Here is a 288,358-nt window from a genome sequence, read left to right on the forward strand (position 1 = left end):
AAAGTGGAGACAGGTGTGAATAAGGTGGAAAATCTGACAAATCTATCTACAATTTTATTTTGTCTCAATAGCACCATTTCTGTGAACCCCCCCACCGTTGTGTAAATAAAACTCATTGTCTGCTTTGGCGTTTTTCAGGCCAACCTCTGATCCGCTCTGCTCTGTGTGCCCACACAGGTTACTGTAGTTTCTAGTGCAGGCTCACAGTGCCAGGCAAGCAGATACGCTTCTCTCAGCCTGACTAAAAACCACAGGGCTGAGAGAAGCGGATATAGGCACCGTGTGAATTTTCACAAAAAGGCTGGCACAACTCCAGATCACCACCAATACAAAGTTGAGAATATTTAGTTAATATGCTTTACACAATTACACATAAATAGCCTAAAGGTGGCCATACACGCTTGGCGAGGTCATCAGCCGAGCTGATCTTCTCCCGATATCCCCACCTACGAGTGGGTGATATCAGACTAATTTGGACGTTTGGCCCTGGGGCCCAACAATCAAATTAGAACGACGGGTATAGGTGTCTGTTGGTCCGGGGACTGCATCAACGACCCAATGCAGCCCCCGATCCGACTAAAGAAATCAAGGGCCAGATGTCAGTTAGTGCCCATACAAAGGCCGATAATCAAGAATTGGCCTGTGTATGGCCACCTTTACGCGTTTCGTGCCTCACAGGGCACTTAATCATAGGCCTGAGCCCATTGCTGAATGTCTAGGGCTTGAGTGCCTGGACCCACCGTAAACTGTTAACAGATGTCTATATATGTCTATAACTGTTTTTTTATGAAAATCAAATACCGTATATACTCGAGTATAAGCCGAGTTTTTCAGCAACAAAAATGTGCTGAAAAAGTAACCCTCGGCTTATACTCGAGTATATGGATTTAAAGATGTAACTCGCTGGCATTCCTTGCACGCACCCCCACACGCACGCACAGCCACGGGGGGGGGGTGGTATACGATATAACGATCTGTTATAGTCTTCTTTTTTGTCTACCCCTGTCTCATCTGCTTATTGTTTTACCCTCTCCCTTCTCCCTGTAACTTTTTTGTTTATTTTGTATATTTACACTGTGACACATGGCTCTTGCTCTTTTATCATTTTTCAACTCTTGCAGGCATTGAGTGACCTTAATTATGCTGGAATTATGGGCAAATATGCTACATCATTTCTCCATTGCCTATTTGTCTGCCTCTTTCACCCTGGCTCTCTGATTTGCATGTCCCCTTACACACATCATTTTCCCTCACCCTCACTTTCTTGCATTTTCCCACTGTCCCCTCTTTTTATGTTTCTATGGAAATGACTCACCATTTGTCCAATGTCAAAGCTGAAGCGGGGCCATAAACAATTTGACCAATGAGCTTCTTTTTGGGTAGTTCACTGTATGCTAGTGTAGGGGATCAGAGAACCCTGTCCCCTGTTTCTCAGTCTGTGATCTCATCCAGCCTAGCTACAGCCTGGGGAGGGATCCGGTTGGCTGGCTGCCCCAGTGCACGTCTGGGAAAGGTGTGCCTAAGCTTTGGAGCCAAAAATCTAGGGGCGGGCCCAGCAGCTTATAAAGGGAGCCCCTGCTGTTGTTTGCCAGAGTTGAAAGAGATACAGAGTGAGCAGCCAGATAAAGTATTGTGTGTTAGACTTGAAAGGATAAAAGTCTGCTGGGCTGCCAGGAAGGAATCAGTCCTCTGTGTTATCTCTTAGTGTGTATCCCCTGAGGAACAGGTATTGCTCGGTTACCTGCTACGTGGGAGCAGCCACCCTTTTCAACGGGGAAGGTACTCTGGGGCAGGTAGCGCTACCTGGGGGGAATTAAGAGCTCTTTGGGAAGGGACTGAACTGATTAAAGGGTTGGGGGTTTATCCGGATCAAAGTTGGGGCTGGGCAAAGTACAGAGACTGTGCCAGCCGTGGATAGCCCACACAAGTTCCCCAGGATAAGAGTATCAGTCATTCCTAAAACTGTTCTACTTCTATTCAAAGTTATATAAAGTTTGATATTGCTGCAACCTGTGTGTTATTATTTCCTAGTGGAAATCCCCTAGAGGTGTGTTCCTCAGTGTCCACTAGGTGGAGGCACTGCGCTGTTCCCAGTTCCCAGTATCAATATTCTTTGAGAACACACATCTCCTGAAAAATACAGCCCATATTAAGTGAATGTGCCAAGAAAGGGTTACACTAGGCTGTGAACTATCCAAAAATATATAAAGTAAATTATTTATAAACACTGGGCAAATTTTTACCTGAGCAGGCCTAGGGGCGCACGTTATCAAATCCGCTCTTTACAAAATGACATTGCCAAGTCCAACTGATTGTAGCCCCTACAGCCCCTTGACTTTGATATTAATTGAAAAGTAAGGGGCTATCCCTTACCAAGAGAGGAAAGGAGATTTAATCAACAAAGAAGGTTTTAACAATAAAGTAAATTAAGTTATGAATGGGCCATCTATGCATAATGGTAGTGGGTGAGTTTGTAAATGAATTTCAATATAAGATTTGGTTAAAGTGGGGAAGGTGCGCCTGATTATTGATACAAGAATGAGTTTCATTATTATTCAAAGAATAAATAATGGGAGAATGTGCTGATTTGTGAATAAACTGCCTAATTCCTCAGCAAACAGGCAAACTAGATTTGTAAATAAAATGGTTTGAACAGCACAAATAGGAAAATGATGTTTTGCTTATTTGGGTTGCTCAAGTCTTCTTTGCTTATCACAATTATTTTGGAACATTCAGTGTGGTCATCTGGTTATTTCAAGTGAAGAATAAAATTTTATTACAACAAAATAAGAAAATAAGGTAAACAGTGTTTGATTAGCAATAATTGTTTGAAATTATGTTTTTTTAATGTTTGTCTCATACAGTTTTTTTCTGCTCATAATAAATTCTTCAGCAGGTTTATCTGGTCTTTTCTAATTAAGAAACAAGAATGAATTCAGTGAAATCAAACTTTCCTCAGCTTTGAGAAATGCCTAAATATATAGATAGCACTATCCTTTCAAAAGTAAAAGTATCCTTTTACTTTTGAAACAATATGCGCTAAAGGGTCCCCCACCATCCATCCCCCACCACCCATCCAACCCCTTCCCCCGAGCGTGCGTAAATAAAACTTACCTTCAGCGCGTCGGGTAGAGGGAGACCGGCAGCTTGAGGGAGCGCCTGGTGGCGATTGGATTTGGGCCAGAGAGGCCCACCAGTGGTGGGGCCTACCAGGTTATTTTTTGGTGCCCCGGCAGCCCAGTCTGACCCTGGTCCCAATCGTACCTGTTTTCTTCATAGCTCCATTTAGCTTTTTGTTCAGCAGCTCTCCAGTGATTTGAAGAAAGACATGAATATAAGTAGAGGAGGGCCTAAATAAAAGGATAAGTAATAGAAAGGAACAATAACAATAAAACTGTAGCCTCACACTGCAATAGTTTTTTGGCTACCAGGGTCAGTGACCCCCATTTGAAAGCAGGAAAGAGTCAGAAGAAGAAGGCAAATATTAAAAATTGAAAAGTTGCTAAGAATAGGTCATTCTATAGCATATTAATGTTAATCTGAAAGTGAACCACTCCTTTAAAATAATTTAGAAAGGTGTCAACCCTACTTCTATTGAACGCATAATGTTGGGGGGTGGGGGGAGTAGCACAGGTTGCTGACAATGCAAAGGGAGGGGCCTCGATGGAAATTTTTTCTAGTGGGGGGCGGGGGCTGCCTGGCTTTCTCTAGATATGCCAGTGGTGAACATAGTGCAAAATAATTCCTTATTTATTAGCAGTTGCAGGATAAATCAGTACATAATTACTATAAACACTACACCATTTTTTCTCCAGTTTTCCTAGCTGTATTCATTTAAAGGCTATGAGAAGGTCTGGTGCAGAAATCCTACGGCTAACTGGTTTTGCTTTTGATTTGAATAGTAGGGAGCTATAAGGTAGGTGTAGAACACTGATCTCAAACCCATTTTAAGTGGGTTGGATTATATTACAGGTATATATAGATTGCTGTTTGTTTAAAGGCTAATGTAAATGCAACAAAATTGGAAAAAACACATTTAGTGATTATAGTGCTTTCTAGTCCCTAGACTGCCATCATGTGGCTAGAAATATCAGCAGCACAATGGCTGATCCAGGCCAAACTTTAATGAAAATTTTGGACAAAATTCATGTTTTATGCTCATAATGCAATGTTTTTTCCCACAATTCCAGTGTAATTCTGGCTACATGCATATTTCTGATAGATGTAATACATATGGTGCTCGGTTTTGCTTTTCTGAGATGATGCAAGCTGTAACTAAAGTGCACTGCTGCTATTTGAGGATAAAGGTAATATCAAGACTCTACAGGGTGAGACTCTATGCAAGTGCAGTGTGCAAAGTGCCATTTTTGGATATAATTTGTAATGTTTTTTTCCCACAAACTCAGAGTAATTGCAAACACACGTATATATTTTTACAAACTGGGTGCAATCGCTCTCAGAATTGTTGGAGTGCATCATTTTCACCACTCTGCATTTAAATGATGTCCATATGATGCTTAAAGGAGAAGGAAAGGCTAGTAAAGAGTTAATCTCAAGCTGCAGGCAAACCTTTAGTTGTCTCAATAGTGCCCTTAAGTCTCCCCATATTTCGCCTGTTCAGAAGATCTGAAGCCAAACAGGAAGAAAAAACGCTGAGCTGTGTAAAGAAAGTTCCCATAATGCCTCGCTCCTGCACAGACACTGGGACCAAATGAACATGCTCAGTTTGTAAGACTATGAGTCTGCTTCCTGCTGATTGGCTCAGATCCACATTCCTAAGGGGGGGGGGGAGTGAGTTCTTAGCATTCTTGAGGGAGGGGGGAGAGGAAAACAGACACAACTAATCTTTTGACAGAGAAGTCAGTGCAGCGTTTCTGTGAGTGCTTATGGCTGTATTTACATAGACCTTTCTGATAAAGCTTACCGTATATACTCGAGTATAAGGTACCTAATTTTACCTAAGAAAACTGGAAAAACGTATTGACTCGAGTATAAGCCTAGGGTGGGAAATGCAGCTGCTACTGCTAAGTTGTTGTTTTTTTTTTGTCAGGCAAGTTTGGGAAGGCAACCTTCACAATTACAGTTCAAGCATTTAAAATGGTTTTAAATTATAATTAGAAAAACAGAGAGCATGATAGTTACCTCAAAACAGGTAACAGGAACAATAAAGTACCTTGTTTGAGAATTATAAATACTGTAAAGTATTGGCAGCAGAGTTTAAAAATGGGTGCGAATAAAGTTGAGGCCTAGGTGACGTCAAGGTATCAGTATCACCTTTGGAAAACTATTACTCAGAGTCCTCAGATCATCAAGCAGCTGCAAATGCTCCAATGCTAGTACACAGCACGTATATTCACCATGCAGCTATTCAGCTGTTGTTGACTACAACCCCCAGAATACCAGCCCTTAAAGCTTTCAGTTGATGAGGGCTACATCCCCACAAAAAAAAACGAAATATTGGGCTGTACTTACCTGCCCTCTTCTCTCTGTATAACACAAGGTCTGGTACATCAAATAAAGGAGCAGCCTGATCACCCAGGCAGCTGAAAAGCAATTCCATCGAGCCTCATAAATCCAATATACTCGAGTATAAGCCGAGGGTTACTTTTTCAGCACATTTTTGGGGCTGAAAAACTCAGCTTATACTCGAGTATATACGGTACTTAATTTTTACCTTTCCTTCGCATTTATTGGCGCAGCTCGCAGTGGGAAATGTGGAATTAACCTGAAGGTGGCAATAGTTCCAGTGCTCCCCTGCGTAGGTGCATTTGCATGTGATTCATTACAAAAGACTAGGCAGGTGCAATGGCACAAGGTCAAAGAGCGTGTATCTTCAAGGAATGTTGTTCAGTCCATTTTTGTTAGACCACACGTGTGGCTGTGTTCATAAATGAGTCCTTGTATGCCAGGTCCACTTACACTGTGCCCCCTACCAGATGCCTTTGCCACTTCCTAAGTGAATCCTTATGGGACAAAGAGCACCTGTAGAGATAGCTAAAGGGGGCAGTCTTTCACCCTCAATATTAGGTTTGCCATCTTTCTTCAGTTTTAATACCAGCCCTTTGGGATGGGGGATGAGCACTGACTTCACTTTGGGTTATGAAATGGGCAGGCAAGGAGGGGGAAATGGGTGGACTGGGTGGAGAAATAGGTGGGGCAGAGGTGGACATCGAATTTATTGCCATGTAGGGCATCAGGGAAGGGATCTATAAGAAGGCTTGTTGCCCTTACAAACTTACCAATAAATTTGTAATACCAGCCCTAGCTGGCGCTTTGCTGGCTAGCAGTCAAACACCAGCTGATCACCAGCAATCCCACTGATCGTGCTGTTTTGGAGGATGATAAATGCAACTTCTTAAAGCGATCAAATTAATCTGAGCCTGTCTTTAATGGGCAACTTATTTCCTTCCAATACAATTTAATCTATGAAAGTATTTAAACAGAGTGTATATATATATATATATATATATATATATATATATATATATATATATATATACAGTATATATATATCTTCCAACAAGGGATCAGCTCACACAGGACTTATGTGAAATAAAAAGATTATTTATTCAAACAAGGAACTGACTTTTTTGCTGTTGCACCAGCCTTTCTGGTGCAAAGTGGGAGTGGACTAGAGGGGGGGAGATGGAGTAGAGCAATGAGTGTGTGATTTCTCAGATTCCTCTGATCCTTTTGATTCCTCTGTATATCTCTGGAACTGCTCATGTCAATATATGTATAAATCAGATCTTTATCATGGTTTGGAAGAATAAACCTGATCAAAATGGTGATTTTACCTACATTTCTGTATCTCTTCCAAACCATCCCCATACCACCTAAACCAAACTTTTTCCAAACAGTCAACCAACTAATTACCCAATTTGTCTGGGGACACAAACACCCCCGCTTAAAGAAACAAATATTATACAAACGAAAAAACAAAGGGGGAACAGGCCTACCCGACCTACAAACATACTGGCAAGCTACCGTATGCAACCGAGTTATAGACACTTTCCACCACAGGTATCAAAAAGATTGGATCCAGATAGAACAGCACCTGACCCACACACCCATTTCAGCTATGCCCTGGATAAAACCACAAGACAGACAACACACCAACACCCTTCCAATCATACTAAAACACACACTCACATCTTGGGACAAACATATCAGACAATACCCACTCTCCCATAGACACGGACCCATGACACCCCTGATAGGCAACCCAGCATTCCCACCGGGACTTCTTAGCCGAGGTTTTTTATCTCGAAGGAAAACTGAGAACCTACCCTTTACACAAGTACGCACCTCCACGGGACTGCTCCCACTAGACAAAATCGTAGGAAACTCAACACAGAGCTTTTTACAAAAGTTTGCTTATCACCAGTTAACACACTGGCTACAAACCCACCCGGAGAGAGGAAAGCTGCTCGGGGAATCAACTCCCTTTGATGATTTATGCTTAGCTAAAGACCCCCCACGCCACACCATCTCCCAAATATACCCCAACTTAATAGAACTAAAGTACAATAAGCCACCTCACTTTATAAAACACTGGGAAGGAGACCTTAATCAGACCATTCCAGAAAAGGATTGGGAAGATTGCTTTGCTCTAACACACACAATGGCAACAGCATGTAAAGCACAAGAAACAAACTATAAAATCATATCTAGATGGTACAAATGCCCGGCCACTTTACACACCATGTTCCCAAACGTTTCAGACAAGTGTTGGCGTTGCAATATCCAGAGAGGTGATATGAAACATATATGGTGGGACTGCCCCAACCTACAACCATTCTGGATCCGTGTATTCCAAACCATCTCTAAAGTGCTATGCCTAGACCTCCAACCCGACCCAGCCCTAGCACTACTCTCTAAACCTCCTGCCAACAAACAAATTTCTATTAAGCATAAGGGTTTCCTAGCCTTCCCATTAACGGCAGCTAGAACAGTCATACCCAGGCTCTGGAAGAATACCAAACCCCCAACGATTGGTGACTGGGCGATTGAGCTCAACCATATTATGAGAATGGAAGAAATGTTAGCACACACCATTAAAGCACGTGAAAACTTCACTAAAACTTGGACAACTTGGATTCTCTACAAAGAATCCCCAGAATATGGTCAACTACTAACAACCAGCAACCCAATCCAGACCCAGGTCTAAGCCCTTAGAAAAACATGGGTAAAACCAATACCCTGGTGTGCCACAACACAAAATAAATGCACATACCCCTGCCAGAACATAAGACTATACCAAAAGTACAGGTATAAGTTACCATTGTAATGCTCTGCTCTGCCCAACTTGTACCCCCCTTCCTCTTAGGGGAAAACATAACAGAAAACAAACAACTACCCTCTACGGGATATGGTCTTAAGTACAGTAAATCATTACAAAAAACAAAAAACAAAACAAAAAACGCAATGATGTAACTATATAAACTGTGATAACTGCAACAGACAACCCTATTGTGTATGTTACCCCTTTTTCTTTGTAATTATTTGAAAAATGAAAATAAAGAATATATAAAAAAAAAATCAGATCTTTATGTTGGGAGGGACCCTGAAATCTCCACCTCACTATATCTTTGTATTCCTTTGTCAACTTGATGTATGGCTGAATGAGTCAGGGCATGTCCCAGTATTTGATATTTGTTTGTATTTATGGCAAATGTGGTGAGAACCTGTCATTTCTTTGTTGAGCCTACTAAAAAAAAGGAAGCAGAATTGATGTCTTCCTTTGGATTTAAATAAGGGTACTTTTTGCTGTAAATCTTAGAAGAGATCTCCAACACTTCTGATGTGACATAGTTTTTTCTATAGAGTGGAGGATTGTACAGTATAATTGAATCACAGTTGTACCCTCCAACCAGTGGAGAAAAATTATCTGTGAAAAAACAGACAGCATTGGACTGGGGTACTGGGGGTCCACTGGAGAACCTGACCCCAAGGGCCCACCACCTCAGCTGTCCCCTACATCCTGGCCATTACCATTATTTTAGGTGAAAAGCAAAACTAAAACATGGTCATTTTCAAATGATGAATTTTCTTATCACTAGCCAGGAATATTGTGGACACCTTTTGTAATTTTGCTTAAAAGGAGTTCAGATAGAGTACACCGGAAAGCCTACTCCTAAAAGGAAAGCCTTTTATAATGAGGGACTGCTGGTTATCATAATGTAAAAAAGTCAAGATATGGGTCCCTTATTGCCAACAGGAGCCAAAACTAATATTCAAATTACCCCAATGTAGGTAAGACAATAACATACTGTAACTGGTTATGGCCTAAAATCACCTGATTTTTACTTTTCAGATTTTGTAAAGTAAGTAATCTAGAATCAGGGTTGGATCACAGTTGCCCGGGAGGCTTGCAAGACATTAGTATCTAATATTCAACTTTGTCGGCAAAACCTACACATTTTATTTACTTAAACTTCCCAGCTATGGGTTACTGCAATTCTGCTTGGTGTTAGTAAATGAGAAAAGCTTCCGGTTAGCAGTAATGCATCAGATAACCTGTACCTGTTTAAGGGGGTATAAATGGCCAGATATGGAGAGATGGAGTACAGCAATGAGTGTGTGAGCCATTCTGCCCCTTGTAAGAGCATTTCCTTGCCTCATGGCTTAAATACTCCACATACAAGTGTCATTGAACAGACTGACCTGGACTAGTGAACAAACTTATACATGCCAGGCACCTGCAGAGAGTAGAAAAGGGCACCTCAGTAACAAAATCTGCAGTAAATATGGCTTGGTTATTATTTATTAGTGGGTACAGCTAAATAGTGCAACAGCTAATACAGGTATAGGATCTGTCATGCAAAATGTGGGGTTTTTCCAGATAATGGATCTTTCCATAGTTTGGATCACCATACCTTAAGCCTGCTTAAAATCATTCAAACATGAAATAAACCCAGTAGAATTGTTTTGCCACTGGCATGAATTTATTCAGGTTAATTGGCATCAAGTACAAGATACAAGGTACAAGGTACAAGCTACTTTTGCAAATGGAGGAGGCTTCAAAATTGGGTCAAGTTGTTATTATGGGGGACTTTAATTATCCGGACATTGACTGGAGTAATGGGGTGGCTAAGTCAGAAAAAGTAGTAGGTTTGTAAACATGCTAAATGACAACTTTTTATTTCAGGTGGTTCAAGAACCTACTAGGAATGATTCTATTTTGGATCTGGTAATATCTAATAATACTGAACTTATCTCTAACATTTGTGTGGGTGAGCATTTGGGAAACAGTGATCACAACATGGTCTCCTTTGAGATAATCCTGCAGAGACAGCTCTATAAGGGAGTAACTAAAACGCTCAATTTTAGACGTGCAGACTTTGCCAGTATAAGGGCATCTCTGCAATGTGTCAACTGGGAAAGGCTTTTCATGGGGTTGGACACAGAAGGAAAATGGAACATCTTTAAAACATTGCTTTGCAGGTATACACAACAGTGTATTCCCCTTGTAAGCAAGGAGAGGCATCGCAAAGCAAAACCTTTATGGCTGAATAAAAGAGTTAGGGTCAAGGTTGGTAAGAAAAAACGTGCTTTTAAAGCATTCAAGTTAGCTGGGACAGCGGAAACTTTCATCAGGTACAAGGAAGCAAATAAAGCATGCAAAAAAGCTATCAGGCAAGCTAAAATAGAGATGGAAAGGGATATTGCAGCTAGGAGTAAAAAGAATCCAAAATTATTTTTTAATTATGTGAATAGTAAAAAAAATGAAGCAAGAATGTGAATAGTAAAAAAATGAAGCAAGAAGGGGTGGGAACTTTATTATCACGGGGGGGTAAGTTGGTTGATGAGAACGGGGAAAAAGCAGAAATTTTGAACTCTTATTTTTCATCTGTCTATACATCTGAGGAGCCAGCTAATGAAGGCTTCCCTTTTAATATACCCAGTTCTAGTAATTTAGCTACTGACGCGTGGGTCACTCAGGAGGAAATTCAAAAGAGACTTGAACATGTAAAGGTAAAAAAAGGTCCAGGACCGGATGGGATTCATCCCAGGGTATTAAATGAGCTGAGCGCTGTGATTGCCAAGCCTCTTCACATAATTTTTCAGGATTCGTTGAGGTCTGGCATGGTGCCAAGAGACTGGCGAATTGCTAATGTGGTGCCGTTATTTAAAAAGGGATCTCGTTCTCAGCCTGAAAACTATAGGCCTGTTAGTCTGACATCAGTAGTAGGAAAGCTTCTGGAAGGGGTAATAAGGGATAGAATAGTTGAATACATTGCAGTTCACAATACTATTAGTTTGTGCCAGCATGGTTTTATGCGTAACAGATCTTGCCAGACTAATTTAGTTGCCTTTTATGAGGAGGTGAGCAGGAACCTTGATGCTGGAATGGCAGTTGATTTCATCTACTTAGATTTTGCTAAAGCGTTTGATACAGTACCTCACAGAAGGTTAATGATCAAATTGAGGAATATTGGGCTAGAACATAATATTTGTAATTGGATAGAGAACTGGCTGAAGGATAGTACAAAGAGTGGTGATAAATGGAACATTTTCTAATTGGACCAGTGTGGTTAGTGGAGTACCGCAGGGGTCAGTCCTTGGTCCTTTGCTTTTTAACTTGTTTATTAATGACCTGGAGGTGGGCATAGAGAGTACTGTTTCTATTTTTGCTGATGACACTAAATTGTGCAAAACTATAAGTTCCATGCAGGATGCTGCCGCTTTGCAGAGCGATTTGACAAAATTGGAAAACTGGGCAGCAAACTGGAAAATGAGGTTCAATGTTGACAAGTGCAAAGTTATGCACTTTGGTAGAAATAATATAAACATGAACTATCTACTGAATGGTATTGTGTTGGGGGTATCCTTAATGGAGAAGGATCTTGGGGTTTTTGTAGATCACAAGTTGTCTAATTCCAGGCAGTGTCATTCTGTGGCTACTAAAGCAAATAAAGTGCTGTCTTGTATAAAAAAGGGCATTGACTCAAGGGATGAAAACATATTTTTGCCGCTTTATAGGTCCCTGGTAAGGCCTCACCTTGAGTATGCGATGCAGTTTTGGGCTCCAGTCCTTAAGAAGGATATTAATGAGCTGGAGAGAGTGCAGAGATGTGCAACTAAACTGGTTAAGGGGATGGAAGATTTAAACTATGAGGTTAGACTGTCAAGGTTGGGGTTGTTTTCTCTGGAAAAGAGGCGCTTGCGAGGGGACATGATTACTCTGTACAAGTACATTAGAGGGGATTATAGGCAAATGGGGGATGTTCTTTTTTCCCATAAAAACAATCAGCGCACCAGAGGTCACCCCTTTAGATTAGAGGAACAGAGCTTCCATTTGAAGCAGCGTAGGTGGTTTTTCACAGTGAGGGCAGTGAGGCTGTGGAATGCCCTTCCTAGTGATGTGGTAATGGCAGATTCTGTTAATGCCTTTAAGAGGGGCCTGGATGAGTTCTTGAACAAGCAGAATATCCAAGGCTATTGTAATACTAATATCTACAGTTAGTATTACTGGTTGTATATATAGTTTATGTATGTGAGTGTATAGATTGGTTAGTATAGGTTGTGTGCTGGGTTTACTCGGATGGGTTGAACTTGATGGACACTGGTCTTTTTTCAACCCTATGTAACTATGTAACTATGTATACATGTTTTTATTGCTACAGAGAAAAGGGAAATCATTTTTAAAAATCAGATTTATTTACTTAAAATGGACTTTATGGATAATGGGTTTCAATATAAAAGGTCCTATATGATGATTGCAGGTGTCTACACTCTGCACTATGTTTGCTTCTGTTTGCTCACATTTGGCATTTGCTAATGGGCACAATGACATTAAGTACTAAATTATTTAGCTGTAAGCATTAAGTACTTGTTAACTACTACAGAGGGCTGTACAGCCACTCCCAGTGGCTAAAATAAAACAAACGTTGGGGGGAAAAGTAAGGAATCCGTTGTCCTCTCTGGTCTTCCAGAACACTCAAATGATGCAAAAATCTGTTGCTGGGCAGGCCTTCATTGGCTAAGCAAAACTTAGTCCTTCAGTTAGTTTTGGGCAGATAGCAAGTATTGAGTATGGCATGGGAAGGGTTTCGTGTGCCAGGTCAGTGGCACTGTAGGTCCCAGGTCAAGAACATTATTCTTTCAAAATAGGTACTTTCGGCTCCCTTCTCACCTTTCACACTCATCTGACATCACTTCCATGTTTATGATGATGTTGCTTTTGTGTTTTAAGGCACGTGGCGGATAGAGGGTCATGTTGGAGTTAAATCTATTCTAGGCAGGTCAGGCAGCACATGTGGAAAAGTTTAACTCTGATGCGGAGACACAGGTAAGAGAGGGAAAGTGAGAAGTCAGGGATGGCTGATTTCCACTGTACTCAGTGCACTTGTGGCATAGTAGGGAATACCTACAGAGCATCCCACCAACTCATGCTGTAGGCTGTAGTTGCCTAATTAAGCCCCAAACCTGCTTCCACCAGAAAAACAATTAGAAAAGTGTATTTTAGCAGCAATCTGCAGTTCCTTTAAGTCCCCTGTCTGTACCCAGGTAAATTTTCCTTATTTTGTGTCTTCAACTGCAAAAGGTAACCTCAGTAGGTAGCAATACAGCCATCCCAGCTCTTAAACAGTAAACTGTTATAACTATATCTATGATACAAGCACTTACTGTAACACACCTGAAAGCTGCACGTGGATTAGTAACACTATCAGTGTTGGACTGGGGGATCCGGAGCCACCGGGGCTGCCACCACAGTCACAACCACCTCTATCCCCACCTGATGCGCACCTTCTAACCACCAGGGGTGGGGGTGGACTGCTCAAAGTTCCAGCTGGGGAGTGGGAATGGGTCAGAGGGGCCAGGGCCCACCAAGTTTTTTTTTCCTGGTGTCCTCCCAGATGGTCCCTACACATCATCCTCCCACCACCTTGAACATATGCAGCCCTTTGGTTATCTTATACACTATATACAGGGTTAAGGCATCAAACATATGACAGACTTCACTGGCTTAATGGTATAGTTACCTCTTACTAGTAAACTATGCATGTATCCTAATTTGAAAATGTTCCTACTAACTAATAAATCCACGTAGGGCTCTCACATACTTAATAGTAACTCCTTCCTGTATAAAGAAGGGATAAATAGCAGAAACATAGAGAGAAAAGCACTACTGGTCTCTTAAAATGTATGTTATAAGCAGTAAGTAGACACCTTCCTGAAGCAAAGGATATGACTTATACAAGAAAAGAAACTGTACCACAATGCCAATATGTAATTTGACTACTGTGCTGCAAATATGCAGGCATGGGGCATGTGCTTTTACCATTAACACATATGGCATAGCAGGGAATATAATTCAGCCTATTAAAGGGGCACTCTTACACAGAAAGTGCTTAGAACTGTTTTTTTTCCAACTGTTTTCCATTTAAGTTTAAAATTTAGTTTTCCTCTCTGGTGTTTCAGATTAGCAGCTCAGTAGAAACAATGAATAAACACTACTTTGTTGCTTTAAGCAAGCCCCGAGAATGTGTTTTTTGTGTGCTTTACTATGTTAATAACCTTGCACCCAGGCAACACCACTTTGTTACTTTTGTGGGTCAGCACCATGCCAATATCTGGGAAACTATATATATGATATGCCAAGACAGAGAGAAGAAAATGCAATTTTTTTTTCCCCTAAAAACCTTTTAAAAAAAGCTATACTACCTTTCTCAAGCAATACAGATAAACTGAACTAGAGTAAGAATAAAACATGAATAGGGTTATGCAATAAAAGGCACTAAGTTTGCTCAGGTGCACCTGTTTAAAGTCATGGCCATCTTACTGGTTGCTATAGGTTACTGCACCTACGTAATATCTTTTATTACATATACGAGTTAGAGATACAATCTGAATGAACTAAACAAGTGTTGTAAATGCTAAATGAAGACAGACTGAGTTAACATATGATGGCAGGCAAAAAAATCAGTAAGTTTAAGGTGTGGAGCTGAATTATTAACAATGAGAACATTTGAACTAGTTTAGCAATCCAGAGCAACCAAGCTGATTTTGCTTTTGTCATTCTTCCTGTAGTTGCCCGAACAAAGCTAGTCACTGACCAGGTGCAGATATGCCAACTGTCCGTTAATAAGGCCAAAAAAAAAAAAAACAGATCCAAATCACCGGTAATCTGAAAACAGATGTGAGACATTTAAAAGGATATATGTCAACTTATATATGTTATGTCAACTTTTTATGATATATATATATATATATACAGATTGCCAATAAGCTGCACACCATAAAAATAGACGATACCTGGGTGCCCGTGCAGAGTCAGATATCCAGGGATGGGGTGACGGCACTCTCAGGAATTTACACAAAGAAGTCTTTGAAGTTTGCAAAAAATGTGAAGCTCTATTCAATCCAACGTTTCAGTTCCAAAAGGGAACTTTCATCAGGGATAGCAAATTCCTGAGAGTGCCATCACCCCATCCCTGGATATCTGACTCTGCACGGGCACCCAGGTATATATATATATATGTGTGTGTGTGTGTGTAAAAAATGCTGATGCACACCAGGAAAATTTTATCAAAAAAAAGATACTTAGTTTATTTAGATCGACGTTTCGGTCCTCACCTCACTTTTTTTTGATAAAATTTTCCTGGTGTGCATCAGCATTTTTTACATATTTGCATTGTTTATCTGATTTGCACCCAGGTTGTTATCCTTATAAGTGTGTGCCTCAGCCTTTTTCTATATATATATATATATATATATATATATTTATTGATACATGGATTTTCAATGCAAATCCACCCCTGGCAAAATAATTTGCATATAGCTACTGAAGATATCTGCCTTCTTGGCCTGTGTATAACACCAGTGAGGCATTAGCCTATGAGTCTCCTGCACATTAAGGCAATGGCAAATCAGTGCTGTACCTTACACTGTCATAGCCAATGCCAATCTAAGGCTATGGCACCCAATAAGGCCTATTTATCAAATATAAAATTTTTGGAAAACTGTGGAATAAACTTGAATGCAAAATCACATTCAACTCATCATTTTCAATTAGTCTATCAACTAAAAAAATCTCAACTTTAAAGAAATCGCTTACATTTTGCCTAGGTCTCCACTAACTGCAACTTTTTGCTAAAAGATTTTTGGAGCTTTATTAATCTTGAGTTCCAGCAGTGCTGCTCCAAATGACGGGAACTGCATTCATCTGACCACAACAGTAAGTCCTTTGAGTAGCCCTTTAAGACATTTTAACAAGATTCCAGCGTGCCATTACTCTGGAAGGCTAATTTTCTATAAAAATACATTTCAGTAAGACATTCCTTTCTGTGCCTCTATGATATACTCAAAATGGTTTTAAATGTAACTAGTAAAAGTCTTTAGAGAAACCCCCTGGATGATAATTAAAAATAATAGTTATATTTCTTAACAGCAATGCAAACCTTCTACATTACAGTAAGTTACTGGCTCATGCTTTTCAAATGAAATAACAGTAAGTAATCACATGCACCAGACTGAGTTCTCTTAAGGGCTCTGGCACACGGGGAGATTAGTCGCCCGCGTCAAAACTCCCTGTTCGCGGGCGACTAATCTCCCCGAGTTGCCATCACCTGCCATGCCACCGGCGAAAATGTAAGTCGCCGGTGGGATGGCACACGCGGCGGCGCGATTTCGGGAAATCGCCGAAAAAGCCTCGCGAGGCAACTGATTCATGATCACTTCAAAGCATATAACATCCTTTCATTACCTTAACTATAAACATGTTTAAAAAGCAAGCAGAGAAAAAGCAAGCCCATGGCCTTTTAAAACTACAAGGCAGAAAAGGTAGTAGAATAGAAAAGGAGGATCTGGATGCAACAAATAAAAGGAAAGGTGTCTATCCCTTATATCAGGGATCCCCAACCTTTTTGACCTGTGAGCCACATTTAAATGTAAATTGAGTTGGGGAGCAACACAAGCATTTAAAAAGTTCCTGGGGTGCCAAATAAGGGCTGTGATTGGCTATTTGGTAAGCCCTATGTCAACTGGCAGCTTATAGAAGGCTCTGTTTGGCAATACACCGGGTTTATATACAACCAAAACTTGACACCAAGCCCAGAATTAAAAAACAAGCACCTCCTTTAGGGCCACTGGGAGCAACATCCAAAGGGTTGGTGAGCAACATGTTGCTCACGAGCCACTGGTTGGGGATCACTGCCTTATATGATCTTGTAGTCTTGGTGGGCTCATAGTACAGAGCTCCCCAGAATACATTTCTGAATCTTTAAAGAGGAAGGTTATATTTTACTATTATATATATGTGATATCTGTAGATCTGTTACCTTTCTATTTTGTTTCTCTCATCTGGGTGCATAGGTTAGAGGACAGCAAACTGTGAGGCTAGAATTCTATTGCTGTTATAATTATATATTAGTTATGTTTTTGTCCTAGCCAACTCTAGTCTTCTAAAAAAAATTTATGTAACTCTGTTGATTTCTAGATAACCCACATGGCAGTTTATATTAAAAACAAATGCAACTGATCATCATACGCATTTTAATTTGAATATAAAGTTTTCTTTAATCTCTCTATGTGATTTTTTGCAGCTAATAAGCCCTTTACACATATGTGCAATGGCTTAATTCCCCGGACATTTTCAAGTATATTGCCCGAGCCTTCAGCGCACCCACAAATCCAGATGGTTGCCATTTCAAATTCAAAATTATCCAGTCTTGAATCACCTTGTTTGCCATTGCTCTAATCTAACTAGCCTTAATATAGCTCTACTTAGCTAGCCAGATTTGCAGGCAGACATACCTTGCCACAGCCATGACATTCTCAATGCAAGAGAAATTGCAAGCAGGGAATGAATATACAGAACATAAATATTGCAGGATATTTCATGGATATTCCCTCCTTCAATAAAATAGAGGCCCTGCCAATAATGGCTGCACATTTTGAAGGAGCTCCACCATTTCACTATGATGGCATCAAGATTAAAACATTTATTTAGCATAGTAGAACTGGTCGAACAAATTAAATAAAAGCAAACAAGCAAGAATACAGCAAATACATAATTTAAAAGTATGAAACATAAAATGTTATTGCAATGTACATTTTCTTTTTAAACAAAGGCAGATAGGTTTACCAAAGTGTTTATGATAGTTCCCTTTAAACATTCATTCTAAAAATATGATTTCAAAGTCAATACCCTCCATGGTATAAGATTTCAGATTATATATATAAGTAAGGGAATTATTTCATTAATCTATAAATAATTGTGGGAATCTGTATTAGTTTTGGCAATTATATCCACAGTTAGGACTAAATAATGAACAGATTACATGTTGTTCACAAAGCAAAGTGGCACACCTGGCACTTTAAATTCATGGACTGAACATTTTGACAGGACTGTTCTGTTCGGCAAGCTAAAATTAAGATAGTTAAATAATGAATGCTTGATTGTTTAGCTCATCCAGCAAAATGTTTTAACTTAAAACACTCTCTAGTCTGGTTTTTACCCACATCACAGCTGATATAGACTTGTTAGGGTTGTTGGCAGCAGATGAACAGATAAAGGTTGCCAATGCCTTTAAGGCAGTTGTTGTGTGTATGATTAATGCCATATAATAAAACATTCATATTAAAATGGCAGCTGTTATCTTTGAGCAGTGATGCTTCTGCAGGAGGAGAACTATAAAAGCTGTGTGCATAGTAACTTAAGCCATATAATATTAAGTATAATTTCTATATTAAGTTTAGGAGCCTAGCCCTCCTAGCTTTTATAGTTAAGGTACTTGTTTGATTAATAAATACCGTATATACTCGAGTATAAGCCGATCCGAATATAAGCCGAGGTACCTAATTTTACCTAAGAAAACTGGAAAAACTTATTGACTCGAGTATAAGCCTAGGGCGGGAAATGCAGCAGCTACTGCTAAGTTTTAATAATAAAACTGAATACCAATAAAATTACATTAATTGAGGCATCAGTGGGGTATATGTTTTTCAATATTTATTTCAAAGAAAAACAGTAAACTAGCTCTGTAAGCGCAGAAGAGGGTCAACAAAAACAATATGAGTACTACCCCACACTCATTGCACATTGGCAAACTGGCAGCAGACCCAGCCCTGGAGGGATGTAAGGGGAAATAAGTATTGCTAGTGGGAGCCTAGGCCAGGGCACTGGAGGGTCTGGTTGCGGGGGGCCTAATTTGCACACAAAGGAGAGAGGGTGCTAGTCTAGAGGGACCCATGGCACCCGACTCGAGTATAAGCCGAGGGTGACTTTTTCAGCACATTTTGGGTGCTGAAAAACTAGGCTTATACTCGAGTATATACAGTAAGTTCTTAATTTGCTATTAAAAGGTAAGCTGTTAAGAGTCAGAACTAATGGTTGCCATATCACTCAATCTCCCACCAAGATCTGTAACAGAAGTCTGTTCTCCCATAGTGGGAATGGCCAATCAATTAGGCATGTGCACAGCAGAGGCAATATAATACATGCAAGGCTCCATTCAGGGTTTCAAGCAGAAAATTCACTCAGACACTCTGGGATGGGAAATTCTGCTTATGAAACACGTTACTTCTTTATAGTTAGGCAACAAAACTATATTTGTGATGCAAATATATCTGTATTTAGAGTAGAATATATATTTCAGCAGAACATTTCATTATGATAAACAATTTTGCAGCGTTGTTTATGTGCCAAAAGACAATTATGCAAATTGTGTCTTCATACATTTAGGAAGGCTGGAAGGCAACAATATTTATCTTTTAGTTTACTGTTGTATTAGGTAAAGGTGGCATTATGTGGTGAATGTATAGTTCTTTTTTACTATTTATCTCAAGATTTCAGGGTTGTGCCACATGGGGCTGATTCTCAGAGATACAGTGCCTGTATACAGGCCCAATAAACAAGCACAGGCCAGTGGAAAGGCTGATTCTCAGGCTGCATTTATAAACAGACTGAGAATCAGCCCCACATGGCACTATCCTCAGATTTGCTATAGTCTCAGGCTTGCTGATAAGCTCCCATAGTCCCTTTATTGTATTGGAATCCTCCTAGGCAAATGGCACGTGTAGCGCTTTTCAGCCAGAGTACTTTTTTTGTACATAAAAGTACTCACAACAAAGTCAATGGAAGCTGCAGAAAATGCCCATGGGTGATTTTCAGAGAGCCAATGTGTGACATTAACGTGGGCTGTGGTTTGCCAACAAAAGAAGCAAATGTTTTACACATGGAAATTACAGTAAACTCCTTAAAGGGCCAGTGACAAAAATTTTTTGTTTATATACATTTAAACATTCTATACTGTTACCTTACACATAAAAGGTGTATTTGGGTCAGTCTTAACTGAACCAGTTACATTAGGCACTTTCTATATTCGATTGCTGTGAGAGTGGGCCATTAATGCCAGGCTCTGATGAGCCTAAGGAAGCCCTGTTGGACACTGCTGGGGAAGATCTAGCAAAGTTCATTTGTAACCAATGTTAAAGGCCATTCTAAGTCCAATAGACCTGCAGGACCCATTTTGCACTAAGGGTAAAGACATGTCTTACAGAATACAATGATTTATTTAGTAAGTGAGCAGAACTCAATCTTTCACAAACTTCTATAAACCAATTCATCGACAGCTTAAATGAAGCAAACTTAATGCTGAGAATATTGTATTTGCATTAACCAGAGAGATGGGATATGATCTCAAAATGTGTAAATAGTTACTGGCCCTTTTTTGAAGTTTTTGTAAAATTATGCCAGCAGATGTCTTCTTATGCATTAAACACAATTCTGTGGGACTTATTTAGGGTATAGCGGCCCTTTAAAATAAGCGTTATTTTTATTTTCCTTTTCTAGGAAAATTAATTCACAATTTAAAATGTCAAAAATGCTAATATACAAGGTGGTCCTTAATGAAAATTAGAAAGTTTATGCCTTACAGCCTTTTTAAAGCTTTAGTTTTACTTTTTTGTAAAACAATATATAAAAATAAATGTGCAACGTAAAAATACAGTGCCCTGGAGTCTATATGAAATATATGAGGTTGGCTGCTTCAATCCTGCGAGCACCAGGTGTTTTGCTTAGTGTAGTGTTGATGTGAGAATTTAGCAAGGCTAAACATACAAGCATGTTATATGGTAAACCTCTTAGCTTTACCTATGAATAGCATGTACATTCTAATAACATAACACAACTTGGCACTGGTCTTCTGGGAAACCCGATTCCAGGAGAGCATGTGGTTTATTACACACATTGCACAGGGTATACATGTGCCCTTATTTATATATTTCTTGATTACTCATCATGCCCTTTTAACCACTGCATTTTAGCTTCACCCAGCTGAATAACAATGTACCCTGTATTAGAACCAATGGATACTAAAATTGTGCAGCCCTTTACTCATTACATGTACTCTATGTATTTATAAAATGTATGAAGGCTTCAGATCCTGTTTTCAGTTCATAAAGTTTTAAAAGGCATTTTGGATGTTAAGAAAAAGGTCACTAAGTCGCAAATCTAGTACCAGCTTCCATAAAAAGAAATGTTGATTTTTTTTGCCCTGAGTAATAAAATGAGCATAATTTAACAGAGGCAAACAAAGCTGTAACAATGCTGTGTAATAGCGAAAATGTAAGATCTGTACAGTTCATTTCACAAGGCTTGTGGTACAATTGCATCTCATTTGGCAAAGTCTGTTTATCTAGTTTAAGCTATTCTTATGAATATAGATGTTTTATTAGAGACATATGTTGTACAAACCTGTGTATGCCTATATGAGATCACTTTAAAATGCATTTAGTGTTAAAGAACACTGTGAATTTACATTTTTTTTAAGTGTATCCAATTTGATGTGTATCCAATTTGAATGCATAGAAATAAACACCCACTGAACAACCCATCTGCACACAGTGGGTCCACCAAATGCAAAGGAGATTTGGGACAGGAGACAAGTGTTTTTGCATGGAATAGCTCTGAAATAATGTCACTCCCTTTGCATTGAACACTATAAGGCAGAAGGCATGGGGTGAACCAAGTCTAATGTTTTTTCTAAACTAATATAAATTTGTTAAGCTGCGACATTAAAGTGCCCCGAGAAATGCAACTGCACCTTTAAAACTGAAACATTTAGTGTAAAGGTGCGTTGTAAACACATTGGCTGGAATTGCACAATGTAATGGATTTCTCTTAGAAGCAGTGTCCAGAGGGATATCTCAAAAATTCATCAAGTGCACTTCAAAATTTTAAATTCGGTCCATTTCAACTATTTATTTCACATCACCGGGAATTGACTAAGGGCTTGCTTCAGCTTTTCTGCAATCTAGAAATAGAGAATATAGAACAGGTTAGTAGTTGTAACAAAGAGGATGTAAACCTAAAAAGAATATTTTGCCTACTGAGAAAATGTAATTTTGAGTAATTAATTCGTATGCAGTAAAAAAATAAAGTAACTTAAAATAAGCTGCTCAAGAATGAAGAAAACAGCAGCACTCCGGTTGTTTTGAAAAATGTGAATCTTTACTAAGTGCCAAAGGCTGCTTGCATGATCAATGCAATGATGAACAATGATGCACAGAAACAGTATGACCAAGTACCGCTCCCATATTCTTTTTAACATGGTACTAAAGTCACAAACCCTGCAGTGCAATGTGCACTAATGGGTCTCCCTATGGAAGACAATAGCATGCTGAACTAGTTAGCAAGTCACATACTGTTGCCAAAGGTCTAAAGCCACATACACCCTAACTCCTTTTGAGTTGGGTAATATAGGTGCATCATTATCTGTGACCACACCCCCACTCCAACATTGTGTGTTTGCTGGAGCTGGCAGGGATGTACAGAGGTGACACCACCCCCTACATACAAAGAAAGGTAAAAGGCTGTCCTGTGATTATGAATTTGGTGCTGTTTTTATATTGATTTATATTATAAACGTTAAACAAGTGTATCCATGCTACATCTAATATGGCTGTGTTTGATTTCAATAAGACAATCAACTAACAAAAACTAATGACCCCAAAAGCATTTAAAACAATAAATCATATTACAGGAGTAATTAATTATTTTTATTTTCTTTGAAAAACCAAAATAGAAAAGGTTTTTGAGAATGTTATTTGAGAAACTACTGGAAAACTTACTGTTTCGTAAAACTGTATCTGTTGTTCTAGATACAGCCGAATTACACTGTTGTAATCATATATTCGATTGGAGTGAAAGTGATTCATTTCAGCTGTTGGTGTAAAAGAGCACAGAGTGTTACAAATAAATGATAAAGCATACAGGACTAATTTTCAGAATAACTGTTAGACACTTTACCTTGAAGTGCATATGACATAACGCTTACTCGCTTCATCATGTTTACTTTGTCTTGCTGTGTAATTTTACTTGTGGCCACCAATTTATCACTTTCCTTTACCTTCTCTAGGGCTCCCTGTTTAAGAAGTAGAAAGCAGTATAAAATATACAAAAATTCATTTAATTCAAGCTCCTTGAAATGTTAGCTATTCAGGTCAGGAACCTATCACAATGTGTCATTAAATATCAACCATGTCTTTTCTATTGCAGTGAACAGTCTGCCAATGTCTAACTGACAAACAAAACCAATAAAAATTGTCAGTGTAAAAAAAAATAAAATATCTGCCATGGGCATGGGGCAGACTCCATGGTTCAACATACAGTCAAAAAGAAATGAAAAAGTTTGGGAACCCCTCTTAATTCTTTGGAGTTTTGTTTATCATTGGCTGAGCTTTCAACGTAGCAACTTCCTTTAATATATAACATGCCTTATGGAAACAGTAGTATTTCAGCAGTGACAAAAAGTTTATTGGATTAACAGAAACTATGCATCATAACAAAATTAGACAGGTGCATACATTTGGGCACCCCAACAGAAATATTACATCAATACTTAGTTTAGCCTATTTTTGCAAATGTAACAGCCTCTAGACGCCTCCTATAGCCTTTGATGAGTATCTGGATTCTGGATGGCGGTATTACTGACCATTCGCCCATACAAAATCTCTCCAGTTCAGTTAAATTTGATGGCTGCCAAGCAAGGACAGCCTGCTTCAAATCATCCCATAGATTTTTGATGATATTCAAGTTGGGGGACTGTGATGGCCATTCTAGAATATTGTACTTCTCCCTCTGCATAAATACCTTTGTAGATTTTCAACTGTGTTTACGGTCATTGTCTTGTTGGAATATCCAACCCCTGCGTAACTTCAACTTTGTGACTGATGCTTGAACATTATCCTGAAGAATTTGTTGATATTGGGTTGAATTCATCTGACCCTCGACTTTAACAAGGGCCTCAGTCCCTCAACTAGCCACACAGCCCCACAGCCCCACAGCATGATGGAACCTCCACCAAATTTGAAAGTATGTAGCAGATGTTTTTCTTGGAATGCAGTGTTTTTCTTCTGCCATGGAATGCGCTTTTTGTTATGACCAAATAACTCAATTTTTGTCTCATCAGTCCAAAGCACTTTGTTCCAAAAGGACTGTGGCTTGTCTAAATGAGCTTTTGCATACAACATGCGACTGTTGGTTGTGTGAGCGCAGAAAGGGCTTCTTTCTCATCACCATACAGATATGCCATACAGATGTTCTCTGTGCAAATTGCTCTGAATTGTAGAACGATTTACAGATACACCATCTGCAGAAAGATGTTCTTGCAGGTCTTTGGAGGTAATCTTTGGGTTGTCTGTAACCATTTTCACAATCCTCCGCATATGCCACTCCTGTATTTTTCTAGGCCTGGCAGACCCAGGTTCTACAGCAACTGTGCCTGTGGCCTTCCATTTCCTGATTACATTCTTAACAGTTGAAACTGACAAACCTCTAAGATAGCTTTTTGTAGCCTTTCTCTAAACCATGATAATGAACAATCTTTGTTTTCAAATCTTTTGAGAGTTGCTTTGAGGATCCCATGCTGTCACTCTTCCGTCAAACAAAAGCACAACTTTCAATTGGCCACCTTAAATACTTTTTCTCATGATTGGACACACCTGCCTATAAAGTTCAAGGCTTAACAAGCTAATCCAACCAATTTGGTGTTGCCAGTAATCAGTATTGAGCAGTTACATGCATGCAAAATTAGAAGGGTACCCAAATTTTTTACACAGCCAGTTTTTCACATTTGATTTTACATAGTTACATAGTTACATAGTTACATAGGGTTGAAAAAAGACCATTGTCCATCAAGTTCAACCCATCCGAGTAAACCCAGCACACAACCTATACTAACCAATCTATACACTCACATACATAAACTATATATATACAACCAGTAATACTAACTGTAGATATTAGTATCACAATAGCCTTGGATATTCTGCTTGTTCAAAAACTCATCCAGGCCCCTCTTAAAGGCATTAACAGAGTCTGCCATTACCACATCACTAGGAAGGGCATTCCACAGCCTCACTGCCCTCACCGTGAAAAACCACCTACGCTGCTTCAAATGGAAGCTCTGTTCCTCTAATCTATAGGGGTGACCTCTGGTGCGCTGATTGTTTTTATGGGAAAAAAGAACATCCCCCAACTGCCTATAATCCCCTCTAATGTACTTGTACAGAGTAATCATGTCCCCTCGCAAGCGCCTCTTTTCCAGAGAAAACAACCCCAACCTCGACAGTCTAACCTCATAGCTTAAATCTTCCATCCCCTTTACCAGTTTAGTTGCACGTCTCTGCACTCTCTCCAGCTCATTAATATCCTTCTTAAGGACTGGAGCCCAAAACTGCACTGCATACTCAAGGTGAGGCCTTACCAGGGACCTATAAAGCGGCAAAAATATGTTCTCATCCCTTGAGTCAATGCCCTTTTTTATACAAGACAGCACTTTATTTGCTGTAGTAGCCACAGAATGACACTGCCTGGAATTAGACAACTTGTGATCTACAAAAACCCCTAGATCCTTCTCCATTAAGGATGCCCCCAACACACTACCATTCAGTAGATAGTTTGCGTTTATATTATTCCTACCAAAGTGCATAACTTTGCACTTGTCAACATTGAACCTCATTTTCCAGTTTGCTGCCCAGTTTTCCAATTTTGTCAAATCACTCTGCAAAGCGGCAGCATCCTGCATGGAACTTATAGTTTTGCACAATTTAGTGTCATCAGCAAAAATAGAAACAGTACTCTCTATGCCCACCTCCAGGTCATTAATAAACAAGTTAAAAAGCAAAGGACCAAGGACTGACCCCTGCGGTACTCCACTAACCACACTGGCCCAATTAGAAAATGTTCCATTTACCACCACTCTTTGTACTCTATCCTTCAGCCAGTTTTCTATCCAATTACAAATATTATGTTCTAGGCCAATATTCCTCAATTTGATCATTAACCTTCTGTGAGGTACTGTATCAAACGCTTTAGCAAAATCTAAGTAGATGACATCAACTGCCATTCCAGCATCAAGGTTCCTGCTCACCTCCTCATAAAAGGCAACTAAATTAGTCTGGCAAGATCTGTTACGCATAAAACCATGCTGGCACAAACTAATAGTATTGTGAACTGCAATGTATTCAACTATTCTATCCCTTATTACCCCTTCCAGAAGCTTTCCTACTACTGATGTCAGACTAACAGGCCTATAGTTTTCAGGCTGAGAACGAGATCCCTTTTTAAATAACGGCACCACATTAGCCACATTTCATACAACTAAATACTACTACACTAAAAATCTTTGTTCAGAAAACTCCCCTGTACTCAGATGTTCTTGGGAATATACCAGTGTTATCAGCCTGAGAGGGGTTTCCAAACTTTTTCATATGACTGTAAGTTAAATGAATAGGGCTTGTGTTGAATCACAAAAAAATCTATGTTTTCATTATTTCATGAGCTAAACAAGGCAAATAGTGGAACTGTAATTATACGGAGAGTACAGTAGTAGTTTCATGTTTGGCCCTTGCAAGATAGAGAATTAGATCACAGATCACTTCCCCCTATTTTGAGGGGAATGCTTATTGAGCTGCCATCAAAAAAGTGAAACTGGAAAACAAAACTTACTAAAAAAAATAAAATAAAAATCTGCATTTTAGTCCTAAGTAGCTAAACTCCTCTAAAATTTGGATCTTTTTACAGGTAAAATATTCTATTTTTACCTACCAGCTGAACTTTTCAGTTGGAACTCTGAACTAAAAGTCTATTAACGCAGGAGCTGTTGCCACTTAAATAAAGGATGGCCCACTGATCACATTTCTCTTCATATAATTGCTTAGTCTCTTTATAATCATGTATATATATTCTTAAGTAAATGTTTATGAGGCAGCGTATAATATACAAAAGCTTTGGCCCTAAAAAAAAATAAAGAGAGCATCCTGGCCTTTTTTCCCCGGCTTTGAAAAACACTTCAAGTATTCCTTTTCCCCTATAGATGATTGATTTGCAAATTTATAGTTTCCAGGCTAACTGTATTCCTTTCTTAAATAATGGAAAAAATATTACATTACACCAACCCTGGTGCTTTAACCGTCAAAAGGAAGAATAAAATTATGTCCTCGCAAAAAACAAATGAACTAAGCCCTGATGTCTCGGATATCTGACCTAGGAGTTGCATTCATTTGATTAAGATTGATTCAAAATAAATAGCTTTTATTGCATCTATTGCAATTAGATATGTTAACATAAATCCATCAAAGATTGACATAAGGATATTTGACCTACAGAAGGTGATTTGTGAATTACAATTATTATTATTATACCTTGGTAAAACTTTTTTTTTTTTAAACTATCTTTATTCTGGTTGATTGAATACAGTTTTAAACTATTTTTTCAAAATGTAATTTCTTTCTTGAAATATAATGAAAACAGTATGAAAAGTGATGAAAAGCTAATTGGCTAAAGAAGAGTATGCACAAGAATAAAAATAATCAGCACTCTTCAGATGGAGGAAAAAGAAGAAAAGTTAACATTAGCATTAGTAACCTGACTGCATAACCTTTTTGTATATATTGGTCTTATATATTTTAAAGAACAGCTAGACCTAAACAACAAAGTAAGGCAGAAATGTTGTTAGTTATGTTTTGGGATTTTGTACCAGCCCAAGGCAACCGCAGTCTTTTAGCAGGAAAGATCTGTGTCTCATAAGATGCTTATTGTACAGCGCTGCGGAATATGTTGGCGCTTTATAAATAAATGTTAATAATAATAATAATAATGCCCCTAGTAGCTCCCATCTCTTTTCTGCTGATTCACAGTAAATCCTGTGTTGCTGTCAGTAACCTGAGCTTAGGGACCAAGAGCACTTTGAATCAGAATTTAAAGGGGTAGATTCACCTTAAGTTAACGTTCAGCATGTTACAGAATGTCCTATTCCTAGCAACTCTGCAATTGGTCTTCATGTTTTAATTATTAATGATTTGCCTTCCTGTTCTGCCTCTTTCTAGTTTTTAAAATGGGGGTCTCTGACCCCAGCAGTGAAAAACTATTGCTTTGCGAGGCTACAATCTTATTGTTAGTAATACTTTTTATTGATTTCAATGCTTGATACCCACCTTATGAGCAGAGATAATGTCTGGGAAACAACTTAAAAAACCTTTATACTCATGATTTGTTTCCATTAGGTAATGAAGATCTTTCTTTGGCTGAAATAAAATTAAAAGTTAAGAAAGCTGCAATGCTGTATTATTATATAAGTGGCACAGTGCATTTGCATACTGATAAAAAACAAAAAAACAAAACAGGGTGCATCACAAAACTCTGGTAAACTAATAAACACACACACACAAAAATAATAATAGGGCCTAGGAGAAACAAAAATGTTTCTCTTCCAGTTTTACAGCACTTTTAATCAACACTGATTTGGTTAACAAAAGATATCAGCCAAAATCCAGCCTATTAAAGTGACAGAATATGGAATTTAATAGTTTCAAATACCCATAGAGATTAAAACAAAAACTTACCGCATACTTCAATATTTCTATACAGTAGAACCCTGATTTTACATTTCCCATCAAATGGTTTCATAACAGCGTAGATTCTGGGTAAAATTTGGGTTCTACTGTATTTTAATTTATTTAACACAATCCCCTTGAGATCACATATGTTCACACATCATTTGTCCTAGACGAAGTGGGAGCCAAAGCACTTAAAATACACAATGGCCAACAATTTTACAACAAAAATAAAGGAGCTTATATTTTATGTTTGACTTTACACTGTACCCACTTCTGTATATGTAGTTGAAGACAATGTAGCAGTCTCAGATAATTCACAGCTTTACTAACATTGTTGACAGTTCTTAGTTATTTTAGCATTTTAAAAAACACACAAGCCTACTTTTTCTTAAAAATACTACGATTTTAAAAGCTGATTACTTCACCCCAGCCAGACATATATAGGACACTAAAGGTCTTCAAAGCTGTTCCCTGAACCAAGTAAACAATTTCCAAGAATACCAGACAAGATATATTATAGTTTCATTCTTATTTGGAGCTAGCATTGGCAGTTCTATTTTGTTTCCATTACCTCGGAGGATAAGGTCCCAGTTAAGTGTTTATTTTCTAGGAAATATGTTTGCAGATAAGGGCATGTGGTTTGAGAATAATAACTTTGATTTAACCTAACAAAAGGTAAATATGCATCTCTATTGAATGAATGTTAACCACAGACTGCAGCTTACTTCAATATGTTGGAGTAGATTCACCTTAAATGATACAAAAAAAATGGCACATTCTTGGCAATTTCTTGTGCCATTAATATTGTAGTTTCCAATTCAATATTTAACACATTCTAACTCCTTAATTTTACCTGTTCCTCCACAAGGTTTGCAATAGCTTCATAAGTTTTTCCGGCTTCTATGATTGCACTGTTCAGCTCTGTTTCACCTAAAGTAATGTTTAAGATATCTTTGTTTAAAAAGAACATATTTCCTACAGCACAAAAGCAGAAAGAAGAGAAGCACGAGAAAAGGAAGGCAACAAGTAAAAAGTGTAAAGTATGTATACATGAAAAGTGATAAGTGAAAATTTTTGAATAAAGAACAAGGAAGGGACCATTGAGCTACGGTCAGAAAAGTGTTCAGTGCGTAAAATGGGGAATTCGGAGAAGTGTGTATGCCAATAAACCGAAATGCCTTAAAGGAGAACCATTATTAAAAAAATGAAAATGCAATGCAGGTATGGGACCAGTTATCCTGAAACTCGTTATCCACAAAGTTCCGAATTACGAAAAGGTCATGTCCCATTGACTCCATTTTGATCAAATAATTCACATTTTTAAAAATTATTTCATGTTAATTTAGACAGTACCATGTACTTGATCCCAACTATGATAAAATTATTCCTTATTATAGCTAAAACAATCCTATTGGGTTTAATTACAGTTCAAATAATTTTTTATTAGACTTAAAGTATGGAGGTCCGAAAAACTCCAGGTCCCGAGCATTCTGGATAATAGGTCCAATACCTGTATAAGCTTTGTTTCATGGAAAATGTCTAGATATTACTGTGCTGTGCAGGCGCAAGTCTTACCCCCATAAGTAATAAAATATACTAAGTTTGCCCAGGAGCAGTAACCCACAACAACAATAAGATGTTTGCTTTTAAACAGGTGACTAGTAAATGCTACCTGCTGATTGGTTGCTATGGGTTACTGCTCCTGGGCAAACTTAGGGGGTTATCTAATAAAAGGTACTAAGAGTACATTAGGGTTGGCTGGGAAATATATGTACAATGGCTGCACAATGTAAGTAAGGAAGTCAATTCACTATGAGTTGCCTTACATATTGGCACCCTCCAGTGAATTCAGCTTTCCTTGTCTGGACTATTTTCAGTCTAAGGGGGAGATTTATCAATCCACGAACGGCCCGGTCATTCGTTCGATCGGACCGTGTGTGTTTTTTGCGACTTTTTCGTACCTTGCGTATTTTCGCTGATTTTTTCGCTATTTAACACGACTTTTTCGTACTGTGCGTAAAAAAAACGCGACAAAATCGTACTGTCGCAATGAGTATGAAAGTTTCGGATTCATTCAAGCTTCGGTATCGTGACTTTCCTTGGGCCATGTTGGAGCTGCAGAGTGCCATTGATTCCTATGGGAGGCTTCCAAAATCGTGAACAGAAGGATCAAAGTCGGAAAGGTTTTCCTGCATTTTACGATCGTTTGGATACAAAAATTTTGTGACTTTCAGATCGCCAATACAATATTATCGTGACTAATACGATTTTTTCGTAAGCGTATTCGTGATATTTGCGATCATCAGAAATTATCGTATCCAATCCGAATTTTTCCCATTCAGGATTCGAACTCGCGTTTTGATAAATCTGCCCCTAAGTGTAAGACTTGGGGGCTTAAAAATTAACACAGGTTCTAGATTGTACTGGTACACTTACAGTTCAGAACTAACTGCTGCTTGGTTGTAAAGGGTAACCAGACTGTTGGAATTCTGTACTAGCTTAATTACAGCATTTAGGAGGAAGATCTAACATTATTAGCTGGCAGTCTTAGAATCCCCAATACAGCAGCTATCAACAGCAGTTATAAATTAATTTATTCAAAGGCAGCAAACTTGTCTTGTTCTTTGCACAATATTGTGAGAAGAAGTTTTCTTAAGGGTATTCTTTTATGATTTTATGGTATAGTATTTATTACTAATATATTAAGTTTTTTCATTCAACCAATACATGTAATTTATTTTAGCTGTAATATTGGTGTGTAGGTAGCCATCTCAGAGCATATGCCCGATTCTGAGCTTTTAGAAGGAGCCAGCACTGCACAATGGAATTGCTTTGTAAGCTACTGTTTCCCCTTCTCAATGTTACTGGAGGAGTAACGGCTGGAGTTGGCGTTCTACAATTTTTACTAGTACAGTTGTGGAACCAGTTATCCAGAATGCTCGGGACCTGTAGTTTTCCGGATAAGGGATCTTTTTGTAATTTGGATCTCCATAACTTAAGTCTGCTAAAAATCATTTAAATATTGAAGAAACCCAATAGGCTTGTTTTGCCTCCAATAAGGATTAATTATATCTTAGTTGTGATCAAGTACAAGGTACTGTTTTATAATTGCAGAGAAAAGGGATATCATTTTAAAAAAATTAGATTTATTTATTTATAATGGAGTCTATGGGAGATGGCCTTTCCGTAATTCGGAACTTTCTGGATATTGCGTTTCCGGATAAGGGATCCCATACCTGTACTAGTTTCATATCTACCACTAGGTGGGGCATAGGAGCATTTTTAGCTATGCAGGCTTCAGGGAGCTGTTGTCTTGCTACCTTCCCATTGTTCAGATGATCATCTGCTAGGGGGAGAGGGAGGGTAGGGCGTGCTATCAATCCAACTTGCGGTGCAGCAGTAAAGAGAGTGTATCTGAGGGCACCTGAGAAAGTAAGAACATGTCTAGACCCATATCAAATTTCAAAATTAAATATAAAAAAATAATCTGTCTTCTCTTTTGATAAACTGATTTCAGTGCAGTATTCTGCTGGAGCAACACTATTAACAGATGCATTTTGAAAAAAAATACATGTTTTCCTGTGACAGTATTTCTTTAAAAACCAAAAGAATAGTGTAAAATTTGTTTTCTAAAAACTGATTACTGGATATCTGATTAGTGGAGTTCTACAAAAATACAATCATGGCAGAAGCATGAAGTGTAAAGCTTGTCTATTTGGAGATTTTATAGTTGTGGAACAAACAGAAACACATACCTTGATAACCACTGGTGCTAAACACTTGTGACAGAGTCTGCAAGGCTTTTCCAATCTTCTGATATTCCTTGGGTAGTGCTAAATAAAATCAACATGGTTTAGAAGCCTCATAGCTATGCGCTAACAAGTATTGTTGAAAAACCTCAGAACAGTTCATTTACTTACAAAATAAATACATAAATATCTACTATTAAAATAATGATATTTACTTTTGTTATATGTCATGAACAGTAGGAGCAGGTGTACAAACCTACAGGTGGCCATACACTTTCTGACCTTTCAGTGTATCTGACTGATCAACCCAAAGGCAGGATCAATGGATACTGAACAACTGGCAATACATGGCAATAATTTATTGTTCTATTCACCTCCTGTAAGCCAGATTTGGACAAAGAGCCCTACCAAAATGGGCAGTTTAAGGGCTGTGGCACACGGGGAGATTAGTCACCCGTGAAAAGGTAGATTTCTAATCTCCCCAATATGCCATCCCACCGACTTGAATGTAAATTGCCGGTGGGATGGCATATGCTGCTCCACAATTTCCCGAAATCGCGGCGCTGCATATGCCATCCCTAAAGGAGGAAAGCCCTACTCCAAGCTATTAAAACAGAGTAGCGCAATATGTGAATGTCATCTCACGCCTCTTCAGGTCCTCTTCTCTGCAATCTCCCTGCAGAAACACGTGCAGTTGAAGCTGATTTGTATATGACTACAGCTACTCACTTCGTTTTAGTTATCACAGAGAAGATGAAGGGAAGCAGCACAAGCCTGACAGCCCCTTGCACTACTCTGCTTTTTAGAAACAGGTGTTCAGATCAGGTACATTTAGGAAGACCCCAGCAGTGCTTTCTGGAAGGGGGCCAAGCAATTAAAAAAGGTTTAGCTCTCTTTTAAAAGGTCCTGATATTTAAATGCTAAGCTGCACAGTAATGCAGAACATATTCATTTAAATACAAAATTATTTATTACAGAAGTGTACTATCATCACAAAGATATTGTAGACAATATTAAAGGACAATAAAAATATATTCTCCTAATTTTCATCAGTGGCCAATAAGATGAGAAAGATGTGATCCAGAAAGCATGTAGCAGGGATTGTAATAGTAGTGTGAGCATTTCTTTCAGTTCAGAAACTACAGTGAGGTGTTCCTATCTATGTAGGCCCTTTGGGGAAAACAACTGAAATCATATATACAACATACGTCCTGTGCATCGCTTCCAGTGCTCCTGGCCGACAGTAAGCAACTCCTTAACACCATCATCCATGGCTCTGGTAAACCTGCTGACAGCCTCACACTTCTGTTCCCTGCAAAATTATAAAACAAATGTCAGGAATACAAAACAAATTACATATTTAGATTAACTTCTATGTCATTTCCTGTCAATTTATCTAACATTTTTTTCAGCTCCATAATAGCGGATTCCAGAATGAGTCAGCAATTACAATGCATCACTGACAAACAGCAAGGTTTTGTTGTCTGCAGTAGAACAAAATGTTAGGTTAAAGAAGCAAGCAATTTATATAAGAAAAAATAAAACATTGTGAAAAATATAATTAAGCATTAATGTGCTACTGTGCTATCAGTACAAACATTAATTTACATAAGCATTTACACTTGAGAAACTGTTCAGGGTGACACATAAAAGGGAAAAAGTGAATCACTCCATATATATCACATGCAGAAATGGTACAGCTGGGATTACCAGCAATATTGATAAATCAAGGATTAAGGATCCTGACTGAAAATTTACAGTGAGCCTAAAGTAAAGTAGAGCCACAGCTCTGCGGCTCATCTTAACTTCCTATTCCAATCTGTGTCAGATAACGTGCTGGTCAGCCCAATGTATGGTAATTTTTGAAAATGCCTCAAATTGATGCCAAGGCATCTTAAACTGTACCAACAGATTTAAAAAACAATAGAACTATAATCATTTTGAGGGAGTGGGTAGGACTTAATCCCTTAGTTCCCATGTGGCAAAATAAACACAAAGAATTCTGCACCTCAAAAATTCCCCTAGGCAGGGGACTGTGGGGTTTGTACATAGTATTTTTTATAGGCAATTTTTGAGGTGCAGGATTCTTCTTGTGTCTGGTAAAGGTCAAAAAGACTCAATGTTTTACTACTAATTAGTTATACATATCAATCTCACTAATCCCAATCATTTACTTTATTCTGGATGCACTGGTTCTTAAAACTTTTAAATCCGGGTCCAAAACTACAATTGGCCTTTAATTTTCCAGGCCTTGTACAAAGGATATTTGTGGGGCAGTAATGGGCAAAGCACTGCAATACATGTGCACAGTTTGACATCAGTGGTAGAAAAGCTTTTGGAAGGGGAAATAACACAGTAAGTTAGGTTGAAAAAAGGCACACGTCCATCATGTTCAACCTTTTCTGTCTATATATAACCTGCCTAACTGACATTTGCCATAACCCTCACTAGCTAAAAAGCCACCCAACCCTTTCTTGAAGCCGTGTAATGTATCAGCCATTACGATTAATTCAGGGAAAAATTTCACAACTTCACAACTCTCACTGTAAAAAAAAACCTTTCCGAATATTTAGATGGAACCTCCTTTCTTCTAATTGTAATGGGTGCCCTTGTGTCTGCTGTAAGGACCAACTGGTAAATAAAGTATTAGAGAGATTAATATATAATCCCCTTATATATTTATATATAGTTATATCACTTCTTAAAGGGAAACGAAAGTCAAAGTCACTTGGGGGTGCCAAAATGTTAGGCACCCCCAAGTGACTTTAACCGCTTACCTCGTACCCCGGGCTGGTGCCCCTGTGAGGAGGGAACAGCACCAGCCCGGGGTAGCTGCCGGCGCTTCCTTCCTTCTGATTCGCTGCGCGCGCATGCGCAGTAGAGTGAAAAGCCGAACTTAAACATTAAAGTCGGCTTTTCACTCTACTGCGCATGCGCCCACCGCTGGCATTCAGGAAAAGGAAGCCAGGAAGAAGGAAGCGATCCGCTCCAGGTGCCCCGGGCTGGTGCTGTTTTCTCCTCACAGGGGCACCAGCCCGGGGTAAAAGGTAGGTGGTCAAAGTCACTTGGGGGTGCCTAACATTTTGGCACCCCCAAGTGACTTTGACTTTCTTTTTCCTTTAAGTGCCTCTTCTCCAGTGTAAACAGCCCTAACTTAGCCAGTCTTTCTTCATAACTGAGACTTTCAATACCCTTTACCAGCTTAGTTGCCCTCCTCTGGACCCTCTCTAACTCAATAATATCACGTTTGAGCACTGGAGATCAAAACTGCATGGCATCTTCTAGATTTCCTAGGGTTCTTACTAGCACTATGAAAAGTGAATCTATGCTCCTTTTAATACAGCTAAAAACCTTGTTTGTCCATGTTTGCTACAGCCAAGGTTATTATCTACAAGGACTCCAACTGTTTCCATTATGGATTTGCCTATTCCAGTCCCATTAAGTGTATAAGTGGTCCCAGGTTCATGACCTTACACTTATCGACATTAAATATCATCTGACACTTAGCCGCCCAGATTGCAAGTTTGTTAAGTTCCTGCTACAGGGATGCCACATCCTGGATTGAATTAATTGGGCTGCAGAGTGTGGTGTCATCTGCAAACACTGATAAATTACTTATAATACCCTCTCCTAAGTCATTAATGAACAAGTTAAATAAAAGTGGACCCAATACAGAACCCCGAGGTACCCCATTAAGAACCTTATTCCAAGTGGAGAATGTACAACCAACCTCTTTACCTGATCCTGTAGCCTAGTGCTGTCAAAATGGCAGCCTGTGGGGCCCCCTTGTGTGGCCCCTTCTGTCAAGCCGCTGTGACCGCTTGCCTTTGTATAAGGTTTTAATAGTATCAGTACTGAGATTAACTGACCCCTCTTCATTGTTCACACCTCAGATTTAGGCTGTAAGGCCCTGTATTGATCCAGTAAGGCCCTGCGCTGTTCATACATCTGCTCTACCCTGCCTGTGTGTACCATTTTCTGCCTGCCCTAAGCTGGCTGTGTGTGCCATACTCCACTTGCCCTATATTGCCTGTGTGTGCCATACTCTGCCTGCCCTATGCTGCCTGTGTGTGCCATACTCTGCCTGCCCTATGCTCCGTGTGTGCCATACTCTGCCTGCCCTATGCTGCCTGTGGAAGGTGAACCTTGAGGGTTTTTTTCTGGGAGTATGTTATTATTTAGAAATAGCTGTTAGGCAGTCCATAAGGTGTGTAAATATGTGCTGGGGGTTGCTGTGCTACCACCATCAATGTGGGTATGGTCTTAAAAGCTATTGTGATAGCATGGGTGTGGTTTAAAGTGGGTGTGGTTAAAAAAAAGGAGTGGTCAAAACTTGTTTGCATTAACAGCCCTCCGCCGCATAGGCCAGAAAAATTCACTGCTGTAGCTTGTTTCCTATCCACGTGCAAACGACTTCACAGTGACCAACAGACTTTAGTTTAAAAAGCAGTCGTTTGTGGGGCAAAATCCAAATGGATCACATCCACGGCAACCACACTGTCCAGCTTCTTACTAACCTAAAAATAAAAAGCTATCAAATTTGTCTGAAATGACCTATCCTTCATGGAGCCATGCCGATTACTGCTCATAATGCCATTCTCCTGAACATAATTTTGAATGTGATCCCTTAACAAGCCTTCAAATAACTTGCCCAACACAGATGTCAACCTTACTGGCCTATAATTACCAGGTTAAGATCGTATTTCCTTTTTAAGTACAGGAATTGCATCAGCTTTCCCCCAAAACATAGGTACTATATTAGATGATAGTGAGTCTGAGAAAATTGGAAATAGAGGATAAGGAATAAGATACTTAAATACTAATGGGCTTATTTATCAATTTTCAAGTTTGTGAATTCAAGTTGGTTTTCTAACTCAAATAAACTCATTTAAAAAAAAAAACAAAAAAAACTTGAAATGCTTATTAATTTTTATTAATGTAGTAAACTCATTTGATAAAAAAAAAAAATCTTGAATACCTAGAATTTTCGAGTTTACAAACTCGAATAAAACTAGATCCCTCGAATGGAAAATATCCAATTGACTTCTATAGAAACTTGTAAGCTTTTAGATGGCAATGTTTTACATCTGAGTTTTTGTTTTTTGCACTTAATAAATACCAGACATTCACGTTTTTGAACCGTAACTCATATTGTATGCGTTCTAGCACTAAAAAATTGGAATTGTGAAAAAAAAAACACTCGAAAGTTGATAAATTTCCTGTTAAGACTTTGTGTCAGGATGGTTTTATGCATAATATATTTTGCTGGACTAATTTAGTTGCCTTCTATGAGGAGATGAGCAAGAATCTAAACCCCAGGATAGCAGTGGATGTGATCTTAGAGAGAAGGAAAGCCTAATGTTAGCCCCCCACCCATAGTGATATTAGCTTACCTGACACCCTGGGCCAGTGCCCCTGTTAACAAAAAAATGCACCAGCTCAGGGTATTTCTGCAGAAGTTCTTCAGTGCAATCTTTCTTCCTCTTCTCTTCACAGCAGGCATGTGCATGCGCACTAGAGTGAAAGAGCCAGCTTTTCATTTCTACATTCGGCTTTCACTCTATTGTGCATGTGCCTGCCTGAACTGGAATGAAAAGAAGATGGAAGACTCAGAAGAGGATGGCAACAAAGACCATCTGCAGAAATACCCTGGGACAGTGCAGCTTTTAACAAAAAGGAGCACTGCCCAGGGTATCAGCTAAGCAAACTAACAGCTAAGCAAACTAACATTTTGTCTCTCATAATCCTTGCCAATTGCTACACAGGATATTTCAAACACTCCTAAATATAATTATTCAGGAGAGTTTCAGCTGTCTCCCACTACAGTACAGACCTACTGCAACAGTGCTTCAACAGTTCATATGTTAACCAAGGGGTTGTTCACCTTCAATGTCCAAATCTTATTAAACCACCAACAATGTGCTCAGCTTTTCAGACAATCCAAATTCCATAAAAAATGTAAAAAGGTCACTGTAAAAGCTACCATTCATACCTGTTAAATCAGTCCTTCTGTCTCTTGGATCAGTTTTCTGCAGGGATGGGAGTGGCCTATTTTGAACACTGAAAACTTCCTGTATGTTTACATCATGACATCCAGTCTTTGCCCTTACTTTTTTCCTATTGGACCAAATAATTGGTTGCTTGTGCACTCTAACCAGTTGAAATGTCATTGGTTAATTTCTTCCTTAAAATGGCACAGGCAAACAGACTCAGTATTTCACAAATGTAACATACTGTTATGTTCGATTTGCAGCACTCCGTCACAGGCAAAGATTGTTCCATTAATGTGAACTGTTAGATTTTTGAATGTTGTACAAAGGTTGAACAACCCCTTTAAATGACTATATATACTATTTTAAAATATAACTTGCATATTTAATTTAACACCATCCCTAGTACCCAACGCATTTTAATTTTTATTGGACAAATATGGTGTTTTGTTTTTGTTTTATTTTTTTACTGCTTTATAAATAAAGGATCTGGGCTGTTTAATGCCACTTCACAGATATATCCTCATTTTTAAGGAACACCAGTTACTGCTGAGAATCATTCTTACTTACTATTAGTTGAAAGAGACATCACTATTTTGGTTTTATGAGATGGCATAATTAGAAGCCCCACATATTAATCTATAAAAGGTCCCTTATCCCCTAGAACTTGCAAAAAATCATTTGTTTGCACACATATACTAAAACTGCACATCAATCTGCATCTCCAGAGAGACTACACCCATCCCAAAAAATACATTGCAGCTATATGCATCTCAATAAAAGGGACAGATTCCCTACACAATACAGCGACAGCTGTTTTTTTTTTTTATACACATTCAGACCCTGGATATATTGACATACCAATCTCGTGTCAAAATAGAGAAGGATAAACCTCTGCCTACAAAGTTGCCTTGCATCAGTGTTTCAGTGAAGGCAAAGATGCTCACACATACACAAATATGCTTCATAATTTTTCATGCTCCTACCAACATGGTGTCATATGAAATAATCATGTAATTCATTAAATTAAAAAAAAAAAAAAACACCAACAACAATGTAAAAATTGTAATAATTGTTAAAAATATTTGGCACATAAAAAGAAATACATTACACTTCTGTCATATCCAAGTCTTGGGCTTCTGGCTCCACTGTGGAAAAAATCATGCTGCCAACAATTTCGTCTTTCTCTGCTTTTCTCTTGCCAATTTTCCATTCCTTCCAAAAAAAAAAAAAAATACACAAAAATTTCTTAGTTTGAGATGAATCTTTATTATTTTATTTAGAAATGGGGTTTAGAGTTGAATATTTTTTGAAATGCTAAAATATTTGTTCACCAGTATCTTATACTTAATTATTGTGAAATGTCATTATTGGGCCTGCCATACCTAGAGACAAAGGGTTTCCTGCCTAATCTGTATGCTTTTCTATGCTAGATAAACAGTATAGAAAAGCAGGGGATCTAAGCTATATGTAAATTTTCCTTCTCTAGTAACAAAAGTTATACTGTCAATATTCAAAAGATCGGTGCTGTGTGTATATTTGCAATACTGCAATCAAAGAAAATGAGTGTAAAGGATTACGCAGTACTAAAGGTAAAGATATTGTCTATCGGGTTGATTACACAAGATGTAAACTCATAAACAAGTAATTTGCGTATATATATATATATATATATATATATATATATATTTATACACACACACACACACACACACACACATACATACACACATACATACACACCCCTACCTTCTCATCCCGAAAATTAAGAAATTGTTGGAAGGTTTCGCTCTCCGAGATAACAGGATGTCGACACATCCTTGACATCCATGCTTGTAGCCTCTCCATTCGCATCTTTATGAACTCTTCTTCAAAACGCCCTGCAAAACAAATGGATAAAAAATTGTTTTATTTCCTTAGGTAGACATAAGCCAGATGCAGCTAATGCCTTCCTTTCCTTTGCTGTACCTTTGGGGCAATGGCACACAGCATGTTTTTACCGCATAAATAACAAAACAACAATAATCCCTCTGCCCCACTTTAATTTATAGTTTCTAAAAAGAGATTAATTCTACATTTCTAATTTGTTCCCCCCTTTCGACAAAAAAAGGATTAAAATTTATTAAAAAGTCACTAAGTGTATGAAACAGCTTTTGAAGCAATATAAAGCACTTTAAAGAATAAGTAAACCTTATTTATTTTCTATCAGTAAAATTTCTCTAAACAGCCTCCAGAATTACCTACCTTTGTCCCAGCATTCTGTCTGACCTGGTTCCTCAGTTAGACGTTAATACTTTCCTTTGCTTCCTTGTGCAGAGTGAAGCCCCGCCCCCACTTCCTGTTATGTTCCCTCTTCAATTTGACAACCTGTTGTTGGAGTGGATAGCCTTCTGCGCATGCCTGGAGGCAGCAGGAGCCAGTCTGTGCATTAGCAGGGGTTTTTTTTGATGAGAGAACTGAACAGGAAGTGGGAGCGGGGCTTCACTCTGCACAAGAAAGCAAAGAAAGGATTAACGTCTAACTGAGGAACCAGGTCAGACAGAATGCTGAGACAAAGGTAGGTAATTCTGGAGGCTGTTTAGAGAAATTTTACTGATAAAGAATAAGTAAACTTTTTTTTTTTCTAAGCAATAACAGCTACTGTAAATTGATATTTGTAGCTAATACTAATTTTATGTAATACTGTTCCTTTATAGTGATTATTTTTTCAAAAGTGCAGTATGGATGTGATAAAGGGAAATGCAGTAATCTCAGCTCCAGGTTCAGATATGTCTGTCCAAAATACCTAGACTTCTGCCATAATCACCATATTCCTTATTTAACACAATATTTTGCAGCTGTTTTTGGGACAATGTTTATATTGATTTATATTGATTCTATTTAGTTCTATGATTGTTTTATGCCTTAATCTAAGGTATTAGTATTATTTTGTATTTTTGATTAAAAAACATTTATTGGACATTAGTAATACTGCAGTCTCTTAACTTCCAATTTATTAATGCAAAACACAAGTAAATTTCCAAAAAACTAAAGCATTCCATACTAATCGCCCATTTATTCGGGTTACAATATACTAAAACAGTCCTACATCAGTTCTACATCAGTTATATTTATGAAGATATGGAGGTAGAAACCATAGGATTTCTACCTCCTTCTGCCGATTCAGCCCTGAACATAGATTTTGCTTGGGCGCCATCAATATCTTTTAACCCGCCCGATCGGCGAGTCGACCGATATCTGCAGCCTTCTGCGATATTGCTCGCCTCGCCGAGTTGCCATACATGCACCAAATATTGTACGAAACGAGGTTTTGTATGATATTATCGGTGCATGTATGGCCAGATTTAGGACCAAGTACAAGGTCCTGTTTTGTTATTACAGAGAAAAAGGAAATCAGTTATTAAAATTTGAATTGTTTAAAATAAATAGTCTATAGGAGATGGCCTTGTATAATTTGGAGCTTTCTGGTTAACAGGTTTCCAGATGATACCTGTAATAAAACAGTACCTTGTACTTCATCTTAACTAATCTGTTTAAATCCATATAGGTGGCAAACAATTCTATTTTACTAATTCTAGTTTACTTAATGTTTAAATATATATTTCATAGACAAAGTATAGTTATCCAAATTACTTGAAAACCTATCTGGAAAACCAAGCATTTAATAATAGATACCATACCCTTGTTTAAAAAAATATGTTCAGGCTGACCAAGTTATTTTAAATGTTTGTATAATAACACTGGACAAGACTCACATGTCATTAAATATATTTAGGATAGTCGGATTAATTATTATGGTGATTTTTGCGTTTGTTCTAAGATTCACAAATTCAGTACCCGCACATAGCTGTAACATTTGTACAACCCTGTCTCTGTATTATAATGAGCACTAAACACCCTTGTAAATTTACTGCAGTCTGGCATAATTCCCCTGCATGTGACAGCGAATGCTGGCCTGTTTCCTGTTTACTCTGAGCGACTCATCTGGCACAAAAACAAAAGGAAAAGATTCTATAATAGGAATAGCATGATTTCTATCACAGGCTGAAGGGGAGTTTTTGTCGTACAAAACGGTAAATTGCAAATCAACGTTCTGTAGCTTGTTTACGGGAAGCATAGTTTTACTATGTAGGCATTTTATACAAAGTGGTTTCTATTTCCACCCTCTGAATTTAAAAATAAAAAAAAAAATACTTCAATCAGTATTCCATTGCATAACTGTTCTGAGTTAATGCAATCACAGTGTATGAGATTATTTGCTCTTCAGTTTTCCATTCATATACAGGAAACAGAGCAGCATTCACAGTCACATGCAGGGGAATGGGCTCAGATTGCTACAAAGTCAAAAGGGCATTCAGAGTTCCCTTATAACACAGATTTGGAGTAACAAATAAACATACAGGTTCGAAAAAATTACTATTATTGTTAGGTTTTTTTTCCCCCAGCCTGCTATAAGAAAACAGTTATGCCAGCACGTGATTAATAGAGATCTACTGACTGGTCAAACTAGTACCAACATTTGGAACAGGAAAATCAGCAGTTAATCAGAATATTAAGGTTTTTATCAATAGGATAAAACGTATAAATTTATACATAGCTTATCCACAAGTAAGGGCATAAAACTAACTCATTATATCAGGGTCTCATATGGGTTAATATAGCAAATCTGATACAACTTCTACAGCTGCAGTTTTCCCATTCACTGATACAGGTGTGGGACCTGTTACCCAGAACGGTCCGGACCTGGGGTTTTCCGGATAAGGGATCTTTCCGTAATTTGGATCTCCCTAACTTAAGTTTGTTAAAAATCATTTAAATATTGAATAAACCCAATAAGATTGTTTTGCCTCCAATTAGGGATGCACCAAACCCACTTTTTTTGGGTTCAGTCAAAGCCCCCCAGAAGGATTCGTCTGAATCCCGAACCGAATCCGAATCATACTTAGCATATGCTGATTAGGATTGGAAGGTGTTAACCAAATTTTTTTTACTGCCCATGTAACCCTTTCCAAATTCTGATTACCATATGCTAATTTGGATTCGGATTCAGTTTGGCTGGGACCGCAGATTCGGCCGAAACCGAATCCTTAAAAAAATCCGGGATTCGGTGCATCCCTACCTCCACTAAGGATTAATTATATCTTAGTTGGGATGAAGTACAAGGTACTGTTTTAGAATTACACAGAAAAATTATTATTTGCTTATAAAGAAGTCTATGGGAGATGGCCTTTCCATAATTCAGAACTTTCTGGATAACGGGTTTCCGGACAAGGGATCCCATACCTGTATTAATGAGAATTCAGAACCAGCAAGATTCTTGAATGAGTGTCTAATTTTAGCCATGCTAAAAAGTTGTGTTTTGGGGGAGAACTTCCTGCTGCTGTTATACTTTGAGGGTTACTCTGCCAGTGGCCAATTGAGTAAGCTATTATGCAAAAGTGGCGCCTACTTTTACTTACTACGGAAGTTTTTCTGGGCAGGGCCCTTTTACCTTTTGTATTGGTTGTTTTATAACGATTTTCTGTATATATCATGTATAAATCTATTTACTGTACAATAGTTTTAATTATGTTGCCATTTTGTAAATGTATGTTAATAATGCAATGTTTAGTTACTTTGCACATAGTTCTCTGTCACCTGGTAATTTAATGCTGTGCTGACCTTTGGAGGGATGGAGCTGCTTCCATCTAGCCAAGCACAGCTCTATTAGCCCACTGTCTTCACTACGATTCAACATTAACCCAATACTGAAAAAGTTTGTAAATATCAAGTCATGGATTTGAAGTCATGAATCCAGGACTCACTAAGAATGAGACATCCATGGACATCTTATGGACATCTTTCAAATTGTCTGTGTACTTTACCCATATGCAGAAGGTAAGGTTTATCAGCATATGAAAGAAATTGCAACTTATTTCATTTCTGTTATACCAGGAAAAATTTTCAACAAAAAAAAGTGGCTGCTTCCATTTTTTCTCCTACCCTCCCTGAACTCAGCTCAAACAAAGCTGAACTTTTATCAGTGACAGTTCTGCCTGTGTGAGCCTGTATTCTTGATGAAATGTATGCTGAATAAGGGTCTGTGTGTGTGTGTATGCTGTTTGCAGATTTAAATGTAACTGATTATGTATCAGAGGAAAAATGGCCACTGGGTGAAAGCTGCTATTCGCTTTAGGGAAATGTGATGGTGCTACCAAGGGGATATATGCAGTACAAATAATGCCATTTGGGTGGGGGAGACGTGCCCTACTGATATACATTGTAGGCAAATGTAGGCTTTACATGTCCTTTAAACAAAATGTAAACTTTTATTGCTCCAAAACACACAAAGATAACTTTAAAGACAATGCTATATAGCAATAATAAAATGCAATTTAAATTGTTCATGATGTTTACAGTTTTACAATCTAGATTACTTAAAAAAAAATGTTTACCTGTAACTTGTTTGTCTGGAAGAGAAGGAATAGGTATTGCTAACCCAAATTTAATCAGAAGACGCTCATACAACCAATCAAAGTGCTTATACCTGTGGTTTACTGAACGGTTTGTATTCTAGAAAGTGAGAGTAAAAATACTAATTCATAAATTATAATCAAGACAAGATACTCTGTCACACCCCACAAAGATACATAACAACATGACAATTCATCTTAAGAGCAAAATTTATAGCCATCTAAAAATCATTTTATTAGAGCTGAAAAATCCACATAAACCCTGTTACTTGCGGTGTCTTTTTGCCCTATTCGCCTTTAATGACTGCCACATGGCTACATTTATTTTTATAAACTGTAAAAGTGTTTTCAAAGCAGGGTAACAGTACATTATAATTACATAATAATAACATGAACATAATAATGATATATATAATACATTTTTATTTTTCATGTCGCCTGTACTTTAAGGGGGTTTAACTAGCTTAATTTTTTTGTTATAAGTTTTTATTTAGAGTTTTAACATTTTAACAACAAAAACAACAGTTAAAGGAAAGAGAAAAAGAAGGAAGGGAGAAGAAGAAGGTATAGAGAGCTTTAGTGAGCCTGGCGGGTTTATCCAGATTGTGCAGTTAACCAGGTGTCCCACACCGCACTGAACTTGGCTGGACAGCCTCTGGAAATGTAGACCAATTTTTGTTTAGGTAGCACATCATTGACTAGTTTTTTTCCAGAGGGTAAGCGAGGGGACAGTTGTCGATTTCCAATTTAGCAAAATGGCTTTTTTAACATAAAATAGCAATTGAAAGTAACACAACCGTTGATATGCTGATAACCCCACGTCCTCTAGCACCCCCAATAAACATATCTTTGGAAAATGAATGTTGGGAAAAGCCAATTTTTCATTGATGTATTTCAGTATTGCTGACCATAGTTGTTGAATGGCTGGACACTATCAAAATACAAGAAGAAACGAGCCGACTGCTGTATTACATTTGGGACATAGGTCTGATGTTCGAGGGTATATCTTTGCTAATCTGTGGGGTGTTAAGTAAGCACGGTTAATAAATTTAATTTGGATTAACCTGTCTCTGACTGACATTGTTAGGAATCTGGTCAAGAGCATCATCCCACATTTCATCATCCAGGTCTGGTATATCGCTCTGCCATTTAGCCTTGGCCTTAGCTATGGGGTTTAGGGTGGATTGCCATAGTAGACTATAAAACCACGACATAGCCTTACTCAAGTCCGGTCTATGCAGGTATTTTTCAAGCGAAGTATCCGTCACCTGTATTGGTCTAATAGGGAACTGGGCGTAAAAGGCATGCCTGAGTTGTAGGTAGTGGAAATAAATGGCAGAGGGGAGCTCAAACTCCTCTTTGAAGGCACCAAATTGTTTTAATTCTCCATCCTTCAAAATTTCCTGCAATGTTTTGAAGCCTTTACCTGCCCATTGACTAATCTCGGGCATAGAGTCAAAATGGGCCAGTGTCGGATTGCCCCATAAAGGAGTTTGAGGAGACCAAATTTGAGGGAATTTCTGTGTTTGTTGGAGAGATCTTTGAAAGATCGTAATCACCGTGAGCATTGGGGTAGTGGTGCGGTAGTAGCGTGAGGGGCCTCGGTAAGGGAGTTTAACTAGAAATTCTAAAGAACGTAGGGCCGCAACTTCAAGCATGACAGCCGGGATGTCTGCTGCTGGCGTGAACCACCAGTGTGCATAAACAAGCTGACTTGCCCAAAAATACAGTTTAAAATCTGGCAATGCCAGCCTGCCTTTGGTTCTGCGTGCCTGTAAGATTTTTTATATTGAGGCAGGGATGAACTAGTTTAATATCTGGGTTTACAACTGGCATGTGTGCTTCGATTTTACATATTCTAAAAATAAAGGCTGTAGTTTATTTTTTTTTCTTTATCCTTTAATTTTCCAGTTATAACAAATTTCAACCCACGCTATCTAGCAGTCTTTATATACAATATTTATTTTATTGTGTTGGAATACTATACAGATAGTCTGCAAAATGTATGTCATTAAGACCTATATAATTATACTTGCTTCAATGTCCGCTAATTACTTACTGTTGCTGTGAGCTGATATTCAATATAACTCTTCAGACCATACAATTTGGTTCCCTTGCGAGGATCAGCTACAATGCAGTCATATGTTGAAGTTGGGTAGACCCACATTGGGCCATAATCTCCTATCTACCAGACAAAAAGTATGAAAAAAAAATATTTAAATATAAATGTATAAATAACTAGCCTAATGTCACTTCTGAATTTTCATACAGGATTTTGAACAAATTATTGAATTAATATAAATGTTTAAAACAAATATTCTCTAAACTCCTAACAACTATGCAGGTAAAAACCTTACTTTCACCATTACTAAAACATGCGAGTAGGGTACATGGCTATAACCATTGCTAAATATTTACCTACCAGCATTTTTGTGCTATGCTCACATTTTATTTATCTTTTTATTAGACACTTTATTTTGTGTCTGCAGCTTTTCTAAAGCAAACATGAACTGTTACATGAGCTTTTGCCCTAACAGTGAAGTTACACGAGAAAATATTGTATCTAGTGTGAGGTTTGATATAATATCCTATATTCTCATATTGATATAATCATATATTCATATATACATGTATTTTGAGAACTTTGATGCTTAGCATATCATACTCCATTTTAGAAATGTATCTCCATTTTGTAACAGCAAAATGGCTTGAACATCCCATAATAGTTGTATGAGCTAATGAGGTAGGCCATTTTTGAAGCTAATGAGGTTCTACTCTGCTTTTTTATAATGATTCCTGCACATACACAAGGGGTATAAAAGCTATGATCACGTAAGGATAAACTGAACAAGTTTGAACTTCCATTGTGGTTGTATCCCTCTTGTTCCCGTATACGTCTTTTTACTGGCAGGAGGGCTCCCACCGATTACTACATTTACAGTTTGCAGTCAGGAACCCTAACATCTAGAGACGCACCAAATCCAGGATTTGGTTAGGGATTCAGGCAAGTGCCTGGTCAAACAGAATCCTTAAAGGAATACTGTCATGGAAAAACATGTTTTATTTTCAAAACATAGTTAATAAAGCAGTTAATAAAGCTATGCAAACAGTGTTATTTAGAAATAAAAAGTATCATTTTAAAATCACATGACTTTTGGTCACATGAACACAGAAGTATAAAAAATTTTATGTGCTACTCTTTCGTTGCCTAATTTGCATATGGAAATTATAATTTGGATTCGGTTTGACATTTGGTGGAATCTTTACGAAAGATTTGGGGTTCAGGTGAACACAAAAATAATGGATTCGGTGCATCCCTAATTGTATCTTTTTTTCAAGATACCTGTTATACAGGGTGATTTATAAACAATGGGCAGCACAAGCAAATTCGCCAAGACTTTATAAATGAGCCCCTACTAAGTACTGTGATGCAATTTGAAAAATGCTCATGTAACTGTTCTACAAAATCTACAATTATCCTTATTAATAAAATAACAGAAATCTATGGAAAAATGTTTCAGTGAAGAGAAGGCTGCTATTCCTGTGCGGAAGTACTAACAACAAGTGCTTTTAATTATACTAGAATCAATAAATTGACTTTTTTTTTTGGGGGGGGGGCTGCTTGATGTCAGATATTGTTGGAGGAAATGTTTTAATATAAAAAAGGAAAAGATATAAAATATTTAAAAAATTGTTTCGGTTTCATACAAGCAAATAACTCACAATAATTGGAATTTTCTCTTTGGTTTTTGGTATCTGTTTTGCCATGAGATATTGATCAACTCCAGATTTTGCAAAACCAGGAAATCTACAGGAAAAAAGGACAAACATTTGGAAACATGCATTTTACAATGACTTATTTATTTATTATTGGGAGTTACACTCATTTTATGAACTACCTACCTTATTAAGGAAAGAGAAAGGATATCGGACTGTATAAGTTAAGCTGGCCATACACATGCTAATATAATCGTACAAACCAGTTCTCTTTTAATTAAACACCACACAAATATATTTATACATAAGCGGGGGTTATGTAATAAAAAAAAACACTTAGTTTGCCTGGTGAATTAATTGGGTACCTGTTTAAAAGCAAATATCTCATTGGTTGTTATAGGTTACAGCACCTGGGCAAATGGAGTGACTTTTATTATATATAGGGGGAATGCACATAAGGTAACTTAAACACAAGATGTACTGTCAGCATGTACCTTCAGCATTCCAGTATGGAGGTATAATATGGTAGAAAAATACCAGGCTGTATTCCTCTAGCAAAGCAAAGTGTAGGAGTTCTTTCTCCAGGTTTGTGCTCTACTATTGTTTCTGCCCCACTGTTATTACTCTCAGCTGTTATCTGTATTACATTATCCAGTATGCCCCAAATATATGGAGATGTCATCTCCCATAGAATCCATTTTAAGCAAAAAAAAAAGTTATTTATTTCATGATTTGCTTTTTATCTGTAATGTACTGGATGTTAGCTAGCTATTATTTCAAATAATAAATCCCATATCATACTGTTACGCTATATTTTCACACCCACTATTAACAATAAAAAAATAGCTGTATAAAACATACAACTCACATACAACCCAGTGTAAAATTGCTAGTATGAGTACTGTTCTACTAAGGTAGTGCTCCCCAATAATAATCCAACCACCACTAACAACTGGTCATTGTGAATGAGAATACAATGCAGGATTTATCTGGGATGCAAGAACCAAAAGCCACCAGAATTTCTATAGAAGTCAAGGGAAATGTCTCAGAAACTTTATTTTCCCAGTTTATTAAAACATTTAAGATTTTCAGCTGTGTGATTCTCTCTTCTATGCAAATTTGTTTGCATGAAAAAATATAGCCACAAATATTCTGTTGTGTTTCTTCTTAAATAAACTAGTGCTTGAGGGAAAAAAGAGAGAGCAATCCTAACTTTGAAATTTAGTTATTAGGCCTCTAAGTATTTCCTAAGTATCGAGAATAGATGGATTAGGCAAATTTGCTTGGTCGTGAGAAAGTGGTGGTTACGGTCGGGTGAAGGTACGCTTTTTGCTGACCCAAACCAGTCATGACAGCTCTAAACACAACTATATTTGTCACCTGGAATGCTAGAGTATACAGAAAAACTATTAGATATACCTGTCACTACATCTATTACTCAATAACATCTATTAATCAGAAGATTAGATTGAAATTAACTTCTATTTTTAAAACACTACATCTAGTAAGCAGGCAAATGCTAAAAATAAAGGGTTCGGTTAATTCTTGTCTTTATTTACTGAAGACACCATTATCGTCCTGTTGTTTGTGCTGCCCAGCTAACAGTCTGCAGGTGTGTGCACAGCTTGAAGAGATCATATATATCTAGATGAATATTACATCTAAGAAATACAATCACAGTACAGTATATTTAATGGGAAACATTATATTATCAGTTTATGCAGGGGATGTCTGCTTCTTCACATGCATCAAAGCATAAAGATAGCACTGAGCAATGAACAAAACAATCTGGTCACATTACTTGCTAAGAGGTATCTTCATGGATGCCGGGCGCCCCGCTCCACGCTGAGCTGCTCCAGTTTCAGATGTCTCTGAACCAAGGTAACCCGGAGGAGAAGATTTGGTATCATCCCAGTCATCATCCCACTCATCGTCATCAACAGCTAGAAAATAAAACATTTGATTATAGAAAACATACATCAGGGTGAGTAACTGAGATTACACATAACAAATAATAAATATCTGAAAACTGTCAGGTAACACTTAACTCGTACCTTCTGGGCAAGGCCACATGGGTGTATTGTCAGCCTGCTGATAAGCACAGGCTGACAATACAACTGGACGCTTAAAAAGAATCTTCTTGTTGTGCCTACACCCTGAACCATTGAATTCCCCAGGGTGCAGATACACACAGCCGATATCCAGACTGACAATACTCCTGTGTGCCCTTGCCCTTAAAATGTTAGGGTTATACTCAGCAGTCTTCTCATGGAAAATAACAGAAACCAATTACTAGGAAGAGCTGGTTCTTACTATTTTAATGTATTGTAATAGTGTGCTTTATTGCATACTGGATCATATCTATGCATTCTGTCAAAATACTTATGCTTCATATACAGTGTGATACCCACACAGAATAAAGAATTTAACTACCCCAATTTTTTCAATGCGGCTTAGTGTTTAAGGATCAGTATAAATATTTTGTGATCTAATGCCCAATGAGCAGAATTGAAAGCAGAACATCTATCCATGATACTCTATGCACTAGCCATTGTACGAAACAATAACTACGAAAGCAACATAGCATAAAATAGCTGATAACAAGCCTGTTAAGAGGAATGCAGAGCATTGGGAGATCTTGCTGGAGTCTGGCTAGAGATGACTTGTTACCTTATACATTTTTTTCTTTTTAGGTCAGATCAAGGAGTGCAGAAAGGGAAAGGCAAATATTGTTTTTAGTATTGTTTAAAAATATATTTTTTTTAAATTAATCCATAATGGGTAAGTTTGCTTAGAAATACATTTGAATTCATTGCAGGATATTCAAACAACTGCACCAAAAGATAAGCCAATGAGCTAATAAATTGGAGCACAAGTTGAAACCCATGCAGTTTCAGGCATTAGTTTTAAAATGAGGTTATAGTTTCTGAAAGCTCTTATCAGAATGTAAACAGTTAGTTGTGCTACTCTCACAAATATTCACTGGTAAGTCCCTCATACGATACAGAAAGGATTGTTCCTGTTTAACTCTGTATTTTAAGATTAATGTGAAAGGAAACTGTTTTTGCCGAACTGGGGGAGCAGCATCCTGCGGTTTACTGAAATGTAATCAGGAAAATAATTTGTCATATAAATGTGTTAAACAAATGAAATTTATAATTAGAAACTATTTTTAAATGCATAAACATTTATGTGGATGTGGTTTCATCAATAATAAGAAGAATGATGATCTTTTTTTCCATTTCTATTTATACTCAAAGGGTCACATAAAAAAAAGATAAGAACATTGAAAAGATTATAATGATTATTTGAGGTGCTATAGTGTTATGCAGTAACACCTGCTCTTATGTTCATGGAGTGTTAACTCCCAAATGTATTTTTTTTTTTTTTTTAAAGATTTTATTTTGCATATTTTATATTTCCAACAGTTCGCCCAAATGTATTTAATAGAGTTCCCAAAATGAATGCCCTGATGGGTTACAACCATATCCTGTTATGAAATTACTTGCTACTGTAAGTAGAGTTTGTTTAGTCTTTGAATCCTTAAACTCTTGAGTTTTTGTACCCTGGATTCGAGATTTTGTCATATCCACATATAGTTTGAGCAATAAACCTGTAAGTTAAAAAACTACACCACGTGTTTCACCTTTGATGAAGTCACTGATTTTATGACTCACTTAATCAGCTTCCAGTGGTTTTGAGCATATTTGAGTAATACATGTAATTAGCACAATACATTTTAATTATGGGATTCCTTAATCTTTGACAAAATTATGAGGTTAAGAATGTAGCACATGGAAATTGATTTAGGTGGAATTGCTCCTAACTACAAACTATAATTTAAAAACTATATTACATTGCTTGTTGAGGATTGTTTGTATATATCATTGGCTTTATTTAAAGGAGAATGTAAGTCAAAATTTAAAAAGCATACTGCCCAATAGTCCTCCTATTGTTTAGTAAAAACCCCACACTTTTGGCTCACCTAATCAAATATTTACTTACTCACACTTACTTCACATTTTCTAGAACAGGCAGCCATCTCTAAAAAGGTATTCTCCCTTCCTTTCCCTCCTTGCTTCATACTGCACATGTGTTTCAGTCCCTCCCCCCCTCCCCTCTGCCAGATCCGCTTCTGATTGGCTGGTGGGCATGTGTAGCTCAGAACAGGAGACAGGATCAAGTTACACACATGCTCAGAGAATAGGAAGGCTGCCGCTGGCAGCCTACAGGAAGGGAAGAGAGATTTCAGTGATGTCACTGTAGTCTTCACACTGCTGTAGGCTGCTGCCAGCACCATATCTCAGAGAAGCAAGCAGGGATCTGGGAATTTAGATATGCAGTAAGTACTTAAAAAGAATGCCTTTAGACTTACTTTTAATTTATATTAACCTTTCATTGTCCTTTAATGCATAAATAGAGAACTGTATGACTATCCAAGAAAAGAGTTGAAGTTTAGTAAATAAACTGTTCCCTTACCAACAAAATCATGTATCATTAAAGGACATGTAAATCCCCCACAGAGAATGCAATCAGTGAACAGCCTCTTTAAAATCTTTAAAGCAACAGTAACACTGAAAAATGAAAGTGTATCAAAGTACTTAATATACTATTGTCCTCCACTGGTATACGTAGTGTGTTTGCTTCAGAAACCCTACTATAGTTTATATAAACAAAGCTGCTGTGCAGGCATAGGGCAGCCATTCAAAAATTAAAGAAAGGAGAAAAAGCACAGGTTACATAGCAGATAACAGAAAGTTGCATAGTTTATCTATCATCTCCTTATGTAACCTGTGCCTTTTCTCATTTTTTTCCAGGTTAAATGGCCGCCCTAAACTGGTAAAAGCTGTGTGTTTGCTTCAGAAAGACTACTATAGTTTATACTGTATAAATAAGCTGCTGTGTAGCATATTTATTTCCTATGTTCAATAAGGTTCTTTATTTTATTTCTTTTTAAAAGAGAATGAATCCTGGAATAAAGAAAGTTTGTCAAACTGTTCCTTATTAGCCCTCCCTCCTGAAATGCCACATTAAAAATTATTTTTTCAGTACCTTTAACACGCACTACTGCTTTTAACATTCTCAGTATAGCAAACTGTGGGCACCATTTTTCTTTTGCGCGCTTCACTACCCCCAAGCTTTTCAGTCATACTGCAATTGTGCCTCCCTCGAGTGACAGTTGATTAAGTTGTGTGACCCACTTGTCATCGCTATACAGGAAGAAAGTAGTGAACTTGCCCAGAGTTCCTGACTTTTAGGGCACACACATGCACAGATAATCAGCTCTATTCTGCTACAGAAGGAAAATAGACTTTGACCAACAGCTTCATGGTTCTTGTAAAATAGATTCATGCTTCTGAATAACTCCTCCAGTCCTCCTGTTATGTACATCTAAATATAGTGGCCAATAATGTTACCTTTTTATTATTTTTAACTTTTCATTGTCCTATAACTGGAAAGCAAACCATGATCATACACTTCAGACAAAAAATTCCTTTACTGCCTTTACACATTTAAATAGAGGCTTCCATATTTTCCTAACCTCTTTTCGTAAATATTTTGAAGTTTACAATTATGGTGAAATCTAACTGCCTGCTGTGCCATAGTAAATGAAACTCTGCAGTTTGTGTATGATGTGAAGATGATGAGATCAAGACAACAAGTAACCTTTAGGTATTAGAAAGCTACTACTGGTTCTTAGCTAGTAATAGATTTAATATGCTGTGTAGGAGAAGTATCCTATTATGTGCCCACAGAAAACAACGAAACCTATTTTAAGTCAGCAAGTGGCAGATATAAATCTCATCTCTCAAAGATATACAAGTCTCACGACAGATTCAAGCTTTGAGCAGTTCAGTGTAATAGTCAGTCAGCAAAGTGTTGGCACATTGATTTGTGTGTCTTACCTGGACCCTGATAAGCTTGTGGATGCCCAAATGCTGAGCTAGATTCCCAGTTATTTGTTGTACTGTTTTTTTGATTCATACCCCATGGATCACCAGCATTGTCTGTAGAAGACTTAGGTTCATTCCAGGCTGACCATGGGTCAACAGCATTTTTTTCCTAATTTGAACAAAATCAGATAATATTAATCTTGTGATTCTTCATACTGGCATGTAGTTCTCATTTACTGGGATTGGTACCAGGAAATGCACAATGCAGTGCCTTGGCAACAGGAGGCCCCCAGGAACTCTAGTTATAGTTCTATGGCATACAGTAGATTATGCAAAAATAAGCGAAGTTGCACTGAGCAAAGCAAATAACTGTAGCTAAAAGATTCAGGCACAGTGATGTAGAACACAATAAAAAAAGGAAACAAGTTTGTGCTCATGTATAAAAAAAAAAAAATATACTCCACATTACTGTGGGGCAGCACTTACATTAAATTATTCATTTATAACAGAATAAATTAATGTTTTAGTTCCTGTGACATAATTCTCTCTGAGAATAAATCAAATTTGTGAATTATTGTGATCTGGAAAAAATAACTTGAAACAAGAAGTATATTTTGTCAATCATTAAACACAATACAATGCCCTTGAACTGCACTGCATATAAAGTTGCAGTTTTATAAAATAGTTTCTCCTGTATTCACAGGACATTTTGTAACTTTTCTCCCTGGGTAATGAATTTTCAAGCCTCCATGATCTTTTGGCAGCCTTGACATTCTACATTCAATTGAAACACAGCCAGACACAGAAATCATGGTCCTATGTCTTAGACGATAGTCTCTAAAGCAGGGGTCGGGAACCTTTTTGGCTGAGAAAGCCATAAACACCACATATTTTAAAATGTAATTCTGTGAGAGCCATACATGTTTGGCCGCGGATGCTGCGGGGCAAGGTAGGGTGGGTCCCAAGGATGCCGGATGCGATGCAGAGGAGGGCATGGCCTGCACTCGGCGGATAGAAGAAGTGTTCTAAGGCTTAGAACACGTGTTCTATCTGCCGAGTGCAGGGGCAAGGTAGGGTGGGTGCCAAGGGTGCCGGATGCGATGCGGAGGAAGGCGTGGCCTGCGTTCGGCGGATAGGGTGGATGCCGGATGTGATGCGGAGGGAGATGTGGCCTGCGCTCAGCGCATAGAAGACGGTTCTAAGGCTTAGAACGAGTTTTCTATCTGCTGAGTGCAGGCCACGCCCCCCATTATTTTTTTTATTAAAGATTTGGCAGAGAGCCAGATGCAGCCATCAAAAGAGCCACATCTGGCTCCCGAGCCATAGGTTCCCTACCCCTGCTCTAAAGTATCCAAACTAGAACCACTACAAGCCAAACATAACAGCTATGCTCACAAAGGGTATGTAATAAATGAAACTGGGCAGAATTTGCTGGAAAGTATTTGGGGTTTTACATCAAGTGTTGCAAGAACATCTTGCTAGTAAAGACTGTGAAAGTACTTACTATACGTATTTATAGTATCAGCACTCTGACACAAAGATAAAACAAAAAGCTATCAACTTCTATTTCAACAACTGAAACAAGGAAATTGCTTGTTTTCACAGCCATATATCTAACTAAAAAATGACTACAAAGTCATGCTGAATTGTATTTGGAGTATTGCATGGATGCTTTCATAGTTTGCCCTTTAACCTGAAGAAAAAAAAAGTATAGTTTGCTATCTTTGTACAACGTATTAATAAGTATGGACAGTCTAGTATCTACATATAGACATATTAGTTAAGTCTTTGATACAAAGAGGGTTTGCACATTTCCATGATCTACTTAACTAAAGAACAAATTAATTACTTGACAACTGCCCTATTATGTCCACAAAACAAGCACATAATATTTTTACTGACAACTTCACTAGCCAACAAGGAACATTTTTTAGTCCATGCTGCTCAGTAAATTTTGAGCCAAGTGTGATCACAACAAAACAAATATGCCACATTCATATTACTTACTTGCTTGACTGCTTTGATGGCAGTCTCGCTTTACACCATGTACCACAGAATATAATAAATAAAAAAAAATGTCATAATACTCCATTACACTTGTTTTTACAACAGACTTTTCAGAAAACATTCTTATAATTTACCGGTTCATGGTTGTGTGCTGCAGAATTTTGAGATGTGGAAAGAGAATCGAAAAATGCCTGATCGGCATTAGTACCGCCAGCAACGACACCATCAGATATAAACTGTAAATTAAACACAAATCTATTCAGCGCATATTGAAGGAAAGTAAGTATTTGGATGGTAAGACCTAGAGAAGTGCCTAAAACCCACACATCCCAAATTGCAGCAGGTAACACATGTATGTGTTCTTATAGGTAAGGGCCAATAACCCATTTTGTCTTCTTAAAATTTTCCTAACCACAGGGCATGAGATATAGACTGAGAATAGTATGTCACTATTATCCACCAATCCCAACTCTGTGTAAAAGGGGATCATATGGATCCCTGTTTTTATATTTTCAAACTCACCTACCCAGATCTGGTTTGTGTTACTAAGCAAGAACATCAAGTGTCCAATAACCAAAACTAAAAAGAACAATGAAAATAACAGAAGAACAAAAGACTGCAGTATTTCTAACTTTGGTGAATAGTGAAAAATAGATACTATTACCAAGTATGCGATTAACAGAATAGATCATTACCTGCACAATATCAACCTATAATACAAGACAAAGATATAGATAGGAAAAAGCAGGCAACACTGTGGCAGGTGCAAACAGAATGATTCACCCTTCTTATTTAAGGCAAAGTAACCAAACCTTCTGAGGTAAATAGGGGCAGGGGACTAGCAGGAGATTTAATAGTAACCTTCTTAATCGTTTTTCATTGCCTCACCTCAACATAATCTGTTGGGACAAGTCCTCTATCACCTTGAGAATTTTTTGCTTCTATCCATCCTCCACCAACATCCTAGAAGAACCGAAGGAACAGTAATAAGCAAGTTGAAAAGGAACAAAAAAATTAGATGTTATAGTTAACTAACTGAAATAATATGACATGCGGCCATATTATACATATAATATTCGGTGCGTATATGGCGGGAGACAAGGTGACTGATATTGGTTGTCTCATCAATCATATCAATGGGTTTTGGATTACATTTAATCTCATCTACATTTAAGACTATTTTGGAAAAGTGTACAAATTTTCCTTGCCTTGCAGATAAAACATATTTCCTTTCATATGACAAAACCAACAGCATGCTGCTTTAGAATAACAAGCCATTCAATTTGTCACGTCTAAATCTATGCACATTAGCATAATTTTTATTATGCTAGTTTAAACATGTAATCTTTTAGCATTAATAGACAAGGCAAATGTGGCTTTTCTGCCTTTTTTATGGGCTTTCATATCCACTGCCCTGCTGGGCTGTTGGAAACAAAGAGGATGATTTCTGAAGCAAAGTATCTTATCATGGCAAAGGCCTTTTTGTTTTGTTTTACTTTGATATTTTCTCTATGTATTTCAAAATTGCTAAAAAGTAATTTGAGGCTCGTACATACACCTGCTCCTTCAACAGACATAGGATACTGATGTTTATTACAAGGCCCAAAAAGACCACATAAGTTTAAAGGTAGTTATGCACCTTTTTTTATTGAGTGTGAATATTGCCTAAACTTGAAAAGATTACTTCCTTCTAACTTCTGCCTAAACTGCTGGATATCTATGGCAAATCATTTTGGGTTGGATGAATGACACAGAAGTTATTAAAAAGGCAGCTGTCTACTGAATTCACAAAACTGTAAAACCTACAGATTTTAATTTAAATCCAGGAGTCAGAAAGGTACACAGCTAACAGATATTAGAGGGTAATATATAAAGTTTTAGGAGGGCACACCACAATATACGAGATGTTTGCAGTATAATACATGGGTGTAAAAGAAAAAAAGGGTTCCTTAAAGCCATGCTTGGCTAAACTGGTATAAAAATCTAATAGTACCACATAGCACATTTGTATGAAAAAAAGTCCACTAAAACTGGTTTTAAAAATTTATGCCAATTTTAAATAGGCTCAGATGTTATACTGTGAATACATATCTCTTTCTGCACCAGTGAGGATACAAAAAGCAGATTATAAGACCACTCCTACATTTTAAAACACAGTTCTTTATGAAAGAAATGTTACTGTAATACAAGTGTAAATAATCTTAAATGCCTAATCCAAAATGAAAAAAAACAACACAAAGCTTCACCCTTGTTGAATAATGTAATCTCCAGTGTGTGTCTTGTACCAACATCATGTCAGCATCCGTAACCTTCCCATATAATAAAATGACAGGGACATCACCCTAGCGCCTAGCACCATACAATAGCTGAAAGCCAAAAAAATCAACATGACAAGGTGGCAATTTAGCATATAAAGCAGGAATGCATCTCCAGAGAGTTAAAAAAAAATGTATGACAAGAAGAAATGCAGTCATCTGGAAACTGCACAGTGTGCATGTGTAAATTGTTAATATGTAATTGATAAGGTTGTCTGACCTTGGGTTGCTGTATTCCCAGTACACAATACAGAAACTGCAGAAAAATAACATGCATAGCCAAGAAGGCAATGTGATAAAGTTGGAACCATCCAACCTTCCTAGTCACAGATCTAAAATAATATATTGCAGATTTCTTCTGACTCCTTATTTAGGCGCAGGTCTGGACTTTGATTTATTTGAAACGCCAGGGGCTATTCTGAATTCATTACTCAATGCACACCTACTAACCACAAACAGTCCTTTGTCAAGGGGATTCTGATGTGCAGGCAGGCATTCTATGCAAGTTGAAATACCCAAAAGACAAATCTCGTTTGGCACTGCAAGCGTGCGGAAAAAAGCAAGTGACGTCACTACCGTTATGTCATTTCCGCTGTAAAAAATTGTCGCACGCCAAAATAGTCACGAGTCAGAATAGGCAAACAGCAGAATAGTCGCGAGTCAAAATAGTCGCGAGTCAAAATAGTTGCACAGCATCCCTGAAACTAACTAACTAACTAACTAACTAACGTCCCTATTGGCACTTCCAGACTCACTGAGTACTATTTCAACTGCGACTTTGCACTTTCAATGTTAACAACAATATATATTGATGTATTTGTATGACACTTACTGCACTTTATGTATTTATTATAACAATATGAAGATATTTTATGGTCTGTAAACATATCATATGCTTTACTGTGGGAACAGAACTTTTGGAACTATTTTTTTTTTTAAAAATTTTCGGAACGAATACATATTTTTTTCTTTAAAGAGAAAACATTTTTTCCTGATATATTAAAAAAAGATTCTTAACTCTATGTTGAAAATCATCTGTCCCCAATATTTAGATATGATGTGTAATTTTCACTATGTGGAATAATATACATTGTGTATTGTTAATGCTGTTGGTAATTGCTAGGAGTTATATCTTTGTTTAAAATATTTGTATGGCACCCTTGGGGGCGACTATTCTGCTGTGCAACTATTCTGACTCGCGACTATTTTGACTGGCGACTATTCTGCTGTTCGCCTATTTTGACTCGCGACTATTCTGGCGTGCAACAATTTTTTACAGCGGAAATGACATAACGGTAGTGACGTCACTTGCTTTTTTCCCGTGCGCTTGTAGTGCCAAACAAGGTGTGTCTTATGGGTATTTAAACCTGCATAGAATGCCTGCACATCAGAATCCCCTTGACAAAGGACTGTGTTCCGAAACGTTGGGGTTTTCTCAATCCACACGTGTCTGCTTTTTCTGTATATTATATTTTGTCCAACTGGCGGTATGTATATTATGCATTGTAATTGTTTTTACTGTTTTGTGAATATTTACCATATAAAGAGCATTATATGTTAAACATACCATTTGCTGCCTTTTTGTGGTTAGTAGTTGTGCATTGAGTAATTGATTGATTTGTATTAATATTCTGTTTGCCCCTATGTGGGCTTGGGGAATAGATTCTCATTTGCACCCTTTTTTTTTTTTTTTTTTTTTTGCTGTCTTTGTTTTAAAGCCAGCTATTTTGCTTTAGCAATTGTGGTGTGCCCTCCAAAACTATTTGTTTGCCTGGCATTTCAAATACACAGAGGTTTAAACAGTTCCCACCAGCCCAATAAATAGTGACTGTCTATGGCAGCGGTTCTCAACCTGGGGTTGAACAACCCTTTCACAGGGGTCGCCTAAGACCATCAGAAAACTTCCGATGGTCTTAGGAATAATTTTATGGTTGGGGGTCACCAAAACACGAGGAACTGTATTAATGGGTTGCGGCATTAGGAAGGTTGACAACCACTGATCTATGGCATCGCAAAGTATCCCTTCTGGCATTTGCCAGAATCCACAGATTGCCAGTCCAGGCCTGTCCAAAAGCCTTACACACTAGAGAAATGTACTTCAGGGCTAAATGCAGTTCTTTATCACTCATTGGACCTGAATACATGGTAATCCTTTATTTTCTTACGTAAATCAAAAATATTTTTAAAGTTGAAAGTTAAGTTCAAAAAATTTTTTTAAATCACAAGTATAGAATTATATTTTGATTATGATGTACCTTACACAGCAATTTAAAACGGTTTAAATTTAGAAGGTAGAAGCATAACAAGTTCAAATACTTGGGACACATCTTGTGGAAACTGGGCAAAATTGCACTTGGGCAGTTATCCACAACAACCGATTAGTTATTAGGGTATTCAGCCATATGTAGGAAGATCAGCAAGAGCAAACATTTGATAGATTACTGGTTACCACAGGTTACTGGCCATGTGCAAAGTTGCCCAGTATAAGTGAGGTCCAGTACTAACATCTTCTTGCGTGCTTTACAACTATGTGGCACTACTATGTTACTTACTGCTCACCTTGTTGGTAACTGTGACAATTTCCCCCTCTTTGACAGTGAGCTCATTATTTCCAGGTTCAGCAGAGAAATCATATAAAACTCGTGCCTGAAAGGAAAAAATACATCAGACATTGAGAAACTTCATTCATTTCATGGAATGAATCAGCAAAGATGAGTCACATGTTATTTTCAGCAAAACATTTAAACCACTGCGAATGGCTAAAAATTAATTTATGTGAAAACCTAGAAGACTGGGAGAACAGACTGGAAAAACATATCAAAAGAATACTAAACATGTGCTACGTGGCAGTACATGTAAGCTGCTTGGAAGAATATGAAAATAGATATGTGTATATATATATATATATATATATATATATATAAAATCAAGAAGAGGAGAAGCAGGCACTCACGTTTCAATAGGGTCACAGGTGCCTGGGTGCAGTATACAAAATCGTATAGAACAAAAGAAAAGTAGATGCCGCACTCACAGGTCTTAGTGAAAATAAAGAAAATATATATATATATATATATATATATATATATATATATATATATATATATATATATATATATATATATATATATATATATATATATATATATAGAAATTGTAAGGAAAGGCCAGCACTCACAGGGCTTATAATAAATCAAACAGGAAAAATAAAGGTATTTAAGGCAAAAAATAAAGCATGGTTTTTTATTTATCCGACGTTTCAGTTCCAAACAGGAACTTTCATCAGGGAGAACAGCACTGTGCATGTACAAACAAATTTAAAGGTACAAGATGGCGCCAAAACCACGTTGCTAGGCAACCACCTACTCACACAAATTGTCAAAAACATAAAAACAGACAATAGATTCAAAGCTCCCTTGAGAAAGAAAAGATTACCAAAATCCCTCCTAACGGTGGATAGTTCTGATCAATCCACAGACTCAGACGGGGGGACTAACATTACTGTTGACAAGCCTTTTTTAGGGGTTACAACACGATCCCAAAGAGACAGAGACAAAGAAAGAGACAGTACACCAGACGGGGGGGGCACAAACCCAAAGGGGAAACCACCGAAAGGAAGGAAAGCATAGTATTTAATTTGAGCCAGCACACTTTAACACCTAGTGAATTCTCCCTTCTATCCAAGGGCCTTTCTTTTGTTCCCAATAATAAGCCTGACTCATTTGACACGTTGGTGGATATTTACAAGTTCCAGAGGAAACTCAGGCTAAAAGAACACTTTAAAAATACCCCACAGGGTCCCCGCTCTCCTTTTAGACCAAGAAGCACCTTTGAGCCCCCGAATATGCCGGCGGCCATTAGAACTTTTGGGAAGGTCCTCAGTCTAGAAACAAAAGCAGCCTCAGGCATGACCAAATCCTTTCCTAATTTGTCACCCGGCGAACGACGTGCCATTAAAACACTTAAAGACGACACAAACCTGGTGATTAGGCCAGCAGACAAAGGGGGTGCGATTGTTTTACTTGACTATGTCTACTACAAGCAAGAAATTCTAGCGCAGCTAGCAGACACTGTGACATATCGACTTTTACCCTGTGACCCTACCAGTCGTTTTAAAAAGGAACTAGATGGCATTCTTTCTGTAGCCTTGAGTGCAGGTTGGATTGATAATGACACTTTCCAATATTTGCATAATGACTACCCCCGTACTCCGATTATCTACACACTCCCTAAGATCCATAAGTCACTCTCAGCACCCCCAGGGAGACCTATTATTTCCGCTGTTGGATCTTTATACCAACCAGTCTCCACTTTCATAGATTATTTTCTACAACCTCTAGTGAAATCCATGCCCTCCTATACCCAGGACTCCACACATGTGATCCTGAGATTGAGAGAACTGGGCGACATCCCACTAGATTGCATCCTGGTAACTATGGATGTCAAAAGCCTATATACAGTTATACCACACGACATGGGTATTAGGGCATCTAGACTGGCACTCCTTACTAACACCCCCATGGGGGTCCCGACAGAATTTTTGTTACAATTACTGGAACTTACCCTTACCAGGAATTTTTTCCGATTCGAGAACTCTTATTATCTCCAACTAGCAGGTACGGCCATGGGCAGTGCCCTTGCCCCATCATATGCCAACCTGTTTATGCTGCAGTTTGAATCTGAACACATTGTACCCTTGATAGGGGATTCTATACTGATATACTTTCGTTATATCGACGATTTGTTCCTAATCTGGAAGAAAGGGGTTGACGACTTACTTACCTTTCACCAACATCTGAATACGTTAGATAGCCCAGTGAAACTGACTCTTAACTATAATGCTGACAATATAGATTTCCTAGATCTTAACATTTTTAAAGACCACCTTCACCTAGGAACCAGACTTTTTCGCAAAACCACAGACCGCAACTCCATCTTGCACGCCTCAAGTAACCACCCTCCTGCCACCATTAGGGGCATCCCTTATTCCCAATTTCTACGTACTATTAGAAATAATAGCAGACCAGAGTTCGCTGTGGACCAGTTGAAAGAGATGTTCGCTAGGTTTCTTGAGCGTGGATACCCTGATAACATACTGGAACAACAGTTACAAAGGGCACTCCAACATACACAAGATGAGCTTTTGTTAAAACGCAAAGGAACTACGAAGGATGCACCCTTGATTTTTACCACTACATTCACGGCTGCATCTACACGTCTTTCTAAAAGTATACACAAACATTGGCCGATGATCAACCAAGACGAATCCCTTTCATTGCATCTTGCTAGCAAACCGTTGATGGGTTATAGGAGGAACAGTAGCCTCAGAGATTTATTGGTACAAACTGACTTTAAGAATCATAAGAAGGAATCTTCTGATTGGCTATCTGCACAAAAAAAGTTGGGCTGCTACAGGTGCCCAGACTGTGTGACGTGCCGGTGCCTTCTCTCTGGCCCTGACTTCCCCCACCCCCATACCGGTAAAAGGATTAAGATCAAACACCGCTTATCCTGCACATCCAGTTATGTGGTGTACATCATTACTTGCCCATGTGGTCTGTATTACGTGGGTAAAACAGTGAACATGCTGAAAGAAAGAATTGGCAATCATCGTTCCGCTATCAGCAAAGCCCTCAAAGAAGGAACTTCTATCCAACCTGTTGCTAGGCATTTTGCCCAGCAACGGCATCCGCTTCCTACGTTTAAATGCATGGCGATAGATCATCAGCTTCCCCTTCAGAGAGGAGGAAACAGAGACTTGTCTCTTTTACGCCGCGAATCCAGATGGATTCACACATTGGATTGTGTGTTCCCCAGGGGCCTCAATGAAACATTACCACTCGGGTGTTTTGTCTAACACCCTACCAGTATAATTTTTGGCTCATAACCCTTGTGCCATTCCGGCTGCCTAGTAGATTCAGAAAGTACTTATGATATATATTTATGTGTGTTTTTTACTTTTGTTTTTTCTTCACTACCATTTTTTTGAGCCGCCTTCCCTATCTAGATATGCATACACACTGTTCCTGTGTGGTGCTGCTGGACGTATTATACCCAGCCCGGTCACCACTCTCATTAACCCTTGTCACTGGCAGTACACTGTAGGGTAGCAGGTGTACCCTGCAGCATTACAAGGTATGGCATTACTGCTCCCTTATTTGGCCCCCATTGCACTCTCCATCCCCCAGTACAGGGGGGTCCCCCTGCATTTGTGCCTCTAATCGTTATTATGGCAGTGGCTGGCTCCCCCCTTTGGCTGCCTGAGACTACTGCGGGAGCACCATGTATTGCCGAAAGGTTTAGTACAGGGTGGCTCCCATTGGTCTAACTATTACTTCCTACTAAACTCTGAGCGTCGGGGAGAGCCGCCGCTAGCTCTGGTTGCTAGGCAACGCGCCTGCCACGGCGCGCCTGCTAACTGACATGGACCTGCTCGCATGGCCCGTCTGTATGGCACAAGGGATTTTTGGAGATTGGGGAACCGGGACCCGCTTGCTGCCTCCCGCTTGCCTTTATGTTGCCTGGTTGTGACCTGGTGAGTGTTGTTTCGATCGGTCGGTGCATTGGGGAACTGGGTAGCTGTATGTCCCTATAGCAGTTTCCATTCAGTGAGTTATGCAACAATATCTTTATGCCTTTGCGCTCAATCCCCTTTTTCCCTTTTCCTTTGTTTTGCTTTTTTGTTGTTTTTATGTTTTTGACAATTTGTGTGAGTAGGTGGTTGCCTAGCAACGTGGTTTTGGCGCCATCTTGTACCTTTAAATTTGTTTGTACATGCACAGTGCTGTTCTCCCTGATGAAAGTTCCTGTTTGGAACTGAAACGTCGGATAAATAAAAAACCATGCTTTATTTTTTGCCTTAAATACCTTTATTTTTCCTGTTTGATTTATTATAAGCCCTGTGAGTGCTGGCCTTTCCTTACAATTTCTGTTTTTACTATTTGCAATAGCACCCAGGCATTCATCCCTTTGTAAGTGGTGTGCTGCCTTGTGGCTGGACTATATATATATATATATATATATATATATATATATATATATATATATATATATATATATATATATATATACTCCGAGGAAGGTACTTTATTGAAAAGGCAAGGGAACTGACGTTTCGGCTGCAACACCAGCCTTTGTCAAAGTTACACATACAAGTGAGAAAAAACCTTATAAACAGTGTTTGGCGGGAACACCAACGGACAATAACATGAACATTATCCAGAAAGCTCCAAACTACGGAAAGCCCGTCTCCCATAGACTTCATTTTAATCAAATAATTCAGAATTTTAAAACTGATTTCCTTTTCCTCTGTAATTATAAAACAGTACCTTGTAATTGATGCCAACTAAGATATAAATAATCCTTATTGGATGCGAAACAATCCTATTGGGTTTAATAAATGTTTTATTGATTTTTTTGTAGACTTAAGGTATGGAGATCCAAATTACGGAAAGACCCCTTATCCGGAATACCCTTGGTCCCGGGCATTCTGGATAACGGGTCCTATACCTGTATTATCAATCCAATCAGCCAACAAAATCACAGTGGATTTCAGAAAGCTAATCTGTGTAACATGCAAATAAAACATATTAACAATGCACTTGAATTATATAATCCGAAGGAATAACAGACTGGTTAATGAGTCATACAAGCTTACCAAGTGAAATTCTCAGAACTGTTCTGTTTATTCTGTTCTCAGTTCTTTGTTATATTCTACTTTCTGAGCACAAGAAAAAAAATCAATGGTTCACTGAGAAGCCTTCTGTATAATGAACGGTTTGCTTCTCAGTGGATTTTTTTTTTTTTTATTATTATTCTGCTCAGAACCAGAAATAAAATGTAACATTACTTTCACTTTCAGATTTTGCCCTGTTTAGTGCAAGAAATAACAAAAGCCATACATATTTTCTAACTAAAAAAATAGGCATAAAGTATGTTCACCACAAGCCCTATTCATTGAACTAATGTTTAAAAAAAATTATATTTTCTTACCCTTTAAAAGAGAACTAAAGTAAATTGCACAAAATACTGCTCAATCATAGGTCTTTACCTCCTCTCCTGAAATACACTTTTTTTATCAACATGTCCTTATAGAACCATGCTTGCTTTCGCAAATTCAAGCTGGCCATACACGCACCGATATTATTATACAAAACAAGGTTTCGTGATATATTTGGTGCGTGTATGGTGGATTGAGGAGACAACATATATAAAGCCTTGGATATTGTTCATCTCGATTGGGCGGGACAAAAGATTTTGTTTGGGTGCCGTTGAAGGGGCCCAAGCAAAAGCTATGTTTAGGGCTCAATCATCAATGGAGGGTATGACTGATCTTTCCTGCAAAAGATCCTAATTGTAACGTGTATGGCCAGCTTTAGTTGCCACCATCTTAAATGGCCGCAATATCATTCCCACTCACCTCGACTGCCATTGCAGAAAGGTGTTATTTCACACTCAGGTAAATAATTTCTTGGTTGCTGCACCTACTTATGCCTAAATGCTATGTGCTTTATGTAAGGGCATCTATATGACAACTCCATTACACTAAAGATATAGTGATTTTTAACTTTTCTTGTTATTTAAGAATCAGAGATTTTTGGGCTTTATTTTGGCCTTCTCCAAACACGCCCTTTTTTTTTATAAATTCTGAGGCTGCTGTCTCTGTGATCTTTTTGCAACAATCCTTTCAAAGGACAAAAGGAAAGCCGCATTCACTGGTGATGTTGGTGCTCCTTTTAGGATCAGCCAGTGGTAAGAAAACTCTGCACTGCAACATCTCTTACCTTTCCCAGGTACCCCTATCCCACACTTAAAGGAACAGTAACACCAAAAAATTTATATATTTTAAAGAAATTAAACTATAATGTACTGCTGCCCTGCACTGGTAAAAATTGTGTGTTTGCTTCAGAAACATTACTAGAGTTTATATAAACCCTGGTGTGTAGCCATGGGGGCAGCCATTCAAAATAAGAAAAGGCACAGGTTATATAGCAGCTAACAGATAAACCCTGTAGAATACAATGGTGTCTTATCTGTTATCTGCTATGTAACCTGTGCCTTTTCTCCTTTTTTCCAGCTTGAATGGCTGCCCCCATGGCTACACAGCAGCTTATTTATATAAACTATAGTAATGTTCCTGAAGCAAACACCCGAGTTTTACCACTGCAGGGCAACAGTACATTATATTTCAATTACTTTAAAACACTTTAATTTTTTAGTGTTACTGTTCCTTTAAGGCTAATGCTACACGGGACAGATTTTTGGTCTGCTAATTACTCTTTATTGTGTCTGCACCCAGAGACTCTGTGTCGGCCTAGGTGAAGACACGGAGTGGTTATCGACGTGGAAACTTGACTGTGTATTTCTGTCCCAAAATCCCAAAAAAATTAAACGGTTTTATCTATTCAATATGTCCAGTACATAACATATTGGCATCACCGCACACCCCCAGTGAACTGGGTTTTACTTGTCCTTTAGAAGGATAGTTGCAAAAAACATCACACAGACAGCAGCCTCAATATGAAACCTACAAATCACTGATTCAGTGGGTGGGGGTGCACATTCTGGCATTCCCTAGTGCAGTGCTGTCCAACTTCTGTGGTACGGAGTGCCAGAATTTTTCTGACCTACATGGTGGAGAGCCGATAATGGAAGCCAGTTTTGATCACTCCCCTTTTTTAAACTGCACCAAGTTTAAACTACACCCATGTTATCACAAGAGCTTTTAAGATCATACTCACACTAATGGTTATACCACAGCAAAACCCCAAATGGTTGGTGCTCACTGTAGGGACCCTTCATTTATATGTGAAAGAATTATATTATGTGATATTAAGACATACCCTTAAATCCATATGCTGCCGCCTCCTCCCCCTTCAGTATAGCACAGCAACGCCCACACCTTAGGGACCATATAATAACTATTTCCAAATGCTTAAACTCCCAGAGCAAACCCCTGCCAGGTTTACCTCCAACAGGCAGCATATTGCAGGCAGAGTATGGCACACACAGGCAGCATAGGGCAGGCAAAGTATGGCACACACAGGCAGCATAGAGCAGGCAGAGTATGGCACACACGGGCAGCATAGGGCAGGCAGAGTATAGCACACAGGCAGCACAGGGCAGGCAGAGTATGGGACACACACATGCAGCATAGGGCAAGCAGAGTATGACACACACAGCCAGCATAAGGCAGGCAGAGTACTGAATGTGTGTGCCATACTCTGCCTGCCCTTGCCCTGTCTGTGCTATGTATGCAGCATAGGGCAGGCAGTACACCCAGTGACACAATGCTGGCACTACTACTACAGTCTAGGTGTAAACAGATGAGCAGTGTGGGGGTTTACAGTCTGAGGTGTGAACAAAGCAGGGGGTTGAACAATGCAGGGACTAAAACGTGTTAACAGTACATGGGGATTACATGATATACAGGGGATTAAAGCCTAAATCTAAATGTGAACAACGCAGGGGCCCAGATAATCTGCGGGGGCTGCCAGCTTTTTACACCATGCACACCCACTGCGCTCTCTCGTCTTAAACCTTTCTATCTTGCTGCTCCTTACCTCTGGAACTCTATCCCTGAATCCCTCCATAGGGAACAGTCACCCACTCTCTTTAAGAAAAAGCTCAGCTGTTACCTTCTGGAGCACTGAAACATTATTTTGCTTCTTAAGGGCAAATGCCCATACCTGGTGCACTCTTACCTTCCAATTTGTGCCTGTATGTTACCCAACCACTTAGATTGTAAGCTCTATGGGGCAGGGACCTCCTTCCTACTGTGTCTCATAACTCATGGCACTTATTCCCTGTGCATTTATATATATTTATTGTATTTATTTATTATATCACTTGTCCTCCGTATGTGTAATTTTGTATTTTGTAAGATTGTACAACGCTGGGTACCCTTGTGGCGCTTTATAAATAAAGTTATACATACATACTGCCCTATTTTTTAAAGTGAACTTTGAATTGAAACCATAGTTTACGAATGTTACTGATGCAGTTTTCATTTGTGTGATGGTGACAAAGTATTACCTGTTGTGATTTTGCCCTTGCAATTTGGGCATTACATTTTTTGCCATAAGTCAATTCAAGAAGCTAATTCCAATTTTTTTAATTTCCTTTTCTCTGTAATAATAAAACAGTATTTTGGACGTGATCCTAACTAAAGCTGGTGAAATTATAGCAATGTTGTGGGAAGCATATCAGCCTGTGTATAGGTCCTTCCCAACATATGACCAAGGTTTAGAATAGCCATATTTAGCCCAGCACCCAACCAAATCGGGACACAATCTGCTCATTTGGCACCCTAGCAGAATGTACAGGCCTATGTGGACAAGAAAAACTCTGAAAACTGAAATAAAATACTTTTTACTTCTATTGCAATATACAGTGTTGTAAGTGATAGAGTATTAATTTACTTGTTGATGCACATAAAGTCGCATGCATGTGCATAATAAGCTGGGAGACTTGCTCATTATGCACATGCATGCCACCAAACATGGCCGCCTGCACCAAGAGCTCTCTCCCACAGTTTTTTTTTTGCCCATTTCTCTATTAGCCAATTGAACGGTACCCTTTAAGGAAATGCAAAGAGTCAGAGTCGAATTCAGGCATCCTCAAACTACAGCCCATGGGTTGGATACAGCCCCCCAAGGTAACTTACCGGCCCCTACTTTGATCTGATGCGAGGATGCAGGGGGGAGCAGGAGGAAGCAGCGGTGAATGGGCCATAGTATGAGGACACGGGGGAGGACTTTAGTCCAGCCCCCCCAACAGTCTGTTGGCCCCCCTGCTTAAAAAGCTTGAGGACCCCTGGTCTAACTGGACATTCTAAACAGCCAAAGGGCTCTTAAACATGACATTCCTAATTGTGTTCCCATGTGGCGGCTTTTTGTGCGTTTTACCATACAGGTAAGCAGGAATTAACATTTCAGTAAACTCCCACAGAAAACCCCTGTGCAGTGCAAAGTACAAAAAGTAACCACATGGGAATGCAATCTGAAACATCTGAAAATATTAGAATAGGAGCGTTAACTGAAGTTTCAGCAATTATTATATGTTTTGTTATTACATTTGATTATTATATGGGTGGACCCTTTGTGTTGCATAAACACTTTAGTAATACCTGAGGGTACATTGACCCTTCCTTTGAATTAAATTTTTACCTGCTTTTAGAACCAAGGGAGCCAGTCTGCATGCCCTTTAATTATAAAGCTGCAGTGCTTGCAAATATTTTTTTTTAACAACTACAAACATACGCCACTTATATAGAAGGAACTATTAACTAGGTTGTGCAAATAAAGGAAGTAAAATTAAACTGAAAAAAAAATTTCTCTGCCAATCACAAAGTAATGAAACACTCATGTATTGTATGTTTCTTCCTCCAAATCATTGCATAAGAGCTTACTATTCCTACTTACAGTGTAAAATCACTTACAGTATAACCTGCAATACATCTCAAACACTAGAGTAGCTGTACCAATTATATGGGGTTATGTAATAAAAGGCACTAAATTTGCCCAGGAGCAGTAACCCGTAGCAACCAATCAGTTTAATATTTCTACTGCAACTCTTGATGTATTCATTGGGGCACCTACATTTATTTTGCTGTCAGACCATAAGCTTGGGTATAAAATGTAAGAAAGCCCAAAACGTTCTAAAAAAAAAATTATTCTCTAATTATTTTTGGGTAGGATAATCGGTCTAGGTTAAAGTTTTAAGAAGGATTTCCTTTATAATTGCATTAAACAAAAGACAAACACCAAAAAATACAACTTACAAGTTGGTTAAAACAAATTACCAGTTGTCAACCTTCCCTAGACTGTAGGTTCATATATGCAAGAAGTTTTCACAGGATCTACAAGAGAGTAGCCTATTGTCATGTTTTAACTTCTTAAAGAATAAGTAAACTTTTTTTTTTCTATCAGTAAAATTACTCTAAACAGCCTCCAGAATTACCTACCTTTGTCCCAGTATTCTCTCTGACCTGGTTCCTCAGTTAGAAGTTGATTGTTTTTCTTTGCTTTCCTGTGCAGAGTGAAGCCCCACCACTTCCTGTTCAGTTCTCTCTTCAATTCAACTACCTGTAGTCGACCTGGAGAGCCTTCTGGGCATGCCTGGAGGCAGCAGGAGCCAGTCTGTGCATTAGCAGGGTTTTTTTTTTTTTGATGAGAGACATGAACAGGAAGTGGTGGGGCGTCACTCTGCACAAGGAAGCAAAGAGAAACGATCAACTTCTAACTGAGGAACCAGGTCAGAGAGAATGCTGGGACAAAGGTAGGTAATTCTGGAGGCTGTTTAGAGTAATTTTACTGATAGGAAAAAAAAAAAGGCTTACTTATTATTTAACACTCAAGATCTCTATAAAAATTTATTTCAGAAAACAGCCGATAAGTAAAACAATGCTTCAACTGAAAAATGCCATTAAGTGCTATGAGCTTCCCCTGATGAGAATTAAGAATTAAGGGCCGCCTCCTGAGATCATAGGATTCACAGTGTACACAAACAAGCTAAGGCACACATGCATGCTAGGCCATATCAGCCAATTAATGGACACAGTTCTGCCTTCTGATTCCACACTACTTCCTGTTACAGTTAAAGCCACGTTATTTCTGGTCATGTGATCTCTGAGGAAGCACATGGCCCATCACTAAATGGTGGACCAAGGGAAAAAGGTAAAAGGTCAATATTTACCGATATATATATCCCAGTTTGGCTAGATTCTTTAATAGGTCACTTAACATAATATGATTAAGTATTCATTCTGGGGGTATAGTTTTTCTTTAAGCAGGATTTAAAAGTCAATATGAAGGAAGAAGTGATGACTGAAAGCAAGGGGGCTGAAGCTTTATGGGTAAAGTTTTTCACACATTGAGTCCAGAAAATTAATTGTGGGGCTATGCTATAGACCCTCTAATGTAAGGAAAGAAGATCCTGTTGCAAATAGAAGAGGCTACTAGTTCAGGGCAAGTAATGATAATGGAGCATTTTAATTACCATGACCATAATGTTAACTCATTTAAAGGAGACATATCATATATAAATACCAGAGAATTGTACTCCTCTATAAATATAGAAGGATTGTGCTTAAAAAAGTTGTGTTTCGGACTGATTTATTAAGAAATTCCACCAAAACCCCACTAGTCCCGTCCATCTGTTCCACTTCCTGCTGGCTGAACTCTCTGGGTGTGCAGGGGAGCCGGCGGCCCTCAGTACACTGCACTGTAGGACAGGAACCAATCAGCAGCTAGGCTGACCTGTTAGGGAACTGAAGCCTGTCTTTGTTTGTGTCAATGCAAGGCTGTGATTGGCTAGCCCCCTCCTGCTGTACTTCTGGCAGGTACTATAAGGCACGGCCACCCATTTCAAACATGGAAAGAGAACGGATAGGATCTACAGGGAGCTCTAATAAAGGGGCCATTTTTACAGACTGTATTCAATTTTAGCCCAAAGAGAAACCAGCACCGTATATTATTCATAATTGCCTACAAAATTAGTTTTTTTCCCATTTATCCAATATGTCTCCTTTAATGTTTGGTGCAAAAAACAAAATATACTCTGGGGCAACAAAGATCCTAAATTTCAGAAAAACAAATTTTAGCTTCTTAAAGGAGAATGCAAGTAAAAATTTAAAAAGCATACTGGCCAATAGTCCTCCTATTGTTTAGTAAAAACGCCACACTTTTGGCTCACCTAATCAAATATTTACTCAGTCACACTTACTTCACATTTTCTAGAACAGGCAGCCATCTCTAAAAAGGTATTCTCCCTGCCTTTCCTTCCTTGCTTCATACTACACGTGTTTCATTCCCGCCCCCCCCTCCCCTCTGCCAGATCCACTTCTGATTGGCTGGTGGGCATGTGTAGCTCAGAACAGGAGACAGGATCAAGTTACACACATGCTCAGAGAATAGGAAGGACAGAGAGATTTCAGTGATGTCACTGTAGTCTTCACACTGCTGTAGGCTGCCAGCACCATATCTCAGAGAAGCAAGCAGGGATCTGGGAATTTAGATATGCAGTAAGTACTTAAAAAGAATGCCTTTAGACTTACTTTTAATTTATATTAACCTTTCATTGTCCTTTAAAAAGATGGGTAACCCAACCATATCTAGCTGAAAACTAGGCAGATGTCAGTCAGGCAGGTTTGATTTTCCTCTTGCATTGAGGACCTCATCGGCTCATTGTATTGTATTGTATCCCTTTTGTTGTAATGTGATATCGCCCAACTTAGGTAAGCATATCTGGGGAAAGATCTGCTTGTTTGGTAATCTTGCCAAACAAACGGATCTTATAGCGTATGGTCAGCTTTACTGTAACAAAAGTGAGCGAGTAAGGGCTCTGGCACACAAGGAGATTTGTCGCCGGCGATTTTAAAAAGAGCAATTTGGCGACAAGACGCCAATGCTAAACCAATGGAAATCGCCAGCGTCAAAACATACAAGGCTACTTCAAGTCGCCTGCTGTTTCAAATTGCACACAGACCCTTTTCTGAGCGACTTGAGTAAACATGAGGGGGGGCTAACTGTTGAGTGTACCATGGGTAGCAGATCGCCTGGAGCTCAACTCGCATGAAATCTCTTTGTGTGTATTGTCGTGGCGACTTGTCGCCAAATCGACAGGGGGAAAAAACGCAGGCGACAAATCTCCTCATGTGCCAGAGCCCTAAAAGTCAGAACTTTATCCTTTAATTGGCTGATGTGTCCTAACATGTATGTGTGCCCTTGGTTTGTTTAATGGATTCTTTATGTTTATTTGGTCCTAGGGGGCAACCCTTGGTACTTAAAAGGGAAACCCCGGCTTCCGAAACAAAATTTATTAAAGAGCCCCACACAACAGAGAACCCTTTATCACTTAAATCTATGCCTTCAAAATTTATAAATAAATACCATTTGTATATATCGAAATTCAGCTGATAATTACTACATGGCAGCTATGAAAGTACAACTGGTGTTAGAATTTAATGGTCAGCCCTGTAGCATCATGTTATATGACAGATAAACCTAATTTTCTGAAAATTTGCAACGACCCCCTAGACTTAGCTTCTCAGCTGCTTTTCAGAGGACACTGAGCATGTGAGTCTCACAAACACTTTCCAAGATGGAGAGCGCTCCTGTGACAAGTTTGAAGTCCTGAATTATTGCTGCTACTGAAATATTAAAACATTAGGCTGATGCAGTAGGTACAGTATATAAAATATGTCATTTTTAGCCATATTCATTGTTAGTGTATAGTTCCCCTTTAAAAATCATGAAGGCTGCATACTTTTTAATTGATGTATATTGCAAAGCTGTTGAAATTATGTTTACTTTTCAAAAAGCCCAAGCTGTGTTCAGATAAAGTTCCCCTTTAAAACAGCAAATCTCTTTTTATGATTTTATAATAAAAAAAATATATGGATAGGAAACTGGCTACAGGATCATGTACAGAGGTTGGTTGATAATGGTACACTCTGTTTTCAAAGAGTAAGGTTCTTAGAGGGGCCCTGCAGGGTTCTGTATTAGGTCTATGGTATTTTAAGTAATGTATCTGTGTTTGCAGATGACACAAAACTAAACAGCCCAATTAAATTAATTCAGCATGTAGCATCCTTGCAGCAGGATGTTGATAATCAGTGGCAGGTGAAATTCACTAAATAAAACTGTAAGGACATGCATCTTGTATGTAAAAATATGCATGTTGCTTATAACAATTAAGGAGCTGCACTAGGCAAATCCATCATGAAAAAGGACCTTGGAGTTCTTGTAGATAATACATTTTGCTGTAGCAAGCAATGCCAGTCAGCAGCTGCAAAGGCAAACAAGGTTTTGAGCTGTATTAAAAGGGACATAGATTCAAGCCCCATCTAGAATATGCCATGCAGTGTTGGTCTCCAGTGTTCAAGCAGGATATTATTGAATTAGAGATAGTAGAGAAGAGCAACTAAGCTGGTAAAAGACATGGAAAGTCTCAGATTTGAAGACTAGCCAAGTTGGGTCTGTTTACACTGGAGAAGAGGCACTTAAGGGGGGTTAATATAACTATGTATAAATATATAATAGAATCATATAATAATCTCTCTAATGCTTTATTTACCAGTAAGTCCTTCCAGCAGACCCAAGGGCATCCGCTCCTTCCATTAGAAAAAAGGAGGTTCCATCTAAATATTTGGAAAGTGTTTTTTACAGTGAGAGCTGTAAAGTCGTGGAATTCTCTCCCTAAATCAGTCGTACCGACAGATACATTATATAGCTTCAAGAAAGGGTTGGACGGCCTTTTAGCAAGTATGGAAATACAGGGTTTTGGAAGATAGCTCATAGTACCAGTTGTTCAAGGGAATGGTTCCATCTTGAAGTCAGGGAGGATTTTTTCCTACCTCTGAGGCTAATTAGAGAGGTTGCAGAAAGAGGTATATTGCCCTCCTCTGAATCATCTAGCAGTTAGGCAGGTTTTTATATACACATAAAAGGCTGAACTTGATAGACCTGTCTCTTTTTTTAAACTAACGTACTTTGTTACTATACAGTGGAGGAAATAATTATTTGACCCCTCACTTATTTTGTAAGTTTGTCCAATGACAAAGAAATGAAAAGTCTCAGAACAGTATCATTTCAATGGTAGGTTTATTTTAACAGTGGCAGATAGCACATCAAAAGGAAAATCGAAAAAATAACTTTAAATAAAAGATAGCAACTGATTTGCATTTCATTGAGTGAAATAAGTTTTTGAACCCTCTAACAAAAAAAGACTTAATACTTAGTGGAAAAACCCTTGTTTGCAAGCACAGAGGTCAAACGTTTCTTGTAATTGATGACCAAGTTTGCGCACATTTTAGGAGGAATGTTGGTCCACTCCTCTTTGCAGATCATCTCTAAATCCCTAAGGTTTCGAGGCTGTCTCTGTGCAACTCTGAGCTTGAGCTCCCTCCATAGGTTTTCTATTGGATTAAGGTCCGGAGACTGACTAGGCCACTCCATGACCTTAATGTGCTTCTTCTTGAGCCACTCCTTTGTTGCCTTTGCTGTATGTTTTGGGTCATTGTCGTGCTGGAACACCCATCCACGACCCATTTTCAGTTTCCTGGCAGAGGGAAAGAGGTTGTCGTTCAGGATTTCACGATACATGGCTCCGTCCATTTTCCCGTTAATGCGAATAAGTTGTCCTGTGCCCTTAGCAGAAAAACACCCCCAAAGCAAAATGTTTCCACCCCCATGCTTGACGGTGGGGACGGTGTTTTGGGGGTCATAGGCAGCATTTTTCTTCCTCCAAACACAGCGAGTTGAGTTAATGCCAAAGAGCTCTATTTTGGTCTCATCAGACCACAGCACCTTCTCCCAGTCACTCACAGAATCATTCAGGTGTTCATTGGCAAACTTCAGACGGGCCTGCACATGTGCCTTCTTGAGCAGGGGGACCTTGCGAGCCCTGCAGGATTTTAATCCATTGCGGTGTAATGTGTTTCCAATGGTTTTCTTGGTGACTGTGGTCCCTGCTAATTTGAGGTCATTAACTAACTCCTCCCGTGTAGTTCTAGGATGCTTTTTCACCTTTCTCAGAATCATTGACACCCCACGAGGTGAGATCTTGCGTGGAGCCCCAGAGCTAGGTCGATTGATGGTCATTTTGTGCTCCTTCCATTTTCGAACAATCGCACCAACAGTTGTCACCTTCTCTCCCAGCTTCTTGCTAATGGTTTTGTAGCCCATTCCAGCCTTGTGCAGGTCTACAATTTTGTCTCTGACATCCTTGGACAGCTCTTTGGTCTTTCCCATGTTGGAGAGTTTGGAGTCTGCTTGATTGATTGATTCTGTGGACAGGTGTCTTTTATACAGGTGACTAGTTAAGACAGGTGTCCTTAATGAGGTTGACTAATTGAGTAGAAGTGTCTAACCACTCTGTGGGAGCCAGAACTCTTAATGGTTGGTAGGGGTTCAAAAACTTATTTCACTCAATGAAATGCAAATCAGTTGCTATCTTTTATTTAAAGTTATTTTTTCGATTTTCCTTTTGATGTGCTATCTGCCACTGTTAAAATAAACCTACCATTGAAATGATACTGTTCTGAGACTTTTCATTTCTTTGTCATTGGACAAACTTAAAAAATCAGTGAGGGGTCAAATAATTATTTCCTCCACTGTATATCAGCGGTTCTCAACCTGTGGGTCGCGACCCTGATGGTCTTAGGAACCAAGACACCGCTCCTCTATGGTTGGGGGTCACCACAACATGAGGAACTGTATTAAAGGGTCGCGGAATTAGGAAGGTTGCGAACCACTGATTATATATATATATATATATATAGCGCCCTTTTTTACTGAGGTGGGCTTTTTAAGGGGGTGGGTTCTCACTGTCTTTTGGTTTTTTCCCTGAGGAAGAGCACAGTTAGTGCTCGAAACGTTGGATCTCTTTTCTTAAATAAATATTATATTTTTGCCAAGTCCTGGTGTGTGCAGCTCATTCTCTTGCTTTATATTTTTTTGCTAGCACCCTGGGCATTTGAATTTCAATAGGGTGTGCTCCGTTTGTTCTTGTTATATATGTGTGTGTGGTTTTTTTGCCATTGATTGTAGAATCTCAACTCTGACACAGCTAGGCAACACTAGGTGCCAGTGAGCACCATGGAGCAGGTTCACTTGCCCTTTAACTAAAAGTAAATTATAATAAGTGCCCTTTTCTGATTCCGTAACAACACAGTGTTTACATGTATACACCAGCTGGTCCACTTGAAAAGCTTTTATAACATCACTAAATATATTTGCTCCAAATACAAATTACGTATAAACAGCAGATTACTGTCATTCATAAATTACATTTTACAAACTAGAAAAAAGGAACTATACTTCTAACGAATGATAAATGGTGGCAGCCCAGCAATACTTACAATACCACTCCAACATGGCTAAAGGCTGTTCCATAGTTGTTTCAATCACACTGGGCTTGGGGCGGCACAATCCTTCCACAGGGTAATTACGAATGAAAACAGTACTCCAGCCTAAGGAAGGATCTCGCCACCACCAGCCCAGCGTGACTGAAACAACTACGAAAGAGTCTTTAGCTATGTCGGAGTGGCTTGGTAAGTATTGCTGGGCGGGGGCAGCTTTGAGGGACTTTTGGCCCCAAACATTTTGTGTGTCACAACTTATTACTAATACTGACACGTTCCTATGGATTTTCATAGGAATGTGTCAGTATCACTTTAAGGGCCCTGGAAAACAGGATGTTGCATCACCCATGTCTTATCTCCTTTAGCACAGACGCCAAAACAAGCAAAGTTACCTTCCTACCGACATTAATGTAAATTGCTGCCACTGGTGGTATAACATATGCATGGTATAGACAGGGCCGCCATCAGGGGGGTACAGGGGGGACAATCATACCGGACCCGCTGAGTTTTGGCTCTTAAGGGGGGCCCGGCTCTGCTGCACTTACTTGTATTAGCCGGGCCCCTTGCTGTCAGCACCTAAAGCTCGGATATTTTCCTTTACCAAGCTCGCTGCACTGCTTGGCCCAGCCCACCCACAACCCGATTGGTTTAGCCCACCCACAACCCGATTGGTTTAACCCACCCACAACCCGATTGGTTTAACCCACCCACAACCCGATTGGCTTAGCCCACCCACAACCCGATTGGCCCAACCAGCCCCAGCCCGGATTGGCCCAGCCCAGATTGGTCCAGCCTTCCCCCAACGTGGATTGGCCCAGCTCTCTGCCATAGAGAAAAAGATAGAAAGACAAGGCAGAAGTAAGAAAGTTTTGAGCAGAATAGTATATTAAATGGGAGTGAAAAGACTGGGAGAAACAGAAAGGAAGAGTATGTATAGAAAGCCAAAGAAGTGAGGAAAGGTAGCAGAGTTGAGGGTGTGGGTGAAATTTGGACAAAGAACTCGGCTCCTGCTTCTGATAAACCTCTATTGGAAAGTAGTAACTTAAAATACTGCATTTTTTAGTGAAGCAATGTTTATATTGGGGTTCCTTAAATGAAAAATAAAACCATCCCATGCACATGTACACATCAAGCTGCATATAATGTTAGGAGAGAAACTGCAATGGACCCTGTCCTGTTATTCTTAAGTCCTTGAAAAAAAAAATATATTTTTTTGTTACAGATTGCTGCTCCTTACCTTTTAATACACATTGGATAATTTAATAGGCATAGACATCTCTGCTGGCTTCAGTATATTAAAAAAAAAAAAAAATTAAATTTCAGTTTTAAAACCAACCTATTTAGTTATTGTAATTTCAATAGAGCGACAGATCTTCGGAAAATACCACTCCCTTCACTAAAATTCACATCACAGCATATAAAACACCTTACTTGTGGCAAATTAGCATAATTGCTGAAAAATGTGTAAGAAGGGAGAGGTATTTTTGTGAGATTTGTCGCCCATGTAGCGAACAGTTCCCCCAGTCTCCTCTTGTGCCATAACCATTAGCACTGCTGTTGCCACGTCTCCCTCTTGTTGGTTACATGGTTCCCCTGGCCACCAATATGTGTTCTGGTTTTTAACCATTAGGCCTCTGGGGGGCCCTGATAATTTGGTTGTTCGGGGCCCCGTGATTTCTGATGGCAGCCCTGGGTATAGAGGTCCAAAGCCTTCTTGTGAGGCAACTTTGTTTTTACTATGCATCACATTATGTAATGTATATGTTTTTTTTTTAATATGACTTACATTTCAATATACAAGGTAACTTCAACTTTTTTTGTGCCCACACTGGAGAAGATTAAGGCAAATGCCCATAGAGAGATTAATCGCCTGCTACCATGGCAAGAAATGTCTCCGAAATGCCTTTTCACCAGCAACAAAGTGAATCGCCCCTTAGTCACCCCAGGCAGCAGAGATTTATTCCAAGCGACTAATCTCTCCAAGGGGCATTAGTCAATATTGTGAATTTTCTGCAACTGACAGATGCTGGTTCTTGCACTTTCGGGTGATATTCAAAGGAGTCACTGGAAGATGGTTTGTTTTGGTCCCCTCTGTTTGGCCTACTAAAAAATGCAGCAGTCAAGAGACCCAATGGGTGCCACTGTTCTTAGTGTCATTTGCAAATAAAGTTTTCATTAAGTACATGTTTTGGCTCAAAAACAAAGCAGCCTGGAGCCATAAAAATTCCCATGGGCCTCCAGTGATTTAGACTATGATGACTATGGTACTCCATCAAATGGAATGTGTTCCATTTATACCAGCTCCGTTACTTGGTCAGTTCTGTAGGCAAACACAAGCCTTTAGAAAACCACAAGTCTTTAGATCTCACTGAATGCCAACTCTTTATCTAAATATTCTCTTTCCAGTTTGCATAAGCAAATGAAGCAAGAAATGGATTGCTAGATAAATTCGGTGACGTAAGTATATTCAAGTTTTGCACAAAGTTTTGACACATTTTCCTGTCATTTCTTGTGTTTGCCCCTTTTTGCTGTTTGGCATTAAATCTATACGGTCTCAGACATTCAGCCTTGTGACAAATTATTATTATTATACAGTATATTATGTCCCCAAACAATTAGACAAAGGTTTTCCTTGTATTTAGTAATATTTACAATACCTGTATATGAATTCATGCTTGAGATCTTGTTCTATATTTACATATTTGAACCATGACATTTGTACAACTATTAAGACAACGGGGTTGATTTTGTAAATTAGATACATACATAGAAATATTTCTTATTGCCATATGAACTATGTCCCCTTATGCGATTACTGGTAACAATCAATTCAAAGCCCCTGTATAAACTGCTTCATACTCAAGCTACAGCCTGTTATCTTTTAATATAAAGAGCACCTCATTATACAAAAGATTCCCAGTGGACCACTGATTTATTGACTTTGGGATCAGGTACTACAGTGTGACTTAAGTTTCATTTTGCCATGTTTAAAACAAAAAATAAAAACCAGTTATCTTACAAAATGAATAAAAAATTGAAAAAAAACCCCAGTTATCTCGTAATAAAAAGAAAATTAAAGGAAAGTACAAAGCACAAGTCCCTATTCATTGCACCAATGTTGAAATGAGGGGTTATACTGTCTCTTTAAAAACAAACAAAAATAAAGCACCAAAAAGGTTAAAGGAAAAGTAACACTAAAAATTTTTAAGTAAAAAAGCTATTCTACACTGCGCCAATAACTGCCCTATCTTGCAAAGTGGTTTGCAGGATAGGGCAGTTATTGGCGCAGGGTAGAATAGCTTTTTTACTTGAAAAAAATTTAGTGTTACATTTCCTTTAAACACATACCTGGTTACTATGGACATTGGCATTCCAAATAGCCCTTTGTTTAACTGTCAAAGGGCCAGAATACAAAACAAAGAACAGCCTCAAAATCAGTCTGATATCTGGTTTTCAGTACCTCCGATATTAGCAACCACAAAGCTTATAAACAATAAAAGCACCAGCTGAAAGTCTTTACCTGTTACACAAGTGATTATTAAAGCTGTATAAAAGCTAGTAAAGCACAAAGTATTAAACAAAAAGAATTTACAGTATATAAAAACAGTATTGCCATAAAAATAGGGATGCAGGGAAAATCATTTAAAGCTCTGAAATCTTCAATTTTTTGTCCAAAATATATTGAAATCTTTGGAATATTTTGAGGAGGATTCAATTAATTTATTAAAAAAAAAAAATAGTTTCTTGGCAAAAAAAAAGTCCTATATTGTACATTTATAAGAAAGTGCCATAAATTGTATAGCTCCATGTGCAGGTGACAAATCACTCTTAATTCCTTACTGATTTCAGTAGCACTTACCTGTATCTTTCGGTACACTCGCAGGTCAGTCACAACAACCCTTGAGTGCACCCACAGGGCATTTTAAAATTAATGAATGCATAATCTATAATTTTTATATGTTATTAGTCCTTTAAATGTAATTTTTAATTGTTAGCCTTTTTTTTGTTTTGTTTTGTTTTTTAACTAAGGATGCGAGCCGAATCCAGCTTTTTTTTTGAAGGATTCGGTTTCGGTCGAACCGAATCCAAATCCTAATTAGCATAAATTAGCAAATGCTATATTTGGAAGGGTTAAATGGTAGGGGAAAAAATTTTTTAGCCACACGCTGCAATTTTTAACTAATTAGCATATGCTAGGGTTCGGTGCATCCCTATTTTTAACATTTATGTACAGCACTTTTTAAACTTTTATTACATTTTTAAACTTGTATTACTTCCCTTAGCAAAATGTTGTTCTGTTTACAACTAGGCTAACCTTATTTATGACACATGTATATTTAGCATTTGCAGTTCCATTTTTTTAACGCTACATTTTTGCTTTTGTGTGTATCCTTCCAAATTAAGTTTTAAAAATAATAACACATTGTGACTGCTATTATCTAAAAATGTCTTTCTGCACCTGGAACAGTACACGAGTTCTACAGGAAATTAGCCCAGCAAAGCATGATATCTAGTTAGTTCCACTATGAACTGAGAAATACAGCTGTCTTGTCTTTACCAAATGCCCTAATTAAAAACATATTCTTGCCCTACCACTTTAAGGGCAAAAACACATGGAGCTACTTAGTAGCAGTTACTTGTCATGGCTACTAAACACCAGAAAATACCCTGCCATTGACAATACAGAGAATTGCTCTGCTAAAACATTTGTAGAATTATCATAGACAGTTATCGGTAAATGACCAGCATTCTCTATGTTAGTAGCCATGACAAGTAGCTGCTGCAAGTGTGTCTTTACCCTAAAGGAACTGTTTTTGCAACGGAGCCGCACACACAAACATATGCGGGGGGAAGCTTACCCCATTTATTGTGACCACCTAACAAGTGTGTTTACCCTAAAGGAGACATATTGGATAAACCAGGGGTCCTCAAACGTCTTAAGCAAGGAGGTTCATGGCCCCTCAGACTGTTGGGGGGCCGAACAACCACACCTCCCATCCCCCCCTCAAACTATTTTCCTGCATTTACTTCCAGCACCCCACCACCACCACCACGCTCCGTCCATCCATCCATCCATCCGCTGTAAAAATGTCCCCTTTATTGGAGCTCCCTATAGATCCTCTCAAGTCCCTGTCTGTACATTAGATCAGGGGTGGGCATATCCTAACGGTCCCTGCCAGAAGCAAAATAGGAGGGGGATAGCCAATCACAGTCCTGCAGTTACACAAGCAAAGAGAGGCTTCAGTTCCCTATCAAGTCAGCTGCAGGAAGTGACACAGATGGGTAGGACTAGAAGGGTTTTTGGAGAAATTTTCAATAAATCAGCATGAAAAATTACTCTTTAAACACATTCCTTCTAAATTAAGATAAGTAGAATTCATTGGCACAATGTTGTTTTTCACACAATATGTCCCCTTTAAAGTTTGTTTGGGACAAGCCCATGTAAATGGGACTTTTCTAAGAGCCTAAAGGAATTTCTTCCCAGAATCCTGTTATGACTTATTTGCATAAGTATGAGGCGGTCTCCTCAACCCTTTTAGCTTGTTTGTGTATCCCCACTCCTGGCTCTACCTTAGCTGATCAGAAAACCCTGAATTACACTGATGAGCCCCAAGAAGGGCGAAACCGGTCTGTAGTTGGGAATCTGATCAGCTATTATTCTGGCTTTTGCATTGAAAACCCAGTGGGTAAGCATTAGTCTGTATGATAAACCCGTGTAAATGGGACAAGCCCATGTAAATGGGACTTTTCTAAGAGCCTAAAGGAATTTCTTCCCAGAATCCTGTTATGACTTATCCACAAATACATTTGGTATGTACAGTGAAAGTGCCTGCAGTTGATGTCCAGCAAAAAACACTGTGCATGTGGGGCCTGTAGTTATTAGCATATGAAAGAGATTCTGAGAAGGGAACAGCCCAACACAGTCTGACGCACATAAAACCCACATGTTCACTGTGTCTTTAAGCTGTCTCAAATCACAACAAAAGGGCACATTCTTTCTATTGCTCCCATATTTCAAATTTTATATTAACATTAATATTTGATTACTTTGACAACAAACATAAAACAATATCTTGGAAAAAAAACTTGAGATATAAATCTCAGGAAGCTGTACCAAGGATTGGATAGAATTGTTCATTCTCTTATTTAAAAACACTGGTGGCAATAACATTAGTTTTTGACAAAAAGGTTTATAATAGTGAATAAAATACCCCCTATTGTAAAATATAGGGATATTATTAGTCACTGAGTAATTCCATCCTCATATTGTACAACAGAGGGTACTTTATTTATTATAATATACTATATTATACTATACTATAATATTACTATATATTATATTATAATATACAAGTTTTAGTGAGTCATGTCACAGAAATTACATCACTAAGCTCCGATTATAACTGATGACATCACTAAGCACTGTTTATAAGGATATAATTTACAGTTTGGTCCCATAGGGAAATGGACAAACTGTAAATTATAAGATTAGAAAGGATAAAGCTGGTCACAAGAGTGGCAAATACCCAAAGAGAAGGTAGGCTACACAAAAAACTGATGGGCGTCACAAAAGGGTCATCAACTGCCATGTATTTTGACATTTACTGGTTAGTCAAAGTAACATATTTTACAATGGGATCCCAAACACTGAATCCACATTGTGGAACTATGGTAAAATCAAGGTAATTACAATGTGCCAATATGTCCCACACCTTGGCAGGATTTTTTAACCTTCCTGATCCACATGAGGCATGTTTCGACTTTGTCAACAGCTTTTATTAACTGGTGCAGGTCCAGATGGTCAGATATTGGTCAGAGAGGCGCCTGGTCTGTTGGCAGCTTTTATCAATTATTATTAAATAAAAGATGGATTGTAGAGGTTCAGTTTTATTGTTTCCTTTTTAAATTTCTTATCTTTTCAGACCCTCTCCAATTTATCTTCCTTTCTGACTTCTAAACTGCTCCCAGCTCCAAACTGGTTGCTTGTATAAACTATAGTATACAGCAGTGATCCCCAACCAGTGGCTCATGAGCAAAATGTTGCTCCCCAACCCCTTGGATGTTGCTCCCAGGAGCCTCAAAGTAGGTTCATATTTTTGAATTTCTGGCTTGGAGACAAGTCTTGGTTGCATAAAAACCCAGTATAATGCCAAACAAAGCCTCCTGTAGGCTGCCAGTCCACATAGGGGCTATCAAGCCAATTATAGCTCTTATTTGCACCCCCAGAAACCTTTTTCATGGTTCTGTTGCTCCCCAACAATTTTATCATTTAAATGTGGCTCACGGGTATAAAAGGTTGGGGATCCCTGGTATACAGACAGAAGTTGAAATACTAAGCCTGACAATGTCAGAAGAAAAATATAAATGTTAAAAACAACTTTATTTTAAAGTGGGTACAGTTTTGTTTTATACTCCAAATGCCCTGCACAAATATCCTAGCCCAGTCCTCACTAGTAACAATCTCCCACAGCAGGTCAAATGAGAGTCAATACCTCCTCCTCCTCCTCCTCCTCCCCCTCCCTCTACACACCTTGTCAGGTGATGCAAACCATTATTAAATAATATACACCTAACACAGGAAATGAAAAGAACCAAAAACAAAATAAAAAGGAAATTAAAGCGTCCCTTTTTCCAGGTAATTGGCAACCAGTAAATTAACACAAGCCAATTCATTCCATAACCCTGGAAATATAAATAAAACTATACATATTGGTTTTCATCATACAGGCAGGTATGTTAATATTTTGTATTATACAGCAAGGTATGCAGATTGAATCATGTTCCAAAATGAGTGTAATATTTAACCATTACACTACATGATCAGTGCAAAAAACATAAGATATTAGGGGGGCCCCACTGCAGGATCATACTAGGGCCCCTAAAGATTGGTTATAAGGTTTCTCCTTTATAAAAACGTATTTAAGTGTGCCACTTGCCCCCCTAGAAGCCCCAGAGTCTGCTTCCTCTAAAGTTACTCCCCAGAAAAGGGCAGAAAAAAGGGCTTCTTTGGTGCGGCAAAAATAGAGAAAACCAGAAGCTACTGATCTTTGGACGCTCAGTCCCACCCTCTCGCTCATGTGAGCTGCCAAATGTGTGACCCTGGACCTGGCTGTGAGCAGCGCTAAACGCTTCAGCGCCTCAGCGCAACTAGCGGCAAAGAAACAAGTGCAGCCAGTGGGAGACAATCAGCGGGCTGTGAGAGCGGGGGTCTCGCAAAGTATTCACGCAGAAAGCCGCTCATGGCCATCGCTACAAGTAGAGAGGCTTTCCCCAAGCTCTATGCTCTGGTGTTTTCACTCCTTTAGTACGTATTGCCTCTCGGACAGAGCTAATCACCTAATTTTCTTTCCTGAATAACAACTTCTTAGTGAATCCCCGGTCCCAATGATGGGTCTGGCAGGGGCACTACTGTACCAACTGCTGTCAGTCAGACATGGTTTCTCCGTCCCTCGCTTTGGGCTCTGCCAGCAAACCCCTGCCAACAAACAAGTACTTCCTAGTTACCCGAAATGTAATATGTTTCTTATTGCTGCAGTGCTTCCCCTCTTCAGTGTTACTTTCACTTCATACAGGACACTCTATATTTCTTTATACAGTTTATAACATTTCCGAGCCTCCTACTCCCACTGTGCTTTTGCATTTCCTTTCCTTCCCAGTAGCTTTTGCCTGTATTAAAACCAACCTTTCTCTTTCGGCGAATCTGACCTAACTATAAAGTTCTACGCCAACAAGCCTCCTTACCTTCGCTGCCATGCTGAGGATCCTGCTTATCGCCTCTGCCCCCGCACACAGAGCCACACAAGGAGGCTAAGCCAGCACCCAGTACTACCTCTTCCTGTCCCGGCCTCTCTATAGTGCGCTATCGGGCCTGCTTACTCCCTCTACTGCCCAGCGGCGCTGCCTGCACCTCTCCGCACTACGGTGTCCACTCTAGGACATCTACCTAAAAGTCTAAAGTGCGTCTTGTTTTCTTCCACACCTTAGTGAGCTGTATCGCTAAGAAATCTTTATCATAGTTCCCCCACTGCTGGTAACAGTTATGCGATCGCCTTGTGCATCGTTTCATTAGCGAATGGAGTCAGAAGAATAAAATAGAGCTCAGTTGGTTTCATAAACACATAATTTGCCTGCAAGCAAAGTACTAGCATACGGATCTTTAGCTTTTCCTAGATAAATTATAGTGTAAGGATATACAATTTTTCCACTGTTTTCAGCTAAGACATGCATTTCACACACAATTTCCAGCACTCCAGCTTGAACCAACAATAATGGCATTAGAGGCCAGGCTTTGGAGCCTAGACGAAGCTATATTATATTTTCCCAGTTATAGACTATAAACCAGTATTCTCATTCTGCTCCATTTGACAAAGAAAACAAAAATGAATGCAAACTATTCCTTCCCTAGAGGAAGACCAATGAGATGAGACTACAGTATATATAAATGTACATTCCTAATACATTTCTAATACCATACTCAAATACTCATACTCACATATTCATTCTTATACTCTTATTCTCACACTGAAATGCTCGCATAATCACATGCTCAATTTCTCATACACATCAAATTTACATATGCATACACTCATACATACTTATTCTCGTACTCTCATACTCACATGCTCATACCCACATACTAATAAACTCATACTCACAAACTCATGCTAATACTCTCATACTCACATACTCAAATCACATACTCACATTCTCGTACTCTTATACTCATATTCTCACACTCAAAGTCAGCAATCACTATAAAGCATGACCACAAATTCTACATTTTAGCAATATATTAAAGAAACACGTCAACCCCAAAAATATATTTTTGCCTAATAAAAGAAAATATAATTCTAAGAAACTTTCAAATATCAATTTATTGCAAATTATTAGTGCTTTAAAAGTTATGTGTAAATGTAATTGCTATAGAAAGCAGCATTTGCTGAACTCCTGGTTGTTACTTTTTAAACAATGTTGCAAGTGCCAGGCTCCTCCAGCAAGACAGGTCTGTAAAATCTGCTGGCGTTTGTTACACTGTTTCAAACACCAGTGTCACCAGGGCAGAGAATAGAAAAGGACAGACAGACACTGCTTTTAATAGCAATTATATATACAAATAACTAAAAAACCATTACAAATATATAATGAATGTATATTGCAAAGTTGCTTAGAATTAAGTTTTCTTTTATTAGGCATTATTATTTTTGGGGTTGACATGTCAACATGTGAAATTCAAATATTTTGTAAATACAGATAATAAACTATGTTTGTCTATATATTGCAAAATATTCAGACTGGCCAAATGCATCAAGTCATCCTTGGCGTAACTATAGAGGAAGCAGAACCCACTTCCTCTATAGCCACTCCTGTTTGTTACTTTTTAAACAATGTTGTAATTGCCAGGCTCTTCCAGCAATACAGGTCTGTAAAATCTGCTGCCTTGTGTCACATTGTTTTGGCAGTCTGAGCCACCAGAGCAGAGACTAGAAAGGACAGACAGACACTGCTTTTAATAACAGTTATATATACAAATAACTAAAAAAAAACATTACAAATATGTAATAAATGTATATTGCAAAGTTGCTTACAATAAGAAATTATTTTTGGGGTTGACATGTCCTTTAAGGGCTCGTACTCACAAGTGTTTCTTCCTGAGCTTTACCGCCGTGGCTTTCTCTGGGGTTCCACATCTGGGAAATACAAGCTCTAAACTATAACAAAAGGGAAAGTTGTTCTCACTATACAATTTTAAGTTATTAAGTGGAGGTTCAATGAAGGTGTGACCACAAAATTCATATAGGGTTGCCACCTTTGCCAGAGTCTAAACCCGAACAAAGGGGGCAGGGCAGATAACATTGAGGGTGGGGCAGTGATGTTGGGATTGGGCTCAATGACATCAGAAGTGTGCACAATGATGTCAGTGGGCTTATGATGCTGGTGGGGTTTTTGCATCATTTGATGCAATTTATTGTATTTCTGTCCAGTTTTCATAGCTTAGTTTTAAACTGGAGAGAAAGTTTTGAACTGGACAGCCCTTTGAAAAAAAATAGGATGTCCAGTACAAAGCCACATTGGTGGCAAAAGTATCTTTATCTATAGTCTGCCTGATAAGTAAATCCAATCCTTTAATTATTGGAATTGGATCTATCATATAGATATCAGTTATAAAGAAAGTTTTGAAATACAGCAATGCTAAGTTTAAAAAAAATCGAATTGATCGATTTGCTTGTTTTTTTGTTTTGTAATAATAAGAAATTTACTGTACTTGATGATAACTAAGCCATGTTTAGGTGATTATCTTAATATTTGTCTGGCATTTATTGGCCAGATTATTGTTCGGGTTTCACAAGGCTGAAAACCGAACAGACAGTTGAGACCCGAACAGGTGGCATCCCTAATACAGAAATAGAAAAAAATCCCCTGCTTTCATCCATTTCAATACATTAAGGATATTAAGACATTTTGTGCATAACGTTACTAAAAATGTACCTCCTCTTTAAACAAAACAGGGATTTTTGTTTAAAATTGTTTGTTTGTACATATATTGCAATATGTTCAGGCTGGACAACTGTGTCCAAGTCAACCCTGCTCTCACTTTCATCTGATTCATTAATAATATCATTAGCAATATCCTGCAACTAGAAGGTTTGCCAATGCCTGCCTCACTTACGGGGCTTGTGGTGCAAAGCTAACATTAGACAAGTTGCATATGTGGGGTTTTTGCCCCAGAGCCCCAATACCTTTATTTATGCCACTTGGGATTCGGTTCAGAATCTATGTATCTAAAATATTTACAGTTGCATTGAAGCCATCAATGAATATTATAAATACTTATAAAATAGTAAAACAAACAAGTAGTTGTATTTGTGAACGAAGCACCAAAACTATCAAACGCATTTGGTGAGAGTTTGCCAAAAAAAAAAAAAAAATCACAACATGACTTTTTTATGTACATCCAATCAGAAATCATAAGTTTACAATTAGTCTGAATTTTATTTATATTATATATTACTATATTTACAGTAATATGTGAATTAAAGACATTAAAGGACAATCAGTAGGCTTATTCTGGGATAGAACATACACTATATTTCATTTTCAGGTATTTATTCTTTATTTTTAAGCTGGCACGCATTATATTACAATACTGTAAATCATGCAAAGATCAGTATGACTGTGAAATTCGGGTTTGCAAGTATCTTGTCTAACTACACCACTAAAAACACCCTACTGCTCCACATACAGATCCAGTTGCTTCTTCAACGCATGTGCGAAGTTTGTCTTTGGAACAGAGTTTGTTTCTCCGTCGCATAGATGACGTAAGGGAAAAGAGCCGAGGAAAGCAGGAAGTATCAGTGAGCAGTGTGAGGTTGCTAGCGGAGCGGAAAAGACTCAAGGGTAAGGCTGTTAGGGTATATGGTTTGGTTATAAGTTCACGCAAATGTTAGGGAGAATTCGCGGGTCACTATCTCAGCCTCAGTAGATTGCGTTATATGTGTCAAACTACGGGAGAGCTGGTGCTGAATTACCCTTGTTTAAAAAATGACTTCTTTTTCTTCTAATATTGGGCCACATTATCCGTCCAGAGTAATAGTACTCGTTGAAAAATGAAATGATGACAACTAATACAATATGGCAAGAAAGAGTTCGCCATTTATTGCTCTCTCAGGCATAAGGCAGACTCTGTTTCACAGTAGTGCAAGGCTTTCATCTAAGCTCAAGAGAAGCATTTCTATATAAATAGTGGATTAGTTATTTATTGTCTCATTATTACAACTGCGCCACTTAGGGTAGCAACTGGCTGCAGGGTTGTTCACCTTCACATAAATGCAGTTGTCAGGGCAGATTAGGCCATTCGATGCAAATATGTAATGTATCTCTTTTAAAAAAAATCTCTAGTTTTTGCAAAAATGCCTTTCCTCCTGTTGATTAAGTTTACAAAAAGTACAAGGTTGTTTGCGATCAGAGACAGGGTTGTCAGGTTGGCAAGCTTTGCACCAAATTAGGCTACACTTTTTGAGCTATTCTATTTTTCATATTTTTTTTCTCTGTGCATATTGCAGTATTTGTGGCCTATTTTTTAAATGGCTTTTGGCAGATTTATGCTAGTTTTTTAAGTTTGGTAAGTATAGATTGTGTGTGCTGGGTTTTCTTGGAAGGGTTGAACTTGATGGACTCTGGCCTTTTTTCAACCCTATGCAACTATGTATCTATGTAATTTTGGCTGGTTTTGAAAATTAGACCTTGCAACCCTAATCAGACTACCAGTTTGCTATGGATGAAAATACTGGTGCTTCTGTTGTGTTACTGCCTAATGGCCTACTGCCAAATGAGCCTTGGTAAATAAAAGTTAAGCTCACATTGATATTGCACTTTTGGCTATGGCTTTACTTCTTGCACGCAATTACTGTGTGTGGTGTTAACAGGAGCCCTGTGCCCCCCGCTGACTAGGGGGGAGCAGGTATACTTTATACTTGCCGTGCCTCCATCCAGGGTAGGGACAGGTTGAACTGTAACACCCCTCCCTGGGAAACTCTGTACAGTCCTCCTTGTATATGGACTCCCTGCAACTTCCGGGACCTTGCCCCCCTTAGGGTGGTTGCTTACCAGGCAGTTGAGGATCCAATCCTTGAGGAATTAACCACTGGAAGTGCTGATTAACCAGATGAACTTGTTTACTGTATTCACACAGAGTACGTATGTATGTATCTCTTTATTTATAAAGTGCTACTTATGTACGCAGCGCTGTACAGTAGAATACATTAATACAAACAGGGGCTTATTAAGATAATAGATAAATACACAGTATAACAATAAATACAAGATACAGTTGCAATAACTTAAGAGTCAAAGACACAAGAGGATAGAGGTCCCTGCCCCATAGAGTTTACAATCTAGATCACAGAGTATCCAGTAGTATGACATGCAGGTTCATGTACTTCTTACTTCTCTCAAGAGACCCTCTCACTTAGGCTTATTCTCCTGTACTCCCGCAAGAGATCCTTTCTTAGGAGTTCTCCCTGGTACTCATGCCAGAAGACTCTCTCTTAGGGCTCTCCCCGGTACTCCCACCAAGAGACACTCCCTTGGACTCTCCCCGGTACTCATGCCAAGAATACCCTAACTCATGTCTTTGAACCTTATGTGATACCGTCCACAAGCAAGTTTTCAGCAGTGGGAGTAATGAAAATTCTTGTTTTTAAGGGAGCCAATTTACAATCTGCCTAAGGACTTTGAAGGGGCATTTACAACAACTATACAGAACGCATGTTTTTTGTGTTAATAGATTGAGGAACTTGCTTTCTTCCACTAGAAACAGAACGTTTTCACTATAAAGGGGTCTATATTGCTAATATTGCTAATTGAATAAAGTCCTGCTGGTACCACAAGACAACAGTGGCATGGCAAGTGGTTTTATACCTAAAGTGTGGTTGTGTGTGCAAACATGATTCCATTTTGCATTTATTGTAGATTTTGTTCAATGTTTTGCATTCTATTTGGTGTATAGACAACATAGTCGGGGATATCTGCCAAGTTTCTCACATTAATAAATTGACATTTTCCTACATTACTGGTATTAGTGTGACTGTTACATCCCTAATTTTGTGTGGGTTTTTTTTTTTTCTTCTTTTGAATTTGAATACTAACTACATGTTCATTCATACTGTAATTGGTTAAATAAATGGTTGATGTGTTCCCTTAAAACTGTATTTTGTATTTACTGTGCTTTACAAAATTAAATAAATGAAAAGTTTATATTCTTTAAGTTGTATTTTTTATGATGGATTTCAGTGTACAATTTAGTTTACCACTTGGCCTGACCTTAACTTGATACTGACTTGTACTTTGTTTTCTGTCCCAACACCAGCTGTTTTGTTTCTCCTTTACTTTTATAGACCTTCAGAGGGATAATGGCCAGTAGTCATCTTTCAGTGCATTTGGCCCTTCCCTTGCTTCTAAAGAAATTCTAAGCCTTTGTTCAATTTTATATTTACAAGGGAAAATCCTAGAAACTATCAGCTAATATCCTGTTGGGCAGGGTGAAGAGTAGAGGGGAAATCACTTGGCAAATTACATGGACATTGTCTGGCAGTATGTATCTAATTTGAGAGTGTGTTAAATATTCTATTAGTTTCCATAAGTGTCTGGCTCATAAAACCATTTGGCGTAAATATGCTGCCTTTTAGATATAAATTGATGCATTTATTTTCGACATGTCTATTTTTTTCAAGAATGTAGCAGCAAAAGAAAAAAGAATGGGAAGCAAGCTAATAATACTGATATCTTTAAAGGGGTGCTGTCATGGGTTTCATGGTGTATATTTTAATACTGGTTTGCAGTGTATTCTTAGAAATAATTTATTCAGCTATTTATATTTTCAAACTAATTTGTAAATACGCTGCCATCTCACTTTGTTATGCATTATCCCGTGCTTAGAAAAACAGTTTGGGTGTCAAGACCCATTACCTCTTACAATGTATAATGTATCTGGGGCTAAAGTGTTCTCTGCCTCTTACTGTATTTAATGTATTTGGGGTGTTTGTGCACTGTGCATCTCATTGTATTATATATTTATCACTGTATAATGTTGGGATATTGTTCTTGGAAGGCAAATGGTTCTTCAAAAGGCAATCCTCCACTGCACCTTCTGCATCAGCCATGGTGCTTTTCATTTGATGATATCAAAAGCAGATAGGGGTGTTTTTAAATTATGTGTAATTGATGCATTTGAAAACAGCATGTTTCCCTATAAAGGAATCCCTTTAAAATACATTAAAGGAGAAGGAAAGGTAAAAACTAAGTAAGCTTTATCAGAAAGGTCACAGAACCCCTGCACAGTCCTCTATCAAAAGAAACACATGATTTCTTGTCTCCTTTTTTGTAAACATGTTGTTGGGGTATCTGACTTCCTCTCTGGTGATTCTGGTGGCCAGAGTCTGCTTCTTCCTTCCCGTAAGAATGCTGAGAACTCCTTCCCCCCTCCTTTCGGAATGTGTGATCTGAGTTATAATGGCACCTGCTGTCTTAAGTAAATGGAGAAAGCTTCTAGGGCTCTTTACTTAGGTATGGCAGTGCTTTCTGCAGAATAAATATAGTGTTCTAGGTGGCACTAATGTGGTGAATGTATTGGCAGTAAAATGCCAAAATGACTTTCCTTCTCCTTTAAATATGTAAGAGGCAGTGAAAACTTTAGTCCCAAATACATTATGTATAGTAAAAGGAACTGGGTCTTCAGATCCCAGCTGTTTTTATAGCAATCAAACCATGGGCTCATGGGACATATTTTCCACCAGTGTTTTTCAGCCAACAGGAAAGTTTTTCAATCCTGTGAGAAGCATGTAATTAGTTTTAATGAAAATCATCCTATCGCCGCTGGTGCTTTTCATTAGAACTAATGATGGGCTCCTTGGCAGAGTTCATGTAATGATTAAGGGTGTAATATATGCAGACAGTTGCTAAGTGCAAGCATTTTTTTTCTGAAACAAGAACTACTTTTTATTTTAGATCTGGTATTCATTAGCAGTCATATCTTATTGCCAGGAATTGATCTAAACAAAGCAAAAAGCGCAAAAACTTCATGCAGTTTAACCACCCACGTGTAAAAAATGGTGAATGTCCTTAAAGGAGTCCTTGTGGAATGGTGAGTATTTCATAATTAAATGTTTATTCAGCGATTCATTTCATTAGCCTGCTACTTTTTCATCTGCTCCAGTGTTCTTCTCAGAAAATGTTTCCAGCCTTCAGGAGATATATATGTATAGATAATCACAAGAGATCACCACTTGCTATTGAGGGAGAGCTGGAAACACCTACAGTTTCTTGGGTGGGCGAGTGACACATCAAAGAGGTGGTAGTAGAGTCGGGCGGCTTACAGAAAATGCTGGAATGGAATGTGTCTGTTCCTGCATTCCCCTGTGGTGGAACACAAGAAAGAACCACTGCAGGGAAATGCAGGAACAGACGCTCGTGAGAACAAGCCCTAAGGTTTTTGCAAATTTTAGGGTGAAGGCACACAGAGCTACTAGTAGCCGTGAAAAAGTAGCTGAAAAATACCCTGCCATAGACAATACTGAGAATTGCCTCTACTAAAACACATGTAGAGACAATTATCAGTAAATAATCAGCATTGTCTATTGTAGCAGCTGTGACAAGTAGCTGCTACTAGTAGCTCTGTGTGTCGTCACCCTCAGGGCAGTGGCACACGAGAAGATTAGTCTCGTCGCGACAAATCTTTGTTACCGTGGGTGACTCCCACGGTCATCTCCCTGCAATGCTATCCCACTGGCAAGAATGTAAATCGCTGGTGGGATGGCATACGCGTCGCTATGATTTCCCGAAGTGATAAAAAAAAAATATAACAATAAAATTGTAGTCTCACAGAGTAAATGGTTTTTGGTTGTTGGGGTCAGTTACCCCCCACCACACAGACACACACACACACACACACACACACTTAAAGGCTTAAAGTTAAAGAAGGCAAGAGCACCCTTACTTGTAATTTTTTGGTGTAATGGACAGAAACTTGGACCTGTGCCTATATGGAGGCTTCTGATATGCAGCTTTTTTATGTTTTCTGCATATGATTTACAATTTCAGCGCAGATAAGGTGCTGACATAGTTAATACGTTTTATATTTGTCCCGAAAATTACCTTTGCAGAGATAAGGAAGGACTTATTGCCAGATAAACCATTTAGTCTAGAAACCCTCTTCATTTTAGAAAATTTAGAGAAATAGACAGGATTCTTGGTCAACATTTTCAAAGTATATGCTTGAGTATCACAAATGATCTAGTCATCTCTGCATCTCTAGGTAGATAACTTGGTCATAATGAAATTGTTTATACTTGTAAATGTTGATAATTCCTCTAATATAAGATTTGTATTAGAGAATTGGGATAGAATTGTAAAAAAAAAATAAAATAAAAATATATATTTTTAAAAGCCAAATGGAACTCAAACTGCCATGTTTGCAGCTTCCAAGTTTGGCTGCATCTCACTTTCGTTGGCTGTGTGACTTCCAGGTTGGATGGTGCTGCCAACCAGCGTTGATAATGTAAGTGACTATGGCCAAACACAGTGCTGTCAACGCCACTGTACAGCTCTTCACATCAGGAGCTTCTACTAGAGAGTTACATTTGGAGCTGTGTTATATGCAAATAAATATAACCCCACTATTGCCTTTTGCCTGGCTGATTCTCCTGAAAAATGTGCATTGACTAACATTTTAGTTATGAGTCACCTTTTTAACTCCAGTTCTGGATCTTATTACATGAGTTGGATATCTTTTGGTTTATGCCTGCTACGTGTAGTCTTCTAATATGTTTTTTTTTTCTCTGCAGTGATCCGGCAATGAAGCAATTTCTCCTATACTTGGATGAGACCAATGCCTTAGGAAAGAAGTTCATTATCCAAGACCTGGATGACACCCATGTTTTTATCTTGGCTGAAGTAGTTGCTATACTGCAGGAGAAAGTTGGAGAGCTGATGGACCAGAACTCTTTTCCAGTCACACAGAAATAAGGATGCTAATAATAGTTATGTATTGAAGGTTTTGGCACAGACTTCTCCAGATGTGAATTTTCAGTTTATAGTTTATCAAGAAACTTGTACAGTAACATTTACTATTACTTGACAATTTTTTACCATGTTGTAGGTAACTATAACAGATTTTCAGGTTAAGGCATAACCCATTTTTTGGATACAAATAAAACAATGGTTTTGATAAGTATTTCTTGTTTTGGAAACCATTTTTATTAATTTATGTCTATAAAGGTCTCATTCTATGCTTGCATGAAAGAGTAGAATTCAGAATACTTATGGGAACTTTTCTAGCTAGTCCCTTTTTGCTTTATGGCTCAGATTCTGCATATATACAGTGGATATAAAAAGTCTACACACCCCTGAAAAAAATGTCAGGTTCCTGTGCTGTACAAAAATGAGACAAAGATAAATCATTTCAGAACTTTTTCCACTTTTAATGTGACCTATAAACTGTACCACTCAATTGAAACAAACCTGAAATCTTTTAGGTGGAGCGAAGAAAACCAAAAAAAATAAAATCATGTGGTTGCATAAGTGTGCACACCCTTAAACTAATACTTTGTTGAAGCACCTTTTGATTTTATTAGAGCACTTTTTTTTGGGTATGAGTCTATCAGCATGGCACATTTTGACTTTGCAAGATTTGCCCACTCTTCTTTGCAGAAACACTCCACATCAGATTGCGAGGGCATCTCCTGTGCACAGCCCTCTTCAGATCACCCCTAAGATTTTCAATCAGATTCAGGTCTGGGCTCTGGCTGGGCCATTCCAAAACTTTAATCTTCTTCCGATGAAGCCATTCCTTTGTTGATTTGGATGTATGCTTTGGGTCGTTGTCATGCTGAAAGATGAAGTTCCTCCTCATGTTCAGCTTTCTAGCTGAAGCCTGAAGGTTTTGTGCCAATATTGACTGGTATTTGGAACTGTTCATAATTCCCTCTATCTTAACTAAGGGCCCAGTTCCTGCTGAAGATAAACAGCCCCAAAGCATGATGCTGCCACCACCCTGCTTCACTGTGGGTATGGTGTTCTTTTGGTGATGTGCAGTATTGTTTTTACGCCAAACATATTTTTTGGAATTATGGCCAAAAAGTTCAACCTTGGTTTCATCAGACCATAACACCTTTTCCCACATGCTTTTGGGAGACTTCAGATGTGTTTTTTCAAAATGTAGCCTGGCTTGGATGTTTTTCTTCGTAAGAAAAGGCTTTCATCTTGCCACTCTCCCCCATAGCCCAGACATATCAAGAATACGGGACATGTCACATGTCCACACAGCCAGTACTTGCCAGATATTTCCACAGCTCCTTTAATGTTGCTGTAAGCCTCTTGGTTGCCTCCCTGACCAGTTTTCTTCTCGTCTTTTCATCAATTTTGGAGGAATGTCCAGTTCTTGTTAATGTCACTGTTGTGCCATATTTTCTCCACTTGATGATGTGGATACCACTGTGTTCCATGGTATATCTAATGCCTTGGAAATTCTTTTGTACTCTTCTCCTGACTGATATCTTTTAACAATGAGATCCCTCTGATGCTTTGGAAGCTCTCTGTGGACCATGGCTTTTGCTGTGGGATGTGACTAAAAAAATGTCAGGAAAGACCAACTAGAGCAGCTGAACTTTATTTGGGGTTAATCAGAGGCACTTTAAATGATGGCAGGTGTATGCTGACTCCTATTTAACATGATTTGAATGTGATTGCTTAATTCTGAACACAGCTACATCCCCAGTTAGAAGAGGGTGTGCACACTTATGCAACCACATTATTTTAGTTTTTTTGGTTTTCTTCCCTCCACGTAAAAGATTTCAGTTTGTTTTTCAATTGAGTGGTACAGATTATAGGTCACATTAAAGGTGGAAAGAGTTCTGAAATGATTTATCTTTGTCTCATTTTTGTACAGCACAGGAACCTGACATTTTACCAGGGGTGTGTAGACTTTTAATATCCACTGTATATATAGCATAGGAATTTGCAAGATCAGGGAAAGTTTGGTTCTGTTTTATTTACAAGACTTATTTACATTTACTATAGTCAGTGGCTTAACTGCCATACAGCAAACAAAACTGTTTAGTCTGCCTTATTGTTCCCCTCTCCATCCCCTTCCCCACTCGCCACAAATGAAGGGGCGTGTGTGGGGGGAAGTTGGCTGAAGAGGCGGTGCATTTGAAAAATAACATAACAATACAAGTATGGTGTCTGTTTTGGAATGGTTGGTTCTTAATAAGTAAAACACTTATTTATGTGTAATATGTGTGAATTTTATAGTTAATAAACAAAAACTGTGAGTTGTGCCTAAATTCACACATATTACACATAAATAAGTGTTTTACTTATTGCACCGCCTCTTCAACCAACTTCCCCCCACACACGCTCCTTCATTTGTGGCGAGTGGGGAAGGGGATGGAGAGGGGAACAATAAGGCAGACTACACAGTTTTGTTTGCTGTATAGCAGTTAAGCCACTGACTATAGTATAGTCCAATAAAAGGTGTGGCACAATGTCTGGGAAATGTCAGTTTTGTTTGCCATATGGCAGTTAAGCCACTGACTATACTATAGTCAGTGGCTTAACTGCCATACAGCAAACAAAACTGTTTAGTCTGCCTTATTGTTCCCCTCTCCATCCCCTTCCCCACTCGCCACAAATGAAGGAGCGTGTGTGGGGGGAAGTTGGTTGAAGAGGCGGTGCAATAAGTAAAACACTTATTTATGTGTAATATGTGTGAATTTAGGCAGGGTTAGTGAAACTGGTAAGAGGGAAAGGGGTATTTTCTTGTTACAAAGGGATTAGGAAAGGAATGGAATGAGGAATGACTTTAACTTTTTAAAAATTGCCTTTGTAAGAATTTACTTAAAAGGCAGACTTGGCAATACCTTTTCTATGGTAATAGGCAATCATATACTGGGTAGTTTTAAACACAACGCCATCTGTTTATTTCACAATTGAGGTTTCCAAGAGGGAAATAAGTTATAACAGTGCACAATAAAAGTAACAACAACAGTTTTTGTTTATTAACTAGAACAAAATGTAAAAAAAAATATTCAGAAGAAAAATCACATTCTTTATTCAAAAAGTCTTGTGTTTACATTCTCTGCTCTCTTGGCTTCGACAGAGCCAGCTGATTAACAGACCTGGAGGAGAATTGACTAGTTTTATAAGTCAGACCCAGAGAACCAAAACAAATAAACACTGCGTTAAATTGCAACTACATTTATAACTAACCACTGAAAATATGTAATTAGTGTATTGTAAAAAGTAGCTTAGAATGACATTGTCTTTCATTTTGAAATAAAATTGCATTTGGGCGGAGGACAGCTTTAGGTATAAAAAAGTATATTTTACCTTTATGGAAAAAAAATGTGTCTCTCTTCTGTAAATGGAAATCGGCAGCACTGTCAAAGACTTAAGGTCGCAAAGCAAGCGGATCTTCACCTGATATACCCACCTACGGGTGGGCGATATCAGGCTAATTCAATGAGCCTATGCGGTCCCTGATCCGACTAAAAATCAAACCTGCCTGATTGAGATCTGGCTGATTTCAGGCCAGTTATTGGTCGGGCAGGCCCGTCGCTAGTGCCAATACATGCGCCGATAAGCTGCTGAATCGTTCTAAGGGACCAATTTCGGTGGCTACAATGATTCTGTGTATGGCCACCTGTATGGAGTGCATTGCCCTGCATTGTACACAAGAAGATGAAGATTCTAACAATGAAATTATGTGCAGACACATAAACACAGGACTATAACTGAGTGTTCTATAGTTCAATGGGTGGGGGAATAAACAAAGACCCCACTTCCTATTTACTTTACATGGGTATTCCCTACAGGCACCCAGTGCAGTCAAGTTACAGAAGCTTATTGCAGAGTGTTTTCTGTGATAAGTGCCTGTCAGTTGACTGCACTGGGTGTTAGTAATAGTTAAATGAAAAGTATATTTTCAGAATACATACTTACACAACAGTTAACTTATATAATAATAAGAGATGACTTGGTATTTACATATCAGTAAATATAGGTTCCCCTTAAAATGTATTTTAAGAGTTATTTTATTGCTCTGGTTTTAAAGGAAAGTTAAGAGCCACGCCACTACCAAAAGTCATATTTCACTATATAAAGTACTTTTTAGTGAGTGGTCTTATATATGTTAAGTCTGGCTGAACATAATGGTTGTCTTAAGTTGGTAGGGCTCATTTGCAAATCAGCACACAATTACAGCATTATTGCAGGTGCCCTCTAAATGGCACGTGCAATAACTTGACTTCAATTTTACAGTACTGTGGCAAATTAATGCCTGTTTTGTTAAATCACACCAGATAGCAGATGCATTTTTTTTATTGCACTTGTATGTGTGTGTGAATGGCATTACTTCCAACACACAGAACCATTACCAGCAAAGCACTGGACATGGGACAGTTGTGACACACATGTATTTTTTTACCTTTAAATATCTCTGCACCTCCAACACCAGCATCATAGAAGACTAGGCAGGCTGGGGCTTGGCTTTGCCTACTGCCCTACTAGTGTATGTGCTGTTCTGATAACCACAACCATGCTTTGGAAAATCTTGCAAATAACCACTTTTAACCTGTTTATGTTTCGCTGGTGCCAAACTGAGCACTGCTGCTCTGTCAGCATATATTTAGATTTTAGGCTCATTTACCAACACTGCGCAAATCTTCATTTGGGCAGCAATCCCAATACAATTTGAGTAGCTTTGTTCTGCGAGCTGCATGTGTAGAACAATAAACAAAACCTTTTTATTGGTTGTCACAGTTTACTGTACTGTACTGTTTACTGTATACTGTATTTACTAATCATTGTATTGAGAATAACAAAAGGCCCAAAATGTGGTTACCAGATTGGGAAAGACCCCCCAATGTCCCCACGTGTACAACTGACCTCATTGCCTTTTTAATGTTATATATATATATATATATATATAAGATGTAGTTCACCTTGAAAGCAACTTTTATTATGATGTAGAGACTAAAATTCTAGGTCAATTTGCAGTTGGTCTTCACTTTTTATTTTAAGTGTTTTTTTACTTTTAACCTTTTGGATTTATAGCAGCTATATGGTTGCTAGGGTCCAGTATACCCTAGCAACCGGGCAGTGGTTTGAATGAGAGAAAATAATATGAATAGGGGAGGGCCTGAATAGAAAGATAAGAAATATAATATGTTAGCTATAACAGTTTTTTACTACCAGGGTCAGTGACCCCCATTTAAAAGATGAAAAGTGTCAAAAGAAGAAGGCAAATTATTCAAAAACTACTAGAGATAAAAAAAGAAGACCAGCCGAAAAGTTGCTAAGTATTATATAATTCCATTCTATAACATGCTAAAAGTTAACTTTTAAGGTGAACAATGCCTTTAAGAAAAAATATGTGTTACAGTGAAAACTTATGAGTTAGTGACCTAATTTAGTTTGTGTGTTATATATTTTAAATGGAGTTATTTTGTTCCTGTGCAGGTACAATATGCAAGTGGCAGCACCTTACCTGATGTGTTTTAGAAAGATTAGCAGCTCAGGCACTGCTTCAAGGCATGAAAGGAACTGGAAGGATATTAGTAAGTACAGCAGAGAAAACATAGCTTCATCGTTAAACACTTGGTTGTCAGCTAGGAACCAACATGTGGGGCCATGTACCTTCTGTATCAAAGCCCCTTGACTTTTTCACAGATCATTTTCATTTATACTATAAGCCATGATTTAATATGTTATTCTAATTTTTGTGGATGCGGCATGCAGTGAAAACTCCCAATTCTTGTTAAATGGCATTACTGCAAAGGTTTCAGAAAAAAGCCTGTTTAGCATTCTTGTCACTTCTTCTAGACCAGCCGTTTTACTTTGATGGTATCTAAGTAGGGGTGCTTCTGGCTGTAGAGTTACCCATTCACATCCCCACAATTTAATCTGCCTCACACTAGATTGTTTTTTCACCTGTGCATAAACACAAATGAAGAAACCGGTAAATGGAGTAGATCTGCGCCAATTCACTCCATGTGTTAAGTGCACTGTTGCAGTGTTATGTATTTTTTCACCAAAATCTTTTCGTACAAATGCACGCCCTTCGGGCTCCAGTAATTATTATTGAAACCTCATGTGAGATTCCTAACTCATGCTGGGTTTGGGGTCTGTTTATCTTGTCATTTGCTTTTTTTTCCCCAAGTTGACTTTTGTAAAAAAATAAAAAGTTCGGCACCTAAAAGCTGCTGCTGAACTTTTTGTTTTTTACAAAAGCCTGCATGGGGAAAATAGCAAAGTTGACAAAATAATCAAGCCCAAACCCATTATGAGTTTGGAAAGTCTCAATAAGGTTTTAGTAATGATTGCTCGACCTCCAAATGCTCAAACATAAACAAACATAAATAGGGCCCCTAGAGCGGATGGGTGTTGATAAACCACTCTGACTGGCTAGTGGGATATTAGCCCAAAGGAAAATTACACAGGTTATGTACAATGCCCTACACAGTAGGCAAAATACACATGCTAGGTCAGCCAAGGATCAACTAAGGAATGGATAGAACTGTTTTTATTGCTCCCACAGTTCTTTCTGTTACAGGTTGGCTAAAGGAACCCCAGAAACAATTTTGGTTTGCCATACCTGTAATATGTAAATGTGCAGCTGTTAGATATATACTATATTTGAATGTTGCCTTTTTATGTAACCTTTTTTTTTTCTTGTAGGAAATGTAGTTAGGATTACAGGATCATTGTTTCTGGGGTATGTATATACTCTTTATTTCATGTGTATAGTTGCACTAACGAACATATTCACATGACATGCTCATGGGGGGCCAGGGCTGTAGTTCAGTGTGGTACTGCCCTAGGCACCAGTTCTCCATCTTCCCATGTTAAGGTCTGAGCATACACTAATCATGCAAAAGAGAGGGCCACTCTGGCCGATTTAGCCCCCCCAAAAAATACAATAAAACATATATGCTGCTGAGGGCTTCCCCCTCGAACTACCACCCTAGGCATGGGCGTTTGGGTGCCTTTATGTAAACAAATGCTTGGGAGGCTAAGGAAAAGTGGACTCTGTAGATAGTTGTTTTTGAATCCTTTTAATTGGGCTCTAAACAGGCATTTATTTGATCAACTGAAAGTATATAAGTAAAAAAAAAAAAAAGTTTGTTTTTTTTTCTGTTGAGAACACTGATACTGTATTCATGAGAAATTCTACAATTATTGGCTCAATTAAGGGGTTACATTTTTTTAGATATTCCAACCTTTAAGATCAAATTACGTTTTAAAAGGCCAACCTATAGTGTAAAAAAGTTTGTTTTAACCAACAGATCCTGCTCATTCTGAGCTTGTTCCACCATGAAGGCTTAAACATATGTATTTAGGGATAAACAAATTGTTTTCTATTTGGTAATTTTGTATTTTTTTATTATAGGGGATGTGTTTTTATCACATATGAAATTTTGTCTTTGAAGAAGTCTTTATCACTTAACACTCAAGCGGCACAGCAGGAGAAACTGAAATCCTATATTTATGTAGATACGTCTTCAATAGAGCAAAGTGATTTCCAGGGTGAGAGTCACATTAATAGTGTATGTTCGGAGTCATGTTTTTGGTAGCACGTAGCATGTACTGTATTATACTCGATTGGTAAAATTGCTAAAGAAGAAAAAATCGATCACATGAGTTTTAAAACACCAAGCTGTAGCCTGTCTTGGATCTGAAATTAGGCAATATTATTGCTTTTAAGTGGCATTAGGATAGGGTAATGTATAGGCTAGACTTTTATTTACTTTTTTTCTTTTACTGCTTCTCTCACACTGTGTACCTTCCAATGCTTTACAAACACTGACCCCAACTTCTCATAGGACTTAATAAAGTTCTATGTGCATAGTGCAATTTTTGAATGCAAACCTCCATGTTTTTATTCACAATGCCACTTTTTACCCCAATTCCTGCTTCATTGCTGGCAAAATAGCATACACTTGCTAGAATTTACCTATTTGGACATCAATTAGAATTTTGATAACTTTTGATAGCGTCACTTTTAGCACATTGTGTGAATTTGGGAATTAATGTTTAGTTCACTGGATAGAAGTTAGTAGCATAGGCACGACTCTCTAGCAGAGACCTGGAATTACTGTTAGGTCAAGTTTGCTTTTACTTCTACATTTCCCTTGTGTTCCTGTGCACAATTACAATTCACCGGTTGCATTGGCACAGAGGCAAAGATTCTAATAAGCATGTGCAGGTACCTTTGTTAATATTACCAAAAGTTGTGCACAGTTTTGTGTTATCAGGGAAATTCAGTTACCAGAGATCATTTGAGGTGAATGTTTTGACACAAGCTGCATGGTTCTGAGCTCATCAAGAATCAGAACTCAGAAGAAAGGAATTGCAAGGTTTTTGTAGACTTTTACATGGGAACATTCTGAAGGAGTATGGGAGTAAGAAGGGAGTTACTGGTGGGAGAGCATAGAGAGAGATCTCTTCGCAGCACAGAAAAACAAAGAAATGCTCTTACAGCCAAACTGGGGGCTCTGCCATCAAGGCCAGGTCAGTACTGACCAAGGGTAGCTTGAAACAAAATATACCCAAGTCAGGTGTGTTTTTTGGAATTATGGTACTAATAGTAACAGGATGATAATTGCTTCCTATAAAACCTCCACAGGGCAATCAGTATTATTTTTACTCAATGGCTTGTGTATACTGGACCATTCGAACTACTAGTTTTAGTACTACTACTAATACTAGCTGAACAATTGTGGTGAAGAGTTGGAGGTGCTCTGTGTGCAGGTTATAATAACTATTATTCAGATGATAAAGGTTCTTTTGCAGAAATATTCTGGCATCATTTAACAAGGGATATGTGAAGTACAGAGAGTTAAAGACTGCAAAATTTTGGCTTGTTGAACCCCATGTACAAAACAGTTGCACCAAGCACCAAGTTGAACCTCTAAGTAAAAGGATTTAGTTACAAAAAAAGACAAAACACAGCAAGATATAGACTGCAAACAGTATGCTACAATTTTCTTATTTTGTGTTTCTAGGTATCTCAGATAAGGTACGACGAGAGCTTCATAGAACAGCAAGGAGAGCATTTGAAGCATCAGCTAGACTCTTCAGAAGACCCCATGACAAAGGTACTTTCAGTACAGAACTCATTTTTTAGTATCCAGGTTAGTTATTTATTAATATTTGTTGAACTGTATAATATACCTTACTGTCCATTTCTGTAGTATGTTGTGGTGACTAACCTAGTTTGTTAGAAAATTAATTCCTTTATTTAGAATACAAACACATTATACTATCTTTAGGTATTTTTTAACCTAGGGACTGATTTATAAATATTTGGTTTTGCTGTAATTTGTATAAATTGAAGCAGAACAAATTGTGGTTGTTTGTGATTCCAACAATCACATTTTAGCAACACCTAAAACCCCCAAATTTAGTTGTATTGTGGCAAAATGTGAATATTAACCTGCCGATTAGTATTTTGTTTTCTGCTGTTTGGATTCTCTTGGTTCTCTTGGCATGTTAAATACCACATATGCATCCAAAAAAGTCTGTAAAAGACGTAGGAAGATGGGCTGTCTGGCGCACTCCATTATTATTTTAAAAGGGCACTAAATCAGTTCAGAATTCTTCTGTATTTGGGATACTGTATAAGTATGCTCTCAGCTCATAATGCGTGCTCTTTCTTATCCCAAATACATCCACACATCCCTCTTTTTACATGGCACCGAGACTATAGCTTTTTTAATAGCCTCCACCATTGGCAAAATACCCAGTCCATCTCCTTGCTGTCTATGCATTGCTGAGGGCATGTGAAATGTCATTTCATGAGGTTCTCTTCTGTCTCTGACTGGTTAACCTGACATTGACAGGTAAAAGTAAATAAACAACATGGTGATACCCACCACTATCTTTATGACCTGAGCAAGAATTATTGTTGGTGAGTGACTGGACAGCAGTGGGGTCTTTTCCCTATATTATTATGTTGGGTTGAAAACCCCAACATACTGTTCTTCGACTTTAGCTTATTCTTCCGCTTCTTCTTATTCTTTGCGCCCCCCATTTTCTAAACGCTACTCCTCCTACAGTTTTAGGGGTACAACAGCCAAACTCCCCACACATCTTCGCCCTATAGCGGAGCAGGTTGCTTGTGCTTTTCTAAGCGATCCGGCCCCCCGTCTTTTTGTGGCGCCGCTCCGAACCCCCCAATTTTCCCATTGACTTTGACAGGGAAGATTTTCAAACTGCTGCCACACTTACAGCTTTGAAGCTGCACCCCCCAAATTTGAATAACATAATAATGGGGTCACCCCGAATGAAGCAGCAACATTTGTTGGATGACCCCAAAGTGGGAGGGGCCAACAACAGCCAATCAAATTTTAATGATTGACTTTAATGGGGAAATTGAAACTGCTGCCAGTCTTACAGCTTTGAGGCTACGCTCCCCAAACTTGAATCACATAGTCATGGGCTCAGCCTGAATAAAAATATGATGATTGTTGTATGCCCAAAAGTGGGCGGAGCTGTGAACCACCAATCAGATTTTACCTATTGATTTGGCGGAAATTCAACCTGCTGCCTGTCTCACAGTAATAACGTGGGGGTCCCCAAACTTTTTACATTTGGTCACTAGGGAACTGCAGTTTAAGTTTTGAAAAGTGGGTAGAGCCACCAAAAGCCAATCAAATTTCATCTATTGATTTTCAATGGGAAATTCAACCTGCTGCCATTCTCACAGTATTAACACCAGGGTCACTAGGGGGCTGCATTTTTAGGTTTTGAAAAGTGGGCGGAGCCACCAACAGCCAATCAAATTTCATCTATTGATTTTTATTGGTTTGATGCCAGATTTTCCAAACTTTGCACAGTCAGTCACTGGGTGACTACGCATTCAGGTTTAAAAAAAAAAAACAAAAAAAAACCCCGCAAAGTGGGAGGGGCAAACAGCAGCCAATCATATTGTACCCATTGACTTTTATGGGGAAATTGAAACTGCTGCCAAACTTACAGCTTTGAGGCTACACTCCCCAAACTTGAATCACACCGTCATGGGCTCAGCCTGAATGAAAATATGATGATTGTTGGATGCCCAAAAGTGGGCAGAGAGCCAATCAGATTTTACCTATTGACTTGGCAGAAAGCCAACCTGCTGCCATTTTCACAGTAATAACACCGGGGTCCCCAAACTTTGCAGAGTTAGGCACCAGGTAACTGTGTTTCAAGGTAAGAAAAAGTGGGCGGAGCCACCAACAGCCAATCAGAGTTTACCTATTGACTTTCAATGGGGAAATTCAACCTGCTGCCATTCTCACAGTATTAACCCCAGGGTCCCCAAACTTTTCACAGTTGGTCACTAGAGGAGTACAGTTTTAGTTTTGAAAAAGTGGGCGGGGCCACCAACAGCCAGATTTCACCTATTGAATTTTATTGGTTTGATGCCAGAGTTCGCAAACTTTGCACAGTCAGTCACTGCGTGACTTTGTACTCAATGTTAGAAAAAGTGGGCGGGCCGCCAAAAGCCAATCACATTTCTTTAATTGTTTTCAGTGGGAAAATTGTAACTGCTGCCATTCTCACATGTTTAATGTCAGGGTCACTGGGTGACTATGTTCCAAGTTTAGAAAAGTGGGTGGGGCCAACAACAACCAATTAGATATCCCCTATAGACTTCATATGTTTAAATTTAAACTGCGGCCATTCTTTAAATATTAATACAAGTATAGGACCCATTATCCAGAATGCTCGGGACCAAGGGTATTCCGGGTAAGGGGTCTTTCCGTAATTTGGGTCTCAATACCTTAAGTCTACTAAAAAAATCAATAAAACATTAATTAAACCCAATAGGATTGTTTTGCATCCAATAAAGATTAATTATATCTTAGTTGGAATCAATTACAAGGTTCTGTTTTATTTCTACATAGAAAAAGGAAATCAGTTTTAAAATTCTGAATTATTTGATTAAAATGGAGTCTATGGGAGACGGGCATTCCGTAATTCGGAGCTTTCTGGATAACGGGTTTCCGGATAAGGGGTCCGATACCTGTACTAAGGTCTCCAAACTTTGCAGAGCTAGTCACCTGGTAACTACAGTTCAGAGTTAGAAAAAGTGGGTGGAGCCAACAACAGCCAATCAGATTTTACCTATTGATTTTCAATGGGAAATTCAGACTTCACCTATTGAATTTTTTTGGTTTATATTTAAAATGTTGCTTTGCTCAAACTATTTATGTCAGGGTTCCCAAACAAGTGGGAGGAGCCACCAACAGCCAATCCATTTCCACCCATTAGAGTTCATTGGTTTATATTTAAACTGATGCCATTATTTAAATATTAATTCTAGGGTAGTTAAAGTTTCCAGAGTTAGTCACTGGGTATTTGCCATTCAAAATTTAAAAAAGTGGGCGGAGCCACCAACAGCCAATAACATTTCACCTATTTACTTTCAATGGTGAAGTGTAAAATGCTGTCAGCCTCACAATGAATGCCTGAGTCCCCAAAATTTGCAAAGTTGGTCACTGGGGGACTGTAATTCAAAAATAGGAAAAGTAGGTTGGGCCACTAACAGCCTATCAGATTTCATCCATTGAATTATATTGGTTTAAATTTAAAATGCTGTCATTCTCACACTATTTATGCCAGGGTGCCACTGTTTGTCACTGGGTGACTTCGACTCAAGGTTAGAAAAAGTGGACGGAACCACCAATCACAATTCACCTATTGACTTTTATTGGTTTAAATTTTAATTGCTGCCGTTCTTTAACTATTAATCCTAGGGTCCCTAAACTTCGCAGAGTTAGTCACTGGGTAACTGCAGTTCCAGGTTAGAAAAAGGGGGTGGAGCCACCAACCGCCAATCAGATGTCGTTGACTTTCAGTGGGGAAATTTAAGTTGCTGCCATGCAGACACTATTAAAACCAGGGTCCCCAAACTTTGCACAGTGGTTTTTACTGTATAACTGTGGTCCAAGGTCAGAGAAAGTGGGCAGAGCCCATTCAATGACTTCATGTTTTTCAACCCAACATGAAGTTTGTTCTCAAACTTCCCTTTCTAGTTTACTATTGCAGTTCTGTAAAATAGTAAATATGCATTTTGTGTTTGGAAGAACTCTAAAGAATAGTCTGAGCAATTATAATTATTCTATATTGTCTTTTCTACAGTGCTTTACAGAGAATAAATGTTAATTATTGCAGCAGTGGAGATTACAATCATCATCAACTAGGCTAACTGTTATTAGGAACCAGTTAACCTGTTGTTATGTTCTTGGTGAATGATAAGAAACTGAATTATCCAGACAAAACCTGCATAACTCCAAACAACCAGGGCCCCACTGCTACAAGGTAGCACTGCTAAACACTGTGCTGCTCTAGATCCAAACGGTCCATGCTAAAAGCACCATGCAGTGAATACAACTAAATAATGCCTCCCTTTTTTTTTTTTTTAGAGCAGTACAGCTTATCCAGTATGGAAGATCATGAGTGGGTCCAGTGGGTTTTAATGAAGAACGCACAGTCGCAGGACAGAACAGTCCGTTTGAAAGCAGTTGAAGAAATGGCTGGAATACATCACTGGCATGGTACTAATTATACTTATGTTTCTGACAATGTTTTATCCTGTTATGCCTCACAATTGTTATTGTTTCCATGTCCGCAGCACCAACTGGGCAGTTCTTGGTTTGTGTTTGGCTGCCTTTCAAAAAAACAGTTGTTTTCAAGTTTTTGTTCTTAAGATTTATTTCTAACATAAAACAAATGTGTTTAGCCTGTATTGGAAATTATGGGTCACTCTGGTATATCTACTGTTGTTTTAGATTAGTCCCATCTTTTTTTTAAAATTGTTTTTATTGAAACAATAACAAATTAAACTAAGGCTGATCCTACACGTGGCATTTTTACGCTGCGTATTTTCTAATTCTCTTGGCGGCTGAAAAACGCACAATATCATCATCCATAGAAATAACTTGATTTTTCAAGCGTTTGCCGAAATACGCTGTTATTTGCACAGCAACCTATTCCTATGTATACACAAAGGCAGCTGCCAGACCTAGCGGAAATACGTGGCGTTTTTTACTATTTCGCACTGTTAGCACCATGCGAAACGGGATTTGCTACGTCACCAGTACTAGGCTGAAAAACGCCATAGTCAGGGGCTGTGTGGCTTTTGCAGTGTTTTTAGGCTGAGAAAATACGCAGCGTAAAAACGCCACATGTGGCATCAGCCTAACATCAAGTTTCAGGTGACATCTGAAATCATTATCAGGTGTTAGTCAGTGCAAGGTACATACAGTCAATTATTTCAAGTTGTCATAGAATGGGGACCATATCTTATCCCATATTTGAGTACAGCCCATGTGCATATATGTTAACTGAGACAGTGGGACTGTTATTGACCTATCCTATCCATTGCATTTTAATTGGAGGTTGCTCAATTTTCCATATGAGTGCAATTAGTCTTTTGGCCTGGATGAATAAAAATCAGAGCAGGGCCCACTCTGCCAGAGTGGGGGCAGATTCTTCCACTTGATTCAACAGGAAAAATATTTGTTCTAGGGTTATAATTAACGCTAGGAGATGGCTAACTTCCTTTGTCACCTTCGCCCAGAATTTCTGAATAGGTGGGCATTGCCTTACCAAATGTATGAAATCTGCAGGGGAATGATTGGATTTGGGGCATATGTCAGGAATAGCAGCTTTTATCAGGTGAAGTCTATAAGGGATTAAATAAGTTGTATGGAGATATCCAAATTGAATCATTTTATCTTTTGCACATATTAAAGGGGCTGTTCACCTTTGAGGTAACTTTTAGTATGATGTTGAGAGTAATATTCTGTGATAGTTTGCAATGGGTTTTCATTTTTTATTATTTGTAGTTTTTAGTTATTTAAATTTTTGTTCTGCAGCTCTCCAGTTTAGGCTAATGCCACACTATGCGTTTGGCGTATATTTTCGAAAATACGCGCCATACGCTCCTATCTGTGCCTGCACCCGAATAAATGGAATACTCTCGGGTGCAGGCACATGTAGTCGACATCCGCCAAAAAACACAAGACTTCCCATTTTCAGCAGATATCGGCTACATGTGCCTGCACCCAAGCGTATTTAATTCATTCAGGTGTAGGCACAGGTAGGGGCGTATTGGAGCATATTCTTGGCAAGTGGTTTTCGGCTTGCTGAGAATACGCTTCTTACGCTCCGTGTGGCATTAGCCTTAGCGTTTCAGCAGCTCTCTGGTTGCCAAAGTCCAAATGACCTTAGCAACTAGGGAATGGTTTGAGTGAGAGACTGGTATATAAATAGGAGAGGACATGAATAGAAAAATGAGTGCTAAAAAGTAACAATAACAATAAACCTGTAGCCTCACAGAGCAACATTTTTCTGGCTGCTGGGGTCTGTGACCCCCACTTAAAGGACATGTAAACCCCACACACAAAAATTAAATCAGTGAACAGCCTCTTTGAAATCTTTCAATACCTGCCACTCTGGTTGTCCAGAGGTTAATAGTAAGGCTGCAACATCTCCTTAATCACTTAGATTTCCTTCTCCTACTGTAACCCGCTCGCCCCCCCCCCTCGGGAATTTGCTTTGATTTCTGACTTGCCAGACATGCTCAGTTGTTGTAAACTCAGATTACTAAACACGCCCCCAGTCTAGCAGACAGTGAAGAGATGGCATTGCTGGTTCCCATAGAAACTCAGCTCTAGCTGTCTGCTTTAATTTTTTTCTCCTAACCTCCTCTCCTGAGCTAAGCTCAAACAAAGCAGAACTTTTATCAGACATTTCTGCCTGTATGAGCCTGTATTCTTGATGAAATGTATGCTGAATAAGGGTCTGTGTGTGTGTGTATGCTGTTTGCAGATTTAAATGTAACTGATTATGTATCAGAGGAAAAATAGCCACCGGGTGAAAGCTGCTATTTGCTTTAGGAAAATGTGATGGTGCTAGCAAACAGAGGGGATATATGCAGTACAAATGATGCCATTTGGGTGGGGGAGACATTCCCAACTGATATACATTGTAGGCAAATGTAGGCTTTACATGTCCTTAAAAGCTGCAAGGAGTTATAAGAAGACAGTAAATTGTTTAAAAACTATAAAAAAAATAAATAATTAAAACCTATTGAAACGTTGCTTAGAATTAGGGATTATATAACATACTAAAAGTTCATTTAAGGGTGAATTACCCCTTTAACACAGTGTTGTAGGATTCAAGGATGTCTTTCCACATTTCGGGGGTGCGATGGGGCACATTTCTTGAATTTTTTGGTGGACATGGTCTCCGGGTTTATTCAACAGAGAATAAAATTAAGAAACAAGTTTAAGAAGGGTGGGTTCTGAAACTATTTCCTCAAGGCACCGAGAGGTATAGTCAATTCAAATTGGGCACAGGATGATGTAATTGGAGGAATCTAAAGTACATTTTATTCAGCATTTTAAATTTGACTTTGAGGGTGTTAAAGGTGAGTATTTTCCCTGGGTATTTAATTTGATTGTTAGCCCACAGCTGTGTGTCATGGATGGACCATAACTGGGGGGGAGTTGTGGGTTATGCATCCTGAGTAGTAGTTTTCTCCCCCCGGGGGAAATATTGTAGGGCTGTTCTCCAGATTTGCAGTGTAGTTTTCAAATGAGTCCCATTTTTAGTTGCAGCATTAATATTTTGAAACCATTGTTTACTGTTGCAGACTACCAGTACCGCACTGTGGCACAAGCATGTGATAAACGAACCACCGTTGGTTTAGCCCGCAGCAAGAACACAGATCTTAGATTTTTCCTTCCACCACCCGCACTGCCAAAAGTTGATGATGTAAGTACAGCAGAAATACAGTAGAAACACTATTAGAGTTACACCAAATTCTGAACTCTTATATCTAAAAAGTTTTTACCTCATGACAAAATCTGAAAACTAATTATAAAAGACAAATTCACAAAAGTGGAGATAGAGGTTTGTGAATAAGGTGGAAAATCCAACAAATCTATCTCCACTTTTATTTTGTCTCAATATCACCACTTTTGTGAATTCCCCCCATTGTCTTTCTCTTTCCACCAGTCTTCTCCAAATGACCAGCCATTACTCTTGTTGTTTTATTACAAGCCAATAACCTGTCCTGGCAGGCCTGGGTATAGTTTTATCAATGCCAAACATAGCAGGGAACAGTTCCTCAAAACATATGTATCTCTCTGTACTAAGCATAAAACAAGATGCATTTATTAAAGGAATTCTTGAAAATTTAATTGCAATGAGTTTGCTAAAATGTTTTTTAAACGGATTCTAATCTATATCCTTACTGCATTTATACAGAATTATTCTATAGAATATGGACTCCGTCAACTGCTTTCTTCTCTACCTCAAACAGAATTAGACCAATGTGTAAAATACTTAACATCACTTGCCCTAAGAGAGAGCAGCCAGTCAATTGCAGATCAAAGGGTAAGTAAAATTCACTGTACGTTAAAGTTTGTTTTTTGCTTTAGCTTTTCTTCATGTTACAGTTAAAGCTGCATTATTTTTGGTCATGTGATCTCTGAGGGAACACGCAGTCCACAGAATGGTGACTCAAGGTAAAAGATGTAAAAGGGCAATATTTACTTATATATATTCCAGTTTAGTGAGACTCTTTAATAGGTCACTTTACAAAATATAAACCATCTGTTGGTTAAGTATTCATTCTGGGGGTGTAGTTTCGCTTTAAAATGCATTAGTAATTTAACACAACCACATGTCACTCCTGTGACTACAGTTTTCTAATTCTTACCAACTTTTGTTTCCTTAACATATACAGTACTCTTTCATTGCTGTTTAACACACGGTTAAGAATAATTAATAACTTGTAAGTGGTTTAACAGAGAGGGCTCTGGTGCTTTGGAGGGAATGGACTTCCATATGCTGAAAGTCTCAGCTCTGTGCCATCGGAGAAAGTTGAGTTGTCAAGTTTACAAGCTTTGTTGAAGCATTCTAAGGTAATGTAAATATGCCATTGGTTGTTATGGGTTAAATACATAACCCAGTTAAATATGACATTTATGTTTTAGCTTTATCTGGATATTATTATACACTTAGTTGTCTTTCTGTGGTTAATGCATCATACAGATCCCTACTCACTGTGTGAAAATAGTGTCAGGTGGAGGACTGCAACTGCTGCAACGAATATATTTGCTCCGAAAAGATGCACAGAAAATACAAAGGACTATAGTGCGTATCATTGGTAACTTGGCCTTGCATGAAAATCTACATTCTGAAATTGTTGACTCAGGTAATTCAACAGTTATATAACTTGTGTAAATAACTTAATATAAGTGTAACATGTTGTGTTATGGATAATGCATAATATAACCCACCGCAACCATCTAAGGGATGTATTTATTAACATTGGAGACAATCCATAGCAACCAATCATCAGTTACATATGAACTACAAGTTAGAATACAAAAGCAAAGATCTGGTTGCTATGGACAACATCACTGATGATTTTTTTCTCCGATGTTAATAAACATGCCCCTAAGAATAAGAACATCTTTGTAATTTGGATCATAAATTTTACTAATGCGCATATTATGTAATGTAGTTTTTGAGCACTGTAAAGTCAACTTTAGAATTTAGTGATAGCTGTGGGGTATGTTGACCTTACAAGTAGAATAAATTGAAGATTGACACAATCTTCTTGCCTGGTGGGTGGTCATTGATTCCTTTTTGATCAGAGGACTTTAGTCCCCTCTTGCAACACTCTGCTAATCAATGAAACAAATTATATTTTGGCATTACATAGGGTACAACCAAATTTAACAAAGCATGTATCTCTAAGGGGTTTCAAATGTGCATCATTGAGCATTTGTCAGTCAATGGCTGATTTTCACTCTCATATCTCATAAATTATATGTTTGGTCTACAACTGGAAAATGACTAACAACAAAAATATAATGTTATGTTACCATGCATTGATAAAAATTGTGTGTATGCTTCCAGAACTAATAAGCTTCTGAGTAGCAATAGGGGCAGCAATTCATATTAGATAAGACACATGCTTATAAATCAGATAACAGAAAATATGTAGAAAATTCAATGGTTTTAATTTATACTGAGGAAAATTAAAAGGGCTCTCAGAACTCTTTTGTATAAAATAGGACATTTGTTGCCAACAAATAGTTTTTTCATAGGTGCTAGCTGAACAGGTAAAATATCAACCTATCATGTAACTTGTTCTTTAAGCACCAAATACAAAATATATCAGATTGATCCTGCACCCTTGTTGGCATGTTACCTTCCTTGAGCCTTTGGTAAAGCTGTGGATGGTTTTAGTTCTAAAAGGGTGTGGCATAACATTTGTTATTCTCACAAGAAAAAGAAGCATACTGTCTCGGAAGTAATGTTGGTCCTTTAGCAGATCTATAGATGGTGGATTGTCTCATATTATTCTCTGTCTAAAATTTGTGCAGGTACCATTAATTGAAAACCAATGTGCTAAAAACGTTTGAAAAAAAATCCACTCATTAAATATTATACAAATTCTAAAAAACACAAACATGCAATTTCTATACTAGGTGTGCTTATAACTGTGTGTGTTTCTTTCATTAAAGTAATGTACTATTGCATTTTCCTCAGGCTGGATTCCTATACTGGCTGAAGCAATGAAGTCACCTTATGTTATTCAGTCATCTCATGCAGCAAGGGTCCTCGCCAACCTGGACAGGGATAGTGTAAATGAAAAATACCCTGATGGAATATATGTTCTGCACCCCCAATATCGCAGTAGGTGAGGATGTGTGTAGGTTGCCTGTTTATGCTATCCCATTTTAAAGTAATACTCCCATGCTTCTACTGCCAGGTAGATGACTTAACAAATTTGCATTAAATTTAATCAGTTCATTTATGTGTCACCCTCTTTTTAACACCAGCCTAGATTCTCTACATTTAGATGGAAACATGCATTCTGAACAATTTGTCCTCTCAAGTTACTTGTTTGGATGCCTATAGGGTTAAGCAAGGAAATATAATATAGGACAGAGAAGAACAAGTGAATTAAGCAAGATAAGTGACAACTGAGAGGAGTTTAGTAACTATGAACAGTAGACAATAAGCAATATGATCACTGGTGAGTTTTATATAAAAATGTAAGTGATGTATTTTGTTAAAAATAATGGCATAGGTATGAAAGATTGTGTAACACTCCCCTCTTGCATTATCCTCAAGTTATATTAAGCTGGCCTTGTTTTGTAAGTCTTAATAGCATTTTATTAAAAAAATTAACTCTGTTGTGCAGTCTTTCTTATGTTAAGTTCTCTCTACAGCCAGCCTATTAGGGCTGACATCCTCTTTATTCATGGCCTCCTGGGTGCAGCCTTCAAAACATGGCGTCAGCAAGACAGAGATGAACCTTTGGATGAAAGTGCTGCCCTCGAAGATGACTATACAGAATGCTGGCCAAAGGTTTGATTTATTACATTCTGTATTTATGCAGTAAGGAAGAACAACAAAATGAACCCTTATTAGAAGCGAAACAATGATATAGGGTTTATTTAATGTTTACCTTTTTTTTTTTTAGTTGATTTAAGGCACGGTAATCCAAATTAAGGAAATACCCCTTATCCGGAAAAGCCAGGTCCTGTACATTCTGGTTAATAGGTACCATACCTGAGAAATGCAAATAGAGAATTTGAATCTCTCCAAATAAGCAGATAAGGGTACTCATATTTAAAAGAATTTTAACGTTAAGGCTTTGGGTTGTGTAAACCCCCAAAAATAAAAACTGCCAGAAATAAATATACATTTTTTGGGGGGGTTGTTGCTGCAGAATAGACTGATATATATCATGATTTAGCAATAAGTACTAGTAATACTAGTAACCGGACCAACAGAAACTTTTGTGCACCCCATGCTGAATGCTTTACCTTAACACCAACATAGTAAGATGCAATTTTGTAAAATCAACTAATAATGGATTTTATTATAGATTTGTATGAAGCATTTTCCATCCTAAAGGTCAGTTAAGGATGTGTTCAATTGGTACAAAGTGGAAACACACTTATATGAGGTTCCACCAACCTCTTTAAAGACTTAAAGATCTTCATCATTTTGTCCCCTTGTTACTAAAGTGCAGTACTCTCCAGCAGAGACCTTGATTAGAGATACACTTACCAAGCCATTACCCAAAAAGTGTCATGTGGATTTCATCAACGTAATGAACTTTGTTATAGAATTTTTATCTGTGTTAGGCTTTCATCTGTATACAATAGCATTATATCATTTTTCAGTTAACATTGTAGTTGTGATGAGTATATCTGCAGGGAAGGAATACCTTTAATTATTTTTATTACTCCTTTATTCTTCCTAAAATTCTACCTTCTTCATATATCTTATGTCTCTGTTTATTAATTTAGAATGCCAGTAAACATAGACATAAATTAATAAAATAAAAAAGCCACCTGTCTTGTAAAAGCCACTGTCTGTAGAAATGTACAGGCAATCATTTATACAGTGGAGGAAATAATTATTTGACCCCTCACTGATTTTGTAAGTTTGTCCAATGACAAAGAAATGAAAAGTCTCAGAACAGTATCATTTCAATGGTAGGTTTATTTTAACAGTGGCAGATAGCACATCAAAAGGAAAATCGAAAAAATAACTTTAAATAAAAGATAGCAACTGATTTGCATTTCATTGAGTGAAATAAGTTTTTGAACCCTCTAACAAAAAAAGACTTAAAAACCCTTGTTTGCAAGCACAGAGGTCAAACGTTTCTTGTAATTGATGACCAAGTTTGCGCACATTTTAGGAGGAATGTTGGTCCACTCCTCTTTGCAGATCATCTCTAAATCCCTAAGGTTTCGAGGCTGTCTCTGTGCAACTCTGAGCTTGAGCTCCCTCCATAGGTTTTCTATTGGATTAAAGTCCAGAGACTGACTAGGCCACTCCATGACCTTAATGTGCTTCTTCTTGAGCCACTCCTTTGTTGCCTTTGCTGTATATTTTGGGTCATTGTCGTGCTGGAACACCCATCCACGACCCATTTTCAGTTTCCTGGCAGAGGGAAGGAGGTTGTCGTTCAGGATTTCACGATACATGGCTCCGTCCATTTTCCCGTTAATGCGAATAAGTTGTCCTGTGCCCTTAGCAGAAAAACACCCCCAAAGCAAAATGTTTCCACCCCCATGCTTGACGGTGGGGACGGTGTTTTGGGGGTCATAGGCAGCATTTTTCTTCCTCCAAACACAGCGAGTTGAGTTAATGCCAAAGAGCTCTATTTTGGTCTCATCAGATCACAGCACCTTCTCCCAGTCACTCACAGAATCATTCAGGTGTTCATTGGCAAACTTCAGACAGGCCTGCACATGTGCCTTCTTGAGCAGGGGGACCTTGCGAGCCCTGCAGGATTTTAATCCATTGCGGTGTAATGTGTTTCCAATGGTTTTCTTGGTGACTGTGGTCCCTGCTAATTTGAGGTCATTAACTAACTCCTCCCGTGTAGTTCTAGGATGCTTTTTCACCTTTCTCAGAATCATTGACACCCCACGAGGTGAGATCTTGCGTGGAGCCCCAGAGCGAGGTCGATTGATGGTCATTTTGTGCTCCTTCCATTTTCGAACAATCGCACCAACAGTTGTCACCTTCTCTCCCAGCTTCTTGCTAATGGTTTTGTAGCCCATTCCAGCCTTGTGCAGGTCTACAATTTTGTCTCTGACATCCTTGGACAGCTCTTTGGTCTTTCCCATGTTGGAGAGTTTGGAGTCTGCTTGATTGATTGATTCTGTGGACAGGTGTCTTTTATACAGGTGACTAGTTAAGACAGGTGTCCTTAATGAGGGTGACTAATTGAGTAGAAGTGTCTAACCACTCTGTGGGAGCCAGAACTCTTAATGGTTGGTAGGGGTTCAAAAACTTATTTCACTCAATGAAATGCAAATCAGTTGCTATCTTTTATTTAAAGTTATTTTTTCGATTTTCCTTTTGATGTGCTATCTGCCACTGTTAAAATAAACCTACCATTGAAATGATACTGTTCTGAGACTTTTCATTTCTTTGTCATTGGACAAACTTACAAAATCAGTGAGGGGTCAAATAATTATTTCCTCCACTGTACAGGCAAAAGTTGTATTGACCAGCACATCCTCTTCCTATAGTAGACCATTGGGTGGCACAGGACATAGATACCATTATGGGTAATGACTAAAAATGGATCTCACAGGACGGGATGCAGGAGATATAACTATACTGTCTAGACTAGTGTAAGTTCAGGCAAAAACAAAAACATTTTAGTGAAAGGTGTTTAAAAACTTCAAAGTGTTCATACCTCTCCAGCAATTATGTATTTTCATCAGTATATAAGAACAACTGGTTTAATACAATGAATACTTGCATTGTATAAAAAAAAATTGCAGGTTTATATTTATGTTGTAAAGCCCTTCTTATTGTTCTTAATAGAAACAGTTGAAATGACTGAAACAGGTTTTACATTCCTTTTGTATATCATTCTAGTTTTTAATTAAAAAGAATAATAATAGATAAATAAAGGGGCTTCATTTGCTTAGCAGTATATTAAAAGTACAGCTCACATCAACTACTACCACTAAGTGAGCTCAGGTCACATGTGAATTAGGTACTTACATACAGATATGCCAGAACTTAATTAACTGATAATGTGAAATGTGTTTTAAAAATACTTTTCTTTTTCTTTAGTCATGGCTGGCAACTGATTCTCCTGACCTTAGAATTCTGTCAATTGAATATGACACACAGCTTAGTGACTGGAAAGCCAGATGCCCTGCAGACAATAACCGGTAAGCATATGCATGTGGGTTTTGATAAATGCATATGGCATATCTCCCATGGTCCTTATTTGGGACAATGCTTAGTTGTAGAGCTTAAAGGAGAAGGAAAGGTACAATCACTGGGGGTGCCAACATTTTCGGCAACCCTTAGTGATTGTACCTTTCCTTCTCCTTTAAATGGGTTTACGCTAGTTTGAAAAACATGCCTCAGTATAACTGGACATTGTCAGTGTGGATCATGAACATGGTCAAGCATGTCCAAATGTTTTCAGTTTTCAAATCTTTTTGATTTTTTTCAGCAGTTTTCCGGTTTGGACTTTCAGCAGCTATCTAGTAGCTAGTTTACCTTAGTAACCAGGAAGTGATTTGTATGAAAAAATATGAATTGGATATGGCTTGAATAGAAGAAGTAAAGCGTAACAATACAATTGTAGCCTCACAAAGCAATAGTTTTTGCTGGGTCAGTGACGACCTCTGTTTGAAATTAAAAAACTATAAAAAATTAAGACCCATTTAAAGGTTGGTAAGAATAGGCCATTTTGTAACATACTAAAAGTTAACTTAAATGTGAGCTAACCCTTTCAGTTGGAATATTAAAAATATTGTTAAAGTGAAATAGTATGCAAGCAATTAAAGGAGAAGGAAAGGCAAATCTTAAACTCAGCCCCCTTCAGTAGTCCTCATACCGTACTTCTTAACCGTTAGGTTTTTTCCCCTCAAAAACATTTTCTCAGAAAGATATAAAGGTTTTATACTTTTAGACCGTTTAGTAGAACACAGCGGGCATTTTACTAAAGGATACACTTCTGCCAGTAGTTGTTATTGCACATGCTCCAAAAATTGAAACACAACCAACTCTGTGCTCGCTTGCGGTACAATCCTGCCCACAGCTCAGTGTAACTGACATGAAGGTATGAAGCTTCGTTTAGCGATGAGGCGCTCTGGATTCCTATTGGCTGGGGGGCGGGCTAACTGGACGCATGCAAATAAAGATATGAGCATGTCAGGCAAGAAGGAAAGGGAGATTCAAATTACAAGCATGTGCAGAGTTACATAAAATGCTCTAATGCGACTATTCACTGCCAGCGGCAGCGGGGTGGGAACAGTGACAGATTTTGACTACGTCACCCAACTGTCTGACTCAGATTGTGTAGGCAGTGCGTTTAAAGCTGAATGAATCCAGGGACACAGGATTCACTCTGCGCAGTAGGTGCTTAAACAGAATGCGTTTGTTGTCAGCCACAATGCTTATTAACCTTTAGTTTTCCTTTAAAAAAAAATAATTAATTACATAATTGTTCTATTCTGCCTTTTGAAAGCTCAATACAGATATATTTAAATTAAACTATTAAGAACAACTAAATCCTAATCAATGAGATATATTATGAGAATACTTTTACTGCAACAACCCAGAGATACAGTTGCACTATGATGGTGAAGGCCTATTTGTTTGAATTTGCCAAGATATTGTGTCAGTGGTGTTTGTGACAGTTCTCATTTTCCCAATGTAATGAAGACATGCTAGACTTGAATATTATTTTCATGAGTAAATTGACCTATATTGATTATATCTAACATGGTAGATCAGCTATTTTTGATTCTAAATGGAAGAGCTGGTAGAACTTGTTGTTCAAATTAGTAATGGCTCAGACATTGGTTCTTTTACTGCATATATCTGTATATTTAGATACTTAGGGGCTGATTTACCAATACTCTAGCTTTTTTCATTTTTTTAATTTTAATATTCGAATAAACTAGTTTCCACAAATGTCTGGCTAAAAAGTCTAAACTGAAAAAAGCTTGTGCTTTATTGATAGTAATTTAGTATAGTAGCTTTCCTTTTAAGCAAAAATGCACCATTATGTAAGACTTGCAATATTATTTTTTTGAGAAGGTAAATTTACCTATATTGATTGTATCTAACATGGTAGATTAGCTATTTCTGCTTCTAAAGAGAAGAGCTGGTAGAAGGTGCCTAGATCCAACTTGTAGTGCAGATTAGTAATGACACAAACATTGTCCCTTTTGTATATCTGCTTTAAAAACAAGTTTTTTTGTATTTTTTTCCTGCTATGAATGATTTTAAGACACATTTTATTTATAGACATTTTTCAGTTTTTAGCTTGCTTTATGCAGAGTGCACCATTATGTAAGCCCTTATAAGATAATGTAATTCCGTCTATGCCTTTTGTGCTTTCACTTGGAAAATTCTTCTTTAACATTTTTTTAATTTGCTTTTTACACAGCTCAGGCAGTACAGAACTGAACTGTGGCAACTCTTTTTTTTATATTAAAAAAGTTTCCTTCATACAAACACAGAATTATTTAGAAATATATTGGTTAGGGTACATTTCCTAGTGGGTTGGGTCTCAGTGTTGTGGTCCCTATTGATTCCCATTTTTGTTTAAGTTACATAATTACATAGGGTTGAAAAAAGACAAGAGTCCATCAATTTCAACCCTTCCAAATAAACCCAGCACACACAAGCCTATACTTACCTATCTATACACTACATACATAAACTATATATACCAACATCTCTGTAGAATGTGTTTTTGTATTTGTATGCAGACTGTTAGTTTAGTTGTGTATTGCAAACAGTGTATGTGTATTTTTATTTAATGCTACATAAGTATGCAGCAAATAATTTATTACAGTAATAAATACAAATAAATGTAAAGTACATTTACATTTAAAGATTAAGAGGAAAGTGTCAGGGACAAGAAGAAAGCAGTCCCTGACCCTTAGAGCTTACAATCCAAGTGTGCTTATGACCTATTCATATTTCCATGCAATATTCAGTTATTAAACTGAGTGCATTTTTGTTTGTTTTGTTTAACATTTTCCAAGACATTATGCAAGGAGGAGATGTTTAATGAGGGAAAGTTTGTGGTTCATGTCACAAAATTACATTGTAATTTATGGAAAAGCTAAAACTTTTTCAGTGCCTTTTCACACATGGCAAATTGTTATATTAAGTGCCAAATTGCCAAGCTGATTTTTGTCAGATGAAAGAAATTGTCTTGCTCACATGTACTCAAACCCCCCCCTTGCTGTTATTGTTACATAATATTTTTCAAATATAGGGAATATATAGAAACATATGTATATACTTTTTCCACCTTTTTTTGTTTTAGAAAATCATTGGATTATAGAAGCAGAAATCTTCTTAAAAAGCTAAAAGCAGCTGGTGTTGGGGAACGGCCTATTATATGGGTCTCACATAGCATGGGAGGTAGGTGATTTTGAATAAATGTGTTTTTTTGTATAACACTGGTTACAGTTCAAAAGTTAAGATGGACATCCCTTAGTTGTGCAGCACAAAGAATGGGCCAGTTGATACAGAAACAAACTACCAACCAGTGGTGGTTCAGTTGGTTCATAATTTATCTCTCATAGAAAAACATGTTTGCAAAATGCTCAAGTTAATAGTGCTGCTTCAGCAAAATCCTACATTGAAATCAGTTTTTCAAAACAGCAAAACATTTCGTATATTTAATTTTGAAATTAGACATGGGGCTAGCCATTATCTTACTTTAACAAGTGTCCTCAGCCATGTGACTTGTGCTCTGAGAAACTTCAGACACTCTTTACTGCTGAAAGTTGGACAGATGTCACCCCCCCCCCCACCACGCAGCCTGTCAATAGAATATTAGTCATTTTACAAGATAACATCTCCCTGGCACCTCTGCTGAAAGATTAAGCTGCCTGAATAGCATAGCAGAAGATAATTGTTTCTATGCTGCTGTCACTGCTCTGCTTGGGGCTAATTACACTGCTGAAAACAGGCACTGGAAAACAGGCAAAACTGCCCATATTGCATTCAGTTTAGGATATTGGGATATTGGCACACAGAAAGATTTGTAGTCTACAAATAGCAGACCAGACGATCTGTTGGCCAAGATAAATCTGCCCTACCATGGGCTACAATTTTCCAGGAAATACCTTTGGATCGCACATATTACGCATATTAAACATTATATGTTTAAACAAATATTAAACATATTACGCAATGTGGCAAAGTGAGGGATTGTGTGGGGAAGAGAAGCAGTAGTTTTGCCAGCAGCTCTAGGGTTAATGCTGTCAGGCAAGCATGTGTAGTAATGTCCATTTACCCTAGCTACTATATTGTAAGATGGTCTGCCTGTGCATGTGAGAAGATAGTAAAACTGTTCTGACCTGAAAGCCACAGTTTACCATATGGTTCACCGTACAAACAATACTGTCTTACCCCCATATGTAATAAAAGGCCCTAAGTTTCCCCAGGAGCAGTAACCCATATAGTAGCAACCAATAAGATGTTTGCTTTTTACAGGTGACCAGTAAATGCTGCCTGCTGATTGGTTGTATGGGTTACTGCTCCTGGGCAAACTTAGTGCTTTTTATTACATAACCACCTTTGTGTTAATGTACGCCCGGATCAGATTAGCTGTGTGTAGAAGAAGGAAAACCTTGTGCCTCAGGACAGGAGTAGGATTTTATGTTGTTTGTTTTATTTTGTGTAAATTTTTGTGTAAATTTTGTGTAAGTCTTAAAGGGGTGGCCTGTTGTTTAATGTACAAAAACTCAAATTTAAACAAAGCTAAACATTAAGCTGCAAAACCTGCTGCCTCGTTCCATCACTGCCTATCGGCCACAGCACACATCTGGTTTAACCACAGGAAGATGCCTTTTCCGCAGTTTCCTGGGATGAAGCTGGATCACCGCAAATAATATGTTTTACATACCACAATAAAAATGTTAATTAAGGAAAGGGTATTTCCAGGAGATTTGTCACCAAATGTGATAATGGCAGATGGGGCACTTTGTTACCCTTGTTTTTGGGATGAGAAACGACTGTACTAGCTGTGTCAGGCAGCCTCAAAGTGGCATGAGTGGCTTCAGGCGTTTCTCTGCCTGCTGAAATACATTTTGCCTTAACTGCCTTCCAAGAACAAATACATTAAATACAGTGAGAGGCAGTGGGAACTTAAGCCCTAAATACATTACTGTATATATTCAGTATGAAGCAATGATTTCCAAAACCCCGGACCAGACATGTTGTCTGGTTCTGGGAGTTGATGCTGGTCAGTGGACCCAGGAAGAAAAGTTTTAAGTTTTGGGTGAACCCTACCCCCTGCACTACGATGTGCCTGCCCCAAACCCCTTTACCCTTCCAAAAAGCAGGTTACTTGAAGGCTGGAGAAGGTTTCAGTGTTCAGGAGATGAAAAGGATCTCATAAATTGTTTGGTCCTAATCAAGTTGGTCTCCATCGTCTGGAGAGTGAAAAGAAAAATATACAGAAAGGGAAGGAATAGATAGTGGCATCAAACAGTATGAAAAAAAGAAAAACCACTGTGAATGATTAATGAAAAATTAGAAATAAATAAAAGATGAAAAGGTGTGTTGTAGTATGGGGTCATAGGCACTGACCTAGAGTATTCATAATAAATCCAAGGTTCCCAGGTTTTCAGTATTTCAGAATGTCATTTTAATGAAATAATGGACAACTCCTCATGTAAAATAATCCTATTCAGTTTCTGCTTATCCATGTCTTAGGGGAGATTTATAGTCTTCCTGGATTTAACTATGAGCATCTTTAAATCCTAGTGAAAATCTCCTCAAACACTTTATAACCCAAAGTGTGACTATATACCCCCAATGTATTATATGGTAAATCAAAACGCAAATCATTGTAGCCATTTCTTCTATGTAATAATAGAACTGAACCTTGTACAGGTATAGGACCTGTTATCCAGAATGCTCGGGACCAAGGGTATTCCAGATAAGGGGTCTTTCTGTAATTTGGATCTCCATACCTCAAGTCTACTAAAAAAATCAATAAAACATTAACTAAACCCAATAGGATTGTGTTGTCTCCAATAAGGATGAATTATATCTTAGTTGGGATTGAGAGCAAGGTACCGTTTTATTATTACAGAGAAAAAGGAAATCCATTTAAAAAATCTGAATTACAGTTAGGTCAATAAATATTTGGACACAGACAACTTTTTTCTAAATTTGGTTCTGTACATTACCACAATGAATTTTAAATGAAACAACTCAGATGCAGCTGAAGTGCAGACTTTAAGCTTTAATTCGGTTGGGTGAACAAAACGATTGCATAAAAATGTGAGGCAACTAAAGCATTTTTTAACACAATCCCTTCATTTCAGGGGCTCTAAAGTATTTGGACAAATTAAATAACTGGAAATAAAATGTTCATTTCTAATACTTGGTTGAAAACCCTTTGCTGGCAATGAAGTCTTGAACTCATGGACATCACTAGATGCTGGGTTTCCTTCCTTTTAATGCTTTGCCAGGCCTTTACTGCAACGACTTTCAGTTGCTGTTTGTTTGTGGGCCTTTCTGTCCAAAGTTTTATCTTCAACAAGTGAAATGCATGCTCAATTGGGTTAAGATCAGGTGACTGACTTGGCCATTCAAGAATTTTCCATTTCTTTGCTTTAATAAACTCCCTGGTTGCTTTGGCTGTGTGTTTTGGGTCATTGTCCATCTGTATCATGAAACGCCGCCCAATCAATTTGACTGCATTTAGCTGGATTTGAGCAGACAGTATGTCTCTGAACAAGTCAGAATTCATTCGGCTGCTTCTGTCCTGTGTCACATCATCACATGCACGCCCAAGCCATCACACTGCCTCCACCATGTTTTACAGATTATGAGGTATGCTTTGGATTATGAGCTGTTCCATACTTTCGCCATACTTTTTTCTTGCCATCATTCTGGTATAGGTTGATCTTGGTTTCATCTGTCCAAAGAATGTTTTTCCAGAACTGTGCTGGCTTTTTTAGATGTTCTTTAGCAAAGTCCAATCTAGCTTTTCTATTCTTGTGGCTTATGAGGCTTGCACCTTGCAGTGCACCCTCTGTATTTACTTTCATGCAGTCTTCTCTTTATGGTAGACTTGGATACAATACGCCTACCCCCTGGAGAGTGTTGTTCACTTGGTTGCCTGTTGTGAAGGGGTTTCTCTTCACCATAGAACTGATTCTACGATCATCCACCACTGTTGTTTTCCGTGGATGTCCAGGTCTTTTTGCGTTGCTGAGTTCACCAGTGCTTGCTTTCTTTCTCAGGATGTACCAAACCTACTCCTAATATTGTAGCAATTTCTTGGATGGGTTTTTTCTGTTTTCGCAGCTTAAGGATGACTTCTTTCACTGCATGGAGAGCTCCTTTGACCTCATGTTGTCTGTTCACAGCAAAATCTTCCACATGCAAGCACCACACCTCAAATCAACTCCAGGCCTTTTATCTGCTTAATTTATGATGACTTAACAACGGACTTGCCAACACCTGCCCCTAAAATAGCCTTTGAGTCAATTGTCCAATTACTTTTGAGCCCTTGAAATTAAGGGATTGTGTTAAAAAATGCGTTAGTTGCAGTATGCAATTGTTTTGTTCACCCCAATGAATTAAAGCTGAAAGTCTGCACTTCAACTGCATCTGAGTTGTTGCATTTAAAATTCATTGTGGTAATGTAGAGAACCAAAATTAGAAAAAAGTTGTCTCTCTCCAAATATTTATGGACCTAACTGTATTTGATTAAAATGGAGCCTATGGGAGAAATGCTTTCTGTAATTCGGATCTTTCTGGATAACGGGTTTCCAGATACCGGATCCTATACCTGTACTTGATCCCAGCTAAGATATAATTATTGGAGGCAAAACAATCCTACTGGGTTTGTTTATTGTTTAAGTAATTTTAGTAGGCTTAAGGTATGTTGATCCAATTTACGGAAAAGACCTCTTATCTAGAAAACCCGAAATCTCGAGCATCGTGGATAACAAGTCCCATGCTTGTACAATGTGTAACTGATCTGGCCAAATTAACAACAATATTGAAGCCATCTGGAGGCTAGTTAATCAAAGCAAAGCAAAATATTTCTGTAAAGGTTTTATAAATAAGATATTTTCTTTATTTAAATAGCACATTAAGCAGTTAAAACAAGTCAATGTCATTTTGTTATTGTAGGCTTGCTGGTAAAAAAGATGCTTTTGAAGGCTTCTCAAGATGAAGACATGAAGGATTTGGTCAATAACACAAAAGGCGTGGCATTCTACAGTGTTCCTCACCATGGATCTCAGCTGGCAGAGTACTCTATTAGTGCTAGACTGCTTCTTTTTCCATCTATAGAGGTCAAGGAGCTTAGCACGGGTGAGTAAAATATTATCAGTTGATTGTTCAGAATGACCAAAATGGCAGATTCAGTACTGCTTAAAGGAGAAAGAAAGGTAAAAACCAAGGGGCTGATTTACTAAGACACGATTTCGAATCCGAATTGGAAAAATTCCGATTGGAAACGAACATTTTGCGACTTTTTCGGCGTCTTTACGATTTTTGCGTAAAAACGCGAGTTTTTCTGCGTCTTTGCGATTTTTGCATAAAAACGTGAGTTTTTCTGCGTCTTTACGAAAGTTGCGCAAAGTCGCGATTTTTTCGTAGCGTTAACACTTGTGCGCAAAGTCGCGCCTTTTTCGTAGCGTTAAAACTTAAAAGGCGCGACGTTTCGCGCAAGTTTTAACGCTACGAAAAAATCGCGACTTTGTGCAACTTTCGTAAAGACGCCGAAAAACTCGCGTTTTTACGAAAAAATCGTAAAGACGCAGAAAAACTCACGTTTTTACGCAAAAATCGTAAAGACGCCGAAAAAATCGCAAAATTACCGATCATTACGAAAAAAACGCAATCGGACGCATTCGGCCCGTTCGTGGGTTAGTAAATGTGCCCCTTAGTAAGCTTTATCAAAAGGTCTATGAAAATACAGCCATAAGCACTCACAGAAATGCTGCACTGACTTATCTGTCAAAAGATTTCTTGTGTCTGTAATTCATGTGCCAGAGACACGCAGCTCTCTGCTCTCTCCCCTCTCCTGCTCCCTCCTCCCTCAAGAATGCTAAGAACTCACTCCCCCCTCTTAGGAATGTGGATCTGAGCCAATCAGCAGGAAGCTGACTCATAGTCTCATATGTCTTACAAACTGAGCATGTACACTGGTCTGGGTCTTGGTTCAGGAGTGAGAAATTACGGGAACTTTCTTTACACAGCTCAGCGTTTTTTCTTCCTGTTTGACTTCTGATCATCTGAACAGGAGAAATGTGGGGAGACTTAAGGGCACTATTGAGACAACTTGAAGGTATGCCTGCATCTTGAGATTAACTCTTTATTAGCCTTTCCTTCTCCTTTAATGAACTATAGGCTTTAAAAAGTGATGTAAAATAAAGGTCATACATATAGATCTCCATTGTTGTCCCTATGAGAGCCTTTCATAGACTTATAGTCTAATGGTCTAATTTTACTCAGTGCTCATGGGAGGGATATTTATTTGTTTTTTTCTCTGTAGTAGCCATATCAAAATCCGATGTTTTGTAATGACTGAGGAAGTGTGCTATTCTGTCTTATGTCTGATGGTTGCTTTATGCATGTAAAATATATTAAAGTTCAGTGCTTTACGTGGTCAACAAAAGACTTTTTAGTAAAATGTTGCTTCCAGCTTCCTCCTCTGTCCTCCTTGTTTGGGCTTTTAGAAATGTTTTAAGACACTACAAGAAAGTGCAAAAGTGAAAATATATTGCAATATAATAGTCAAAAAAGGAGCAAACACCCTTGTGAGTGTGCTAATATCCGGTAAGGGACAAAGTGTTTCTGTGATCAGCTAACAAAAAGTGGCATTTAAAATTGAATCCAAATTCCCATCAGTGGTCACACAGTGAGTCCGCTTAGACCCAGGGGCGTATTTATAATAAGGCACCCAAGGGCCTGTGCCTAAGGTGGCAGGTTTTGAGGTGCGGCCCTCGGGTGCCTATATTTTCTTTTTTTATTAAAAAAAAAATGCCCCCGGATTTCAATAGGAAATATGAGGGGTAGGGAGTTGCAGCACTCTGCGGAATAGACATCACAGGCATGCTGCGCATAGATACGTGTCACATCATGCGCCCGACATAGGGGTGTATTTAGGTCCAGTGCCTAGGGCAACACCAGACCTAAATACACCCTTGACCAGACCAAGAGTGGTTTGAAGCACAAAATAAATTCCAAATATAATGCACACTAAGGAAAAATTATATTTCCTGTGTAAACTTTTCTACTCTGTAAAATTGTACAGCATTGTGCATTCATGTACCTGTAAAGTAATGCTTACCTAACTGAATAACTACAGAGTAAATATGTAAATTAAGAAAGTTGGTTCTATGTTTGAACCTGATCAGAGTAGGTAATTCTTTCTTTCACTCACTAGACCAGCATGTCCTTGCTTACTGTCCATACCAGTGCTCAAATAGGAAAGTACCCTCATAAAATTGCATAACAATGGGTAATTTTATGCCATAACCATAATTGCCTTGTTCTTTACCCATAATGCAGCATTTCCATAATTCAAGTGTAACTGTGGCCAATTCTTACAAGTCGCATCCACCACAATTACAGCTGATGTCTACCAAAATGGACAATATGTACTTGCGTTTTGTAAAAAATTATGTAAGTTGTATCTAGTGTTTCATTATCGTCATCATGTATTTATACAGGGCCAGCAAATTACACAGTACTTTACATTAATTTTAACAAATTGTAACAAACATGGATCGTAACGTAATTTTGCCCTACTCCCAAGAGCTTACAATCTAAAGGGTTAGGGTACATTTGAAACATAAGGTGATTAGGTGATTAATGATACATTAGTGTCTGATCAGTCAAGGTACATTGAATATGCTTCCCTAAACTATCTATTCACTTCCTGAATTCTGTTAGGGTTTCTGACTCGCAGTTGAGCCAAACACCTTATAGCAGTCTAAAAAATATCTTGGAAACCTCTAAAAATAGAAAATTATTTTAACATTTAAAATAAAAAAAAAGGTTAAGAGAAGCACCACGAGTAAGTTTATATCAATTAATGTAATTGTTTCGGTTTAGATGACTTTAAGGTATGGTCCAGGCACACATACACTATTTTAATACCATTGTTGCAGGCCTTTCAGGTTACAAACATCTTGAGACCATCTATTTTCACATCAACTTATGTGTAATATTTTCAAAGCCCTGTACTACATACACCTTTACATATACCTATTTATGTATGAGAGCCAATTAAAAAAAACAAAAACATATGCATTTCATCTGTATTACCCATTTTATGGAAGAGATGATATGCCACAGTTTCTTCTGTTACATTTAATCAGCCCCAGAGAAACTGTGGCATGCACAGCGTGCTGCCATCCTGCATTGAATGCATACTGTGCACGTACAGTTCAGAATCAGACAGCGAAATTCCCCCACAAAATAAACTAGGGGGAAGGCAGATAGTAATGGGAGGCATGGGGTTGAAAATGGGTAAATTCCCCTCAAAAAGGGGACTTGACAGCTCAGCTCCCTGCATTATCCTTGATCAAACAGACTATAAGTCACTGCCTCTTTGGTTGACACAGCTAAATGCTCTATTGCATTTTCTTATATTGTTCTATATTGTTGCTTTTTGAAATGCAGGCAACCCTCTAGAAACAAATACGGTAAGCTTTTACTTTAGAGATATATATATATATAAAAAATGTTAGATCTTCATCATTTTACCATTCAATTTTCCATGATTATTGAAATAATTTCCCAGCGGTTAGCACAATGTCAGAACTGTAACAATTATTATTAACTTGTATTTATGAATCACCAACATGTTATGCCAAACTGTAAATGAGATTGGCATATACATCAAACTTATAGCTTACATGCAAAAATTCAAAAGTTGTGGGGATAGTTTACTTTTACACTCTGTTTTAAAAAGTTTGTGTATATGTTTCTCTTAAGATTCTCCTGAACTTAAAAAATTAAATGATGAATTCCTACAATTTTCCAAAAATAAGGACTTCAAAATCATAAGTTTTGCAGAATTGTTGCCAACACGGGTGGGCCGCATGATGAAACTACACATTGTGCCATTAGAATCAGCAGGTATGTACTATCTTATTTGTCTTCTCATGTATGTGACTTATGAAGTGAAGCGTTTCCAAGCAACAATCAATTTAGTCTGAGTTGTCCAGGCTATCAGTCCTGCAATGCATTGTTTACCGGCAAAAAGCAGGTAACCTGCAACTTGTATGTAGAAATTGTGGGTAAGAGTATGCATTGGTGTGTCTGCGGGCCACTGGTCGGGTTGCTGATCTCATATATACCACGTTTTACTCAATTAACCTTTTGTTTTCCTAGTTTTTTCCTTTTGTTTTATTCTGTCCACTTCTGACAATGTGACTTTTGGCTTACAACAACAGCAGGTCCAGTTTAATGGTGGTCAGCGGGTGGCAGGTCAGGCTGCAAACTGTAACTGCAATAAAGTAGTTATAGGTTGGCACAACTGATGTTACTTTATAATAAGCAGTTCATATAAAGAGTTCCATCGATTAATATACTAATACGTCATTCAGTTTATAGAGGGTCAGTGGAGTTTTCCCTAAGTTTATCACCTTCCGACCTCCCTGCCCTGCTGTAATTGCTTGATATGGAAGTAAACTTTTCATGCACTGTATGTTATGTAAACTGCGTAATAACTAGTCAGAAGTAGTTAAAAAAAAAAAAAAAGGTAAAATGATTACTGTGCTAATAAGTCAGTATTTTAATTTTGGGGTCAGTGGAGTTTATATGTAAGTTATGCAAGTTTCTTTGAAAGTAAAATAATTTTTTGTTTCTTAAATTGCGCACACGTAGGAGCCCAGTGGTTGCTGTGGGGCCCAATAACCAGTCATTACCCCTGCTGGTAGAAGATGCTGATCCCAATTGAAACAGCTGATATTACTCTATAATAAGCAGTTGATAAAAATAGTTAAAATAAATAATTCATGTGCTAATAATCAGTTCATTGGGGGCAGTGGAATTTACCATAAGTTTTTTAATTCTTTGCTGGTCAGTGGAGTTTGTACCTGCAAAGCTTTTCTGCATTGTTTTTTGCTTGATACACAAGTTCCGTAAGTTTGTTCTGATTTCATGTACCCCCTCTCCATCCCTGATGATGGCCCTGGGTCAGCAGTGGGTCCAAGTTTATAAAAATGTGGGTCTGGGTTTCAAAAATTAGACACATGCAGGACTTTTTGGGTCTCTTATTAACCACTTTTTTTTGTACCAGGCTAATGCCAACTGGGTGGTTTTTCCTGCAGAAAAAAAGTGGCAGTGAAAACCCCTTAGGGCTCTGGTACACGGGGAGATTAGGCGCCCGCGACAAATCTCCCCTGTTGCGGACGACTAATCTCCCCAATATGACATCCCACCGGCAAAAATGTAAATCGCCGGTGGGGTGGCATACGTGGCGGCGCGATCGCTGAAGTTGCCTCTCGACAGGCAGACCATTATTTAGAAACTCTCCATTTGGCATTCCTGGATGATGATCTGCTTGTTAATTACACATTTACCTCTAGCAGCACATTTCCTATAAGTTTGTATAGAAAACAGTGACAGTGGGACAGGGGCAATTTGACTGCCACAAACCAGCAGGTAAATGCCCCTGTGTGTCATAGGCAGAGCACTAAAAGTTAAGTGCACTTAATAAATATTAAGGCCTCAGGTTTATATTTATGTGAAATTCATTTAGTGCATGTACATGATGAATATTTTATTTTGTATGCTTTCAGATTTGGGCATCGGTAAGCTGATTCCTGTGGATGTAAACCATCTGAACATCTGCAAGCCAAAAAGCAAAGACTCCTTTATTTACCAGTGCACTCTACAGTTTATCCATGACGTGCTAGCAGCTGACACTGGAAAGCAATGACCAGTTCATCATTTAAGTTTTTTTTTTAATAGCAAACTTTATAATAGCAAAATGTATTTATCCTTTAACTTCTCCAAAATGCTCTAGTCCCACATATTATATTTGATTATGTAAATTACAATATATAGTGCAAAAGTAATTACGCAGAATTATAAATTGTCAAATATATGTAAATTTCAAGAACAAAAATAAACCTTAAAAATAATATTGAAATTTAATAGTTTTAAATAAACTAATAATCAGTTCATTGGGGGCAGTGGAATTTACCATAAGTTTTTTAATTCTTTGCTGGTCAGTGGAGTTTGTACCTGCAAAGCTTTTCTGCATTGTTTTTTGCTTGATACACAATTTCCTGTAAGTTTGTTCTGATTTCATGGGGCCTGGCACAACTGTACCCCCTCTCCATCCCTGATGATGGCCCTGGGTCAGCAGTGGGTCCAAGTTTATAAAAATGTGGGTCTGGGTTTCAAAAATTAGACACATGCAGGACTTTTTGGGTCTCTTATTAACCACTTTTTTTTTGTACCAGGCTAATGCCAACTGGGTGGTTTTTCCAGAATTATAAATTGTCAAATATATGTAAATTTCAAGAACAAAAATAAACCTTAAAAATAATATTGAAATGTAATAGTTTTAAATTTTGCTTTTTTGTACTAATATATCACTTTGCATATGTCCAATTGTGATTTGGTTCTTGCACTTACGTGAGGCAATTCTTTGCATTTCTAGAATGGAACGTACACAGTTGCCCCTCTTTTTGTATGCATTGGTGCCTACGCTTGGCATTGCTACGCACAGAAGAGGCGGGTGGGAGCGCATGAGCATTATTATCAGCCCAGTGTACACCAAATAACAAATGCTCAGAAAAAAGAGTGATGTGTGTTAAAACCCTTGATAACACTGATATATAGATATACATACCACCAGATGGTAAGGTTAAGATTAAAGGTGGCCATACACTATAAAATCTGCCAATATGCAATGTCGTTCTAATCCGATCATTTTATCACATTAAAATGAAGGGGATAGGAGCCATTTGACCTCATCAATGGGCCAATGTGGTCCAATAGGAAAATCAAACCGGCCCAATCGACATCTGGCCGGCTTACGCCAAGATATGTGTGGGAGGGCCACCATACACAGGCAGGTAATTTGCCAAATCAATCTAAAGGACTCAGCATCTTAATTCTGTCTGTGTATGGCCACCCTACATAACTAACCTGTCTGGCTGCTTTGATGGCTTACCTTTGTGTAAGTTTAATGGTATCAGTATTGATATTAACTGGCCCCCTGCATGGTTCACACCTCAGATTCAGGATGTAATCCTGGGGTTTGTTCTGGGAGTTTGTTACCAATTGGAAAAAGCCATTATATGGTCCCTAAGGTGTGTAAGTATGAGCTGGGGGTTGGAGGAGGCATATGGATTTAAGGGTGTGTCTTAATATGACATAATATAATTCACATATGAATGATGGTTGATATCCCTGTAGTGAGCACCAAGCATTTGGGTTTTGTGGGCATGGTCTTAAAAGCTCTTTTGATAACATGGGTGTGGTTTGAAGTGAGTGCAGTTTAAAAAAGGGTCAAAAATTGCTTCAATTAGTGTCCCTCCACTATGTATGCTACAGAAATTCTGGCCCTCTGCACCACAGAAGTTGGACAGCACTGGGCTAGAAGTTATAGAAGAATAAATGTTAGGGGCCCATTCATTAAACTACGATTTATTTTTTTAGAAAATTTTTTATTTTTTCTCATTTTTTAGAACTTTTCGTAATGACCATGATAATATTGTTAAAATAGTACGACTTTTTCGTGGTTTTCCCCTAACTTCCACAAAAAAGTTGTATTTTTCGCACAGACTACGACCATTTCGGAATTCATTCAAGCTTTGGTATTGTGACTTTCTTTTGCCAGGTTGGAGCTGTACAGTGCCATTGAGTCCTATGGAAGGCTTTCAAAACCGTGCATTGAAGTTTCAAAGCCAGAAAGGTTTTTGCGCCGTTTACGATCGTTCAGATATGAAAATTTTGTGACTTTCAGATCGCAACTACAATATTTTTGTATGACCAAGAAAAGAATTTTCATGCAATTTGCGCACATCAGAAATTATTGTGGTTACTTCTAATTTTTTCCAATCATGCTTTTATTTGGCGAAAAATCGTGGTTTCATGAATGGGCCCCTTGGTCTTTCTTTTACCATTGTTAAAGAGAGGAAGGGAGCTAGCCAGTGTGGGGCTATTACCCAGCGTGTGAAAAAAACATGAGAAAAATATATAGAGCAAACCAAACACCGCTGTATAAAAAAAAGTTTATTCAGTCCTTTAAAACCATGTTATGCATGTATAAAACCAGGACCATATGCTTGACACGTTTCTGAAGGGAATGTTTGTCTACAGCTGACTTAATATAATTTCTCTCTATCCCTGAGAGGTGTTCCAAGATACGTTCGCACACTCTGCAAATCGTTTTCCCAACATATTGGGCACCGCAGTCACATGTAATCAAATAAACCACTCTCTGTGAAATGCAATTAAAGTACTATTTTATCGCATAAACCTTTCCTGTGTATGTACTCTTATATTCCTTCAACACTTTCAAATAATGACATGCCTTGCGTCTAGTCCTACAGCACCGGTAGTTCCCCTTATGTCTGTCCAAGCCAAGGTATATCCTTATTTATTTGCTTAGAAACATATAAACTCGGGGAAAGTTGGGATGCAATATCCCTACCTTTCTTAAAGACAAACAAAGGTCTCTTATAAAGAACTTTAGTTAAACTTTAGCTTTAGATCGGGTCTTGTAGGAGAACCCCCCAATATTTAGATATACTTTGTTGAATATGGTGAGAGTCTCTACTATAAGTCATAGAGAAACGTATCTTCTGCAAATTGCTTATTAATATTACGACCTCTAGTCTCATCCAATAGATCATGCCTGTTGCTCCCCAACGTCCGCTCATAGGCTAGTTCAATAACATCTGTACTATAGCCCCTCTCAAGAAAACGATCCCTCCTGATGTTGAAAAGCATCCCAAGTTGAGCAAATCCGACATAATCAAAGGAATTGCCCAACTGGAATGCCCCTCTTACAAGCAACTGGATGAGAACTCTCAAAATGTAGCAAAGTGTTACAAGTGATAGGTTTCCTATATAAATCCATGTGTATACATATATCTTTGGAAGTTAATGAAACATCCAAAAAAGAGAGAGTGTCAGAATGTTATTTAAAAGTGAACGTAATACCCTTAACTCTACTATTACAAAAGGTAACAAAATCATTAAGTGAAATTTCATCCCCGTCCCATATACCCAGACAATCGTCTATGTACCGGAAAAAACATACTAAATGTGCCCTATGGGGATTAGAAACCCCAAAGAAGTGGAGCCATTCGAACCATCCCATCAAGAGATTGGTATATGTAAGGGCATATGTGTAGCTGCAAGTACCTGGGCTACTAATATTTGTTGCTCGGGAGGCAGGTTAGGGTGAGGAAGTAACAACAATGCTATTTCTGTGGTTACTTGGATGGGCATAGAAATAAGTTGTGAGATAAGTTGGGATACTTCCAACCAAAGAGCAGAAACAACAGAGCAGTTCCACCATGCATGTAAATAGTCCCTTCTGTCAGAGCAACCTCTGAAGCAAGTTAAAATTCTTGTGTATATGTGACATACAATACTCAATGCTATTGGAGATGTGATTCAAATGTAGGTCCTCTGCTGTGTTGAATAAAGTGCCTTGCTGCTTCCTCTTAAAAAAGCCCTCCTTTTGAATGGGCCTCAGATTGATAGACAAAAGACAAGATGGAAGGGCATAAAAAACAAAAAAGAGAACAATTATAGAGTAATAAAAACAAGTAAGTAATGAGTCAACCAACTGTGAGTGACTGAGCAAACAAAACAGTGATAATATTCGCTGTGCTGCCACCTCCTCAATATGGTAAGTATATGTGCTCACCATGACTGTTTGTTTGTTCCTGAGGAAGCGTGTCGTTCTACACGTGAAACGCGTTGAGCTCATTATTTTTAGGATTTTATTACTTCTGAATTCTGTAAGTAGCCTGTTTTGCGCAGGATATTTGTCTTAATAAATGGTAACACGCTATTTTCATTCTCTCTTGTCTTTCTCATAACTTGAGGAATCAGTAGAGCCTACAACCAAACATTCAATCCTGTTTCTTTTGGCACAGTTGTTTTGTGTTCTGGTGAGTATATATACTTACCATATTGAGGAGGTGGCGGCACATCGAATATCATCACTGTTTTGTTTGCTCACTCACAGTTGGTTGACTCATCACTTACTTGTATTTATTATTGTTCTCTTTTTTGTTTTTAATGCGCTTTCATCGTGTCCTCTGAAGCAAGTTAGCAGGTTAACTTCTATAGTATGTTTGTGGATAGGGGTGAGATACCAACAATATATTACTTTATAAGCAGCTTCTTTAACTCCCACATTAGGAGAAAGCTTTTGGATGGCTAACCAGATTTTTTCCCAAGTTTCTGAAGAAAGCAAAGATCCAGCCAAATATTATTATGTAAAGCTGAGAGATTAAATACAATACAAAGTCATTAAGAGAGAGGGGAGCTAGCCAATATTACCCAGTAACGCTATTACCCAGTGTGTAGCTGCAAGTATCTGGGCTACTAATATTTGTTAGGTTAGGGTGAGGAAGTAACAGCAATGCTTTTGTATATTTGAATTGGCCCATAATAAGAAAGACACCCTAAGGGCAGTGACACACGGGGAGATTAGTTGCCACATGACAAATCTTCGTTGTCGCGGGCGACTAATCTCCCCGCAATGCTATTACATTAACTAGAATGTAAATCGCCAGTGGGATGGCATAAGCGGCGCCGCGATTTGCTGAAGTTGCCTTGAGAGGAAACCGAGCGCTGCGTATGCCAACCCACCAGCGATTTACATTCTAGCTAGTGGGATGTCAGGGAGATAAGTCGCACGCCGGCTAATCTCCCCATGTGTCACTGCCCTTAGGGGGTGAATGGTAGCTTTTTAAAAATCCAGGGGCGGGCCAAGCCGACCGGTCGCCCTAGGCAACTCGGTCGGCCAGCTCCGCCCTGCACCGCCTCCTGTGCATTGGCGCGTATGCGCCGTTCGGGGGGGCGTTAGATTGGTCATTGCCTCCGCCGCTAATGACAAGCAGCGGAGGCAATGACAAATTAACACTAGGGGTAGGCAGGAGAGGCTCCTACCTGGCGCCCCTAAATCGTTGCGCCCTAGGCAGCTGCCTCTGCTGCCTACCCCAAGTTCCGGCCCTGTGAAAATCTACCCATCTAAGAGGGCTAAAAGGATGATGCCACAGTATGATTGCCTATTGTTTTAATTAGAAAATATCTATATATTTGTTATTTCTTAAACTAAACAGGGCAAATGAGGATATGGAAGCTACTTTATTTTTGGTCCTTGCAAGGTTGATCATTAAATTACCAGTGCACAGATAATGCCCCTACATAATAACGCCTGCTTATCTGTAAGCTAAAACAGTCAGTAAAGGGGTGAAGGGTGGGGCTGTTTACTGCTAATCTACCTTGCAAGAACCAAACATGGAGTAGCTTTTGGGCCCCAAGACAGTATAGAATTACTTATCTCCTTTTAATTACTACTATCTATTGCAGAAGGGATATTCACTTTATTAACGTGATCAATGGGACCCACTAAGCATTAACCTGGACCAGTCTGTTAAAGGAAAAGTAACACTAAAATGTTTTAAGTAAAAAAAGCTATTCTACCCCTGAGACAATTGTTGCATGGTTTAAAGGAAATGTCAATTGAAGTACGGCAATAAGGTGAATCACCATGCAACGATCGATTGATTGACCCTAGCCTTCTTTCTGTATAGGAAGGAGTCAGGTTAGGCTCGATCAGCCGATCGTCGCATAGTGGATGCAGCTCCTTCCTTCACCTTATTGCCGTACTTCAATTGACAGGAAGCCAAGTTTTAGCAGATATGTTCTATTAAAGCATTTAAAATACTAAGTGGTTTGCAGGATAGGGCAGTTATTGGTGCAGGGTAGAATAGCTTTTTTACTTAAAAAAATTTAGTGTTACATTTCCTTTAAACCATGCAACAATTGTCTCACCTTTCTAAAAGAACCCCCCCCCCCCCCCCCCCCATGTTACTATAGACACCTGTCAAATATAAATGTATTAGGGGTAGTTATCCTAAAAAAAAACTAGAAAATATAATGAAAAAAAAAATAGCTGAAAAGTTATGCAAATTCAAACTTTCTGTGCCACTTCTGTGTATCCTCTGTCCCTGCATCTCTGAAATTCCTCCCCTCTATCCTTTGGAAATGGCAGAAAATGCTTGAGTATGCATTTTAGTGTCTGTACCCAGGCTGACATAAGTGCCTTTGGTTGAAAACACAGAATAGCACAGATGCAATGAAGGGACTGTTGCTCGACTTGTGTTTATACACAGGCCAAGAGCAGTAATAAGAAAGTTTGTTTTTATTTATTTTTTTTTATCAGTGGTAGACACTGATAGATTAACAAAATTGGAAGTTTTCATGTTTTATTATCATAGAATCACAATGGATTTCATTTTGTTTGTTGACGCTGATCAAAAGAAACAGATTCTTGTAACAAGAATTACTATGATAAAACATACAAATAAATAGGGTTGAGGAGACTGCCTCATAGAACCCTATTTATTTGTTGGTAGAACCACATGGTGACTCTACCTAAGCTGATCAGAAAACCCTGCACTACACTGATGAGCCCCAAGAAGGGCGAAACCGATCTGTAGTTGGGAATCTGATCAGCTATTATCCTGGCTTCAGCTTCAAACCCAGTGGGTGAGCTTTAGCCTATAGGATAAACCCATGTAAATGGGATTTTTTTTAAGAGTCTGGAATTCACTCCCAGAATTCCTTTTGTTATGATAAAACACAAAGTGGCAAGAAATGACATATCCTGGGAAGGTAAAGTAAGAGTTTTTATGCGACACCTATTCACTTTGGGAACTGGATATGAAGTGATGCTGTGTAGAGTCATATAGAATGGAGTGGAGGGAGCCATGTTTAGAAGAAAAAATAATCTAATGTTTTGTTATGTTTAACCAGTATTTAATATGGGTTTATTTGGGTTTTTACCATTTGATTTACACACAAACTTTGAGGGTGCTAGTATTCTTTGGGACATCAATGTTAATAAAAAATGTATTTGTTGGTGGCATAAGTATTCACCAGTCTGGATCACATCACTACCTGGTAGAACCACCTTTGTTGCAGGTAAAGCTCTTAGTTTTTGTGGGTAAATCTTTACCAGCTTTGCACATCTGTCTCCTGCAGTTTTGCCAAATCTAATCCAACCGACTCACTGGAACAATGGCCATACAGGTGTGGGATCCATTATCTAGAAAGTTTTGAATTACGGAAAGCCCATCTCCCATAGACTCCATTAAAAGAAAACAATTCTAATTTTTAAAAATGATTTCCTTTTTCTCTGTAATAATAACACAGTAGCTTGTACTTGATGCCAACTAAGATATAATTAATCCTCATTGGAGACTAAACAATCCTATTGGGTTTAAATGATTTTTTAGTAGACACAGGGGTCTATTCATCAAAGTATGAGTTCGAATCCCGAATTGGGAAAAATTCAGATTAAATACGATAATTTCTGATGATTGCAAATATCACGAAAATGCTTATGAAAAAATCGTATGTCATGATATTATTGTATTGGCGATGCGAAAATCACAAAATTTTCATATCTGAACAATCGTAAACAGCAGGAAAACTTTTCCGACTTTGATCCATCTGTGCATGATTTTGGAAGCCTCCCATAGGACTCAATGGCAGTCTGCAGCTCCAACCTGGCCCAAGGAAAGTCACGATAACAAAGCTTGAATGAATCCGAAACTTTGGTACTCGTTGTGACAATACTATTTTGTTGCGCAAAATAATGAAAAAAGCAGCGAAAATACGCAAGTTACAATGAAATACCAATTAGTTGTATTCAGAGCAATTGTACTTTGATGAATTGACCCCTTAAGGTATGGAGATCCAAATTTCTGAAAGATCCCTTATCCGGAAAGCCCTGGGTCCAACACATTCTGGATAACAGGTCCCATACCTGTACTGTTATTGCTCCTTATGCATTCTCTGGTTATTTGGCCAACAGGAGAGACTACCTAAGTCATTTAACTTTTAGGCCGAATCCCACCACAGACGATTAGTAATGTTTTATATTTTCTAAATTACATCTCCCAGCAGCCACCAATAGTCAGAATCTTGGAGACTCCATTGCATGTTTTGCTTGTTTGCGTTTTAGTCTCACGTTGACCTATTACACCATACTTGATTTTACAAATGACATTTCCCAGCCTTCTCCGATTACCATAAAATTAGTTGGAGGATTATGGCTTACAGGATAATGATCTTTTATTGGGAAAGACATACAAAACTTAGTTTTCTACTATATTCGGACCATGTGTGGGCTCTGAATTATTGTCCCAATAACTTTCATACCATGGCAATTGGACAGGTTAAAAAATTTCGACCTAATAGTGATAAAATCTTTGCATGTATTGTGTATCTGACAATATCCTTGGGGGGCCTACAATGCATTTCCAGGAAGTCATTTTAGTCCAGTTGGTGTCTGCTAACTATTTCATGTTCAAAACATCCTCTGATTTGTTATTTTTAGGGTCTTACCCTACAATTTCAGTCTGAACGTTAGTTTTATACCGTTGCATTTAAATATACATTTCATATCCAAACGTTTGTCGAAAGAAGACTAAGGGGCTGATTTACTAAGACACGATTTCGAATCCGAATTGGAAAAATTCCGATTTTTTCGGCATCTTTACGATTTTTGCGTAAAAACGCAAGTTTTTCGGTGTCTTTACGAAAGTTGCGCAAAGTCGCGATTTTTTCGTAGCGTTAACACTTGCGCGCAAAGTCGCGCCTTTTTCGTAGCGTTAAAACTTAAAAGGCGCAACGTTTCGCACATGTTTTAACCTACGAAAAAATCGCGACTTTGCGCAACTTTTGTAATGGCTACGAAAAACTCGCGTTTTTACGCAAAAATTGTAAAGACGCCGAAAAACTCGCGTTTTTACACAAAAATCGTAAAGACGCCAAAAAAAATCGCGTTTTTACGCAAAAATCGTAAAGACGCCAAAAAAAAATCGCAAAATTACCGATCATTACGAAAAAAATGCAATCGGACGCATTCGGCCCGTTCGTGGGTTAGTAAATGTGCCCCTAAATCTGAACATGTATGGGCCAGCTTTAGGATGACCAGAGCACTTGAAAATTCAGGAACATGTCTAAAAAATCGAACTGGAAATTTAAATGCCCTGCCCTGCAACATGCCCTTATTAGATGTCCCTGATTTTTTTTCCCTGATCTGGTCACACTACTTTCTCTATCCTACAGATTACAGCTGGAGTTGGATTTATCACTTACATATAAATTACTAATGCTGTGGAATCAACATGCTGGACAGCCAATATTTAAGCTTGCACGCCATTCTGGTCATTAATAAGGCTCCGATCCTTTGCAAAAATAAAGAAATAAAAATCACTATTTTCACTAGTGAGAAACCTAAACACAACATCGTCCTTTTGTATTAGTAGATAACTCAGTTATTCGGAGTGAGGCGCAAAGGTAGTTGTTTTTTGACGCAGTGTCCTACATTTTATGTGGCAAACTGCTTTACTGAGGGAATCACTGCACCTCTACACAAAGCCAGAGGCTAAAGGCTTGCTCGCACAAATTGACGGCTCATATAATTCCACAGACTGACAGCTCTGATTTGTATGACACACAGAAGGTAAAACCTTCCGAAACCCAACGCAGCAACTTTGCCTACAAATGATGCGAGCGTCGGCGCACTATCCAAATGAACAAATATGAATTCCTCCCATGCAGTCAGTGAGCTACTAGGCAGCCTGTGCTGTGCCCTGCGCTCGGATTCTATCCAGCGTGCAGCAGCAAGAACAGCCCGTCTATACAGAATGCAGCCTTTACATCATGTCTCCTAATACAGTCACACACAACAGGAGCTGCCAGAATGGGAGGGTGGGGGAGGTGACAGACAGCCTGGAGCACTAGGAAGGCTTGGGAAACACAGTCATGTGACCGGGATCACGTGCTCTCTGGAGAGGGGGGAGAGGAGGAGAGATAGGCCCTGCACAGAAGACACTAGACAGGCAGGGGAGCTCCGTTTCTGCAAAAGGGTAAGGTGTTATAAGCTAAACGTGTATTTGTATGAGTATGTGGCTTTACAATGAATAATATGGACGCTGAATTGAAATCCGTGTTGGGCAGGACTGTGACTTGTCAAGGTGTTAGTGGCAGAGCATGCAGGTAGAATGTGGCAGCCGTATGTAGCTGTGTGTTAGTGTGCGGTGTGTGTGTGCGGTGTGTGTGTGCGGTGCATTGATGCATTTATATGCGCTTCTGTACTGTGCGCTCACTGTGCATCTCGTACAATGCAGCACCGCCAGGCGATCTGGCTGCAGCTGTTGCTGTAGGACCCCGCAGGAGAGCAGGGAACCCATACATAATAACGCTGTTTGGGGAGATTACAGATTTGTCTTTATATTTCTAGCTTATTTCCTTCTGTTGATGACGTAGCTGACATGTTGTAAATTCTATTGACAAACATATACATAGGCTCATACTCTGGAAGGCTTTTTTCTTCATTTTATATTTTTGGAGAACATTGCTGGAAGAGAAAAACAATATGAGAGGCTGTTAGAATGCCAGACTGTTGCTATGTTCATTGGCTTGTAGTGTACCAGGGATGTGGAAGGTAGAGCTCAGCCCTGTGTTTTGAAACGTAAAGATCAGTCTGCCTATCTGTGTATTTTATATGCCTATTTGTAAAATGTCTCTTTTGGCAGTACGCTAGTAGGGTGGCTGGAAACAGTTGCCACTATGTTATGTTTAGGCTTCTCCACAGCTGGAAATGCCTGTATATTAAAAAGGGAGGGGAGTGCTGCTAGCACATTCAATAAATCTCAACCTGTGTTTTGTTTTATCTAATATCTCCTAGAACTCAGGAGCAAAATCTGTAGCAGTATGCAAACAAGTACACCAAGACCAGTGTTTTATAAAATGTATTGTGTGCTGTTTGTGTTAAAATCATGTAGATTTAATTGTTCGATGTCAGTGTGTCCAATATGAAGTATATAGAGGGACAAGCTTTGTATGGTTGTTAAATCTTTTGTATGTGGATGTATAAAATACTTAAAAAATATCCTATTAATTACCTTGTAATACTAAAAATATATGAACCTTGAGTAAATTTTACATTATCAGACAAAAGCCATGAAGATCCTATAAATTATATATCTTTATGAACAGTGCGTAGGGATGTCATCAGTTATAACTGGTGCTTAGGGATGTGACTTGTGCCTACGTCTTACTTAAATAATGTACACCCTGTTGTAAAATGTAAGGATATTAGACTTTACGTATGTGTTACAGGTTTACACTTGGGGGTACATTATTATCTATATATTGTATATTTTACAATACATTAGAGCCTTGGATAATTTCTAAATATATACTTATAAATGGTGCTTTGTGATGTCATCAGTTATAATCAGGGTTATTGATTTAATGCATTACACATCTGAAACTTGGTCCTTCAGCCCATGCCTTTATATGCTCATGGAATTCCTTATTAACATCTTATATCCTAATATAATGCAGTAGGGTGTGCATTGTTCCCTATATAATACACAATAACCATGAATATCCTTATAAACTGTGAGTGGTGATGTCATCAGTTATAATTGGCACTAAGTGATGTAATTTCTTTCACATGACCTACTGAAACTTGTGTATTATAATACAGGGCTGTGGAGTCGGTAGATAAATTCTCCAACTCCGACTCCTCAGTTTCTGATACTTTCGACTCCACGACTCCGACTCCTCTGTTTTTAATATACTAATGTATTTATACATTCATACAGTCAATGAAAAGCATGCTTCATGGTCACTCAACGTGTTAGTTTATGCACTGCGTGCATTGGGCTTTATTCTTATAGCAGAGAAGATTCATTATGACTGTTTGTGAATTGGGACATTTAAACTTGCTTTATTTTTTTTTTTTTATTCCCATTTAAATTTAGTAGGAGTCGGAGTCGGTTCATTTTTTGCCGACTCCGACTCCAGGTACCCAAAATTGCCTCCGACTCCAAATCCGACTCCACAGCCCTGTTATAATAATTAAAGTACCCCTTGTTAAAAAATATGAGGATATTATCAGATGCCTAGGAGTTCCATGACGTGTATAAAATCACTCAGACTTTTATATGGTCATAGATCTCCTCTGTGTCTTATAATATCCTTATACTTTACACTTTATTCAATATATATATATATATATATATATATATATATATATATAGACCAAAATTTTCTAACTGGTCCATGGTACAAAAATTATTGGGATGATAATTTGGAGCACACACGGTCTGAAAATAGTTCTAAACTATGTTTCATACCATTATATCAGTGTGAGTATGGGCAGCTTTAGTCAGAGTGGTGTTCCTTGATGTTGCACATCTCATTAAAATGTATATTTTTATAATGAACCATTGGTTTTAAATATGGTATCAGATGCCATTTTTTACTTAGTAATTAAACTCCTCACTGATTTTTAATATAGTCTCATATAATGACTTAATTAACTCTTTTAATATACTTTAATGTACTCTTTAAAGCAAAAGTAAAAAATTTTTCAAGTAAAAAATCTGCCCCAATAATTGCCCTATCCTGCAAACCATTTGTTATTTTGAATGCTGTAGTACAGAATACCTGTTAAAAGTTGGCTTCTAGTCATTTGAAGAAAGGCGATACGGCGATGCAGGTGAAGTATCAGGGGAAGCGTCCACTATGCGGTGATCGATTGATCAAGCCTAGCCTTCCTTCTGTATAGGAATGAGTCAGTCTAGGCTCGATCAACCGATCGCCGCATAGTGGACGCCTGATACTTCACCTGCATCACCGTATCGTCTTTCTTCAAATGACCGGAAGCCAACTTTTAACAGGTATTTTGTACTACAGCATTCAAAATAATAAGTATTGGGCAATATTTGGGGCAGGGTAGAATAGATTTTTTTACTTGAAAATTTTTTGTGTTACTTTTTACTGTTAAAATCTTAACATTTTAATGGAATAGCTCAGCAGTTTTGATGTATTTGTATTTTAAATGTATAATCTATCATCTGTAAATCCATTTAGTATTGTTACATAATGCAGTGTAGGTTTCTACATCAGTGTACGTTGGTCTTTTAAGGCCAGGGCCATGTGGATGATTACCCCATGGTTTGGAATTTCTTCTATAAGTATTGTGGCGATTCTGTCTCTAATCAGACATTTTGTGCAGAGATGACCATAGTGAGTTGTGTTCTTTGGGAGCTCACTGCTTCCGCGTGCCTACAGTATTCACCAATCAGTCTCTGGTGGAACTCACTAACGTGGCTACAGAAAAACAGAAGTCACAGGGGCCCTGCACAGCTGTATTTTACCAAAACTTATCTGTGAGTGCTTGTTTGTCTTACACAGCATAAAATATTACAGCTGTGAAAGTTAAAAAATCCATCAAATTTAACTACTGCAAACTGCCAGCAAGCTAAGGAAGACCAACAGGCCCCCAGTAGGCTTTCTGCACAGATTCAGATCTACAAAGTTTTAGATCCACAGACATTACCTTCTGCTCTACTAAGTGCCAGTTGGTTAGCTCCCTGAATGCTTTTCTCAAATGCTTATTGCTACAGGTCTAAGGGCAAGGGCACACAGTGCATATCAAGCGCTTCTCTACGCCTATGGTTTTAAATCAGGCGGAGAGAAGCAGATCAATGTAATGAGCAGCTTCCTGTAGCTGCATTGACAGTCTGAGTACAGCTACACGGAGCAGAGATGGGCTGGAAAATGTCTCCTTTCGTGTTTTTCAGGCCAATCTCTACTCCGCTCTGTATAGTTGCTGTCAGGCTGAAGTTGTGCCTGTCAGTGCAGCTATGGGAAGCTGCTAATTACATTGGATCCTGTGCAGGGTGACTTAAAAAAACGAATTGTTGTGTATGCCTTCCCACAGGCAAATCACTTTTTTGCCAGTGGGAAGGCATTACGGGGAGATTAGTTGCCTGGGTTAGCTGAGATTTAAATGTGGGAGAGAGGTGCCATCACCCTAAGGGGTCCCATACCTGTATATGCTCTATCATGCTAAAGGGCATCTGTTATACAGTTTTTTTGCTCTGACAGGTATACCGTGTTCCACAGTTTTATTTACTAATGCCTCCCATCTGTTAAATCCTAAACCTTTTTGTACAGATTGAAATAGAAAGTGCCAACTACGTTGACTGGTACTGATAGCTGCATGACAGGAACAAGAAAATAGAAATGTCTGTAGCTGAGGGGTGAAATGATTATTTTAATAAAGTGAGGTCTGTTGAGTTCCTCTACTAATACTGGGCACATTTGCAGTAGCGCAGTAACCCCTAGCAACCAATTGGCGAATCAATTTGCTGCTCGCAGAATAATGAAATCAAGTAGGGTTTGCATGAATAGGTATTGCCACCTAGCAACAGCTAATGGGTTTTGCGGCAGCCTTCCGAAGATACAATGGGGAAAATACATCTTTACCATTGCAGCCACATTGCTGCGTTCTACTTCTGATGTGCTTGTGCCTTTAAAGAGGTAGGAGCATGTGAAAGTCTGCCCATTGCTTATTAAATAGTGTAGGGCACTGTGACATCACAGGAAGGGGAGTCGCTGGACACAGTAATTACATTTTTTAAGTCTGCTTGATGACAATCCTAATGATAAGTAAATGTTCCTGCAAAGAGCAGATATGCAAAAGAGATATCAAGAGACAAAGATGCAGTTCAAAGTGTAATTGTTTTATAGATAAACTAAGAATTAAAGTTTAAAAAATAAATGTTGATGAAAAACAGATATTTCTTCTAAATATAGAAGTAACAGGAGAAAAGGCTGTAGTTTCTAGAAATAGCACAGCAGTTTAAAGGAAGACTCATTGAGCAGTTTCAGAATGATAAAAGTAGCATCATTAATTAAATTTGATGTCCTGTATGTATTCTTAGCAAGGATTAACTGGCATATTTAGAGAATATGCTCCTTACAGTTTGTTGTGCAAGCAGTGCTTGTAACTTGCTAATGTAATAAAGTTTTCAAAATAGAAAATGCAAGTTAATTGAATAAGATCAATTATCAATTAGAAATATTGAGGGAAAATTATATCCTTATCTGAATATGAGAAGAGATGGATGAAATATCTAACCCTTTTATGTAGTGGCAACCCCAATGAAGAGGCTATTTTCTGTAGAAATTCATAGGATCTGAAGTTATTCTTTTGTAAGCCTGAGGGAACTTTGAGACCTTGTAGCATTTGTTGCAAGATATGATACCACATTTTGGAAAAGCTAAATGAAAATATTATAGCTAGTGTTCATTGTTAATCAATGCTAAGAGGAATACAAAGGCCTATCTGCTTCTGCCAAGAAAAATAGAATTTGTTGTCTCTTCACGTCAAATAGTACAATATCGTCAAAACAAATTTGTTGAATGATGTTGGTAAGCAAGCCTGCAATGGGATTCGAAATAGGGCTTGGTATTTAAAGTACACACAAGGCACAAACAGCCCCCACCAGCCCACTAAATAGTAAATGTCTATGCAGGGGTGCTACAGCCCCTAGTGCTTCCCTGAGGTGGCCTAGGGAATGCCGCCCCCCCCCCCTTGCCTCTCCGAGCTTAGTGGGGGTTTTTTTTTTGTGTATATGTATTTTTTAGGCAGGTTCAGCCCCAAGTCCAGAGTGTGCAATCCTAAATTTAGCACTTGCTTGTAACTGATAACAACCAGAAACTTAGAGCCATTTTTTTCCTTTCTTTTCCTTTTTTTCTGTTAAGCTGTTAAATAAAAATGAAAAATAAACACCCTAAAAAAAATTAGGGCTTGAGATGCAGAAAAATTAAGAGATTTGTAAATCTACAATGAACCAATGCAGAAATAGCCCCTGATCCCAGGTTAGAAACCTATTTATTAAAGACCGAGCAATTTATGTCAGATATACTATACCTATTCTTTTAAAAGTTATTTTGGAAAAAAAAAATTACAGAGCTATCTTCAGGAATATGCCATGTAAAACACTTTTTTCATAGTCTTAGTGCCACCTGGCATATAAATTAGAAAATACAAATGCTCATGGGATTTTCTTTATGATGAGACATTAATGAAGTGCATGGCTGCAACTTATATATTTATATATTTTCTTTCCATTTTGCACATTAAAACGGACACATAAAGCTGGTTTGCTTTCATTGTTAAAGGACATTTGCCAAGTCTAATCATCATGCCAGTTTATAGACGAGAGGCCCGTCTACACTGTAGATCGCTGTCACAATTGCTGGGGGTGCCAGAATTCTTTTTTCTTCATGCGTTTGCGCTGTGGAGTGAAAAGCTGAACATTAGAAAACTAGCTGTCTTTTTCACTCTACTGCACAGGCATTGGCCCCAGGGTAGTGAAAAAAGATGCAGTTTCATGTTAACAGGAGCACCTGGGGTGCAGTCACTGGAGGTGCTTAACTTTTGGCACCCCCCAGCAATTGTGCCTTTCCTTCTTCAACGTCATTAATACAAAGTTATTTTGCTAGTACAATAGAAATGGTTACCTGCATCAGACAGAGTGAGCAACTTGCATTACTTTCTCAATCTGCAGCAATACTCTACTTGGTGCTTTGCAAGAAAACAGGCATGGTAATGGACCAGAGAGTGCCTTAAAATATGAAGTCACTATTCTTGCTCACTGCTTTGAAAATGTATATATAAAAGTAACCATACATTAAATGTAACCATGCATGGCTTTATATGGCCTGGTGAATTTGCCACTCTTTACAGCTTATTGGCCTGTATGTATGTATGGGCCAAAATGAGAGCTACCCAATATCTGGTTGGAGCTTAAAGGAGAAGAAAAGGTTAAAACTATGTATGCTTTATCAGAAAGGTTTATGTAAATACATCAGTTTACACTCAGCGCTGCTGTCTCAGTCCTCTGTGAAAAAAAACCTTGCATTTCTTTCCTTCTATTGTGTACACAGGGGCTGCAGCATCAGATTTTCTTCTCTCAGCTTAAACCTCCCAGGCATGGGCATGAGCATGAGCTCCTCCCCCTCCCATCCCTGCTGTAATCTGAGTTGAAAGCTTTGAGGCAGCAGCGAGAGACTCATGCAGAGGGAAGTGATGTCACACCAAGCTTATATGGCAACTGTTATCTTAAAGGAACAGTAACGCCAAAAAATTAAAGTGTATGAAAGTAATTAGAATGTAATGTACTGCTGCCCTGCACTGTTACAACTGGGGTGTTTTCCCCAGAAACTTACATAAACAAAGTTGCTCTGTAGCAATGGGGGCAGCCAAGGAGAAAAGGCACAGGCACATAGCAGATAACAGATAAAGCACTATTGTATTCTAGAGAGGTTAACTGTTATCTGCTATGTAACCTGTGCCTTTTCTCCATTTTTCCAGCTTGAATGGCTGCCCCCATGGCCACACACCAGCTTATTTATATAAACTATAGTAGTGTTACTGTAGCAAAAACACAATTTTTAGCAGTGCAGGGCAACAGTACATTATATTTTAATTGATTTAAAAACTTTCATTTTTGGTGTTACTGTTCCTTTAAGTAGAGAGACCTTCTAGGACTTTTTACTCAAGTATGGTAAAGCATTTTACAGAATAAATATAATGTTTTAGCTTTCACAATTGTGATTAATCTATTGTGAATAAACTACTTCAGTAGCTTTCCTTTTCCTTTAACCAGAGATTGATTTACCTGGATGCCATTAAATGAGGACCAAGTTGTGTGGATGCAGTTTTTTTGCCAATGGGTCTACAGAGATCCCCTGTTGTTATCCAATCTTTGGCTCAGGGGTCAGACAATTGCATTGTCTCTATTTGGTCCACCCCCTAAATCAACAAAGCAGCTATAACCCTTCAAATTATATAAAAGTCAAAATTAAGCCGTCTAAAACCTGTCAAGATGCCATAGAAAGTCGATAGTAAAAGATAATAAAGTTCTTTTCGCTGCTGACAAATTAATATAGCTCTAAACATCCCCCACAGGTAACTCCTTTACTATAGTTATAATACAGCAGACTTTTTGGCTCCAGTTTAGAAAGGGACTTTCATATGGAATTTCATATGTAACTGTGTATTAAAGCCAGATGTTTACAAATTAAATAATCAATTCAAATTGTATGCATGGTTTAATATTTTCTTGTGATTCCAAAAACTGTAAATATAGTAGAGCAGCATCTAAAATTTTTTGTTCAGCATATTTCCAAGGGTCCTGACTTCGATTCCACCTTGGCCACTATCTGCAAGCAGTTTGTATGTTCTCCCTGTGTCTGTGTAGGTTTCCTCTTGGTACTCCGATTTCCATCACTAGCTGATATCAAACCTAATGTGTGTTAATGTGATAGGGATCTTAGCTTGTAAACTCCACTGGGGCAGGGACTGGCATGATGTATAATTTCTGTTAAAGGAACAGTAACACCAAAAAATGAAAGTGTATAAAAAGAATTAATACATTATATACTATTGCTCTGCACTGGTAAAAGTTGTGTGTTTTCTTCATAAACACTACTGCAGTTATATAAATACCCTGCTGTGTAGCCCTGGGGGCAGCCATTTAAATTGAAAAAAGGAGAAAAGGCACAGGTTACTAAGCAGATAACAGATAAGTAGCATAGATTCCCATTGTATTCTACACAGTATCTGGTATCTTCTTATGTAACCTGAGCCTTTTCTCCTTCTTTCAGTTTAAATGGCTGCCCCCATGGCTACACAGCAGCTATTTCTATTAACTATAGTAGTCTTTCTGAAGCAAACACGCAACTTTTACCAGTGCAGGGCAACAGTACATTATATTTTAATTATTTTAAAACATTTTTATTTTTTAGTGTTACTGTTCCTTTAAGCAATGTGGAAAAGTTGGCACTATATAAAGGATAATAATCCTCAAGGCTTTCATCTTAATTATCTTTGATCCAGCTTTTAAGGTGGCTATACATTATAAGATTTGCTCATTTGGCAAGATCAGCAAACGAGGAGATCTTTCCGCAATATGCCCACCTAAGGTGGGCAGTATTAATCTAATTTGATTGTCTGGCCCTAGGGCCAAATTATATAATTGAGATGACGGAGATAGGATCACATCAGTGAGCCAATGCAGTCCCTAATCCGCCTGAAAAAAATCAATTCTGCCTGATTGGCACCTTGATGATTTTCATCGTGGGTCCCCATACATGGGCAGATAAGCTGCCAAATCAGTTTAAAGGACTTCAATTTGCAGCTTAATTCTGCCTGTGTATGGCCACCTTTAGAACCTTATAACATGGTATCAATGTAATATCTGTTGAGCAGATGTTCATTATAAAATATGTTTTAAAATTGCCTTCCTCTAGATCAGCTAGAAGTTAGGCAGGTTATATATATATAGGCATTAGGGTTGAATGTGATGGATGTACGTCTTTTTTTCAACCTAACTTACTATGTACTATTCCTTGTCTGAATAACCATAGCTTCCATACTTTTTTGAATTTACAGAGATTGTTATTGAGTAATGCTGTAAGTTTTTTCCATATCTATGGTCCACCACAATGTATTCTGTATCTCATGTAGTTTGGGAGGTAGGCCCTTCCATCTTTTCGCTATCAGGCGTCTGGTTTATGCAGAATTTTTGTTCATTATGTGTAATTTGTTCTGGTTTGTGTGGCAGAAGGTCTAACCATGGGTCCAGATTAAGACTGGTGGCTAGAGTTTAGTTTATAATTTGAAATATTATCATGATGTACTTTTTGTATGTGTTTTCTTTGATGCGTGTATTGATGGAGGAGGTTGCTAGATATTTTTGTATTTTGTCCCATTCCTCTTCCTCCAACTGTTCACCCATTTGTTCATTGCTGCATAATTGCTTTTTAAAGCATGGTCGTATGATGGACATAGCACATTTTTAATAACTTTTAGTAGTTAAACCCTTTTTCTTTGACCTTCAGCCTTACCCACCTAATATACACCTAATATGCCCCTTTATTAACATGACTACAATAAATTGGACATTTAGAGGACAATGAAAATCCTAGTGATGAGCAGGTTGACCTGAAACCCACAGGTTGTGTAAATTTAGGCCCAGAATGCGAGTCCTGTGTATAAGGTTAGATTTATTGTTCAGTTTTCCCCCTTTTTCTTCAAATTCTTCCTTTAATTCATACACTTGCATAGATTACTGTGTCTCCAAAAATACACTTCTCAGATTATTGAATAGTGTGGCTTACTGGGTAGAAAGAAAAGTGTGCCAATGATAGAATGAATAAGAATCACAGCATCCAAAAATATGATTGCAATGGCGATATGATCCAAAAATATGATTGCAATAGCTTGCCACACTACTCAGTATCCTAAACAGAGCACTTTTGTTGCTTCTGTTTGTCCATTAAATCTAAAAAGCCACTCCCCATAAATAGGGAGAAATGGGGAACTTGCTTTGCAATCCTAATAGCTAGCTACACTACTGTTCACATTATATTTTTCATTGGATTTTATTAGATTATGATTAGGGAAACTCAAGATTTGCTGCCTTTGCTTGTTAATAATTTACAATAAGGTTGTTAGAAGTACAGGTATGGGACCTGTTATCCAGAATGCTCGGAACCTGGGGTTTTCTGGATAAGGGATCTTTCTGTAATTTGGATCTCCACTTAAGTCTGCTAAAAATCATTTAAATATTAAATAAAACCAATAGCATTGTTTTGCCTCCAATAAGGATTAATTATATCTTAGTTGGGATCAAGTATAAACTGCTGTTTTATTATTACAGAGAAAAAGGAACGTATTTTTTAAAAATTAGAATTATTTGCTTATAATGTCTATGGGAGATGGCTTTTCCCGTAATTTGGAACTTTCTGGATAACAGGTTTCCGGATAAGGGATCCCATACCTGTATTGTGGAACCCAAAAGAAATGGGAGTGGTTGTCATTAATATAGTATGTATGATCAAGGTTATATTTATAACAATCTTTCATCAGAGTTGAAACTGTTTACTATTTCCATTAAATTCTGCACACTTGTATACAGTAATATAGTTTAGAATTAAACCTACGGCAAATTAAACTGCTTATTGAATTATTGTTTCCATTAAATTCTGGGCACCAGTATATAGTAACATAGTTTAGAATTAAGCCTACGTCAGAGTAAAGTGCTCTTAAAAGATAATTTAAAAGACACTTATAACATGGTTGGCATCTCTAATCTACTGGGTAAACATTTGTAGCTTCGTTTTTGATTTGTTTGAGTTACAATTTGATAAGAAAATTGCATTTGTAATTTATATTTTTTGTTTGTTTCTAGGCATCTGCAAGAATTCACTAAAGCCGATTCTGATTCAAATGAATTATCTTCAATTAACCACTGCAATAAGCTAACTAGATTGCAAGCTCTGGACTAATTGTGTCCATTTTGGCAAGCAAAACATGTACACAAACTGCACTGCCAGAATTCTTCTTCCTTGATGTTTTGGTTCAAAATTAAATGGGGCAGATTTCCCCTTTCCAGTTTAAATAGCTCAAACAAGGGCATTGTGCTTGATCTCAAACTTTACAAAAAAACAAAGGATTAGATATTTAAATGAACTGAAACAGACCAATAAAGAGCAGCTGCTAATATTTGGCCATGGACTGGAAGAAAGCAACTTAAAATACTGAGACAGAGAACTCATCATTTAAATGACATAGAGACTTCACTGTGCATTGGGCAAACTGGGCAATTAGATTCATGTACATTTCTATTTATGTCAAAGGTCTATTTACTTCTTTGAATGGCTTAAAGAGACCCTTGTTTTCTCCTGTGTCAGCCTGTTCCAGTAACATTAAGTAAAAATACAAGGACTGTCATAGAAATGAGGGCTGAAAAAAACTAAGACAGCAGATAACATCAAAATAGATTAACAGCACCATGAAAAGGTGAAATCTTCGTTGTCCTTTAGTTAAATTGTGGAGGGGAAATTGACTACTACAACTTTTTGCACTTAATCCATTTCCTGTTTTATAACTTTGTTTTTAGTTGGGTACAACATTGGCAAATCACTTTTTTAGAAAAAATAAAGTGAATAATTAAACCATTTTATCACCGTTCTAACTCAAATTGAAATAGATTTAATGGTTCAACTTTTGTAACAGTGAAATGGAGGTAGTATTGTCTTTTTATGTACACAACAATATCCTCTGATTCTTTATAGGTTCTAAAGCTCAAAGAGAAAGAACCTTCAACTTTTATTTAGTTCACATGCAACAATAGCTGTTAAGTGGGGGAAATGCCAGCCTGGCACTAATTTTGCACAGTCTGTGTGCCTTCTTCTTCTGCTCTTTTATGCAAATCTATTCTGTTTTAATAAGTGAAATATGCCAGAACGTGGCACAAAGTAAGAAAACAAAACACTGAAGCAGTTGTTGGCTGTAAAGGAAAATGAAGATCGCAAAGCCTTAAATTACTTGAATCGTAAATCTCTACAATCCTCACCTTTCTGGAATCATGCCCATTTGGTTTCTGCACAGTGATATCGCTTACCTGAAACTGAAATCTCAGGTTGTCTAAAGCCTGCAGAGAGCCGCTTTGATTTATAGGAAAACCTGTGGAAGGATGCTGGAATAATGGCACTGAATCCCCAAAGGACCATTCAAGCCCCATAACCTTCATGAAGAGAATCCAGAGTGCTGGTAGATTTTCTAAGCCACATTGCCATCATCTTTTTGTAAATGGATATCTGTTACTATGCATTAAGAAGATGTGCATCGGCACTGACCTTTTTTAACACTCAAGGTCAGCTTTAACATTTTAAGAGCTTGAAACTAATTTAAATGCACCTGACTTTGAGAAATTGATTTATTTACTTATTTATTATATTTTTTTACATGAGGGGGGTTCTGAGACTTTCCTAAGCATGTATGCATCTGTAGAGCATGGCCCTGTTCTCTGCAGTGATTCGAACATCTTATGCCTTTCCTGGAAAGGAAGAGTCCCAAAAAGTGAGAAAGAGAAACCTGTTTGTAGGAGACGTTACTATGAAGAAGGATGGCTAGCTACAGGCAATGGAAGAGGAGTTGTAGGGGTAACATTCACACTGAGCCATTGCCGGAGAGACAGAAATACTCCACAGAGAACAAACTTCAACCTTCGAGGCCACAACAGTGAGGTGAGATAAGATTTCATATTTTTCCTTTTACATTTTGTAATGTATTCATTTATTTTAGTATTTCACATTAAGTGAGTTAATAGTTCCAATAGATGTCTTATATCTGCAAATTCATGCAATTCCATTGACATTCAGACTGCTCTTCTAACATAATAATTGGTATAATTTACATAATAATTGGTATAATGTATGCCAATGACAGTATATAGTGGCTCACAGACATCTTATTTAAGGCATGCTGTCCAAAAAGAACATGGTGGTGCTTCTCTCATACACCAAACATACAAAGCAGCCAGTAATTTATGCAAGAGGGAAAAAGGGCCCTACTTAAAAGCTTTCAGTCTAAACACAATTTTGTTTCTGGACAAATACAGAATTTACTGGTTTTTAACTAATGTCTTCCTTTTGATACAAGAGTCATTCAGAATACAGAGTTTTTTTAGTACGACTCTTAATCGTCCAGTGCAACCAGTGGTAAGACTCAATCATCTTCTTAGCTTCTTGGGCTCTTAGGAATACTACATAAGTAGAAGTATAAGGAATACATATCACTTTTAATCCAGGTGGGATATGGATAAATAGCTAACCCCTTCCCCTCCCACAGTGATTCTCTTAAGTCAAGGCATTGGAAGTTAATATTATAAGTACACTCTTTTATCTTTTATTTTTCATTAAAACTGCAGGAAGTCCTTTTAAATTAAAAGCTGGGTTATTATTTTTGTTTGCATAATATGTTGTGTATTGCCTCTATAATTCTTACTGTTTTTAATCAGAGAATCTGCCACCTATTTGTTTGTGGAATTCCTGTACTGGCAAATTTATTATTAATGAGCAAAAGGGGCTGTTAAGATGTTTGCCTCTACTGGGTAATAATCACAGGTAAAGTCTGCACTCGGGTAATTTGTGCCATTTATCTATAAGTAGGGAGAATTTAAATCTAAACTGGTTAAATAAAAAGCAGATAGCAGTATTTACCTGCCATGCCAAGTGATTCTGGTATAGCTGCTATTGATTAGTGTGTGCTGAAAGAAAGACTGCATTCAGAGGTTCTGCTGGGTATTGATCCATTCTGCAGGAATCTTCCTGAGAAACGACTGCCGGACTAGTAAAACCTGCCAAGCAGAACAGCTGGCTACAGTACATGTATGGGATCCGTTATGTGGAAACCTGTTATACAGAAAGTTCAGAATTATGGGAAGGCCATCCCCCCTAGACTACATTTTAAGTATATAATTCTAATTTTTAAAAATGATTGCATTTTTCTCTGTAAGCATAAAAAAGTACCTTGTGCTTGATCCCAACTAAGATATAATTAATCCTCATTGAAGGCAAAACAGTCCTATTGGGTTTAATTATTTTTTAGTAGACTTAAGGTATGAAGATGCAAATTAAGGAAATACCACTTATCCAGGAAACCCCAGGTCCTGAGTATTCTGGATAACAGGTCCTATACCTCTTAGTTTACTAATGGGTTTGCATACTCAATACCCAGATGTTATTTTTAGTTAGAAGACCTTTTTGCTTTAGTATCATAAGGGCACCGAAAAAGAAAAGAAAAAAACAAGGTCCAACAAAATTAAATGGGGGACAGTGAAAATGTGCTGGTCAGTGCTTTCTTAAATAATATACAGTCATGCTTAAAAGTTTGTGAACCCTTTAAAATTTTCTATATTTTTATATGAATGTAACCTAAAACAACATTTGATTTTCAAACAAGTCCTAAAAGTAGATGAAGAAAAAAAATGAAACAAAAATAATTTTTGGCCATGTATTTATTAAAAATATGATCCAATAACATATCTGCGTGTGGCAAAAGTAAGAATTGTGCTCTCAGTATTTGGTGTGATGACCCCCTTGTGCAGCAATAACTGCAACTAAACATTTGCGATAACTGTTGATCAGTCCTGCACATTGACCTGTGCAGGACTGAAGCCCATTCCTGAAGCCCATTCCTCCATACAGAACAGCTTCAGCTCTTGGATGTTGGTGGGTTTCCTCACATAAATCTCTCACTTTACTTACTTAAGACTTAGGTCTTTCCACAACATTTCAATTGGATTAAAGTCAGGACTTTGACTTGGCCATTACAGAACATTTACTTTAATCTTCTTTAACCAGTCTTTGGTAGAACAACTTGTATTTTAGTTCGTTGTCTTGCTGAATGACCCACTGTCTCTTGAGATTCGGTTCACAGAAAGATGTCTTGACATTTTCCTTTAGAATTCTCTGGTATAGTTCAGAATTAAATGTTCCACCGATGATAGCAAGCCATCCAGGCCCAGATGTAGCAAAACAGGACCAAAGCAGAACACTCTCACCACTATGTTTCACAGATGGAATAAGGTTCTTATGCTGGAATGCAGTGTTTTTCTCTCTCCAAATGTACCACTCCTCATTTAAGCCAAAAAGTTCTATTTTGACTTCATCTGTTCACAAAACATTCTTCCAGCATCCTTCTGGTTTGTCCACGTGATCTATAGCAAACTGTAGATGGTCAGCAATATTTTTGGGGGAGAGCAGTGGATTTCTCCTAACACTGCCATACACACCACTGCTGTTTACTGTTCTTCTGATGGTGCACACCTTAACATCAACATTCGCCAGGCCTTCAGTTGCTTAGGCGTTACCATGGGTAACCACTCAGGCTATTAGACACCTTGCAGTTGGAGTTATCTTTGATGGTCGACCAGTTCTGGGTAGGCTAACAGTGGTCTTGAATTTCCTCCTTTTGTCCACAGCCTGTCTGACTGTTGATTGGTGGAGTCCAAACTCTTTAGAGATAGTAACCTTTTCTATATTTATGGGCATCAACAACAAATAAGGGCTGTGTTTGAATGGAATGAATTGCCCTTTAAAATGATGGGCTATACAGGTAGAGCCTATGCCATTTGACCAACCTCAGATTGACATAGGCTTCCATTGCCTTCTAATATGTAGGAGAAATCATAGGTAATCTTTAGTATACTATATATTCTTATAAAGGGGCTTAGTGCTACTATCAGTTATAGTGCTAGCACCTGTGTTAAGAAAACTAAATCAAGGCACCCCCTTTGTAAAATTAGATAAGGTTAAAACCCATGTCAGAGTTCCATGACCTATACTGTATATGGTATCCCTACCCACCCTTTTACATCACCACTCCATCTTTTCCCCTGTCAATGGAATTTTTCTTACACAAAGTTGGCAGCCCTTGCTCCTCCAGAATTCTAAGGAAAATCACTGCATTTTAGCCTAAAATATTTCAGTTAACTGTTTGGCGCATGGACTTTTTCCCCAGGAAAGAAAAGTGGCTGTCAGGGGACAAACCTGAGCTGGCAGGTGCCTCCCCAACTTACCTGTACTATTAGAACAGTATTTTGTAGATGCCAATAGGGCTGGGCACATCTGCAAACAAAGCACTATTTCCTGCTGGCTTTGGAAAGAAAAATTCTAACACGCAACATTCAGGTGGCCAAAGGAGAGCTGGACAGTGGGGAGAAAGTGTTGGGCAATGCATCAGGTGAAAAGGGCCCCAGGAGAACATTGGTCTGTACATAGTGAGTGGGACTAGACAGAAAAGTGTTCAGGTTTTTATTGGTTTTTCTTAAAAACAAGGAAATCTGCATCAGTCACAGTACCTCTCCAGGGAAAAAATGTCTTCTTTCCAGTTTATGATTCCTGCTTTCTCTCACCCTCTTACTGATCACACTGAGCTGGCTACTTACTAGCTGTTCAAATGAGGGAGATTCTGAGAGACAGTAAAAATATTATTTGATGCTAACACTGGGCTTTGCTTTCAAACTGATTATTTCATTAATGTACCTGTAGACTGATTAAAGCTAATTGCAGATGAGCCACATTGTTTTTTACAGAGGTGATATTTGGAGATAAACTAGAATTATGTTGTACAGAGGTATAGGTGACAATGTTACCTTAAAAAAAACAAAAGTTGGAGGTTTTAACATTTGTGCAACAACACTGGTGTTCTAGCACAGATCCAGGCTAAGTTTTTGGAACCATAAATCAAAATTTAAGCTTGCCAATATTAGAAACATTTTTAAATCCTTGCCCTAACATCTCTGGTTCTTCTGTTAGGTTGTTCTGCAGGTCATATCCCTTAGAAGCCATGTTCCACTGATGAGATCTGACTAGATTTAAACAGGACATCTGAAAGTTTGGATATGTAGCCATTCTGTATGTGTAGGTGGGCACAGGAACCAAATTTAGTAATTTGTCACATTTCTTTATTCTTTGAGTAAGATTTAAAACCTCGTCTTATAGGTTTTGAAGGAATGCCATATGTGCAGCATGAGGCATGCAAACTCCTGCTTTAATAAGGCTTTCAATTCATTCAAATGATCTTTTCTATTAGGCGCTAAAAACCCCCACCCTCTCTTTAGTATTTACATTATATTAAAATGATGACAGCAGCTGCAGCATCCACAAAGCACAGATAAATGGTGAATAAACAGGTTATATTTACTGTGGGCAGAAATGCACAGTGAATGCATATTTAACTTCCTATACAATCACTTGTAAAATCAGTGAATTGATTTAGCCTTGTCAAGAGTCTTTCATTTTTAATTAGATACATGTTCTTTAATACATTCGGTTTCAGGTTGCATATTGCATCTGAATAAGTAACCTTCGTGTGCTTTATTAAGCCTGGGCCCAGTATATTGTACAAACCTGGCTATGACACATTAGTAATTATCTTTTTCTTCTCTATAATAGTGCAGGTATTAAACACATCATTGGCTGCTGAACCAGCTATAGCTAGCAGGGCAGCTTTCTGATGCTCAGTCTAACGTACATCTGTAATCTCTGCTTGAACTGTATCCATGAATCTATGTTCCTGACATTTTCAGTTCAGGAGGAGTTTTTCTTTCATCATATGTCCAATTTAATCAATTCAGAGCGGAGACTTTATACACTAAAAGGAAGACATGCTCCAGCAAAACAACACAATCTGTCAATCTGAAACAAGTTCTTGGCATCATTGTGACTTCAGTTTTGTCTAATACATGATATTTCTTTAGGTTTTCTTTACTGCTCTATCGTTTGGAGGTGGGAAGCCTGTTTTGACAGTGTGGAAGAAATCTTATAAGCATTGTTATCCAATGTCTAGTAATGTCTAATATGTTTAAAGCCCTACCATTGCCATAGGCGGATTTTCAATAAGGCTTGGGGAGGCTAAGCCTCCCCAAACCTGCTCTGGCACCCTAAAAATAAAAAAATAAAATAAAAAAACCTGGCTCCGTTTCTGCGCTGTCCTGCAAATCTTCTCCTGTCCCTGCAAGCTCCGGGTTCTGCTCTAATCAGCTGTGCTCTGATTGGATCTTTCTTCTTGTACATTCTCCAATCAGAGCACAGCTTTCTTGACAGACAGTAAAATTGACCAATCAAGACACAGATGCAGACAGGGATCGGGAAATTTTGCAAACTGCAGAAATGAAGACTTAAAAAAGAAGAATCTGCAGACTGTAAGTTTACCCATGAACCAGCTTTGAACTTTGCTGCAGTTTTCATCCCACAGGTACTATACTGTATATGTTCTAAAGGCTGACCCACTAGCTGGAATTAAATTGTTTTTTGTTATCTGACATCTATAATATCCCCTACCCTAACAGATGGAGGGTAAGTTAATTTTTCCCCCTGACAAAGCTCATTGTGCTTTTATATATTTGTTATGGTTTTTTGCACATTCTATTTTTTTTTTACTTTTGTCATTGTTTTTTTAATTTATAGTAAGTTACAGTGGGGCCAATGCTGTGTATCAGTGCCAGTGTTATAGTGCCAGGGCCTGAATATCTGCCATCTGTACCCACTGCTCCTCATGGCATATAATGTGCTGGTTTTGTATATAAAGACTGTGTCTCGCTGTATATAACGTGCCTGGGATGTCAGTACCTGCTGCCTCACTTTCTATAAAGCTAACTTAAACACATCTAATGGGGAGGTTCACTTTTAAGTTAACTTGTAGTATATTATAGAATGGCCTATTCCTAGCAACTTTGCAATTGGTCTTCCTAGTTAATTTTATATAGTTTTTAAATAATTTGCCTTTTGCTTCTGCCTCTTTCCAGCTTTCAAATGAGGGTCACTGACCAAAAAGTATTGCTCTGTGAAGCTACAGTTTTATTTTTCCATGCAGGCCCCTTAACTATTCATATTCCCATCTCTTGTTTAAACCACTACCTGGTATATAAGACCCTAGCAACCAGATAGCTGCTGAAATACCAAATGGAGAGCTGCTGAACAAAAAGCTAAATAACCGAAAAACCATTAAAAATAAAAAAGAGGACCAATTGCAAATTGTCTCAGAATATCAGTGTCTACATCATATTAAAAGTTAATTTAAAGGTGAACTACCCCTTTAATCTAACTGAACACAAATGTATAGAGAACCCCTAACAGAAGTGCACGTATGAATGCTTTTACATCCTAAGCATTTTAGGGTAAAAAAAATTCCCCCCACCCGTACTTTTGCACAGTATCCCTGGGAGTCAGTGGGAACTGCCAGAGGTAGTTGGGAGGTTAATTTTTTACACCAGCAGTGAATCCACTAAGTGTCACATTAGCTGTAGGTCCGTCTGTGTATGGGCCATCTTTAGCCTCCCCAAACAAAAAAGTCACCCTCCGCCTATGACCATTGCCTTATGATATAATGATATTAACCAATTACAAAATTAAATCTTGATCTTTATAATAATGAATACCACAGGGTTACAAAGCCACTCTTTGTTCTTTAATTTTACCAATTAAGCTGTAAGTTCCTCACTTAATTACTATAGAACCTCTAGAGCTACTTTGTGGTACCCTTCAGGCACCTTTAGATGGATAAGTTTTGAAAATGCCTCTGTTACCCTCCAAAAATGTATCATGCCTTTTGTGGCATTCTCCATTAAAGGTGCAAACAAGTTATAAAATTGCACCTCTAGCCCAAGACAGATTTAAAGAGTAGATTGATTGCCATTTTCCTTCCATATGCAACCTCTTATTGACATCTTGGTTTCCCCCCGGGCTAGACCTTTACGGGACTTGCTAATAAATTGCTAGTACTGTTTTTGGTGCTGCATGTGTTGGTGTGCTTGAAATTATGTAATTTATGCCCCCATGGAGGCCAGCATGCTTGTTTGTACCCACGTCGGTATATCATATGCAGATTAAAATAGACATGTTTTTGGCAATTAGTAATTGTCATTATATGCTTACAGAACTGTGAAATCCTCTTTCATTTATCTATATGAATGCCTTTAATATTGTTGGTTTGCATGCTGAAAAAACTGTAAGACATATATATATATATATATATATATATATATATATATATATATAAGATGTATACAGTTTTTGGCACCCAATGCTAACATAAGGACTGGGACAGAGGCCTGAAATAACTTGTACTTATTTTAGCGTTATTACTTATTTTGTGTTACTTTATTTTACAGATAAATGGCATGCACGCATGGGACCTATTATCTAGAATGCTTTGAACCTGGGGATCTATCCTCTGTGTAGATCTTGAATACCTTAGGTCTACTAAAATTTCATTTAAACATCAAATAAACCCAAAAGGATTCATTTGCCTCCAATAAGGATTAATTATATCATAGTTGGGATCAAGTACAAGGTACTGTTTTATTAGTACAGGTATGGGACAAGTTATCCAGAATGCTCGGGACCTGGGGTATTCCGGATAAGGGGTCTTTCCGTAATTCATATCTCCTACCTTAAGTCTACTTAAAAAAATATTTAAACAGTAATTAAATCCAATAGGATTGTTTTGGCTCCATTAAGGATTTATTATATCTTAGTTGGGATCAAGTACCAGGTACTGTTTTATTATACTTATTACAGAGAAAAAGGAAACCATTTTTAAAAATGTGAATTATTTGATTAAAATGGCAGATGGCATTTGCGTAATTCGGTGCTTTTTGGATAACAGGTTTCCAGGTAATTAATCCCATACCTGTATATACATTATTACTCATAAGATTTTTTTGTTATAAATGGGGTTAAGTAACAAAATCCAAGTTCATTCTATAAGTTAATGGGGTTACATGAACAAATTAGTGGTTCTGATCTTTGTACAAGAAACTGACAGTCCTTTGGATATCTGTGTTTTGAGGTCTCTTGTGCTCATTATCTTGATATAAAATGAATTAAATAAAGTAATGTGTACCGAGAGAGGAATCTGCTTTTAAAATAGAAAATATTTCTTCCCCCTAGCGAAGCATTTGTGGAAAATATATAGTAGGGTATTGATTTCTTCTTTCTTTTCATAAACACCAGAAATCATTTTGTAAAAAAGTCTGCCTAAAGTCTGTAACACCATTGCATACACTTTAAGGTCTTGATAGCTTGTTTAAAACACCTCAAAAGCTTTTTTTCTGAATTAATAATTTCTATATACACATACACAAAAAAAATCTGATTCTGTATAATGCCATATAACTGTACCATCCCCTGGACTTCTGTGTTCAAGCTTCTGTAGTCTCAAAAATCAAGGACACAAAGATAATATGCACGTGACCCCGAATCCACTGGCACTAAAAGTGGAAGGGAAGAAGAAGCATGTGGTTTTGAGTAAATCATTCTTAAAATGATTATACAGTACAGGTATCGGACCCCTTATCCGGAAACCCGTTATCCAGAAAGCTCCGAATTACGGAAAGCCCGTCTCCCATAGACTCCATTTTAATCAGATAATTCAGAATTTTAAAACTGATTTCCTTTTTCTCTGTAGTAATAAAACAGTACCTTGTAATTGATCCCAACTAAGATATAATCAATCCTTAATGGATGCAAAACAAACCTATTGGGTTTAATTAATGTTTTATTGAATTTTTAGCAGACTTAAGGTATGGAGATCCAAATTACGGAAAGACCCCTTATCCGGAATACCCTTGGTCCCGAGCATTCTGGATAACGGGTCCTATACGTATTTGAATTTCTTAGTTTTTGCACCTAGAATATGAAAATGTGTTTAAAATGGATGGGAGGAGCATGCATGTGTGAGTGACTGAAGTTTGGCAGAGGGCATCTGGGAAACTAAGAACACATCTAGCCCATGTTGAATTTCAGAATTAAATATATATATAAAAAAAAAAATCTGTTTGCTCTTTTAAAAAATGGATTTCAGTGCAGAATTCTGCTGGAGGAGCACTATTAACAGATGCGTTAAGAAAAAAAAAAAATCTGTGTTCCTGTGAAAGTGATCCTTTGGAGTTTCTCTCACTGCAGAGCTCAGTAACTCCCTCTCCCCCCTCCCTTCAGAATCTCCTTGTCTGCCTGGCGTGGTGCACATGCCCAGTTCCAAGCCATTTTAATGAGCATGCTCACTTGAGATGAATCTCTTCTCTACACAGCAGACGATTGAACTCTTTAACCACGCCCACAGTCAATCCTCCAATGAGCCAATTGCATAGACAGTTGCTATACTAACACCGCCTAACACAACTAACACAGCCTTTGTAAACAAGAACTCTCTGCTCCCTCTCTTGGAACACGATCTACTGACTGCAGGCAGGAAAGTTTAACCTTTTCACCGCTAAATCTGATCTTGCAAGCTTAAACATGGTTTGCTGAAATACTTATACAATGTTCACTTCATTCCTGTTTAATTTTATTGTTGTTAAATGCCCTAACAGTTTCATTTTAAGGAAAAAGCTGTCTGTACAAAAAAGCAGAAGCAAAAGCAGAAGCTTGAAAAAAAAAAAATCCTTGACGAGGTCAGGCGCGCGCTCTCGATGACGTCACCCGGCAAAATGGCCGCCTGGTGACATGCAAAACGGAGCAGAAAAGAATGCGGTGGTGCAGGCTGTAGAAGGAGATTGAGGGAGCGACACTTATGCAGTTTAAGTGGGGGTAAGGCGCCCTATCCATTAGAAGTGAAATTAAAATTAGGGTTGACATCTCCTTTAAGGAGGGGCTAAAAGGAAGGAGCGGGCAGGCAGGTTATCTGAGCAGATAGTTTCTTTATGATGTACTCTGGGAAGATGCTTTTATTCTCTATGTGCTACACAAAAGGGGATCATTCCTTGGCATGGGGGTAAAATAAAGACGGTGAATATGTGCCAAAGGTCATACCTTGTATGAAAAGAAATGTTAAATCTTCAAAAACAATACACTCAATACAATTAATAGCTAAACAGGGTTGCACTTACAGGCTATGCGCTTGCATTACTGCACTTCTACTAACAGATTTAAAACAGTATAACATGCTACACCACTGTAGTTAATGGTGTTTCTCTGCATCTTGCTGCTCCCTGTTGAGGCTTACTGCATGTATAAAGCCTGCCATATCAATATTAGAAGAAAGCGCCTTTTATACCCCTATTTTAAAAAGGTGATGTTAAAAGAAATATTTGTCAAAGCACAAAAAATGAAAATGGAGAGATGTGAAACATTTTTGTTGCCATGATCTGTTAATGGCTTTGGATAGCACAAGTCCTTAGCTCTCAGTCTCTGAAAGAACATAGTCACTGAACGCTCTGTATAAGTGCCTGAAAGAAAGCATTATGGACTCTATAGACAGACGCGCTCTGTTCTCTAAACAGGTTTTCAGTCTGCCTTGGGAGTTGTCATGTCACCACCTCAATTCTTTGGAAGATTGGTTCTCTATTTCATATTCAGGAAGAGAGTGGTTCAAAGCAAGGGTCTGTGTTTTATTGTATTTTATTTATTTATATAGCACCACATGCACAAGGTGAGAACAAAAATGGGAGTACAGTTAATATAACTTAAGCCATGAAAATAAATACATACATGAGTTTAAATGAGTACCATGTCCCAATGGGCTTAGAATCTAAATACAGATGTGTTGGATGTTTTCATAGAGAGGGGACATGTCTGATGCTACAGTGATGTTGGGAAATTAAATATCTCCAGTTTTGTCTGCTGCTTATATATTTAGCAATCCAAGTTAAATTTCCTTTGCAGACATAATATAAATACTTCTTTAAATGACAGATCAAGAACCATAATTAGATAGGACAAAATTGATCCAATACACTTAAGTGAGATAAAAGAGAAATATTAATACAGAAGAAGAGCTATTAGTGCATAAATATATAATATGAAGTGTGTGTTCTGTAAATGGTTCATTATTATCCTTATAAAATGGTGCTTAGTGATGTCATCATTTATAATCCGTGCTTACTGATGTAATTTATGTATTATAAATCATAATGTACATTATTCTTTAAATCTATAATTTGCTGTACACTTAGAGCTTTATGAACGTACCTGTAGGTGCTGATTTGCACAGGTGGATTTGCAAGTAAGGATGCACCAAACCCAGTTTTCCAGATTTGGCCAAACCCACAAATCCAGTGTAAGCGATTCGGCCGAACCCACAAATCCAGTCTAAGCGATTCGGCCGAACCCACAAATCCAGTGTAAGCGATTCGGCCGAACCCACAAATCCAGTGTAAGCGATTCGGCCGAACCGAATTAAAATGAGCATATGCTAATTAGGATACAAAAGAGTTACATGTTAAAATTTTCCACTTCTGTGTTCACGCGGTGACATTTAACCCGTTAAATCCTAATTAACATATGCTAATTAGGATTCAGTTCAGCCAGGACCATGGATTTGGCCAAATACGAACCCTGCTGAATCCTGCCCAAATACCAAACTGAATCCTGGATTCAGTGCATCCCTATTTGCAAGTAGCAACCATACTGGTCTTTGCTTTCATTTTCTAGACGTTCCAATACTGATTGCTGATTGGTTGCTTCTGCAACTGCACATGTGCAATTTAGCACTTACATTTACAGATCAGCCCCTTGTTTTTTTTAAAAGGCAAACAATGTGTTTTTTTTTTTATTATTATTAATGGGTGACATTAAATTAATACATCAATAGATGTATTTTCTCCAAAAAGAAAGCATTTATTGTATGGTCCAATTTACTTGGTCATAAGATGTGAGTATCTTGGAAAGTACAGGTATGGGATACGTTATCCGCAAACCCATTACCTAGAAAGTTCTGAATTACTGAACGGCTATCTTCCATAGATTCAATTTGAATTTAATAATTAATTAATAATTAATTTGTAAAAAAAAAAAAAAAAAATTCTCTATAATATAAAAACAGTACCTTTATCCCAACTAAGCTATAATTAATCCTTATTGGAGGCAAAACAGTCCTGTTGGGTTTATTTAATGTTTAAATGATTTTTAGCAGACTTATTCTTATTCAGAAGACCCCAGGTCTTAAGCATTCTGGATAACAGGTCCCATACCTGTATTATCTGTTTCCATATACACAGTAGGCCACAAGGCCCCAAGAGATGTTATGCATGTAATATGATATATAATCTGTATTTTCTGCAGTAAGGGTAGGTTGGAAAAAAAAAAGCTACTTGTGTTTGGTAAAATTTTGTGCAGATGAACCCCTGAAACAGTAATGTTCAATAATGTCAGTTTCTCATCTCCCTTAAAACACATACAGGACCAGAAGGTATTAAAATCTCTTCCAGATTTCTAGTTGGATTATAAACCCCCACAGTCGCACATTTTTGTTTCCAGTTATTTGTCATTTTGACTAGTTGCTTAGTATGACAATGCTTCTCTTTCTCAATACAATGACTATATAATTTATTTCTCGTGAACACTTCTCTCTGATCTAACGGTATATATTATGCCATTCCAGTTTTCATTTGTATTTTGCCTGACGAAGGGGCCCTAGGCTCCGCAAGCTTGCAATGTATTTTTATTATTAGCCGATATAGGTATCATTTCTACAATACTCTTGTATTTGTGTTTTTTTTTATTATTTTTGACAATGGCTAACACGGTACTACAGTTTTTGTTTTGTAACTAATGTGCTATGACCATAAAGATGAGGTTGTACATGACAGTTTGGGAGAGTTAGCGAAAGCTTCATCAATACAACAATTAGCAGCTCTAATCAAGCATAGTTTAGATATTCCAAATCGGGGTATTATAGCTGTTCAGAAAATAAGTAGTTCATGGGCATTGTGACCAATTGGTTTGCCTCGGGCATAGCCTCTAACCAGGGTTCCCATACGTTGCCGAATTTATTTGGGAAACCCCTAGCAAGATACGTTTTGTTTGATGAGTGGGGAGTCTGGTTGACTAATTGCACCTATTGTTGGATAGTGGGTGGGAGGGGACTCATCCATTTCATTGCTACCGCCTTTTTGGCATAAAAATACAGTGACCTCAGAAGGGTTCTAGTTTTATACAAAGACACCAAATCATCGACTAAGCCTAGTAATCACACCTTGTAGACAAAATCCCTGGTGAAAGAACTGAATCACTTAGGTACTTAGTCAAACTCACCCAGTAACCATGTGTTATGGGACAGGCCCATATTAAATGAAAGAATCCTACATCCAATATTTGGCATTTAGGGCAAGATGCAATATGTTTTTTTCCATCATCTTTAGCCTCAGAGGAGTGATCTATGTCGTATTTATTATTTTGAACTGAATACTTTTTTTTTAATGCTGCATCCAACATGTCTCATGGATATAGTTCATTCTTTTTCATACATATTCCTCAGAAATTGATCACAGAACTGCTCACTTTAAAGTTTACATAGCTTTCCTATAGTCAGGTGCATAAGGATAGTATAGTGTATATGGCACTTTTGTGCCGTCACAAAAAGGCAGGATCTATTAAGCTTATATGCTTGTTCTTTAATTTTTAGCCTTCGTAGGGCATTAAGTATCTGTGACAAGGTTGACAAAGGTATCTTTGTTCCCAGGGCATATTTCATACATAACATTTGGATTAGGCAGTGGTCATCATTTTCCCTTTTGCTGTCCCCATGTGTTAATTATATATACTATTCTTCAATGGAAAAATAATATTTTTATGCCTATTTTTATGATAACAATGTTTTGCAGCAAATATCCTTTGTTCTAAATGTATTTGATGTGTTTTTACACTTGGCATTATCTTATGGAATACATGCACAATAGAATATCAGTTTGTTTCTTGTTTATTTGTATGTTTGTTTTTTTTCCCCATGTCAGGCATTATTTGTAAGGGACCATACCAAAAACTGCCCAAGTCTGTATATGCTCTAGCTCTAGCCCTGTTCAAACTAAAAAGGCTTTGCAAAAAAATGAAATGCAGGTACATGTATTGGACCCCTTATCAGGAAACCCATTATCCAGAAAGTTCCGAATTACAGAAATGCCATCTCCCATAGACTCCATTTAATCAAATAATTCACATTTTTAATAATGATTTCCTTTTTCTCTGTAATCATAAAACAGTATCTTCTACTTGATCCCAACTAAGATATAATTAATCCTTATTGGAGCCAAAACAATCCTAATGGGATTTTTTTAGTAGACTTAAGGTAGGAGATGCAAATTACGGAAAGATCCCTTATCCGGAAAACCCCAAGTCCCGAGCATTCTGGATAATGGGTTCCATACCTGTACAGGATCTATTATTATAAATGCTCAGACCTGAGGTTTTCCGGATAAAAGATCTTTCTTTAATTTGGTTAACCAGATCTTAACTCTGCTAAAGATCATTTAAACAGTAAATTAACCCAATAGTATAACTTGGTATGAATTAATGCAGATTAGTTGGGATCAAGTACAAGCTTCTGTTCTATTTATATAGCGGAGAAAAAATACATAATTAAAAAAAAAAAGTATAAAAATAAACAACAATAATTTGCTTAAAATGGAGTCTAAGAAGAGAGATCATGGCTTTAATTGAGGAATTACTGGACATTTTGTTTTTTCTTTGGGTTGACTGTTTTAGTGGTTTACACCTTTTTAGCAAAATATGAGCAGTAAATACTGCCTATTCATTTACTTTAAAAAAAAAATAAAAATCTATGTTGTACACTTGCCACCCCTGTAATTAGCTAAAGTTTGTTTAACTGGAGATATTGAGCTCTGTATAAACTGAACTCTCCCCTTGCCCCTTTGCAAATACACACACACCCATTAGCTGTATGTCTCTCTTGTGAGTGTTTTTTTTTTTTTTTTCAGAACAAGTCTGGCACTTTATATAGTTATCTGGCTGGATGGAGTTGAGTCACAAACCCAAGTAGTTTGAATGTAGCATGTTTGCACTTGTTACAGACCAACACCTACATTAATTTAGCACACTGAAGTCTATTTCCAGCACATTAGTTACAAAACAAAAACTGTAGTACCGTGTTAGCCATTGTCAAAAATAATAAAAAAAACACAAATACAAGAGTATTGTAGAAATGATACCTATATTGGCTAATAATAAAAATACATTGCAAGCTTGCGGAGCCTAGGGCCCCTTCGTCAGGCAAAATACAAATGAAAACTAGAATGGCATAATATATACTGTTAGATCAGAGAGAAGTGTTCACAAGCAATAAATTAGGAAGTTACAGATAGATAGAGAAAACTTGTGAAGATAATAAAAGTAATTAATGTTTATAAGGATGGGTTATAAATAGTCCAGGGCAACATTTCCCAGCAACAGCAAAAGATGTGAGACTTGCAAATACACCCTGTGCAAAGATCAAATTGCAATACTGGATACACAAAAAGTCTACACCATTCGGGACTGCTATTCATGTGCTTCCTTCAATGTAGTGTACATGATCATATGTACTAAGTGCCCTACAGGAAGAATGTACATTGGAGAAACAGGGCAAAAACTACGCACAAGGATGAACCATCACAGACATAAGATCAAGACCAAAGCGTGTGATATACCAGTGGGACAACACTTCTGCAATCAGGACCACAGGCTTCAGAACATGAAGGTGTTAATTCTAAAAGGGAACTTTGAGTTGAATGAGAAAGGAAGATCTATGTAGTTATTCAACACATTAAGGGCTCTGGCACACGGGGAGATTAGTCGAAATTTATTGCTAGTGAACACTTCACTCTGAACAGTATATATGTTGTGCTATTCCAGTTTTCATTTGTATTTTGCCTGATGAAGGGGCCTTAGAGCTCTGAAAGCTTGCAATGTATTTTTTTGTTAACCATTATAGGTATCATTTCTACAATACTCTTGTTTTTGTGTTTTTTTTTATTATTTTCAGCACATTAGGTCAATCACTTTTTTATCTGATATCTGAGCCTAATTGTGTACATCCCCTGGCATACTGTGTGTTTGCTTTCCCAGATTTTATACTTGCCTGGAATTTATGCCAATTTGATGCTGGAAAACCTAAAATTTGGGTTCTACTTAATATAATATGGCTCTCTGTGTCTCCTGTTGTAAGGTGTGGCTTTGTGTGCTAGTGCGTGTGTGGTGTAAGCTGTGTGTTTGAATGTGTATCTGTAATAAGTAATTCATGCCTTTTTGGTGCATAAATAAATTACTCTAGCTACAAGGTAACTTGTTTCATGTCAGGAACCATCTTGACATGTGCCTATAAGTGTAGACAAATTATAGCATGAAGAACAGGACTGCTATTGCATTGCGTAAGCACAGAACTGCAAAGGTATTAAATATAAAGTTAAATATAAAATCAGCACAAAACGCCGGGTTAGCAGCTTCGGTGGCTCCAGAACTGCATTAGTATTAGGTATGAGTACGGAATCGCTAGGTGAAGTTACCAGCAAAAGTAGCACAGCATTGCAATTAAATAAGTTTACAAGTAGGCATCAGTAGCCGTAATCATCAGTATCGTTAGCTGGAAAGCAAAAAAAACTTTTTATGAGTCTAAGACCCAGACAAATTGCCGGCATTGTAAGCCGGAATTAATAGTGTAGAATGAACCAATCCGCAACATACCCACATTGGGGAAAGCACGCGAGGCACAGTGCAGGGGAAAAAATGATGCAGTGTCAGACCGACAAATGTCAGCTAGAGTGATATTCCACGGAAGAAGGCTGGTCAGCGTGTACGATCTCGGGAAGCTCATCCTGTCACAGAGAGCCCATATATCAGTACAGCGTTCCTAGGTATACCATCTTCACAGTGTGCCAGGAAGGAGGTCCCCCGGAAGTTTTTAGGTGGCAGGGTGCAAGTAGCTAGTGGCATGCAGTGGTTAACGCTTATAGCAGGTGGCAGTATGGTGCTGTAGGGTAGGCTACAGAGGCAGGCACATAAGGAACAGAACAGATGCCTACAGCTGAGGGTCCCGTAGGTATAGAAACAGCGGATTGAAAAGCCAAGTGAAGATGTTAGTGAGCAGAAAATTGCAACATAAGTGTCACATAAACATACACAAAAATAAAGTATAAAAAACTTATGTATCGGTCTCTATCTCCAATATGAGGCTGAGAAGAAACAATTATATTGTAAAAGTTACATTTGCAACAATATGTGGCCATGGATCGCATATTGCCACTCATATTACAAAATAAATGATGTGCATAGGATGTGCAGAATAGCATACCATTTTAAATAAAATGAGGAATAGGAAACCAGTTTGTTTAGTCCATGGGGGCTAATAGTGTTCAGTCTATGCATCCATTTAAGTTCCGTTTGAAGAAGTAATCTCTCACGATCACCACCTTGAGGAGGTGGGGGGACAAAGTCAATAAACATGCAGCGTAAGCTAGCAAGTGTGTGATTTTGGGACAAAAAATGTGCCACAACTGGAGTATCCGTTTTCCCGTCGAGAGTGCAGAGCGGATCTCTGACCTATGGTTTGCCATTCGGTCCCTGAAAGTAGTGATAGTTTTACCAATATACAGCAAACCACAGGGGCATTTCATGAAGTAGATAATAAATTTTGAGGTACATGTAAGTCTATGTTGGATTTGTATGGTACGGCCCATGTGTGGATGATTGAAGACTGGTCCAGTTATTAGGGAGTTGCAGGTAGTACAATTAGGACATTTGTAGCAGCCAAGTCTAGTCGAGGGGAGCCAAGTGTTAGGGGTACTGGACTGGTAACAATGACTAGGATCAGCTTTTATAAGCAAATCACGTAGACTGTTGCCCCTTCTGTACGCAATGCGTAGGGTCCTAAAAACTGAAAAAGAAAAGTGCGGTCCTTTTCAAGAACGGACCAATGGTTAAGAATTGAATCAACCAACGGTTTCTTATCTGGGGTGTACGTGGTGAGGAAAGTCAATCTTCCTGTGGTTGGCATTGTTATCTGTCCTTGATGCGTAAAGGATCATTTTGTGTGAGTAACAGAGCTTTATCTTTGCATGTTAGCAAATCTTGAAGCTTATAACCGCGTCGTAAAAAGCGATGTGTCAGATCATCAAGTTGTTGGTTTAATAGGAGTGGATCCTAACCATGCGTACCATCTGGGAGTACGGGATGCTCCGTAATAGGTGTGGTGGGTGGCAAGATGAGCAATAATGTGTTCCTGTCAGTTTTCTTCCTGTAGGTAGTGGTGCTCAATGTTGTACCAGCAACCATTAAGGTTAAATCCAAGAAGGACACATAATAAGGGTCAATGTGTGCAGTGAACCATATAGTAGAAGGAAGTTAATTGAGTTCTTGAACCATTGACCAAAACTGTTCACAGGTGCCAGTCCAAACTAGTAGTAGTTCATCAATAAAGCCAATCATTCTGAAAATATGTGTGCCATAGGTCGATAAAATAAAGGTTTGTTCATAGTATGCCATATACAATTTCGCGAAGGAAGGGGCGACATTCATTCAACCCCATACTGGTACCGCTGGTTTGTAAGAAGTATATAAGTTCAAATTTAAAGTAGTTTAAAGACAGACAGTGTGTGAGGAGGGTGATCAGGATATCTCCCCCTCTCTGTCTCTGTCTCTGTCTCTCTCTCTCTATCTCTATCTCTCTATAGCTTCTCTTAGGTGATCTTAACTGAATAAACCTGATTCAACCTCATTCATTAGTTAATCTAGCCCTTAAGCTTAAAAAACTTAACATGATGCACTACAATAAGCATAAATACAATTGGTGTTATGTAACAATGCATTAATAATGAGAAACTACCAAATATGCAAGAAAGAAGAACTGTTTATTTAACCCTTTGGTGTATGGCCCTTCATCTGTGAGTGGGTCCCCAGATTGCTTGGCAGGTTGCAGTCCTTATATAACCCAGAAATATAGCTTGCTTGTCAGTCATTACTTGACAGCCAGCGGATCAAAGTCAGAAAGGTTTTCCTGCATTTTACGATCATTCAATGCGAAAATTACGTGATTTTCGGATCGCCAGTTCGATTTTTTTGTAACTAATACGATTTTTTCATAAGCATATTCGTGATACTTGCGATCTTCAGAAATTTTCGTATCCAATCCGAATTTATCCAATTCAGGATTCGAACTTGCGTTTTCATGACTGTGCCCCTAGGTGTAACACGTAGGCTCTATATTAAATATGAATGGCAGTAATACTATTTTTTTTGCTCTTTTTCCATTATCAGTTAATACAAGAGACTTGGAGAATGAAGGCGTTAGGAATACCTAATGTCATGAAACAGGGACAGTGTTGTAGAGTTCTGCTTCTTCTGCCTTTTAACTGTAACATCATGTCTCTGATAATTGACTCTGTATGTTAGACCTTTCCTCCTGCTGTTTAAAAATGCAGACTTACATTATACGTGGTGTTAGAGCAAGATCTAGTGCTGCTAATCAGTGTCTGGTGCCTCCTCTGGTGCATGGGTAATTAGGATGCTATTCAGAGAGCAGAATAAAGCAATGTGTTACTAGTGATGCTGTGCGTACAAGAGCAAAGCTGTGATAAAAGAACAAGGTATTGGAGTGAAGCATTATGTAACATAATCTGGGTAAATTGGAAAATGCAGTATAATATTAGTGCCGTGACACTGCTATGCTTTCAGTAAAAAATCTGTTTCACCCCTGCAAAAGACTCATATTGGAATCTTAACTATTTGCTACACTGGAAATGATACAGCTGAGCTTTTTTCTATGCTTTGACTTGGCCTTCTTTCTGAATAAGTCCTATGTTTAATGGGTGCAGATGTTGGTTATTCATGAAATATGGTCAATTTTCTGTTCAGTTTTTGATGCCTATACATCTACAAGACCGCTGTTAATACCTTAAAAAAGTTTAGGAAAAAATGTAAAGGGGCATCTCTAAAACTGTCAGTGGCTAAAATATGATATGTTTCTTTTAACAATGTCCCTAGGCTTTAAGATAAGAAACAGTTCAATATACAGAGACTGGTTATTTGCTTTCATTGTCCAGTACAGTGACTCTAGACTCACCACTGCTAGTGTATGCTATATCATGCCCTGGGTGAACGGAAACTTTCACAGACATACATATAAAGATCTACAAAATGTGGGGGGGACTCAATACTTATTCAACATTAAACAGTATCACATTAACGAAGTAAGTGTTACTGAGGAGGTATTTGTATTCATGTAACAGTTTACTCTGAGATCTTAATATAGAGAAAATACCAGGTCTAACACCAAGAAAATATGAAAAGAGATGAAAATATTCTTCCCAAAGCCTTTGTCTCACCAGAAGCATAATGAATCCCAACTTTGGGTTAACCTGTAATCTGTTATAGAATGTCTTATTTCTAGCAACTTTGCAGTTAGTCTGCCTGCTTTTTCTACCTCTTTCCAGCTTTCAAATGGGTGCCACTGACCCCAGCAACCAAAAACTATTGCTCCGTGAGCCTACAATTTTGTTATTGTTGTTACTGTAACAAAATTAAGTGTAATACAGGTATGGAGTCTGTTATATATGGAAAACCGGTATGCAGAAGCCTCTGATTTATGGAAAAACTATCACCCATCCATTTTAATCAAATAATTACATTTTTAAAATATTCTTTCCTTTATCTCTGTAATAATAAAATAGTACCATGTACTAATATATAATTATCCTTATTTAAATTCTTTTTTAATAGACTTAAGGTATGGAGATCCAAATTACAGGAAGACCCATTATTCAGAAAAACCAGGTCCCAAACATTCTGCATAACAGGTCCCATACCTGGGACAAGCATTGTCTAATGGAAATATGAAACTTTCTAAATATAATCAATTAAAAACTCTGTACTGTTTCTGAAATAATTGCTTTAAAGGAAAGAGAAAGTCAAAGTCACTTGGGGGTGCCAAAATGTTAGGCACCCCCAAGTGACTTTGACCACCTACCTTTTACCCTGGGCTGGTGCCCCTGTGAGGAGGGAACAGCACCAGCCCGGGGTAGCTGCCGGCGCTTCCTTCTTCCTGATGCGCAGTAGAGTGAAAAGCGGAACTTAAACATTAAAGTCGGCTTTTCACTCTACTGCGCATGCGCCCACCGCTGGCATTTCAGCAACGGAAGCAGGAAGAAGGAAGCGATCCGCTCCAGGTACCCCGGGCTGGTGCTGTTTTCTTCTAACAGGGGCACCAGCCCGGGGTACGAGGTAAGCGGTTAAAATCACTTGGGGGTGCCTAACATTTTGGCACCCCCAAGTGATTTTGCCTTTCGTTTTCCTTTAAGCTTCACTATGCCCCTCTCAGCAACCTTCCTCCTTCATTCTTTCCTTGTGCAGAAGTCAGGGTCAGATTTTGACTCCAGTATAAACAAATAACTGACTCTGGCACAAATACTTCATGTAGAGAAATAGAATTTCAGGTCAAAGCCAGTTATTTTAAAAGAGTGTGCCATAATATCTCTTCTAGGCAGAGTTGCAACCCTCCCCCAAAGCATGTGTTGGACCCAACTGTCAATCAAAATCTGTCTCCACCTCCTGCATGAAGAGAGAATGAAGAGAGACAGGTGCTAAGAGGGGGAAAGAAGAAGATAACTTGGTTATTTCAACAACAGGACAGAATTTTTAATTTTATTTAGAAAGTTTCCTGTTTCTATCAGATGAAGCTTATATTACATTTTCATTTTTGCAATAGATCCCTTTAAGGTTTTTTTTTTATTAATAGTAATCCTATTCAGTGCATCTCTACATCATACAGAAAGTTAATCTAAAGGTGAACTACACCTAACTTGAATTGTGTTCAATTTAAAGGACAATTGCAACAAGAATATAATGTTTTGCCTAATAAAAGAAATCTAAGCAACTTTGCAATATACATTCATTACAAATTTGTAATGGTTTTTGAATTATTTGTACAGTATATTTAACTGCTATTAAAGCAGTGTCTCCCTGTCCTTTCTATTCTCTGCCCTGGTGGCTCTGGCATTTGAAACAATGTAACACAAGCAGCAGAGTGACAGACCTGCCTTGCTGGAGGAGCCTGGCATTTGCAACCTTGTTTAAAAAGATAAGCAGAGCTAAGCTCTAACACCCCGCCAAAATTGATATTCTCAAAACAACTCCTGTTATGGATAGTATATAGGTTACTGGGAAGAGTTTATGAGCAATGGACAAATCAGGGGTATATTTGACTCTTAGCAAAAGTATACCAATCAATTTTTACCTGAAATACTGGGCGGAATATTTGACATTGTTCTCTGTTGTCATGGCAGAGGTTGCAACAGGAAACAGAATGTAGATGAATTCATATACATCTCTACTGCTTTATGTGGTTACTATAACAAGGGAAGGCAATTTATTAAATGCACAAAATTAAATGCAATGATAGTACTGTCATTAAATTACATAAATTAATGCAAAAACACTTTTCTTCTGCCCAGATACAACTAAATTTTTTTACTAAACCTTTAACTGCTATACCATCTGTCATTTTTTTTTTTAACAAATTCTTTTTATTGATTTTTCAATATATAGAATTGGGATACAGAAGGAAAGAGGGGGGAGGGGGGGATACAGCCATTGTTGCGTTTTCCATTTTATTATACAGAACATGTCAGATTATTCACATATATACTTCAAGGTAAGTCAATTAAGTGAGCGTCCAGCCAGCCTCCCCAGATTCTATCAAATTTATTCGGTTGGCCTCTAGCTTCATATGTAAGCTTAATTAACGGAAGCGTTTTATTGACCAAATCTACCCATGCAGCCATCCAATGCATGATTAACACTTTTTTGGCGTAATATAGTAGTGATCTTATCAGAATTCTTGCATAGTTAGTTGGAACAAGGTCATCCACAAGACCTAATAGGCATATTTCTGGTTGCAATAGGGGAGGAAGGGCCAATGTGTCTATCATATATCTGGTAATTTTCACCCAATACCTGCTGATGATAGGACATGCCCATACCATATGCCAATATGGCCCATTCACTCCTCCGCATCTTTTACAAATAGGGGCTGGTATTTGGCCCATGCAAAATAATCTATTTGGGGTATAATAGGTTCTGAGTGTGAATTTGTGTTGGATCAATCTATCTCTGGTACAAATCAGGAATTTATATAGGTTCTCAGTAATTTCTTCCCACTGGTCTGGCCTTAGGCTTGGTATATCACCTTGCCATTTAGTATAGGCTGATTGGAATGGAGCTGGGCCGCTAGATATTATTTGTGCGTAGATGTGGGAGATCGCCATCTGTCATTTTTTAAATGTTTGTACTGGATATATCTTGTGTAAGTAAATCTATAGCAACAGGACTTTTTCAATTCTACTTGTTCAATTCAAATCCTCCGAATATATACTCTTCCAATAATCTAATCAAAATGGTACAATGTAACCATTCACAGAGGTGACAAGTGAAACTTGCAGCGGTTGTGATGCTGTAAGTTACCTCATTGACATGTTTGTATAGGAGTTATTTAGCTGTATTTGATGCTGACTGGACCAGAGAAATTTGTGCTGTGATAAATGACTTTGCTTATACTTGAAAAGTTAAATTTGGAGGTAATGAAGCATAAAGAGAAATGCTAAGCCATTGCACAAGTGATTGATAATGTTGATAAATATTGTTTGTGCTGGTTTACAGGTGGTGCTAGTGAGATGGAACGAACCTTTTCAAAAGCTTGCAACCTGTGATGCAGATGGAGGGATATTTGTGTGGATCCAATATGAAGGACGATGGTCCGTGGAACTGGTCAATGATCGAGGAGCACAGGTGAGCAGCAACTAGGAATTATAGAAAACAAAATAGCACAATCTCATTTATTTGCAAATCTGGCAATTTGTATAAAAATAATGTTGTGAAGTTTAGGCTTTTACTTAGTTGAGTCATTACTATCCAATTCAATAGCTGGTCCTTAGATGAAGGTTAAACAAAAAGGAAAGTATGCACCTTTAGCCTTTCTGTTTTTTCAGGTTGTCTTTACGTTTCTTTCCAACTGACCTATTAAGTTTTATTGATTCAATATACCAGTTTGATTGATTGATCAAAATCAATATTTAACATTGTCCAAATACTCCAGAAATTTGATATCTCAGCCCAAAATAACAACTGATCTGAATCCTATAGAAGAATATGGGCAATTTTAAAGGACAGATATCCTAGCCAATTAATGTAAAATAGATTGCTTAGATTTGTTTTAAATTGTTCTAATCCAGAAGGTTAAATTGATCCTTTATGAATCGGGGTCCTATATTTATTTTGTTGCTGATAGACATGACATGATTCCTTTCCTTAAGAGGTAATCCAGGTATGAAAGAAAAGTAGGATCATTTAATAAGTGGAAGGCAGTGTACACAACTTGGGTGCAATCCTCCATTATTTTGCATTTTGCATATCACCTTCCTCTTTGCATTGAATTTGCTTATGCATCTTATATTTATGCTGAGGCATAATTGCAGGAGTTAATAGCATCTAAAGTATTGTGTATGAACTGATTAAATGGACAAGGAAAGGTTAAAACCAGTGGGGTGGCCAAATTGTTAGGCACCCTCATTGATTCTACTTGCTTACCTGCTACCCTAGGCTGGTGCTCCTGTTCTTTAAAAAAAACCATAGCACAATCTTCTGCTCTTCTAGGCATCATCTATCAGCTTAACACCACATTTTCAGAAAGAGAAAAAGTTTGCCAGCGCTTAGTTTGCCTAATAATTTTTACAAAAAATTAGGTGTTAGTACCACACTTTGGCCAAAATATGTAAGCTCACGTGCCACATCAAGGCCCCTCATTGTACGTGAGTCCTACACTGTCTAATGACTTTAAGTCTGTGATGTAATTAAAATAAAGTCCCCCAGCAAACAATGTGACTGAGTAGTAAGACCTATTGCACCTACCTTTAGCTCAAAAAGGCTCTAGTGAAAAAGCAGGGAGCTTTTAAGCCCCCACCACATTTTCAGAAGCCTTTTTTACTTAAGCATATCGCATTTTCCTTTTTGGGGTATTTGCCTAAAACAATTAATTTTATTCCCTAAAAAGGTTAGTGACTTTACATGGAGTCATGATGGAACCCAAGCACTGATTTCCTACAGGGACGGTTTTGTGCTGGTGGGCTCTGTGAGTGGTCAGAGACACTGGTCATCAGAGATTAACTTGGAAAGTCAAATCACCTGTGGAATCTGGACACCGGATGATCAGCAGGTATTTGTTTACTCATTTAAACCGTGAAACATAGGGGAAATGTCAATGACTTTTCACTGATCCTAATTTATTTTAGGTGATAATTTACCTTTATAGTAATGGTAATGGTACGGTAAGATTTGTCACCAATGGTTTAGGCTGCACTGCTGTGGGTCGACAAATCGCCCAGAAATGCCTTTCCATTGCCTAACATTGCAATTGCCGCAAGTAAAACATATTTTTTACATGTTTAAACCAGATTGCTGCAGGTTATATGTTTTGCTTGTGGTTATTGCAAATTGGCAAGGGATTTTTTGAAGATTTATAATGGATATATTTTATTTGGAAACATGGATATTGGGCTTCCTGTACAGCTTAATATTTTCTTGTCCGTTTTGTTTGTTCTACTCGCTACAATGCAAATACATAACAGGCTTGTTTGTTAAAATACATGTTCACAAAGCTTTGAACATACTGAGTAAATATGGAAATTATTTGAAATTCTAGCAATGGGCTCTAGCAATAGTTCTGTCTCACAGTGTGCAGTTACCATCAGCAGTATTTCAGCCCCTAATAGTGAAAGTGACTGCTAGCAGTATGTTTATCTCATTAGCTGTGCATTTTTGCTTCCAGCATTCAGTCATTTTGTTCAGCAAGCTGTTTTTTTCCCCGTCAAATAGTGTGGAATTGCCTCCATTAGTATGTCAAGAATAGAGGAGGACAGCAAACTCTAAAAACAAGATCAAAAAATGAAAAAGTTTAATTTATAAACATTATGAATAATACCCTACATGGTTTGACCACAAACTGGTCTTCATCATATGCGAAATATTAAAATAAAGACAGAAAGAGCATTGTACAGGAAAAGGTTATACACTTGCAGTGTTTAATCATGTCTCCATTCATTGGCCTGGTGTGTGGTCTCACTCTCACTATATTATTGGTTTTTGTTTCAGTTGGTTACAAAATGTTTTATTCCTCAGTAAATAAATGATAATTATTTCCTTTTCTCTTAAAGATTACATTTCATAACAACAATGGCAACCTCTGCCTTAATATATTTATTTAATATTAGAACACATGTATATATTTACCACTATAACTGCACTATACATAATAACCTTTGTTGGTGGATATGTGAATCCAGGGATCTGTTGTGAAAATGAAACTTTAATATAAGCTTCATTATACTGAACCATCATACATCCTTTGGAGGTAGTGGGTTGCACCCTTTGCCTAAAAGATGTGACAGAGCTCATTGTTTTAAAATAACCAGCTGTGATGGAAATGCTTTTTCTCTATATGCAGGATGTGTGCCAGAACCAATAACTTTGTAAGATGTTGTTATGCTGGAGTTGGTTATTTGTGGGAACTCTAATAAATCTTTTAGTAAAGGAAGCACCCCAAACGATTTATTAGACCTACCTGTCTATCAAAATCTGACCCCAACTTCTGCACAAAGAGAGAATAAAAAGAGACAGATGCTGATAGGGGAAAGACCCCCAGTTTAGGCCCCAGGGGGTCTACTTCCTCTGTTGTTACATATAAATCCCTGTTCCCTGCTAGGTAAGAGAGTGGGCAGTGATTATGGGTTTGGGTTGGGTTTGCTATTTTGTGCAGGTCCCTCTGAAAATTTATTTGCGAGGGGCACGGTGCAGAGTAGTTAACTTACTATAGGGAAGAATATCTTGATTATTTCATAAACAGTGCTGAATTTTTAATTGATTATATTAGAATGTTTTGTATTTCCATTAAATATTTTGATTTGTGCAAAAGTTCTTCTTGAAGAACTGCTGCTGTACTGGCTGTTTAACTTGCAGGGACTATACACTATATTTTTTCTTGAAGAAACTGAACCCAGTTTACAGCACAGAGCCCAGTTTACTAACAAATATACTAAGGTGCTGACCAACAAGAAGTTTGAAACCAGAGCAGTCACACTGTCCTTCCCTGCCTGCAGTTGCCAAAGCATTGCCTATTGTTGTCATGGCACATTTCTTGGAAATGCCAAAGCACTGTTTGAAAAGCGAAGAAGAATGTACCATAACATCTTCTTGAATGGTGTAATGATAACTAAGGCACCAGAGAGTTTTATCCCCTTATAATACTTACTCCGAGGGGCAAATTAATGAGTGCAAGGTATTTTTTTATTTTTTGTAGTAATGACAAAAAATTAGAGCATGTAAGGCCTCTTTTTCATACCCCCTGCAGTGGCTTTTTATGCATCAAGTACAATGTACTGTTTTATTTTTACAGAGAAAAAGGAAATAATTTTTAAAAACTAGAAGTATTTGACTAAAATGGAGTTTATGGGAGATGACCTTCTTGTAATTTGATGCCTTCTGGTTAATGAGTTTTCAGATTTACTTGTGTTCCATCATTATGTCAGTCATACAAAAACTGCACCCCCCCCTCCACAGTCTGCTTTCCTTTTGGCTGCACACATTACTAAAAAATGAAGTGCTCTTGGGGAGTTGTGGCCAAAGATATTATAGGTGCGATTATACATTATGTGCCTGCATCGACCATATCTCCATTTTTTCCCCCTTCGTCTACTGATATTCACTTTATTTTCTATTAATGGTTCTGAATGTTCCTGCACAGCCTGATCTGTGTCCTCGGCATATGCTCCACACCTCATTTCCCCTCATTAATTGCATAATATATTATTTTCCTCTGGCACACAGGACTAATGCCAGCATTACAGGCTGTCCTGGTGAAAAAATGTCAATGTCAATTTCCCTCCATTGTCACTGTGTCTTTGCTTTCATTAAATCACCTTTCCCCTACCAGAGTGGCCCCTCTATGAGCAGCTCCTAATTCTGTTGTTTCATTTTTGTATATTTATGGTCCTGTGATTATAAAACTGAGGGCAATAACTAATGCCTTTTGTTTTGTTGTACACTTAATGGTGTATGTAATGAAAGGTGCAGAGTTTGCAACAATTTCTCACCTATAGTCAACAGGCAGCATTGCTTAACTGTAAACATTTTATATAAGTTACTGCACCTGGCAAATTCTGTAATTTACAGGAGTAGGGGTTATTGTCTTTAGTACATACTATGAATTGAGTACAAGTAAGTGTTTTATATGCATTTAAATATTAAGTAGTTACCTTGCGTTGGGGAAAATAGCTGTATTTGCTTCAGAACCCCTTCTATAGTTACTATATTTTTAGTAGCAGCCTTGCAAGTTGAATAGGTCAAAAAGGCACATGTTTATACAGCAGACTCAATGGTTTCCCTTTAGAATAATAAGCTCTCTGATATAGAATAGGGCATTTGCTGACATGAAACAGTTTATTTGTAGGTGCTGGATAAACAAACTTTATGTGTAAAAGAAATATTTTATTTTTTTTATGTCACCGGTCCTTTATTGAGCCAACTTGTTTTAAAATGTTTTGCAGTACATGTATTGTATAGGATCTGTTAATCCAGAATCCCTGGGATTTAGGGTTTCAGTGATATTTTACTTTACGCAAAACTAAATCTTAAAAAAGAAGTAGCATAGACAAACTGGAAATTATGCTTTGGGATTATACCAGCCCAAGGCAACTGCAGCCCCAGCAGCTCCCCATCTTCTTTTCTTCTGATTCAAAGCACAAACTTTATGCTGCTGTCAGTTGCCTGAGATAAAGGAATATACACTGTACAGTATATATAGAATATGAGAGTCAAAACACAAGGCTGATTAGTAATTAATTCAGATTCTCATTACATGACCGCTCTGAAACCAGTGCAATTAGCATCAAAACTTTAGCCCTGTAGAATAAGCTTCTACTACAAGCAAACCTTATTTTCTGCTTCATGATTTCTGACAATCCCTAAGCTTAGTTTGTAGACAGCTGCCCTGAACAAACTGAGCATGTTCAGTGTCGCTGACACTCCTAATAAAAGATGGGAAACTCTTGTGCTCATTTTGACAGTCTGGATCATTACTGTAATTACATTACATTACATTAACATTTATAAAGCGCCAACATATTCCGCAGCGCTGTACAATATGTGGGTTACATACATTGGACATACAGAGTAACATATAAAGCAATCAGTAACCGATACAAGAGGTGAAGAGGGCCCTGCCCAAAAGAGCTTACAATCTACAAGGAGAAAGGGTTGAGACACAAGGTGTGGGAATAGAGATGACAGCATTTAAGCTTGTTCAATATATATATAATTACTGTAATAGATACTGTAATACTGTGAGATGACAGCATTTAAGCTTGTGCAGTAAGTTCAATATATACTGTATATAATATGCAAGTTGTAGGCCTGCATTACTTGTACTAAAATTAAATTAGTGCAGTTCTCAAGTATTTCTCATATACATATATAGGAATTGCCTAAAAGTTTATAAGTCTCCTCTGCCCCCTCCAGTAGTTGCAGAATCTGCAGTTAGGCCCATTTTTTAAAGGACTGTTACCTTAGCCAAATTCAAATATTATCCCACAGATCTGAGCATTTTATGGCATTTGTGTCCCACAGAAGTAATATTTCCTGTTTTATTATTTGCCTGCATTAGGAATGCACCAAATCCACTATTTTGGGATTCTGGCAAACCCAAACCCTTTGTAAAAGATTTGGCTTAATGTTGAACCAGATCATAATTTGCATTTGTTTTGGCTTCCGTGTCTATGTGACCAAAAGTCACATAATTTTAAGGACTCGGACATAACTTTTTAACTTTCATAACTTTTAAGGATTCAGACAAATCCAATCTTTCTGAAAAAGGATGAATCTTGGCCGAATCCCTGACTGAATCCTGGATTCACTACATCCCTACCCTGCAGAAAGGCAGCATCTCTGCATTTGCCTCTACATTTAATAGTGCTTTCTGCATTTACCTTGTTGAAATGTGTTATATTTTACTCTCTGGATCCAAATATGTCTTTTTGTCTGTAATTTTTTTTTTGTATACAGGTGCTATTTGGCACAGCTGATGGTCAGGTCATAGTTATGGACTGCCATGGTAGGATGCTTGCCCATGTCCTGCTACATGAATCAGATGGGATTGTGAACATGTCCTGGAATTACCCTAGTTTCTTGGTTGAAGACAGCAGTGAGAGTGACACTGATTCTGATGACTACTCTCCACCTCAAGGTAATTCAGGAAGAGGAAAACTGGCTTTGTACTTTGTGGATTGTTGTGATTTACAGGCCCGGATTTGTGGCGAGGCCACAAAGGCCCGGGCCTAGGGCGGCATAAACATAGGGGCGGCATGCCGCCCCGCCGCACGCAAATTTTTAAAATTTTGCTCCCATACGGAGCAATGGGGACCTCTCCCCACTGCTCCGTATGGGAGTTTCAACTTTGGCGCATGCGCGTTAGCGCGGCGGCAGGGAAGGAGGAGGTGGTTTGCGCATGCGCGTTCGCACGGCGGGTGGGGGCGGTAGGGGGCGCCGAATTGGGGCGGCCTCGGGGCGCGTCATTTAGAAATCCGGCGCTGGTGATTTACAAATCATTTGCACTCATGCAGTAGGATATTGAAGTACATGGCAGGCTCAGTGTAATAAAGCACACAATGGACTTGTAGGAATATACCTAATAAAATCTCACATTACTGAATTCACTGTATTATGCTAACATAAAATCCAGCTTTTTACATTTTACCAACAACATTATGCAGTGTGTTGATAGGCTTTGTTCAGCAAACAATTAAGCATCTGTACCAGCGCAAGGACACCACATGCCTGTAGAAGTTATCCCAGCAGCTCTCCATGTACTTTTGTGATGGTTCACTGCACATGCGTTGGCATTAACATTTCAAGAAAAATCTAAATCACAGTTTAGCTGGCAATAAACACAAAAAAGGTCTCTGAAAATCTTAATATTAAAAAACTAAAATTAATTAGCAATTAGGATTTTTTCTGTAGTTGCAGATGACTTACTCTTGACTACTTCTCCCTTCAGCACAGCTTGTTTATTAAAGAGTATTCTATCCTAGAGTACCAGTTTTACTTTGCACTTTAATTTTCACCAATGCCTACAATCAAGTTCTTTTTGCACTAATGATAATAGTTAAATTTGGAAGGCATTTAGCCCTTTATAGAGAATTACAAACAAAGGTTATTTCCTGAAACCATTTCATGCACTAGCACCTGATTTGGTAAATTGTACAGTGCATTGGCCACATTTTCCATTTTGCTTTTAATTGTATGTTGCAGATGGCCCGGCAGCATATCCTATCCCAGTAGAAAACATCAAGCCACTTCTCACTGTTGGCTTCACTTCAGGAGACATTCGTTTAATGAACAACTATGATGATCTATCACCAACAATAGTTCGCTCAGGTTTGAAAGGTAAGAGAGGCTTTTTTTCTGAAATTATTGAATTCTTTCATAACCACTCAATAAATTCCCCAGCACACTAGAAAGAATTTACACCTAGGAACACCGCAGGTGCATTGCCATGATAGGTCCAATAGGCCACAAGAAATAATTCTGGAAAAGCAACCAAAAGGTAAAGAAGGGTAGTTTTAAGTAACTATCCACTACCCATACCCATTAAAAGGTTTTTAAAAAGTTTATTGGTTGCTGTGGGTCACTGTTCCGGCTCAATTTAGTATGCCAATTCACACCTACTTTTGGGACTGTTATACCTACATAGACACAGTTTTGTAGGAAAGATGATTGCTGCTACTGTAAAGCTACATTGATTTTTGCATAGGTATTCACTGTTTGCTATAGCTACATGGTTAATTTCTACTTCTTATTTTTATTTTAGGGGGATGCTGTTGATTTTGCTTTACATAATACCATTTATACAGCCCAGTAAGATTGACAGTTTCAGTGCCAATCAAATAAAATGTATTGTTTTTTCTGTTTGTTAAGTCCTTTTAAATTAATAAATGTATATGCCTTTTGCCAGATGTTGTGGTCCAGTGGTGCACCCAAGGAGACTTGCTTGCAGTTGCAGGAATGGAGAAACAGAACCTGATTCCTGAGCATGTAAATGGCAACTCTCTGAAAAGCGCACTTATCAAGTTTTACAATGTCCGTGGAGAACATATCTATACTCTGGAAACCCCAGTTCAGGTAAAAAAAAAAATAATGCAAATTTGCAGCCAAAACTATATATAAATATTATAAATATATATATGAGTAAACTTTATTTATTGTAGTACCTGGAAACATCCATGGTTTTAACTCAGATATGAAGGTCTCTGACTAGATTGTGAGGAGGCAGCAGCCCATAGCCATAGGCCATAACACCTACGGATATACCTTTTCTCCAGATGTTATTTGTGAATTAAATTGCATTTGAAAGTAGGTTAAAGTATTAAAATAAATAAAAATATTACACTACTTAAAAAGCAGCCCCCCCCCCCCCAAAATAAGTGCATTTCAGTAGTTTCAAGATTTTTTTTCAATCGAGTATAAATGACAATAGCAAGATATACAAAGAGTAGTTTTAATATTTGAAGAAGAATGTTTTAAGTAAGGTTATCTGCAACCATATTAAGTAAGGGGTGCCTCCAAAAATCCTGAATGAATGACTGCTTTGAAATGAATGTAGTGCTTGTTGCCTACAACAAATTCCATGCCTGGTAAAGGGGCTCCATTAGACTGAGGAACTTTTAGATTTTATGGTTTTTTAGATAAGGCTTCTTGTGTCAGTTATTGGTTGTTTGGGAGTTTTTTTTTTGTATGCAATTGTGTATTTATTTTATAGGCCCAGTTGTAGTATAAGCATTGTTAAAAATGTTTGCACTTTATAGATATATGATAATGATAACAATACTATTGTGCAGAAAATAGCGGCAGTCAAAACACCCTTCTTCTGACAGATCACTGCTATGAAATTATTTCTGCTGTTTTACAAAGAGAGGGCGTTAGAGTAAAAAAAAACACTAAATAATGATGTTAGTGCTTTATGATAAAAAAAAGTCTCAATCTTTATTTTATCTTAAAAAGCATATATTGCCCTTTTAGCAGACTTCCATAGTTACAATGAATATTTAATGATCATTAAGGTATAGTGACATCATGTGGCCACTTTTAGTAATTGTATCATGCATGGCATTTTCAGTAAGCTACAAATTGCAGCTTTTACTGTTGTGTTTATTGTTGAAGCATTGTTTGGCACCATTATTGTATTTGTTAGTGGTGGGTGTGTAAGGCCTTTGTTCTATTTTACATTTTTAGAAAGATCCAGAAGCCTTGCAAAACAGTTCTAATAATAGAGTATTTGAAAAATGTTGCATTTGCATGACTGTTTTCATTGATGACTATATGTTCCTTACTGCAGCGTCCAATCACATCCATTTGTTGGGGCCACAGAGATTCCCGCCTGTTCCTTGCCTCAGGCCCTGCTCTTTATGTTGTACGTGTGGAGCACAGGGTGGCCAGTCTTCAGCTTTTATGTCAGCAAACAATTGCCACCTCTCTGAGTGACGACAAGGATATCTGCAAGCTAAACCTCCCTCCTCGACTCTGCTCATACCTCACTACTGCTTTCATACCAACTATTAAGGTAAAATTAATGTTGTTATTTGCAAAACTAAGAGTTGATAAAAGACTCTTCCAAGCTTGTATTAGACATGTTGAAGTAAATGGACTATAATAATATAACCCAGTGTCCACTGGTATAAAATGTTACTTCTTTTTGTATGATCAACAAGTAAAAAGTTTAAAATGGTTGTATTTGTCTGACAGTAGCCAACACTACACTGTAGCCAATACATTTGGCAAGTTGTGTTTCCTTCCCAATGTATGGGTTACAGTCCTTCTGTCATGCTTTTGCATATATCAGTTCAGTGAAATCAAACTGCAGCACATCCTTGTTGCAAAAGTAAAAAGGTGTTTTTTATTTTAAGAGGCTTGAGAAAGGGCTGGAGTAAGTTTGAAACGTTGTCTGTTTTTCTGACCTGAAAATAAAAAACACCTTTTTACTTTTGCAACAAGGATGTGCTGCAGTTTGATATCACTGTGATGTTTGTTTAAACCCTTGGCAAGGGTTTTTTTTGACTGCTTAGCACCTGACTGAAAAGTTTATTACAAGGTGGTAGAGGCACACACCAATCGAGTGAGTACAGATATTTTTGCATATATCAGTTATCACCTAGGTGTCACAGGAGGACATAGCATTTTCATGCACCCAAAACACATGGAAATATTACAGTTGATGACTTGAGTATTATCTAGAGCTAAATGTATCTGTTTTATGAACTAATTTTCTCTTTTTAAGCCTCCCATACCTGATCCAAACAACATGAGGGATTTTGTCAGCTACCCAACCTCAGGTAATGAGAGATTGCACTGCACCATGAAACGGACAGAAGATGACCCAGAGGTTGGAGGTCCGTGTTATACGTTGTACTTAGAGTATCTAGGTGGGTTAGTCCCTGTCCTTAAAGGAAGAAGAATTAGCAAGCTGCGTCCTGAATTTGTTATTATGGATCCAAAAACAGATGCAAAAACAGGTAATATATTTTCTTAACAAAAAATTACCCTTGAAAAAGCCATTTCTAAATAGTTATGTCACAGCTTGAGGAAGGAGCAAGTTGAACATTTATGATTTAAATGTGAAAAAATGCATGTGTTTAGTACAGTTAAAGTGCGATGTCTTCTAGATCCTGCCATTCTGTTTTAACTAAAAAAAAAAATAGGTGTTACTTATTCTCCAAGTTTGTCAATGGATTCCATATTTCCATCTTTGTCATCTGCTTGTTTCCCAAACATCCTGCTCATTTAGAAGACTCATGAGTTCTGACTATTGTATCCAACACAATCATTTAGACTATAGTTTCAGAATGAATTACATTTATCTGGCCAAAACACCAAAAGGTTCACACTGAATCATATGCCGAATATGTGCAGTCACAAACAGTTGCATCTAATTTATTTAACAGACTGTCGGTGCAAGTATTGCACTGGGACAGGAAGTTGACTTTGTTTGCAATTAAATGTGTGCAGTCAATGATTTTTTAGCTGAGACCTGCAGCAACTGATTTCAGAGGGAACTGATGGAGATTTCAGGGCTTCTGTGCCAATTATCTGTTAAATAATTTCCTTCCCTTAAATCCCACAATACACCACTTGGCACGATCAAGGGTTTCGGCACTGTTCTGAAATGGATTCCAACAGTTATAAAAAGTATGTTAAAAAGAGGTTGGAATAAAAACAAAACTCAGTTGCGCGTAAACACCAACATTATCCAACATTCAGCAATTTCATGGTCAGTTGTGCACAATTGGATCTCAATCATTTCCTTTTCCTCTACCAGTCTACCATAAATTCATGATATAAACAAGTTGGTTTAAATATGCACTTCTTATTACTATACATTGTACTGTACCTGCTTAATTCATTTGTATAACAGGGTTTAACTACTGGGCTCCTTTTATATGCTTTTAGGAATATTTAAAAGTGCTCTCTTACTGCTGAATTTTTATATATATATATATATATATATATATATATATTATGTACTGTTTCATTTTTAGATGAAATCTACGGCAATGGCTTGATCTCCTCCGTGATTGACAGCTGTAACTGCTCGGATTCCAGTGATATAGAACTGAGTGATGACTGGGCAGCCAAAAAATCTCCAAAGATTTCAAGAGCTAGCAAATCACCCAAGTTACCCAGGTTTTACATTTTCTGAAAACTGCACCTGGTCATACACATACAGTATGCACAGTTAAATATTCAGAGAATGCACATACCTCAACAGGCAATTGCATAGGAACACAACAACCTATGTGCTAATATGCCGAACCATACATGGACACCTAAGAGTACATATGTTCCTATACAAGCACATGCAAAGCCACACAAACACATACCAGTTTATAATGACACACACACAGACCCATATGTAAACATAACCTGCGTGCAGGTTTTAACTTTCTTATAATTTACATTTTTTTTTTCACAAACACATAACATAATAAATGTCCCAAGGTTACATGACATAGTTATGAAAACAAATTGTACTGGATTACAGAAATTAGCATATGTCCACAGTTGACCAACAATTGGGGACATAATAAGAACAAAACTGGAACTACAAACAAATTAACTGTCTGGGCAAGGGCTCCCTTTTGTTACCCGTCAATTTATACTGATTGAAATTGGCACAAGTAATGATTTCCTCCCCTGGGCATTATCCACCTTTGCATCTGCTGAACCAGACATGTCACAAAAAACTACTTTTTAGTTTTAGCACTTTGAAACAAAATGTCAGAGATTTATATGGGATTTGTTTTGCCACATTTCTAAAAGTACCGTATGAACACACTTAAATAAAAAAAGGTTCAGTTTGTATGCAGCTATATTATGTGTGTCCATTTGACATTTTCAGTTTGAATTATATTTTTGTGTGTGCACTGGTATAACAACATGAGCAGCTTCAATGGAAGCTTTAGGGTTATTTTACCTTTACATTGACTTTAAATATATTATAAAATGCTCTGTTCTTTGCAGCTTTGCAATTGGTCATTGTGATTTTATTTTTATAATATTTTTTTTAATTCTCTTTTTCTTCTAACGCTTTCTAGATAGCAGCCTCTAGAAGTATTGTAACTTTTTATTCTTTTTTTTTTTTCTTTTGTTTTTGTTTAGGCCTCTCCTATTCATATTCCAGTCTGTCATTCAAACCACTACCTAGCTGCTGAGATAATTTGGACCCTAGCAATTACAAATTGGAGCTCTGCTAAACAGAAAAAAAAACCTTAACAGTTAGCAAAAGACAAATTAAAAACCAATGGCAAATTGTCTCAATATCATTGGCTACATCATTCTAAAAATGGATTTAAAGGAGAAGGAAAGGCTAAGTCACTTGGGGGTGCCAAAATGTTAGGCACCCCCAAGTGACTTTAACCGCTTACCTTGTACCCCGGGCTGGTGCCCCTGTTAGGAGAAAACAGCACCAGCCCCGGGGTACAAGCCTTCCTCCTTCCGTCTTCGCGCTGCCGGCGAAATCCGTGGGCCAGCGCATGCGCAGTAGAGTGAAAAGCCGACTTCTATGTTTAAGTTCGGCTTTTTCACTCTACTGCGCATGCGCGCGCAGTGAATACGGAAGAGGAAGCGCTCGCAGCTACCCCGGGCTGGTGCTGTTCTCTCTGAACAGGGGCACCAGCCCGGGGTAAAAAGTATGCGATTTAAGTCACTTGGGGGTGCCTAACATTTTGGCACCCCCAAGTGACTTAACCTTTCCTTCTCCTTTAAAGATAGGCTACTCCTTTGACCCATACCTATTTGAGAGCAACATATAAATATATTTAAAAAGCATTAGTAGACAATAAGCACTTCATCCCTGTGTGTGTGCAGTCAGTTTTTTTTTTATAGGAATATTTCTGCACCATTCTGTGAGGTATTTTTAATATAATAATTATCAAAACAACTTTTTTAATAGAATTAACATAGAAGCTCGTAAATCACCAAAGTTACCTCGGGCTGCCCAAGAAATTACAAGATCTCCACGGCTGCCTATTAGGAAGCCATCTATTGGCTCACCCAGCTTAACTCGCAGAGAGTGTCCTTTGGAAGACATCACACAGGTAATACTCTCAGAATTATGTTTAAGCAGCACTTTATTGGCACTATTCCATTCTGCACTGATTAACAGATCATACACTGAGTATATTCTTCACTAGTTTAACATTACTTTTAACATTGTCCTTTTTGTGGATCGTAACTGTGCTTGAAGAACTTGCTAGAATGTCCTAAACATTGGTCTGGGTGTCTGTGCAGGAGTGAGGCATTATGGGAACTTTCTTTACACAGCTCAGCGTTTTTTCTTCCTGTTTGGCTTCAGATCTTCTGAACAGGTGAAATATGAAGAGACTTAAGGGCACTATTGAGATTAACTCTTTACTAGCCTTTCCTTCTCCTTTAAATAGCATTATGTGAAATTAGTAACTTACCCTGTTTGGCAAGCATAAATGCCTGTCTTGTAATGGGAATAATAGCTACAACGCACCTTATTGATAGGAAACCTTAAACATTAGAGTACAATATTAAATGGGAAGACCCTGGTTTCTGCTGATAATGAGATGGTGAGTCACCAGCCTAATGAGGCGTATTTGTGGGTTATATTTGTAAAAGTATTTGTGGGTTAGCCATATTTAGTTTATTATATAGATGGGTGAAGTACAGATGTGGAAAATCACCTCTGCTCCTTTCCCCAGTTGTCTACCTGGGCTGGTATCTTTGCCAATCTCTTAACCACCCAATTTAACTTGTGCTGGGGTTGTCCATATGAGATCCAATGAGTGCCCTTTTTCCCTTTAGTAAGAATTATCGATTTAAATGAGCATTAACAGAGCTAATTGCATGGACACTTTAAATTTACACAATGTATACAACATTATTATTAGATGCCTCCTTTTACCTACCTTGGTCCAGTGACTTGGGATTGGGATATACATCGAAAGATTTATTTAATTTTTTTTTTGGATTTTTTGCTAATATGTTTCATGGTACAGTGAGACCACTCTTAAGGTATAAATAAGGACAAGTACAGGAACAGGAGAAGTAGAAGTTTTAGAATGGATACTTTGTGAATCCACCCTGTGCGTGCACTGACAGGTTTATGCAGTGTGTGACAGGCCTATATCTTCTCAGATATGTATCTTTAAAAGTACACTGGTTATAAACATCTACACACCCCTGTCAGATTTTTGCATAATAAAAAAAAGAACCCAAGATAAATCCCATCAGAACTTATTTTTACTGTTATTGCAAAATTGGCATCTATATAAAGAAGTTGAAAACAAATTTTAGTGAAAAAAGGAAAAGCAAAAATCCTACAGAAACCTGGTTGCATTAGTGTCCATACCCTTTTAAAATCAAGCATGTGGCTCCATTCAGAATCTCAAATAGTTATAATTAAAATGGCTGATTGAGCTTAGTGGCTGTTCCTGTGAGATTATTTCTCTTGGTCTGGTACTTCAAAAACCATGAACTTTCAAAACCTGAAAGGAATCTCAAGGTATCGATTAGAACAGGGGTACAAAAATGTATCCAAATCATTGAACGTTCTATGGAGAAAAAATGGTCAGGGAAGCTACCAAGGTGCTTCAATCAAGTATTGGTTTAGGGGGTGTGCTCACTAATAACATCAGGTTGTTGTATCATTTCTTTTTCCTTTTTTTCACTAAACTGTTTCAGATTTGCTTTCAACCTGTTTGCATAGACAGCAGTTTTGCGTTAAAGGACAAGGAAAGGCTAAGTCACTTGGGGGTGCCAAAATGTTAGGCACCCCCAAGTGACTTAAATCGCTTACCTTGTACCCTGGGCTGGTGCCCCTGTTAGGAGAAAACTGCACCAGCCCGGGGTAGCTGTAGCGATGCGCTTCCTACTTCATTTTTCTTCTGCCGGTGGAATCTGTGGGCCGGCGCATGCGCAGTAGAGTGAAACGCCGACTTTCTTGTTTAAGTTCAGCTTTTCACTCTACTGCGCATGCGTGCGTGAGAGAACAGGAAGTTGTTTCGGTAATTTTATGATATTCAATTCTTTAATGCTAAATTGTCTGTAAATTGTTACATATTTGTATAAATATGTACACTCCTGTTATTATGTTATGTTAGTGAGACATTAATCTGCATTTATCTTTTTGCTGCAGCATAACTACCTTGCTCAGGTCACCTCCAACATATGGGGAACCAAATTTAAGATTGTAGGATTAGCAGCCTTCCTTCCAGCCAATCTTGGTGCAGGTAGGTTTTACCATTTTATATTTAATTAGACAATGACAAAACAACCTTTCAGTATCTTCAATAGGACTTTATTACATTTATATTTAATTTATGTGTTCAGATTTATTGTGCTGATGTACACATTCTTATCAGGGGACTGATCTGCACTCACTGTACCACATAAGAAAGCTTTGGTAAATAAATTGCTTTCCAAATAGTCTATAATAAAACTTGTATGAAATAATAATGAAAATTTTGCTAGAAAAAAACATCTTTTCTTCACTGAGATAAAAAATGAATACCTTCCTAATTCTTTTTAGTTGAGTGAAGCCTATGCATAGGTGACCTTATGGAACCCCACCTATGAAACTGTTGGCAACAGAGTTTAAAAACATAGTGTCCTGAGCACTGAACCCAACCCCTACTTTTAAAGTTGGCTGATAAGGTGGCAGTAGTAGTCTTGGGATCATCAACCCCCCAACCCATGATGGTTGGTCTGGTGGGGTTCTAAAGAGTTTGTGGAAACGGATGCAGCCAGCTACATATGGCCTATTTTGGTACATTTTTTTTCTGAGGAAAAATTGTTTGACTTGGCAAAATAGTAAAACTACAATAGTTTGGGAGGAAGGGTTCAACTTTTTTACTCTGCTGGCTAGGATTGAATTATTGGACCAATGAGTACATAGATATTGATTGTGAAGACAAAGTGTGAATATGCTGTACACTGTACCTTAATAAGTGCATAGGCTCTAAAGCAGCGGTAGGGAGCCTTTTTGGCTGAGTGAGCCATAAACACCACATATTTTAAAATGTAATTCCGTGAGAGCCATACAATGGCCAACGGGAGCTAGGCCGAAGCCGGGGCCTTGATTTGCGGCTGCCTGTGGAGGACAATGCGGCTTCAGGCCCGTTTGGCCGCGGGGCAAGGTAGGGTGGGTGTCATCTTTAACTGTTCAATATGGCTTGTTAGTGGTATTAGTAGAGGGCTACCTAGCACAGTGCACAGTTGGCTTCTCTTTGTAGCCCCAACAGAGACATATTGGCCACATTTTATTTTCAACTCAAGCATGAACTGTCACAGGTTTCTGCTCCAATGTTCCCTGGTTCAAGTGCAACCCGGTAAGGATGCGGAGGAGGGCATGGCCTGTGCTCGGCAGATAGAAGACGTGTTCTAAGGCTTAAACACGTCTTCTATCTGCTGAGCGCAGGCCACGCCTCCCGTTATTTTTTTATTAAAGATTTGGCAGCGAGCCAAATCAAAAGAGCCACATCTGGCTCGCGAGCCATAGGTTCCCTACCCCTGCTCTAAAGGGTACCAGTTAGTGAGGGCTTGCACCACTATTTTTTTCTGGATCTGTATAAAAGGGATACATCAAAATCAACACTTACATGTTATTGTTAATTTGAAAATACCATATTTAATAGTAATTTATGAAACAGCTTCTTTTGAAATTAGTACTTTTTGAGTGCTTTTTATGTATTTTTAATCTGTCCATTAAAACAATTTTCTCTTTGTTATTCCTCCCTTTGTCCCTAGTTATTTATAAAACAAGCTTGCTGCACCTACAACCAAGGCAAATGACCATCTACCTTCCAGAAGTACGAAAAATATCAATGGACTATATCAATTTGCCAGTGTTTAATACTAATGTTTTCAGTGAAGATGAGGATGATTTACCAGGTAGGAGTGTATCATCTTGTTTCTCCATTGTCACAAAGCTTAATGTATCAATGCTCCTGTGGAAATATTTCTCAAACTGTGATTAGTAAAATTATTAGTGAAATCACCCCAAAACTTGCGATTGTTATATTTTGTCTTAATGGCTTGCAAAAACTCACCGTACATTTGACAGCGGATACATGATATCCACAGGTTTACCAAAAATCAACAGTTTTAAGGAATGTTCATTAGTTTTGAGCAGGTGATTAAAAATTAACAACAAAAAAATGACTAGTAACAACAATATGCATTAAGTAATAGGCCACAGCTACACCAGCATCCTACAGCATGCCTGTTTGGCATTTAAATAAAATAAAAATCAAACGTTCAGGGACAGAACCTCAGACCCCCTTTAAACAAGTTGACAGTTGCAGGTCACTGAACCAAACAGTCTGGTACTGAGATTTTATTCTATATGACTGGATGAAATTTAAATTGAAAGCACAGCTGTAGGCATTTGCTGTCAGGTTGGCATGTGCCTAGTTATGTCAGTTACGGTTAGGCCATCATGAGAATAAGGCTGAGCAGGGTAGAGCTTCTGTGATGTTGCCCATAAAATCTTTAATAAGGTTTTAAAAGGCTCTAGAGATGCCTGTAAACCATGAAACCATTCATAGTAGTTCCATTTGTTTCTCTCAAATGAATTACTGTATAGTATTTGATTTTTACATCCTTTTAATAGATGTTACTTAACATACAGTATGTTTTCTGTTGAATTAAATTTTGTTGGTTGTAGTTTAACATTTCTGTGTAATGTTTTCCTTTTAGTAACTGGAACATCTGGGGCCCCTGAGAACAATCCCCCTTGCACTGTGAATATTCCAATTGCACCCATTCATAGTTCAGCCCAAGCGATGTCACCAACTCAAAGTATTGGCTTGGTTCAGTCTTTGCTAGCCAATCAGAATGTACAGTTGGATGTTCTTGCCAATCAAATGGTAGCTGCTGCACCACCACTAGATCACCCAACAGAAAGTGCTGTTCCATATCCAGCTCCAAATCGGTACTCCAACCCAGGACAGGTTATATTTGGTGGGGTTGAAATGGGCCGCTTGATACAGCCCCCACAACCTCCCATGCAAATGGCACACCCACCCCAAGGGTCTGCCCAGATGTCAATTATTGATCACAGTGAAAGGGACCATGAACATCTGCAGAAGACAAAACCTTTGCGCACTATACCTCAGTATGCAGAAGGCGATGCTGTTGTTTTTACAGCTGTTCAGGAAATACAGAACCACAAACTCAATCCTCCTCCACCATACCCAGGAACTATTCCAGCTCCTCCAACATCAGCAGCACCACCTCCTCCTATCTCTCAGCCACCTGTGGATCTCTGTTCAAAGAAGAGTGAATTCTCACTCTTTGCAAATCCCCACTACCAGCCCCCTCTGGGATATGAACGAATTACAACATTTGACAGCAGTGGAAATGTTGAAGAGGTATGCAGGCCACGAATGCGAATGCTCTGTACTCAGAATACATATACACTTCAAGGGCCAGGTAGCTCTGCTACATTAAGGGTTTCTGCAACTGAAAAGAAAATTAAACAGCCTTGCACCAGTGCTACACTGAATAGACTAACTGTTCCTCGTTATTCTATTCCATCTGGGGATCCACCGCCATACCCAGAGATAGCTGCACAGCTTGCTCAAGGAAGAAACATGGCTCAGAGGATAGATAGCAGTCTTATTCATGCTACTCTCCGAAGAAATAGTAGGGAAGCTGCTCTGAAAATGGCTCAGATAGTGGACAACCAGAGAGCACCACAGCAGCATCCCCCCAAATCAAAAAGTAATGTTGTTCCTGCACAGTTCCAGCAAAGGACTCCCACTGCATTGTATACTTGCAGCCAGTGCAGTAGTGGCACTGGTGTAATGAGTAGCAGCAATCATACTGGCAATATTAGCACCAGCACAATTGGTGTCGGAAGTATTCGGCCTGATTTATCTACAGGGAGTGGCCCACAACAGAGTACAGTCATAGTGCACTCTGCCAGCACTACTCCTTTAGCTTCTCAGTCCTCATATAACCTGTTAAGTCCAGCTGAAAGCAGCAGGGACAGGACAGATTATATTAACTCTGCATTTACTGAAGATGAGGCTGTTTCACAGCATTGCTCAGTAGAAAAACCAGTAAGACATTTAAGCCTTGCCGAGGCTGGATTAACTATAAAACGCCCCCCACCTTATCAGTGGGACCCAAGAGTAAGTGAGGATATATGGGTCCCTCAGGAAAGGACTGCTCATAACACATTGCCTATTCCTAAGAGGCCTCCTCCACTTATCATTGGTCAAAACCAGCATTTAGATATGTCACGTGTGCCATTTATTTCCCCAAAGTCCCCAACTAGTCCCATTTCTACATTCCAGGCAAATTACGGAGTTGGGATACCATACACTGGGGCTTATAGTGTACCTTTGCCTCATCAGCAGATTCCAAATCCTTGTTCCCCAAAAGAAGCTTTATCCCCACCACAGTTTGTGCAGCAAGAACCAACAATAGTTATACAGCCAGCATATCCACCCAACCTACCTTGTTGCCCGTTGCCCCCAATGTATCCTGGCAATAGTACTTGTAATGGTTTACAGCTTCCTGCAATAGCTTTGCACCCATGGAACAGTTATAATGCATGCCCACCAGTGCAGAGTGTCCAGGCTGCCCTTCCACCAAAGCCTCACGTAGTGCCAGAAAAGACTGTTTTATCTCCTCCTCATCCAGAACTTCAAAGTAACATAGGTACGGAGGTTATGGTGGAAACTGCTGATAATTTCCAAGAGGTTTTATCATTAACAGAGAGCCCAGTACCCCAGCGAACTGACAAGTTTGCTAAGAAAAACCGAAAGCGAATAGACAGCAGAGCTGAGGAAGGGAATGTGCAAGCTATCACTGAAGGCAAAGTGAAAAAGGATGCAAGAACTTTGGGTGACTTTAATTCCCTTATTGCCAGTCCCAGACTAGGAAGAGAAAAGAAGAAAGTCAAAAGTCAAAAAGACCAGCTAAAATCAAAGAAGCTGAATAAGACAAATGAGTTTCAGGATAGTTCAGAGAGTGAGCCCGAACTTTTTATAAGTGGAGATGAACTGATGAACCAGAGCCAGAGCAATAAAAAAGGCTGGAAAACTAAAAGAAATCTTAGGACAGCGAGTGATCTAGATGAATTTAAGTGCCGAAAGGCTAATGAAAAAGATGATGGACGTTTGGGGAGTCAAGGGTTTGTTTATGTTATGGCAAATAAACAACCTCTATGGAATGAAGCTACACAGGTCTATCAGTTGGACTTTGGAGGCAGAGTGACTCAAGAATCTGCCAAAAATTTTCAGATTGAACTTGAAGGAAGACAGGTAATTTTTATGGTCATTTTATGTCTACATCATTCTATTCTCTTAGCTTTCATGGAAATTTAGGGATTTTAAGGTGAAAGGTCTACAATGAGTTCATTAAGTAGGAATAATATAATGTTGGAACTGTCAATAATGCAATGAATTATGGTGACAGAAGATCGTACAGTTCTAACAAATAATGCTGCTATATATATAGTTGAACCGTCTCTCCTACCTATTTGTGCTGCAATTTTGGCTAATTTACAAAACTTCCCTCTTCAGGCTTAGTATTCTTTATGTGCATGTCCCTGGTGAGTTCATTAGGGTGGAATGGCAATTGGTTGTTGAGAGCTTTGACGGAAGCAGCTTTATCAATAACACTGTATGTATAAAGTTCAGGGGATATGGAATTGCCTATGCAACAACACAGCAGTAGTATAAATGCCCATTTATCTCTGGATCAAACTCAAACAATGATAACTCAAAATTATAACTTAAGCAGCATAAAGTAAAGTCAGTTTTAAGGCACAGCAAACATTAAAATAAATGGTTTTCCCTCTTGAGGCTGCAAGCTTTTATAGGTTATAACCAGAAGTTACTGTCTAGTCCTCACATGCGTACATCAGTCCCCCATCTTGAACTCCCAGGGCTCTCTTATTTCTTGCACTGTTTTAGTAATTAGTTCTGCTGTGGGGGCACCTAAATAATAATAATAAGGGAAACTAAACCTTTTGTCCAGGCCCCCCACGGAGTTCTGTACAATGTGAACATTTCTGTAACATATAATGGTACAATAACTGAATGCTCTTTATTTTATTTGATAAAACCCTATAGCTGCACTGACAAAGTACCTGCACATATTATTATGATATTAAGCCTGAATAAGGAAATGAGCTTCACAGTTATTTTCATTGATTGCAAGCGGGACTGGTCTTTTTAAAAATACTACCCTGGTACATAATATACCAGCATATCCATTTACATCTTCCTGAGGTAAATATGCTGGCAGGCAGAGAAGGAAGAAATATTGGCTATTGCAGAGATAAAAGGCATATGTGGTATTACTGGCTCAGTTTGTTTCTAAGCTGCTTGTACATGCCAGTGAATTATTATCTTATTTTATTATTTATTTTGCTTACTGTACAGAAACAAATTAAATTGAAAACACACAAAACACAAACCATGATATCTCAGACTTAACAAAACATTCCTTTTGGCATCTACTTGTTATCTGTTATCTCTGAAAGCTACAAAATATGTCAATGCTATTTCCCATTGTTTCCTATTGAACCAAGTTTCTTTATTATTTTGTCATAAGACAGACAGCAGCTTTTACTAGATGGTAACTAATTTAGCATATATCCATGTTGATTGATAGGAAAACAGTCCCAATCCCATATCTGTACTGTTATTATATGGTTTGTTCTGACAACAGTATTTCTTTGGATATCTTGCTAAATGTTAGTTTATCCCTTGCCATTGACGGTATGTCAGTGTGTTTTTACCATATTTACATGTAGTAAATTTCAATACTGTTTTGCTTCTTTTACCCAGGTAATGCAGTTTGGCAGGATTGATGGCAATGCATATATTTTGGACTTTCAGTATCCATTTTCAGCCGTCCAAGCCTTTGCAGTTGCTTTGGCTAATGTGACTCAGCGTCTGAAATGAGTCAAGCTTTGACCTTACCAGAAACATTTCAGTTATGATTTATACGGGAACGAACACAATGTGGAGTGCAAGTGGAAAAGCGCAAAGATTAAAACTGGAAAATAAGAACAAATGCCTATACAGAGGCATCTTCTTAGAATTTGTTGTTTATTTTTATTTTTCATTGTTTTTTTACATGCAATATTGCTGATATTTGGGTGGGAGCCATTTTATGTTAAGGTGGGAGTGTGGCTTTTGGCTTGTATTGATGGTTCTGTTGTGTTCAGTGCAATAGATGTTTGAATATTAAATGAAAAACTGCCTTATTTATATATTATTTTGTTGTTGTTGTTAAGCAATGACCTACATGGTTCATTAAACCTGTTTTTTTTCTGTTTGTAGTACCACAAACTCAAAATTTGCAACTAAATGATATTTTCTAATACTTGAATGCATTAAAAATGTTTTCTAAGTGGGCACTGGAGGCTGGATACATTTTAATGGCTGTCGCTTTATTGTGCTTTTTAGATTATAAACACTTCTTTGGAGAGGGGGTTTTCATCCCCTTTGTTGGCAAACAATTCAGTATTTATATGTGAAAACTAAGCAACTTTATTCCATGTGTCAAAGCATCTCAAACAGTCCTTAAGATACTATTCAAGATTTGTGTATCTCTATGTGGGTTTTCTATGTTTAAAAAAGAATAAAATATAAAACAACCTTTTTACCTTAAATACCTCAACAGGCAGGGGGGGCTGGCAGGTTTTTAACTAGACTGCTAGTACATTCACATATATAAGGATACAACATATAATATATCTGTAAAACAACTTCTACTTTGTTCATATCAACAAGACCAATTAAAAAAGTACTTCCTAAAACCTATTAAAAAAAAAAAACTCGCGAGTCTTTTTCGGCGATTTCGGGAAATCGCGCTGCCGCGTGTGCCATCCCGCTGGCGACTTACATGTTCGCCGGCGGGATGGCGGGTCATGGCAACTCGCGGGCGACTAATCTCCCCCGTGTGCCAGAGCCCTTAGTGTTTAAGAGACCTCAAGGATATAGTAGAACATATATAGGTTCTAGTGTCACAAATGACAACAAACTGTATCATTGTGTCCAGTGCTTGTATCATTCCTGCAGTAGTACGCCTTTCTATTGCCTGGACTTCTGCCCAATGCAGTGCTTAAAAGTTTTGCAGTATACCAGAACTTTGTGAAGTCATCAAATCAGAGATACATGCTTAAAGTAATTCTCTATAGAAGGGTGAGTGTGTGTCTGACTTGATTGGACCAAGCTATATTATACTTGGGCATAATGCCAGGATGTACATGATGCACGCGAAACCAGTGTGTGAAGCTAAATAAACAGGTAAGAATAAAATATTTTTGAAGTAATTGTAAAATAAGTCTCTATAATAGATAGAACGCTTGCACTAAAATAGATGTTAAAGTAGAAAAAAAGGTAAGATATCAGAGTAAAAAAGTAACCCAAATAAAATAAATGTTTTACTAATAAGATTTGTAAAGAAGGAGTGAAACATGCAACTTATGATTTCCAATTAATCAATGTTGCCACAAATATAGCAGATTACTGAGCTAAAATTAAAATGTAAACAAGCAACATTTTCAGCAGGAATGCTCTCAATATACTCGCCTTGTGTTACTGCTAAATGTAATTATCCATATTTTTCATTTAGCATGTGGTCTATTGAGGTAACATATCAGGTATCAGGAACACAGTGGCTTATGTTGAAAAAAAGACTATCAATCAAGTTTAATCTTATAGTCTAAATAAAACCTGTCTAACTGCTATTTGATCCAGAGGAAGGTGAAAAATCTGAAGCCTCTCCATTTTGCCTTAGAGGAGGAAAAACTTTCTTCCTGACTCCAAGACTGCAATTCGACTTGTCCCTGGTTCAACATAAAAATCTTATCTGACACTTAGCGCCCATAATGCCAGTTTGTTGTTGAAGTGCCAAGTAAAAATCATGTTATACCAGATCTAGTGATCTCTAATGACCAAGAACGTTCAGCAAATGTGCCAGTAGTTGAACCCCTGGGTAAGAGTGACCATAATGTTATCTCATTTAATGTTTGGTGCAAAAAACAAATATAACCTGGGGCAGCAAAGACTCTGGATTTCAGAGAAACACATTTTAGCTCTTTAAGGGCAGTGCTTTAGAACATAGATTGGGGCATTATGTTTTTTACTAAAGACACAGACACAAATGGTTGTCAATTAAAATGATATTAAATCATAACTGTTAACAATTTAATCCCTTAGGAATTAACTGTAGGAGCCCTAGAATTGAAATGATTCTTTGATATATTATAAAAATAACTTTAATATAGCTGTGTATGTGTACTGAGCCTCAGCTTGCTCTAGTACAAATGCCAAAAACATATATTTGTACTAGAGCAAGCTTAGGCTCAGTACACATATACACGGCTAAATTAAAGTTATTTAGTAATACTATTCAAACTATAGCAATTCATTACAGCTTGATTTATCAGGCAGTTAACCATTCATAAACTGGCAGCACTAGCTTCCACAAATGTTCTGGGCAAGCTTATCCCATTTTGTTCAAATAGCTGGTGATTTTCCAAAGATAATGCATCAACCAGGTCATTACTACAACCAGGAATCTGTTTTTCTTTAATCCAATTATTTAATTTCAGTACATGGAACACAACCTGCCTTAACAGTCTCAATGCATGGTGAATTGGAAGACCGTTCCATAGTATTTGTTTGTTAGCCAATTTGTAACCCCATACTTCCAATAGTAAAAGAAAAAAACTCTAGTAAAACTACTTTTTTTTTTTTTACCCTAATTCAATCCAGCTAGAGGGCCAGGCATCACCCAACCAATGGTAAAGAAAATAGCTCCAAAGCCTGTGATATCTGACACATTCATACAGTATATAACTGCAAAACTCTCAAAGAAACCATCCTACTAAGAATTACCATTAAAATTCTCCAAAAATTGTTGCCAAATGACTAGGTCATCCCTAAAGTTCTGTGGGATTCTTTAATGCCAAGGTGGGTTGTTCAGGCCTGCTGTAAGAGCAATAAACCTTCTATGTAAAACATAGGCAATGGGAATAATCCGTGTTGCAAAGTTTAAATGGCCAAGAAGCGACTGAACATGTTTTAGTTTGATCTTTGCTATTAGTGAGCCGTCAATAATATTGTGGAGCTTGATGACGTTTTTGCATTGCCAACCGAAACTCCCTGTTCAAGGTATACATGTTGATTCATAGAAATTGCAAAACTGTGCTCTGTTTTCCTGCTGCCAAAGGAATGCCCAGTACAATTAGATAATGAATTACTCATTGCTCAACCTATCTCCCACTGAAGTTCAAATCCCTTTTCTAATAATGGCGCCATCTGGCGCCTTGGATACAGCTTTAAGTAAAGCCATATTTCTACCAACCTCACTGGGGTTATCTAATTTATTTGGCTCTTTAACAGTACGATTTGCAATGCCAGTAGATGCTGTGTGGTTTCTCTTTTTTGCTGCCTTCCTCCAAGGTTGCATTGACTTTGGCACTGGCAGCTTCTTCCTTTTCAGTTACTTGGCTTTGCCTTCTCCAACAGTTGATGGGTTGACTGTAGAGTCTGATGCTGCTGTTGAAGGTGACGCTGTCTTTTCCAATGGGGATGCCATGATCACTTGCTCCACACCTGCTGTCACTGCAGTAAGCTGACATTGGCAGAACAGGAAAACCAAAACAAAATATGGAGGAAGCAGAGGAGTAGCGCTATGCTGCAATTTACTTTATTGGTTTTGTACCACACTACCTGTTTTGGGCTAGCATGCCCTTTATCAAGTGTAACACAATATAACCAACCCTCCAATTTAAATGGTCACATATTACAACAGCCACACTCCCACCGTGTCCATTGGTTGATGAGCAAAGTATTAGTCCAAATGCAACATAATGGAACTGTTTAAGTCCACCTTAATACATAGGTCATTGCTCATTGGCCATCAAAAGAGCCTGACTTATGTTAATAAAAAATACATCCATTTCTCAACTTCTTAAGGTTGTAGGAACTACCAAAATACAACGGTCTTCCATCAGGGCTCCCTACTGCATGTAAGGGGCACACAATACAATACAAAATATGTGCAGCATGTGGTTATCTGTGGATATAGAGAACATGCAGTTAGTGACAGCCTATTACAGAAAACACTTAATGCTCCACGAATCATTAAGGCCATATGGTGCAAGGTTATTCAATCACCTTAATCCACAGTGCCCCACGTTGTAGCAATATTTTATTTAAATCCCCTCCCTTTGCTGGATACTTTTCTACTTCAGCATAGTTGGGACTGGTTATGTTTGCTGCATGGAAGTGGCGGGACACCGCAGTATCTGTATTGGTTTTTTCTTTGAAATTACGGATGTTACCCTTAATCCTTAATCCTGCTTTTCACTGATGGTTTCTCATGGTTTGGCCTACATAAACCAGGCCACAGGGACACTTAAGCAAATAGATTACCTATTTTGTGTCACAGGTGGCACTTTTATACCCCTTTGTGAGATGATTGAAACTACTCCGTTTAATGACCCCTGAACAACATACACAGTTCAGGCATGGGACTGTACCCAAGAGGACCCAAGAACATTTGCCCACTGGTGGTTTTTCACATTTTGCAGGGCATAATACTTCCTTAAAGGAGAAGGAAAGGCTAAGTCACTTGGGGGTGCCAAAATGTTAGGCACCCCCAAGTGACTTAGAGCGCATACCTTGTACCCCGGGCTGGTGCCCCTGTACGGAGGGAACAGCACCAGCCCGGGGTAGCTGCCGGCGCTTCCTCCTTCCTCCTCGCTTGCGCGCGCATGCGCAGTAGAGTGAAAAGCCGAACTTAAACATTAAAGTCGGCTTTTCACTCTACTGCGCATGCGCCGGCCGGCGGATTTCGCCGGCAGCGCGCAAAGGAAGGAGGAAGCGGTGTCTACAGGTGCCCCGGGCTGGTGCTGTTCCCTCCGTACAGGGGCACCAGCCCGGGGTACAAGGTAGGCGTTCTAAGTCACTTGGGGGTGCCTAACATTTTGGCACCCCCAAGTGACTTAGCCTTTCCTTCTCCTTTAATTGTCCTCCCACTTTTATAGGTAAACATGGGAAGACAAGAAAACTGTTTGCCAAAATCTTTATCCTTCTGTATATTAGGCCAGTATTGCTTAATCACACTTTTTTACTAAAAGCTGTTACAATCTTTCCTCATGCTCTTATTTTTATTTGCCAATAGCTCAACCCTAGCATGAGACTATGAGCATATTAGTACGAGTATAAGAGTATGGGAGCGTGAAATATATGATTGTACAAGAGTATAAGTATACAAGTATGAGTATGTGCGTAGAAGAGGATAAGAGTATGAGTATAAAAGTATGTGAGTGTGCGAGTATGAGAGTATGAATATTGGATCATAACTATATGAGTATGATGGTATGGGTATGCAAGGGTATTAGAGTGTAAGTATGTGAGTGTTAGAGTATGGCAGTATAAAAGTATGATTATGTGTTTTATGAGTATGTGAGTTTGAGTTTAACAACATGAGAGTATGTGTATGTGATTATAAGGGCAAGTGAGTATGAGTATGTGAATGTTAGGGTATGAGCATAAGAGTATAAGTATATGAGTGTTAGAGTATGGTAGTGTGAGTGTGAGAGCTTGATGTATGTGTATGTGAGTGTAAGTACAAGGGTTTGAGTATGACAGTATGGGCCTGTAAGTATGAGAGTATAAGTATGTGGCTATGCTAGTATGAGAATTTATATGTATAAGAATGTGAGTATGAGAGCACTGGTATGTGAGGGTACAAGTCTGTGAGTATTAGAGTATAACATGTAAATATAACCTTATAAAATCTGCTTATTGTTATTACTTGTGTTACATCTTTTGTTGTAACTTGTTTAATATAAATAAATGTAACGGGTATATGGGATACCTCTGCTGGTGTACTTCAGATCCGGATAAACTTGGGCGCCGGCGGTTCTTTAAAAGCAGATGAATGGTTTATTCAACAGATGATACAGACTTTTGAGGTGGTGCATGCTGACTTGGTACAATATCAAATCAGTTCAAATCAGTCAGCCTTGGTGAAAATATCCCCAGCGCTAGGCAAAGCTCACAGTGGTGTTTTACTTTAGGAATCTATATATTCCTGAGCCTCACTGCTTAAGCCCCTATACTGGCAGCATTGAAACCACAGGGTACTAACCCTTACTACACCACATCACTGCCTCCAGCAAGTATACAGACCAATGGAGGCTGACAACATGCTGGCTTCCCTTTTTATAAATAAGGGCTTTACTTCCAACTACAATACAGGCCCATGATATGATAATTAACTATGTAATTAATTTTCCGCCAAAAATGCAGGGACATGAAATAGTGTTTATTCATGTTTCTTAACTCACAGCATATGTGACATTTAAAGGACAAGGAAAGTGCAATAATAGTAATAAAATGAATTGTGAGCGCAATTTCAAAGTCCAAGGAGCGCTGATGCACAATTATCTGCCAAAGCACTCCAACCATTATGTGAGCACCAATAGCAACTAACCAACAAGGTTGCTACGGTGACGCGCAAACAAATTGCGCTTTAATAATAGTTTGTTCGCTGTGATTCGCTTCCAGGGGGTGTAATGGTTTTGGCACACATGCACTTACCTCGCCTGCGACAACTTAAAAGAACATGATGGCACTGAGTACGGAGATATAGCAATAAGTTTGAATGGGCACTACAGCAGATAGGAGTGCTTTTTGGCAGAATTATTTTAGCAACCACGTACATAAAGGGGCGATCTATTGAATAATGATAACTGTAATAAAAACCTTTCCTTGTCCTTTAATATACATCAGTAAAGAAAACATCTGTTGTTGGTATTGAAATTAATTTTTTTTTACTCTGTTTGAAATCGCAATAACAGTTTGCTTGATAAATACTGGAAAACACTGGCATAACTGTTTAAGTATAGTGGGGCATGTACTGTAAGTAAAGAGAATAAACAGTAAGGACACTGATTAACAGGGGGTGGGCATGTCGCTTTGTTTGCTCAATAGTAACTAAGATTACATAGATGATGATATGGCCGGTAACAAACAAAGTCATCACAGAACATTCTGGACAGGTACAAGAGCACAAAAATCTGAGTTAATGAATAACAACAAAAGTTATAACATTTTTAAACTAAATATTAGAAGCGAATGTGATTTTGGACACAGATTTCACAGACATTAAACCAGAGCAGACCTTCTATCAGAGCTTTCATCAGGTATTGTCTAAAAAATATTATTCTGTTATTTACTTGTAACACAGCTTTCACATTATATGTATGTATTATGTCTTTATGGTGCTCCTCATATACGCTAATAAATTAATAGGCATTGGACCTGTTACCCAGAATGTTCGGGACATGAGTTTTTCCAGATAAGGGGACTTTCTGTAATTTGGATCTCCATACTTTTATTTTAAACAATAAATATTGTTTTACCTCTAATAAGGATTAATTATATCTAAGGATCAAGTGGAAGGTTCTGTTTCTTAATTACAAAGAAAAAGGGAATATGTTATAAAATGGTAAATTATTGGACTATAATGGAATGGAAAAGTCTGTGGAAGATGACCTTCCCGTAATTCAGAGCTTTCTGGACAATGGGTTTCCTGGTAACGGATTCCATACCCACAGTACAGATAGGGGAATAAACAGTGCAGCCAATAAATAATAATTATATAGAAACTTAGAACATAACATGCTAAGAGAAAAACAATGATGGATGTCCCTATTGTCACCTAAATAATTTTAATAATAATTAAAGCTTATTTAATATTAAACTATTGTTAATAATTAACATTTTCAATGGTTAATATTTATTAGAGAAACCCGAGTTTTACTGTGTGTATATTCCCTATTTTGAATTAAATATTTGTAACTATTATATGCCTTTTAAGATAATGAAAAAAACATTGACATTTTTTTAAATTAAAAGCAAAGGTGTCTAAGTTATAAACCATGATACATGTACAGATCTTTTCAGTGAGATAATGGACTTTTATTACTGTCTGATGTTAAGGACAAAAGATTAGGGATCTAACTCAAACGTTGATCAGGAAAGACCTTTGAGCATGTGCCTTTGTAAAGATATATGTATTTAGCTGAGCAACTTGCTGAGTAGTTATACAATATTATGAAATGCAGCACAAAGCAATGTTATTGATGTGGGCCAGTCCCCAGGTTCTGCAGGCAAGTGGACCACTTAATCAAGCTTATCACCATTAAAATTACTTAAATGCATGGTTTCTCCTTTGATATAATGAACTGTTAGATAGTTTTACATTGCTATGGAATGCCACAATCTCATTGGTCAGATGGAAGATGTTGGATTGTGGAGTAAACAAATGGAGGACTGAAGCTCAGCACCTTAGAAAAACCCTTGGCACAATGTGCAGTTGAGTAGTTTTCCAAGTGCTGATGAATTTGGGGTAAACAAATAGTAGAATGAAGCTCAGCGCCTTTAAAAACCCCTGGGTACAGCTTTGGTTATATTTGTTCAGAACATATGGAATGCTGAAACCTGGTTAAGTAATTGGTGGGCTCTTGTAGGTGGAGGACTGATATTTTGTGAAAAAAAGTAATTCTTGACCTCCTCCTGGATGAGAGGATGAAAATGCTGTTGCAATCTTTGTTCAGATGAATAATATTTTGTAACATGAAATGTTATTTATTTCATAACTTACCACGTATTCAAGCGCCATCTGTCCCACCAAATGCAGTTCCGATTCTCGTGGAATCCATAGGGACACATACTTTCTCCTGTTAATAGTTATTTTCCTCCCATAAAAGATGTGTTGAGTGAACCTTAGCTGGGGAAGTTCGATGCATGAAATAAATACTTTTTAAACCAAAGTAAGTATAAGGGCAAGGGCACAACCTGCTGCTCTCCACCTGTGTATTGTAGGCAGGTGGAGAGAAGTGGATCTACTTCTATAGGCTCCTGGGTTAGATGCATTCTACTATTTGTTTATTTCATGCATCGATCTTCCCCAGCTAAGGTTCACTCAACACATCTTTTATGGGAGGAAAATAACTATTAACAGGAGAAAGTATGTGTCCCTATGGATTCCACGAGAATCGGAACTGCATTGGTGGGACAGATGGTGCCTGAATACGTGGTAAGTTATGAAATAAATAACATGGTCTTTGAAGCAACTTGAAAAAAACAAACCAGGTGTTGCTGGTGTAAATTCAGTGTTAAAGAGCTAAAGAATATTTAATAAATACAACTAAGCCTGTAGAAGTGGATTGGCTTCTCGCCAGCGGCATACAAATGCTCTCATGTGTCAATAAGTCATTAACATGCAACAGTGTAATGGGGTGCACCAGGGTATATAATATAAGTAGTATATTAAGGCCAAGTTAACCTCTTAGGGTTAAACGTTGCTGCTATACTTTGAATAAACACGCAGGGGCTAAGCCCCGCTTGTATCACACTTGTTGTGTCAGTCAGTTTTCTGCTGAAGTTAACCCCTTAGCTCACTTAGATATCACTGAATTTCCACATCTATGTAACATGATTTCAGGAACAGATTTTATACTTACTTTACAGCTTATCACAGTTTTTCAGATGCTCCCATTTTCACCACTTCTATTAAAACAGTAGAGGCTTTTCCCACTGTCCAACTTGCTAAGACCCTCTTTGGTCAGTGGGTTATTTTGCTACACAGGTGTCTGGTCCAAGAGCAAACACATATCAAGGGGTATCAGCTTTGGCAGAATCCAAGGACCTACCTAGCCCTGCCCTGGCAATGTATCCCTGACTAGCTGATCTTCCTTCTCAGTGGAACCTCAACTGCTAATCTACCTGGCCTACTCCTATCTACTCCATGGAATCTGGCCTGATGTAAAATCTGTTGTGATTCTGCTACAGGCACATTATAAATAGTTACCATTTGCACCAAATAGGAATTTCAGTGTAAGTTAAATGCCAAAACTTCATAAATATTTGAGTGATATTATGCAGAATGTTACACTTTTTGGGGGGGTACAAAACTAGTCCTCTAAATTTTATTTTCCCCAACAAGGAGTAAAGCACTTAGGGGGCAAAGTAATAAAAGTTGCAACGTTTGCAGCATTATTTGTAACCCATAGCAATAAATCAGTATGACCAAATATAATACCTAGTCATTGGTTGCTATTGGTTATTGGACCTGGAATAAACTTTGCACTTTTTATGACATTTCTCCAATAATCATCAAAATATGATCGTACCCTCCAATAGTGGGAGTACTTACACCACTGTTTAGATCCAAACGACCAGTTTACTATAGCATCTTTTTCTGAATATCTGTACTAACCTTTTATTGTTTCCGTGCTTGTATGCTCCATTTTTTACAATTAGCTACAGGAGTGCTTTGACAAAATGTGTTGTATCTACATTTGTATATCCCTCTTTATGTGTATTTAGGGTTGACACCTTTGCCACTCAGACAAAAAGGCATGGGTGATGACATCAGAGGCGTGGGTCGCTGACGTCATCACACAAACTGGCAAGATCATCACCTGATGTATCGTGTGATAACGTCGGATGCAATTCCTAGGGTTTCTGCCAAGTTTTCAGGATTTAAAAAAAAAAAACCAGGCAGAAGGTTTTGATCCGGACAGCCCCTTAAAAAACTGAGCTGTCTGGGTCAAAACTGAACAGGTGGTAACCCTATGTGTATTTACAAAATGCTTTATTTAAGGCATTAAAATATTTTAGTTTTTTTTTTAATATTCCACTCTTTTTATCCTCCCTCATTTTTGGGGAGGCACTTTGCTATGTAGAGGAATCATCAAGTTTAAAGGACATGTAAACCCCACACACAAAAATTTAATCAGTGAACAGCCTCTTTGAAATCTTTCAATACCTGCCACACTGGTTGTCCAGAGGTTAATAGTAAGTCTGCAACATCCCCTTAATCACTTAGATTTCTTTCTCCTCCTGTAACCCACTCGGCCCCTTCCCTCAGGAATTTGCTTTGGCTGTTGGCTTGTGGGCATGCTCAGTTGTTCTAAGCTCAGATTACTAAACACACCCCCCAGTCTAGCAGCGAGTGAAGAGATGGCATTGCTGGTTCCCATAGAAACTCAGCTCTAGCTGTCTGCTTGTTTTTTTCTCCTGAGCTCAGCTTTACCATTACAGTGCTCAAACAAAGCAGAACTTTTATCAGAGACAGTTGTGCCTGTGTTAGCCTGTATTCTTCGTGAAATGTTTGCTGAATAAGGGTCTGTGTGTGTGTATGCTACTTGCAGATTTTAATGTAACTGATTATGTATCAGAGATAAAATGGCCACTGGGTGAAAGCAGCTATTTGCTTTAGGAAAATGTGATGGTTCTACCAAGGGGATATATGCAGTACAAATAATGCCATTTGGGTGGGGGAGACATGCCCAACTGATATACATTGTAGACAAATGTAGGCTTTACATGTCCTTTAAAGGAAAAAGAAAGGTAAAGTTACTTGGGGGTGCCAAAATGTTAGGCACCCCCAAGTGACTTTAACCGCCTACCTTTTACCCCGGGCTGGTGCTGCTGTCAGGAGAAAACAGCACCAGCCCGGGGTAGCTGCTGGCGCTTCCTCCTTCCGGCTTCGCTGCGCGCGCATGCGCAGTAGAGTGAAAAGCCGAACTTAAACATTTAAGTCGGCTTTTTCGCTCTACTGTGCATGCCCGGCCACCGGCAGTTTAGGAAGTGGAAGGCGGAAGGAGGAAGTGCTGCGCTCCAGGTGCCCCGGGCTGGTGCTATTTTCTCCTAACAGGGGCACCAGCCCGGGGTACAAGGTAAGCGGTTAAAGTCACTTGGGGGTGCTTAACATTTTGGCACCCCCAAGTGACTTTGCCTTTCCTTCCCCTTTAAGGCCCGGATGCAGAAGCATAATTTTTGGGGTTATTGTATAAGGGTCAGTATAGTGGTACAAGAATATTCACCATCAGTAAAGAGAGACTGAAGATATTGTGCCAAAGTTTGGCTCCCTGCATTGATAGGATTTTTAATGTTGGCAGAGATCTGCTGCTGAGGATACAGAGCAATGTCAATGTCAATTTAAAAAAACAAACAAAAAAAACATTTGCAGTTGTTTACAAGGATATCAGTTGTAGATAGCAGGATGTGTGCCTCTGATTGGTGAAAATAGCAGGAAGTGTATGTATGTATGTATGTATAACTTTATTTATAAAGCGCCACAAGGGTACGCAGCGCTGTACAGTCTTACAGAATACAAAATTACACACAGGGAGGACGAGTGATATAATAAATAAATACAATAAATACATATATGTATATATATATATAAGTGCCATGTGGTATGAGACACAGTAGGAAGGAGGTCCCTGCCCCGTAGAGCTTACAATCTGAGTGGTTGGGTAACATACAGGCACAAACTGGAAGGTAAGAGTGCATCAGGTATGGGCATTTGCCCTTAAGCGCAGGACTGGGCAAAATAATGTCTTAGTGCTCCAGAAGGTAACAGCTGAGTTTTTTCTTAAAGAGAGTTAGTGAGTGTTCCCTACGGAGAGATTCAGGGATAGAGTTCCAGAGGTAAGGAGCAGCGAGATAGAAAGGTTTAAGACGAGAGAGCGCAGTGGGTGTGGATGGTGTAAAGAGACGGAGGCTCTGAGAGGAGCGGAGGAGACGACCAGGAACATGTAGGGCAGTGATCCCCAACCAGTGGCTCAGGGGCAACATGTTGCTCACCAACCCCTTGGATGTTGCTCTCAGTGCCCAGAAACCAGGGAGTTATTTTTGAATTCCTGACTTGGGGGCAAGTTTTGGTTGAATAAAAACAAGATTTCCTACCAAATAAAGCCTCTGTAAGCAGATAGGGTGCATAGAGACTGCCTAATAGCCAATCTTAGCCCTTATTTGGCTCCTCCATGAACTTTTATGGTGCTTGTGTTGCTCCCCAAGTCTTTTTACATTTGACTGTGGCTCACGAGTAAGAAAGGTTGGGGATCCCTGATGTAGGGAGACCAGTGAAGAAATGTAGTGAGGAGCAGAGGAGTGAAGGGCTTTGAATGTCAGCAGAAGGATTTTGTAAGCTATCCTTTGCTTGACAGGCAGCCATGCTAGAGAGCTTAATTGAGGCTGAGCAGGATCCCTCTTAGGAGAGAGCAGGAGGATCCTGGCAGCAGAGTTTAAGATTGATTGCAGGGGAGAGAGGTGGGAGTCTGGGAGGCCGGTTAGTAGGAGATTGCAGTAATCTAAGCGGGAAAGGATAAGGGCATAGATTAGTGTTTTAGCTGTTGCTTGTGAAAGAAAGGGGCGTATCTTGGCAATATTGCGGAGGGAAAAGCGGCAGGTTTTGGCAGTGTTATTAATATGGTTAGAGAAGGAGAGAGACTGGTCAAAGATAACCCCAAGGCAGCGTGTGCCTCTGATTGGTGAAAATAGCAGGAAGTATGCCTCTGATTGGTGAAGATAGCAGAAAGTATGCCTCTGATTGGTGAAGATAGCAGAAAGTATGCCTCTGATTGGTGAAGATAGCAGAAAGTATGCCTCTGATTTGTGAAGATAGCAGGAAGTATGCCTCTGATTTGTGAAGATAGCAGGAAGTATGCCTCTGATTGATTGGTAAAGATAGCAGGAAGTATGCCTCTGATTGATGAAGATAGCAGGGGAGTAACTACAGAGAAAGCAGACACTGCAGTTGCAGGGTGGCCTGGGAGTGTAAAGGGCACCAAAAGGCCCTAAATAATGAGCATCTTAAATATATATTGGTAGAATAAGACACTTACAAATGTTTTGAAACCTTAAACTGAACTTGCTGTGGGGCCCAGTAACATCTAGTTACGCCACTGGCAGGTAGTGTCCCTCTGATTGGTGTAGATAGCAGGATGTGCTGTTGATCAACAAACCCTGTCAAGGTTGCAGCTCCATTTCAGATGTTTTCCCTACAGTGTGAGTTAAGTGCCATTCCAGGAACATGTAACATGTTCCCGTGCAATGTAAAAACCCTGCTTTTTTATGCTGATGCCTTGACAAACACCCACCTACTCAGTCTCAAGTCCATTGTGCAAAATGATGGCAGTTATACACCAAGCTTACTGATTTATGAGTAATTTAAAATGTTAACAAAACAGCAGGCCAAAACCAGTTCTATCAGTACAATATTTCCTCTGCAGCACCCCTCTTCCTGTGTTTTTAATGGCTTTGCACTATTATACATCTTTCAACAGTATTTTCATGGACAGGTGCTTCTATTGTGATTTTTTTAGCATGAGCACATACTGCTAAAAGCTCTCTCACCTGTACACAGCTGCTCTAATATATTTGTGCAATTTACAGCCTTGGCAATGCATCACTTTAAGGAAAAAAAAACCCTAAAATGAATATGGCTAAAAATAAAAATTTTTATATAGTACTTACTGCATCAGCCTACAGTTTCAGCATCTTAATAGCAGCAATCATCTAGGATTCAAACTTGTCACATGGGCTCCCCATCATGGAAAGTGTCTGCGACACTGACATACTCAGTGCACTCTGAGCAGCAGTTCAGAAGCTGAGCATGGGGGTCGCCACAAATTACCACGCAGAAAATGAGGTTGTCCTATCATACTGCTAGCTAATACTACAGCACTGATTATTAAATTTAGATGCTAATTGCACTGGTTTCTGAGCTGCCATCTAGTAATTATCTGTATTAGTCAGTCTTATATTGTGACGTTTATGTTTTACATGTGTAGGGATCCCCATAATTGGCCCTTAGGTGGGTTCCCATTTAGACAGGCACTAGAGGGTGACCCTGTGGGATTTGGAGACCTAAGGTGGTCCTGTAGGTTACGGCTTAGAGGGAGTTTCCCTGCAGTTCAGACAGCAGCCACTGGGTGGTGTGTTGGGATGTAAAAGGGGATGACTCCCATGTTCAGCAGGTTTTAGTCCTGAAACCTCGCTCTGTAAAGAGGTATACAACAGGCTGGAGTTTTAGGCAGTAGTCCTTTAATAGATCACTCTAGGAGTGACAGGCAGAGATAGCAAAAACAGACATAGCCCCACCAGAGATAGCCCCACAAGGAGTAAGAGGGGTTAAGACCCCCAGAAATTCATGGCTGGAGTTCAGGGCATGTAGTGACTAGTTAGGTGGCCACCAGGGAGATTCCTAATTGAAGGGTACTTAGGTGAGAGTACCAGGGAGAGCCCTGAGAGAGGGTCTCCTGGTGAGAGTACCAGGGGGAGCTCCTACATAGGATCACCTGGCGGGAGTACCATGGGTAGCCCTAAGAGAGAGATTCTCTAAGAGAGAAGTAAAGGAGAAATGTGACCTGAGCTGTTTATGTAACATACCCTGGAAGTCCTGCCTGCTTTCAGTAAAGCAAGTTCAGCTGCCTGGTAAGCAGCTACCCCAGGGAGGCGCAAGGTATCGGGAGTTGCAGGGAGTCCCTGTCCAAGGAGGACACTACCCTGGGTGGAGGCACGCCATTCAGTAATATTGTACCTGTTCCCCCATAGTAAGCGGGGACTCAGGGCTCCTATAGTGCCAAAAGTAAGCCATTGGATGGCACAAGTAGCAGCACCATCTTAAGTGGGCTACACATATACAGTATATTGTGCGTCAGTCCCTAAGCTCAGTAACTGACAGCAGCACAGAGCATGTGCAGTGAATTAGCAGAAAAGAAGATGGGGAGCTACTGGGGCATCTTTGGAGGCACAGATCTTCCCTGCTAAAGGGCTATGGTTGCCTTGGGCTGGTACAGAAACCCAAAACATAATGTACAACGTTTTTGCCCTATTTTTTTAAAGTAGCTTTATTTCTCCTTCAAGGAGCAATATAATGCATCCTACAGGTCGGATGTTGTTGCATGGGCTAAAATATAATGAAAGTGATAGTGAAAGTGATGAGAGGTGAGGTAGAACTAGTGTTCATGGCAATATGAGAATCAAGTTCCATTTCTATGGATTCTGAAATAGAATTTAGTTTGGTCCAGAAGCTACTGAGCCTTCAGACCAAGTTTAAATGCGGGATTAGTGTGTATTTTTCCTCTGAAAATACTGTGTTAAAGTCACCCATTAGAATCAGTGGAAAGTAAGGTAATTCAGCAATATGTGTCATGATATGTGTTAGTAGACTTTCTTTAAATGGAGGGGGGACATAAAGATTAACGAGAAAATACGGTTTACAAAATAATGCACGATATTCAGTTATATATCTGCCTTCTTTGTCACTGATAATTCTGTGTATTGTTAATCACAAGATTTTGCTGTGAGTATAGAGACACCCCTGGCATAACTAGAGTAGGTTGAATGATGAGCAGAAGCAGAAGATGACAGATGCAGTAGTTATTATTGAAGCTCCTATTTGTTAGGGTAGTGTTAGTCCGTGAGTTGTCTGTCCTAATACTTGTGGTAAACAGAAATGTCATCTTTATCATGCAAATAGAAACTGGGTCATCCAAATGGGCAAGGGGATCCCAGCCAGCAGAAAGGAAAGGCAGCAATGGAATAAAATCAAATAACCCACCCAACCTACTTGCGAAACCCAACTTGAGCAAGTTGTTCTCCCGAATTGTGAACAATAATTGGTCTCTGTATTAAGAGGGGGTGGAATCAGAGGTCTGTTAGATCAGTCTTCTGATTCTAACCTGTTATCCTTAAAGGAACAGTTCAGCGTAAAAAGGAAACTGGGTAAAATGGATAGACTGCACAAAAAAAAATATTTCTAATATAGTTAGACAAAAATGTAATCTATAAAGGCTGGAATGGACAGATGTCTAACATAATAGCCAGAACTCTACTTCCTGCTTTCAGCTCTGTAATCTCTTAAACTGGCCATACACGCACAGATGATATTGTACGAAATCTTGTTTCATACGATATTCGGTGCTTGTATGGTGGTTCAACAAGGCGGCCAATAAAGCAAAAGGCTGCGGATATCAGGTGGCTTGTCGATCGGGTGGGTTAAAAGATTTTGATCGGGCGCCCGAGCAAAATCTACGATGAATTGGCAGAAGGAGTTTCTATTGTTTCTACCTCCCTATCTGGCGATTCAGCCCTGAATGTCAGTGGAGGGTGGGAAAGGTAGAAAATTGCTACGTGTGTGGCCACCTTTAGTTAGTGACTTTAGGGGCGATCCACATAGGACATAACTGTTCAGTTAGTTTGTGAGCACACAGGTCAGATTCAAATGCAAACTAACTGCACAGTTATGTCCCATATGCCCCCCCCTTCCCTCAAGTCACTGATTGGTTACTGACTGCTAACAGCTTAGAGATCTGTAAGGAGGAAGTAGAGTTCTGCCCATTATATTAGACATCTGCTTACTCCAGCCTTTATAGATTACATTTTTGCCTCACTAACTATATTGAAAACATTTTTATTTTGTGCAGTCTATCTATTTTGCCCATTTTAATTTTTACGCTGAACTGCTCCTTTAAGGTGGTCATAACACTGTGTGTGGCGAGCAGCTCCTTCCACAGAGTAGTAGTATAGGGTTAGTAAGGATCCATATATTACTCAGTTTAGTGATGGTCTTTGCCGCGGGGATCTCAGTAGTTGTGGTACCTGTTGATCCAGTGAGACATACTCAATCCAAGTGTGTGCCTCTTCAGGTGTTGCAAAGAAATGGGTGCGGTCATTTGCCTTTACCTGGAGTCGAGCCGGGAAAACCATTGAATAGGGTATATGTTGCCTGCGTAAGGTGGCCTTAAAGTAAAACTATACCCCCAGAAAACTTATTTGGTGGGAATAACCTGAGCCACCATTGTTCAATTGTTCATTTGTTTCTCTTCAGACCTTTCTGGAAGGCCAATGATGCATACATTATTTGTGGATGGTTTTCAATGTCATCTGTGCGTGCTTCCAGGGCCGCTAATTTGCGGGCAGTATTCTCACTTTAGACTGGAAAAGGATTTACTAAGTCATCTAGGTCAGAGACCTTATTTTCCACCTCAGCTGTACGGTTGTTATGCACGTCTGCCTTGTTTTACTAGGTTAAAGTCTAGTTTTAGTTCATCTAATTTGTTAAGTAACATAGTGTGGTTTTGCCCCAATAGGTGCATAATTTCTAATAGGGTCGGTTCATAAGGCATTATTCATATTACAGGCTGTATTGAGTTCTGTGGTCTGTGGTGCCGTGTCAGAAGCTCTGGCAAATTTACTGAAATGCTGATGTGCTTGCTGCCTGTGATGGCGTTGGGTTGGCACTTTGTTCTGGTGTTGAGCCGCTACCTTCATGCTGCTTCCTGCCTTTTGCGGGGTGCGGTGGAGATTCCAGTGGCCTTTCCCCATTCTGTTGTTTAGGGAAGGCGAGTCAACGCTTCTTAGGAAGGATTGCAGCTGTTGTAGAGTTGTTTAGTGGCAAGGTAAAAGCCACGGAATATCGGGTTATTTGACGGAACTGCTGCACCTACGTCATACTCATTTCGCATCCAGGCCATGCACTCCCCCCCCCCCTTTGAATTTTTTGGAGAAAAAAACATTAACACTTCTCTACCTATTGCTGGTCAGGGAAAAGACAGAGGCCTAATTTATCAACACAGACAAGCAGGAGGATTCAGTGAGGTTGTTAATAGATATAATGCAACAAACAGAGCACACAGGAGATCACACCTGCTGACAAGGAATAAGTCCTGAATGTGCTTCCAGCTGCCATGCTGGTTGCTTTGATATCTCTATGTATTAAATATTTACTTCAATGAACTGGCACCTAACGGACAATTTATTTTGAAAAACTGTGCCTACCTGGCTATTTTTTTTTAAATATTCTTTATTTTGATTTCAAGTAAAGCATTTGCAATAACATTTGGGTAAAAATAGCAAGAATTGTACAAGAATTGACAACAAGTTTCTTCTATATCATTAGGGTCATATGGTTTTACTTTCCTACCTGGCTATTTTAAAGGGGAACTGTCAACCTAAGAAATAATTCTAAATCATTTTCTATTAGGTCTATTAAGGCAAGATTTAAAAATCTTGTGTATGAGTCAAAATGGGCGACCTGATGCCCATTCATTCGCTACACAATTACAGACAGTGAGTAGAGAGGGGGAATCTGAGGAGTGCAGTTCCATATAGGAAGTGTAGAATGTTATAAATGAGACATAAAGGCAGGTAAGGCATTACATGACTAACAGCTGAGATTTTTTCTTGCCAAGGATCACTTTCCAGTTACTCAATATGAATAGGAAGTGATACTAGGCAGTGGAACTACAACAAGTATTGGTGTTTAGAATGTGTTGGTGTTTGGTGTTTAGAATGTTGAATCTATAATAGCTTTAACATATATTTTTGTTTGATTATTCATAGAGGGGTCAAATTATTATTTTTATAGTCAGACTTTTTCTTGCCATTCTCTGATTTTAAAGAAAATCAAAAAATAAAGCTGATTCTCATTAACATGCCTCTTTGACCACAGTTATTTCCTGTTTCTATGCTCTTCTCTTACTGAGCACATCTATAATCTAACTAACTCTTTCCCCACTTATATCACCAAAAACACTTACCCCTAAATGTAATAAAGTTTGCCCAGCAGTAGCAACCCAAATTAACCAAAAAGATGTTTACTTTTAAATAGGTGACCATTAAATGCTACCTGCTGATTGGTTGCCATAGGTGACTGCACCTTCGGATCTACTAAATGGCCTTGAACTTAAGCAAAATGAGAGCACTATTACACAGTATGGAGGTATGCCTTTCCCTGGTCAGAGTATTGTATTTCGACTTTCCTTGTCCTATAAGGTGCAAAGCTTAGGCTGATGCCACATGCGGTGTAGGGCTGATTTTTTCGGCAAGCGGAAAAACGCTTGCCGAAAAATCAGCCCTACGCCTGCTACTTGTGCCTGCACCCGAATGAATGGCATACGCTCGGGTGCAGGCACATGTAGCCGATATACGCATGAAAACACGAGAGAATGCAAAGTCTCGCGTTTTCATGCGTATATCGGCTACATGTGCCTGCATCCGAGCGTATCCCATTCATTCGGGTGCAGGCACAAGTAGGAGGCGTAGGGCTGAATTTTCGGCAAGCGTTTATCCGCTTGCCGAAAATTTCAGCCCTACGCCTCGTGTGGCATTAGCCTTACTACAATCAGCAGGTAGCATTTACTGAACACCTGTTTAAAATATAACATCTAATTGGTTATTACAGCACCTGGCTAAACTTTGTGCCTTTTATTACATATTCACGTTAGATGGGAAGGGACTGCCTTCCATGGGCGTCCGCAGAAAATTTTCCAAGGGGGGGCAAGTAAGCTAGCATCATCCTGCAACAGACAAATATATATATATATATTTTTTTTTTTGCAGGATGATACTAGGGGAGGCTAAAGATGGGCCGTACACAGTCCGACCTATAGCTAATGTGACACTTAGTGGATTCGCTGGCGTAAAAAGTTAACCTCCCAACTACCTCTTGCCGTTCCCACTGACTCCCAGGGATACTGTACAAAAGTGCGGGGGGTGCTTTTTTTTTTTACCCTAAAATGTTTAGTATGTAAAAGTATTCATACGCGCACTTCTGTGAGGGGATCTGCAAACATTTGTGTTTGTGATCAGTTAGCTTAAAGGGGTAGTTTGCATTCGAATTCACTTTTATTTTTAATGGTTTTTCAGTTATTTAGCTTTTTGTTCAGCAGCTCTCCATTTGGTATTTCAGCAGCTATCTGGTTGCTAGGGTCTTATTTACCCTAGCAAGCAGGTATTGGTTTAAACAAGAGATGGGAATATGAATAGTTAAGGGGCCTACTTGGAAAAATAAGTAATACAAAATTATAATAATAATAATAAAATTGTAGCCTCACAGAGCAATATTTTTTGGCCCCCATTTGAAATCTGTATAGAGGCAGAAGAGAAAGAGAAACACACAATGAGCTTTTTCAGAGGGAAAGAGTTAACTTACCCTCCATGTGTTAGGGTAGGGGATAGATTATAAATTATTATAGATGTCAGGTCAGGCAAAAAACAATTTAATGTCAGCTAGTGATTCTTTAGAACTGTATAGTACCTGTGTATAGTGCTTGTGTATAGTACCTGTGTATAGTACCTGTGTATAGTACCTGTGTATAGTGCCTGGGTATAGTACCTGTGGGATGAAAACTGCAGCAAAAGTTGAGAGTTGGTTCTCAGGTAAAGTTACAGCTGCAGATTCTTCTTTTCAGTCTTCATTTCTGTTTCCAGTTTGCAAAATCTCCCGATCCCTGTGTGCATCTGTGCTCTGATTGGTCAATTTTACTGTCTGTCAAGGGAGCTGTGCTCTGATTGGAGAATCCACAAGAAGAAAGATCTAATCGGAGCACAGCAAAACGGGCTTGCAAGCACATTCCAGGACAGTGCAGAAACGGAGTAAGGTTTTTTTTTTTTGGCTACTTTTCCAGGGGGGGGGCAAGTGCCCCCTCTTGCCCCCTTCTGTGGACGCCCATGCTGCCTTCCCTAATTAATGTCTTCTGTGCCTGCACAAATCCATGGAAAAAGTAAAACTTTACAGCCACACAAAATTACAGATAATTATTTTACAAACTATATCTATTTTTTTACAGATAACTATTTGGTTATAAGAAATCAGTATTTCTAAATTGCAGTTTCTAACAGCATTAGACTGCTCCACCAGGCCAAGATAAAGTGCTGTTGTGGGACTAGTTGGGCAGACCTGTGCCCAACTTGAATATGCTGGCTTGCAACCTGACCTGGACCCACTGGCCGCTATATGCTCATCCTGCTCCCACTACCCAACCCTACCCAACCTACCTGCACTTTTAACCTGAATCGGGTACCCATGAAACCGGAAGTGACATCTCCATTGTCCAGAAGTGATGATACTCAAGCAGCAGATCAACAGGGTCAGGGAAAAAATGTACCTTTTGACTTGGGTAGTTGTGGGGAATGCAAGCCTTCAATAGATCCAGGGCAGGGTGCCCGCGGGCCACCCGTGGGTACTTGCAGGTACCTGACCCAATGCAGGACATACTGATTATTTGGTAAGCAGGAGAGATGCCTTGTATGCCTGTGAGGAAAAAGAGTTTTAAAAGTCATCACCACTCTACAGCAGTAAATAGTAATTTCTTTTGTGGATTGTATTTTGCAGGTTTGGAGGAACAAATAAAAAAATCATCATGAACATTCAAAGAATTTGGCTATGTCTTACGGTTTGCATTGGTTACTCATTAAGCAACCGTGTATACATTCACCCATTCAATCTATTCGCCTATAACAAAAGTGAGTGCGAAAAAGTCGAAAAGCAAAATCACACAATAGAAGCATTATTCACTCCAGTCTCTATTGAAGTAAATATTAGTCCTGAAGAAGAAACATTGGGAAGCACAGTACAATCGAAGCTACTTGGGATTGTTGAAAGGCAAAGAGTGAGTATATTACCATCTCTTGTTAACGATGCTGGATTTCGGTCTTTTAATGGATGGAGAAAAACACACAAAGATGACTCCATCCTTATGTCTTTCACAAATCTCTTTGGATCGCTGGTTTCTTTTTACTTGGGTGCCTCAACTCACACTTCAGCTGATCTTCAGGCATTTTTAGGATTTGCTCACCAGTCAGGTGACCAAGACTGTGTCTCTAAAGTGGATGCTCTAAAAGTCATTTCAACACTCAAGCACATTGATAATCGACTCTTTTCTAAAGACAACAGTGTTGAATCACTGAAAATGACATGTCTGTTCGTATCCAAAGATGTTTCTCTATCTGAAACCTTTATTCAGAATTTGATTCCTTCAGCTGATAAATTTTATGTGAGGGGTGTAGATTTTACAAATTCTGCTAAAGCTGTGGAATTAATCAATGAATATCTGAACACTCGGTCAACAAAAAAGAGCACATATATATCAACACCGGTTGATGATTCTGTCAATATCCTTTTTACTAGCTACATCCATTTTAAAGGTAGGATAATTTTCAAGTTTCCTTATTTCCTATATAGAAACATAAACTGCATTTTTAAGGTTCTATGTTTTAAACATTTATAGTATTGAGAAACCCTGTAATGATTATATTTGAGCGGATCTATCCCACAGAACAATTTGTAAAACAGCAAATTCTTGAAATGCATTGAAGTCAAAGGATATTTTTTGCCATGGAAAATGCACTGGAGTCAATGGGCAGTCCTACAGTGACAAAAAAGCAAAATAACATCTTTATGATGCTGCTCATGAAGGAATGAGCTAGGGTGTAAATTAAATGGTGGGAATATTTGCTCTTTAGTAACCCATAGCAAACAATCATATGTTTACTTTTGTTGCTCTACCTGCAGCTGGTTTGCTATGATTTCTTGCTATGGGTTACTGCCCAGTGTTCTGGTAGGCAGAAGGGCATATCTCCCCCTTGTATTACCGCCACTAGTAAAATCAGTAACTTATCTCACTTATCACTTATATTACTTGTTTAGTTTAGGTTGACTTGGAGTCCACTAGAATGTGTTCCTTCTAATTCCTTCTCAGCTATGTGTGCACATTTAAGGGCTCTGGCACACGGGGAGATTAGTCGCCCGCGATAAATCTCCCTTGTCATGGGCGACTAATCTCCCTGAACTACCATCCCACCGTGAAAATGTAAGTCGCCGGTGGGATGGCACACGCTGCGCAGTCGATTTCGGCAAATCGCCAAAAATGCCTCACGAGGTGACTAAACTTCCTGTGTGCCAGACCCCTTAAAGTTGTGTGCATATTTTCAAAAACTGTGTGCTTAGGTCAAAATAAATGCAACATTTTGTGTTTCACACATAATTCCTTGTGTGCACCACAATATTATGTGCACACATGGGCACATATCTTAGAAGGAGCATTGGCAATAGATGCGACTAGGGGAATGAGTACCCTGCTGTCAACCAATTAATGGATTTGTCTATAGATTAATTTTGCTGGAAGAGAATATAAATATTCTGAACGCATTTCTGACCAAAGGAAGCTCATGATAGTTAGTCAACTGAAGATGTACTATAACTTCAAATATTACTAAACAGCTAGAATGTAATAACAGGGCTCTGCACTTTGGAAAATTAACTCTTATCTATTTTATAGGTACACTAAAAAATTCATATTTAATTCCGGAGCCTCAAGATTTTTGGATTGAGCCAGGCAAAAAAATTGCTACTCCCATGATTTCATTGTCTGGAATGTTCAACTACAAGCATGACATCAATATGAGTCAGTTAATAGTAAAGGTTCCACTTGGTGAAAATGATTTCATGCTATTGATTCAGCCAATAAATGGGAACACACTTGAAAATATGGAATCTTCCCTCTCTTGGGATACGTTTCTGAAATGGCTAGAGAACCTATCAAGCAGGTATGGCACTTTAAACTTGTTGCAGGTCTATTCTATCTGGGTTTATCACCTGGCACTAAAACAGAGACAATTATATTAATCATATGAGCTTTAGGAAAAATGAGATGTACAGGTCATGAATAACCAGAGCATAACCAGTGAAGTGAAAGACCTGTTTGGATGTAGAGATTTCCTAATCTGAAAAAAGAGGGAATCAGGATCAAAATATTCTAATTCCAGAATTATTCACTTGTACCTATACTTGAGCTAGTAGTTGCAGAATTTACTTACAGAACTATGATCTGCCCCTCAAAGGCAATTTATAGCAATAGTGTTTCTGTTTTTAGTGTTGCTTGTGGTCTGTTGCCTTATGCTTATGGTTTTAACTAAATAAGACATACCTGCAAGGCATTTGTTGTACTGGGTTGGCATTTTGAGCCGGAACCTGTTTGCCTATAATAATGGCAATCATGAAAGCAATACAGTCGTGTAACCAAAGGGGCTCCAATCGCACCTGGACCCTCACACCCCTTGTAGCCCACCAGAATGACAATAAAGAAATATTGTGGGTGGAATAGAAGGGGATTTTTCACTGGTGTGTGTCCAATGGGCATGAATCTGGAGGGGGGTTCCTGCGCCAGGTCTGGCCTACGCTAGCTAAACCACTAGAGCAATAGTCAGATTCCCCTGCCCTCCTAATAATTACGTTTTTTGCCCCTGAATGCTAAAAGAGAGAATGTCTGCACATTGTGTGTTTTTACAGGTTTAAAACTGGTTTATTGAAAGAATTCCATGATTTTCCTTTATATTATGTAGATTTTTTATTTGCAATGACCTGTGTTTAGTGTACATATTACATAAATACTTTCTCATTTTTTTCTCAAAGGATAATAATAAGATTTCTCCTTTTATCCCTATAGATACATTAATCTATCTTTGCCAAAGATGGAAATAGAAAGTTCTTATGATATTCAAGAAATTCTCAGCGACATGGAGTTACCTTATCTACTTGGAAAAAAAGCTGATTTAAGTAAAATAAGTAATGCAGAGCTCACAGTTGGAAAGGTAACACACTGTACTAGGAAACATACAGCATTCTAATTATTAGGCTTTACAAAATCCAGCATTTGGAGGACTCCTATGACTTCCTGTGGGTTTTGATTTGGTCAAATCATTATTGTTTGGCCAATTCTAATCCTGTCACTTAAAGTAATGGGATTTTATACTTTTATACTCTTGTTAAAACTTAAAGGAGAAAGAAAGGTAAAAACTAAGGAAGCTTTATTAGAAAGGTCTATGTAAATACAGCCATAAGCACTCACAGAAACGCTGCACTGACTTCTCTGTCAAAAGATTTGTTGTGTCTGTAATTCATGTGCCAGAGACACGCAGCTTTCTGCTCTCTCCCCTCTCCTGCTCCCCCCTCCCTCAAGAATGCTAAGAACTCACTCCCGCCCCCTTAGGAATGTGGATCTGAGCCAATCAGCAGGAAGCTGACTCATGGTCTTACTAACTGAGCATGTTCACTTTGTCTGGGTCTCAGTGCAGGAGTGAGGCATTATGGGAACTTTCTTTACACAGCTCAGCGTTTTTTCTTCCTGTTTGGCTTCTAATCATCTGAACAGGAGAAATATGGGGAGAATTAAGGGCACTATTGAGAGAACTGAAGGTATGCCTGCAGCTTGAGATTAACTCTTTATTAGCCTTTCCTTCTCCTTTAAATATGTTTGGATACAGTTTTGTATTTAGATGTACATATGTAGAGAATTTGGTATTGGCCTGAATCCACAAAATTCAGTGCATCCCTTCAGATTTCAGTTTTCACACATTATGGATAAAAACCCACATCTAAATTCTAAAGAGGAAATAATTGTGTGGCTGGAAACCTAGTGCAGAATGAAGGGTGTGAGTATTTTAAAGACCTGGGCAAATATTCTTGGCAGCTAATGGTCCTTAAGGAAGGAATAGGATAAATCTCAGTGATAATGTTATTGCTGTTTTAGTGGAATGGCAGAAAGGATGGAGAATATAAATAAATGTTTATATATATATATATATATATATATATATATAAATATTGAATTTTGCAGTTTGTCATAGATCTAAGCCATTTTTTCCCAATAAAGGCCTTTTAATTTTACATAAAGGATGGTACTGTTTCGACTATTGTAAAAAAAAAGTATATTGAATTGCCAACCGTCTGCTTGGGGCTTATAAGCATTTTTAACAAAAAAAAAATCACCAGCCCAATGGTACTTGGCTTAGGAACACCATACCACCATTGTTTTCCCTCTACTAAGTAGTTCTTGCATAAGCTTGGGCTAAAATGTACATGTAACTGTTCCTTACATAGGCTTGGGCTAGATGTACATGTAACTGTTCCTTACATAGGCTTGGGCTAGATGTACATGTAACTGTTCCTTACATAGGCTTGGGCTAGATGTACATGTAACTGTTCCTTACATAGGCTTGGGCTAGATGTACATGTAACTGTTCCTTACATAGGCTTGGGCTAGATGTACATGTAACTGTTCCTTACATAGGCTTGGGCTAGATGTACATGTAACTGTTCCTTACATAGGCTTGGGCTAGATGTACGTGCATCTAATCCTTAATGTACTGCACATGTGCTGAATTCAAAACAATTCAAAACAAAACGTCGAAAAATTCGCGAAACGGTGAAAATGTCGTGCGGCAAAAAAATTTTTTGCCCATGGCTATTATTTTGTCGCACGGCTATTCTTTTGTCACCCGTGGCTATTATTTAGTCGCACACCCGCGACTATTCTTTTTTGACACTGGCGACAATTTTTGGACATGCGATGAATATTTCCGCGAATCCATGCCTGGCGAAACATTTCGCCCATCACTAATAATAATAAATAGCACCTGCTTTTGAGGAAACATTATAATTTTTATAAATTCATTAGTGCACATTATTGAAAAATAGCAGGGGATTATTTTCTACACAGAAATGAACAAAGAACTAGGTACCACCCCGACCCTCACATATATTGAAAGAGTCGGACAAGTAGTAGTTTTCAACACTAATCAGCTGTGTTAAAATAAGGAGTTTAATTTAAAAGCTTTACAGATAACTGGTTATAGTACCACCACTTTGTTTGTCAACCAATAGATTCTTTCCTACAGTAGAATCTATGTTGTGAATGGATATTTTAATTTAGGTTCATTTATCAAACATATCTCTAGCACATGTGTCTTGACCTGTTTGTGCTTTATTTTTGGATGGAGAATATAATTGAGTTTAATGGAATAGTAGTAATGGCTAAGAAATGTAATGTGCTGAACTCCTGAACCTCCCAGATTAAAGGAGAAGGAAAGTCATTTTGGCATTTTATTGCCAATAGATTTGCCACATTAGAGCCACCTAGAATGCTTTCTCTGTAGCTGCCATTTTAGCTAGGTCATAGCTTCATAGCTTCCTGATTGCAGCTCTAGCAGTTATAGCTCAGATCACACATTCCTAAGAGTGGGGGGAGTGAGTTTTATGAATTCTTATGGGAGGGTAGAGCAGGAGAGGGAAGAGAGGAGAGAGCTGTGCAGACGATGGGAATGAAGGATTTTTGGGAGAGAGGTCAGATACCCTAAAACATGTTTACAAAAAAGGAGACAAAACATTCTGTGTTTCTTTTGATAGTGGACTCAGTGCCACTTTTCTGTGAGTGCTTATGGCTGTATTTATATAGCTTTATTTTCTGATAAAGCTTACTTAGTTTTTACCTTTCCTTCTCCTGTAAAGGGCATAGTACTAGATAAGCAAAGTATCCAGAGAAGTGCACTTGGCTTGTGGTAGATCTATAGATGTGATAACTGTCACAAATACATGCTAAGTAGAATGCTATTAGAAGAGACTAACTCATACAAAATATAGAAAAAGCTGCTATATACATGCTTCCTGGTCACCCTAAACAACCTGTTCACCTATGCTTTCAGAGAGGTAATCACTGCTTTTTGCATAGACTACCAGACACACTAAAGTGTGTTTCAATAAAGTAGAAAGGGGGTGTGCGCTGTTTCAGGGATTTCTTTCTTGCTTAAGTGCAAATATTGTATTGGTATTGGTATGCTTGGTACTTTACCTATGCTGTATTTACTGCAATGCAATGCAGATATAGCTGACCATTATAGCATCCTATTCACCTGTTTCAAGTAATTTGCTGGTTCATATGTTGCTCTATGCTAGCTACTTTACCTGCTCTACCACCTGTAATTCATCTATGCGCAGAGTAGTTGTAATGTTAGGTGATAGTTTACCTATAGGCAGCAACCACGCATTTTGCCATCAGACAAAAGTGTTTGTAAATGTGTAAATAAAACCAAAATGTAATTTACTGTATAACATTTTTTTTATTTTATAACTAAATAATTTCTTCTAAGAGTTGACTAATATTTTGTTCTGCCATTGTTCCAGGTTATTAATAAAGTTCATTTTGAGCTAAAAGAAAGTGGTGAAGATGCAAATAAAGCACCAGATATCCCATTGAATAAAAAAGACCAAGAGCCACTGGAGATTAAATTCCAGAAGCCGTTCCTATTTGTTGTTTTTGAAGGCAAGACAAAGGCATTGCTTTTCATTGGAAGAGTAAAAAGTCCTCTTAACATAATGTAACAATTTGATTTTCTAGAAAAATGAACTGCAAACATTGCTTTTAATTAATAATTCCAAGTATTCTTTATATATATATAGCATTTACTCTAACTTAATGCTCACTTTAATATACTATTGTACACCTTGATGGAATAAGCTAAACATACATTAAGTGAGACATAATTTAATACAATTAAATATTGTAGTAAATACTTAATGAACTAAAACATATTACACCTACATCTACATCTTGCACTTTACTGTTCCACTGATGATGTTGAACTCCTAATTAATGGATATTGCATCAGTCATGCTTTGGATAATAACAGTTTTTAGTATTAATAAATACTGTTAACAAAATAAAAATGATTTACATATACCTAAAAATTGTGCACCAATTTGCTGTTTCTTGTGATTATGCATGGGACTGTATATCCTTTTAAATTATGAAACTTTTTTTTGTAGTAAAAAATGCTGTGCTTCCATGTTTTCTCTATGGTCAAAAGTACCAGAACACCTGTTTTTCCAACATCACATTCCAAAACCAAGAGCATTAATTTGAAGTTGGTCTTTTCTCTACTGCTGTATCTTTCTTTACTTTCTTTACTGGATCAACTAGTAGTTAGGCAGGTTAGATATAGGCATTATGGTTGAACGTGATGGACGTATGTCTTTTTTCAACCCAACTTACTATGTTACTATGTATCAGCCTCAGTAATCTGGGAAGGCTTTGTACTAGATGTTGGAACATTGTTGGTGGAAGTGAGGTTGGGCACAGGTATTGGTCTATCAAGCCTGCCTCACAGCAACATTTCAACTCAACCCATGTATGTCCAATTGCATTAACTCTGTGCAAGCCAGTTAAGTTCTTCTGTTGTCATCTCAGCAAGTTATTTTGTATGGACCTCACTTCTTGGGCTAAAATAGGATAAAACCTTCCCCCCAAACTGCTGCCACAAAGTGGAAAGCACAGAATTGTCAAGAATATTATTGTACTTTGTAGCCTTAAGGTTTGATTTCAATGGCCCTAGCCCAAAACATGGAAAACAGCCCAGACCATTATTTCTCCTCAACCAGCAGGTAGCCTTTTTTGGGCATCTAAGCCAAAAATGTTCATCTAAGACTCTGTCTGTCTGTCTTCTCTCCTAATGGTTCACAGTAGTGGTCAAATTACCATCATGGAGTCAGGAAGGAATTTTTCCCCCTCTGAGGCAAATTGGGGAGATTTTTTTTTTTTGCCTTCCTCTGGATCAGCTAGCAGTTAGGCAGTTTTTTATAGACACAAAAGTTTGAACTTGATGGACATGTGTCTTTTTTTAACCTAAGTTACTATGTATTACTAACCTAGTTACATAGTTACATAGTTACATAGGGTTGAAAAAAGACCAGTGTCCATCAAGTTCAACCCATCCAAGTAAACCCAGCACACCTAACCCACACCTACCAATCTATACACTCACATACATAAACTATAAATACAACCACTAGTACTAACTGTAGATATTAGTATCACAATAGCCTTGGATATTCTGATTGATCAAGAACTCATCCAGGCCCCTCTTAAAGGCATTAACAGAATCTGCCATTACCACATCACTAGGAAGGGCATTCCATAACCTCACTGCCCTCACCGTGAAAAACCACCTACGCTGCTTCAAATGGAAGCTCTGTTCCTCTAATCTAAAGGGGTGACCTCTGGTGCGTTGATTGTTTTTATGGGAAAAAAGAACATCCCCCAAAGGCCTGGATCACTACCATCCAGAACCTGAGTACAATATTTACAAACACAATGGTTATAGCACTAACATTCATCACTAACACCCCATAACTCCTTTTTTTTTTTTTTTTAAAAGGTTTTTATTTTACATTTTACAGAAAATATATTATTAACACTGGTGCATAATGCCTGTTATCAGCAATGAAAACTTGATGAATTTTTGAATGAATTTTTTTTTATAGCAAATATTATTAGATTTAAATATGGGCAGCTGGCCACCACAACATAGGATAAGCCTGGGCCCTTCAGTTGGCAGGTATGAACCTTTGCTTCTGCACAATATGGTTCTACTGATGCTTTTTCCAGTCAGTTCATAGTTTATAGATTAAAACATAATTTCCAGGAAAAGTGACCCCATCTTCTCGGTCACAATGGAAGATCTGAAGTACTTTCTTATATACTTTGTTAATTTATTTCAAGGAGAATTAAACCCTAATAATTAATATGGCTAGACATGCCATAAACATCTTTATAATAGTAATGATCCAGTCCTTTAAAGTTGTCACAGGGGTCACCATACTGGACGCTTCTCTTAGAAGTGTCTGCGACGCTCACATGCTCAGTGTGCTTGAGCAGCTGTTGAGAAGCTGAGCTTAGGGGTCATTGTGACATTTATATTCTATATATACAGTATATTGTGCGTGGGTCCCTAAACTCAGTAACTGATAGCAGCACAGAGCATGTGCAGTGAATCAGCAGAAAAGAAGATGGGAAGCTACTGGGGGCAGCGCTGGATTTCTAATCCGGGCGCTCAGAGGCTGCACCCATTCTGTGGCCCCCAACCCCCCTGTGCAAGCGTGCATGCACGAACGTCTAAACTCCGTATGGGAGCAAAATTTTGCTGAGGCAGGGCAGCATGCCGCCCCTAAGTTTGTGCCGCCCTAGGTCTGGGCCTTTGTGGCCTCGCCACAAATCCGGGCCTGACTGGGGGCATCTATGTATATATATATAACAAATTATGTACCCCTGTAAAATGACGATATTAGAAGTCACTTCAGAGTTCCATGGCCTGTATAAAAGCAATTAAGCCTTCGGCTTTCTTCCTTTATATGGTCATGGAACCTGTTTACATCTTATAATATGCCTATATTTTACAATAGGGATAGATTACTGCTTATATAAACAATATTGCTAATTGAGTTACAATAGTAAAGAAAGATAATCTGTCTTTCTAATGATCATTTCATGCAAAAGACTTGCTAAAGCCAACAGAAACAGCACTCATTTTAGAGTTAGACATCTAGGGGGTTATATTATAAAAGGCAATACGTTTGCCCAGGAGCAGTAACCCATTGCAACCAATCAGCAGGCAGAATCTACTGGTCACCTGTTTAAAAGCAAAGATTAGTTTATTAGTTTAGTTTATCTCCTGTGCAAACTTAGTGCATTTTATTACATATGGGGGATAGTGAATTATCTACGGATTCATTTTATGCATGCTTACCTACAATTCAAGTGGCTTATTGTTTGTTGGTGTTCCAGAACAAAACAGACAAAGTCCTGAATGATCCAATTTGTTCTTTCTGTATGATGGTGATTCCAAATACACACACTGACATTAAGGGGCAGATTTATCAAAATGTGAGATTAGAACTCACCACAGAAAAACTCACCTACTTTCTATTCATTCTTATGGGATTTTTGAAAATGTATTTATCAAATAGTAGCTTTTACCCATTAATAAAAAAGTAAGAGAAGTAAGGGACAGCTCCAGCAAAGTAGTACTTTTAGACTGTGGGCTGCTGCTGCTGCTCAGGGCCTAGGTGGGTTCCCTCTGTACATACTGAGCAAGAAAGAATCAGCACTGTATCACTGTATTTCAGCACCTATACTTGGAAAATTAAAATCATAGGTGTCTTAAGCATGGAGAAGGTAAAACCTGATGTGTTTTTGGTGGCCCCAGCCTAATTCATAGGCTATAGCCTACATTCTCTTATATGTGATTAAGAAAATCCCTCACTATCTGTCTATAATGCTTTCTAACCTGTTTATAATGTTTTATATACCCTCACAATCGCATATTCAACAGTAAAACTCCAGAGGGAGGAAAACAAAGCAAATGTATTTTTAAATAGGAAAACAAATAATAAAAAGCAAAGAAATAGAGTCCTTATTTCGAGCATACTGTTAAAAAACAATTGAATGTTTGGAAATAAAGTACCCAGTCTTTCCTCTTGCCCAGATTAGCTGTAACTGCCAATAAAAGGTGCATATTTGTAAGTGAATGATGGCACAGACACTTCTGTTTTTCTTATAAATTTTAATTTTTGTCTCATTTTCCTTGATCTGTTAAAAAGATTTCCATCACAACACATATAACCGTAATACACAGCAGCATAACAGATTCCAACATTTATGAAAGACTGTGAGGAGACAGAATAATGTCTAAAGCAGGAAAGAAAGGAAAATATTCCTGAGTTGCACTTAATGAATAGTTGTCAATTTAATGAAGTTGTTTCTTAAAACACATTGGCAACACTATGGGGCAGATTTACTAAAGGTCAAGTTTTCTACTTGGCAAAACTGAGTAAGTGAATATTGTTTTTCATTACGTAAGTCGCGTGCTAACATTTTTCGCGAGCTTTTTTTAAGCTTGCCAAAATTCAGCAGACAAATAAAAATCACATTTACACCAAGTATAAAATGTCAGTTGTGATTTGAGCAAAAAATGGTCACCAAAAGTGAAGTTGACTCTTTAATACATCTGCCCCTATATATTTTTGTACAATCTTACAGAAACTAAATTGGAATGTGAAATAACTTAAAAACCAGGAAAATAAAAGACACCTTGGACATAATTCATAGACAGCACATTATGCTAAGCCATTTTCTGATTCTGACATGTTTGCATAATTAACTTACAGTACCCTTGCACTTTAGCTGAAAAATATAAAGCTTAAAGAAACTGCTCTGCCTGGTCAGACCCTGTAAACCCACATTGTTTGATGCTAGCTAGTAAAGCTATATTCACTTATCGGATTTGATTAAACGTTAAACCCTTTACATTGCATTACAGTCATTTTACATAAAATCTCCCTCATTATTGGATATCACCAGACAGCACAAGAACTTTATATCTCAAGCTTGTTGTGCATATAATTGCAAGGACTAAATTAGACTTTCTGTGCATCTGAATATTGCATTTTACTTTATGGCAAACAAAAGGGATACACGTCATTGTTACATGCATGGGGATCTTTTATCCAGGTGCCATCTATCCAGAATGCTCCAATTAAAAACATACAAAAATGGATTTTCATCAATATTTAAATGTTTTGGCATGGTGCTCTCCTTATCTGGAGAGCTAGTCCCAAGGATTCTAGGATAAGAGATACCATACAAATATACTGCAAAGATTTAATAAAGTGCTTGTATACTACACAAACCATGACTATTAAGAGGAAAAAAAAAAAAAGGCTGAAAAGCATGTGGTTTTTTTTTTACTACCCATGCAGAGTCTTAATTTAAAGTTATACTGGTACATACACAAAAAGGGGATTTTACTATTCCATTTTGAAAATTGGGAATTAGGCAGGTTTCCCAAGGAGTCCTTTTAATCTGCCTTTTCCCTACTACAGGCAGTCAGTCAATCAGTCAGGGGAGGGCCATTGCCCCTTAATGTATGGGTAAGGCTCTGCTCACCTCTGCCAGCTAGATACTATACATGCAGAGACCATAGGGTCCCCCCAACCCTCAGACTCTACTTGGGAAAATGCTGCACAAACATGAGCAGTTTGATGGAAAGCAGTGTGATGGAACCAGCAGATTTAGCTACACAAGTACCTTTAAAAAGTGGCAGAATGTTCATGACTTTTAAAATAATGTTTTAACTAGTAATGGGTAGTTAGCTCTTATACTTACGGTGTAGTTATCAATAGCATAGCTAAGACACCTGCCCTAGTGCAGACTTTATACCACCCACCATCTAACCTTAAAGCACAACATAGTCAAGCTCCTAGGCGAACAACTGGGTTATTCTTCATTGGGGACTGTTTTGAAACACATAAATCGCTATGGCCCATTCTCGCTGGGTATTTGGATCACAGCTACCACCTCCCCAATATTAAGGCTCGCTCATTGAAACCAAAGAAAATATGTGATCATTTTAAACAAAAGAAAGGATTGACTCTGTAAATAGGCACTGTACCTAAATTTTGTTTTGATAAATGGGACCAAATATAAGAAAATGTAATGCAAAAATAATGTGGCCTAAAAGTGCCAGCTCCTTCACTGATGGGATGTTAAATAAAAAGTTTTGGTAAAATACATAAACAAAATAATAGAAGTGTATAAGGGTTTTGACACATGCTAGTTAAGTTCCTTAGTGAGAAAAGAATGTCATGATCCTTCCAGGGTTAAATGTAGTGTTTGAGGTGAAGATTAACCCTGTCACGCATACATAAGTATCTGTTCATCGTATTGTGGCTCATTGTGAGGCCTTTCTTGCACTACTTTATATTTATTCATCATGGAAATAAAGTCATTTGTGGAAGGAGCGGTTTTCTTTGATAAACAGGTGAGCCTTGCACACAAGAAATCTGCACGTGGGAAGGCTTTCTGCTCTTTAAAGGCTCTCATCATGATGTGGAAAACTCAATCACTGTCAGACTCTGCTTTGTATTTGGCTCTGATGGCTTGTCCATTCTGAAGTGGCATTTCTTCATAGTCACTTCTGTGAATAGCAGAAAATGTAAAAAAGTATTAATATCCAAATGATAAATATTATACATGTTGTACTGGAAATATTATTTGTACTTTTTTTTTTGCTTTGCTTTCAAGGAAGTAGCTACTGTTGCATTATGGCAAAAGACAGTATCCACTGGCTAGAGGTAGAATGGACTCCTGTTTATCTGTGCTCTAGTAATCATCTAACGCACAAGAACTAAACATGGAATAGTTTCAACTTCCCTGGTTAGCTCAAGAAATTTTTCATAATTGAAACAGCAGCCAAAAAGTATATTTAGCATACAGTTTTACTCATCATTCACTCATGCCAGATGGCTATATCTTCTATCAGTTTTCATTGGCATGCCATTCTGTTTTTATGGGGGTATATATCAATGTATATGGTTGTGCTCATGGCCGGGACTAGGGGTAGGCAGAAAATGCAGCTGCCTAAGGCGCAACGATTGGGGGTTGCCAGGCAGGAGCCTCTCTTGCCTACCCCTAGTCTGTGCTTAGTTTTCACTGCCCCCGCCGCTTGTCATTACACGGTGGGGGCAATGAACTAACGCTTCGCATGACATGCATGGCAAAACACAAGGGGGGGGGGGAAGGTTGCCTAGGGTGCCCAGTCGGCTTGGCCCGCCCCGGTTGTGCTTAATGCTATAAACAAGCATGCTTTATCTCCATGCTGTTCTCCACCACACCTGAGAAAGGGCTGTGTCCAAAAACACTGTGTGAATCAATTGTTGCCTCTCAATAAACACACACACAGACTCCTTTTCTCAATTCCTTTGCAGCGTTGCCTGTTTTTTGTCTATTTTATAGAATCTACTTGCTATAAAGTGGACATGGAACCATGGTCATAAGAAGTATCAAGTGAAAGAAAGTTTGGACATAAGGTGTGAGTGTGCATACATATCTATCATGAAATGATTACCATGTATATCAGTAAAACCAGATGAACAATATTTCAATTCCTCTGTCACTTACCCATAAATCACATCATCATCTGAGTCATTTAGCATAGAAAATGCTGGATTATCCTTTAGCTGAGATTCTGCAAAAAAGCAAAAATAGACATCCATTTATCTTAACACTATACATACCACTGATCGGAAACAAAATATAATACTATTATTTCTAGAAAAGATTTTGAAAATTTCAGATTCATTTATACTCATTTACATTTAAATACAATTGTTTCCTATGACACTACCATCTATTATGAAATTAGCATATTGATTTAGAAATGTTTTAGTTCTAGGCTTATGCCACATGAGGTGGAGAATCTGCCCCTAAAGGCCAGGTGCAAGCACACAGAGTAGGTTTCAGTGCGAAATGCATACTTACCTGCCCGAGTCAAAATCTCCTCTGTGTGCTTGCACCCAGGTTGACACAGTAGCTCCAGGTGCCGACATAGAAGAGCACTGATTCCTAGCATAGGGGCATATTCTCTGCCTGTGTTTATCTGCAGACCAACAATCTGTCAAATGTAGCATAAGCTTTAAAATATTTCATTATTAGGTTTTTCATGGAAACCCAACAGGCACTTACCATACAAGGCATTCTTAGATGGTGAGTAAACAAAAGCCAGTGTGTAGAGATAGAAGTTCAACAAGCCATAAAATGATAAAAACTCTGCTGGTGATGATTGTTAAGGAAAGTATATGCAGAAATGCAGAAGTAGGTTAATAAGCACTGAGAGAAGGTTAATCAAAATATGACTGATAATCTCAAAATCTTTTAAATTTTAAACCTTTACGTCAACTTTTAGTTATATTATATCCTTTTCTTAGAACTTTTTAATAGGTCTTTTTTTTTTTTTTTTTAACATATTTTTTACATTATTAACTGCTTCTCTTCAGCTTAAGGACAATGGCACACAACAAGACTTGTCGCCCACAGTTAGCTACTAAATATTTTAAAAATGACTTGCCATAGTATAACATTAGAATTGCCGCAAGTAAAACATATTACTTGAGGCGATGCAGCTTAATTGTGGGAAATTGCCTCTCTTTCGCATTTTGCTGCGATTAAGCCAGATCACCACAAGTAATATGTTTTACTTGCACCAATCCTTTTATGCTATATCAAGTCATTTTTAGGAGATATGCAGATTTAATATTGCCATTGCCCTTAAATTGTGAGATTGAGCTAAAAAAAAAAAAAAAATATTCTATGAGGCTACAATGTTATTTCCTAGTGGCTTAAGTAAACTGAACACAAGCAACAAGATAGCTGCTGAACAAAAGTTTATTCCAGAGTACAAAAAAAAAAGTAAACTACTCCTTGAATCTTTGGACAGTGAGATATTCTTAACATAGCAAGTTATCTGTTAATTGAAAACATAAAAATACTTTCTTTAAAGTTTATTTTCCCTTTCAATTAATTCCTAGTAGTTTCTACAATTTGCCACAAAAGAGGGAAAAAAAAAACATTGATTTTAAACTGCATGACTAACATAGTAGGGTGCAGTACCAATGTGTATTTTTTGATCTAATAATTTCTTGAAATTACCCGTATCTACCATATGTACTGGCACAAACGAGAATTTGTTTTGTCTAAACCAAAACAAACAAAAAAAAAAAAATAAAAATACAATCTTTTGATTCTTAAAAATACAGCTTGTAAACAAACTACATAAAGAGTGTCTTGAAAGGGTTTACCTTAACCGGTTTAGAAAATTTTTAATTCCAATATGTGCAATGGAACCGTGATTTTTTTCCTCAAAAACTTAGCAATTTTTTAATCACTTTGCAAAATTTTAATCACTTCTAAAATAAAGTCTTTTTAACAAAATTACCCATGCGGTTAGCGAAAAGTAGTAGAACTAACTACATGGAAAAGGATATAATTTTCATAATGAGTTGTCAACTCAGCTACAAAGTTATCCTGTAGCACTTGTGCTCCAAACCTCAGGTAAAGGATGACAATGCTGCAAGAAATAAACATGAGGTGAAATTAAGTGTAAATAAACACATTATACCATATACTGTCTTACTTAGGGTACTGGCACACAAGATTTATTGCCCTTTTTAAACCTGCAGGCAACAATCTCATGAAAATGCCTTGCCCTTGCCGAACCTTTGGATCGCCCGCAAGCAAAACATTATTAGCACCAATTCAGCTTAAAGGAACAGTAACACCAAAAAATGAATGTGTATAAAAGTAACTAAAATATAATGTGCTGCTGCCCTGCACTGGTAAAAGTTGTGTGTTTACTTCAGAAAGTCTACTATAATTTATATAAATAAGCTGCTATGTAGCCATGGAGGCAGCCATTCAAAGGAGAAAAGGCAAAGGCACATAGCAGATAACAGATAAAACACTATTGTATTCTACAGAACTTATCCGTTATCTGCTATGTAACCTGTGCCTTTTCTCCTTTTTTCCAGCTTGAATGGCTGCCCCCGTGGCTACACAGCAGCTTATTATATAAATTATAGTAGCGTTACTGTAGCAAACACACCAGTTTTACCAGTGCAGGGCAACAGTGCATTATATTTTTATTACTTTAAAGCTCTTTCATTTTTTGGTGTTACTGTTCCTTTAACCACAGAAAACTGCGAAAAGGGGCATTTTTCTGCAAGTAAGCGAGATCTTTCCCCGAGTTGATTTCAGGAAACTTTGGGATATGCCCCCTCTAGAAATACCCTATTAGAGGATAAAAAATTAACTGAATAATTCAGCGACTACTGATATTTCTGTAATTGGCAGTATGCTCCAGCACTCTATCAAGAAGAAAGATGTGATAACTGATAAAACTAGCTTCCACCACACATGCTCATGCCCTACGATCACTGCCATGGAGCCTGGGACTGTAAATGACAAAGCCAAACTTAGCAGCTTCCAACCTCCCTGTGCAGCTCTGCACTTAAGGGGACCTGTCACCCTAAGAAATAATTCCAAATTGTTTTCTATTGTGTTTGTCAAGAAAAATAAACTTCACCTACACTGTAGAAATTATTTTAATCTTATTTTCTTCAGCCTTGGAATTAGCAATTGCAGCAAGAAGGCGGGCACCATTTTGTGGACACTGTTATTAAGTCAAGCTTTGCATCCTGCCAAAATCTTGTTTCTGTGCCAGTATGGGGGGACCTCATACCCATGTTACAAAATTAGATGGTGAGGAGGGAGGGGGAATGTGAGGGGTGCAGCAACATCTAATAAGTTCTGAATTGAAAGTGAAAGTAACTGTCTGCCACACCCCTATGTCTAAGGCATAGAGGCGGGGGAAGCAATATTTGATTGACATTTTGATATTTTGATTATAAATGCTTTTATAATGGGTATGGGTATGTTAATAAAAAAATGGCTTTTGGTTTCATATTTAATTTGAAAAGGGCTTTTATTATACAGTTTTTTATGCCTGGGTGACAGGTCCACTTTAAGCAACAGATATGAGAAAACTGTTGAGGTTTTAGCTAATGTGTAAAGCTAATGTGGTTTCGGAGGAAGCAGGTACTAAGAAGTTATGAACCAAATGAAAATCCATTAAGACACATACCTTATAATAAGCACCACAAATGTCAATGCAGTTAAGAACTTTAACCTCAGGTCTGAAATGAGAATAAGTAATTGTACATCAGAATGTCAACTCCTTGCAGAAATGAAAAGAAAGATTGTAATGTCAATTGTTTATTCCTTTAAGTCAATTTTAGAATGTAAGCTCTTGCGAGCAGGGCCCTCCCTCTAGTGTTTCTCCGATCCTCATCCAAATGTAACTGCAAGCCATTTTTGTGAATTGTTTATATGTACATGTTAACTGTTCTGTCTTTTGTACCCCTCTATTCTGTAAAGCGCTGTGTAAATTGATGGCGCTATATATATAATAATAACAATAATAAAGGAAAAGGTAAAAGGCCCTTGATAAACCCATTGTTCATCTGCTGCTCTGTCTGCAGAATCTCCTACTTGCTAATCAATCAGTAGGCACAGGTATATTATGTTATCAGTTCAGACCAGGCAATTGGATTTGGCCAAAACATGATCCTGCTAAAAAATGCTCTGAATCGGCATAAAAGTATATCCAGTGCCAGTTCTTTAACCAAATGCTTGTTGTTTGCTATAAAGTGCTATAAGAGTAATTTTTAAAATAACTCACAAACTAGCAATGCTAAAGCCGGTCAAGAGAGGCAGCAGTGGGGATTGGGGTGGGGGGCATCTTTCCACAAAACTCCTTTCTATAATGCCCTTTAGCTGTAATATGTGAGAGCTGTTTTTAGGTATACATAATAGAGCACCCTATGCAAAGGAACATGGTGGGAAAGCTAAAAACTTTAATGCTGGAACAGTGAGAAAAAAAAAGCAGAAAAGATAAGATGAAGGGTAAGGTGCGGGGAAGATGTAGAATGACAAAGCAAAAAGGTCATAGGGAAATAATGGGAAAGCAGAAATTAGAAAGAACAAGTGATGTAGGCTTGTGATTCTACGTAAATAAGGTGGTCAGGCTAAAGGACCAATCAAAATAAACATATGTAGGTGCGCCAGTGGCCCCCTCCATATTTATAAAGGGCCTGAACACATGTTGTAGGGTTATGGAAAAGCTTTAAACAGTGGCAGATATTGAATAATCTAGTTTTACAGCAGTAAAGCTTTCTTGGAAATAACCAAGCTTAGAGTAAATGTTGCATAGCAACAATCTGCACTCTGCACTACAGTACCTTGGAGCATATTGTCTCCACAGGCTTTTTTTTACAGTCATTATTTGAGTTTGTCTAAGGTGGGAAAATGCAGATAAATTACTGCCTAAGCAATCCCGTAAGCAAGAAAAAACAGTTAATTAAACGAGATGATGTTTTGAAATATATGTTTTACTTAAAGGTGAAGTCATTACATTATTTTGAGCACCATAGATATCAGTAAAGAGTTTATCAGATCTAATTTTTAGTTCTATAGCTGTGTAGTTTAGCAGAGGTTGATTAAAGTATTGTCCATCATATCTATTTGCACCTAAAATAAAGGGAAATCCCCCAACTAAATGTTCATTTTAATAAACTAGCAATATATGCTTACCAACATAAGGCATATTCCTTAGCTCTGTACACGCCCTTATGATTAGGAACAAGAGATACAAGATGTACAAAGATGCTACAATGAGAAAGAAAATCTTCATTCCCTAGTAAAAGAAACATTGGGGGTGTTAAGGAAAACAGAGACAAGCCAGTTGAAAATTGTAATTCAAACAACATAAGAAATAAAGTTACAAAGACATTAAATAGGGACTCCACACAAAATGTTGCATAATAAAAACAAAAAACAGTTCCTTTATTAAAAAAGGTACTAGGGCAAAGCCAAGGTATTTCTTTTGTTTATTACTTTTATACTTTTGTTACTATAGGTGGGGTTAACACAGTAAGATAAAACTAGAAAGGGAAGTTTGAGAACAAACTTTATGTTGGGTTGAAATCTGATCTTTTGTTGACTCCACCCACTTTTTCTAACCTTGGACCACAGTTAAACTGTGCAAAGTTTGGGGACCCTGGTTTTAATGGTGTCTGAATGGCAGCAATTTAAATTTCCCCACTGCAAGTCAACAAGTGACATCTGATTGGCGGTTGGTGGCTGCAAAGTTTAGGGACCCTAGGATTAATAGTTAAAGAATGGCAGCAGTTTAAATTTAAACCAATGAAAGTCAATAGGTACATTGTGATTGGTGGTTGGTGGCTCCGCCCACTTTTTCTAACCTTGAGTCAAAGTCACCCAGTGACAAACACCCTGGCATAAATAGTGTGAGAATGACAGCATTTTAAATTTAAACCAATAAAAAATGGCCCAAGCCACTTTTCCTATTTTTGAAGTGCAGTCCCCCAGTGACCAGCTTTGCAAAAAACACTTTGCATAAAAATTGTGGGACTGACAGCATTTTACACTTCACCATTGAAAGTAAATAGGTGAAATGTGATTGGCTGTTGGTGGCTCCGCCCACTTTTTTCTAACTTTGAATGGCAAATTCCCAGTGACTTTGGAAAGTTTAACAACCCTGGAATTAATACTTAAATAATGGCATCAGTTTAAATATAAACCAATGAAATTTAATGGGTGGAAATGGATTTGCTGTTGGTGGCTCCGCCCAGTTGTTCTAACCCTGAATATGTAGTCAGCCAGTGACTGATTGTGTAGCGTTTGGGAACCCTGACATAAATAGTGTGAGAAAGGCAGAATTTTAAATTTAAACCAAAAAAAAATCAATAGGTCAAGTCTGATTGGCTGTTGGTGGCTTCACCCACTTTTTAAAACATAAAAATGCAGTCCCCTAGGACCCTGGTGCTAATACTGTAAAAATGGCAGCAGGTTGAATCTCCCCATTGAAAATCAATAGTTAAAATCTGATTGGCTGTTGGTGGCTCCACCCACTTCTTCTAACTCTGAATCGCAGTTACCTGGTGACTAGCTCTGCAAAGTTTGGGGACCTTAGTATTAATATTTAATGAATGGCAGCAGTTTAATCTGATTGATGAAATCTGATTGGCTGTTGTTGGCCCCGTCCATTTTTGTAAACTTGTAACATAGTCACCCAGTGACCCAGTGCAAAGTTTGGGAACCCTGGCATCAAACCAATAAAATTCAATAGGTGAAATCTGATTGGTTGTTGGTGGCTCCGCCCACTTTTTTTTTAAAACTAAAACTGCAGTCCCCTATTGACTAACTGTGAAAGTTTGGGGACCCTGGTGTTATTACTGTGAGAATGGCAGCAGGTTGGATTTCCCCCAAGTCAATAGGTAAACTCTGATTGGCTGTTCACAGCTCCGCCCACTTTTGGGCATCCAACAATCATCATATTTTCATGCAGGCTGACCCCATGACTATGTGATTCAAGTTTGGCGAGTGTAGCCACAAAGCTGTAAAATTGGCAGCAGTTTCAATTTCCCCATTAAAGTCAATGGATAAAATTTTATTGGCTGTTGTTGGCCCCTCCCAATTTGGGGTCATCCAACAAAGTCGCTGTTTCATTCAGGGTGACCCCATGATTATGTTATTCAAGTTTGGGGGGTGTAGCTTCAAAGCTGTAAGTGTGGCAGCAGGTTGAAAATCTTCACTGTCAAAGTCAATGGGAAAATTGGGGGGTTCGGAGGGGCGCCACAAAAAGACGAGGGGCAGGATCGCTTAGAAAACCACAAGCAGCCTGCTCCGCTATAGGGCAAAGAAGTGTGGAGAGTTTGGGTGTTGTACCCCGAAAACTGTAGGAAAAGTAGCGTTTAGAAAATGGGGGGCGCTAAGAATAAGAAGCGGAAGAATAAGTCAAAGTCGAAGAACAGTATGTTGGGGTTTTCAACTGAACACAATTAAGGAAGCCTCTTTACTGTACCAAAGCAAGTTTAGTTTACCTGAAAATTTCCTATATCCACTTTGTATTGATATGTTGGATCATGCAACTCATTCACGCTATCGAAAAAAGAAAACACAGAAATTACACAGGCACAGGCAGATATTATAGACTTTAGGGCTTAAGTATTTAAGTTTAATGATATAATACATCCTTTTAGTGTAAACCCTAAAAATATGGCTTCCCTTAAATAAGCAGTACCGTACACAAACAATTTAGTATAGATCTATACGCAGGACCTATTTTCTCTGTACATTCATATGACTGTATAAGGGAAAGCTATCATTGCTTTGTCTTGGTTGAGATACATCAAAGAACATGTAAAATCACAGGGCAGTGCCAATTTGTTAGGCAAGTCTCAAACAGAGTCTTGGCTGGCGCTCCTCTTCATTAAACAATGCGCTGGTCTTATGTACACATTACTGGACTGGCCTGCTGGGGTATTGGGAATTTTCCCCGGTGGACCCTGACCTTAGCAGGCCCTTTGCCCTGTGTGGAGCACAAAGGATTAAACTTGAAATTTTTCAGGTTTTGCTTGTGTTTCCTTTATTCGCAGAAGTGAAAAAGATAGGAAAGACTTAGGGGGAGATTTACTAATCCACGAACGGTCCGAAGACTTTTTTGTATATTTTCCGCGACTTTTTCCTCACCGCCGCGAAAAAATCGGAATGGTTTTTCCGCCGTTTACTATCGCTCAATACGAGAAAAACGCGACGGCGTCGAAGAAGTCACACAAAATACGATAAAGTTGCAACGCCGACGAAAAAGTCGCGACAAATACAAAAAATCGAAACGGCGACGAAAAAGTCACAAAATTTTCGTTTCCAATACGATTTTTTTCCTTACGGAATTCGGATTCGTGGATTAGTAAATCTGCCCCTTAGAGTCTGTGATAGGGTCAGGGAAATGACTAATGCCAAGTTTATTGCCATAGATAAGCAGGAGAATCCAGGGAGGCTGTTAATTATATAGAGCTGGCAGGGAAAGCCTCATGGAAAGAATTTGCAGTGTAAATGGGAGAGTAAGAGCTAACAAACTTTAAGCAGCCAGGGGATACAGATGTTCTGCCTGCACACTGCGTCTGTCTGTGTTATCCAGTCTGTCTTTATCAATTGCATTGTTTCATTCTCTTAAATAGCTTGTAGTAGCAATAATGCAAAAAAATGTTTGTATCTTTTTGGAAGCTGCTACTTTGGTTGCCCCCCCCCCCCCCACCACTGCATTTTATAATACATACATAGGGATACTCTCCACACACAACAAGCAACTGGCACACATTACTTGAATTACACATTACAATAATTCAAACTACTGAAATTAACAATATGCTGTTTGTGTCTGCTACATTTATAATTGGCATACTCTAGAGCACAATTAGAGCACTAATTTGATTTTAAATTGGTTTAAATTGTTAATTCCTTGTTGCTGGTAAGGTCAGAAAGCGTCTGCCATTTGTCTACTGAATTTTTAATACTCACGTTTGCCAAATTCCAAGTGTAACTGAAGCAAGCCATAAGAGTCCGACTATCAAAAGCTTGGGTAAATAGAATGTCAAGCACTTTCTTTCCCCCTGCAAGAAAAAAATCACAAAATGATGTAAAGAAGACACTTCAACCTTGGTACAGCTTCCTCCTTATGCATCTAATTAATATATTTAGAGATAATCATATAATGAAATTGTTTGTTGTAGGGATTCCCTGTTTGTAAAAACGTCTTTGTACAATTATAGCCTGAGCTTTAACTTTGCTTGAGAGAGACAATGAATCTCTCAAAGCATTGCTCTCAGTCCTAGTGAGATGTGAAAATAGGGTATTTAGGGGTGTTGTTTAGCGAGTATGAGTAGGGGCTTTATAGTAATCTTCTTATCAAGTACACAAAAGAATTTTGCCAGACTACAGAATATATTTAATAATTTGTGGAACATAGCACATTTTGGATCTTTGCTGATTTTAAAGGGTTGATTGATTCATTTTTATTGTACAGTTTACAAAAACATTAATACATATATTCAATTAAACTTATAGTGGTTATTTTAGGAACCTGAAGTGCCTCATTCAGCTGAATGTATTTATGGTTTCAATATCACATATACAAAACTTTTTGCAATTAAACAGATAATAACAGGGTCTTTCATGTTTTGTATCATACATGTTACAAAATTTAATATGGCTACAAGAGTATTATTTCTTTTATAAAGCCCAACTTACCTGAACTCTAATGCCATGATAAACACAAAGCCAAAACAGCAGAAGTGCACAAAGGAAAAGTGACTGGAAGAGATCATCCAACATGCCAGGAAACCAGCTGTTTACCAGAAAGGTGAGAGGGAAGAACGGATCTGAAATAAAGCAAAATAAATTTATAATTAGGAGCCTCTTGCCTACTTAGATATTAATTTCTACCACTTTTGTAAAAATAAAAGGCTTAGAATAGGATAAGAGGTCTTCTACTTTCTTGCATAATGGTTTGTACAGATCTCTAACATGTATTGTTCTTCAAAAATGAACAAAAGAACAAAGAAACAAAGACAACATTTCTGAAAAATAAAATAACAAAATATAGATGATAATAATAGCAACAACTATTTTTTTTAATATTATTGCTATCATTATTGCCAAAAAGAGGAACAGCATACCATATCTAAAGAAGTAAAATTTATAAAAGCTTACAAAATACAATTTTCATTTTGGCTAGTAAACCACATAATTCCAGCATATGGTAAGCCTTTGGTTTATAAATAAAGATACTATATGAACAATACCATTGTAAAGAAGCAGCAGAGGTAAAAGTAGTGACATCCACTTCTGTTCTATTCCCCAGTCTCTCATTGAGAATTTCCGCAAAGAATGTGCAAACAGGCACTATAAAAAAAAGAGATACATTTTTAAACATCCAACCAAGTATATGTTAATATACACATATAAAAATATGGTAACAAAATCCAGATAACAAGGTATATTTGGGGGGGGGGGGGGGCGTACACAGCAGATAAGATGTAAAAAATCGATAATTGGCAGTTGAAATACGCCCGTGTATGCAAAATATATATCATTTTTTTTTCTTTACTGTTAAAAAGATAAACAGTTGCCTTGGACAGAACTAATACAGATGTATGTTTAGGCACCACGTACACTAACTTACTAACTTTTGATGAAGAGAAGGCAGAGCAGCCAGACACTAGTTAGATTTCTGCAGCATTGGAGGTAAGGCTGCCTGAGGTGAGGTGGGGACTAAATGATATATATTTGCAGCAGTAGAAAAAAAATCTAAATATATAATCGCAAACAGCTTCTTTTTAGGGATTTTCACATGACTTAGTGGTGTGACTTTTCCTCCCCTTTCGTAGGATTCCTTCATCCCCTTTAAGTCTTGTATCCTACATTACTTATATAAAGTTATAACATCATTCAAAAGTTCAATTAGGAGGTAAGACAGTATTAACTAAATGACATAACTAAATAAGGAGATTGAAGTCAAAAGTGTAACAGAGACAGCAGAACTAGCACCTTCTGAAGAATTCTGAAGTATAATTATGGACACTGGGATAACTATATCAGAAACAGACCCTGCAACAGACGGCCCAGAAGGTATAGCCAATACAGCAGGTGCACTGACTGATAAGAAAAGACATTCCTTATGTTAATGGGGGCACTAAAATTATCGTTTAGTGCCATCTAGTAACCCCACTGCCTTTGACCATTCAAAATGTAGTTGGAAAGTGCAGATTGTAAGGAAGGTAGACTGAGGGGCCCTTCAGAGAAGCACCAAGATATAAGCACTAACAGATGGTAAATTGTAAATAGCTGCTTTTTTAATTCACTGTAGAAATCATTTTTAATTTTATTTGGCTAAACTACCATAATGCCTTTTATTTTTTTTATTATTATTGGTTCCCTGTTAACCTTGCCATACTTGTAGGAGTATCTTTCACTTAAACTAATTTAAAGATGCCTTTAATCCATAATGTTATAGATCCATTTTTGGGGACTATGTTCACGGGATCATATGTGGAGGATTCAGTACTTGGCTCATCCCAAACTGAATCACATCCCTATATGGTTCACTACTGCCTTGTGTGTGCTGTAACTAGCATAAATGGCACATGCCTGACAGAAGCAGTGCAGTAGTGAGACATATTAGCATCACTGCCGCAGTTTAACGGCTTTTTGACACAGCCCTTAAAATGTGCTTTCCATATAAGCAGATTTGATAATTTATGATTAATATGTTTCCTGGTGGTTACAAGTTATGTATGCCACGCATCTAGTTTCAGAAACAGCAAGTGAATGGCATACCTGCACATGCGTGCAGCAAATATAGCAGAAAAGCCACCTTTTGTAACCAACAATGGATTGCAGGCTTAATGTCATAACATTTTTATTTCAAGTCCTCCTTGGTACCCTACATAAGCCTCTCACCTAACTTCTGCTGTACACATTAATATTACACAGAGCTGTCAGTTACACTTTCACTGCATTTTAAGTCATCAGTAGAACACCTTTCTTGGATTAACCAGGCAATGCTCATGCAAGCTCTATTGTGTAACACCCTTTTTGCCAATAATTTAAACATCAGAGTTGTCACAAAAAAAAAAAGTCTGTTTATTTTTGTAAGTCAACTTACCGTCACCATAAATGTGAGCACAACAAACACAAACCGAAACCAAATTTCCACTTGGGAAAATGTTGGGCTGTAGGTTTTCCACTGTAAAATAAATAAAAGTTTTTAGTTAGAAACACTGTAAATACTGAATACAGGTATGGGACCTATTATCCAGAATGCTCTGGACCTGTGGTTTTCCGGATAAGGGATCTTTCCGTAATTTGGATCTCCATAACTTAAGTCTGCTAAAAATCATTTAAATATTGAATAAATCCAATAGGCTTGTTCTGCCTCCAATAAGGATTAATTATATCTTAATTTAGATCAAGTACAAGGTACTGTGTTATTACTACAGGAAAAAAGGAAATAATTTAAAAAAATTAGAATTATTTGCTTATAATGGAGCCTATGAGAGATGGCCTTTCCGTAATTCGGAAATTTCTGGATAAAAGCTGCAATTTGAAGTGATATCACCCCCCTCCCTTTTTCCCCCAGCAGCCAATCAGCAGTTCCCAGTAGACATCAGAATAGCACTCAATAGAAAGAAATCCAAGTCCGGCTTGTGACTTCTCCAGTTACATGGGAGTAGGAGAAACAATAGGTTATCTAAAAGCAGTTCTAATGTGTAGGGCTGGCTCCTTCTGAAAGCTCAGACAGTTAAAATAAATGTATTTGTTGGTTCAAAAATAACATTTTTAAATAGTAGAGTGAATTATTTTCTATGTAAACACTGTAATTTAGAAATAAAAGTATACCATAAAAATACAGTATTACTTTAAGTACAAATGGTTTTATGCTATTACTGTTTATTTAACTTCTAGACTACGTGTTTCCCAGGCTGTGCAGGAACCTATGCAGCACTGTTATATTTACATTTCATAAGCATGTGTAATAAAAGGAATTCTTTGCCAGCATTTTAATTAGAAACATACTGCTTAGAAACCATAACAGCATGTATTGCACATCTAAGGGTGATGACAAACAGTTGCTAGTAGCAGCTACAAAAACAGACAATACTGATCATTTACTGATAATTGTCTCTACGCGTGTTTTAGCAGAGGCAATTCTCAGTATTGTCTACGGCTGGGAATTAGTAGCTCTGTGTGTCTTTACCCTAAATGATTGACTATCTATCCATGAGCAAGTGCCCTTTTCCAGAATCTGCCTTAAAAAAAAAAAAAAACAACAGGGCTTATAGAGGAGAGCTTGGAGACTGTAGCTCATAGTAAAACATATTCAAAATCACAATAATGTGCAGTTTAGAACATACATTCTAAATAACTTACTTGCTATATCAGAAATTTCTATTATTTGTTCTTAATAAAACTTACAGTAAATGTTACTGTTTTGATGGACAACTGCTTCAAATTTTCAAAGCTGACAAGGAGTTTATATTGAGTGTAGTTCAAGTAACCCAGATGCACTACAATAATCTCTTCACATTTCTGTAAAAAAGAAAATGATGTGTTCAAAAACACAAACTACTACCAGAATTATTAATATATTGCTGAGCACAAATATATACCTCAAAGTATACATCACAAACAGTGTATATTAAATATCTATGCAATGTTAAACGTCTTGTTGATGTGTCAGAGATTGTATTAAGACACTATAACCAAAAATGCTTATCAGCTATCAGCACGCTCAGGATATGCAGTTCTTCAAACTGCATAAGATTGTGATGCAGTACAGAATAGAAGTGCAATAAAAAAAATCTTTTTCTTGTTTTCCTTATACCTTTTAAAGGAGACCTATATCTCAAATAAAAAAGATTAAAGTACAATAATGAAATAGTAATATCCAGACAAAATGCACATCCTTATAAGTTTTGTCATAAATTGTTTCTCAGTAAAAATTTGCATGTGTATACAATCACATCTGTATTGATTTTAAGGCGGCAAAAAGAAATTTACCTGTGTAAAAAAATAAATACCTGTGCACATCTTATTGTTCTTGGTCGGGTATGTTCTGGACTGCTGATAAAGGTCACTGTTGCATCTGGGGTTACACCGTGTATTTGCACAGTCATTGTAAAATTTGTCTGGATGCTGAAGTCTGTGTGAAAACAAAATTCAATAGTTTAGTTTGCCAGTACAACAATGATAATGTACATCAGACATAAAGGTGCTATTTAACCCCTTGTTCTGCATGAGTTTAATGAATAGGGATTGTGCACTACATTGCTGAGCAATCATGGAAGAAAAAGGCAGTTTATCAAATAACCCTTCCCAGTTAAATGCTATTGGTGGGGTAGATGGTGCTACCTTGCACAGCTTAATCTTATCTTCCAAGCAGTCTCTGACACAAATCATATGCAGGGTTGGATTGGCTTCAACTGTGCATGCTCCATGCTGCTGTGCTTCTCTGCTTTTACAGAACAAATAAGGCAAATGGAGCAATAATGGGGATGAGAGGCGCAGTTCAAGAGGGGGCAGGGTGGCCTCTCTAGGTTTACTTACTTATACACATGCCTTTTGCTTAAATTTAGCTCCCTACTTTGAACTAAATATGAGCTTGTATTCTCTGTCCAAGGACTAAGCAATCAGAAAAGTTTATTCATTCTAACTCCATTGCCTGAAATTAGCAGCATGCTTGGCTGTAACAGTGAATGCTTTAAATGTGTTATAAACATTATATTACCTCCAAATAACTACATACTTACCATCAGCTTTATCCAGATCGATTCTGCATGTCAACCATAGTTGTTGGTTATATGTAGAGAGGACAGGTGAATTTAATTTAAATGGATCCACCTAAGAAACAAGGAAATAATTATATTTTTACAGTGCTCATGAGAGATTATTTTATAAACATTTTATATGCTTTATAAAATATTGTGTTGAATGTAGTTTTTTTGCAGTTTTAAAGAAAGGGACTGCATTTATTTATGAGATCTCATTACTCTGCCTGTGGTATTTACTATTTATATTTTTGAATATAAATTAAAGGGTATCTCCACCCAAACACAACTTAAGGTGGCCATACACGTGGCGATCTGACGATGTTTCGTCAGGTAAGGAGGTAGAAACAATAGGATTTCTACCTCCTTCTCCCGATTCAGATCTGAAGGGAGAATTTTGGTCAGACGCCTTCTATGGCGCCCAATCAAAATTTTCCAACTGGTCCGATCGGTGAGTCGGCCGATATCAGCAGCTTCCTGCGATATCGGTCGACTCGCCGACATACCATACACGCGCCGATTATCGTATGAAACGAGGTTTCGTACGATAATATCGGTGCATGTATGGCCACCTTTAAGTTTTTTTAAAGTAAACATCATTTCAAGCAACTTTGCAATATGCATCAACTAAATAAAATATGCAGCTGTTTCCTGATTTTTAACGTTATATATGGTTTGGAACACTTACCTAAGCCTGGCCCCCTGTTCTCCTGCTGATCTGACTGACTACTTTGAGACTCAAATAAAAAAAATGTAACAGTAGTTGACTGTCCTCAGCCTGCATCCTCTAAAACCCACAATTCCCTGCACACATGGTGTCAATAAGGAAAGTAACATCATAGTGCAATACAATCTGGCTTATGTAATTCCTGCATGCTGTCTGTAAACTGTGGAGAGGTTGTTATAATTTGTGTTTTAGTTTCTCCTCCCATGCCAGGAATTCAATTGATGCAGAAAGAACCGTTTTGCAGAATATAAAAATGTCTTTTATGCATACCTTTTGAAGAAATAGATTACAATTATAGGTATATTGGGGGTTTCTGTGTTGTTTCTTTATCACAAGTTGTGTGCACATATGTGTGTCACCAAAATGTTAATATCCTCTGAAGATGTATACAGTCTACATTTTCCATTAACACATTAAATAGCCTCTTCATGCCAACAAGTTAGTGCAAGGGAGTCACCTTTATAAATGCTCATGCCGTAATAAAATGTTTACATTTTAGGTTACTTCAAACACCTAATTTCCCCTGTCAGAAGCTTATTACTGATTTAATTTAATGCATAGCAGGCTCCTTTTAGCATTACAAGCTATAACTGACAGGTTGAGAAGGGACAGTCAGGTTGGCAAAACAGTCAGGTTTAGGAACTTCAAGTAACAAAAGCACCCCTATCAGGAAACTTTTTATGCACATTAATATTTTTGGTGTCAATTTCAAGATGAATTATTATCTAAGTTCCAAACTTTAAAAGCCACGTTCAACTACTGTGCAGGAGATTTAAGCAAGATTGTAACAAGCTTTCAGCAAGATTAGATGCAAGTGTCTGAATTTAAGGCGGTCTCTGAGTACAAAATTATAATTTTTATAGTACATTTAAATCCATAATTTATTGAATTGCTTTTGGGACCTTTTTCAAGGTCCCAAAAAAGGGACCGAAACGTTGGTTATACATGCAATACACTTGAGATTGTTTTGAACTATAAGACCCTTGGTGCTGGCTGTGTTTTATTTTGTATTTTGTATTCCGTGCACATGGGCGGCTATTTGTCATCTAATATTACATACAGGTTAGAAAAAAAAAACTACACCCCTACATATTTTTACAATGACACTCTTACCTTAGATTTGTTAATAACTTCATACCCTGTGGAGTTGGCTTGAATAACATTTGGTCCTAGTATGAAGCAAGAGAACACAGTTTTAAAAGGCATAAGTCACAAATGAAATACACAGTAGAGTTTTCATGTTTGAAAACCTAATATGATGCTCAGGCGAAGAATAATTAACACCCCTCTTCATCCCTCACTGCCATCGTTACCAAAGCAGTGACAGAAAGTGGGGCAGTAGAAAGACATTCTGGTGAAAAAGTCATATTTGACATTAGCAATAAACTCCTGTAAATAAAAGTAATGTTTTTATTGTAACTTACTATGGACTTACTGGCTATTTAACAAGATTAATTAGCAGAGTAATTAAGATGAAAGCTTACCAATTCAAAGGAACTAGAGCTGTCAAAATTTCCTATATTGTGCCTACAAAACATGTTTCATTGTTGCACAAAATACATACCCCACTTACATGACAGGAAGCTTAAAAGAGTTACATTTTTAGCTATCCAAATATCAAGCAGAAAGGGAAAGTGGTATATAATAAAGTTACAGAAAATACATGATAAAAAGATGGAAAAAGGACACTTACCTGCAATACCAATAAAAAGAGTTAATCCAAAGCATACGAAAAACACAACAAATACTAAAACAAAATGCCGCTTGGACAAGGTATACAGTCGCATTGGGGCCAACCTGAAAAGAATCAAAAGGGCTGTTAGCTGAACAAGGTTTCAGTATGTTGGTTTCTTCAGCACACATAAAAGAGCCTTATTTAGTTCTATTCTTATGTATAAGCAAATATACAGCAGCTGAGATGCTCAATCTAACACATTTGTTTTCATTACAAATCTTGCAAAAAAAAAAAGTGTGTTAACACTTTATGGTTGCAGTTAGTTGTAAGCTTGATTATCCCTTTTCTGCATTGCTCAGGGTCACCTCCTATTTAATATGTCTTCCCAGTAAAAACTAATCTTGGGAGTCACTCATCACCCAGTACATCACCCAGTGCAGTACAAATCAACACCTTGCTTCCCTTTAGTAACAGTACTACAACAGAGAGGTAATGGACAACAGAAGTGGTATACTATAGGAAACGTGTCTGTTTTATATATATATACAGTATATTATATAATGATATACAGTATATTTCTTAAGTTAAATGGGATTATCACTTCTGCTAAATCATTTGACTGAAAAAAGCTATGGTTCACATGAAAAGTATTTTTAAACTATCATAATTTCCTTGAGATTTGCATTTTGACTTTTAATAAAACAGACAAGTTTCTATAATAAAAGGTAAAAGGTATAATTTACACACACATATATGATAATATACTTTCCTAAAGACATTAATAGGGATATTATCCATATGTATATTCTATTACAGATCCCTGCTAAATATTTGCTCCATAAGGGAGAGTCGGCGGTGATCGGAACATTGAGGAAGTAAAATAAGCCTATAGTTCCTGCTTAGCCTTATTTTTCTGTAAATCGGGTATTTCCAGGTCTGAAAAGCCTGAAGTGATATTTAGTTTAAAAAAAACAAAAAAAAACAAAAAAAACCCAAGAGCTACATCGGTAGTATAAAGAGCACTAGAAGAGCTGAAACTTAGCTCCAGATGTGTTTTTTTGCTTCCTCTGGTACCTGCCTGCATAGTGCTGTCTGTTTCCATTTCTACAGCAGCTTCTATATTTTGGCATGAAGTTCACCTGTGTACCAAATGAGGTGTGTTTTATGGGTATTTAAACTTGCATAGAATGCCTCCACATCAGAATCCCCTTGATAAATAAATGTTCCAAAACGTTGGGGTTTTCTCAATCCACACGTGTTTGCTTTTTCTGTTTTATTACATTTTATGCATTGTAATTGTGTTTACTGTTTTGTGAATATTTACCATATAAAGAGTATTATATGTTAAATATACCATTTGCTGACTTTTTTTGTGGTAAGTAGGTGTGCACTGAGTAAATGATTGATTTGTATTAATATTCTGTTTGCTCCTATGTGGGCTTGGGGAACAGATTCTCATTTGCACCCGTTTTTTTCTTTTTTTATTTTAAAGCCAGCTATTTTTGCTCTACCAATTGTGATGTGCATTTCAAAACTGTTTGTTTGAATGAAGTTTACTTGTGGTCTACCAACAAAGAAATCAAGCCTCAAAAGTGAGATCTTTTCCACAGTTTGCGAAAAATAATTGCTCAGTCTAAATTTAAAACAGCACAGGTAGCAGCCTTTATACTGCAGCATTAAGTACATATTACAATACAGGGATATATGTACAGGTACCATATCCCTTATCCAAAAACCCCTTAGTCATAAATCTCCAGGAAGGCCATGCATTTTAAGATGATAATTTAAGATTTTTTAGTTGTTTCCTTTTAGATTAATACCAAACATTAAACTGTGGCAGAGGTACAGGTTGATGATATAACTGGGAAGCTAACTGTAAAGAGCATTTAATTATTATTAATAATAATATGTATGCATCACGTGCCAACATATTCCACTGTATTGTATAATAAATGGGTGTATACAAAAAAAACTCAACAACCCATAACCAACATAAGAGGAAGAGACATGTTCTCTGTGTAACAATGGCCATGTAACTGTGGAAGAAGAGCCAACAGGCTACTTGACAAAACTCTGAATAGGAAGAGTTGGAAGTTGCATGTGGCCACATGCATTGAGTGAAACATTTATCTCTCTACACACAAAAAAAAGGGATCCCTGGTCCATGTTTTACTAGTCATCGTTCACCGTTCGCAATGCACTTTCAATTAGAATAAAGCTAAGCCACCATACCACAGCAAATATCATTTTTGTTGTTGTACCAACTACACACATCCGAGTCAGATTGCAATTAAAGGAAAAACTGTGTGCATGATCACTCAAAGGTGCAGTAGGCACCCATATACACCTTTATTCTGAAGTAAAATATACAGTGGATATAAAAAGTCTACACACCTCTGGTAAAATGTCAGGTTCCTGTGCTGTACAAAAATGAGACAAAGATAAATCATTTCAGAACTTTTTCCACCTTTAATGTGACCTATAAACTGTACCACTCAATTGAAAAACAAACTGAAATCTTTTAGGTGGAGGGAAGAAAACCAAAAAAACTAAAATAATGTGGTTGCATAAGGTTGCACGCCCTCTTCTAACTGGGGATGTAGCTGTGTTCAGAATTAAGCAATCACATCACAATCATACCTGCCATCATTTAAAGTGCCTCCGATTAACCCCAAATAAAGTTCAGCTGCTCTAGTTGGTCTTTCCTGACATTTTTTTAGTTGCATCCCACAGCAAAAGCCATGGTCCACAGAGAGCTTCTAAAGCATCAGAGGGATCTTATTGTTAAAAGATATCAGTCGGGAGAAGGGTACAAAAGAGTTTCCAAGGCATTAGATATACCATGGAACACAGTGATGACAGTCATCATCAAGTGGATAAAATATGGCACAACAGTGACATTACCAAGAACTGGACGTCCCTCCAAAATTGATGAAAAGACAAGAAGAAAACTGGTCAGGGAGGCTACCAAGAGGCCTACAGCAACATTAAAGGAGCTACAGGAATATCTGGCAAGTACTGGCTGTGTGGTACATGTGACAACAATCTCCCGTATTCTTCATATGTTTGGGCTATGGGGTAGAGTGGCAAGACTAAAGCCTTTTCTTACGAAGAAAAACATCCAAGCCAGGCTACATTTTGCAAAAACACATCTGAAGTCTCCCAAAAGCATGTGGAAAAAGGTGTTATGGTCTGATGAAACCAAGGTTGAACTTTTTGGCCATAATTCCAATAAATATGTTTGGCGCAAAAACAAAACTGCACATCACCAAGAGAACACCATACCTACAGTGAAGCATGGTGGTGGCAGCATCATGCTTTGGGGCTGTTTTTCTTCAGCTGGAACTGGGGCCTTAGTTAAGATAGAGGGAATTATGAACAGTTCCAAATACCAGTCAATATTGGCACAAAACCTTCAGGCTTCTGCTAGAAAGCTGAAAATGAGGAGGAACTTCATCTTTCAGCATGACAACAACCCAAAGCATACATCCAAATCAACAAAGGAATGGCTTCACCGGAAGAAGATTAAAGTTTTGGAATAGCCCAGCCAGAGCCCAGACCTGAATCCGATTAAAAATCTGTGGGGTGATCTGAAGAGGGCTGTGCCCAGGAGATGCCCTCGCAATCTGACAGATTTGCAGTTTTTTTACAAAGAAGAGTGGGCAAATCTTGTGCCATGCTGACTCATACCCAAAAAGACTGAGTGCTGTAATAAAATCAAAAGGTGCTTCAACAAAGTATTAGGTTTAAGGGTGTGCACACTTATGCAACCACATTATTTTAGTTTTTTTGGTTTTCTTCCCTCCACCTAAAAGATTTCAGTTTGTTTTCAATTGAGTGGTACAGTTTATAGGTCACATTAAAAGTGGAAAAAGTTCTGAACTGATTTATCTTTGTCTCATTTTTGTACAGAACAGGAACCTGACATTTTATCAGTAGACTGACTTTTTATATCCACTGTAGAACGTATGTTGAAAATTTATTCTACCTATTCTTTAAAACATCTGTAGTTTCTTAATTCATATAAAGCACCACTGGGTTTTCTTTTATCCTTGCTACATCATCTTGGAGACATGCTCTGTGTAAACAAACCCCTCCCTATACCCTGCTGCAGTTTACTGTGCCTCAGGTTAACAGATAAGGAGGAGAAACCCAAAAGCTAGAATGTACTTTGTGTTGTACATTGCTGTAGCCATTCTCCAATGAACAGCTGCATACAAAGGGTGCTTCTTGGCTTAATAGGGAACATAACTAGTGTAGAGAGCGCAACTGCACTTCCCTACAATTTAAGAACATAACTTCAAGATATCTAGGACAGTGCTGTCGAACTGGCGGCCCGCGATCCCCCTCTGTGTGCCCCCCACCTGTCTGTCTGGCTGCTTTGATGGCTTACCTTTATGTAACCTTTAAATTGTATCAGTACTGATATTAACTGGCCCCCTGCATGGTTCTCACCTCAGATTCAGGCTGTAATCCCCCTGTATTGTTTAAAAACTTGTGTTGTTCACACCTTTCAATCCCTGCATTGTTCACCCCCTGCAGTGTTCACACCTCAAGTTCAGGCTGTAATCACCCCTATTGTTCACACCTCAGACATTGTAGGTACTGGCTGGACTATGCTGCCTGTATGTATGGCACACACAGGGAGCATAGAGTAGGTAGAGTATGGCACATAGGCAGCATAGGGCAGGGAGGGTATGGCACAAACAGGTAGGGCAGGCAGAGTATGGCACACACAGGCAGCATAGGGCAGGGAGGGTATGGCACACACAGGCAGGGTAGGGCAGGCAGAGTATGGCACACACAGGCAGGGTAGGGCAGGCAGAGTATGGCACACACAGGCAGGTAGAGTATGGTATACACAGGCAGCGTAGGGCAGGTAGAGTATGGTATACACAGGCAGGGTAGGGCAGGCAGAGTATGGCACACACAGTCAGGGTAGGGCAGGAAGAGTATGGCACACACAGGCAGCATAGGACAGGAAGAGTATGGCACACACAGGCAGCATAGGACAGGCAGAGTATGGCACACACAAACAGCATAGGTCAGGCAGAGTATGGCACACACAGGCAGCATAGGACAGGCAGAGTGCTACCTGTGTGTGCCATACTCTGCCTGCCCTATACAGGCAGGTGTTTGTTGTGGGAGTTTGTTAGCAGTTGGAAATAGCCATTAGATGGTCCCTAAGGTGTGTAATTATGTGCTGGGGGTTGCTGTGCTATCCACAGGTGAGGAGGAGGCATATGGATTTTAAGGGTATATCTTAATATGACATAATATAATTCTTTCACATATGAATGATGGTTGATATCCCCGCAGTATGGACCAAGCATTTGGGATTTTGCTGAGCTACCACCATTGTGATAAAATAGGTGTGGTCTGAAGTGAGTGTGGTTTTAAAAAGGGGAGTGGTCAAAACTGGCTTCCATTAGTGGCCCTCCACCATGTATGATAGAGAAATTCTGGCCCTTGGCACCACAGAAGTTGGACAGCACTGATCTAGGACATAAACGTACATTAGAAAAGGAGAGGAAATAAAGTTTTGTGTATCTGATCCCCTCCATTGCAATCTTATCTAAAAACTACTGTGTATAATAGTGGAACCCCAGAAGAAGCTCAACTTTCATTCCAATCAAGGAATAAAAGAAATATACAAATAAATAAGGCAGTGTAGTCTCAAAGAATTATAAATTATGTGAAGATAAGCTCTGTACATATAGGGAGTGGCCTAAGAAGAGTTTTAGTTGAATTCCTATGTCAGGTGTTCCTTTTACTCTTGGTCACACTGTTAATAAAAATTAGCACTCACACCTATTATTTCACTTAGACCACACTGTTTACGGGCTAATAAGGACTAAAAATGGTATGAGCCCTTCCTATTCTTATATCTTAAGCTAAACGAAAAACGCAGCGTTAATAATTGTATCACCTCATTCTGAATATATTATTCCGGGCGGCGCTATGCACCCACGTTACGGTAATTCCGACGCACCCGTGTAGCCCACCCTGTACAACTTACGGCTCCATGGCGAACTCCCGAGCAGCCGGGCTGCTACTTGCTGTCACTTTTCCCCTGTTATTACTACACGCTTATTGCCAGAATTGGCTGAGCTTCTGTGCTGACATCATTTCCTGTCCTGTTGGAAGAGGAAGTGCCCTTCTGATCATGATTTTAAAAGGCCGTTTCAGTGAATGGGTTGGATAGAAGAGCAACTTTAGGAATGCTGCTCGGCCAGTAAGAATTTTCACAAGAATAAGGAGAGAAAGGTGTTTTACAGCTCTTTCACCCGTGTAAAAAAATATGCTGGAAACCATAAAAAAAATATCTTTGCAGGACTGTATGTGGTGCTGCTAGTCAGCGCTTGCTCTCATTTGCGTTGCTCTTGCAGCAGAGCGTCATATTACATTACATTAACATTTATTTATAAAGGGCCAACATATTCTGCAGCGCTGTACAATAAGTGGGTTACATACATTGGACATACAGAGTAACATATAAAGCAATCAGTTACCGATACAAGAGGTGAAGAGGGCCCTGCCCAAAAGAGCTTACAATCTACAAGGAGAAAGGGTTGAGACACAAGGTGTGGGAATTGAAAAGACCTGCTTATTTTAGTAAAATATATGAACAATTTGTAGGAACTTTAAAGTGAATCATTTCTCTAAGAATAAATAAAGCACAAAAAGGCTTTCCCTGAAATGTACCTCTATGACTTACTGGCACACTGGCTCAGATAGTGACTGAGGTTTTTTTCTGGCAAGCAACGAGGGTCTTTACTGCCTGGGGATCATCTGCCTGTCACAGAATGCTGATTACATATATAGTCATATGGAAAGTGTTAGCTAAAAGGCAAATATGCAGTGTGTGCAAGTAGAGGGAAAATGAACATTTAGGCGAAATGACTAATAACGTTCACCTGTATGCCAGATTTTCTTTTCTACGTTTTTATAATTTCCTTCTCAGTGAGATTAATATGAAAAATGTATTATTATTAATATTATTTTTTTGTCCCCTAGTATCTTTTTCTTTTAGTATATTTTGGTTGCTATAAATTAAAAATGTAAATTAAACATGTAAGGCATATGGCACATGGTTATTCTTTGCCCCTTTCTGTCTGGCATCGCTATAAGCCTGCATGGACACTTTGGATAACATCAGTGGGCACATTCCTCAATGTACAAACCGGATTCCAAAAAAGTTGGGACACTAAACAAATTGTGAATAAAAACTGAATGCAATGATGTGGAGGTGCCAACTTCTAATATTTTATTCAGAATAGAACATAAATCACGGAACAAAAGTTTAAACTGAGAAAATGTACCATTTTAAGGGAAAAATATGTTGATTCAGAATTTCATGGTGTCAACAAATCCCAAAAAAGTTGGGACAAGTAGCAATAAGAGGCTGGAAAAAGTTAATTTGAGCATAACGAAGAGCTGGAAGACCAAATAACACTAATTAGGTCAATTGGCAACATGATTGGGTATAACAAGAGCTTCTCAGAGTGGCAGTGTCTCTCAGAAGCCAAGATGGGTAGAGGATCACCAATTCCCACAATGTTGCGCAGAAAGATAGTGGAGCAATATCAGAAAGGTGTTACCCAGCGAAAAATTGCAAAGATTTTGTATCTATCATCATCAACTGTGCATAACATCATCCGAAGATTCAGAGAATCTGGAACAATCTCTGTGCGTAAGGGTCAAGGCCGTAAAACCATACTGGATGCCCATGATCTCCGGGCCCTTAAACGACACTGCACCACAAACAGGAATGCTACTGTAAAGGAAATCACACAATGGGCTCAGGAATACTTCCAGAAACCATTGTCAGTGAACACAATCCACCGTGCCATCTGCCGTTGCCAGCTGAAACTCTACAGTGCAAAGAAGAAGCCATTTCTAAGCAAGATCCACAAGCTCAGGCGTTTTCACTGGGCCAGGGATCATTTAAAATGGAGTGTGGCAAAATGGAAGACTGTTCTGTGGTCAGACGAGTCACGATTCGAAGTTCTTTTTGGAAATCTGGGACGCCATGTCATCCGGACCAAAGAGGACAAGGACAACCCAAGTTGTTATCAACGCTCAGTTCAGAAGCCTGCATCTCTGATGGTATGGGGTTGCATGAGTGCGTGTGGCATGGGCAGCTTGCATGTGTGGAAAGGCAGCATCAATGCAGAAAAATATATTCAGGTTCTAGAACAACATATGCTCTCATCCAGACGTCATCTCTTTCAGGGAAGACCCTGCATTTTTCAACAAGATAATGCCAGACCACATTCTGCATCAATCACAACATCATGGCTGCGTAGGAGAAGGATCCGGGTACTGAAATGGCCAGTCTGCAGTCCAGATCTTTCACCTATAGAGAACATTTGGCGCATCATAAAGAGGAAGGTGCGACAAAGAAGGCCCAAGGCGATTGAACAGTTAGAGGCCTGTATTAGACAAGAATGGGAGAGCATTCCTATTCCTAAACTTGAGAAACTGGTCTCCTCGGTCCCCAGACGTCTGTTGAGTGTTGTAAGAAGAAGGGGAGATGCCACACAGTGGTGAAAATGGCCTTGTCCCAACTTTTTTGGGATTTGTTGACACCATGAAATTCTGAATCAACATATTTTTCCCTTAAAATGGTACATTTTCTCAGTTTAAACTTTTGTTCCGTGATTTATGTTCTATTCTGAATAAAATATTAGAAGTTGGCACCTCCACATCATTGCACTCAGTTTTTAATTACAATTTGTTTAGTGTCCCAACTTTTTTGGAATCCGGGTTGTACGATTGAATCTAAATACTAAAAATTCGTATTTTATTTAACTTTTGGAACAGTGTGTATTTTCTGTGTTTTTTTCGTTAATCCAGTGGCTGTCAGCTGGGGCACACACAAAAAATAAGACATTGTTTTTTGGCTATATAGGCAACTTTTAATTTTGCCATCCTTGAAGCTGCCATCCTGTCCCAATCATGCCTATATACAGTAGGAATATACAGTTCAACCTGTTACTAGAGATTCAGCAGATTAGTAACCAGGAGGGGTACAGTGACGATTTCTGTCTGATGCAAATTTTTAATATATAAACATATATTTAATAGAAAGAGTGCCGCACACACGGGCTTGATACAAAAGAAAAAATTCCAATGTCTTCCTCAGAGACAAACCAACAGACCATATCCCAACACCCACAATAAATACCCCCACATAAAATGGTGCCAAAAACCGGCCACAGTAACCATGGCAACCAGTGTAAACAAGCCCCACACCCACCAGAGCAGGCTAACTTCAAGTGTCAACATATACAGGCAAATGGTATGGAAATGAAGTGCAAGAAAACAAGATTAAGTTTAAAATCATGTAGCTAGTAAGCAAATGGATACATGTTGCAGAAGATAGATAAATGTTGCAAAAAAACATACAGAGTACGTTCCCAGTCAGAGATGTCAAGCATTTCACTATGCTAAGTGATAAGTGTCGTAGTTGCTGGAGCAAAAGATTATAGAGAATAATTATTGATAGGAGATAACAGGCATCGGGTATTAAAACAAGGACCCATGTCGGGACGCACCACAGAAGCTAGGAGTTTAAAGGAACGCACACCGAGAGGGGCCCCCACCGGTCAACTGTACCCAGTGATATCTGAACTTCAGTGTGTAAATGTGATCATATATATATATATGTATGCAAAATAGGTTGTCTTTTTATACATGTTGGGAAATTGAGGGACCCAGTAAGGGGAAGATCATCTGTGCAGTATATTTTTTTAAATCCTTCATTATACAGTTAGAACAAAACATTGTGACAATTTAATTTTTTACCATGAATGCTAACGTAACATTTTTATGGACATTTGAAATCACTGTTGTACACCCTTTTCTTGTTTTACTAAAACAATGGTCTTTTGTATGACTTGTAAAATTGCAATAAAAATTATTCATATAAAAAGAACAACAGTTAAAATCAAATATATGTATTGAATATTACATAATGACTGCACTTTTCTTCTTCAATACATGAGCCATGAATATCCTTTAAATGATGCCTAAGGATACCATTTAGGCCCCATAACTAACTGAAACTTGTGTATTATGAAAAATATTTTACTCTCTACTGTAAAATATTAGGACATTAGAAGTTTTCTCTGAGTACCGCGACCTGTATAAAAGGGTCATGGAATATCCTTATCATTTACAATATTCTTTATATTATTTATATTTTCATAGTAAGTAATACTTATTGCACATTTTCCAGGGGCTACAAAGAATAAGAGCAGAGCAAACTTTGATTATATGTGGGTAGTACAGGTATGGGACCTGTTATACAGAATATTTGGGACCTGGGGTTTTCCAGATAAGGGATCTTTCCATAATTTGGATCTCCATAATGTAAGTCTGCTAAACATCATTTAAATATTGAATAAACCCAATAGGCTTGTTTTGCCTCCAATAAGGATTAATTATACCTTAGTTGGGATCAAGTACAAGGTACTGTTTTATTATTACTGAGAAAAAGTAAATTATTTTTAATAATTAGAATTATTTGCTTATAATGGAGTCTATGGGCAATGGCCTTTATGGATAACGGTTTCCGGATAAGGGATCCCATACCTGTACTACAAAAGCCTTATAAAACACCTTTCTCTTTTCTTAAATAGATGAGAAGTCTCAAAAGAGATTAAGCTCTCTGATTAGTAGGTTATTGGGACATCTATAAAAAAGCTATTAATATATTCTTTATGAATAAAGAAAAAAGGACACAAATGGCAGTACGTTATTAGTCTCTAAAGAAAGCAGCTGATTCCATATAATGGAATTTTTTCATATGATGATTTTTTCTAAATGTCCCCCACTCAACTTTTCTACATAATAAATTCCTGCTAAAACAACAAAGTGTGATCTGTAATTTTTCCCCTTGAATAAACAATAGGGGCCTATTAACCAGCTTCTAGAAATTTTAAAGCTTTCTTTAGAATACGTCTATGTTTACCAAATTCGACTGTACAACAGTATTGATTCTACTGTACAACTTTAACAATGTACCAATATATCAAATAGCACGTGCATTCTATCATATACACCTATATATATATATGCATTAGTAAAACTAATAATGAAAAAAGACTCATCACCGTGAACCAGATACCACATCCTAACAAAGAGTATTACCATAACTTGTGACCCATCTACATATTTGTAACCCTTGTATTATACCCTCAAGTTAAACTATACAACCAGTGTGTGAACCGGTACAGGTCTCGGACCCGTTATCCAGAATGCTTGGGACCTGTGGTTTTCCGGATAGGGTGTCTTTCAGTAATTCGGATCTCTTACCTTAAGTCTGCTAATAAGAGTATTTAAACAGTAATTAAACCCAATAGGATTGTTTTAGCTCCAATACGGATTAATTATATCTTATTTGGGATCAAGTACAAGCTACTGTTTTATTATTAGAGAGAAAAAGGAAACCATATTTAAAAATGTGAATTATGTAAATAAAATGGAGTTGATGGGAGATGGCCATTCTGTAATTGGTAACTTTCTGGATAATGGGTTTCCAGGTATGAAGATCCAAATTAAAATAAACCTCAGCTCTCAAGCATTCTAGATAATAGACCTCATACCTGTATACAATTTTACAGCAAAATGTTCTTTAGTTTTTATTAGCTTTCATCATCTGGTGCAAACTTTACAGCCTTTCTTTATTTTTAACTGATTGTATGTATGTATGTATGTATATATATAGAGAGAGATAATGGATGTTACACAGGCCCTATGTGACATTTCCACCTTCTCCTAGTATGTGATGCTACCTGTTAGAAAAAGGCCTTTTTGCCTTTCAGACAGCAATATCTGTGTGCTTAGTTCCTAACCCAAGACACGGATAACATGCAAAATTATCACTTCTACTGCAAAACAGCAGTATAGTACAATATTGTATGTAGTACATATTTGTGTGCTATAACCAATAACTGCAGGTGTCACCAATAAACGGCACATACTGTCCCTTTGCTAAAGCACCTCTAGTTAATTTGTTACAATACCTGTAAAATCGATCATCTCTGTATGGTGTTAAATCCTCTTTTAATTCATTATAAGCATCACTAATTTTCTTGCAGAAATCCTTAAATTCATTGCATAGAGAGCTTTCAAACGCTGCATAATCAGGATCCATGCCTTTGTTCTACACCCTCCGTACATCAGTACCAGGTGAACAAGCAATAAAGACAGGAGCTTTGTATGCTATACATGGATGATGTCATTGCATTGTTTGCCGGTAATTTGTTTGATCTCTGCCCATGGACCTAGTAAAATTGAAACAGCTGTTCCCTGTGTGTGCAGGCGCAGGCAGAATTGGGGGAGGGAGCTGCCAGTGTTGTTTTTTTTCCAAGACCACCCACATAATACATCATACAGGCAGCCCTGCCACCAATGCTAGATGACTTAAGCACTGCAGTATCTGCTACTCTACGGAAGCTCAAGGCTTTATGCTATAGTACCTAAAATTTCATCAAAACATAAATTAATTGAAGAAAGAAAGAACATTTGCAAAATAACCATACATTTTGTCTTTACAATAATAATACAAGACCTCTAGATTTTTTGAAAGGATAGTCTTAATGCATTTTTATGCAATTTTCTTTTTTTTAAATTTAATCCAGCTTCTGTTTCCCATTCATAAATAACAGTGCTGCTAAATACAAGCCTGCTGTATCAGCTTCAGTGATCATTGACAGCTGCATCTCCAGGTTACAACAGACCTTATGGGAATGAAAGAAGGCACATTTTTATATTCAAAGCTTAGTATAAGTATCTTAATAAAAGTACAGGTATAGGACCTGTTATCCAGAATGCTCGGGACCTGGGCCTTTCCGGATAAGGGATCTTTTCGTAATTTGGATCTCCATATTTTAAGTCTATTAAAAAATAATTGAAACATTGTTTAAACCCAATAGGATTTGTTTGCCTCCAATAAGGATTAATTATATCTTAGTTGGGATCAAGTACAAGGTTCTGTTTTATTATTACAGAGAAAAAGGAAATCATTTTTAAAAAATTAGAATTATTGGCTTATAATGGAGTCTATGGGAGATGGCCTTTCTGTAATTTGGAACTTTCTGGATAACGGGTTTCCAGATAAGGGATCCTATATCCTCCTCGTGGGCCAAACACTTGGATGTTGCTCTCAGTGCCCCCAAACCAGGTAGTTATTTTGAATTCCTTACTTGGGGGCAAGTTTTGGTTGAATAAAAACAAGATTTACTACCCAATAAAGCCTCCTGTAAGCTGATTGTGTGCATAGAGGCTGCCTAATAGCCAATCTTAGCCCTTATTTGGCACCTCCATGAACTTTAATGATGCTGGTGTTGCTCTCCAAGTCTTTTTACATTTGACTGTGGCTCACAAGTAACAAAGGTTGGGAACCCCTGATGTAAAAGATGAATAATCTCTGTAAAGCACTACAGAAATGTGTCAGCGCTATATAAATAACAGGAATAAATGGGTGCTCTGACACGCTGATACTGTGCCTGTCAGTGCACACTGTTTCCTACCCCAAGTTCAATGGACCGTGCAGGAGATCTAGTAGTTAACTGAACATTCTTTAGATCACAGTGGGAGGATTGTGAGGCAGCAACAGAACTAGAGAAAAAGACCCCAAAGTAAGGATGGCTACCTTACGTTCTATAATGGGGAAAGACTGTCTGCATACTCCTCAGCACCTCACACTTCTTGATGCTGATAAGCAGGATATAGAGAGTATTCTGAATACATTACAGAGGCACTTAATGTCTGCTCAGAACATTATGGGGCTCATTTACTAATCAATGATTTTTAATTTTAAACATGAGGAAAAATTTTTCGAAAAAGTCACAGAGAAAAACACTGCGACTTTTCCTAGACCCAGAGGTGGAAGGAAATGTAGAGAAAAGTGATACTACAGCTTTGCCACGCTGCACTCATACTCAAGTAATTAGAACACCTGCAAGAAACAAAGACTTTGCTCTTTAAAAAAAAATAAATAATAAAAAATAATAATAGTAATTGTTTTAAGCATTTTTGTTTTAAGTGGCAGCAGAATTTCATATTTCATGAAATGCCAGATGTTTTTTTAACATTTTGTGCTCTCTCATTTTAGGAGCATTAACTGGGGGGGTGGGGGGTTTAGTTAGGTAAGAAAACTATACATCATACATATACATTTTTTTCAGGAGAACCTGAGCTTTTCTAAATCTGAGTTTTTGTGTATTTCCACCCGTGGAACAGGATTTAGAGCTCTAAATACCAAAAAAAGAAAAATTGCTATTGTTTCCACTAAAGGGATTTGTACCAGAAAAATATTTTGTTTTATGGGCAAAAATTCAACTGATTTGGAAAGCCTCACATCTGTTGAACGTGCCAATACCAAATATGCATAGTTTTATGGAGTTTTCTGACATCTATAGATCAAAAACTCCCAGCAGCATTACAGCAGAATGCGACATACTTTAGATTTCAAAGCTAAACATCCTGGAACATCAGGTGTACCCCAGGAATCCATATATTTTTGAAAAGTACACATTCTGCCGAATCTGAAATGAGTAACCATGTCTCTCCACGCCTAAGCAATGCTTTTCTGAACTTAGCGGTTTCTATAAAAATGAATGAACATTCTAAAAAAGTACACATTCTAACAAAAGCGAAATGGGTAAATGCACCTTTTTTACTGCAAACTACAAAGCTAGTTTTTATGAAATTTCTGAAAAAGTCACAAAGCTTGCTTTTTACCCCACATACTGTAACATAATAACATCAAATATTCTAAATATGAACTTTAGGGGTCTGCTGAACAGTTTGATGCCCAATATGCATAGATTTACTAATCTATTTGGGCTACAGAGGCACCCAAATGGATACATAGCCGGCAAAATTTCCATGGGCACAAACTAGTAACAACGAAATGCAATAAAATCACTAAAATCCAATAAAACCACTAAAGTCAATGCTTTTTACGGACAGAAACAAACCAACAATGCCCATGCAAAACCGAAAATTCAATAAAATCACTAAAAATGCACCAAAGTTACCAAAAATATAATATAATAACTGACATAATAGTATTGCACAGTGTGGTTAGTAAATATACTATTCACAATGGCAATAAAATTATTTTTTTAGACAGAAAAAACAGCAACAAAATTGTGTGTGTATACGTGTGCATAGATGTGGCAAATTGTTCTGTGCAAGTATGTGTGAGTGCTGTGATTGTGTAAAAGCCCCATGATCCCCCAAAAATGTATGTGTGTGTGTAAGTGTAAATGCGAGTGTGTATTAGTGTAATAAGTGTATGTTTGTTTGGAGGAGGAGGGTCCAGGGGATCAAAAGGAAGGTGTCTGAAACGGAGGATCCAGTCTGGGGGCGGCGCTGGGGGGTCCAGAAAGTGCAGACAACAGCAGGCACGTAGTTTGCATGTGCCTGCTGTTGCCTAGTTGCATCGTCGCATAGTGGATTCTGCCCTGCATCGCCGTATTGCCCTATTTCAAATGACCGGAAGCCAAGTTTTAGCAGGTATTTTCTAATAAAGCATTCAAATAATAAATGGTGTGCAGGATAGGGCAATTATTGGGGCAGGGTAGAATAGATTTTTTACTTAAAAATTGTTAGTGTTACATTTCCATTAAATCCAACAATACCAAAACTTGCTCTAAGCCACCCAGCACACAAGCCTAATTTAAAATTTGAAACAGCCAGTCTCAATTTACATTTACTCACCCCTTCACAGAGTTAGTCCAGGTGCCTTGCCCCGGACTAGAGATGTAGCGAACTGTTCACCGGAGAACTAATTCGCACGAAAATCGGGTGTTCGCAAGTTCGCAAGTTCGCGAACTTTTAGCGAAGTTCGCAATTTTGGGTTCGCATTAGCTGGAGCCAAATTTTGACCTCTCACCCCAGAGCCAGCAGATACATGGCAGCCAATCAGGCAGCTCTCCCTCCTGGACCACCCCCGGACCACTCCCTTCCATATATAAACCGAAGCCCAGCAGCCATTTTACATTCTGCCTGTGTGTGCTTGATGAGTTAGCATAGGGAGAGAGCTGTGCAGGGGTTTGAGGGACAGTTTAGGTAGCTTTTCTGCTGATCTCATCTGCTGTAACCCAATACGTTACACATAGTAGTGACATTGCATTGCAATAAAATCACCTGAGCGATGTTTTTCCACCAGCAATAATATATTCCGTATCCAGTACTGCGGCGTTTTGTCTTTGCGTGTGAACCGGCTGTAACCTTTACACGACTTGATTGGCATGTAGACACCGGACGTTTTAAAGCAGTTTATTACACAAGTTTAGAAATGTAGTGTGATTTCTGCCCTTTACAGCACAAAACGCAACGCTGTGTCAACAACGTATTTTTCAGATAAATTTTTGCCCTTGATCCCCCTCCTGCATGTCACTGTCCAGGTCGTGGCACCCTTTAAACAACTTTAAAATCAGTTTTCTGGGCAGAAATGGCTTTTCTAGGTTTTAAAGTTCGCCTTCCCATTGAAGTCCATGGGGTTCGCAAAGTTCGCAAAAGTTCGCACTTTTTGGCGGAAGTTCGCAAACGGGTTCGCGAACTTTTTTTGTGAGGTTCGCTACATCTCTCCCCCGGACCCTTCACCCAGAGAAAACATTTTTCACAACTATTTCTTCTTTAAATTATCACGAAAATCACACTTTTTCATGGACACTCAACCCACTGATCCGGTGGTCCAGGTGCAGCTCCCCAGACCCATAGCAAAGGGAGACCCAGCAGTCACAAGCACAATTTCTCAATGGGTACGCACTCCAGACACGGGTAAAGGTGGTTTCAGAAATAGCTTTATTCACAATTATCCTGACACATTTCGTGTTTTTCAACACGTAGTCATAGGTATCATACCTATGTATGTAACCCTACCTTGGCCTTAGAATATGGTTAACCTATGACTTGGTCTCTCAGTTGGGCTCTGGTGATGTTGTGCATTGTTTACTTACACCAGGGGCGGGCCGAGCCGACCTGGCACCCTAGGCAACCCGGTTGGCCACCTTGCACCTGTGCTAACGGAAACACGCAAAGCGATAGTTCGTTGCCCCCACCGAGTAATCACAAGTGGCGGGGGAAATGAAAATGGAGCGCACAGACTAGGGGTAGGCAAGAGAGGCTTCTGCCTGGCGCCCCCTAGTCGTTGCGCCCTAGGCAACTGCCTCTTCTGCCTACCCCTAGTTCTGGCCCTGACTTACACCTCTCATGCTACAATTAATTAGGATGATGGGCATTAGAATGAACTAACTCCATTCTGCCAATCCTTAGTTGGAGCTGAATGCTGCTTTTGCTAGCTAAATCTGTCTCACACCTACCTCCAAGCCGCATAGTACTATTGCTAGTCTGTCACTTTATTACTACACTGTATTAATGGTCTCTCTGCTGGTATTATGTGCTCATTGGACTGTTCTGCTGGCTGACATATACAAAAACCTAAAAATAAGAATAGTAAATCCAGTGTTTACAACAAGCTTAATGCATTATATGTCATGGGTCATCTGCATTTAGCTTAATTTTGTCTTTCTATAACACAACAGGTATAACATAGTGCTTTACTTGGCATAAAAACAAACAGCGTTCCCAGTCATTTACTATATTTTCATCCATGTTCTTCAGCAATCTTCACCAGCGAGTGAGCGAGGCTATTGTAATTACTTTGGGGGCCTTTAGGCGTCGCTGCTGTAGCACTTACCTATCTGGATCTCAGTAGTCTCCTCCTTGGTCACAGGAGAGAAGTTGACGGAAGTGCTGAGTTGCTTTGGATTTTGACGTATGCCACAGTGGAAAGAGTGTGATGGAGAGAGTTACGATGCAGCTTCCGCAAGGCTCTCCCTCTATGTGCTTCGACAAAGATGAATTCATGAAGGTTCGAACTGGGGTTTGGAACGACACGAGTATTGTTTAATAATACATTAAATATAATATATAATATATAATACATTATCGCAGGGCGGTCTGTTGTGTGTGGCTCGCTGAGTGCTGGTTCATTTTAGCTGTACATGCCTTGAGTGGACTTTATTCTGTGCTGCTGTTATTGAGACACGGGTTCCTAGCGTAATAATGTCGCTTACCCGAGCAGCTGTGTGGGGACATGGCAAATAATGTCATTTAAAATCAGCCTTATACATAGGCCATGATACATAACACATGGTGCTTTTGAATCGATTTGGTCTAAAAGCGGTTGCTATTGTTCAGAATGGCACTGTATATTTCCTCATAGATCCTGTCCAGTAGTTGTTTGTATTGTGTTCTGACAGCAGATTAGGATGTGGGTGTTTCTCCTTCAGTCAATCACAGCTTTGCCCTCACCCAGCGAAAAGATAAATAATTTTGAGATATATATATATATATATATATATATATATATATATATATATATATATATATATATATATATATATATATATATATATATATATATGCGACATATATAGAGGGATATATATAGTTTTATTTGCTCATAAGAATTAGCACATTTCATGTATTGCTCACTTAAATTGTCTGCCCTTGTGGAGCTTCAATCTAATACTCCTAATATATACAACCCCCCCCCCCCCCAATTAGGGGCCAGTTAACCTGTGAGTTTCTGGATATAGTTTTTTCTCCTACTAGGCACCCCCAAACTGCTGAGAAAGAGAGGTTGCATCGTCTGGAATTCTGTAAACCAGCAAAAGCCTGCCATACTCTGCTTGCCATACCCTGCCTGTATGTGCCGAACTCTGCCTTCCCTACCCTGCCTGTGTGTGCCATACTCTGCCTTCCCTACCCTGCCTGTGTGTGCCATACTCAGCCTGCCCTACCCTGCCTGTATGTGCCATACTCTGCCTGCCCTACCCTGCCTGTATGTGCCATACTCTGCCTGCCCTACCCTGCCTGTATGTGCCATACTCTGCCTGCCCTACCCTGCCTGTATGTGCCATACTCTGCCTGCCCTACCCTGCCTGTATGTGCCATACTCTGCCTGCCCTACCCTGCCTGTATGTGCCATACTCAGCCTGCCCTACCCTGCCCAGTGATGGCACACACAGGCAGCATACAGTGACACAATGCTGGCACTGCTCCTACAGTCTGCACAATAACTATATATTAACAAAAACTTTTTAATTGCAGTACCACTTCAGTATATGTTCTTTTTGTAGTGTGTAGGGTTTATTTGTGGGTTTCTACTGCTCTGAGGTGTAAATAGGTGAACAATGTGGGAGATTACAACCTGAGCCTGAGGTGTGAACAATGCAGGGGGTGAACAATGCAGGGATTAAAAAGTGTGAACAACACAGTGGATTACATTTTTAAACAATACAGGGGGATTACAGCCTGAATCTGAGGTGTGAACCATGCGGGGGGGGGGGGGGGATCTGGGGCTGACAGGTGGGGGCCGCCAGTTGGACAGCACTGGTTTAGAGTATGCTAGTAAAGCAACCCTTGTACCTGTGAGCAAAACATAAAAATTATTTTTTCCCGCAATGGTCTTATTAGTTTGATTTTCTAGTAACTATATTGACCTGTCAGGAAGCAGACATAAACACACACAGATAAAGAAACAACAGCACACTTAAAGATAACATCTGTATTCGGTTTATTATAGCAAAGTTTTACCAACATGAGGCCAGATGGCAGCCAGGAAGTTCAGTTCAGCTCTTTGTTTTTACTTAAACTTCATGTTTGCCTTTAATGCTTCTGCCAGTAGTAGAACAGATTATTATATAGAAAACAGTGGGTTCATTCACTGACTTTAGCTAAATGTGCCTAGTGCAGTAACCCATAGCAACCAATTTGCTTTTATTATATATCTTACAGTAAACTGATCATAGCTCATGGCTAATTGGTTGCTATATGGGTTACTGCATAAGGCAAATTTTCTATATTTAGTAAATGAGCCCTACTGAAATTTACTGATGCAGTGGGAAAAAATAATAGAGATAGGATGCTTTGTTAGTTGGCACTAACTCTGCACCGTGCAGAGTTACGATATAGGCGCACATTGCTGATTACACATCATCATTTTATGTTGGTTATGAATGTTTGTTATGTCTGCTCCTGAGTAAGTGTGGTCTATTCACTTGAAAACTTGAAAACTATTGTGCATATTAATTATATGCAACGCGCTCTTATCTCTTACATTTTGTAAGCATGTTAAGATTTTTAATATATCACTATGTATATGAAGATTTGTGTGCCATAATAAGCACCGATTCTTGAACTTTAGGTATGTATTAAAAAAAGAATTGACTGCACAATATTTAGCACACTATTGCTGATTGGTTTCTATATTTCGCACAATATTGCTGATTGGTTTCTATTTGAGTTACTACATTGGGCAAATTTGATCAAAGTTATTACATGATCTCTAGTAAATTATTCTTACTCAGAGTGGGGAAAAAAAATAAAAATAATTGCGATAGGATGGTCTTTTAGACAGTAAGTGACAAACAACAATCTATTCAGACTTGTAGTAGAATTAAAATCTCTTTACCAGAATTTACAGTCTATGATTGTTATATATTTGCTGTTTATTATACATATAGTATACTAACAGGCAGACATTGTCCTGCCTATGGATACAGTTCAGTTTTTCTCACCTTCAGAAGTCTATCAAACATATATCTGTTTCACATAGACAATTTTATTTAATTTTGGCAGTAGTTTTGGAGTTTATAGCAGACAGCCTTTCTCCTCTCTCTTTATACCTTAGAAGCAGACAGTGGCATTATTGCCATAAGGATTCTTTTATCTCTACTCACAATGCCTCCTATTTACTCCTAGTCCTGGCCCTGGTTTTTGCAGTGTATAAACATATTTAGGGTAATTTATAAACACTGGGCAAATATGCACCTGGGCAGTTACCCATGGCACCCAATCAGATGTATGCTTTCATTGCTTTACCTACAGATGGCTGAAAAAAACATTACTAATTGGTTGCTATGGGTTACTGCCCAGGTGCAAATTTGTCCAATATTTATAAATAAGCCACACTGGGTCAACTGCATTGGCCTTGTAGAAAATCCTTTTCCTCACAGTCAATGTTTAGTTTGATCTATTTTGAACATAGTGTTACTTTATTGTTAAGGATGTACATACATGTGATGTATCCTGCAATAATCTGTAAAAAACGTAATGTTTTGATATGCCTTTGTGAATTCAGCAGGCTGCAAAAGAAAGCAAACTGTTTGTCACTTGGGGTCAGGTGAAAGATTGCTTTGCTCAATAATTTGGCATACAGAAATCTTATGCCTTAAAACTATGATTGTGTAATGTGTTCTTTTCTTACATCTACATCTTCCTTTTTTAGGATGGATTTGATGTTGACGTCTTTGTGTCTGAGTGCAGAAAACGTGTACAGCTGGAAACTCTGCGTGATGATCTAGAACTGTACTATAGACTTCTGAAGACTGCTATGGTAGAACTCATCAATAAGGACTATGCTGACTTTGTTAACCTGTCCACCAACTTGGTATGTTCTGTTATCTTTTTTTATTTTGAATATTAATTACCATTAAAATTTTGTTTGCAGTCCTTAATTTAGTTGAACAATGTCTCTGGTGTTGACAGTGTTTTATTAGCACCTGATGTTATATATGAGAGAGCTTATTCATACTTTAGGTGTGTAGGAACCAATGTCCATTGGTTTAATTTCTCTTAAAGGAGCATTATGACCCCTGTTGGTTTAATTAAGATATAGCTATGTGTTTTTTTTAATATCTCACACTAAACAAGCCAATAAGACCATCATCATTTTCCAACTTCTGTTACATAAAAGCCATTTTTTCTTTTTGCCAAGACACTGTTTGAATAAGGGAAATAACTAAACTATCCACAGATCAACCCTCTTAGCTATTCCTTATGTTAGAGACTTATAAAGGCTGCATCTTAGGGAAGGGAGCGCTTGTTCATAAAGAGATCCTTATTACTACAGGGGGAGCACAAAACACATTTCCATTAGTGTTTTATAAAAGCAACAGAATCAAAATTTTCGAAATGTTAAATATGTTTTCAACAGAAGTCCTATCCTATTTATAGTGGTGTTATTGAGCAAAGATATGTATAAGTGTATACTGCCCCTTTAGAAACTAAAACCATTGTATTCTATATAGCTTATCTGCTATGAAATTGTGAACCCTACAACATTCTTGAACTTTGTTGGATATCTACAGTTCAAGCTGAGGAAAACATTAGTATATCATCAATTCAGGCAGAATCAACATAGAATATCTAGGACAGCAAATACATTTTTACGCCATATCTCCCTCTAAGCAGCCTTCAAACAGAGCTATTAGGTGTATTTAGAAGGGAGAAAAGTTTTTTTTACAAATCTTGTAGGAGTCAATGGCAGATGTCCCTTTTACAACTGGAAAATCTTTCTTTGATTCGTGATTTTAGAGGTTTGCGGGTGTTTTGTCACTTTCATTGTGCAACAATACGTAAAAGTTGTGGTTTTTACTTTTTTTTAGTCTTTTTTGTTTAGTCGTGGTTTCAAAAACTTCAAGAACCACAAAAAGAAGGTTGATAAATGGGCCTCCCTATATTATATATATATATATATATATATAATGCCATCAGCATGTGTATATGCTGACTTAGTTAACATCAAATACAAGCAACTTCATTATTACAGAAAAAAATCAAAACTGTATGGGAAACGAGTTGACATGTCTGAATTTTTCAGCTCTGGGTCATTTTCCCAGCTAAAACTAAATATCCTTTTCATACATTATTTAAATATATTTTAGGTTGGAATGGATAAAGCACTGAGTCAACTATCAGTACCCTTGGGACAACTACGAGAAGAAGTATTGGTATGATTAAGTATTCATTTTTATAATATTTTAAAATTGCAACATGAGCATAAACTGGTACTGATTTAGCAACATACATATAAAGTACAACAGAGTAGTTACAGATAGCAACAAATTTGTTAGATGCAGATATGGACCAAGGCTAATGCGACACGGAGCGGAGGATTTTTAAGTGTATGTGGCGTATTCTTGGCAAGTGATTTTTCGGCTTGCCGAAAATACGATACATACGTTACGTGTGGCATTAGCCTAAAAGGTATTGTTCAAAAACCAACAACTCAAAAACAAGGAATTCAAAGAAGGAAAAAGTACTCTGAAAAGTAAATGCTATAATAAGTGGCATATAGAGAAAACCCCCTAGTCTAGTGATCATTGAGGGATATAACAGCTAAGAAAAAAAGTCTCCAAAAAGCTGCTAAAAAATTAACAGTTTATTTCAATACATTAAATCCATAAATAACCCCTTACAGATATAGCCTAACAAGTTTCATGCTTACCCAGGGGAACCTGTGATTAAGTGCTGGGTAAGAATGAAACGGGTTAGGCCATATCTATAAGGAGTTATTAATGGTTTTAATGCATTGAAATAAACTTAATTTTTTAATGGCTTTTTGGGACTTTTTTTCTTAGCTAAGAAGTACTGTTGCCCAAGGCTAGTACATCTTGCACCTGCTCACATTCACCACCCTCCCCTGATTGGCTTACCTATTTTCAGGCTTGCCTAAACAACATTTGCCAGGGAGCAGTCATTTTCAAGGGGGTGGGAATTGTATCCCCGTGCCATTGCACCCTAGGTATAGGCCTCTTGTGCCTACTCCTAGTTACAGCCCTGCTCAACTGTTTCTTAGATTTATAATATCCCTTTTTATCCAGACTGTTTTGTTGATGCTAAAATAAAGTATAGAAAATGACTAATAAACTCATGAAAACATCTTTGAATGCTAAAATTCAGTATAAACGGAAAGCTACAGTTATGACAGCATAGTAAATTAGAGGAGACCTGTTAACTTGTGCCTAAATTTTAGGTTATACTGTCTGTGTAGGCAGCAGTGTAGTCGACTACAACACTACAAAATATATATAAATAAAAACACAAGCAAGGGCCAATCTATTAGACTGTTCATGTGTGGACATACTGCTGTCTCACCATAGATACATGTCACATCCCTTTCAAATCTTACCTAGTAATGTTAGTCTTAAACAACACCAGACAGGTCTGGATAAACTAATAGCTTCCTTGTAATGAAGAAAACAGACAAGCAATAAATAAAGCATTGGTTAACAACACAGAGATCATACAGATAATATGATAATGTATGATAATATATTTCTTTTAGTTGCCACCAACCAGTTTTGAATTTATAAACCAACAAATGTATAGGTTTTTTTTTCGTACATTGGAATAATGATGCTCAGTTGTTTTAGAGGTCACTTTTTATTGTGAAAATTAATAAGAAATGGCTGCAGTCTAAAATAAACTGGTCACTGCCCTAAAAACCTCCTCAGCTTTACCCTACATATTTTAGATGCAAATTCTTGTTGTTATTTTCTAATGGAAAGCAAGAAGACAAACTAAGGGGCAGATTTACTAATCCACGAATCCGAATCCCGAAAGGGAAAAAATCATATTGGAAACGAAAATTTTGCGACTTCGTCTGCGTCGCAATTTTATGTATTTGTCGGGACTTTTTATTCGCCGTTGCGACTTTATCGTATTTTGCGCAACTATTTAGTCGCGACGGTGATGGAAAAAATCGCGACGGCGACGAAAAAGTTGCAAAAATACCGATCATTACGAAAAAACGCATTCGGACGCCTTCGGACCGTTCGTGGATTAGTAAATCTCCCCCTAAGTCATCCTTTTATAGTGTTACAATACACAAAATTTAATTAAATCTAGACTCATTTTTGCATAATCTTATAGCTGCACCTTTTATTTTGATTTTAAAGCACATTTAAACTTTTTTCAGAGTGTTTGCTTTCTTTTACTAGTCTCGTTGTCTTTTTTTTGTCTAGAGTCTCAAGACATCTGTAAATGAAGTTATCCAGGCTGTAGATAGTCGTTTGGCTAAACAAGAAGATGTAAGAAGAAAAAAGGTCTGTCTGCCAAAGATCATTTTCACATTTCTCAACATTTTATTTTTTCACCCTACATAAACAAAAATGCATTATTTTTATTGTTTTTATTTTTATTGACATGTACCTATCTGTCACCCAAGCTTTGACTTTCTGATTAAATTTGAAATGAGCTTGTGATTCTGATTGGCCTGTACAGAGCAACCGAAAAACCTTATAGTTTGGTTCCCTAACACACTTGGGTGTCCAAATTAGGCAAAAAGAGCTTTAAACCTCACACAGTGGTTGATCAGTTATATTAATGGTAGGTTGATGTTTTGGGAAGAAATAGAGGGAAGCGAATATGGGGGTGGGGTAGCAGAGACCCATACCCCCCAGCCCTTGTCTCTTTTTAATCTAAATATAAAAGCAATGTATCTTTTTTTGTTTTCTTTGAAACAAAATCCATAGCAACTTATTCAAGCTTGACAGTCACTCATAGGTGGTGCGACTGTATCTCTGTTTCATTGTCTGAGTAGGTAGGGGGGGCAGTTCCAAAAGTTCTTTACTGCAGGTGCTGCAAGGCTTCTTTAGGCTAGTATACCACTGTCGCTCAACTTATCCCAGCATTCACTGGAAAAAAAAGACACTGCTTCTAGGCAGAAAAGCAAGACTGACTGTTTTTTAAAAGACTTTAAACTTGCACATGATGATGATGATTTCATACTTCATTACAGATGTGTGTTTTGACAATGATGGAAGTTATCCATTCTGTAGAGAAAATTGAAAAAATCCTACACTCTCAAAATTCTAAGGAAACCGCTTTAGAAGTAAAGAGGTTAGTAACAATATTTTTTAAATAAGATTCTGAAAATGGTATGGGCTCCTGTCTTTCAGGGATTCTGATATCTGCAGGTTATTTCTTTTTGTGTTTTTTATATTAGTGAAATAGTTTATTGTACATTCAGCTAGCATATGTCTAAGAAAGACAGCAATCAAAACGGTGTAGTGGGGACAGTGTACTGAGGAAAATTGTTTTCCCCCACTGACGGTTCATGCTTATGCCCCAACATGGCTGCCCACACAAGGAGCTCTCCTGCCAGGTCCAGGCAGCATAGCATTTGCTATTTTTTAGCACAAAATAGTATTGTTTCCCCCTGGAGTGTTGACTTAATTAGCCGCACATCTGGTGGGGGAAACGGTTTACCTCCCATAGGTGCCCTTTAAGCATTACAGGGCCTTACCCTTGTTCTGTCACTTAACTTAACCATGTGTTAATGTATTATTATACTAATACAGCATCATTATTCCTATAGTGCTTTACAGAATAAAGGATACATAATAGTTTAAAATTTAGGATAATAGAGGCACTCCGGGCTAGAGTATTCTTGCCCTTTAACCACAAAAAAATACAAATGTATACAAAGTATATAATATCCAGGTGCTAGAGGTTTAGCAATCCCCCCATAAGAGGATTATATATACCAGTAAAATCCCATATAAACCCTGCACACCAGAAAAAACTTCCTTAGGGAGGTATTATAAAAAAAAAAGCATTTTATTCATCAAAAGCATGATGTAAAAAAGTTTTTATACTTTAACAATATATATCCATCAAGAAACAAATACATACATACCACCCCGCAATTTAATTGAAAAAAGAGATATGAAGGCAGATACTCTGGATGAGAGAATACCCCAACGTTTTCGGCTCAAACGCCTTTGTCAAGGGAGCTCCATCCATACATAATAGTTTAAACATACAGACACACATTTCACTGGAATCAATGCACGGTTGCAATTACACCAATTCTTGAGCCTTAATGGTTAAGTCCATTAAATCCATGATACTTTTAGTTCCTCTAGTTGTCAGTTTGTAAGAGTCTAATCACTTGTTTCCTGTAAAGTGGCACTACAATAACTGTTTGCCATTTTTTAGGAACCACCCATTTCCAACAGAGACTTTAGTAAAAAAAAAGTTCTGGCAGTGGGGTATTTATTTAAGAAAGTTCCAAACTGCTACAGTACATGCATTATTATAGTTTTATGATTTGTGACGTGTGGAAAAAGCTTTTTATTTGTGTGTGTTAGCCCACATCTCACAGGTCAGATTCTGGAAAGAATTGCAACAGAATTTAACCAGTTACAGTTCCACGCAGTCCAAAGCAAGGGCATGCCTCTGTTGGACAACGTGAGGCCTGTAAGTAAATTTCTATTCCAAATTAACCTAGACACTTATTATGTATCTTAAATATTTATAACATTTGAATGAAGTTATCTTTATCATTGTGTAATATGCACTTGGACTTTTGAATGAACTTGACCTGTCTAATGCTGGTAATTCTCCCTAAAAGGGAAACCAGGCTGAGTGCTAACTTTATTTTGCATGTGTAATTATGTGTTGGCTTACCCTAGAATGCTCAAGCCTCCATACCATTTACCTTCATGTATAAAATATAGGTAAATAACCAGGAATTCTAAAAGGAGGCAATGCTGCAGGCTTTAAATTAGTTTAGCACATAAGAGGTAGCCTTTCTGCATTATGTAAGGTTTGGAAGCTGTTCAGTACCATTTGGAAAGCAGCTCTTTCTACTTAATTTTCACAAGAAATCCCCTTTTTATTGCCTATTTAGAGGATTTTATCTTTTACCCCATAAGTATAAACAAAGAGGCTGATCATTGGGGATTTTTAGAAGTGTATTTATCAATAGGTGAAAGTTAGAGTTTACCAGTTGCTAAATATGGTTATTAAAATCTTATAGAAATAAATAGCACATGGGTGAGTATCTATTGAGCTCTAAGCTCACATTTTGATACATCTGCCCCATAATGTTAATCTACTGTCTGCAAATTTTGCTTTATGTCGTCAGTTTGGCACTGACCTGCTTCACTGATTTTGGGAAAGCATTAGGCCATTTTATCAACAAAACTCAGTAGAGCAAAGCAGGATAATCTTTGTTTGTGTCTAAACTGTAGAAAATGTTTTTATTTTTGCAACATCCTGCAGCTAAGTACTAAGTAAGAAGTATTTTGGATTGGTTGCAGAGATGTGAACAGAAGAGTTAGATTATATTGTAAAAACAAAAAGCCAAGAATAACCCTTAAAATATAAAATTATAAGCAATTATTGGTGATGTGGACTGTTATAACTGAAAGAAGACATACAGATGAACCCCCATTGTACGTTTTTTAGGGTGCCAGAAAAAATGGTGTAAAATTTGTGAAAATATAAAATTGGGGAACTGCATAATGCATTATATTGGTGGGACCACAAATAGTGATGGGAAATAATGAAACAATTGAAATTGGGGTATGTATACTTGAGGTTTCACTGTATAGCTTTTCAATCAACTTTGCACCATCATGTCATGCACCTTTACAATAAAATTGCTTTAACAGCTTCTATACTTGTATAAATATCAGGACATAAAACTTTATGGTCCAGGAGGGATGAGGGGGACAGATATATTTTGTGTAATCAGCCTCTGAAAAATCTATCCACTCCAAGTTTGCAGTGGTGTTATCTCCATTCAAGTTCTGTTTTAGGGAACCCATGCATGCTTTTGTAAATCTGACTTATTCCTTTCAATTATTCTCTACATGAATGGAAAACTAAGTATTTGTAACAATTGCATTTACAGCGTATTGCCGGTATAACAGGAATGTTACAGCAGTCCTTGGAAGGTCTGCTATTAGAAGGTCTTCAAACTTCTAATGTTGACACTGTGCGTCACTGTTTGCGGACCTATGCAACAATTGACAAAACAAGAGATGCAGAAGCGCTAGTTGGCCAGGTGCTAGTGAAACCATATGTTGATGAGGTAAGATTTCTCCTGCTACTGAGTCATTTGTTATTGACACTTTATGCAAAAGTGGTCTAGAAAGCCTTTCTAGAACTTTTTGTAAATTTAAGGAATATAAAGTTAATTTAATACGAGGCACTGAGGTTTGCAAATTCTAAAATCAGTATTTCTTGAAAACTTAGTGCAATATATAAATAGCACTTTATTATGCAAGGAAAGATTCACATTAAGCACTACAGTTAGTACACTTTATCACAAGTTTAGAGTTGGTGCCTTTCTACCAAAATATAATAAGAGCTCTGGTCTATTCAGAATAAAACTTAAATAAAATAAACATTTGTTGGAAACATCCATTTGTGTTTTAGTAAGATATCCTTTTGCTAAAGGAGAAGTGAAATTAACTAGGAGGTTCCAGTTTGTTAGGCACACCCATAGCGAATAAAATTGCTTACTTTTTCTGCTGGTCCAGTGCCCCACCCTTGACTCTTTGTACTAACTTGGGCACAGTATAGTAAAGCTAAGAAATTTACTATACTGTGCATATGCCTGCACTGGGTGGTATATATACACATGAACACACTTTGACTTGTACCATAAATATATTGTTTACAATTTTTTACTGTCAGGTAATAAATGAACAGTATGTACAATCTCACCCCGGTGGTCTGCATGCTATGTACAGTAAGCTTCTGGAATTTGTTCCTCATCATTGTCGACTACTTCGAGAAGTCACAGGTGGCGCTGTATCAAGGTAATGTACAATGTAGAAAATTAAATTCAATGCTTAATATGGTCCACTGCAGCAATAACACAAAAGTCTGATTGCAGTTTCCATACACTTCGGACTGGCAAATTTATTTTTTGGTTAGGGAAGATTTGTACTAGTATAAGCTTTTTAAACATACCCACAATTGTAAAACTTCAGATGTTAGACAAGTTGAAATGTCAAATTTGTTCTCGAGAACTTGGTACCAACCATATAAAAATAGATGACTTACCCTGATTATACCTTTTGTTTAGAAGGAAATACAAAACATAATAAATATGAACTGCACATTTATTCTGAATAGATAACATACATGCATAGGTTTACACAAGCTGAAAGACTTACTCCAACTCAAGAAATATACATGGCTATTTTATTCCATTTTTTACCAATTTGTGTCAATATCTGGTCTGTGTTCACTAAAAGGCCAATCCCATCCTATCAGTGAACACAGATAGGAAATGCGGATAGGAGTCATCTGCTTTTAGAAACCCATCTGACATTGGCCTAAAGCTCCACTGGGGCAGTAACTGATGTGAATGGTGAACAGTATCTTTAAAGGAGAAGGAAAGGTAAAAACTAAGTAAGCTTTAGCAGAAAGGTCTATGTAAATAAGCACTCTAAGCTGCACTGAGTCCTCTATCTACACAGGATTTCTTGTCTCCTTTTTTGTAAACATATTCTTCGGATATCTAACTTCCTCTCTTAAAACCCTTCATTCCCAGGGCCAGAATGCCAAAATTACTTTCTTTCTCCTTTAAAAGTGCTGTATAAACATATCATTCCTATACACAAAAGGGTAATAGAAAGGGAGATGACAAGGAGTTTGTGTTCATGAGATTTGACAAAGCTGCAAACTGAGACAGTAGTACCTATTACCCACAAAGGAAGTTAAAGAAAATAAAGCAAATGGAATATAAATATATATTCCATTTACAAATTATAG

The 288,358-nt window shown here is 38.1% G+C and overlaps 7 protein-coding genes across 15 annotated transcripts in view; 5 read left to right on the top strand and 2 right to left on the bottom strand.

The window, feature by feature from the left end:
- Positions 1-21,786: 21,786 nt before the first annotated feature.
- Positions 21,787-87,648, bottom strand: snx9 (sorting nexin 9). The gene is given in 18 exon segments (NM_001127072.1): positions 21,787-22,262; positions 23,080-23,171; positions 23,258-23,372; positions 28,447-28,536; positions 29,702-29,778; positions 32,604-32,681; positions 33,806-33,909; positions 39,699-39,802; positions 40,337-40,467; positions 45,022-45,139; positions 47,099-47,224; positions 48,763-48,847; positions 50,558-50,699; positions 54,663-54,819; positions 56,792-56,893; positions 57,546-57,620; positions 61,532-61,618; positions 87,576-87,648. Coding segments are annotated over 18 exon segments (1,743 nt in total). The 5' UTR covers positions 87,588-87,648; the 3' UTR covers positions 21,787-22,214.
- Positions 87,649-91,139: 3,491 nt separating this feature from the next.
- Positions 91,140-102,936, top strand: gtf2h5 (general transcription factor IIH subunit 5). 4 transcript variants are annotated; one of them, XM_031901732.1, is made up of 4 exons: positions 91,140-91,229; positions 95,337-95,472; positions 97,172-97,366; positions 102,846-102,936. In XM_031901732.1, exons 2-3 carry the CDS (start codon positions 95,438-95,440, stop codon positions 97,350-97,352), a joined length of 216 nt encoding a protein of 71 aa, XP_031757592.1. In that variant the 5' UTR covers positions 91,140-91,229; positions 95,337-95,437; the 3' UTR covers positions 97,353-97,366; positions 102,846-102,936.
- serac1 (serine active site containing 1) lies at positions 91,150-135,476 on the top strand. The gene is made up of 17 exons (XM_031902304.1): positions 91,150-91,229; positions 102,846-102,943; positions 104,064-104,100; positions 104,776-104,912; positions 106,391-106,483; positions 110,798-110,929; positions 114,034-114,155; positions 114,651-114,779; positions 115,196-115,309; positions 115,440-115,602; positions 116,949-117,099; positions 117,635-117,773; positions 121,020-121,120; positions 124,249-124,346; positions 129,090-129,272; positions 132,909-133,052; positions 134,720-135,476. Exons 2-17 carry the CDS (start codon positions 102,853-102,855, stop codon positions 134,857-134,859), a joined length of 1,974 nt encoding a protein of 657 aa, XP_031758164.1. The 5' UTR covers positions 91,150-91,229; positions 102,846-102,852; the 3' UTR covers positions 134,860-135,476.
- A 9,447-nt stretch (positions 135,477-144,923) lies between these two features.
- On the top strand, positions 144,924-205,125 carry tulp4 (TUB like protein 4). 3 transcript variants are annotated; one of them, XM_012962678.3, is made up of 15 exons: positions 144,924-145,066; positions 156,266-158,105; positions 181,782-181,910; positions 183,172-183,333; positions 188,232-188,412; positions 189,477-189,611; positions 190,180-190,346; positions 191,560-191,784; positions 192,499-192,733; positions 193,757-193,901; positions 195,670-195,814; positions 197,881-197,974; positions 199,491-199,634; positions 200,442-203,017; positions 204,551-205,125. In XM_012962678.3, exons 2-15 carry the CDS (start codon positions 157,854-157,856, stop codon positions 204,665-204,667), a joined length of 4,707 nt encoding a protein of 1,568 aa, XP_012818132.1. In that variant the 5' UTR covers positions 144,924-145,066; positions 156,266-157,853; the 3' UTR covers positions 204,668-205,125.
- A 6,647-nt stretch (positions 205,126-211,772) lies between these two features.
- agt (angiotensinogen) lies at positions 211,773-233,897 on the top strand. Its single transcript, XM_031902888.1, has 5 exons — positions 211,773-211,935; positions 226,710-227,521; positions 228,655-228,922; positions 229,822-229,966; positions 233,334-233,897. The coding sequence occupies exons 2-5, from the start codon at positions 226,738-226,740 to the stop codon at positions 233,529-233,531; spliced, it is 1,395 nt and encodes a 464-aa protein (XP_031758748.1). The 5' UTR covers positions 211,773-211,935; positions 226,710-226,737; the 3' UTR covers positions 233,532-233,897.
- Positions 233,898-237,532: 3,635 nt separating this feature from the next.
- On the bottom strand, positions 237,533-270,240 carry tmem181 (transmembrane protein 181). 3 transcript variants are annotated; one of them, NM_001045654.2, is given in 17 exon segments: positions 237,533-239,959; positions 240,943-241,009; positions 241,507-241,596; positions 242,805-242,887; positions 244,460-244,511; positions 245,968-246,070; positions 248,280-248,337; positions 249,757-249,848; positions 250,486-250,616; positions 251,040-251,139; positions 252,902-252,982; positions 254,212-254,325; positions 254,817-254,938; positions 255,546-255,636; positions 257,404-257,459; positions 257,984-258,087; positions 269,998-270,240. In NM_001045654.2, coding segments are annotated over 17 exon segments (1,554 nt in total). In that variant the 5' UTR covers positions 270,129-270,240; the 3' UTR covers positions 237,533-239,880.
- A 5,477-nt stretch (positions 270,241-275,717) lies between these two features.
- The window catches only part of cog2 (component of oligomeric golgi complex 2), a 26,344-nt gene continuing 13,703 nt past the window's right edge, over positions 275,718-288,358 (top strand). Inside the window, exons 1-8 of one of the 2 annotated variants that reach the window (XM_002931481.5) lie at positions 275,718-275,861; positions 279,285-279,446; positions 280,723-280,788; positions 282,805-282,885; positions 283,581-283,681; positions 284,935-285,043; positions 286,485-286,664; positions 287,273-287,397. In XM_002931481.5, the coding sequence (XP_002931527.3) occupies positions 275,790-275,861; positions 279,285-279,446; positions 280,723-280,788; positions 282,805-282,885; positions 283,581-283,681; positions 284,935-285,043; positions 286,485-286,664; positions 287,273-287,397 (896 nt within the window). In that variant the 5' untranslated portion in view covers positions 275,718-275,789. The remainder of the gene's footprint in view (positions 275,862-279,284; positions 279,447-280,722; positions 280,789-282,804; positions 282,886-283,580; positions 283,682-284,934; positions 285,044-286,484; positions 286,665-287,272; positions 287,398-288,358) is intronic. The other variant, XM_004914643.4, reaches the window with a different exon arrangement.

This window comes from Xenopus tropicalis, chromosome 5 (genome assembly GCF_000004195.4).
Source record: "Xenopus tropicalis strain Nigerian chromosome 5, UCB_Xtro_10.0, whole genome shotgun sequence".
Taxonomy (NCBI): Eukaryota; Metazoa; Chordata; class Amphibia; order Anura; family Pipidae; genus Xenopus; species Xenopus tropicalis.

Excerpts from the sequence above, each read along its gene's own strand:
- gtf2h5 (XM_031901732.1), top strand. The coding sequence starts at position 95,438 with ATGGTGAATGTCCTTAAAGGAGTCCTTGTGGAATG. Across the intron at positions 95,473-97,171 it reads AAAGGAGTCCTTGTGGAATG|TGATCCGGCAATGAAGCAAT; the intron begins GTGAGTATTTCA and ends TTTTCTCTGCAG.
- serac1 (XM_031902304.1), top strand. The coding sequence starts at position 102,853 with ATGCAAGTGGCAGCACCTTACCTGATGTGTTTTAGAAAGATTAGCAGC. Across the intron at positions 106,484-110,797 it reads CAGAAGACCCCATGACAAAG|AGCAGTACAGCTTATCCAGT; the intron begins GTACTTTCAGTA and ends TTTTTTTTTTAG. Across the intron at positions 117,774-121,019 it reads ATACAGAATGCTGGCCAAAG|TCATGGCTGGCAACTGATTC; the intron begins GTTTGATTTATT and ends CTTTTTCTTTAG.
- tulp4 (XM_012962678.3), top strand. The coding sequence starts at position 157,854 with ATGTATGCATCTGTAGAGCATGGCCCTGTTCTCTGCAGTGATTCGAAC. Across the intron at positions 199,635-200,441 it reads AGATGAGGATGATTTACCAG|TAACTGGAACATCTGGGGCC; the intron begins GTAGGAGTGTAT and ends TTTTCCTTTTAG. Across the intron at positions 203,018-204,550 it reads TTGAACTTGAAGGAAGACAG|GTAATGCAGTTTGGCAGGAT; the intron begins GTAATTTTTATG and ends TCTTTTACCCAG.
- agt (XM_031902888.1), top strand. The coding sequence starts at position 226,738 with ATGAACATTCAAAGAATTTGGCTATGTCTTACGGTTTGCATTGGTTAC. Across the intron at positions 227,522-228,654 it reads TAGCTACATCCATTTTAAAG|GTACACTAAAAAATTCATAT; the intron begins GTAGGATAATTT and ends TCTATTTTATAG. Across the intron at positions 228,923-229,821 it reads CTAGAGAACCTATCAAGCAG|ATACATTAATCTATCTTTGC; the intron begins GTATGGCACTTT and ends TTATCCCTATAG.
- tmem181 (XM_012963112.2), bottom strand. Across the intron at positions 254,939-255,545 it reads CGATCTGGATAAAGCTGATG|ACTTCAGCATCCAGACAAAT; the intron begins GTAAGTATGTAG and ends GTTTTCACACAG. Across the intron at positions 246,071-248,279 it reads TGGATATAGGAAATTTTCAG|GGAATGAAGATTTTCTTTCT; the intron begins GTAAACTAAACT and ends TTCTTTTACTAG.